This window comes from Leucopleurus acutus, assembly GCF_964270905.1.
Source record: "Leucopleurus acutus genome assembly, chromosome: 1".
NCBI lineage: Eukaryota > Metazoa > Chordata > Mammalia > Artiodactyla > Delphinidae > Leucopleurus > Leucopleurus acutus.
This window is the reverse complement of record NC_139142.1, coordinates 166,203,233-166,446,953: the sequence shown is the minus strand read 5'-3', so window position 1 is coordinate 166,446,953 and position 243,721 is coordinate 166,203,233. Positions and strand designations below refer to the sequence as shown.

The 243,721-nt window shown below is 49.0% G+C and overlaps 7 protein-coding genes and 1 pseudogene across 11 annotated transcripts; 3 read left to right on the top strand and 5 right to left on the bottom strand.

Annotated features, from left to right (window-relative positions):
• Nucleotides 1-763: 763 nt before the first annotated feature.
• NGRN (neugrin, neurite outgrowth associated) lies at nucleotides 764-7,165 on the bottom strand. Its single transcript, XM_082849421.1, has 3 exons — nucleotides 6,980-7,165; nucleotides 6,474-6,584; nucleotides 764-1,854 (listed from the first exon to the last, which is right to left on the bottom strand). Exons 1-3 carry the CDS (start codon nucleotides 7,141-7,143, stop codon nucleotides 1,242-1,244), a joined length of 888 nt encoding a protein of 295 aa, XP_082705547.1. The 5' UTR covers nucleotides 7,144-7,165; the 3' UTR covers nucleotides 764-1,241.
• A 1,393-nt stretch (nucleotides 7,166-8,558) lies between these two features.
• Nucleotides 8,559-18,078, bottom strand: TTLL13 (tubulin tyrosine ligase like 13; the record flags this gene model as incomplete). Its single annotated transcript, XM_082850724.1, is given in 12 exon segments — nucleotides 8,559-8,771; nucleotides 9,263-9,349; nucleotides 9,353-9,463; nucleotides 9,467-9,494; nucleotides 9,784-9,869; nucleotides 10,476-10,619; nucleotides 11,317-11,442; nucleotides 13,232-13,350; nucleotides 14,076-14,116; nucleotides 14,460-14,582; nucleotides 14,584-14,725; nucleotides 17,979-18,078. Coding segments are annotated over 11 exon segments (1,209 nt in total). The 5' UTR covers nucleotides 14,715-14,725; nucleotides 17,979-18,078.
• Nucleotides 18,079-18,104: 26 nt separating this feature from the next.
• GDPGP1 (GDP-D-glucose phosphorylase 1) lies at nucleotides 18,105-33,124 on the bottom strand. Its single transcript, XM_082838888.1, has 3 exons — nucleotides 32,821-33,124; nucleotides 20,368-20,424; nucleotides 18,105-19,274 (listed from the first exon to the last, which is right to left on the bottom strand). Exon 3 carries the CDS (start codon nucleotides 19,263-19,265, stop codon nucleotides 18,108-18,110), a length of 1,158 nt encoding a protein of 385 aa, XP_082695014.1. The 5' UTR covers nucleotides 19,266-19,274; nucleotides 20,368-20,424; nucleotides 32,821-33,124; the 3' UTR covers nucleotides 18,105-18,107.
• LOC309969130 (inhibitor of growth protein 1-like) lies at nucleotides 30,711-31,043 on the top strand (annotated as a pseudogene). The gene has a single exon. The product of its transcript is annotated as an inhibitor of growth protein 1-like (transcript).
• Nucleotides 33,125-33,453: 329 nt separating the features above from the next.
• On the top strand, nucleotides 33,454-36,617 carry CIB1 (calcium and integrin binding 1). Of its 2 annotated transcripts, XM_082845017.1 has the most exons (7): nucleotides 33,454-33,574; nucleotides 33,719-33,753; nucleotides 34,810-34,918; nucleotides 35,535-35,685; nucleotides 35,821-35,939; nucleotides 36,027-36,115; nucleotides 36,360-36,617. In XM_082845017.1, the coding sequence occupies exons 1-7, from the start codon at nucleotides 33,524-33,526 to the stop codon at nucleotides 36,379-36,381; spliced, it is 576 nt and encodes a 191-aa protein (XP_082701143.1). In that variant the 5' UTR covers nucleotides 33,454-33,523; the 3' UTR covers nucleotides 36,382-36,617. The 2 variants fall into 2 exon arrangements, with proteins under 2 accessions (XP_082701143.1, XP_082701144.1); XM_082845018.1 differs by lacking the exons at nucleotides 33,454-33,574; nucleotides 33,719-33,753; nucleotides 34,810-34,918 and adding an exon at nucleotides 35,132-35,240.
• Nucleotides 36,618-37,309: 692 nt separating this feature from the next.
• On the bottom strand, nucleotides 37,310-121,693 carry SEMA4B (semaphorin 4B). Of its 2 annotated transcripts, XM_082838829.1 has the most exons (17): nucleotides 120,931-121,693; nucleotides 119,460-119,563; nucleotides 96,299-96,454; nucleotides 61,680-61,934; nucleotides 47,376-47,539; nucleotides 47,151-47,213; nucleotides 45,464-45,562; nucleotides 44,710-44,821; nucleotides 44,315-44,428; nucleotides 44,023-44,174; nucleotides 42,956-43,137; nucleotides 42,682-42,832; nucleotides 41,410-41,620; nucleotides 41,194-41,309; nucleotides 40,804-40,970; nucleotides 39,164-39,249; nucleotides 37,310-38,892 (listed from the first exon to the last, which is right to left on the bottom strand). In XM_082838829.1, the coding sequence occupies exons 4-17, from the start codon at nucleotides 61,786-61,788 to the stop codon at nucleotides 38,150-38,152; spliced, it is 2,469 nt and encodes an 822-aa protein (XP_082694955.1). In that variant the 5' UTR covers nucleotides 61,789-61,934; nucleotides 96,299-96,454; nucleotides 119,460-119,563; nucleotides 120,931-121,693; the 3' UTR covers nucleotides 37,310-38,149. The 2 variants fall into 2 exon arrangements, with proteins under 2 accessions (XP_082694955.1, XP_082694954.1); XM_082838828.1 differs by lacking the exons at nucleotides 119,460-119,563; nucleotides 120,931-121,693 and adding an exon at nucleotides 106,842-106,976.
• Nucleotides 121,694-129,840: 8,147 nt separating this feature from the next.
• IDH2 (isocitrate dehydrogenase (NADP(+)) 2) lies at nucleotides 129,841-147,363 on the top strand. Its single transcript, XM_082833986.1, has 11 exons — nucleotides 129,841-130,044; nucleotides 139,059-139,150; nucleotides 140,146-140,311; nucleotides 141,941-142,101; nucleotides 142,186-142,329; nucleotides 143,291-143,427; nucleotides 143,615-143,766; nucleotides 145,273-145,385; nucleotides 145,559-145,656; nucleotides 145,750-145,842; nucleotides 146,322-147,363. Exons 1-11 carry the CDS (start codon nucleotides 129,930-129,932, stop codon nucleotides 146,407-146,409), a joined length of 1,359 nt encoding a protein of 452 aa, XP_082690112.1. The 5' UTR covers nucleotides 129,841-129,929; the 3' UTR covers nucleotides 146,410-147,363.
• Nucleotides 147,364-149,672: 2,309 nt separating this feature from the next.
• On the bottom strand, nucleotides 149,673-211,976 carry ZNF710 (zinc finger protein 710). 2 transcript variants are annotated; one of them, XM_082838847.1, is made up of 6 exons: nucleotides 210,343-211,188; nucleotides 209,759-209,850; nucleotides 158,236-159,724; nucleotides 155,278-155,469; nucleotides 154,615-154,789; nucleotides 149,673-150,745 (listed from the first exon to the last, which is right to left on the bottom strand). In XM_082838847.1, exons 2-6 carry the CDS (start codon nucleotides 209,830-209,832, stop codon nucleotides 150,576-150,578), a joined length of 2,100 nt encoding a protein of 699 aa, XP_082694973.1. In that variant the 5' UTR covers nucleotides 209,833-209,850; nucleotides 210,343-211,188; the 3' UTR covers nucleotides 149,673-150,575. The 2 variants fall into 2 exon arrangements, with proteins under 2 accessions (XP_082694973.1, XP_082694974.1); XM_082838848.1 differs by lacking the exons at nucleotides 209,759-209,850; nucleotides 210,343-211,188 and adding an exon at nucleotides 211,850-211,976.
• Nucleotides 211,977-243,721: the final 31,745 nt, after the last annotated feature.

Genomic DNA, 243,721 nt, shown 5'->3' with positions numbered 1-243,721 from the left:
GAAATTATGCCAGGCAGTGATAGATTCCTGGAATTTTAGAAACCTTGAATTAGGAATCAGACCTGGGTTCAAGTCCCACTGCTGTCACTCACTTGCAGCTATGTGACCTTGGGCATATCCAAAAACCTTTGAGACCATATTTGGTTTTTTTTTCATGTATTTATTTACTTTCATTTATTTATTTGGTTTGCACCGGGTCTTAGTTGTGGCTCGTCGGCTCCTTAGTTGCAGCATGCATGTGGGATCTAATTCCCTGACCAGGGATGGAACCCCTGGCCCCCTGCATTGGGAGCACAGAGTCTTAACCACTGCGCCACCAGGGAAGTCCCAAGACCATATTTGTAAAAGGGATCTATTATCTATTCTTGCCTAAATCACAACACCCTTGTAAAAATCTGATTAAAGCTGTAAAATAAGATACTACTTAAGCTTTTGGAAGTGGCTGGAGGTTACGTTGAGAGCCTGTAAGGCCTTTGCCTGCTTTGCATTTTTGTTTGGTCAAATCCCCACAGCCCCATTTTGTTTTAGAGCCCTAGCAACTAAAAGAGGAGCTGCTTTAGACTGGGTGTTTAGGGAAGGCCTAATGTCCAGTTTTTGGCTGTCAAAGTCCATCACTGAGCAGGGCTGACAGGCACAGAGCCCTTTATTAGGGATTCCTCTGGCCCCATCTCTCTCCCAATATTTAGACAAGGGACACTTTGCCTCTTCCCTTCCCTTCACAGGTAAACCCTCCCAATCCCAGAGAGCATCAATCAACACAGACTGCTACATTTTACTTTATTTTGCACATAATGAAGATAACTGACTAAGCAGTTCCAGAACTGTTAGTATTCATTAATCAAGAAGTAAATGAGGTGAGAAGACAAACTTTTAATTTCCTCCCAAACATACTGAAGTATCACAGAAACTTGTAACAACACATGCAATACAGGCTGGTTTCAACATACAGAGAGCCCAAGCAAGAAGGCTGAGTCCTGAAGATCCACGTGGGTCACAGGAGGAGCAGTGCTCCAGGAGGCTGGAATCTACCCAGTCACTCACCCCGCTCCCACACAGAACTACCCTGTGAGGTTCTCTGCCCTTTGTCAGGTTCAAATCCAAGAAGCTCTTTCATCCCACATTCCAGGCTCATCACTACCCTCCATTCCAAGGTGGTTAATCCACACACAGAAATCCAGGCAGAACCAAATATACTTGCCCAGCTGTGTTTCATGTGGCATTTCCACAAGCCAGGCTCCAGCTCAAATTCTGTACAGGAAGTTCCCATTGCTGTCAAAGAACTCTCGTCCCCTCTGCACGACTTTGTTGCTAAAGTTCTGGTCACCTGGCTCCCCTGCCTTCAACTCTGCCAGCTTCTTGTCACTTGGCAATCCGTCACTGTCAGTTCCTCTGGTGCCTCCACAGTCACTGGTGAACTTCTGCAGCTCTCTCGGATGACCTGGGGCTGCAGCAACAGGCACAAAGCTCTTCTCCTCCTCCAGGCCCTGGATTCCTTTATTCCTTTCCTTCTGTCTCCTTGGTGTATTTGTTCTGTGAGTGTTCAATTCTGTCACTTTCAAAGCTGTGCTGTGACCATGGCCTTTGGATGAGGCTTCATCCCCTGGCATCGGCAAAGAGCCTGATACAGAATGGCTTGCAGAAAGCGGTGCTGAGGTATCCCCAGAGCCTGGGAGCTGCTGGAGTGAGCGGGCAAGCCCAATTTTCTTAAGGACTTTTTGATCCTGCTTCAGTTTCTGCTCCAATGTGGGCACAAACTTGCTTTTTAAAACCCTTCGGATCACATCAGTGCTGACATCAAAGCCTTCAGCCAATCTGGGAACTGACCAGGACTCTGCAAATTCCCTGTGTAAATACCTATGAAAAAAAGAAGCAGGTTTTCAATCTGTGAAGAAGTCTCCTATCAGAACAGTTAACTGATAATACTAGTGATAAATACATGACAAGAAGAGGGCTTGGAAAAACTGCAAACGCAGTGTTTATCTTCTGCTACTAAATGGCTGCGGTCCATTCCTGTGTGCTAACAGCAACACCCAACTATTCTTAGTCATTTCATTTCCTATCAACTGAATTCCTCTCTCACTGCACGGCAGGCCTCAGTTAGATCCTGGGGATGCATGATGACTGTCTTTCCCTTCAAAGAACATACAGTCTGGTGGTGGAGACAGATACAGTAACATACAAAAACACTATGAGAAATATCCCAGCAGAGGATGCTGTGAGAGCACTGAGGAGGGAGAGGCAGGGACAGGCTATCACCACATTTGCGGGGTGGCCCAGGAATGGCTTCAGGAAGTCCATGCTAGAGCTGGTCTGAAAAGATGAGAAGTTGTCATAAGCTGGCAGAGGGGAGGAGAGGAAGAAAAGGTCAAAGGTACTGATGGTAGAGTGAGCAGCAGGTGGAACACGAAGAAGCACATCACCTTTGCTGGGAACAGCTCAGTCTGTGTGACGGGGCGGCAGGAGCAGGGTCATGTCACGCTCAGGGATTCCGAAGCCCATTCCAACGCAACAGTGAACCAAGGACGGCGTTTAAGGAGCAGAATGCCATGAGCAAATTTTCATTTTGAAGCTCAATCCAGTGGTAGTGAAAGAGGGCAGTCATCAGTTAGATTCCCTGAACTATAACCTGCTTAATGAATAATAACCTGTAACCTGCCTTTACTGACCAAGCTTGCTTTAATTGTTCATGCAAACTGCATAGCCTCCAAGCTTCACATAGCCTAGACAATGTATCACAAGACTCCTTTAACTGCCCCCTATAGATAACACCTCTGACCATGGGTCACTCTGGTAACAGTTGCTTAAGTTGTTGTTCAGGAACATGGGGCTAGTTTTGCCCAGTTCAAACTAGTTGAGACCACTGACCATTCAGCTGGGCCTGTACAAGTGTCCAATGGGTGACCTTTCAATGTCAAAGGCCAAAAACTCCATCCTCAGATCATGCTAATGCTGCCCACCATTTTCTGAACATGCATCCCATGAAGAACCAGGTAACTCAGAGCACCAATTACTTCACCTTTTCCTAACATTTAATCACCTTTCCCGAAGCCTCAGACCACCCTGCTTCTTTACCCCATAAATATCCTAAAACTCTTTCTTCAAGGAGGGAGATTTGACACTTGTTCTCCCATCTCCTTGCTTGGCTGCCTATGAATAAACCCTTTCTCTGCTGCAAACCTCAGGGTCTCAGCAATGGCTTGCTGTGCATCAGGCAAATGAATCTGGTTCAGTAACAGTAGTTTCTCAGGGCAAGACTAGAGATGGAAAGATCAGGCAAGAGGTTGTCACAGTAATCCAGGCAGTCTGAACCGAGACAGTGGCAATGAGAGCAGAGGAGGAAAGAGACCTGAGGAATATTTTAGGAAGGCCAAGTGGTTACACTTGGTAAGGAACTAAATACTGGGCGAAGAAATAGGCTGAGATTCAGCATCTTTTTTTTTTAGTTAATTAATTAATTTATTTATTTTTGGCTGTGCTGGGTCTTTGTTGCTGCACAGGCTTTCTTTAGTTGCGGCGAGCGAGGCCACTCCTTGTTGCAGTGCGCGGGCCTCTCATTGTGGTGGCCCCTCTTGTTGCAGAGCACAGGCTCCAGGAACGTGGAGCTTCAGTAGTTGTGGCATGCGGGCTCAGCAGTCGTGGCTCACAGGCTCTAGAGCGCAGGCTCGACATTTGTGGCACACAGGCTTTGTTGCTCTGCGGCATGTGGGATCCTCCCGGACCAGGGCTCGAACCTGCGTTCCCTGCATTGGCAGGTGGACTCCCAACCACTGCGCCACCAGGGAAGTCCCAAGATTCAGTATCTTTAGAGTGGGTGATTGGTGGGACCATTCGGGGTTATAGCAAAAATAGGAGCAGAATGAAATTGTCAGGGAATAATGATGAATTCTGTTTTGTACATATTGAGTTTAAGGAACCTGTGTGACAGCCAAACAGCGATATCTAGTGCACAGCTGACTATATAGGGTTCAGAAGAAAAACATGGACTGGACATGATAGATCTGGAAGTCATAAGCCAATAGCAGGAGTGGTTGAAGCCATGCAAGTGGCTGGCATTAGGCAGGGAAATATTCAGAGTGAGATAAATGACCAAGGACACAACTCTAAAAACTACAATAATTAAGATACAGGAGGAAGACGGGGATATCATGGAGGAAACAGAAACCAGTCCTAGAAATAGAAGTGAGTGGTAGCCTGGGTCAAGGGAGAATTTCAAGAATGCAGACAAGGTCAAATGCTGCAGAAATGTTAGTCACACTAAAGCCTTGAGTGTCAGTTATGCCTAGCACTGAGGAAGTCACTGGTAGATTTGTGGATAATAGTTTCATTGTTGTGATGAAACAAACAAAAATGAGGGTAGGGAGCCAGGGAGCCAGCAGGGAACTAAAGGAGGAGGGAGTGTAGTATAGCCTTGACAGTTGGGTTTCCTTTTCTTTGTAACCCAAGTGACTGACTTAAGCTTTGCTTGCCAAGGTATGCACTTCAAAGATGGCTATCTCCAATAAACACACTGCCAGCCACACAACTAGATAAAAAGCCAGGCTTCCCCCCACCCCTCCATTGAGGCGTGTTTGTTTTAGAGATTATGGTTGGCTTCAATAACTAACCACTTGGGCCACTTGCTTTTTTTCTTCTTGCGCTTTAAATTCCTGTTAAGGAACTTCCCTGGTGGTCCAGTGGCTAAGACTCCATGCTCCCAATGCAGGGGGCCTGGGTTTGATCCCTGGTCAGGAACTAGATCCCACATGCTGCAACTACGAGTTTGCATGCGGCAACTAAAGATCCCGCATGCCGCAACAAAGACCTGGCACAGCCAAAATAAATAAATAATTTAAAATAAAATTTTTTAAAAAATTTTAAATTCCTGTTAAATTCACCAATAAAGAGTGAGCCCTCAAAACCCTAGGCCCCCACCCTCAACCCCAATAAAAGAAGAACCCCAGGCCCTTGCACCTCTCTCTACCCATTACCTTGCTGTGTGGCCTCAGGTGTGCCATATAATTTCCAGGTCCTGTAAATAATAACCCTCCCCCCCACCCGGCAGTTTTCTGATGGTTATTGCTGAAGGGCATCTTGCAGTCTTAAGAACCACAAGGGCTGGCTCAGCCACAACACTGGTTATTGACAGACTAAGACCGGCACACAACATGGACAACCTTAAGTTGACAGATGTAGGTCCCTGAGAAATTAGGTAGGGATTTGACCTAGAGCACCCAGAGGACTGGTCCTAGACAAGTGAAGGACTACCACTTCCCCAGAGGTGTGAACAGAGTACAAGATTGAGAGCAGAAGGTAAGGAGGAGACCAAGAAGCTTTAAACAGTTCTTACCTAATAGCCTGTTTTTTTCTCTGAAATAAAAGGATATTTATTGACCACAAAAGGGGAGGTGACAGGTGGGAAGATGGAAGGGTTCAAAAGGCTGGTGTTCAAGATAGGAGAGGAAGCTGACAGCAGAAAGCTGCTACAGGCTCATAAAATCTTGATCAGCTCTATAAAACCCCCTTTATTCTAAGTCTCAATTCCAGAGTTATTCTGATGGGAATGGAAAAAGGAACATGACCTACAAAGGACTATTTAGCAATATTTATCAAAATGCAAGTTCATTGGCCCTTCGGTTCAGTAGCAACCCTACTTCTAGGAAGGTATGTAACACATACATTTATGTAAGTGTAAATACTTCTGGCAGATATTTAGAGTATACAAAGTTATGCACTGGAGCACTATTTGTTACAGCAAGTGAGTGGAAACAATTCAAGTGTCCAGCATAAAAGACTGGTAAAATAAACTACAGTTTACTAAGCATCTACAGAAAAGAATGAGGAGCTCTCTCTTGGGAAGTGAAAGAGCTTCAGAATATATTAAGTGAACAAAGCAAAGTACAGAACAGCATTTCTAGTATTCTACTGTTTGTGATTATAGAAGTGAAAAAAAAAATTCTGTATTCATACGTGCTTGCTTCTATTTGCATAAAGAAACCTAGAAAATGACCCAAAAACCTATTAAAAATAGTATCCATAGGAGACTAGGGGGGATTAACACCTCTCAATGCGTATGCCCTGTTATACTGTTCTCATTTTGAGCCATATGTATTATCTATTCAAAACAAAAACCTTAAAATTTAAAAAAGGATCTCTTTTCTAAGATACGGTTCCTCTCTTCAGAGCAACGTAACCATGGAAGCTCCATCCCTGGTCCTAGATCAAGAACGTCATGATCTACTTACTATATACGGGTTAAATGTTGCGACGCCTGTAACTTACTATTTTAAAATTTCGGCAAAAAACGAACCGTGTCATAACGTTAAAAACTATTACATCTAGATGGCGAGCTCATCGACGTTTATCTTATTACTTGACTTTTCTGTTAGAAATCTTGAAAGATAAAAAGCAAACAATACAAAAACAACGTTCTAAGTTCTAAGCCCCAGTATCCTTCACTTCTCATCACAGCAGATCCTAACTGCCAACAGTCTTACCGGATCTGCTCCATGGCTTCCCACGTCAGGGTCCTGGGCGGGGAACCTGGCGCCTCCATTTGCTTCCGAATTTTCTGGAACCGGATAGCTTTTCTCTGTCGTTTCAGGGCGCTGGGAGAGAGAACCAATGGCAGAAGCCATGCGTGGAAGCCAGATGGGTGGTTTGAGAGCCCTGGGCTAAGTCAGAGCGCCCAGCCCGCTTCTCTTTGCAAGGACAACCTGGCCATGTCTGTCAGCCTAGGCCTGCTCTGAACACCGCCCCAGAAATCTAACACCAAGAACAACAACAGCCCATAAGCTGTCGCCGAATTCTTTAAACGGGTGATGAAATACGTCCTTGCTGAAGGGACTCGTGGTCCCAAAGGAGCTAACAGCTGCCCCTGTGCCCCTGACAACGGGTGAGAAATAAGGACCGCCGCAGGACGCCCGGCGCCAAGGGGGCGCGGCCTGGGCCGCCCAGGCCCGAGGCGCTGCTTCAGGCTGAGGGCCCGGGAAGGAGCCGGTACCTCTCCACCTCCTGCAGCTCCCGCTCCTCCGGCTCCCAGTCGGAATCGGGGTCCGGCTCACGGCCGGCAGATCCCGGGATCGCTACGCCCCGGGTAGCAAACCCACAGCGAGCGACCGCGGCACGGACACCCCCGCCCAGCAAGCAGTTCAGAGAAACCGCCATGTCGGCGAGAAAAAGCCCTCCCCCACCCCCGCCACAGGGTAGCTCCTGAAGCCAGGGGGCGGGACCGGAATTGGGCGGGAAGCTGAGGGGCTGGTGCGTTTTTTCCGCTTCCGTCTGAGGGCGTGACTTCTGGGCTTGAACTGCTTTCCCACCAGCCCTCACCCGTTGTAATTACAGAGCAGGCTTCTGGTTTTCATCTTAAGTGCAATGGTGGCCACTTGTAAACTAGCACTCGAAGTTATCATAGTCTTTTAGGTTTCTGATTATAGAGTAGTATCTGTTAATTACAGAAAATTTAGAAGAGCAAAAAGAAGATAAAAACCTCTAATCTTACTGTGAAATAAGCAAATTGGCTATGAGCATGGACTCTAGGGCAGGACTTACTGAGTTTGAACCCTGGCTTTGCCACTCATTACCTTGTTCTTTCTTAATTCCTTCCTTTCCTTCCTTCTTTGTTTTAGATGAAAATGGGATCATATAACATTTTTAAATGGCTGCCTAGTATTCTGATTCTATGATTGTACTGTTGTTTTTTAAGTCCAGTAGTTTTCAACCTTTTTTCCTCATTGAAAGACATGTGCACAGTCCAGTCTCGTGGGAATACCTAGGGTATTTACAGTTATACTTCACCTTCATTCACACAGACATTTGAGTGCCTACTGTGTGCCAGGTCCTCAGGATATCATGGCAAATCAGATACACACTGGCCTGCATATCACAATGCAAGTGGTGAAGAGTGATACTATTACAGGAATAATCCTCACTCTACTCAAGTTCATTTTTATTATTAACAGATTATAATTGAGTATCAGCAACACATTACCATGTTTGTAACCCATCTTACAATTAAAACAACAGTGGGTAAACAATACTGATTTAAACAATAACCTATTATTGAATGACTAAACTGTTTTCTCTGTTTCATAATTATAAACCTTCTTAGGTAATGGTTTCTAGAGGAGCTTCGTGGAAAATAAAAAAAAAAAAGAACAAACCCCATAAAGTTCCTTACATGCTAATGGGAAATAGCTATAAAATGCATAAATAGCTGTAAAATGCATTGGTAAGTAGGATACAGACAGTGTGAAAGTTATGCTATTGTCTGGGTAAAGGGAGAAAACAATTTATATAAATGCATGTATATATGTGCATTAAATGTTTGTGAAAGTATACACATGACCCAGGGAACATTGATTGGCTCCAGGGAGGAAAACTGAGTAGCTGGAGGAGGAGGGTAGGAGAGAGACTATTCACTGTGTCTTTGGAATTTGCATAGATAATGCATCACTTATCTATGATATGTGGTGTATTATCGATGCAAAAAAATGTTTTTAATAGCTAATCAACCCCAGACTGCCTTCTCCATCTAGAGAAGGACTTTTACTCTCAGGAAAGTAATAAGGTAAGCTACACAACTAAACACATGTCAAACACCTGAGGCCCCTGGCTTCTCTTGGCTGTTGGTGGCACTGGAAAAGCCGCTCCTTGACTCGCCACTTATCCTCTTCTGTCACCTTTCTTTTGTCACAGCCCTGGAGGTTGACAAGGGTCATGGTATCACAGAGAAGTGCATCCTTCACTTCTCGATCAAGTTGTGAGTCGGTGTTGACGCTTGGAGAGTGGTTTACCTGCCGGGAGGAGTCATTATCCATCCCCTTCCTAGACCACCTGAGCAGGTCATGATTCTTGCAGGCCCAGCTGGAGGTTCTAGGAGAGACATCCCCCTCCAGTGCCCCCCCCTTCGTGGCCTCAGCCAAGGAAGCTGGATGTTCTGACTCCCAAGACCACAGGACTCTGCCACAGAGATCCCTCCAGTGCATAGGCTGGTGAGAGCAAATCAGACAGCCTGACTCTATAGCGATAGTGTCCTTAAAGGCAAGGCTTACATGAGGAACTTTTGGGATCCAAAACCTGAGTTCCTACGCTGGAGGCCAGAGACCACCAAGATTGGATTTAGCAGGTCAAAAGTGCAAATGTCTTACACCTTCTGCTAGATCCTATCCACCCCAGTGCCTCTGCATCCCCCATTCTGTGTTCCACCACTTGAGTACACTCCTATCCCAGGTGTCCTGTTCAGGGGTGGACCATGGTTTTGCAAACCCCAGGAGATAATCCTCACCGCCAGCAGCCAGGGCTTCCGCTTGTGGTCCAGCAAGATGTCAAAACCAAGGATCTCAAAACAGGCACATGTACCTCCACTCAGATACTAGGGAAAACAGGTTCGGTAGCTGTGGCAAAGAACAGAATGTGCTGAGATGATGGCTTTGATGATGATGTCCTCAATATCTCCCCACAGCTCTCGGGGGTCGTAGCTGTGCTCTCACAGCCAGGCGTTGAGTGTTGACAGCTTCCTGTGAGGCCCAGTGCTCAGAGGAAGATCAGTGGGGCCGGGCTGCAGACAGGAAGCTCCCTAACACTAATCCTAATTCCATGCCTAGGTTCCTTGTGCTTTGAGGGGTTGCCGCCAGCTTGGAGCAGGGTTTAATTATAGGGTGGGGTTTGGGGCTGCACTTGGTGGTCAGGCACAAGACAGGGGTCTATAAGGGTTGAGCCAGCTCAACCTCCCAAGGGCCAACTCAGCTCTGCTGAGACTGTGGGGCTAAAGGGCAGAAAAAGAGGAGAAAACAGAGTAGGGCATACCTCTTACTGCCCACAGCATCATCCCGGACAAAATTCTCATTGTGTCTGTTGACGGCATAGTTGGTCAGGTGCATGCAGATGTCATCCTGGGAAGAGAGTGGCCCTGTGGTCAGGCTACTTCCATGCAGTCCTTCTCTCCAGCCATTCGTTGCCTTCTGATTACCTACCCCACCCTGGATGGCTCATCTCCTGTCCCTCTTCACAGAGGACTGTCCTGTAAGCTCCTGGGGAAGGGGTGTGCCCTTCCTGCAGGCATGGCTTTTCTGCAGTCAGCACCCCCTAAATGCTGTCCTTCCAGCCAAGTGCCAAGGCGCTCCAGGCTTCACTCCTTGTTCATGTGTGACGAGCTAGCTGTGTGACAAGCCCCTCTACCTGGTTTCTCCACAGAACCTCAGCACTCGTGGCAGTGGAAGAGAAGAGGGTGCTGCCCTGCACCCTAGTGCTGCTGGCTGGCCTTTTTTTTTTTTTTAAGGATTTTTTTTTTCTAAAGAATTTTTTTTTTATGTGGACCATCTTTTAAAGTCTCTATTGAATTTGTTACAATATTGCTTCTGTTTTATATTTTGGTTTTCTGGCCAGGAGGCATGTGGGATCTTAGCTCCCCGACCAGGGATCGAATCCATACCCCCTGCATTGGAAGGCGAAGTCTTAAACACTGGGCTGCCAGGTAAGTTCCCCAGCTGGCCTCTCATCAGGTTGCTGTGGCTGGGTTCCACGTAGGGCATGGTGGTAAAGCCGGCCAGGCCCTCCTCATACATGGAGATCCGAAGAGGCTCACAGGATGTGATCAGGACATACATTCGCATGTCAAACTTGAAGCCATCAATGAGGAAGGGCTGAGAGCATGCAAACCCACCAGGGAAAAGTAATAATACAGTGTTCACTCAGTATCTGCAGGAGATTGGATCCAGGACCCCCACCCCCCCATGGATACCAAACTCCACAGATGCTCAAGTCCATTGTATAAAATGGTGTCAGCCCTCCATATCCACGGGTTCCACATCTGCAGATATGGAGGGAGGGCCGACTGTACTTTTGAAGTACTTACTATGTACCATAAACTGTTGTAAGCACTTCCAATACATAATAACTCATTTAATTTTCACAGTAACCAAAAAAAATTTTTTTTTCCACAGTAACCATATAAGGTAGTTACTGTTGTTTTTTTTTTTTTTTGCGGTACGCGGGCCTCTCACTGTTGTGGCCTCTCCCTTTGCAGAGCACAGGCTCTGGACGCACAGGCTCCAGACGCGCAGGCTCAGCGGCCATGGCTCACGGGCCCAGCTGCTCTGCGGCATGTGGGATCTTCCCGGACCGGGGCACGAACCCGTGTCCCCTGCATCGGCAGGCAGACTCTCAACCACTGCGCCACCAGGGAAGCCCTAAACTTCTCTTTTCAGCTAAAACTTCCCTTTTACTTCCATCCCCCTGAGACATTCTAGGTCCCAGAGCCAGAGTCTGGTGGGAACTGAGATGGCAAACCCTTTCCTCCCCCAGAATCTCAACCTGGGGAGCCAGGCTCACTCACTCTGCAGGGAGGCACCAGATGCACGGGAAGATGTTACACTCAGTAGGATAGAGTTTCTGCATGCGGCTGAGGTTCTGAGCCAGCAGATCTTTGTGGCAGATTTCTGTCATGCCAGGGAAGTGGTTGACTTTCTGAAACAGAGCCAGTTGGTTATACTATCGCCCAGAGTAAGGGGCAGTTCCTGGGGCCTGAACATTCCAGATACCAGTGGAAAAGGACTGGGGAGGTCAAGGGAGAAGTCACAGTGGAGGTAAACACTGCACCTAGTCCCCAAGGGAGAAAAGGAAGGCTCCCTAAGGCAGGTGGGAAACTGCTGCTTGGCCTCTCCCCAAAACACACATACACAGCAAGGTTAGCAAATGAGGGTCGGTGAGAAGGGCTAGCCAGGACTTTGGGCCTTCTAGCCACCTTATAACATCCCTCAGACTACCGGGGACCAGCCCTATAGGAATAACTTGTGCGGAATAACACAAAGCAAATGAGAAAACATTTCCCCAAAGAGAAAGGAAACTAAGGAGCAGCCCCAGGGAATGCACGGCAGTGGCACTCTCAGAGGGCAAGGCATTGCCAGGGTGGCCTGCTGGAAGCCCCCGCCCCGCTGCTCTGGCCCTCAGGGCTGGAAGGTTCAGTGCTCTCTGCTTTCCCCCCCCATGAGCTGTGTGAACTGAGTATTTCTGAGCCTCAGTGTCCTTAATATAAGGGTATCTTTTGGGAATTGCCTGGCGGTCCAGTGGTTAGGACTTGGTGCTTTCACTGCAGGGGGCACGGGTTTGATCCCTGGTTGGGCAACTAAGATCCCACAAGCTGTGGCCGAAGCCAAGAAAACAAAACAAAAAAACACATAAGGGTATCTTTTTGAGGATTTAATGAGGTGAGAATGTAAAAGCACTTAACAGTGTCTGACCTCAATAAATGCTGTTATCGTTACCCTCATCTCACAACTGCTCTCTGCATGCCCCTTCTTAGGGGCTTTTTGAGCGCTTCTAGCAGTCTCTCGCTCTCGCTCTCACTCCTGCTCTCCCTCTTCTCCCATAATTCATGGGATAGGTGATAGTCTCAGCTCCCTGCTTGCCTTCTCTCAAAATAAGCCTACAGACACTTTTATTTGTTTGCTAACCACCACAAAGACCCAATTAGAGGATAACAAAAATACCATGAAGAAGTAATATCTGGGGCTTCCCTGGTGGCGCAGTGGTTAAGAATCCTCCTGCCAGTGCAGGGGACACGGGTTCAAGCCCTGGTCGGGGAAGATCCCACATGTGGCGGAGCAACTAAGCCCGTGCACCACAACTACTGAGCCTGCGCTCTAGAGCCCATGCTCTGCTGCAAGAGAAGCCACCGCAATGAGAAGCCCACGCAACCGCAATGTAAAGTAGTCCCCCCAGCCCCCCTCCCTCCAAGGGGCGAAGAAACAGAGACCCAGTGCAGCCAAAAATAAATTAATAAATTAATTTAGAAAAGAAAAAGAAGTAATATCTTCTTGTGGACCCTGGTCTATCTTTCCTGACTTTCTTGCTGCCATGCAGGACCCCACACTGACTCTTAATGGATGTGGAGCGCTAGGCTAAGCTGCTTAGAAGGCTGGATCGTTCAGCTGGCTCTACTGTTAACTCTGAAGCTCCCAGTCTTCCCCCTAAGATAGGCTCACCTGTCCTGGAGGGACCAGCTGAGCTTGCTTCCAGGCAAGCAGCATATATTGAGATAGGATGTGGCCGGCAGACACTTCTTTCAGATAATAGAAGCTCCAGAGACCCAAGAGGAGAATATTTCCATTGGTGCAGAAGCCCCTGGCCATGGCCTTTCCTGCTCTGCACAGGGGTATAGCCACCAAGAGTGGCAGCCTCGGGTGCCTGGGTGCAAGGGTAGGAGTAGTCATTCTGGGGCATAGTTCTTTTAGGATCTTGGGTCTGGAGGTTGTACCTGAAACCTCTTCATGTCCATGATGCGTTCCAGTGAGACAGAGCAGTCTGTCCAGTACACAGTCCACTCTTTGTCCTCCCCCACCTCCTTCAGGCCACACATTTGGGCTGCCCGACGCACTGTGGAGAGAGGGAGGTCAGTGGAGCCAGCCTGGGCACTGGCAGCAAACCTTGGGACTGCAGCTGGGTTGGGTAAGGAACAGACCTGACCAGAGAGTGGGAATGAAGAAGGAGGTAGTTCCTACCTCAGCTCTGCTTGCCTCAGTTTAGTTACCATTGCGACAATTCCAAGTTCATGAGGCTGTCAGGGTCCTTCCAAAATTTGACAGAAAACTATAGACTGGATCTCTGTTCCTGTCAGTCCTCTCAATTAGGATGGTTTCTGGCCTGCAGAGCTGACCCTCGGAAGGGGTCACACTGGCACCTCACACTTTGGGGCACCCGTAGATGCCAGTGGGGATGAAGAAATGACTAACCTAGCTGGTGATTTTTCTTTTTTCTTAATTGCTGAAGCCACCTCAAAAGTTACCTTGAAAAAACAGTTTTAACCTGGTCTCATCTCATCTCTGGTAAAATCTGGGGCAGGGTGGGGGGGAGGGATGGTGATTTTTGTCATTTTTTCTCTTGTTAGCTAACTGGAGATTCCTACTCTACTGCTGAGACTAACTGGAACAGTGATGTGTCAGCTACTGGTAGCTGAGCCAGGAGGCTCAGTACAGGTTATAGGCCAGCCTAACAAGATCCAGGGGCTGGGAGCAGATTGAGGGGACCACCTCCAGAGTGAAAGCCGCAGCCCTAAATGTCCTCTCACGCCCAGTGGTGTGAGTGACGAGCTGGGTGCTTACCACTCTCATACTTGCAGTTGGTCAGATTGATGGCCAGGGGTCTGGAATGGAGGAATAGCAGAAATCAGGCAGAAGGAGAGAAGGACCCTGGGCTGCCAGGCACCCAGAAGAAGAGACACCCAACAGATTAACAGTGCAATTCATTTTGTTTAGAAGCCACTTAAAGGAAAGACCAGGATGATATAAACGTGCTGAAATTCTAAACTAAGCCAGCCGAAGTGATTCTGAATTTTGTTTTTGTTGTACAAAAAGGCTAATGACCTCCTGTATTTCCTGTTCTCTTTCCTAGACTAAAGGGAAGACTTTGGATCCCAGCCCGACTGCTGAAGGGCAGAGGGTTACTCTCTGGAGCTGGGCAAGTGAGGGGGTCCAGGGAACGGTTACCTGTGTTTCCACCTTCTCTTTCTCCTCCCAACTTCTAATTCATCTGGGTCAGCTGGGGTTATGATTTTCTTTGGTATTTTCTTGGCTACAATGGATAAAGGAACTCCATTCCTAAATGCATTAGTCAGCCTTTGAGAGTGCCTGCTGAGAAGGGTTAGAAGGGATGGTAGCTTCCCCTTTAACACACTCCTCGGATTCCTCTTCTTCACCATAGTTTTCCTCTGATTCGCTGGTCTTACAGGTACTTGGCTCCATCCTCTTAGATTCTGAGGAGAGAGGGGTGGGAGTGAAATGTATATGACTTCCCTCCAGGCCCAGGAAGGACGGCAGGAATCCACCCAAGGACCTTCATGGTGTTATAAGGGAATGTTGCTGCTCCTTCAGAACAGAGCAGTCCCACTACAGCATGGGATGTTTCCAAATAGGTAATGGGGTCCGTGGAATGCCTATGAGATGTTAGATTCGCTGACAAGCCCCAATTATCCAAGATCACTCCATACAATACTCTGGGGTGCATGCAGGAGCTGAACTGAGCTGGCAGGGACCATGACCATAGCTTTTTTGTTCTTGAATGTAATGGGGGATGGCTGGAGGTGCTGGGGGGACCTTCACTTTGAAAAATAGAGCTGAAGACCAAAGGTCGCCTAGGCCAGCCTTTTCCCTGTCCCATGATTCAGTTTCTCCATACAGACACACTGGGGCCAGGCACCCAATGGCCAAGACCCCCTGGGCTCTGACAGCGGAGGGGAAGCCCCCGGCGGACAATGCCCACCGCAGGTTCCGAGAGCGGAGGGGCTGCCGGGTCCGCCCCTATCGGCCTGGTGCTGGACTCAGCTGGTCGCTCACGACCGCCCTTCGGCCGGCTCTCGCTCCTTCCCAGGCGTTGCTGGGCCTCCGGGATCGCCTCCTTGTTCCACGGGAATGGCTATCCCCGGCGATCGCGAGGGGGGCCCGTTCCCCCCTGCACCCAGGGTTCACACCTATCTTGGAGATCCCGGCTGCGCCGCCTTAAGCAAGCAGGCTGCCGCCGCCGCCGTCGCCATGGACACGAGGGCGGCCCCCATTGGAGAAGCGTTCTGGGGGCGGGGCCTTTCCGAGAACCACACCCACTTTGGCGCCAGCAGAGGCCATATTGGGCGGGTGCCTGAGACGTTTGCCCCTGGGCTGCCGTAGGAAGCGCAATCGAGCGCCTGGCACTGGAGGGCGGACTCTTGCGGCAACTGACCCGATGCGTGATAGGACTTCTAGTCCTTCCGCTTTCACGCCAGTTCGCACGAGCCCCACCCCCTTTCCTGACCCTTTCCTGAATCCGCGGGCCAAGCTCCCGGAATTTGGCCAACGCAGTGTTCGGGACGAGAAGCCCCAATTATCCAAGTAATTAGTAACCATTAGTAACCATGTCTCCAGCAGTCCCAGCACTTGGGAGGGACGGCCGTGATTATCACACGTGCCCTGGAGGTGCTCATCAGACTGCTCCTTTACTCTCTCCATCTTTTCCTGATGTCCATCCGCTTTACCTCTGATTGCCACCTCCACCAAACTCCGCCCAATTTGTCACTTTAAGATTATCCCATGTGCTTAAATCTAAAGGACACTTAAAAAATTTCGCTCCTCTAAAAAGACATGTACATTTTCCGATTCATAGATTTCTTGACCTCCCTTCAGTGTATGATACTCTATTACCCCCTCCTTGAAATGCTTTGGAGTCCCTTGCCTTTCAGGACGCACAATTTTCTCACTCTTTCTGACTCCACTTCTCACCCCACACTGACTCTTAATGGATGTGGAGTGCTAGGCTAAGCTGCTTAGAAGGCTGGATCATTCAGCTGGCTCTACTGTTAACTCTGAAGCTCCCAGTCTTCCCCCTAAGATAGGCTCACCTGTCCTGGAGGGACCAGCTGAGCTTGCTTCCAGGCAAGCAGCATATATTGAGATAGGATGTGGCCAGCAGACACTTCCTTCAGATAACAGAAGCTCCAGAGACCCAAGAGGAGAATATTTCCATTGGTGCAGAAGCCCCTGGCCATGGGGCTTCTGCACCAATGGAAATATTTAACGTTCCAGGCACATATTTAACAGATATTTAACGTTCCAGGCACTGTTCTAGTACCTGAACCATCATTTCTTGCCTGAATTGCCACCATTAAGCAGCCTCTTAATTGGATTCCCTTATTCTATTTTTCCTTCCTTCATCCATCCATCCATCCACTGCAGCTTAAGTATTCGCCCTAAAATGCATATTTGTTACTCCCCAATTTAAAACTCTTCAAGATTTCCCATTAGATCAAGTCCAAAACCCCTTAGTACAAAAGACCTTCCATCAAAAAATAAAACAAACAAAAAGCAAGCAAAGCGGTGGAGAGGCCCTGAGCTGGATTGTCACTTCTTACTTACCTACTGTGCTCAAAGCCCAGGGCTCTGGATACAAAGGGTCTCCTAAGTGTTCCATATTCAAGCTCAGAAAAAGCTTCCATAAATCCCCTTCTGGACGATTCACAAAGTATTCATGGCTAAGAAGTACCACACAAAGAAAACCTATTTGACTTTTACTTTTTGTGGAAAAACTTATTTGGGGCCAGAGAAGGCTTTCCTCTGAACATTAATCCTAAGGAAAAACTGGGGAAATCCTGATATTTGGACTCATCACCTTCGACACACAAAGTCCACTTTACTCTAATGGTCATCTGCACTCCCTTCAGAGAGTGAGCGAGCAAAATAAAGTGATGTTATTGGAGCCCATATTTGCAAAGGCTTGCACAAAGAGGCATTAAGCTGAAATTACTGCAATGTGCCCAAAACATGAGGGTGACCAAAAACTGTTTATAGGAATTTAAATGTCAAACTGATTTTCTTATGAAATGGGTTGTGATGCATATTCTGCTTCATCTCAATGAGACGTTATTAACATGGCAGTCACACGTGCACAGCCCCAGCTCAGCTTCAGGTGTCTGATTGCCTGCGTTGCAGTCCTGACTCCACTACTTTTGAGCCACCTGACCTTGGACAAATTACTAAACCTCTGTCAGCCTCCATATCTTCGTCTGTTAAATGGGGGTATTAAGAGGACCTGCAACTTTCAAGTTGTGAGGATACCTTGTTTTCACATGAAATGATGTATGTGAAGAACACTCAACTCAGCTTTGGGGCTGAAGGAAAATTCAAGGTGGCCAGGTAGGCGAAGAATGTGCTATAAATAGGGCATATGGATGGAGGGGACATATGTAGGGGCAGGATGAAGAAATACAAGTCAGTGGTGGGCAAAGGGAGAACAGGCAGAGAGGCAAGAACAGAGGAAGTGATAAACTATCACTTTGCTAAGATTTGATAAGAAAGGAAGAGAAAAGTTGGCATATACAAGTCAGGAGTGTGTTAACTCTTGCACACACTCCCTTCTTAACAATAGGCTTGACATCCCTGGGGCTTATCTAAGAAGAAAGGTGAAAAGCAGCAGATACATCCATGAGGGCTCATTCATTCGATTTATTCCAAGGTATCCTCCTCCTTAAAGAGACTACTTACCAGTTCTTTATCCCTCCCCTTAGGCTGAGACAGGTGAGAAGGCATTCATGAAATTGCCCACATGATCATGATGAACAGCTTTCCGGAAAGAGACTTAGATCGGTTACAAAATAAATACTTCTGGAAGGATTACTGCTCCTCCTTGGCTATCAAGGCCACCAGTGCTGCCTGCACCTCTCCCGCCTGGGCTGGGGGCAGCAGACAGTCTCGGATGACGGCCAGAGCCGCCGCCTCTGTCAGGCTGCTGAAGTCCTGGGACGTTTTGACAGGGAGGTGCCCGGCCAGCTCACAGAGGGCAACATTGAAGGCCTCGCCTTCCTTTATCCCAAAGCTGGACTTCCGGGCCCAAAGAATTACTCGGACCCCCGTGAGGGCTGAGGAAGATGATGTCTTTCCAGGTGGAGCCCCCCGGGTCACAAACAAGTTATGTGCAATCTCGTGGTCAGCCAGATAGTCAGTGGCCCGACATACCCTGCTTATCAAGGCTTCCAAGTCGGGCCCTGGCCCGCTTGTGTAAAAGAGGAAGCCAGGAGCTGGGAGGTCCTGGAGCAGATGCAGACGGCCCCCAGGATCCAGGGGTTTGCTTGGGGCCCCCTCCACGGGCAGTCTGTGGGCCAAGTAATAGCCATGCAGGTGGAGGTGGTTCACTGAGGCCAGGCCACCCAGGCTGTTGAAGCCGACTCGGAAGCCTGGGTGTGAGCTCAGCAGCACAGCTTCAACCCCGGCCTGCAGTGCCCCTGGCAGCAGGCGCTGGGGGAGCCCTCGGGTGGGCTCGGGCACCAGCAGCACGTGGCCCCACTCCAAGGGGCTGACATTGATCACCACGAGGATGTCGTCTTGCTGGAGAGCACTGGGGAGATCGGCCTCCCGGTGCAAGCGGAAGAGGACTTCTCCTGGCCGGATCTGGTTGAAGTTAAACTGTTCAGGGTCAAACGCCTGCCTCACGCTCCTGATGTTCTGGGGGCTCCTTCTTTGCACACCTCGCTCCACATTCAGCTGAGCAACAAAACCCACGGCACCAGGAAGGGTTTGGGTCTGCAGCTCCCCCAGACAGTAGCGGAACAGCCCCAGCTCCATCCGCTGCCTCCAGGCCAAGCAGAGGGCAGAGTCAAAGCGAGACAGTGGCAGTGTGTCCAGAAGGCTGGGTCCGCTCCTTGGCCACTGAATCCCTTCTGGCACGAGTTCCTTCTGCCCATAGACAAAGTCAGGAATGCCGTGCCCTCCCCAGTCCTCACTGTTTGGAGGTAGCAAATAGGAAGTTTCATTTGAACCATGTGGAATAGCCATGGGGCTGACCTGAAACAATCATAAGGTGAAAAATACATGATGCTATCCCATTTCCAAAGATTTTATTTTTATTATTTATTTATTTATTTGGCTGTGCCACGCAGCTGGCGGGATATCAGTTCCCTGACCAGGGGCTGAACCTGGGCCATGGCAGTGAAAGCCCCAAATTCTAACCACTAGGCCACCAGGGAACTCTCCTATTTTTATTTTCAAATAACCTTTACTTTTTGCTCTGATTACAAAAGTAATATATGCCTCTGGTAAAATATTCTGAAAACACAGAAATCACTCATAATTATCACCTGCAGATTAGCATACATTTTTACTGAATTAAAAATATAAATCAAATTCTCTTTCTAAAAATTATATATATTGAGTAAACTTTCTTAATGGATTAAAAAAATAAAGATAAATTACAACCCTTATTCCAGTGCCCAGGGAAAAATCACAATTTACATTTAGCCTCATTTTCATATGTAGGTGGACCTTGACTTTTTTTTTTTGCCTGTGCCATGTGGCACCTAGGATCTTAGTTCCCCAACCAGGGATCAAACCTGTGCCCCCCGCATTGGGAGTGCGGAGTCTTAACCACTGGACCACAGGGAAGTCCCGGATCTTAATTTTTTAACAAATCTTTAACTGCTGTACATTTAGGTTGCTGCCAATTTCATACTATTATATACGATGTTGTGATGAACATCCTGTGTATCTATCTTTGCAGATGTTTTTATTTTCCTTTAAAATAAAATCTTAGTAGACCACTGGTCAGAGTAGGCTCATGGCTCAGGCTTTTGACAGTGTGTCAAACTGCCCTCCAGAAAACTGCACCAGTGTTCCAGTGCATGAGAATGGCCAAGGTTTCAAAGCTGACCACTCCTTCGTGGGAACAGCTTTTCCACTGTTGTGTAGTGATTCCAAATGCCCATACATAGAACCATTTGGGTGAGGATGGCCCATCATAAGTGCCCTAGGCCAATCCTTTAAGGCAGAAATATAGGTGCCTGTCTTCATCCCCCACTGGGCCCCTGGAGCCCTGTGGACCCAGAAGTGTCAGGGAGATGACCTGCTGTTGGCCCAGATGGAACTTCAGAATGAAGCTTACCTCAGTAGAGTTGCCTCAGTACAAGTTTGGGTACCCTCAGCTCTGCTGGTCCAGAAACTTCATATTAGTAAAACAGAAAAAACAAAGAACATACAAAACAACATATTAAAAGTCAAGCTGAGTTTAATGAGTATAGAGTTTCAGTTTTGTAAGATGAAAAAGTTCTAGAGACTGGCGGCACAACGATGGGAATATACTTAACACTACTGAATTGCACACTTAGAAATGGTTAAGGTGGTAAATCTTATGCGTTTTTTACCACAATAAAAAAATTTTTTTGAACTCGAGCTAAGCATAATATTGACAATAAAACATAAAATCTTTAATTATTCTATTGAAAGTGAGCCCAAGACATTTCTCCAAAGATACACAAATGTCCAACAAGCACATGAAAAGCTGCTCAACATCACTAATTAGGGAAATGCAAATCAAAATCACAGTAAGATACCACTTTACATCCTTTAGGATGGCTACTATCAAAAACAGAAAATAACATGTGTTGGCAAGGATATGGAGAAATTGGAACCCTTGTGCACTGCTGGTGGGACTGCAAAGTGATGCAGCTGCTATGGAAAACAGTACAGCAGCTCCTCAAAAAATTAAAAATAGAATTACTATATGATCCAGCAATCCCACTTCTGGGTATATATCCAAAAGAACCAAAAGCAGGGTCTCAAGAAGAGATATCTGTACACCCACTTTCATAGCAGTATTATTCACAATAGCCAAAAGGTGGAAGCAACTTAAGTATCCATCGATAGATAAATGGATAAACAAGATGCAGTATATACAGACAATGGAATGTTATTCAGCCTTAAAAAGCACGAAATGCTGACATATGTTACAACACGGATGGACCTTCGGGACATTATGCTAAGTGAAATAAGCCAGTCACCAAAGGACAAATATTGTGAGTCCACTTATATAAGAGACCTAAAGTGCTCAAATTCATAGAGACAGAAAGTAGAATGGTGGTTCCCAAGGGCTGGCGGGAGGAGAAAATGAGGAATTGTTTGTTGTTTAATGGTCATAGAGTTTCAGTTTTGCAAGAAGGAAAGAGGTCTGGAGATTGGCTACCAAACAATGTGAATATATTTAACACTACTGAACTATACACTCAGAAATGGTTAAGGTGTTAAATTTTATGCTATGTGTTTGGCTTCTCACTGCAATGGCTTCTCTTGTTGACGAGCATGGACTCTAGGCGAGCGGGCTTCAGTAGTTGTGGCTCACGGGCTCTAGATCACAGGCTCAGTAGTTGTGGCGCACGGGCTTAGTTGCTCCGCGGCATGTGGGATCTTCCCAGACCAGGGCTCAAACCCGTGTCCCCTGCATTGGCAGGCGGATTCTTAACCACTGCGCCACCAGGGAAGTCCCTATGCTACGTGTTTTTTATTTATTTTATTTTAATTTTTTTAAAGCTTAGTGGTATTTTTACGGAGGAATTTTTTAAAATTAATTAATTTATTTATTTTTGGCTGTGTTGGGTCTTCGTTTTCTGTGCGAGGGCTTTCTCTAGTTGCGGCCAGTGGGGGCCACTCTTCATCGCGGTGTGCGGGCCTCACTGTCGTGGCCTCTCTTGTTACAGAGCACAGGCTCCAGACGCGCAGGCTCAGTAGTTGTGGCTCATGGGCCTACTTGCTCTGCGGCATGTGGGACCTTCCCACACCAGGGCTCGAACCCGTGTCCCCTGCATTGGCAGTCAGATTCTAAACCACTGCGCCACCAGGGAAGCCCTGATACGTGTTTTGTTTTTGTTTTTTTTTTTCTGTGGTACGCGGGCCTCTCACTGTTGTGGCCTCTCCCGTTGTGGAGCACAGGCTCTGGACGCGCAGGCTCAGCGGCCATGGCTCATGGGCCCAGCCGCTCCGTGGCATGTGGGATCCTCCCGGACCGGGGCACGAACCTGTGTCCCCTGCATCGGCAGGCGGACTCTCAACCACTGCGCCACCAGGGAAGCCCCATGTTATGTATATTTTACCACAACTTGAAATAATTTAAGTGGGTCTCAAAATAGATTTAAGAAATCCAACCATTTGATGAGCTAAACCTAAGTATTCACTTACTCTCTCATTCACTCTTCATTCATTCATTCATTCAGAATCAATGCCTACGTCATCCCCACTGTTGATACTCTGGGGCCACCTCTTCTGTGCACCCTGCTCCACGTTCAGCTGAGCCACAAAACCCAAGTAGTTATGAAGTAACTGCTGTGTATGAGGCAATGGGGAAATGGTAGCAAATAAAGAGAACAAAGTCCACACATATCCTTATGGAGCTTACATCCCGGGGTGGAGTCAGATGATAAGCAAAACGAAAATATTAACTACCCGTGGTGATAGCATTTTGTGGGAAATAAACAAGTGATACAACAGAGGGTGACTAAGGGGTGGGATCAGGGCATCCCACTTCTACAAGAGGGCGGGGCAGGGCCCTCTGAAATGACAGATGAACTAAGACAGGAAGGATGAGAAGAGGCCTACAATGAAGAGCTGAGGAAAGTGTACTCTAAGCAAAGGAAACTGTAAGTCCAAGGCCGTAAGTCTCGCAGGGCAGGTGGGTGGCCTGTTCAAGGAACAGAAAGGAGGTAGTGTTACTGAGGTATGGCTGACCAAGGGACGGGGCCCCCCCCATGAGGCTGGAGAGGAAGGCAGGGGCCAGATTAGCTGCAGGGCCTTATGCATCATGGTCAGGAACTTGGATTTCATTCTAAACGGAGTAAGAAATCACTGGCAGGTTCTAAGTATAAGGATCGTCTGGTATTTTATAAACTTTTTTCTAACTGTTGTGTGGAAAATAGATTGTAGGGGAGCAAAGGGGAAGCAGAGATCACTTTGGAGGCCACTCTGGTGGCCAGGTGAGCAGTGAGGGCGACTGGACAACACAGATGGCAACAGAGACAAAGGAGCTGGGGATATGGGTCATGTTTTGAAGGCTGAACCAACAGGGCCTGCTGACAGGCTGACTATGGGGACTGACAGAAAAGGAAGAGCTGGGAGTGACTCGGCATCAGGAACTAGGCACTGCAGTGGCATTTACAGAGATGGAGATGCTGGGGAGGTGCGGTGAGAATAGGTTGACTAGAGGAAGGGAGAGACCAAGAGTTCAGTTTTGATTATTGACCCTGAGATGCAGCCTGGGCATCTAAGAAAAGTGGTGTAGGCAGTAGGACAGTCAAACCTGGAGGTTAAGGGTAAGGTCTGGGCTAGATACAAATTTGGAGTAACATTAAAATCCAGGGGCTAGGACCAAGGACCTAGGGCCAAGATGATACCAAAAGGCTAAAAATATGAGTAAAGACATATCAGTCAATAGAATCAATAGAAGGTGGGTATGGGGCTTCCCTGATGGTGCAGTGGTTGAGGGTCTGCCTGCCGATGCAGGGGACGCGGGTTCGTGCCCCGGTCCAGGAAGATCCCACATGCCACGGAGCGGCTGGGCCCGTGAGCCATGGCCGCTGAGCCTGTGCGTCAGGAGTCTGTGCTCCGCAGCAGGAAAGGCCACAGCAGTGAGAGGTCCGCGTACCGCAAAAAGAAAAAAAAAAAAAAGAAAGTGGGTATGGTTGTATTTATATTCAAGTGAACTAGGAGTTAGGTTTAGCTCATCAAATACTTAGGTTTAGCTCATCAAAAACAATACCTAGGAATAAAGAGGAATATTTGAAAGTGACAAATCATAGTGACCACACAACAGGACTGAACCTACATAGGAAAACCAGGAGAAGGGGCACACTGTTCGCATGTCTATGTTGTGCGAGGCATGCGTTGGGGGCTTTCCAAGTGCACTCAGGTGACCCTCACAACAAGCCTGTGTAGTCAGTATCATCCTGGCAGGAAGGTGAGAGATGTGGTTTTGGAGGCTGACAAGGTGTTTGAATTCTGGCTCTTCCATTCACTAGGGATGTGACCTTGAGCCCCTAGAACAAAGTCCATTTCCTCACCATGGCCTCCGGGCTCTCAAGGCTTAGCGGTGCCTCCCCCTCTTACCTCCTCCCAGACCACTCTTCCCCTGGCCTACTCTGCTGCTCACTCTTCCTAAACTTGCTCCTGCTCAGGGCCTTGGTGATTTATGTTCTCTCAGCCTAAAATACCCTCCTCCCAGGTATTCTTCACATGCCTGGCTCATTTAGGTCTCAAACATCAAACAACAAATATCACCACGTCAGACAAACCCTGTGTGGCCATCCTACGTAATGTCTCAAGGAAAAGAGGAAGAGGGAAATAATATTACAAGCAGGGAATGAAATGTCTTGGAAAACAAAAAAAAGTTAGAATTCACAAATCCAAGGGAGGGTACTTTAATAAAAAAATGATCAATGAACAAACCTTTGAAAGATCCAACCAAGAAACAAAATAATTGTTTTGTTTAAAAATAGCACTACGAGTTATTTTTAAATCAGCCACTCAGTTTTATCACTGTGTCAAGGGTTGATCGGGCACAGGAAGGACAATACGCTAACCAGACTTACCAGGGACTGCTGGATGACTCAGAATAACTATTTAATAATTTATGGACTTCCCTGGTGGCACAGTGGTTAAGAATCCACCTGCCAATGCAGGGGACACGGGTTCGAGCCCTGGTCCGGGAACATCCCACATGCCGTGGAGCAACCAAGCCTGTGAGCCACAACTACTGAGCCTGCACTCTAGAGCCCATGAGCCACAATTACTGAGGCCCACACGCCTAGAGCCCGAGCTCCGCAACGAGAGAAGCCACCACAATGAGAAGCCCGTGCACTGCAACGAAAACCCAAGGCAACCAAAAAAAAAAAAATAAATTTGTATTAAAAAAATTATACCTCATTAAAGCTGAAAACAAACAACAATAAAAGATAATTAACCTCGGAGCATGCCTCCTCAGCTTCTGGAAGTTCCATGACTGGCAGCGAACGCTGGTGCGAGACCAGCCTACCAGGGAGAGAATCTGCAGAGACATATATACATGGAAGCCACCTGCCATGTGTAAGGTACCTTATGGAAAGACTCAAATGGCAAAGAACTGATTGAGACTTCCAGCCAACAAGCAGTGAGGAAGTGACCTGCTCAGTCCACTAGCTTGTGAGGAACTGGCTCCTGCCAACAACAGGCTAGCAGAGAAACGTGGCTGTGAATGGAGGGAAGGAAATGCTGTCAAAGCTTCAGAACTGGAAGTTTCAGACATGGATCAGAGAGTACCTTCAAGATGGTGGAGGAGTAAGACATGGAGATCACCTTCATCCCCACAAATACATCAAAAGTACATCCACATGTGGAACAACTCCTACAGAACACCTACTGAATGCTGGCAGAAGACCTCAGACTTCCCAAAAGGCAAAAAACTCCCCACGTACCTGGCCATGTGGTAGAAAGGGTCTTGGTGCTCCGGCCGGCTACCAGGCCGGAGCCTCTGAGGTGGGAGAGCTGAGTTCGGGACGCTAGACCACCAGAGACCTCCTGGCCCCATGTAATATCAATCGGCGAGAGCTCTCCCAGAGAACTTCATCTCAACACTAACACCCAGATCCACTGAACGACTAGCAAGTTCCAGTGCTGGACACCCCATGCCAAACAACTAGACAGGAACACAACCCCACCCATTAGCAGAGAGGCTGCCTAAAATCATACTAAGTTCACAGACACCCCAAAACACAACACTGGACATGGTCCTGCTCACCAGAAGGACAAGATCCAACCTCATCCACCAGTCCCCTCCACAAGGAAGCCTACACAACCCACTGAACCAACCTTACCCACTGGGGGCAGACACCAAAAACAACAGGAACTACGAACATGCAACCTGCGAAAAGGAGACCTTAAACACAGTAAGTTAAGCAAAATGAAAAGACAGAGAAATATGCAGCAGATGAAGGAGCAAGGCAAAAACCCACCAGACCAAACAAATGAAGAGGAAACAGGCAATTTACCTGAAAAAGAATTCAGAGCCATGATAGTAAAGATGATCCAAAATCTTGGAAATAAAATGGAGAAAATACAAGAAACATTTAACAAGGATCTAGAAGAACTAAAGAGCACACAAACAATGATGAACACCACAAAAAATGAAATAAAAAATTCTCTAGAAGGAATCAATAGCAGAATAACTGAGGCAGAAGAACGGATAAGTGACCTGGAAGATAAAATAGTGGAAATAACTACCACAGAGCAGAATAAAGAAAAAAGAATGAAAAGAATTGAGGACAGTCTCAGAGACCTCTGGGACAACATTAAACGCACCAACGTTAGAATTATAGGGGTCCCAGAAGAAGAAGAGAAAAAGAAAGGGTCTGAGAAAATATTTGAAGAGATTATAGTTGAAAACGTCCCTAATATGGGAAAGGAAAGAGTCAATCAAGTCCAGGAAGCACAGAGAGTCCCATACAGGATAAATCCAAGGAGAAACATGCCAAGACACATATAAATCAAACTATCAAAAATTAAATACAAAGAAAAAATATTAAAAGCAGCAAGGGAAAAGCAACACATAACAGAAGGGAATCTCCATAAAGTTAACAGCTGATCTTTTAGCAGAAACTCTGCAAGCCAGAAGGGAGTGGCAGGACATATTTAAAGTGATGAAAGGGAAAAACCTACAACCAAGATTACTCTACCCAGCAAGGATCTCATTCAGATTCGACAGAGAAATTAAAACCCTTACACTGGGCTTCCCTGGTGGCGCAGTGGTTGAGAGTCCACCTGCTGATGCAGGGGACGTGGGTTCGTGCCCCGGTCCGGGAAGATCCCACATGCCGCGGAGCAGCTGGACCCGTGAGCCATGGCTGCTGAGCCTGCGCGTTCGGAGCCTGTGCTCCGCAATGGGAGAGGCCACAACAGTGACAGGCCCGCGAACCCAAAAAAAAACCTTTACAGACAAGCAAAAGCTAAGAGAATTCAGCACCACCAAACCAGCTTTAAAACAAATGCTAAAGGAACTTCTCTAGACAGGAAACACAAGAGAAGGAAAAGACCTACAATAACAAACCCAAAACAATTGAGAAAATGGTAATAGGAACATACATATCGATAATTACCTTAAATGTAAATGGATTAAATGCTCCAACCAAAAGACACAAACTGGCTGAATGGATACAAAAACAAGACCCGTACATATGCTGTCTACAAGAGACCCACTTCAGACCCAGGGACACATACAGACTGAAAGTGAGGGAATGGAAAAAGATATTCCATGCAAATGGAAATCAAAAGAAAGCTGGAGTAGCAATTCTCATATTAGACAAAACAGACTTTAAAATAAAGCCTATTAGAGAGACAAAGAAGGACACTACATAATGATCAAGGGATCAATCCAAGAAGAAGATATAACAATTGTAAATATTTACGCACCCAACATAGGAGCACCTCAATACATAAGGCAAATCTAACAGCCATAAAAGGGGAAATTGACAGTAACACAAAAATAGTAGGGGACTTTAACACCCCACTTTCACCAATGGACACATCAGTCAAAATGAAAATAAATAAGGAAACACAAGCGTTAAATGATACATTAAACAAGATGGACTTAATTGATATTTATAGGACATTCCATCCAAAAACAACAGAATACACTTTCTTCTCAAGTGCTCATGGAACATTCTCTAGGATAGATCATATCTTGGGTCACAAATCAAGTCTTGGTACATTTAAGAAAACTGAAATCGTATCTATCAAGCATCTTTTCTGACCACAATGCTATGAGACTAGATATCAATTACAGGAAAAAACTGTAAAAAATACAAACACATGGAGGCTAAACAATACTAAATAACCAAGAAATCACTGAAGAAATCAGAGGAAATAAAAAAATACCTAGAAACAAATGACAATGGAAACATGACAACCCAAAACCTATGGGATGCAGCAAAAGCAGTTTTAAGAGGGAAGTTTACAGCAATACAATCCTACCAAAAGAAACAAGAAAAATCTCAAATAAACAACCTAACCTTACACCTAAAGCAATCAGAGAAAGAAGAACAAAAAAACCCCCAAAGTTAGCAAAAGGAAAGAAATCATAAAGACCAGATCAGAAATAAAGGAAAAAGAAATAAAGGAAATGACAGCAAAGATCAATGAAAGTAAAAGCTGGTTCTTTGAGAAGATAAACAAAACTGATAAACCATTAACCAGACTCATCAAGAAAAAAAGGGAGAAGACTCAAATCAACAGAATTAGAAATGAAAAAGGAGAAGTAACAACTGACACTGCAGAAATACAAAGGATCATGAGAGATCACTACAAGCAACTATATGCCAATAAAATGGACAACCTGGAAGAAATGGGCAAATTCTTAGAAAAGCACAACCTTCCAAGAGTGAACCAGGAAGAAATAGAAAATATAAACAGACCGATCACAAGCACTGAAATTGAAACTGTGATTAAAAATTTTCCAACAAACAAAAGTGCAGGACTTGATGGATTCACAGGTGAATTCTATCAAACATATAGAGAAGAGCTAACACTTATCCTTCTAAAACTCTTCCTAAGTATAGCAAAGGGAGGAACACTCCCAAACTCATTCTACGAGGCCACCATCACCCTGATACCAAAACCAGACAAAGATGTCACAAAAAAAGAAAACTACAGGTCAATATCACTGGTGAACACAGATGCAAAAATCCTCAACAAAATACTAGCAAACAGAATCCAGCAGTACATTAAAAGGATCATACACCATGATCAAGTGGGGTTTATCCCAGGAATGCAAGGATTCTTCAATATACGCAAATCAATCAATGTGATACACCATATTAATAAACTGAAGGATAAAAATCATATGATAATCTCAACAGATGCAGAAAAAGCTATTGACAAAATTCAATACCCATATATGATAAAAACTCTCCAGAAAGTAGGCACAGAGGGAACTTACCTCAACATAATAAAGGCCATATATGACAAACGCACAGCCAACATTGTTCTCAATGGTGAAAAACTGAAACCATTTTCACTAAGATCAGGAACAAGACAAGGTTGCCCACTCTCACTACTAGTATTCAACGTAGTTTTGGAAGTTTTAGCCACAGCAATCAGAGAAGAAAAAGAAATAAAAGGAATCCAAATTGGAAAAGAAAAAGTAAAACTGTCACTGTTTGCAGATGACATGATACTTTACATAGAGAATCCTTAAGATGCTACCAGAAAACTACTAGAGCTAATCAATGAATTTGGTAAAGTGGCAGGATACAAAATTAATGCACAGAAATCTCTTGCATTCCTATACATTAACAACAAAAGATCAGAAAGAGAAATTAAGTAAACACTCCCATTTACCACTGCAACAAAAAGAATAAAATACCTAGGAATAAACCTACCTAAGGAGACAAAAAACTATAAGACACTGATGAAAGAAATTAAAGATGATATTAACAGATGGAGAGATATACCATGTTCTTGGATTGGACGAATCAACACTGTGAAAATGGCTATACTACCCAAAGCAATCTACAGATTCAATGCAATCCCTATCAAACTACCAATGGCATTTTTCACAGAACTAGAACCAAAAATTTCACAATTTGTATGGAAACACAAAAGACCCTGAAAAGCCAAAGCAATCTTGAGAAAGAAAAATGGAGCTGGAGGAATCAGGGTCCCTGACTTCAGATTATACTACAAAACTACAGTAATCAAGACATTATGGTACTGGCACAAAAACAAAAATATAGATCAATGGAACAGGATAGAACAGGAATAGGATAGAAAGGACAGAATGGAACAGGATAGAAAGCCCAGAGATAAACTCATGCACATATGGTCACCTTATCTTTGATAAAGGAGGCAAGAATATACAATGGAGAAAAGACAGTCTCTTCAATAAGTGGTCCTGGGAAAACTGGACAACTACATGTAAAAGAATGAAATTAGAACACTTCCTAACACCATACACAAAAATAACCTCAAGTAGATTAAAGACCTAAATATAAGACCAGACACTATAAAACTCTTAGGGGAAAATACAGGCAGAACACTCTATGACATAAATCATAGCAAGATCCTTTTTGACCCATCCCCTAGAGAAATGGAAGTAAAAACAAAAATAAACATACGAAACCTAATGAAACTTAAAAGCTTATGCACAGCAAGGGAAACCATAAACAAGACAAAAAGACAGCCCTCAGAATGGGAGAAAATATTTGCAAGTGAAGCAACTGACAAAGGATTAATATCCAAAATATATAAGCAGCTCATGCAGCTCAGTATCAAAAAAACAAACAACCCAATGCAAAAATGGGCAGAAGACCTAAACAGACATTTCTCCAAAGAAGATATACAGATTGCCAACAAACACATGAAAGGATGCTCAATATCACTAATCATTAGAGAAATGCAAATCAAACTACAACGAGGTATCACCTCACACGGGTCAGAATGGCCATCATCAAAAAATCTACAGAGAAGAAGGCGAAGGCCTCCAAGAAGAAGAAACGCTCCAAGGCCAAAGCCGAGACGGAAGCATCCCCTGCGGACCTTCCCATTGACCTGAACGAGCCCACGTACTGTCTGTGCAATCAGGTCTCCTATGGAGAGATGATCGGCTGTGACAATGACGAGTGCCCCATCGAGTGGTTCCACTTCTCCTGCGTGGGGCTGAACCATAAACCCAAGGGCAAGTGGTACTGCCCCAAATGTTGAGGGGAGAATGGGAAGACCATGGACAAGGCCCTGGAGAAGTCCAAAAAGGAGTGGGCCTACAACAGGTAGTGGTGGGCCTGGCTGGACCGAGGCGAGCAGGGCGAGCTGTGTATTTATTGCATCGCCACCTGGACGGGCGCAGGGACTGAACGTGTAGCCTTCTGAAGACTGTTGGATGAGGAGCTGTTCCTCTCGTGGGATGACCAGGGTTCTCTGCTTTTCCGTTGGTGCACATGTGTAACGAGAGAGTGGTCTATGGATCAGCATTTTAGAAACTGCAAATATAGGTTTGAATTAAAAAAACAAACAAACAAACAATAAATGCTGGAGAGGGTGTGGAGAAAAGGGAACCCTCTTGCACTGCTGGTGAGAATGTAAATTGATACAGCCACTATGGAGAACAGTATGGAGGTTCCTTAAAAAACTAAATAGAACTACCATATGACCCAGCAATCCCACTACTGGGCAAATACCGAGAGAACCATAATTCAAAAGGAGTCATGTACCACAATGTTCACTGCAGCACTATTTACAATAGCCACGACATGGAAAGCAACCTAAGTGTCCATTGATGATGAATGGATAAAGAAGATGTGGTATGGGCTTCCCTGGTGGCACAGTGGTTAGGAGTCCGCCTGCCAATGCAGGGGACATGGGTTCATGCCCTGGTCTGGGAAGATCCCACATGCCACAGAGCAACTAAGCCTGTGCGTCACAACTACTGAGCCTGCGCTCTAGAGCCCACGAGCCACAGCTACTGAGCCCACGTGGCACAACTACTGAAGCCCGTGCACCTAGAGCCCGTGCTCCGCAACAAGAGAAGCCACCACAGCGAGAAGGCCGCGCACCACAATGAAGAGTAGCCCCTGCTCGCCACCACTAGAGAAAGCCCGTGCACAGCAACAAAGGAGCCAATGCAGCCAAAAATAAAAAAATCAATAAATTAAAAAAAAAGATGGGCACATATACACAATGGAATATTACTCACCCATAAAAAGAAACGAAATTGAGTTATTTGTAGTGAGGTGGGTGGACTTAGAGTCTTTTATCAGAGTGAAGTAAGTCAGAAAGAGAAAAACAAATACCGTATGCTGATACATATATATAGAATCTTAAAAAAAAGGGTTCTGAAGAACCTAGGGGCAGGACAGGAATAAAGACATAAACGTAAAGAATGGACTTGAGGACACGGGGAGGGGGAAGGGTAAGATGGGACGAAGTGAGAGAGTGGCATGGACATATATGCACTACCAAATGTAAAACAGATAGCTAGTGGGAAGCAGCCGCATCGCACAGGGAGATCAGCTCGGTGTTTTGTGACCACCTAGAGGAGTGGGATAGCGAGGGTGGGAGGGAGACGCAAGAGGGAGGGGATATGGGGATATATGTATACGTATAGCTGATTCACTTTGTTATACAGCAGCAACTAACACAACAATGTAAAGCAATTATACTCCAATAAAGATGTGGAAAAAAAAAAATTAACCGCACCTCCACCTCCTCCACGCAGTAGCTTGTGATCCTCACCTTTTGGAACAGTGTAGGTTAATTCATTCATGCATGCATCCAATAAATATTGAGAGCCTACCATGTGTCAAGCATTGTCCTAGGAGTTGAGAGGGGACAAGAGCAAACAGGTCAGCTTCGATCCCTGCCTCCCCCAGCATGCAGTCTGGACGCAGGGTGGGGGTCAGAGGACATCATGTAGGCTGGAATGAGTACAGCAGGGCGGATTCTTGAAAAGAGCCTTAGACTGGAGAGACGGCTTTGTAAATGACCGAGTCTAGACAAGTCACTGAACTCCCCTGAGCCTCTGCATTTCCAAATTTGTAAAACGGTAACTTACCTTGCAGAACTGTTTTAAGAACTGAAGCTATGCAGAGCGCTTCAGTGGGCCCTCAGTAAACGGCCTCAGTAGGCAAAAAGGTTATGGTTATTTCTGGAGAGGTGGTATGAGGGTTGCAACACTTACGGCAGGTGCTCGGTGGTAACGTCTGGGTGGAAGAGCCCTCGTTGGGCAGAGGGGCAGCCGACCGCCTCGGGCCACTCAGCGAGTCACAAGGTTTCTCGGTTACCCTTGCTCCAAACACTTCCCTAATGCCCCTTACCGGTCTCCACACAAAGCCGCCCCGTCCCCGCCGCCACGCAAGGCAGGTGAGGCGAACACGCTCGCCTTCCCCCGAAATCCTGCCGGCGCCATAGCGAGGTCGTGGCACCCTTAACGCCTGCGCAAGGTGCACGCAGGCACGCGGCGCGGCCCGTCCCGCCCATCCAGGAGGCGGGGTCGTGCGGCCTGGGCTCCGCCCTGGAACGTCCGGCCCCGCCGCGGGCCCCGCCTCCAGCTCGCCGGGAACTGCCTAGAGCCGGGATCCAGCTGGCTGAACCCGGCGGGGAGCGCCTGGGAACTTTAAAGGAGGGGGCGGGCCTGTGGGCGGTGGCCCCAGGAGCGGTTGCCGCGGGGACTGGGCGGTGACGCCGCCCGAGGGCGGAAGTGAGAAAGTTACTGGCGTCCCGAGAGGAGTTGGCGGAGCGGTACGCGCGGCGCGGCAATGGGGGGCTCGGGCAGTCGCTTGTCCAAGGAGCTGCTGGTCGAGTACCAGGTGCGTGAGACGCCAGTTCCCAGGGAGTTTGCGCGCGGCCCTGCGCTCGGGCGGTTGGGGGCGTCCCCGAGCGGCGGCAGGGCAGCGGCCGCGGCCTCTGGCCCCGGGCCGCCCGCTGACCCCCTGTCTTGTTTTGCCTTCCAGGACTTGACGTTCCTGACCAAACAGGAGATCCTCCTGTAAGTGCTGTCTCGAACCTCACCTCCGGGATCTTCTAGGGACGATTTCGGGGGTGGGGGGCGGGGGGAGGCTCTGTCTTACAGGTGGGCAAACTGAGGCCCCGCCAGAGGGAGCGGCAGGGGCCTGCCCGAGGTCAGGAGCTGAGCCCCGGAACTGGAGTGCAGGGCCCTGGGCGCTAGGCTGTGCCCTCTTCCCGGCATGACCTCCCCGCTGGCGCCAGCGGCCGCAGCTGTGCACCGTGGAGTCACCTCGCAGCTTCCAGCCAAAGTTGGGCGCTCTTTGACCTCGCTCTACTGGCTTCTGCATAACCGAAGTTCCTGCTCCAGTCCGGCAGGGGCTGCTGTAGTTCTGGGCTGCTTTACCTACTTGGGGAGCCTGGCTCCTCCTTTACCTGAATAATACAGTAACCGTTAACGCTTATTGAGCACTTGCCATGTGCCAGGCTGTGCTACGAGGTTGTCTACATTACCTAATTTAACCCTCACGACGGAGGTATGGGGACAATGAAACAGTTTGATAATTTGCCTAAGACTGAGTAGGAGAATTTGAACTGGGACTGGAACCCCCTTCCTAGCCGTGGGCAAGCTTTATGTGGCCAGGGCACTTGAGTGAGAAGATTACTGAGCTTCTCTGGGCAAAAGTAATCCCAGTGGGAATGAGATGGTGCCTAAGGAGGAGATAGTTCAGGGTAGCTGCTTTGAGGAGCAGCAGGAGATTCCTTAAATGAAATGAGAATGAGATTTCAGTTCAGCTCTTTTCATTTGTTCTTCAGGGCCAACTTCTGGCTCCTTCCCAGACCTCTCTGTCCCTCAGGAGGTCTAGAACCAGGGCCCAGTGCCTGGGACACAGCGGGCCCACAGTCACTACCCATTGCAAGAATGGACTCCCAGCCTATATTGTCTTGTGATACATCTCCTCTTGGCTTATGCCTGAGACTCAGACATACTGTGTGTGGGGCTTAGCTCCTCACCTGGTTTATAATGGGTAGCAAGGCAAGGAGTGGGGATGTAATACACTCAGGAAGGGACAACAACAGGTTCCCCTCCTTCTGCCAGAGCCCACAGGCGGTTTTGTGAGCTTCTTCCCCAGGAGCACCGGAGTGTGGAGGAGTCACTGCAGGCACGAGTGTCCTTGGAGCAGATCCTCAGCCTTCCAGAGCTCAAGGTGCCTGCCCCCCAGCCTCCCTCTGCTACTCCTTTTGAGATCATGTGGTCACTGGTCCCCATTCTAGTCTTTTCCCTTTTTAGCCCTGATTTCCTGGGGGCTAGGGCTTTACCAAAATCATCCAAGGGAATTATATAGAAGGGTGTTGTGCAACCTGGGATTCTCAGACATATTCTTGGAGGTTCAAACAAGTTTTATCCTTTAAGAGGAGTTGAATTACCTTATTAAAGCTTGAGAAACCCTGTTCCAGAGGCTGATTGCTCTCCATAGGGCTGCTGTGAAAATTGCTATGCAAAGTGCCTGGCCTAGGGCCTGTAACACGGTAAGTGCTCAGTGAAATGTTTTGTGTTTTAAAATAACCAGCCCATCTTGTCCTCTTTGCTTAGGATGCCTTCCTCTTCCTTCTGTGCTCCCAGGCCTGCCTTTAGGTTAAGCTCTGACTCCTGGGAAGCCATCCCCAGCTGGGTCATTGGTCCTCCTGAGCTCCGTGCTGGCCCCAAAGCACTGATCGTTCTCCCCTCGAGAGCCTGAACTGTTCCCTCCAGTTTCCCAGTGGGGTTTGAGTGTGTGACTTGGGCTGCATCCTGTGGCATTCATAGAGGGCTTTCTTGCCTAGGCCAACCCCTTCAAGGAGCGAATCTGCAGGGTCTTCTCCACTTCCCCAACCAGAGACAGCCTGAGCTTTGAGGACTTCTTGGACCTCCTCAGTGTATTCAGTGACACAGCCACCCCAGACATCAAGTCCCACTATGCCTTCCGCATCTTCGGTAAGAACCAGGGGCCGGTGGAACACCACCCCTTCCAACATGGTCTTCGTGGGGGTACTGCTTGGGAGCTGGGGGTCAGGAGCTTGGAGCTCATCCTGACCACGTCCTTTCTGGCTTCCTGCGTCTGCTTTCTAGATTTTGATGATGACGGAACCTTGAACAGAGAAGACCTGAGCCAGCTCGTGAACTGCCTCACGGGAGAGGGGGAGGACACACGGCTCAGTGCCTCAGAGATGAAGCAGCTCATCGACAATGTGAGCAACGGGGCCGGGCTCGGCTGGGCCGGGCCGGGGAGCAGGAGGGAAGGGTTGGGCTTTGGCCTGAAGCTTTCCCTTTCCCAGATCCTAGAAGAGTCTGACATTGATAGGGATGGGACCATCAATCTTTCTGAATTCCAGCATGTCATCTCCCGCTCACCAGACTTTGCCAGGTATGACTGTGGTGCTCATTTGTTGCACTGAGTCTGCGACGTTATTATGGGAGGCGGTACCTGGGGTTAGAGAAAGCCTCCTGCTTCCTCTGAATGTAGTAGAGTAGCTCTTCTTCTAGAGGGGACTCACAGATATGGGACACAGCCCATTCCAAAGGGTCTTGGGGGAGACGTAGGGAAGTTTGGGCTTAGTCCCTACCTTCCTCTGCCAGCAGAAAACCCAATGCATTCTTCTTTTGTTCAGCTCCTTTAAGATTGTCCTGTGACAGGAGCCACAGCGTGTGTCCCAGCACCCTGTCGAAGAAACTTTCCACTGCTGAGCCAGGGCCAAGGTTACCCCTGTGTTGCCAGGGCCGGCCAAGCTGGCCCAGCCTGGAGGTGGCACTGCGCAGTCTTGCTTGGGACAGGGGAAGGTCCTCCATGTCAAGGCTTCTCCCCTTCTCACTGTCATTGTCATCGCTGTTTGTGTTTCTACTAGTCAATAATAAAGGTTTAGAAGTTTTGGGCCTTTGTGTGACACTAGAAACGCTGGCATGAGGAAGGAGTGGACTTCTAGGAGCCTTTGGTCACACTGGGAATAAGGATCTAAAGCGGAGAGCAGGCAGTCAGGCTGTACCCCGCGCTTCCCACCCCTCGTGAGGGTGTGAGTATGAAGGGTAACATAAGGGGTGGAACTCTTCTGTATCCTGATTTGTGGTGGTGGTTACATGAATTTATACATGTGTTAAAACTTGCAGAACTGTGTACTAAAAGAAAAAAGTTAGTTTTACTGTATGATCATTTTAAAGATAAAAATTCTTTTCAAGTTAAAACAAGAAAACTCAAGACCTTGTCCCCTGTGCCCCATCCCTGAACTGAACTGGGGATGCAAAGTAAAGGGACTGAAGTAAAGTGAACAAATCCCCTCCCCCACCCATCAGTGTGTTGGTTGAACTCCCCACTTTAAGAACCTGGCTCTGCTGGGAGGTGTGGTTGGCCAGGCTGGGCTGGGTCTGGCCCACTAGCACCTGAAAGAGGAGGCCTAGAACCTCCCAGAACTCAAAGAACTATACCAGCCTCAAAAAGCAACAGTCCTTTGCTTTTTGGAAGGGGCATGATTCAATTTCAATTCTTTAGATTTTATTAAAAAAAAAAAAAAAGTAAAGTGCATTTTATTAAAAAGAATACAAAACCCACATAAACTCAGGGCCCCTGTGCTGGGCAGTATCAACATCCCTTAGAGTGGAGGCTGCAAGGTGTAGGGGTGAACTGGGGACTGGTTTTGAAGAGGAGGCCAGGGCAGGTGTGGGGAAAAGGGACACAGGTTTGCAGGCTGGGATGGAGGAAGGCAGGCAACAGTCTTCCTGGAATTCCGAGGGAAGGTGTACATTGTCATATACTCTCTCCTGGGCTCACGCTGCCCTCTGTCTCTCATGTGGCCGCAGCCTGATACAGGCCGGAAAGGTCCAGGAGGTGGGTCTGAGCCCAGGGCGTCGTGAGGGCTCTGGTGCCAGTGTGGCCCTCCAGTCCCTGAGGTGACAGGATGATGGCTGCAACAACTTGGCCAGCTGGCGAGGCTGGACCCACTGGAGCCCGAGCTGGCCCCTGGCTCTGCCGTGAGAAGGGGCAGCCTGTGGCAGTAAGATAAGGCGGAAGGTGGAAGAGGCCAGTTGGTGTGGCATGTCCAACTCTGTCTCCAACAACCACTTTGGATGAGCCCTCCCAGTCTGGAGACTGGGCCGGCCGTGTGCATGGCATTCTGTGTTCTCTCACTGTTTTCTCTTGTTTCACATTTTCAACTGTTTTGAAACAAAGGGCTCAGTTTCATAAGGAGCACTGTTCTGCCCACCCGGGCAGGCCCCGATCTTCAGCCAGGCCCTGTGGGGCTGTGGCCATCTGGGGTGGAGGGGCCTTGTTGCTTGACACCAGGCAAGCTGGCTCCATCGCTCCCGAGGGCTGGGCACCGCGGCTGTGTTCCACGAGGAGCAGGGGTCCAGCCGACCCTCTCTGAGCACTCCTGGCCCCTAGAGGGAGGCTGCCTCTAGAAGTTTGCTCTCACACCACAGAGTCCCGGATTTCAGAGCCCAGGCGGACCCGGGGCCGGGGACACACCGGGGACACCTCCACGAAGCTGTCCTGGATACTGAGCGGCCTCTTCTCTGACTCTGTGAAGACCCGGGGCCCTGGGGAGCTGTCCGACAGAGCCTGGTAGCCTCGGTGGTCGAGTGGGGTATTAGGGGGGCCCACGCCATTGAGTGGCCGGGTCTCAGGTGGCAGTACCCCTGGGCGCGTCTTGGGGTGTACGCTGGCACACTCCCCCTGCTTCAGGAAGACTTTCATGCCGCCCCGGTGCCGGTAGAGGAAGAATAAAATGAAGAGCACCATGGCGAACACGAACAGTGCGCACATCACTAGGAACTCGGTCCAGTAGGACTTGTCTGCACCCCAGCTGGCCCTGCCCCCGGCCGGCGCGCTCACCCGAGACGTGCTGATGATGACGGGCACGCTGCCACTCTGGTCTGCTCGGTCTGCCACTGCGTCCTCCACCACCTTTGGGCAGTAGCTGGCCTCCAGCTGCCGGAAGCCCTCCTCCAGTGACCAGCACTGGAACTCCCCCAGCTCCTGCTGCCTGCCCACCAGCAGCAGGTCCCCGGTGGACAGCACGCGGCAGGAGGCCGAGGCATTAATGGGGACCCCGTTGTGCAGCCAGAGCCGGGTTGCCAAGTTGGAGAGCAGGGGGCAGGCCAAGGTGTTCACTGTGTGGGGCTGGAACTGGACTGGCTCACAATGCTTCTCACCTGCAGGCAAAAGAGGCACAGTCCCGGGTAAAGGGGGGCTGATGTCCACGGTAGCCCCAGGCTCACCCACCTCCCTCTGCGCTATGGTCCTCCTGCTGTAACAGCAACTCTGGGGACTTCGGGGACTGGGGGTCTCACTTGCCAGGGTCCTGCTTGCAGGGCCAAAGGGGTGAGGAAGTGAGGAAAGGCATTATCACACAGCAGTGGCTGCAGGAGCCTTCTAGGCAGACTAGACCCCCCACATCTCCTCCACCCTGACGGGGCACCTTACCTCTTGGTACAAAAGTCCGGGCCTTGGACGAGGAAGTGTTGCAGAGTTCCCTGGCATTGGCCCCCTCGATGTCCTGGATCCATGGCCTGAGGACCAAAGAAGAGTCTGGGATGGGCCAGGAACCCCCACAAGATCGCATCTGCCCACCCTCCGTGCAGCACATGCCCTCACGCAGCCCTGCAGATGTGGGCCTGGGGAAGGGCTCAGGGACCACCAGGCCCAAAGCGGGGGTGAAAGGCAGGCAGCTTCCCTGGGTGGATTCCCCACCCTGCAGGGTTTGTGCCGGCATCTCCTCTGTCTACACAGTATTTACTTCAGTTAAAAGTTACTGTAGGGACTTCCCTGGTGGGCCAGTGGTAAAGAATCCACTTTCCAACACAGGGGATGTGAGTTCGATCCCTGTCGGGAAACTAAGATTCCACAGCCGTGCGGCAACTAAGCCCACGTGCTCTAGAGCCTGTGTGCCACAACTAGAGAAAAGCCCCTGTGCCGCAACGAAAGATCCTGTGTACTGCAACTGAGACCCGGTGCAGCCAAGTAAATAAATATTTAAAAAAAAAAAAAAAGGTACTGTAATACTTCCCTGAATTACAAAAGCAGTTGAGTTGAGCTCTTAGAAAAAGTCTGGAAGGACAGCTCTATCTGTATGTATATACCTGTCTCTTTTAAAGCAATGCACATGCATTGATTTGTTTTTAGAAAACTGGAAAAAAAGCACAAAGGCTAAAAACATTATAAAAGTCACAATCAACCATCCAGTGAGAATGGCAGGCAGCATTTTTTTGAGTGTGCCTTCAGGTGTACATATGTATACGCATACATGGTGTTTTTTTTTTTTTTTTTTAACATCTTTATTGGGGTATAATTGCTTTACAATGGTGTGTTAGTTTCTGCTTTATAACAAAGTGTACATGGTGTTTTGAAATATAAAACTGGAACCAGGTATCCCCTTGAGTGAAGTATGTACACTACAAATAGGACAGATCCCATATTTACTTAAAATATGTGTATTTTTGTTTATTTTACACATATGTAGAAACATCTGGGGGGATATATATTAAAATCTCACTGTAAGTCTATATAGGTGGTAGGATTAGGGTAGTTTTAATTTTATTTATCTCTATTTTTTTCTGTATGAAAATTTTAAATCTAAATAAGTGATTTTGAAAACAGTTTTTAATGGGTTGGTTGGTTTTTGGCCGCACCACTTGCAGGACCTGAGTTCCCCAATCAGGGATCAAACCTGTGACCACTGCAGTGGAAGCGCAGAGTCCTAACTACTGGACCGCCAGGGAATTCCCTTAATGGGTTTGTTAACGGACTGTTATGTAGCCCTTATTTTTTTGTTCCTTAACTACATTCACGTGCCAATCGACATTCTCCTGCAAAGCTTTTCATAGCTCTGATATTTCATACTTTACCAAATCTTGCCTCTGCTTTACAGATGGGTAAGGCAAACATAATTTATCGTTTGAACTACAACACTTGATGAGAGTCAGAAGGGGAGCTGATTAATAATTATTCCCAGACAGTGGACACAAATGAGGCTGTGTGGTGATTCCACAGAGGGCCTAGGGAAGGCACTCGGAGGCCTAGTGCATAGGGTTGGACAAGTGGGTGGGGCCTTCAGGAGCTCTCACCTGGAGGCCATCGCAGGCCGGTAAAGGCTGACGTGCTTGCAGCTGGAGCCGCTCCAAGCGCAGTAGGGGTCCCGGGCCAGGAGGCAGTCCCCGCAGCTCTGGTACAGGCTGCAGTTGGCCACGGGCACCTGGACCACACCCGAGTGTGAGGCACCATACAGCAGTCCCTGAACAGGCACGGGGGATGAGAAGCAGGCACAGGCAGCCAGGGCCACCACCCAGAGCTGCACCCAGCTCAAGTGCACACAAAAGCCACCCACAGGGGGCCTCCTCTCATGCTCCCGGGCCCCCACATTCTGAGAGCTTATGCCAGAAGCCTGGATCTCTCCATCTGGCTGGGGCAGGGGTCGGGCACCCCAAGCACGCTGCCCGGACTCCTCCTCTGCTCACCCTGTCGGCATCCAGGAGCAGGTTCTGCACGGGCTGTCCTGATGAGAAGATCTGGAGCTCCTCGATGATATGCACCCCAGGGCCCACGCTCACCGCCTTGTGCAGCCAGCCGTCACCTGCAACATGGACAGCACTCAGGCCCTGCGCAGAGCCTGAGGCCCATGTCCCAAAAGCTAGCCCCGTTGACTCTGAGCCTGCACTGCTGTGGGCACTCACTAGTGCCTAGGAAGAGGACGTCGTAGGTGCGCTGCAGGCCAGGGACGCGGTGGACAGCCACACGCTGGTAGCGGGCCTGGGGCTGCAGGAGTAACAGGCGGCTGCGGACCTGCCCATCCATCAGGAAGTGGTCCTTGAGGAAGTTTAGCACACGGTCGGGGAGCTGCAGGGACGAGCTGATCTTCCTTTCCCGGGTGCTGTTGGTGATGCACTGAAGGAGAAGGCGGTGGCTTGAGGCGAGTGGCACTCAGGGCAGCAAGCAGGATGTGGGTCCTGCAAATCCCACTGGGACTGCCGGCCCTATCTCCCCAGTGAACAGCAGGGGTACCTGCCCCGCCCTTGGAAGCCACAGCACAGCACTCCAGTTCTGCGAAGCCAGCGCACTGATCTACAGGCCTAAGGGCAAAGCCCAGGGTGTGGGGTGCCCAAGGGCCCCAGCTGCCAGGGTCTCCCCCTCTCTGCCCACCAACCATCTCTCCTTCCTGCCCACCCTTCCCCCACCCCCTTCCGCAAGCCTCAAGAAGCATGACCACACTTCCTGCTCCTGTAGCATCCTTTTGGCAGTGCTCTCTCAGGACGCCCTGGCTGACCAAGGCTTCCTAGTATAGGGGCATGAGGGTGCCTGCAATTAGTTTCCCATATTGCCAGGGGCACTTCCTGATTCTCTCTGCCCCAGGTCATTCTCTGTAAAAGCCCCAGGAATTAATACCCTGGAGTGACCCTCAACTGCACAGGAGTTGGTGACAAACACCCCAGTGGGACAATGCTGAGATGTGCTCCACGCAGCCTCCCAGGGCCCCAGGGAACGAGCTCCAGGTGCCCACAGCAGTAGCAGCTCAGTGACACACACTTTCTTAGCTCCGCCCCCTCCTCCCACAATCCTGTCCCCTCCTGCTTCTTCCTGGGATTACCTGCCCTAAAAACTGCTGGCACTCACATCCTTGTCTCAAGGTCTGCTTTGTGGGGAGCCCATGAGGCTGGAAGGAAAGAAGAAAGGACTATTTCCCCATGGCCTGTCACTCAATAAATAAATAAGGAGCTCATGGCAGAGTTGGGGAGAGGCACGTGCAGTCAGTGTCCTGATGGGGGACACCCCTGCCTGGCCTAAAGCAGGTTTGAAGCCACCCCGACATTCATGGTCACATCTAACTCAGAAAGACAAGCAGGCCTGGGCTTCGTCCCCACTTTCAAGGTGAGAAAACAAACTCAGAGAAAGCAAGTGATCCCAGCACAGTTGGGGACCCATCCTCCCAGCACAGGGGCAGCACTCACCGCGCCGGGCCGGGGCGAAGGCACCAGGTGGGTCACGGTGTACCACTGCTGCGTCTCGCGGTTCACCTCCTTGTAGAGGCCATTGAAGGCCCTCTGCACGTCCTTCATGGTGAAGACACAGATGGCAGAGCCTTCTGTGGTCCCCCTGTGCCTACCAAGGAAGTGGCCAGATTAGCCCAGCAGCCCTGGGGCTCATGATGAGGCCAGCGGGGCCCAATCCCGGCCCTAACTCATCCCCCCAACCCCGTTCCCAGCTAGGCCCTGGGGGCCCTACCACTGGGATGTGAAGACCCCGTAGAAGAGGGTGTCACCCCATTCCTGGGGGCTGGGGCTCAGCGTGAAGACGTCTTGCAGTACGTTGAACGGGAAGCCATCGTCAGGCCGCAAGCACAGCAGCTGGGCCTTCAGGAAGGACGTCCAGCGCTGCTGCAGGACCCGCTCGCCCCCCTCATCACCCTGGGAGAGGGAGAGAGGGCCAGGGCTTAGGCACGAGCAGGGGTGGGACACTTGGTGCTCCTCGCTGCCCCCTCCCCAACGGTGGCTGAGACAGACGCCAGGAAGAGCCAGACAGACCCAAAGCCAGGCCTGAGTCCATTTCACATCAAGAAGACTTGAGGTGGCAGCCGTCAGGTCCCCTCACCGGGAGGCTAGCTAAGTAAATGACAGCGCTTTCCTTACTGTGGGACACCAGGGAAAAGGACGAAGGGGAGTCTATCTACAAACGTGGAAAGATGTCACGATTCACCACTGAGCAAAAAGGGGAGCTGAAGAATCACATTACAGTGTAACTCTTGTTTGTACATGGTTTTAAATAATATAAATATGTATGTATTTACACACGTGCCAAAAAAAAATAGCAAGGAACACTCTAACTTCTTGTGGTAGGATGGTGGGATTATAACACCAATAGTCGACAACAAGTGGTTGCTCACCACATCTCTAAAAGCCCTACACAGATCGTTAACAACCCTGAGGGAGTTTTGTTATGATTTCCACTGAACAGAGAAGGACACGAACTGATTTCTCAGTAAGGAAACTGCCCAAGATCACACGGCCTGCAGGGTTTGAACCCAGGCAGCCTGGCTCTAGAGTCTATGCTCTTAATCACGATACCACGGTGCCTCTTATCTTGTAAGTGATTTTCGTGTGTACTTTTCTACATTTTCATGTTTTTTAAAATAAATAAGGAAAAAAAGAGACATTTTAACTGAAAAGGAGAGACAGAAAAGCCAGTAGCCAAGCCGTTCCTCCTGGAGGACAGGAGAAGGCCACAGGTGCGGGGCCTTCTGGTTCTATACCCGAGGAGCCTTCGGGGTCTCTGGGATGACCCGGCCTGCTCACCTTGCAGACACGGGCAATGCGGGACACGATGGTGTTCTCAAAGAACTCAAACTCCTGACCAGTCTCGCTGAAGAAGAAGTAGATCTTGTCATCGTCCCCTTGCAGGCTGCCCAGGCTCTCGGGAATGTAGGCTGAGGCCACAAACGCTGGGTCTGTGGGGGCCAGTGGGGAGCACAGAGTCAGCCCAGGGATCCCAGACAGGCGAGACTCTGTTCTCAGGCCCTGCTGGGTGGACAGGGCCCCCTCCCTGAGGCCCCGTGACAGCCCACTGGGTGGGGCGAGAGGACTTCACCTTGTAGCCAGTTGAGGGAGCTCTCAGTCTTGGTGGGGCGGAGGCTTTGGCTCCGTGAGATGGCTGGGTCATTCCCCTGGAAGCTGCTGACTGTTCCAGTGTACAGCTCGCCATCTGCCAAGAGGACATACCCATGGGAATGAGCCCTCAGCACAGCCCCTTCCCGCTCAAGGCCCAGAGTGACACGAGTGCTGCCCTTCTTGTTTGAGGAGGACAGAGGAGGGAGTAGGAACTAAGAAAAGCCAACCCGAGGGCAGCCCAGGGTCGCCGCACCCGCTGGGAATCGGTGTGGCATGGACCCACCAGCTCAGACCTGGGGCCCACCCTGCTCCCCTGCCCGCCCTCACATGGAGCCTCAATGAGCCCATCCTGCCCCCCTGACCCCCAACACTCACCCACCACCAGGGCCGTGGACTTGAAATTGGGGTCAAAGGGACAACGGCCCTTGCCATCTTCCAGGAGGATGTTCCCCACCACGTCCTGTGCCAGAGTAAAGTTCTCCATGTTCTGCAGGGGAGCAGATGGGAGAGCTCAGGGGCACGCCAGGGAGTGAGCGGGCTCGGCGGGAGAACAGGGAGGTGTGCTGGAGAGAAGGGAGGGGTCTGACGGGCACCCCGGGCACGGTCCCAGCACCGTCTCACCAGGACCTGACGTGGTGGGCACTGTTGCCCCACGTAACAGAGAGGAGAGGAGGCTTAGAAACGCAATGTGAGCCAGGGAAGGGCAGCGACGATTTAAACTCAGGTATGTCTGACTCCAAAGCTGGTTGCTCCAAAGCCTCAAAATGCCACCCTTTACGAAGGTGTGCGTAAAGGGTATGCGTGTGTTGAGGAGGGTGGACAAGGTGGCCTGGCGGGAACTGAGTGAGAGCAGGGGAAAGAGCTGGAGGAAGCAAGAGGGCGTGACTGTGGGTCAGCCAGCACTTTTGTGCCTGGGGAATCCCACCCCCCGCCGCCCCCTGCAGGGCAACCTGGCCATCAGGGCTGGGGCTGGGCCTCAGGGCTCTCGGGGCCCACTGCTGTCAAGAAGCCTACCCCGGGGCCCTGCCCTTTAGCAGGGGTCAGTGCTAGAGACCAGCTCCGTGAGGCACAAAGACAGGCAGTTCCCAGGCCAGCCGCAGGCGAGCCCGGGGTGAGGAGGGGCACTCACAACGTAGGTGCACACGGGGCTGAAGGCCGCGGTGCCACAGGTGAACAGGTGGCTGCTGTTGAGTGGCAGGAGGATCTTGATGTAGTTTTGACAGTCCCGCTGGAGGAGGGAGGAGGATGTCAGGCCCAAGTAAGCCACCAGGGGGCACCGCCGAGCCCTCCACACGGGACGCAAGGCCAGCCCTGGGGGTGAGGCCTCTGCTCCCCAGTACTCAAATCCTGGAGTAAACGAGACTCCAGTAGCCTCGTGGGGCAAAGCAGATGGAGGACCACGGAGCGTGTGCACAGGAGGGGACCTTGGGCCTCACGTAGTTCCGTGATTGGGAAACTTCTCTTCAGTTTGGGGTGAAGGCACAGAATCCCTCCCTTTTGAGCTGTCTCGGCCCCACCTGGTGAGGCAGCTACGCCCAGAGCAGGAGGAAACACGCAGCCCTGAATCCTGGGCCCCAGACTTGCGGATCGCCTCCGCGAGCGTGTCTAACAGCTCTAACAGTGTGTCTGCTGAGCTTCTGATTGTTCCCCACAAAACTCTCTCCTCCGGGACCTGCCCCCTTGCACTGATGGCTACTCCGCCTTCTCAGCTCCTCAGGCCCCGAGCCTCATGGCCAGCTTCGACTCTCTGATACCCGCCACCCCGGTCCTTCCATCAGGAAATCCTGGTGGCCCCATCTTCAAAATACTTCCGGGATCCGACCGTTCCTCACTCCCTTTCTTGGTCCAACCCTGGTCCGGGCACCATCGCCTCTTGCCCCTCACTGGTCTCCCTCCCTCTGTCCTCACCCCAACGAGGCCGCTCTCCACCGCCGCGGCCAGAGTGACCTTTGGCAAACGCACGCCAGACCATGTCACTGCCCTGCTCAGCCAGCCAGTGGTTCCCCACATACCTCACTCAGAGTGAAATCTACAGTCCTGTTCCTCCCCCATGTCAACTCCCTCACCTCATTTGAGCCAAGTAATCTCGGCTCAAATATCACTTTTTAAATGAAGTGTAACCTGACCACCTCTTAAACCTGACCTTCTTTTTCACAATGATATAATAACCAGTGTCTAAAAGCACCTGGGCACAGAGTAAGTACTTAATACATTTCTGCTGAATAAAAGAAATCAGGGGTGGTCTGGACTTGAACCTGTGTGTTGACCCCAAGTCCGGTGCTCTTCTGCCTTCACCTTAACTGCCATCTGCTGCACTCAGGACCCGGAAGGCCTCTGGGAATGGTGGGGAGTCCTCCCAGAGAACCCCAGGCTGGCCTGGCTCCTACCCAGTGGTCTGGCCAAAACCAAGCCAGGATTATGTCAGACCTGCTACATTAGGCACCACCCTCAGAAGGACAGACTCCCACCCCCACCCAATCACTGCTCATGCTGGAAGCTGATGTTTATTTGGCACTTATTATGTGCCAGGTGCCTTATACCTATTAGCTCATTGAATCCTCACGGTAAGTCCAGTGAGACAGGCATCATTATCCCCATTTTACCAAGGCTCAGAGAGGCAAATCTACTTACTTGTCCAATGTCACAGACACAGTAAGTGTAAGCTGAGACTCAAACCCAGGTCTGGCCATCTCAGAAGCCTATGCCCTTTCTACCACAGCTCGCTGCATCTGCTCCCACCTCCTGCCTCCATCCCGGGCCCAGATCTACCACCCTCCGTCCCTCCTAGCCCAGGTCACCTCCAGGTGCTAGCTCACCTGTGGGTCCTTGCCCTTGAAGCTGCACTGCTGTTTCCTCTCTGCATCTGCGCTCCACAGCAGCTGGGGAATTACAAAGGGGAAGGTAAGTGTGCAAGCGGGAACGAAGGATATGCCCCTCTTTTCCTTCCCCCTTTCCCGTTTGCATCATCCTCGGACCCAGAAGTTCCATCTTCCCCACTGGCATCCTCCACCCAGGCTAGCCATCCCCGGGCATCATCTCACCTCCTGGTACCCCCCGCCTGGCAGGAAGCTGACGCTGCTGTTGAGTGCAAAGAGGGCCTCTCGAGCACCCACGTATAGAGTCCTGCCATCCCTGCTCAGCAGGAGGGCTGTATAGTTGGAGATGTGATCCACTTCAAATCTGAGCAGTGACCGCTTTTCAGAGCCTGGAGAGAGGACGATCGATGGACATTACCTGGGGGCCCCCCCTCCCATACCAACCTCTAGAATGCGCCGATCTGATTGAAGGTAGATCAGCAAAGCAGTGGGTGGCATGGGGCTGGGGACAAGGCGATCGGATTTAAGGGGAGCAGCATTCCCGAACCCTCAAACATTATGTACGAGACAAAGGCACAATGATGAACGTAAAAGAACATCAATTATAGCACCATTCACGTTAATGAAAAATTGAAACAACCTAAATGTCCAACCACAGGGGACTGGGTGAAAATAAACCCAAATACTTCCTTTGCTGGAATACTACGCAGCTGGTAAAATGCTATTGTATTAGAAACTCCAGACCAACAAGCAAACAGAGTTATGTAAAAAAGCATGGTCAAAATATGAAGCGAACTAAAATATGAAGTGATGGATTTTGAGCACCTGACGGAATATAAGAAAGGAAAGTATATTTAACATTCTCCTTTGAGTGGTGTTAGACCCAAAGAGAAGGACTTGTAAGTACAGCCCACTCCTGTGGGCTGATTTACAGAGGAATGCAAACATGGGGCGCTGGTCTTCAACTATACTGCCTCGTGCTCATGGAAGATTTATGATTATTAAACAGAATGTAAATGTTACATTGAATGTACAACAGACAGGCATTGTGATGCTGGGGGCCAGGGGAGTCAAGGAAAAAGTCGAGTCTCCATATCTTCCTCTGAGAGCAATGAGGGCCACAAGAGACTGTCCGTGGTTAGTGGAACAAGACACTGAGGCTTAAGTATAATATTTTATTTTATTTTTCCACCACCACCCCCCCGCCCGCCGCATGTGGGATCTTAGTTCCCTGACCAGGGATCGAACCTGCGCCCCCTGCAGTGGAAGATGGGAGTCTCAACCACTGGACCACCAGGGAAGTCCTTAAGTATCTTATTTTAAATTAAAAAGGTAACCAAATACAGTGGCAGAAAATGTTTGGAGGAAGTGGGGAAGGGTGATGGAACTGATGGAAAGCTTTATTTTTCTCAGCAGCAAGTCAGTAAATCAGATAAGCCAAGAAATCGTGGGATAAGCATTTTACTTAAGTGGAGGAAACCACTGTATAACAAGAAGTCTAAATGATTAAAATTGCCCCTTTTACCCAGGCCTGGGGCTGGGGAAGACTGAGGCAGTTACTGCTTTTCACAATAAGTCCTTCTGTGCTTAAAAAAAAAAATTATGTGCATCTATCTTTGATATAAATTTCAAGTATCTTTCATTAAATGAAAATAAAGGTTATAAAAGAGTACGCATAGTTAGAGTCTATTTGTTTGTGGGAAAAATATAAACATAGAGAAAAATCCAGAAGGGTGAATCACAAAATGCTGGAAAGTGGTATCCCTGGTGGAATTGTAGGTAATTTTTTTTCGCTTTGCACTTGTTATCATTTTTGGATTCTACAGGTTATACTTGTGCAATGCTAAAGAAATAAATTAGAAGAAAAGGAAGAAGAAGACAAAAATAAACACACACATCTATCCACCACGATACTATCTGTGCTTTTGGTGACTAATGGATTTGGAGAGAAATTATTTTAAAAATTCAAAGCAGCTGATAAGAAAAGAAAAACAAGCAAAAAGCAGCCACCCTACCCAACCCCAGGCATCTCCTAACTGACCAGTGGATTGCAACCACGCAGACAAACAGCTTCACGAAGCTGAGGAAGCAAAAAATGCAACATGCCAACAAAGCAGCTGAGAAGACAGCTTTCTGTGTGTTTACATGGTGAGTGTTTTTACATACCCCCAGCCTGGTTCCACAAAGGGCAAGGAAACACAAAGAAAAGAAGGTAGTAAAATATAAACACTAAAATCAGGAGTGGAGGAAAAAACACATCTGAAGAAAACATCTAATCCAGAAACGAAGGACAGATTTCACATAAGCAGGTCATAAGGTCCTCACATAGCTACCAGAGATGGGCTCCACATTTAGTGCTGAGCCTCCCAGTGGTCAAAGAGAAAACGGAAATCAGGTTACCTTGTCCTCATTATTCAAGAGGAAGAACACATACCAGCCTTTCTGGAGAAGCCAAGCTTTTTACCTGGTTGCTAATGGTGAAGGAAGCCCTTCGGTAGGACTTCCTAGCACATATACTGGGACATCCTACCAGCAAACAGGAATGACGGAGTTTCCAAGGCTGTTCCCTTCCTGATGAGGGAGGGTAGTATCACAAGGTACCAGTGCAGGAACCTACAGGGAACCTGAAGCTAGGTGGCTTGTCACTCTAGAACCAGAGCCGAAACAGGGACTGCACTGGGAGTTCACAGGGCAAAGTCCAGCCTAATGTCCGGAACCTGAACTCTGTTACTGAAACCACATAGGGCAGCTGTGGTCTGGAGAAGTTAAGGCCTCTCTTTGAACACTTAAGTCCAGAATCACACTAGACTCCAGGTCTTTAGCCTCAAATTCCCAACTCCTCACCACTTCCTATCAGCGCTCTATATACTGGGAGGCCCAAGGAAAGTTTCCAGCACTAACCCCCTACTTTTCCCAACCAGAAAGTTTCCCAACACGTAATTGGGGCCCAGTTACATTGCTTGTACTTTGTGCTGATGAGCTGGTCAGCCTTCTGGAACGAGCAACCTGACCATTTTGCATTCTGGTCCGGGAAGAACCGCCCCCCCTAAAAGAGACCCCTCCCGTTGGCCACCACAGGAAGGTGTTGGGTAAACATGTTGCAGATATTAACTCCCTGGGTGCCCACGATGATCCTGTGAGGTAGGAACTGCTGCTATCTCCAGGTTACAAATGAAGAAACTGAAGCTCAGAGTCATTAAGCAACGTACACAAAGGCCGGCTCAGGAGGTCTCCTCCCTGGACTCCTGGTCTGCAAACTGCAAGATGCAGCAAAAGCACCTGGAAGATCTAAACTCTAGATCCACGACCTGCCCCTGGAGACTCTGACGCTGCTGGCTTGGGATGGAGCCTGAGAACATGCGATTTTATGAGCTCCCTGGGGATTCTGAAGTTGGAGGCCCAAGGAGAACACTTTGAGAAGCACCGTGTAGGTAGGTCCTTTGTAGAGCAGTGTGGACGTCATCTCACCGAACTGTAGTTTTCTCATATGCATTATGGGGATAATGAAAATAAAACCCCCAGCAGGCTCACAAGGAGTCAGTTAGACCAGGGCAAATGGCTACCGCAGTCCCTCCTCATCTTTTGCAGCCCTCCAGGCTCCTGACAGCAAGGCTGGCTCACATATGCCCATGCTTATCTGCCTACAGAGGAGGGGCATTTCTACCCAGGCGGGTCCCGTAAGTCTGGGCAGGAGGCTGCTCTTGGAATCTGTCCAGATACAGAAATGCCAAAGGTCAGAGATAAGCTTCAGTCCAGGTGGCAGCTCAGACTCACTCAGGCCTGGGGGGGGTGGGGAGACTTGCCAAGGGTCATGCAGACAGAGCACAGCCAGGTTGGAGGGCCAGCCAGGGCGCCAGCTGCCCAGCCCTGGTCCAGCCCAGCCCTCCGAAGAAGCCAGCTGCTCAAGAGGCCCCCACACCTCCTCCTGTCACACTGGGAGTCCAGTCAATGAAACGGCCAGGGGACAGAAAACGCCTGGGAGGAACGGGCGAGGGGCCCCTCACACCACGCACTCCCATCCTGGGGATGCTGCCTCTTCACCCCTCTGCCCTGAGTCTCTCAGACTCAAAGCCATGGTGTCCTGAAGGCCTGGCCCTCCACAATCCCTCTTGCCCTGTGGACTTCACCAGGCCGGTCAGTGGGGATGGCTTACCACCTGGGAGTCTCAGTGCGACAGAGATTAGAAGCACAGAGACCTGGGTTCAAATCCTGCCTCTGTCACTTACTGCCCGTTTGCTACCAGGACAAGCCACTTAACATCTTGGAGCCTCAATTTCCTTATCTGTAAAATGAGGATAATACCACCTCGCCTCATAGGATTGTTACAAAAAGAAATGAGATTATATATGTAAATAATAACATACATCATAATAACCCACATTTACTGGGAGCTTTACTCAAAACAACTTCGCACACGTTATCCCAGTGTTGGCACAGTATCTGGCACACGATCAACACTTGAGTGGATCAAAAACAAAACCAAAAAGCCCTGCAGGAAAATCCAGCCCAGCGAGAGCTGCCAGAGAAACAGGGTTGCTTTGAAGAGCTGGGCCTCCCTGTTCCTCATGGCTAACAAACTCGTCCTGGGCCATTCTAACCTAGGCCTGCGTCTGGTCACATGAGGGGCTCACGGCCAAGCAGAGAGCAACAGCTCAGACACGGGCCGGTGTCATGGGCCCATGTGGTGTATGAGAGGTGGTCCCTGCTTGGCGGTGTTCTGAGTGGGGTTCCTGCCTCAGCTTGCCCATGTGTGTGTTTGTGTGCGTGTACACCCTACCACAGGGCTTGTCCATGCTTGTGTGTTCGCTCTGGGGTACTATCTGCAGAGGCGACTAAAAGGAGGTGTTTGTGCACTCAGCTCCGTGAGTGCTGGCCCACCTCGGGGTCAGTCTTAGTGTCCACCCTGCTCTCTGTGTGGAAAGAGAGTGTCTTGTGTGGTCTCCTGGGCTACCTGTGCTGCTCAGACATCCTCCACACCCTCTACTCAGCAGGCTAGTCCAGTGCAGAGAAAGCCGGGCTGCCTGAAGCCCTGGCCAGTTCTCCCAGGTGGGATGAAGCCGTCCCATCTAGCCTGGGCAGGCCTGAGCCAGTGGCTTCTCCAGGGCTCCAAGAAGGCAGGATGGCGGCAGGCCTGGGGCTGTCGCACCTCAAGGCCTTGAGCCCTCTCCACCCTGGGCCTTGCCCGCCCTCACCCTCACCCTCGGAGAGGGTCAGAGCTACCTGCAGAGCCCCACTCCCACACCCTCAGGGCCTGGGCTCTCAGCAGGAAGTGATGCGGGAACAACTCAGCCCCCAGCCTCATCTAGAGATTCTCCCCTGGCCTGTGACTCAGCCGGAAGTGGAGCTCTCTGGGGTGAGATGCAAACAGGGCTCAGCACCATCCCCGCCCCGGGCGGTCCCCACCCTGCCAACCAGGCGCTGCAGCAGGGCCGTGACTCAGAGCCCCGCCCCACCTTTCCCTCCACTGTGGCTCTGGGGGCACCACAGCTGACGCTGACCTGGCCTTAACAGTCCGCCGCCCACAGGCCCCAGCAGGACTAGGCCAGAAGACACCAGCTTCCCTGCGGAGTCAGGGCCTGGAAGGTGCCCCCAGTGGGAATGGGGGTGGGGCATGGTGGGCAGCTAGCTGCCCCTCGGCTTGAATCACAAGGTCCCCAGAGAGGGGTCTGGGCCCTGGACAAATCCCTGAGAGCCTCCCAAGGCTCTGTTGGGGCACCTCTTCCCCAGGGAGTCACACAGGACCCTTGGACCCACTTGCGCCAGCAGAAGCACCACCTCCAGGACAGAAGCGCTGACTCAGCAGCAAACTAGGGCAAGGCAGCCATCCACCTGGATGCCGCCGACCTGTTTGCGCGTCCTCCTTCCCCACCACCCAGTGTCAGGGCAGGGCGGCCAGACGGGCTGGAAGCGGCACGCCAAACTGCTGTCAACAGGCCAATGCCAGGGTAGAGACCCCAGCCAGGCAAGGGTCACTCTTGATAGGGGAAGGGGACTGTGTGCCACAAGTGCTCCCCATGGACTGAGGTAACCAAGAAAGAGGCAAGAAATCAAGGGAACCCAGCCTAGAAATGTCCTGTGTTCCTGGGGCATGCATGCTCGGGAAAGCCCGCTTCCCAGCTGGCTGCTGCTACCACCCCAGGTGAGCTGGCCAAGTGCTCCTGCCAGAATCACCCGGTGGCCCCCACCCCTCACAGACACTCCCCTTGTGTCCATCTGGACAACAGAGTCTTAACCCAGGACCTGTCATGAGCCGCCATCACCTTGGAAGCCTGACCCCCACCCGCCCACCAAGGACTAAGGTCAACTCCTCCGGCCCTCTGCCCCGGGGCTGGCCATCCCCTCTCTCCTGAAGCCTCTACCCCCATCTTCCTCCTCTCAGAGGCCCCCCTTTTCTAAGGAAACTGGGGCCATCAGGCATAAACAACCTCAACTTCCCATCCTCCATCTCCTCAGAAACTGAATCCTGTGTCATCAACCTCTGCCTCTCAAAGAATTTTATTTTCCCTCGATATCTATCCTAGAAATGTGTGTGCCTCCCTCCTCCCTTTTCAGCCAAACTCCTGAGGAGAAGAGCCACCCAGCGCCATCTCCGTCCCTTACCTCCCACTCACTCCCTGCCTGGGGATCAGGCCTGAACCAGGCCCATACTCGCCAGGGCCCAGGCATCGCCTCGCTGCCAAACCCCAGACGCCGAGGGGCACGGCCTGGCGGGGGTCCCCTCTCCTCTGGGGGTCTGCCACACTGGTCTCAAGGGTCGCCTGATGTCTCCTTCACACTCCCCCCAGGCCTCCATCCCTCCAGGAGCTGATGCGCTGTAGCACTTACTCAGCACTTTAACTGGGCTGGTGCACGTACTTCTGGCCAGGTTGTCAGGTAGGAATTACCATCTGCTTTTTTCGGGCGAGAGAACCGAGGCACACGTGAAATGACTTGCCCTCAGTTACCCAGTTAGGAAGAGCGGTGGAGCTGGGATTTGAACCTGGGTCACCGGCTCCAGAGTCTGTATTATTAATCACCTTCAGCCTCTCCAGGCCTCGCTCTTGAATGTTCTTGTTCACTGGGGTCGGCCCTTGGCCCTCGGGCCACACATCCATGCCCATCGCTTCAATGTCCTGGATGCTGGCAACCCCCAAATCTCTTCATCCTCCATATGCAGGTCGTCCTCCAGTATGCCAGACCCCACTATGCAGGAGGCCCTCCACGGGCACCGCCTCCACTGCCCCCTTCCAGACCACTCCTCGGCTTGGGATCTTGCATCTTTGGGTGGCACAGCTCAGCGGGCTGGAAACCTGTGAGTCGCACTTTCTATCTCCCTCTCCCTCACCGCGGACATCTAATCCATGCTCAAAACCTGCCAAGACTCCCTCCTCAATACTGTCCAAATCTATTCCCCTCACCATCCCCACTACCTCGGGCCTGAACCAGGCCACTGCCCTCTCTCACCCGAGCCACTGCAGCAGCCTCCCATCTGGCCCCTGCCCCCAGCCCAGGTGCTACACTGAGGTCAGAGGGCTCTCTGGGGACTGTCACGGTCCCCTGTCCCTATGTCCCAGCCCCTAACTCGCCAGCCCTTGCCACATCCCCCTCCCATTTTAAAGGAGTGAACTTTGACTCAAGGTCCTATTTCTCCTCGCCAGTCTTTGCCCAGGCAGTCTCCCTGCCCAGAATGCTCTTCCTTTTGACTAACTCCTACTCATCCTTTGAGACTCAGCTCGGTATCACCTCCTCCAGGAGGCCTTCCTGAATCCCCAGCTGGGCGAGAGCCCCTTCCCTGTGCACCCATCGTTTCCTGCTCACACCTCTCGCAGTGCACTGGCCACATTATTTGACAATGATGGGCCTCAGATGCCTGTCTCCCTCACCAAGTTTTGGTCCTTGAGGATCAAAACTGTCTTATTATTTGCAGCCCATATTTGTATCATCTGGCCAGGGGAGTTCCAAGGAGTTGTTCAATAAACATTTGTTGATTGAATGAATGACTAAGAGTGTCCCAAGTCCCAATTCAGGGTGCTCTGGTCCAGGGACTGACACCAGATTCAAAGGGGGCAGTCCAGAGGTCCTGAAGCCTCACGATCGCGAGAGTGTGTCTGAGAAGCATGGCCCCTGCCCTGTCTCCTCCCCAGAGCTCAGTCCCGGAATCCCAGGGTCTAGATGGAAGTGTGACAGCTGAAAGAGCTGCAGGGAGACGGGAGAGGCCACAGGGACCGGAAAGGAGAGTCACAAGGTCTGTGTGTGAGTCCTGAGTATTATCACTGACCAGTTAGACAAGATACCTGCCATTTCTGGGAGGGAGCCCTCGCAGGGTTGCTGGGAAGACCAAATAAACACAGCATGTGGAAATGCCAAGCTTCCAGGGTTAGGGGGCCACCAACAATTAGGATTGGTCCTACCCATGCCGCCCACCCCACCCCCACTCCTCATCCTTGCTCTGAGTAAACCCCCAGCCCCTGACCACCTCGGAAGCCCACTTGTACAGGGAAGGGGACAAGGGCAGGTGGGGGTGGAGCCTCCTACAGGCAGGAGCCCCTCTGAAGGGGTAGCTGCTGCTTCCTCGCAGACCATTGCTACTCAATGCAATGAGGGCTAAGCCTCATCAGGTCTTCAGAAGAACTGGAAACCTGGATTTTTATAGAAAATTTCCTGAGTTTTAAATATTGGTGACTAATTAAAATTTTTCTAAAACACTTGGATGCCAAACAAAATATATCTCCATGCTGGCTCTGGCCTGTTGCTCCCCTGTTTGCAAACGTCTGTCTGCCCCAGTCTCTGGTGCACCGCGCTCCTGGCCAAGTCTGCCGGGTCTGCCCTATTTCCGACTATGGCTGTGCCATCAGGGCCTTAGCTGGATCCCTTGTCCCATCCAAGGAGTGACCTCAATAGATTTCTTTACCAGATGGAAATACATAACCTATCAATTATTCAAAGGCTGAGCTGGGCCATTTCACTGCTTTTGTACATTTCACAGGTGAAGCAGGAGCCAGATGTTCTCATGGAAAGAATGTGATTCTTGAGGCAGAGAGCTTGTGGTCTAAGGCTTTGCCCCGAAACTTCTAGCTGCACGGCCCTGACAATATGAGTTCTCTTCTCAGAGCCTCGGGTCCCTCATCTGTACGAGATGAAACAATAGCACCTCCATACCCCAGGCCAGCACCCAGCACACATTGGGTGCTCCTTCCCGGGTGGTTTTCTTCCCTCTTCCAGTTAACACCTCTCTCAGAGGATGGGCAAGGGGAGGCTAAGAGGGAGGCAGCAAGTCAGTTCACTTGGCCCCTCTTTAGAATTAAAGATATGGGGCTTCCCTGGTGGTGCAGTGGTTGGGAATCCACCTGCCAATGCAGGGGACACGGGTTTGAGCCCTGGTCTGGGAAGATCCCACATGCCGCAGAGCAACTAAGCCCATGAGCCACAACTGCTAAGCCCACGTGCCACAACTACTGAAGCCCGCACCCCTAGAGCCCATGCTCTGCAACAAGAGAAGCCACCGCAATGAGAAACCCGCGCACCACAACGAAAGAGTAGTGCCCGCTCACTGCAACTAGAGAAAGCCTGCGCACAGCAATGAAGACCCAACACAACCAAAAATAAATAAATAAATAAAATTTAAAAAAGAATTGAAGATAAAATGAGAGGTTTCTGTCTACTGTCTATTATCCCCACTGAAACCCCCTCACCTCAGGCCCCCCACCTCTCTGAACTCCACTAAGCTGTCAGGATGGGCTTCTCAGATGGACCCATGAGTGCAGACCAAACAAGTCCCACGGAGAACAGGTCAGGTCGCAGGGTTGCAAGGCAGAACTGTGTGACGTGGACAAGATACTTCTCTTCTCTGAACCTCAGCTACCTTAACTGTAAAATGGGGATAATTCCATCTACCATGTAAGTGGAAATAATATACTAAAAGCCTGGTGCCCACAGTAGCCCTATACCTGCTACCTTACCTTCTACCTTCTTCTAGGTGCTGGATGGTGGAACACAAACATAAGGACGCCAGCTGTGCCACCTAAGGGCTGGTTCCTGCCCCATAGTGGAGACGGTCACACAAGAGTGGTGGGTGGCTGAAGAGTGACCAGGGGGACCGCACAGGGCTCTACTTTCCATCCTGGACTCAGGGGAGCACTGCCAGGACAGGGAGGTCAGAATGCGAGGAAGAGGAGAGGCAGGGGGAGGGGCGGGGGTGCTGGCTAGGAAAAAGCAGCAGCAGGAGCTCCTGAGGTCAGGCCAGCCCAGACCATGAGAGTCTCACATACTCTCACTCCTCTTCCCCCTCGACCCACACGGAGGACCACATCAGAGGCCTCCGATCCTGAGCACCCATGGATGGGGGAGTGGGGCCACAGGCCCTAAGAAAGGGGACAAAGGAAGGCGTGACGGACATGACCTGAGTCCAGCTTTTTCTCCAGGCCCCGTGCCATCCTGTCTCCCCTGTCTAGGAGAGGAACGTGCAGGTGTATCCAGCTATGCCCCAAAAGTTGTGCAAGCTCGGAGCTTTGCTGGGCTGGCACACAGGCATTTCAACACCCAGCTACATGTGGGTTATGAAGAGGGCAGAGTGGAGGCAACCAGGGACACGGAGGAGGCAGAGGTGCGGTCCAGCCCCAGGCAGAGGAGGTTCTCGGGGCAGAGGAGGACTTTGAAAGAGCTGAACCAGGAGCACCTGAGAAGTGGACTAAATTAAGCAGGACCCCTGACGATGGCCTCCAGTCAGCCCTCGGGCGACTTGCTTGGTCTCCTACCCCAGGTTAGGGGGTGGGGTCTGCACCACTTCATTCCCTGGCCAGAAGGTCTTAGCACCTAGCAGAGGGCCTGTATACAGCCAGCACTCACCAGTATCTACCCAATTGATGCAAATAACCTCACCCAGCAAGGCGGGCAGGGAATTTCCACCACAAAGAAGAGTAGCCACTACCTTTTACTGGGGACGTAGCACCCGGGCCAAACACTTTACACACATTATTTCACGTAATCCTCTCAGGACCCTGAGAGATGGATCCTGCTATTACTCCCAATGTGAAAATGGGCTTGGAGGAGGTGGGCACTTGCCCCAGGTTGTGCGGTGGGCCGTCTGTTAGCACCACGGTTACAGCTCTGTGCTGAAGGGCCATGAAGATGCCAGCCCACGGGACAGCTGAAGACAAATGCTCATGTCAAGCTGAGGCCACATCAAGGAGGGAGGCCGGTAACCAGCCAGGAAAAGACTTCGAAAGTGGCTTGCATGGGGCTTCTCAGGGCAGCCATGACCCTGGGTGCCCGCTCCAGGTCAGAGGACAAGCAGCTGATTCAGGCCAATGCGCTCTTCTCTCTGCTCAATGGGGTTTTGTTGACTGCGGTTTGCAGGCCCAGGGATTTATATCCAGTCTAGTTTGGAAACACTGTGTACAGAGTCTTCCAGCCAGGCACTTCTGGGGCAGGGGGTAATTAGTAACTCCTTTTAATTGCCCAAATAAGGGGATCCGACATGACTATCATGAGCACAGCAGCAGGCTGTCTGGTTTCCGCCCGTACGGCCAGGCTGGAAGGCATGGCATGCCCAGGCCCACTGCTTCCACTCCGCGTCTCTCCTGCTCCTGACCACTGCAAGGCCTCTGTCCTCACTGCACAGTCTCCGATTCAACAGAACCAAAATTCCACACGCTTCTTTGAAGCGTCCCTTTCACAGAGCCAAGAAACCTCCTCTTAAGGCCACTGCTTGCCTAGCTGACCCTGGAGCCCCCAGTCCTCCTCCCACTCCTGTCCACTGGGTGAGACCACAAGTGGGGCACCCCCTCCTCATGGCCCCAGGAATCTGCTGCTGATCAACAGTAATGAGGATTCCACACGAAGGACCGCAGATGCAAACTGGATGCTCTACTTCCAAGGATTTTGTTTTAAACCACAGACACAGGCCATTCTCCCTAGGCATCCGGGCCCCTGGAGAGTCTGGGTGGGAATTCAGTACAGGAGGGCAGGTGGCAGGAAGCGGGATGTGTTCTCTGTTCCATGCCTCTCTCCCTGTTCTGTGAGGGAGAGGCCTGGGGCTTCAAGCCCAGCATCCCATGGTCACCATGGGCTTGCCCAGTATGGGCACACTGCCAGGAACATCTGATGAGCCCCCAGGGATGAGGCAGGAAACCGCCTCAGGCCATGCTCAGAGGGTGTGCCTGCTCAGTCACCGGGGATCCCCCTCTGGGGCTCCCAGCCGGCTGGGAGGACCTGCATGTAGATGGGATGGGGGCAGCGGGGATCAAGGTCCTGGAGGGAGGCCAGGGAGGCGAGCACTCTGGGTGCAGCGCAGTGCAGCTCAGCAAAGTGTGGATACATGCTCACGAGTTCAGGGGCTGGGGTGCTGCTAAACGATGCCAGGGCTTTGGTGGAACTAGAAAAAGAAGTCCCCTCTGGGTAGTCCTAGCCTCAAGAAGAGAGCGGAAGGTCTTTTTCTCTAGGCTCCACAGCTTGGAAAGCAGAGTATAAACTGCATTTCAGGCCCTCCACCCCTCAACTGGGCACCTCTGTGCCATAAACAAAATGTGTGCATCTGTGGGTTCTCACAGGTGAGCCTGAGTGTCTTAGTCTTTTGGGGGGTTAGGATTTTAACATATGAATTTTGTGGGTACACAGACATCAGACCATAGCACCACCTGACCTGTGCAAGGGGTGCTAGTGTGTGACAGTAGCCTGTACTACGGCCAGGCCATGGTGCTGAATACGTGGAAGTGGGCCAGGTTTCAGGGCAGTGGGTAGTCATGACCAAGTGTTCTAGCTGCTCTCAGGAAGCAGGTCCTCTCAGTTCCTCCGCACAGCTCCCCCTTCTGTCTTTCATTCACACTATGAGTGGTCCCCAGCCAGCTTCAGAGTTGGACACAATACCTGCTACAGTTGACATGGCCCCGTGAACCAGTCCAGCTTTCCCAGGGCCAGAAGTAGAGTCCATCAGAGCCTTTGTTCCCCCCTCACCTCGCCTTCTTGCAGAGCTGAGAGGGTCTAAGGGCAAAGGGAGTGGTGGCCACAACAGAAAGAGTAGCGAGGCAGCAGGCCTGGGTCCGGATACACCTGTTATCTTCACTTACCCAGCTGGAGCACCCAAGGGGCTGTGGTCAAACTAACAAACCCCAGCTCTGGGCAGGATATGCCAAAATGAAGCCTGTGCTTAACACGTAGCAATGATGATAGTTAACACTTATTAAGCAGGTTCTACATATCAAGCCCTGCCCTAAGCACTTTTCAAACAGAAAATGATTTAACCTTCACAACTTTGAGGTGGGTGCCATCATTATCCCTATTTTACAGATGAGGAAATCAAGGCCCAGAGAGGTTAAGTAGCTTGCTCAAGGTCACAGGGTTACCTAGTGGCTGAGGCAGGATTTGAACCCAGGCCATCTTCTCAGTATTATCCTGCAATATTTCAGGTAGGGTTTTCCCTAGTGGCCCTGACTTAATTTAAGTACTGATTCTGCTACTCCTTCCTTTTGTAAATGAAATGAATTCATTCAGTGTGACAACCAACAAGTTAAAGGGCTTGGAGAAACATTATTGGGCATCTATATATGTTGCCTAGTAATACACCTGGTTTCATGAAATCTCTAAGATAGCCTTGCAAAATACCTATGACAGTACCCATTTTACAGATGAGGAAACTGGGGCACAGGGAAAAGGGGCTCACTTGCCCAGTAGCAGAAATGGGACTGGAATCCAGATCCCTCTGATTTCAAAGACTTGGAAAAGCAACGAGATGAAAGTGGCAGGGGCGGGGCGGGGGGTGGGTTGGTAAGGAGAGGGGAGAGTGGAGGGCTGGAAGGGAGGGGGCCAGAGAAGCAGACGTGAGCACCAGGCGAGGGACGTGGCCAATGAGGATGGTACTCCAGGGTGACTCTGAGAAGCAGTCCTTCCCAGGGCCTGGAAGTCTCGGAGCCCAGAGCTGCCCCCATCCCTAGTATGGTCGCTCCCAGGCCCTGGGGGGATCCCACCAAGCCTGCGCGGTGGGGGCGGGCTGCGCTGGCCCACCAGGATGAAGAGGCGGAGGGAGAATGGGGCACCCGCCCCGCCGCGGTTCCCGAGTCCTGCTGCGACTTGCTGTAATACCAGACCCCAGTGTTTATGGGACGGCAACCAAGGCCCCCTCCACCCCGCGCCGCCCTCGGGGGCGGGGGTGGGGGCACCGCGGCTGGCTCTGGTCAGCATCAAAGACAAGCAGATGGGCAGGCGGACCAGCGGGCAGCCAGCACCGGGGGTGGGGAACGAGGGGGGGCGCCACGGCCGAAAGGGCGCCCTACCAAGGGGCGAGCCGGGGCGACAGAGCGGGCGAGAGATCCCCTCCCTGTCCATTAAAAAGAATGGAAGAAAGGGGCCCGCGGCCCCACAGCTCCCCTCTCCTCTCCCTCCTTCCCAGGAGCGTTCTGAAAGGAGGAGGGGTCCTAATGGACCCCAAGCCTCCGACAGACCCCCTCCCTCCCTCCCTCCTTTGTCACCACAACCTCCGCGCGAGGCACCTCTCCGGCCGGCTCCCCTCCCCCAGACCCCAGCCCGCGTCCCCCGCGGGGTCGCCCCAGTACTCACCCAGAGGCAGGCTGATCCGAGGGGCGAGAGCCCGAATCGGAGACGGCGGTAGCAGTAGCAGTAGCATCAGCAGCAGCAGAGGCGGCGGCGGCCGGCTCCCCCGGCCCATCGCGGCGCGCGGGACTCGGACAGCGAGGAGCGACTGCGTTCTCCGGGCTCCGGCTCAGGTGGCTCTATAGGACTCGCGGGCGGCGGCCCCAACGCGAAGTCCGGCCCGGGAGTCGGTAGCCGGGCCCCCGCCTCCGGACCTGGGGGCTGGAACCGGGTGGGAAATGGGGTCACGTGGGCTGCTGCGAACCCTGGCCCCTCCGCCCCCAGCGGCACCGCGGTCTTCCACTAGCTCCGTTCGGTCGAAGCTCGCCCGCGAGTGCGGGAGGGAGGGGCTGAAGGAGGAAGTTGGGCGGTTAGTCCAGCCTCTCCCTGCTCAGCTCGTGCCCGACCCACCCCTTCCCCCTTCCTCCTTCCTGGGCGCTGGAGGCTCAAGGGGCGCCAGCTGGGTGCACCTAGCTTGGTGCGCGTCCGGAGGGGGCCAAGCCAGGGGATCAGTACCAGCCGAGTCCGCGGGAGCGCGGGGGCACGGAGGAAAGCAGACCCCTAGTTCCCCGCCCCCACCTCTCAGACCCTCCCACAGCCGCCCCGGCCCCTTCCGGCTCCTCTAGGACCCTCAGCGCGTTCGTCTGGGAAAACGTTTGGGTCTCTAGACTGCGCTCCCGTGTCTTCTCCCTTTATCCCTGCCGCCCTCCCCGTCCCCCCGCAATGCTCCTGGCACCCACTGTCCGTAACCAAATGAACTCCGCCGAGCTGGTAGACTCCGGGGCTAGTTGCTTCTGCACCTAATTTCTGCAGGGGTCATTCCACCTTAGGTCTTGAGTGTTCACTAGAGGCTTAACACTTAATCTAGGTACCCTGCGGGGTCATCCACGCTTGGAATTCTGTCCGCACGAAGCCAAACCTCGGATGGGGGGATCCGGGCAAGATTAGCTTAAGTGGGATAATAGGACTTAAAGTACTGCCAAGGAGGTGGACCTTCTCCACAACCTGCACGTAGCCTGGCAGGGGAAAGTACTCCCTAAGGCTGGAATTCCAGAGGCACCCACCCTCAATCCTCCTGCAGTGTGAATACCCAGGGGTGGAGTTCAGTTGTGCTGAGACCAGGGGTTTCAAACTGCAGACTGGATCCCTTAGTGGATCCTGAAGTCAATTTAGTGGATCCCTATCAGCATTAAAAAAGAAATAGAATGGAAGATACAAAAGTGCAATGACCATAGAAATTATCGATAAATAAGCTTTAGGAAACTTGTTTCAACTTTTCCTAAGTGTGCACAGGATCACAGTAAAGTGTAATTCTTCCTGTAGTTCAAGTCAAAAGGACTTTGAAAACCTCTGCCAGTCATTTCCATGGCAGTGGGGACAGTTCCTCCAGGAATTAGCCGCAATGGCTCTTCACCCCCAGCCAAAATTAGCCTTCTCAGAGTTGGCACCTTTTGCTCTCACCCTATTCCCAGGGCCACCCACAGGGTGGCCCTCAGGGGGTGGGCACAGTGCTCACGTGGTCCCAGGTCTCCTCATGCACAGCAAGCTTCCATGATTTCTGTACATCCACCATCCCAATACCCTTCTATGGCTATGGTCCAGGCCAGCAGTACCCCTTTTACAGGGGCTCCCAGCCCTGGACACAGAATTCCACATGGGACGTGGGCAGCACCAGCTACTTGTAGTTCCAGCGTTGCCCAGGCCTGGGACACTTTGCCGCTATTAATGGTGTCAATCCATCTTTAGCCAGTGATGTCCATGTTTCTGTCTGTAGCTAGGACCTCTGTCCTAAACTCCAACTGGCCTCAACATTTCTACCAGGCTCTCTTTTCTGACAGGTATCTTAAATTCAACATGGTCTCAAACCAAGCTCCTGATCTCTCCCTTCTCCCTCCCCAAAACATGCTCCATCTGTGTGAGCCTTTCCCATCTCATTTAATGGCAAGTCCATCTTTAAATTGCTCAGGTTGAAAACCTTAATTCCTTTCTTCTCACTTGCTCCTCACATCCAGTCCACTAGCAAATCTACAGTCTGATCACTTACCACCTCCTGGGGGCCCAGTTACTGCCCTCTCCTGGGTGCTGCAAGGGCGGCCTAACTGGTCTCCTTTCTTCCACCCTTGCGCCCCTTACAATCTTTTCTCAACTCTGCAGCCAGAGGGAGTTTTTCAAAACCAAAGTCAAGTCATGGCACTCCTCTGCTCAAAACCCTCCAGTGGTTCCTTACAGTGGTCTGCAAGGCCCTAGGCTACCTCACCCCTACCACCATTGCATCATCCACTGCTCTTCCCCCATTCACTCTACCCCAGGCACACTTATGAACACTCTTGTATTAGGACCTTTGCCCTGGCTACTCTCTCTGCCTGGAGCACTCTTCCCAGAAACTGACTGAGTCCCTTGTTTCTGTCAAATCTTTCCTCAAAGACAACCTTGAAGAATCAGAACTTCCCCCAATATTCCCCTTGCCCTGAGATGTTTCTTCAAAGCGCTCATCATCTAAAACACTATATGATTTATTTGTTGTGGTTTTTCTTTATTGTCTGAACTGCCTACCCACCTTCTCACCCCCAAGAATGTTGACTGAGAAGGGAACTAACACATCCCTAGCCTCTAGAACAGTGCCTGGCATATGGTAGGCCCTCAGTAAGTATTGGCTGAACAAATGAATGAATGAATGCAGCCTGAGAGTCATGGAATACTGCTGGTACATGTCAACAAACAACCAGAGCTGCTTTTTTTTTTTTTTTTTTTTTTGCGGTATGTGGGCCTCTCACTGTTGTGGCCTCTCCCGCTGCGGAGCACAGGCTCCGGACGTGCAGGCTCAGCGGCCATGGCTCACAGGCCCAGCCGCTCCGCGGCATGCGGGATCTTCCTGGACTGGGGCACGAACCCGTGTCCCCTGCATCGGCAGGCGGACTCCCAACCACTGCGCCACCAGGGAAGCCCCAGAGCTGCTTTTTGATATCGACTTTGGTCTAGGATTCCCCCAAACCGGAAATTATGCAATTAACTTTTTCAACCTAAGCACAAGACTTTGTATTGATCTCCGTTAAATCTATTGGTTCTGGCCCAGGTTTCATCCTAGTGAGGTCATTTTGAATATTGATTCTATTATACATTAGGCTTCCTCTCCCAGTTTTGAGTCATCTATAAATCTGATAAGCATTCTTGACCTTGTATTAAAATCATTGATAAAAATATTAGGTGAGCAGACCTAGCACCCACTTCTTGGTTTCTAAATATTACTCTCCAATAAAAGGTTCCAGGACTCCCTGGAGAAATGAAAGGGAAAGTACAAGGTGAGTCTGGGATGTTGTGTTGGGCCGGGAAACAAGGAAGTGACTAAAGACTAATGGGGTCATGTCCAAAGGATATAGGGCCAGCTGGATGACCCAACTTGGGACAATTTGAGCAACAGAAAGCATAAGGAAGTAATGGATTCTAATGCATCAAAATAAAACAATCCATTAGTCCACAGTAAAACTCGGCGAAGCACAGACAGAGAAAGAGAAGGTCTAGAAAGGATGCTTTTCTCTGTAGAAGAGTGCTGCCGGATAAATGTAGAAGAAATGGTAGACTTAGAAAATCGAGATTCGAACAGGGATAATCAGTGGATGCTAAACGTTTGGGTGGCAGATTTTTAGGAAACTATATTAACAAGGTCTCAAAATCTGTCCCACAGATGACTTTTACTAATTACCAGTGGGAAAATGTTTCTCTAAGGGAGAACTCTGATGGCCACCATCTTTTTCTTTTTTTTTCCCCCAGCGGACACCATCTTAATCAAGTGGCCAAAAGTAATATCACTGGTAGTGGGACTACCTGATATCATTTACCTCCTGATAGGAAGCAATAAGAAATATACAACTCATCAACCATTGTAGCAAAAGTGTCTAACCCAGATCTAATAATGAGGACACAATCAGATACATCCAGCATTCTACAAGACAAATAACCTGGACTCTTCAAAAAGATCAAACTGATGAAAAGACAAAAAGGACAGGGGAACTGTTTTAGGTTAGGAAACTAAAAAGACATGATAATCAAATGCAATATGTGAACCTTGTTTGAATTCTGAAGAAAAAAAAAAGCCATAGAGCAATTGGGAAAATTTTAACACACACTGTGTATTTGATGATATTATGGCATTATTGTTCATTTTCTTAAGTTATAATAATGGTATTGTGTTCTTAGGAGAATGTCATTGTTCTTTGGAGATGCCTGCTGAGGTCTGTAGACGTGCAATATCACGATGTCTACAAGTTACTTTCAAATGATTCAGCCAAAACAAGCATGTTCTTTGTGTGTATTAGAAAGAAAGAGTGTGGGGACTTCCCTGGTGGTGCAGTGGTTAAGAATCCACCTGCCAATGCAGGGGACATGGGTTCAAGCCCTGGTCCGGGAAGATCCCACATGCCACGGAGCAACTAAGCCCGTGTGCCACAACTACTGAGCCTGCGCTCTAGAGCCCACAAGCCACAACTACTGAGCCCGCGTGCTGCAACTACTGAAGCCCGCCTGCCTAGAGCCTGTGCTCCATAACAAGAGAAGCCACTGCAATGAGAAGCCCGCGCACCACAACGAAGAGTAGACCCCGCTCGCTGCAACTAGAGAAAGCCCGCGCACAGCAACGAAGATCCAACACAGCCAAAATAAATAAATAAAAATTAAAAAAAAAAAAAGAGTGTGAGTGCTACTATGGCAAAGTTTTAACAGTTGGTTAATATAGAAAGTTATGGGTGTTTTTATATCAGTGTTTTGTAAATTTGCGGGGCGGGGGGGAACTGAGTGAGACAGGGCCAAAAACAGAGCACGCTGGAAACCTCCATCCGGGCTGAAACTGATCAATACCCTTTGTAGGTTGAACAATTAGCTATGTATCCTCCTTACTGTACCATTCGGCCCACATTTCTTCATATTATCCATAATAATAATACGAGGGAATCCCCTGGTGGTCCAGTGGTTAGGACTCCATGCTCTCACTGCTGAGGGCCCGGGTTCAATCCCTGGTTGGGGAACTAAAATCCCACAAGCCGCATAGCACGGCCAAAAAAAAAAAAAAAAACAATACTATGAAAAAAATTGCAAGAAATCTTATTGAAATCAGGGTACTACCCACAGCATTTCCTTCTATCTTCTGCTTACAGCTCTTACCTAGAACAGGGCCTGATAGTGGCATGTGGCCAATTAGAATTTGTTGAGTGCCTGAATCTCCATGTCAGGTAGCTTCTCAAGCCACAGCAAGCCTGGTTTGCCCTAGTGTCTTGGCAACGCATGGGTTGTCTGACTGCTATGCTCCTCTCTGAGGAGATGAGGCAGGGGCTGATGTAGACTCGCCTGGTGGTTAATTATATCCTGCTCATGGCTGCTCAGATGCTTCAAGTGTGTCTTATGCCAACTCAGTGGCAGGCCCCTTGAGGACAGTAATGGGTCTTGTCTTTGGAAACCCCACTGCCTAGCATGGCACTCAAGCAGGATCTCCACAGGGCAGACAAAATGAGGGACCCAACTGTTGGCCTGGAGATGAGCCCTCTATCCCATGCCCCCAGCATGGTGGCCTCAGGCCTTGTGGGCTCCACTGTCTTCCGTCAGTGTGCTAATTTGTTCTCCCCAGAGCGGAAAAAACAGGAGGACGACAGAGAAAAACCTCATTTGAGCTGACTTCCCGTGGGCTAAAGAGTGGTTCCCAAGCCAACACTGTGTCTCCTGCTCCTCTGTGCCACTCTGGGTTGTAGGCAAGTCTTTCTCAGCCAGAATGCCGGTGTTTATAAAGAGCTCAGGGGGTGGCCTGGAAAGAGTATAAAAAGATGCTGAAAAAGCTTTTGACAAAATTCAACACCCATTTATGATAAAAACTCTCCAGAAATTAGGCATAGAGGGAACCTACCTCAACATAATAAAGGCCATATATGACAAACCTACAGCCAACATCATTCTCAATGGTGAAAAACTGAAACCTCTAAGATCAGGAACAAGACAAGGATGTCCACTCTCACCACTATTATTCAACATAGTTTTGGAAGTCCTAGCCATGGCAATCAGAGAAGAAAAAGAAATAAAAGGAATACAAATTGGAAAAGAAGAAGTAAAACTGTCACTGTTTGCAGATGACATGATACTATACATAGAGAATCCTAAAGATGCCACCAGAAAACTACTAGAGCTAATCAATGAATTTGGTAAAGTTGCAGGATACAAAATTAATGCACAGAAATCTCTTGCATTGCTATACACTAGCAATGAAAGATCAGAAAGGGAAATTAAGGAGACAATCCCATTCACCATTGCAACAAAAAGAATAAAATACCTAGGAATAAACCTACCTAAGGAGGTAAAAGACTTGTACTCAGAAAACTATAAGACACTGATGAAAGAAATCAAAGATAACACAAACAGATGGAGAGATATATCATGTTCTTGGATTGGAAGAATCAATATTGTGAAAATGACTATACTACCCAAAGCAATCTACAGATTCAATGCAATCCATATCAAATTACCAGTGGCATTTTTTATGGAGCTAGAACAAAAAATCTTAAAATTTGTATGGAGACACAAAAGACCCCAAATAGCCAAAGCAGTCTTGAGGGAAAAAAACGGAGCTGGAGGAATCAGACTCTCTGACTTCAGACTATACTACAAAGCTACAGTAATTAAGACAATATGGTACTGGCACAAAAACAGAAATAGATCAATGGAACAGGATAGAAAGCCCAGAGATAAACCCACGCACCTATGGTCAACTAATCTATGACAAAGGAGGCAAGAATATACAATGGAGAAAAGACAGTCTCTTCAGTAAGTGGTGCTGGGAAAACTGACAGCTACATGTAAAAGAATGAAATTAGAACACTCCCTAACACGATACACAAAAATAAACTCAAAATGGACTAGAGACCTAAATCTAAGACCAGACACTATAAAACTCTTAGAGGAAAACATAGGAAGAGCACTCTTTGACATAAATCACAGCAAGATCTTTTTTGATTCACCTCCTAGAGTAATGGAAATAAAAACAAAAATAAACAAATGGGACGTAATGAAACTTAAAATCTTTTGCAAAGCAAAGGAAACTACAAATAAGATGAAAAGACAGCCCTCAGAATGGGAGAAAATATTTGCAAACAAATCAACGGACAAAGGATTAATTTCCAAAATATATAAACAGCTCATGCAGCTCAATATCAAAAAAACCAAACAACCCAATCAAAAAATAGGCAGAAGACCTAAATAGACATTTCTCCAAAGAAGACATACAGATGGCCAAGAAGCACATGAAAAGCTGCTCAACATCGCTAATTATTAGAGAAATGCAAATCAAAACTACAATGAGGTATCACCTCACACCAGTTAGAATGGGCATCATCAGAAAATCTACAAACAACAAATGCTGGAGAGGGTGTGGAGAAAAGGGAACCCTCTTGCACTGTTGGTGGGAATGTAAATTGATGCAGCCACTATGGAGAACAGTATGGAGGTTCCTTAAAAAACTAAAAATAGAATTACCATATGACCCAGCAATCCCACTACTGGGCATATACCCAGAGAAAACCATAATTCAAAAAGACACATGCACCCCAATGTTCATTGTAGTACTATTTAAAATAGCCAGGACATGGAAGCAACCTAAATGCCCATCGACAGACGAATGGATAAAGAAGATGTGGTACATATATACAATGGAATATTACACAGCCATAAGAAGGAACGAAATTGGGTCATTTGTAGAGACGTGGATGTATCTAGAGACTGTCATACAGAGTGAAGTAAGTCAGAAAGAGAAAAAGAAATATCATATATTAATGCACATATATGGAACCTAGAAAAATGATACAGATGAACCGGTTTGCAGGGCAGAAATAGAGACACAGATGTAGAGAACAAACGTAGGGACACCAAGGGGGGAAAGTGCCGGGGGTGGTGGTGGTGGGATGAATTGGGAGATTGGGATTGACATATATACACTAATATGTATAAAACAGATAACTAATAAGAACCTGTTGTATAAAAAATAAATAAAATAAAATTCAAAAAAAGAGACGAAGAGAAAAGCAACACTTCCTCTCTGCCCCCAGCCAGCAAGATGCAGGCATCAAGTCTGGCCCTTTCTCTGTCTACACTTACACAGCCTTTGCCCATCCATCCTCACCCTCCTTCCTTCTCTCTCTCTCTCTCTCTCTCTCTCTGACGTTCTGTCTCTCATGTACACACAAACACACACATAAGAAAGATAAAAATGCAAGAATGAGAGGTAAAACGCACATAGGAGTACATGCAAAGAAGCCAAACAAAACAGGGCCACATGCCTCACAGGCAGACAAGGAAACTTTAGGGATGACAAGAATATTCCATATCTTTTTTTTTTTTTTTTTTTTAGCGGTACGCGGGCCTCTCACTGTTGTGGCCTCTCCCGTTGCGGAGCACAGGCTCTGGACGCGCAGGCTCAGCGGCCATGGCTCACAGGCCCAGCCGCTCCGTGGCATGTGGGATCTTCCCGGACCGGGGCACGAACCTGTGTCCCCTGCATCGGCAGGCAGACGCTCAACCACTGTGCTACCAGGGAAGCCCCTCCATATCTTGATCTGGATGTTGGTTTCCCAAGTATATACAAATATTAAAATTTCTCGAGCTGTACACTTAAGATCTGTCCATTTCCCTATGTGTAAACGTATACCTTATACCTGTTATCATGCCGGTGGGTGGGTGGGGGGGGACTCTAGAGACTGAAAGGTAAAAAAAAAAACAAACAACACCTCACCTGTAGAATCAGGTGAAAGAAGAAAATGAGACTAGCTATACAAGGGGGAGAAAGTGAAGAGAAATATGAAAGGCTACAAGAGAAAGAAAATAAAGGGAAGCACGGCTAAAAATATAAAGCAAATGAACACACGAGTCCACTGCCTTACTAAACTGCTCAGCGCAAAGGAAACAGGCAGCGGAGGCTCAGGGCAAGTGCTGGCAGTGGAATGGTCAGTCCAGACCACAGTCAGCCTCTCAAGCCATCAATACTCATTAATCATCTATAGGTACAGCCTCTGCCCAGGTGCAGGCCAGCCCTGTCCTTGGGTACACATGGCTCCTGCCAGGCTGCCCCCAGCCGGGCCTGCCCGCTCTCATTCCCACCCAGGGGAGCCTGGCTCTCCAGCCCCCACAATTCTACTCTGGAGGCCATGGCTTTGCTTTGTTTGCCGGCCGTGGAGGAGGGGCCTCCTGCCAAGCCCAGCGGAGCTTGAACCCAGGGTCCCACCCGCCCCCTCCTGGAGTAGCACTCAAGCTCCTCCCATCCCCGGGTTCTGGCTGGCAGGCTGCCCAGTAAGGCCTTGAAGACACGCACTGGCTAAGGCCCAGCTCCCAGGGCCTTGGCCCCCTGCCACCATCCCCTCGTAGCCCGGAGCCCTCCTCTCATGCCAACCTGCAGCTGCAGCTCCCCACCTGCACTGGCTGGGCACACTGCTGCTGTCTCCTCCTCCGGGGCTTGGCTGCAGCATCAATACATTTTGATGAGGAAGTGACACCAGCTGGCCTACCCCGTGTGTGCTTTTAAGTCAGCTAATGAGTTCCAGAGCCCAGGGTGGGGGGTGCTGGGAGCTTCCCTGGGGCAGTGCCCTCTGCAGCAGAGGGCATTCACAGGGCCAGCACGAACACTGCCTTCAAATCTCACAGGTGGCTTTTAACCAGAGTCTGACAATAAATGTAAATGGCCTCATCTCTGTTCCCCAAACCGCACGCCCCTCCACTGGTCCCTTATGTTGCTTGCTCTTCCAAGTGATTAGAATCCAGGGATGGGGACCTCTCCGGCAGTCCAGTGGTTAAGACTCTGCCTTCCAATGCAGGAGGTGCAGGTTCGATCCCTGGTCGGGGGGGGAACTAAGATCCCACATGCCGTGGGGTGTGGCCAAAAACTAAAAAAAAAAAAAAAAAATCCAGGGGAAGAACACACCAGTTCTTCCATAAGGATAATCTCAGCACCATCCATTATTCTGGGGACTGTGAGCAAGCCACACGATCTCTCCGAGCCTCAGTTTCTTCATCTGTAAGATGGGAACGCTAACAGTACTGCCTGGGCTGTTAGGAGAGCTGATGAGACAGCGCACATAAGGTGACTGGCAGCACTGGCCTGTGGTGAACGCACATTATATTATCGGTTCACCTCATTACCTAAAAGTGGCCATGACCATCTTAGATGCCCAACCCAGAGGACCCCCTTCCAGGCTCTCCGCTCAGGTTCAGCCGCCTCCTACAAACCTAGAGCTGAGGGTGCAACTCTTACAGGGAGAAGGAACCGGCCTGCCCAGCCCAGGCTCCGGGTGTGCCCGCTGTGGTGAAGAGCCTGTCGCTCTCCCCAACGCCACCCCTGCTGGGGCCTGTCGGGGCCTGAGCTGGCCACTCCCTGGGAGGGGATTCCCCCTACCCCACAGGGCTGTGGTGCAACCAGCAGGGTTCAGCCTGCCCCTGCCTCGACACGGTAGAACACAAAGTTGCCACTGTCATGTCCCTGCCCCCAAGACAAGTTCAGGAGGGCCTGTCTGCCTGTGCCCGCAGGCCTGCTCCCCAAAGGGGCCTGGAGACCCTGGGTAAGTGGCCTGGCTGATGCTTGGCAACTGTCATCCTGCAGGGGCACAATTAATGCTCAGAGACTCTCTTTCCCCTGAAACCACTGCAGCCACTCACAGGTGGGAGGTAGATGTTCTAGGCCAGGTAAGGATGGGGAGCGAGAAGCATAAGGGTCTAGGACACAGTCTGGTTTCTAGTTTGGCTTATCAGACCTGAGGCCCCTCCATTCCCAACATCTCAAGAAACCAGGAATCTACCTCTCCGTTTGCCCCCAAGTTCTTCTTCCGTAAATACTACTCTGAGCCCTAGACCCCTGGCCATTGCTACATGCAGGGAAAGAAGACCCAGCCAAGGCCCTTCCTCCACCCCAGGGAACTAAGCTTCCTTTCCAGAGGACCAAGGCTCTCCCCTCCCAAAGAAGAGGGGCTCTCTGACTTCTGCAGTTTCCCAGTCACCTTAGGTTACCTGGTGGCTACAACTCTTTCTCCCAGACAGAGAGCCTTGCTCTTGGTTCCAGCACTGCCTGTGGAGAGTGGGCCTAGACAGGTGAGCCCATCAGGTGGGGGACTGAACAGGTGGGTTCCATTGATTCCCTGTGGCTCCGAAGACTGCTTTGATAGGATGGAGGGAGGAATGCATTACCTTGGTGATGTGCCCACTTGCCACCCTAAAGCAATGGCACCAGGAGACAACGCTCACAGAAAGCCAATGTGAGGGAGGCACCAAAGATCCATGCTTGGACAGGGATCTTACATACCAGCTACCTAGGCCCGAGATTCCTGGGACGCCTGACAGCACCATTTACGTGCTGAGTGTCAGGCTGGAGGATGCCACAAGGCCCTGAGTGGGCCCAGCTTGGCTCTAGCAAAGGAGGGGGCTCTAAGGGGCCTGGACCTGGGGCCTGACCCACCCAGTCCACAGGGACCCCACAAGCCCCCTGAAAGGGAGCAGACCTGCCTTGCTCCTCTCAAACTCTTTATCTAAGAGCCTTAGCTCTTTCCTTACAGCCTGTGAGCAGTGGAACTGAGCAGGGAGCCCCTTAACTACCAGGGTCGGCTTCAGTGAGTTGTGAACCCCAAGAATGATATGCCACTTCTGATTAGAGGGATCTGAGCTTTCAACTGATTTCAAAAATATTGTTGCCCTCCTCCCCGCGAAAAAAAAATAGTAAAGAATAATTTTTTTGAGGTGTGTTAGTCTGAAGACAAAGCGAACTTTCAGAATTAGCCTTTATCAGGTAAAGAGAAATTATACCTCATTTAGGAGGAGTTATATAACCTTGACATGAATTATTTGGCAAACTATTCCACCTAGAGCAAAGCTGACATTTATAAGGCTAACATTGATTGCGCACTTACTATAAGCAAGCCACTGTGCTGAATTTTTTACAACCAGTCATTTATTTAATTCTCACAACAGGATGAAACAGGAATTATGATACTCCCACTTTACAGATGAGAAGTGGGGCACAGAGAGGTCCAGGGACTTGCTAAGGTCACATAAGGGGTAGGTTAGGACTAGGACCAGAAACTAGATCTGAATCCAGAACACCATGTAGATGCTCTACATATAGTTAGAATTTCAACCAGGGCTTTGTCTCGAGTTATAGCCATCCTCCTCTTGATAATATAAGCTGCTGTGCTTTCCTCCCTCTCTCCCTCTCCCCTCCTTCCCTTCCTTCTTTCACTCACTCAACAAATAGTTCTTGTGCACTTGCTGCCTTCTAAGCATCACTGAAGCTGAAGGAAACTGACACAGTTCTGCCTTCACAGAGCTTCCAGTTCATCAAGATTCCTCAAACTCTTCTTTCCAGAGAATATCCACCCTTGTCCACATTTCTTTAGACACTTTCACTCACTTATTCCTTTGTCTCCAACAAAAGGCCAACCTGGCAGAGCACCAGAAGTGCTCCCAGGCTTCACAGGCTAGAATCGTGCTGTTTTCAACTGATTTCCAGAGTTGCTCCTCTGAGCTCCCTCGGTACTCTGCTCAGATTTCCATCAAGTCACTCATGATGCTGTAGTGAAATACTCATTTACACATCACATCCCTCTCTTCCCATCTCTTCCATAAGCTCCTTGAGTGCAGGGACCAGACCTGCCTAACTCAGGTTTTTAATCTCCAGCCCCAGTAAACGTTTGGGAATAGCAGGCACCCAGTAAATATTTACTAAATGAATAAATGGGTTTTCTGTTCTAGTTGACTGTCTCAAATCATTTCCAAATGATTCATTCAAGTGTTCCTTTCTGGATCTCTTTGTCCACATTGCTCTTAACCTTTTCAAAGGAAAGGCACCTCACTGATGTGGGAAGTCCCACTTCCCTGCTTTAGGGCAGCCAAAGGATTTCTTGCTCACACAGTCTCAACAGATTTGTTGGCTTCAGAAAAGATGGTATTTAGGAAAGCTGTTGAATGCTTGGCTCCTGGGGATTAATTTAGGGCAATCCTGTCAGATAAAAGCAAGTAGCCCCAAGGCATAGGACCTATGCACCAGGGAGAGAGGCTCTTTCAGCTCTCCTCAAGGTGCCAGCCTCCATTTCCCATCTTTGGTTCACCTGCTGCCAATGTCCATATCTTTAGATCACCTGTCACCAAAAGTTTGAGCCCCGGGTTGCAAGGAGAAATACCACAGATTTCCCTGAGCTTCAGTAATAATAACCACCGGAGGAAACAGTCACAGCCTGGAAGTCAGGAGACTAGGTTCAAATCCTGACCTTCCCAACTCACTGTCATCTTGGGAAGTAATTTAACTTCTCTGGATCCATTTTCTCCTATGGTAATAAGGGGTGGGTCCGGCTGGATTTCTATATCTCTTCCAGTGCTAAACCATCTACAGGGAAAAAAAAATTTTTTTTGATTGTGTGCTTCCCTGTCCTTATGGCATTCGACCCTTACAAGAAACCTGTGACTCATAAACCAAATGGCATACTCACATTACAGGTGAGGAGATGTGAGCAGAGGTTGACGACCTTACCCAGGTGACCCAGGGCCCCTGAGTCTTTTTGCCAGACCAGAATGGCTCCAGGGAGGCCACTAGAGCAGCCTCATTTCCAGGACCCCAACTTCCTTTCCCTCCTAATCCCTATGTCCACTTTGTCGCTCAGAGAGTAGAAGCTATGACAAAGAGCCTAACTCAGAGGTCAAACCCAGACCATTCTGAGGAGGGGCCAAGGCCTTTCCCAAATTCCAAATGATCTCCCTCCAGGGCCAGGATTACTGCCTCTCAGCTGCAGGTTTGGCTCAGAGGCCCCGGGTGGCCATGGGAACGTGGGCCCAGCCTTCTGCGCTGCCATGACAACAGGCTCCCTCAGTGGCGGGCGCCGGTGCCCAACAGAGCGTGCAGGTGGCGCCCTCTTGGGAGAGGGGCCAGGCGGGAGGTGAGGGGCAGGGGCGGCGGCTGCCTCGGGGTTGCCTCCGCTCCCTCCGCCTCCTCCCGGGGCCGCGGCTCCCGACCTTCCTGTTCCCTGCGCCTACCTGAGTGTCACGGCCCGCGCGCAACCACCGCCCACGACAGGGTCACCTCTGCGCGGCGGCGCAGCCCTTCTTCTCGGGGTGTTCCCAGACTTGTCCCTGCTTCCAGGCCGGCCCGACTCCCTGGAGACCCGGGGATGTCCCCGCGAATACCCTCGGTCCGGCGCTGCGTCCCCGGAAATGCAGGGCTGCCGCCAAGCCCCGCCCCGCCCGTGTTGATGGAATTGTCCAGAGGCGCCCTCCGGGCCTCGCCCGCTGTCCAGCAGTCCCCCGCCTCTGCCCCCGGGCGTTGATGGCGACACTAGGCTCGCTACTAGTCCCAGTCGGAACTTGTCCCCGCGACGGCTCGGCGGCTCCCTTAGGCCGTGGGGCCTATGGGGCCGCCCCCTCCCTGACCTTGGGAGCCTCTGCCTGGCCTGACTTAGGCCCCGCAGGGGGCAATCTCGCTAGCTGGAATCCGGAGGGCCGGGTTGTTACACTAGATCTGTTGCTTAACCAAACTTGGTTCCCCTTACCTGCGCATGCATAGTAAAGCCAATTTACTGACACCAAACAACTACCACCCACCTGGCTGTGTTACCTAGGGTGAGTTTCTTAACCTCTCTGAGCCTCGAGTTCTTCATCTGGAAAGTAGGCCTCAGAACAGTAGGGACTTCACAGGGTTGTGAGAAATTGCAATTATGTAGGCACACACCTGGCACATGGTCAGCTCTCAATAATGGTAGCATTGTTTACAGTAAGAGGCAAGGGAGAGCCGAACCGCAGAGCCACCCGCCACGAAACCACCCATGTCTCTGCCCGCAGGGAATGCTGCCCACCGCATCCCTTAACCTGCCACGGGCCGCGCTGTGGGAGTGAAACGAGACGAGGAGATGTGCGGGAGGGGTGAGAGATACGGTCGTAAATAGTGTCTAGCGTTTATCAAGTGACCTTGGCTCATCCCTCTCCAGCCCTTGCCTCCTGGTTCTCCTATCTTCCAGGAAAGCAACAGCAGCTCTTAGGGCAGTTCCTGAAACAACCAGCTCTGGCCGTGTAAGTGGCTGAGCTGGCCAGAGCTGGCTGGTCAAGGGGCTGGTGAAAACAGAGGCCAAGTGCCAGCCTTTTCCCAGGCCAGGCTAGGCTTAAGTGCCTGCCATTTCTCTGCCACCTCTCCTCTAGATAGAGTGGGGTAAGGGACTGCCAGACTCCCCACAGAATGCTCTCCCACACATAGAAAGAAGTGGCTATTCTGTTGTCTGTCTACAAAAGTGAACACATATTTACTACCATAAAGTTTTTTCATAAACACAATGAAAAATATCACCCTACCCAGATACCACTAGTGTTAATATTTTCTAAAACTTTGTTTTGAGATACAATTTACATGCCTGTAAAGTGCATGATCTTAAGTCTACTGCTGTTAATATTTTGGTGAAGATACTCCTGTCTCCTTTCTACGCAGTTAAACATTTACATTTTTTAGAAAAAAAGAGTATTCAGTGCATACTCTTTGTGACTTTTCCCTAGGACAGCAATATATCACAGACATTTTTCCTTAACATCAAAAATTCTCTCATACCTTCATTTTTAGTGTATTCTATTGTATGAATGTGGCATACATTTTTAACCAAGTCTCTACTATTGGACATTTAACTTATTTTACTAATTTTTCATTATCATAAATAATGTCCAGACGAGCATCCTTATCAATAAGCCTTTACATACTTCTTCATTACCTTTTGTTCTTTGTATTCTTCCTTCCTACTCACAGTCTCCAATTAGTGGTCGCTGTGTTTACACCTAAGGTGGTGCACTTTATTTGTGCAAATGGCTTTAAAAATAGTCCAATCACTTTATTAACTCTGCCTTCCACACACTACTGGATTGGTGGGGGAGACAGGAAGATATGCAAAAATCAGCACTGCTCAGTTTCCTGCACACGGAGCGCGTCGTGTCCTGCTGAGCCCGGGTTGTTCAGAGGAGCTTCTGAAATATAGGCCTCCCAGTGGGGCCTCAGAGCTCCAGAGGGCTTTAGGCAACCCTGACCCTTTCCGTCTCCAGTCCAGCCCAGAGACCCCAGGAAAGAATGCCGTCCACGTCCACGACCCGCCCCCCCTTCTCTCTCTCCATCATCTTTTCTTTCTTCTCTCTCCTCTTTTTTCTGCCCTTTCTGCCCACCTCCTTTTCCTGCCTGTCCTCCTCCTCCAACCTTTTTCCAGCCTTTTATTGAAAAAAAGAGAAACATCTTTAATGTACTGAAAAAAAGCCTTATCTTTAACATTATTGATCCCCCTCCACCCACCCCCTTTCCTGGTTGTGGGACCTCAGGTGCAGAGAGGCTTGAGTTAATCACCTTCTCAGTTTACAGCATGTTATCACCATGGTCTGCACAGGGTCCCTGATTAATGTGGCTGTTCATTTCCTTTTATCTTTCCACTTCCTTCCACCCCTCCCCGCACGGGCTACCATTTTAAGGTGTCTAATATATGCTTTTGTTCATATGCCTTCTTGCAAGATGTATTGTGGGGCTTCCCTGGTGGCGCAGTGGTTAAGAATCCGCCTGCCAATGCAGGGGACGCGGGTTCGAGCCCTGGCTCGGGAAGATCCCACATGCCGCAGAGCAGCCAAGCCTGTGCACCACAACTACTGAAGCCCACATGCCTAGAGCTCGTGCTCTGCAACAAGAGAAGCCGCTGCAACGAGAAGCCCGCACACCACAACGAACAGTAGCCCCGGCTCACCACAACTAGAGAAAGCCCGCAAGCAGCAACAAAGACCCAACACAGCCAAAAATAAATAAATAAATTTATTTTAAAAAAAAAAGTTAATTCCTGCCCCAAGGTCACAAAGATATTCTTTAACATTTTACATTATTTTTTTTTAATTTAAAAAATATTTATTTATTTATTTTTGGCTGTGTTGGGTATTTGTTGCTGTACGCGGGGTTTCTCTAGTTGCAGTAAGCGGGGGCTACTCCTCATTTCGGTTCGCGGGCTTCTCCTTGCGGTGGCTTCTCTTGTTGCAGAGCACAGGCTCTAGGCATGTGGGCTCAGTAGTTGTAGCTCACGGGCTTAGTTCCTCCGCGGCATGTGGGATCCTCCCAGACCAGGGATCGAACCCATGTCCCCTGCATTGGCAGGCAGATTCTCATCCACTGCGCCACCAGGGAAGCCCTACATTATTAACTTCATAGTTTTTTGGACACATTTAGGTCTTTAATCCATATGGAGTCCACTTTTTCATGTGATGATAGATTTCATGAGATTCAGGTGTTTTTTTTCCATAAAGTGAATTACTTTTCCCAATACCATATTCCTGTGGGTCTCAAACTTGAGCATGTATAAAAATCACCAAAAAGCTTGTTAAAAGCACAGATTGCTTCCCACTCTTGGGCATATACTCAGACAAAGCTATATTTGAAGAGACACATGCACCCTTATGTTCATAGCAGCACTATTTACAAGAGTCAAGACATGGAAATAACCTAAATGTCCATTGACAGATGGATAAAAAAGATGTGGAGATATATATATATATAATATATATATATATATGAATATTGCTCAGCCATAAAAAAGAATGAAATAATGCTATTTGAAGCAACATGGATGGACCTAGAGATTATCATACTAAATGAAGTCAGAAAGAGAAAGACAAATACCATATGATGTCACTTATATATGGAATCTAAAATACGACACAAATGAACATATCTATGAAACAGAAGCAGACTCACAGACATAGAAAACAGACTTGTGGTTGCTAAGGGGGAAGGGGGGTGGGGGAGGGAAGGATTGGGAGTTTGGGATTAGCAGATGCAAACTATTATGTATATGATGGATAAACAACAAGGTCCTACTGTATAGCACAGGGAACTATATTCAGTATCCTATGATAAACCATAATGGAAAAGAATATAAAAAAAGGACATATATGTGTATAACCGAGTCACTTTGCTGTACAGAAGAAATTAACACAACATTGTAAATCAACTATACTTCAATAAAATTTTTTTTTTAAAGCACAGATTTCTGGGCCCCACCCAGTTGATTCAGGTGGGACCCCAAAATTTACATATCTAATAAGTTCCCAAGTGATGAGATGATGGCCACTGCTGCAGGTGGAGAAAGCTAACTTTGAGCACAACTTCCATATTCTTAAAACCTTTACCTCATTGAGTTTTTTCTCTACCTCACTGGCATCTCCCATAATACCCTGCACTTCTTGGCTGTCCTCCACCCTGCACCCCTCCCTTACCTCTCCCAGGTCTCCTGGGACGTGAGGCTCCATCCACACATTTCATGATCATATCCCCATGCCTCTCCTGAACCGCACTCTTCCATCCTCTGGTAAATGCCCTGAGGCTGTCCACCCACTTCCTGGCCACTCCCCTGTAGTCACTGGAGACTTTGGCACGTGGCTCCCCATCCTTCTCTTCACCTAAAGTCCTGTCATTGTCCTTAATGACTTCAGCATCCACGTGGAAGACACGTCCTAAATCTGGTTTCTCAGATCTCCAGTGCCCTCCCCCACTCACCTCAGCCACCACTCCCATTTACTGCCAGTAATTGGCTCCATTTCCAAGGTCCTCGGTTCAGGCATCCCTCTCTCTGGCACAGTCTCTTTTCCTTCCAGCTAGCTTTCTGGTTTAACAGACTCCCTCTGACCCTTCTTGGACCTCACCAGCATCTCTACCTTCTCCTGATCAATCCCATTTCTCCTTCCCCTTCCTTCATTCCCTCCTTACCCAACTTAGATTCCACGATTCACCATTCCAACAGCGTTATTGTCTCAGTTCCCTAAACTCTGTTGCTGCTATATTTTCACTGTCTGGCAAAAGCCATGGATGAGCTCTGTGATCCACCTTCTCAGTGCTTCTTCCTGAGCAGTGGCTGGGGAGCGCCACTCAGGGCAGAAGGTTCCACTGCAAAGTCCAGGTCACCAGATGGACCCTCACCACCACCTGGCTGTCCTACTTATTTCTGTGGTCACCTCTCTGTACCATTCTCTGTAACAACCCTCTTCAACCTTCTCCCCAAGCTTCCAACACCCTCCCTTTACTTCACATACAGAATAGAAGTCATCGGATGGGGTCTCCCTTATCTTTTTCCTAATTGCATTGAGAGAGACCCAGGCAACTTTCAGGAAAAGGGTGGTAGTCTTGTGCTAGGTAGAGAACATGCCAAAACCAGGTTACAACCAATGCAGTTATTTTAAATGTTTCAACACAACAAATTAGTGCTTTTTAACATACCCACACAAATACAATGGCTATAGGTACAAATACATTTGGTAATAACATCATATGTCTAAATGTGAGGACCTTCCAGAATGTGGGACCCTCCTGGGCACCAACAGACCCTGCTCATCGCCCTCCACTTCCTAGACTTTTTTCCAGCACAGTAGAGGTTCCCCGCCCCCCTCCCCACCCGTGGCTGCACATTGGAGTCACTTGGGGAAGCTGGCTGCACCTGCAGATCATTTGAATCAGAGCCTCTGGGGAGGGCCCAGACGTCAGCATTTTCTAAGCTCCCCAGGTGATGCCAGCTTGCATTCGAAGCTGAGAAACCTACACTGTAGGAACTGCTCCTCCTCTGTCTATCCCCTCACTGTACTTCCTCCCCACTCCCTCCCTCTCCACTGGTTTACTCCTAAAAGCTTTTAAACATGCCCAAGTCTCTCCCACTTAAAAAAAATATTACCCTTGAACAACATGGGGGTTGGGGGTACCCACCCGAGCCGTCCAAAACCCTCCTTTACAGTTGGCCCTCTGTATCCATGGTTCTGCGTCCGCAGATTCAACCAACTGCAGACCGTGTAATACATATGTATTGAAAAACGTCTGCATAGAAGCAGAACCGTGCATTTCAAACCCTTGTTATTGTTCAAGGGTCCACTGTACATATGCACACAAATAGCCTTTGACTCCCATCCCGCTGTCTGCTCCCTCCCACCCCAGGGCTCTTACCTGGAAGGTTCTCCTCCAGTTTTAAGCTGTACAGAGACTGGTGACTCCTAGTTCAACCCTTAGCACCACTTCTCAAACTTTCATATGCACTCGGATCACCTGGGCGATCTGGTTAAAATGCAGATTTAGATTCTGCAGGCCTGGGCGGGGGACTAAGATTCTGCATTTTAACAAACTTGTGTGTGCTGCATGCCGATATTGTGCTCAATCTTCAAGCAGGAAAACTTCATTTTATTTTTTACTTATTTTTTTAGTGGGAATTTATTTATTTTTTTGCTGCACCGCGTGGCATGTGGGATCTTAGTTCCCCGACCAGGGATCAAACCCAGGTCCCCTGCACCGTAAGTGTGGAGTCTTAACCACTGGACAGCCAGGGAAGTCCCAAGCAGAGAAGCTTTAGACCCCTGCTCAAGGTCTCCTTGGGAAAGCCTCCTCTGACCTTCCTAAATTCTATCCCCACCATCAGACACTCTCAGCTCGGCTTGTCTCCTTCCCAGCACTTAACCCTATTGCTATCTGACATTGTGCTTATGATTATTTTATCACAGCCTACTCCACCAGAAAATAAGCCTTCCACGAAGGCATGGGACATTTCCATCTGGGTTTGCTTGCCAGTTGTGCTGCCATTGTGTTGCCTCACGCAGTGCCTGGTACACAGCAGGTGCCCTATTTGTAAACAAATGTAAACCTTTGTAGGAAGTATGAAGGAATACATCGCTCAGTCAGTCAAAGGAGCAGTTCCTGTTTCCGCCCTAAAGTCCCAGGCCCTCTTTGTTCTCCTTTTAGCTCCTCACCTCACTCTAGGCTCTGGCCCCCAAGACCAGGAGCTGAGAAAGCAATGCAGGAGATGTCTGGGTTAAAAGTCTCTTCTCTGCCCCCAGGCATGACTTAACTCCCCCAGACAACCCAAAGGAAACAGGCCCAACAAATCTTTCTAGTTCCTGGCCAGCAACTGATCTTTTTTGTTATTATTGTTAAGTGTTGCGTGGAAAGGGTTAAAGCATTTACAGAAAGCGAAGGACCTCTCTCCAGCCCTCCATGACGACTCTTGAGATGCTCTGCAAAAGGTCAGATGTTTCCAGAATCTCAACACACAGCCTGTGTCTGTTTAAAGGGAAAGACAACAAGTTCTCGGCCCCCAGCCAGCCCTCATGGGCAATTCTCGCCTGGCTCTGTAGGCAGCCAGCCAGATGCCTGGCCAAAGAGTACACCCACCCCCACCCCCTCTAGATGGCCCTGGGCAGGCCAGAACTCTCCAGCCCCCAGCCTGGAGTCCCTTCCCCTGGGGAAGGCTGGCATCTGACAAATAGGGCACGCATACCAACTGCTTGGGCCTGTGATGCATGAGGAATGGGGGGGAGGGGCAACTTCCTGTGAACATTGTATCTTTTCAGCTGGAAGGGACTGTATTCTGACCCTGTCACCTTAGAGATGAGGCTCAGAGAGGGGTGGCTGTAAGGTAGTGTAAGAATATCCTAACCCAGTATCGGGAAACCTCGGTTCAGAATCCAGTTCAGGTGCCCTGAGCTGTGAGATCTCAGGCACAATGTGGGTCCTTTCTATGTGTCTGTATCTATTTGTAAAAAGTTTGTACGAATACCTCCCACCCCAGGTAGCTTGCCCAAGATCACACCAAGGTTTTCTGACTCCTAGCCAAGGGCCCAGGCCCCTCCAGAGGTGAGCAGACTACCTTAAGCACTGATTGATAGTGAAAAGTTGCTGAAGACACAGTTAAATAGAGACTTCCCTGGTGGCACAGTGGTAAAAAAAAGACACAGTTAAATAACTTTGTCTTTTATTACTTAATCATGTTCTTTGCACAAACCAAAAAAAATTCATATTCCCACCCCCTGGAGGAAATAACTGCTAATATTCTGGCATTTATCCTTTTGCAATGTCAAAGCATATATAAGGTATATATTTGTATATGTTTGTTTGTTTTTCTTGGCCGTGCAGTGCGGCCTGTGGGATCTTCCCCAACCAGGGATTGAACCTGGGCCCTTGGCAGTGTAAGTGCAGAGTCCCTAACCACTGGACCACCAGGGAATTCCCTATATACTTTTTCAACAATGAGATCATAGGAGATCTACCTATCTATCTATCATCTATCTATCTACACTTTTATATACATATTGCTCTTTTCCATATAACTTTTCAGTGGACAATTGACATCCTTTCACGTCTAGATATAGTTGGATAAATGAAGCATTCTATAGTTTGTTTAATCTCCTATGTCTAGACATTTAGGTTTTCAATTTTTCATTATGAGCAATAAAAATCCATCTTTATTCACTTGTTCTGTTATTTTCTTAGGATAAATTCCTCACTGTGGACTGTTGGATCAAAGTGTCTGTGTATTTTTAAGCCTTCTGATACATGCTGCCAGACTGTCCTCTAGAAAAGCTGTGATAATTGTTATTTCTTCAAACAACATATTTATATATGAAGGCTGGTCCTTCTTTAACTAGAAAGCTAATCTCTTCAACAGCACACTCAGCTTTGGGAAGACAAGGGTGGGAAAAAGTAGAGCCCAGATCGACTGAACAGGGCTGGTTGATGCAGGGCAGCTGTTTTGCACCTGATCCACTGCTGCATCTCACCAGGCAGCTACTGCTGGGGCCAATAAGATGCTCCTCTCTCCCAGCCCACATCACAGCTGGGGCCATGGGGTACACGAAAAACTCGTCCAGATATTGCCCTAGAAAACTCTGATAGGGACTTCCCTGGTGATCCAGTGGTTAAATCTCCTGTGCTCCCAGTGCAGGGGGCATGGGTTTGATCCCTGGTCGGGGAACAAAGATCCTGCATGCCACAGGGCATGGCCCCCCCCAAAAAAATTCTGATAGATGGAAAGGGACTTTATTTTCCCATATTTCTTTGTACACCCCACCTCTAGCCCTCTAAACAACCACCCTCAAGTACTCTTTATTTCCTAGTAAGACATCACTACTTTTGTAAGCTACTGTTTATTAAAGGTTTCATTTATACTACTACATTTCATGTCTGCATTGGCCCAGGAAGCAGGTACAGGCGAGAAAACTGAGTCTTGGGTAGATCAAGCATCTTGTCTAAGGGAACTCAGCAGGTGAATAACCTCCTTGGGATTCAAAGCTAGGTCTGTCTGACTAACAAACCTGTGTTTTATTTTTAAATTACTGTAGAACTACTATGTATATCAATTAAACACGAAGGCTTGGAAGGATGCAGCTGGTTTGGGGTGGGTGGTAGACATTACCAGAGCTCACCAATATTTCCAGCTCCCTTCTTTTTCTGGATACATAGGAGAACAATACTTCCATACTGTCTGGAAGTTAGGTGTAGCCACGTGACTTGCTCTGGCCAGTGAAATGTGAGGAAAAGTGACACGTGTCCCTTCTGGGGGAGGCATTCAAGAACCAGTGTACAGTTCTCATGCATTCTTCCCTTGCAGTGGTGAGCCCTGAAGCCTCATGTTGGGATGGTGGCATCATAAGAGTTTAATGATGACTAAGGTGCTGACTACAAAGTGCTGAGCCTATGCAAGCCACGTTGGGAATTTAAGCATGGGCAAGAAAGAAATCTTGGTTGTTTTAAGCCAGAGATGTTTAGAGGTGTTTGTTACCACATCATAACCTAGCCTATCCTGACTTCTACAAGTGGCGATGGGGAGTTTCATGTCTTAGTCTAAATTTTTCTGTAGTTTTTATCCTTTGAGAAGATATCCATTTATAATTTAAAAAATAAGGGTCATGGGACTTCCCTGGTGGTCCAGTGGCTAAGACTCCATGCTCCCAATGCAGGGGGCCCGGGTTCCATCCCTGGTCAGGGAACTAGATCCCACATGCCACAACTAAGAGTTTGCATGCTGCAACTGAAAGATCCTACATGCCACTACTAAAGATCTCGCATGAGCACTATTTACAATAGCCAGGACATGGAAGCAACTTAAGTGTCCATCGACAGATGAATGGATAAAGAAGATGTGGCACATATATACAATGGAATATTACTCAGCCATAAAAAGAAATGAAACTGAGTTATTTGTAGTGAGGTGGATGGACATAGAGTCTGTCACACAGAGTGAAGTAAGCCAGAAAGAGAAAAACAAATACCGTATGCTAACACATATATATGGAATCTAAGGAAAAAAAAAAGGTTCTGAAGAACTTAAGGCTAGGACAGGAATAAAGATGCAGATGTAGAGAATGGACTTGAGGACACAGGGAGGGGGAAGGGTAAGCTGGGACGAAGTGAGAGAGTAGCATTGACATATATGCACTACCAAACGTAAAACAGATAGCTAGCGGGAAGCAGCCGCATAGCACAAGGAGATCAGCTCAGTGCTTTGTGACCACCTAGAGGGGTGGGATAGGGAGGGTGGGAGGGAGATGCAAGAGGGAGGGAATATGCGGATATATGTATGTATATAGCTGATTCACTTTGTTATACAGCAGAAACTAACACAACATTGTAAAGCAATACTCCAATAAAGATGTTAAAAAAAAAAAGATCTCACACGCCGCAACTAAGACTGGCGCAGCCAAATAAATAAATAAATATTTTTTTAAAAAGTCATAATACACATTCACACAATTGGGAACATAATATACACCCTGCTATGCAACTTCCCTCTTATTCTTAAAACTAACCATTTCCTATGTCACTTTACCTAGGTCTACTTCATTCCTGTTTTTTTTTTTGGCCGTGCAGCAACACGCAGGATCTTAGTTCCCTAACCAGGGATCGAACCGGGGCCCCTTGCAGTGGAAGCACACAGTCTTAACCACTGGACCACCAGGGAAGTCCCTACTTCATTCTTTTTAACAGCTGCATAGTATTCTATTCTCTGAATATACCATAATGTTTTACAACTGACCACTATTGACAGACATATAGGTTGTTTTTGGTTATTCACAAAATACATGCTCTAAGCTACGGCTAGGCTATTGCAACATTTCTGGGAAAGGGAGGACTACTATTTACTTTCCCTTTATGGTTCATATCTTGCCGTTAGTTTACAGCCTGAGCTCAGCACTCAAGAGGGCTGTGGGCACCTCCTAGAGAGAGATGAATAAGCCAAGTGTGCCTGCACCCTTCTCAGGACGTACGGATGCGGAGGCTGGTGACAGCCTGTGCGTGTGCATGTGTGAAGGCTGGGAGCTGGCCTGGGAGAGCAGGGCAGGGAGGCACGTACACATGCAACTTGGGCTGGACTGATCCTGACTCATAGGTTCAGGCAGATAAGTTAACGGCCTGGAGCTCTCTGACTGAGTTCTGACTCACTCAGACAATTATCCATAAACAAGTCCTCTCACTTCTCAGCTTTCTTCCGAGGGCCACTACACAATCTTTGGGAAGGGCTGTGACATTAATCGTTTGGAGTCTGAGAAAGATGAGAGCTGTTCAAAGAGAGTGCCAAGAGGATTATAAGTGCTGGCCTCATTCATAGGAAGATGTCTAATTACTCCTTATTACATTCGTATTTTGAAAGGCCCCCAAGTAGAGGGTCCGATAGTGGCTGACACAGGTTTTCCCGCATTCCATTCCCAGAGTGATTTGACCGAAAACATTGGTCACGTGCCTATCAAGAGCTCTTCCCATTCCTTTCTCTTCAATGGCTTTTCTCAATTCCTTTTTAAGATAAAAACAGCTTTATTATTATTATTTCTGATTATAAAGGAAACGCTTGCTCAGACAATACCAAAAAGCATAAAATGAGAGTGGAAATCACCCAGCAGGCCATCCCCAGAGAGGCCACTATTGACATTTTGGTTTCTTTTCTTTTCTTTTTTTTTTTTAATGTTTATTTTTATTTATTTATTTTTGACTGCATCGGGTCTCAGTTGCGGCACTCAGGATCTTTCGTTGCGACGCACAGGCTTCTCTCTATTTGTGGCGCATGGGCTTAGTTGTCCCATATGGAATGTGGGATCTTCGTCCCCCGACCAGGGATTGAACCCACGTCCCTTGCATTGGAAGGCAGATTCTTAACCACTGGACCACCAGGGAAGTCGCACTATTGACATTTTGAAGTACATCTTTCCAAACTGACTCTATGTTCGCCTGCACAGCCACATAGGCACATACAAATCAAGTTACCAATCAGTATAGCCCTCCTTTGGAGGAGCTGCTGTGTATTCCATCGTACGGGTGCAGCTGGAAGCCTCTCATCTCCTCCCTCTCTTGCTGCAAGATCTAGCAGAAGGCCATGGCAAGACTTTAATAAACTCTTAATGAGCTACTAAAGGCATCTAAAGATGGCCTTAGGATTTGAACCATTTATGCCTTGAAGAACTCCATCTTCCATGCAGCTGGAAGTGAATTCACATGCAGATAAGCATGGTGGGCAGGACACCCTGCTGGGAGTCAGGCCAGCTGGTTCTACAGCTGAGTTCTAGACCTGCCTTTGCCACTTTCCTGGTGGGCAAGTCCCTTTGTCTCTCTGAGCCTCATCTGTAGTTGAATATATGTGAAACTGGGTGTGACATACGACTATGCAGAGTACAAAGTACTATGTACTTATGCACTAAGCACTAGGTACTAGGTACTATGTAGAGGCACTACTAAAGAGCAGGGAAGAAACTGGGGTTTCTCAGCCAAGAAAAAGGGCAAATTTTAGAGTTTCCCTGGATATGACTTAAGGGGGTAACACATATATCATAGAGTTCTAGAAAAACTTAGAATCAACTATATTTCAATAAAAAAATTTTTTAAATAAAATAAAATAAAAAAAAGAAAAACCGAGCAGAAAAGAACCTCGGAGATCAGAGTACTACCCCCTCACACAATAATTCTGAATATCTGCGCATCTGTAACATGACTAATGGAAAAATGGGTTTGGAATGTAGGTTTTTCTCTCTTAAGGCATTCTCATGTCTGGCTTGGAGTCCTGGAAAGAGCTTCATAAGTGTCTAGTCCTGGATCAGCACCTATGACGCATATGGACTTAGGCAAGTTCCTTAAGCCTCTGCGAGCCTCGATTTTCTCATCTATAAAACGGGGCTTCTGATCTTGCCCTACCTGCCTTACAGGTAGGTGTGACATGAGGTTTAAATAAGGCACTGCGTGTGAAAGTGTTTTGGAAATCTAAAGTGACTTCATACCTGCAAAGCTGCCTCACTATAGCTCTGGTCCACTGCCCAGAGTGGAGAGGCGTGAAGGGAATGGCCACCAAGACCCTCGTTCAAAAGTGGGTCTTACAGGGACCTCCCTGGCGGTCCAGTGGTTAAGACTCTGTGCTTCCACCACAGGGGCATAGGGTTCAATCCCTGGTTGGGGAACTAAGATCCCGCATGCCGCACAGCATGGCCAAAAATTAAAAAAAAAAAAAAAATTAAGTGGGTCTTACAGAAGGGGCCATCTAGAGAGAGCCCCTGAGCACCAGTGATCGCTCTGGAGCTGGGGAGGCAGAAGAAGGAAAGGCAGGCAAGGCCCTTTCCTCATGGAGCTTAGAATCCCGCGGAGAGACAGACAATAGAAAGGGAGACAAATAAAAACAAGGTAGCTTCAGAGAGAGGTGAGTGCTCTGAGTGAAATGAAACAGGATGGGGCTAGATGAGGGGGTGACCAAAGAAGGCTTCCCGGACGAGGTGGCACCTGAGAACTAGGACGTGAGTAACAAGGACAGCCACGAGAAGACCTGGAGCACGAAGTGTTCCAGTGCAAAAGGACAGCCAGTGCAAAAGCCCCGAGGCAGGAATAAATTCCTGTTCAAGGAACTTCGAGAAGCTGGTGTTTGGAGCTGCAGGGGGAGAGGGCAGGCGGGGCAGCAGGCCAGGGCTTGCAGTGGGTTTCAGGAAAGGCTAGTGAGACATGATCTAGTTTGTGTTGAACTAAGATCAGCCTCCATTGGGTTGGAAGTTCCATCTCTTACATGCCATGTTGGGGGCCCCAAGAAATTTTTAGGGCTTTCAAGGGCTTTATCCAGGAACCAGCAAACCTCCTAAACCTACATACTAGGAAAACTGAGAGGCAGAGAGAAAGGCCACTTGCCTAGGGGGCCCCACTGCTTCCTTCCTGGGGCTGGCATTCAAGCCCAGGTCTCTGATCCTGGTCCCTGAGACCCATCCTCTCCCCCCAGGGCCACCCCACCAATGGAGGATGGGAGGGGGTTCACTGAGGCCGCAGAGCTGGAAGATGGGCCCAGCGCCCCAAGGTTTCCAGCTTCAGCCGGTGAGATCCCAGGGCTGGGCTCCAGAAAGGAAGGGCATATCCCAGTTGGGCCTCGTCCTGCATCACTAGGCCCAGTGCTCAGCCCTCAGCTGGCAGTGGAGGGGGGCGGTGGTCAACTCCAGGAGCTCAGCCAGCCAAGAGCAACCTGATTGAGCAGGAAATGGGCCTGCAGCCAGAGAAAGCATCAACCAGCACCTGGAGGCTTTGTTCCCTTTATTCCCATTGCAGGCTTTCTGAGGCACCTGCAGCTGGGCCTCAGGAGCACCAGGGCCAGGAAGGGGCTCCTACGGGATCTGGTTCTTCTGCAACAGGGAGCGGCCTGACTTGTGACCCGGAGGGAGGTCTCATGATATAATAACAACAATAGGTTCACTTACTATGTGCAAGAGACATTTCATTTAACCCTCACAACAAACCGAGGAGGCATGTACTATTATCATCTACATACTACAGATTATGAAATGGGGGCACGTGGAGATAAAGTGACCTGTGCGAGGTCACACAGTATAAGGACGTGAAAACAGTATGGGCTTTGGAATCAATGAATCTCAGCCCTATTTGCCTCTATGACCTTTGGCAAGGCATTTAAAAATGTCCAAGCCTGTCATCTTATTCTGATCTCAGACGACTGCAGTGCCAATTAAATGATTTGAGATATGCAAAGCCTCCGGCGCGTGGCTCTCCATCCAGACAAGTCTTTCTGTCCTCCTCCCCGCTTCCCATAGCTCTGTGACCTTGGCATGTTACCACCACCGAGCCTCAGTTTCCTCATCAAAGAAATAGGTACAATGACATTATGCAATAGGGCTGTTGAAATCCTGATGCTCTCTTGAGAGGCATGCCTCATCTTTTGAAAAGGCCCCATTCCTGAGACCATTCAAGGAAGGTGCCATTTTACAAAATTGCCATCTTTGCTTTCTATCAAAATAAACAAAGAAACACAAATAGAAAAACCAGTCTTAGAGCCATTCCCCATTTGAGACAAAAAGCCAGTATTACGCACACTGCTGGGCTTAGAAGGTTTTCTCAGAAGGAAAAACAGAAGTGACAGCTCAAGTCATAACATGGCTACCAGGATTCTCTCTAGTTCCACACCCTGGGACAGACGACACCACCCACAGCAGCGGCAGCAAGACAGACAATTGTAGGCTCATGCAAAGTACCAGGGAAGATCCACCAGGGATTTCAGCCAAAAACAAGACAAAACACTAAACTCCTTTTCCTATAAATCAGCCAATATTTTTCAAGTTCTTGTTATCAGTAAATGCTTCTTACCCCCAATAACAGGGAATATACATGAAAACATAGGTACCACCACTGTTGTAGATACACATCAGGGTGGTGGTCCCAGCTCTTCCCAAGGGCCATGCCTGTTTCTCTCAATCATCTTTTGGGGGATAAACTGCTCTTTCTCTGGTCCAACTCAGCCATCCATGTAAGGGCTGCCAATCAGTCTACATCACTGCCCCTGGTCACAGTGATTGGTCCAGGAGAAGGGTATGTGATCCAGAAAAACAAGGCTATCAGAGCTTTTACCAGGATTTCAAAATTGGAGCTGGAGAGGAAAATCCTGTTCCTCTTGGACTGGTGAGCTCGAAGGATATAAATCCGGACTAACGACAGCGATTTTCTGGATGCAGAAAGCCTGTTTGCAAAAAACAGGGGATGAAGACCTCAAAGAGAGAAGCCATGATGAGTAGCAGGGTGTCCTGACATGATAATCTCAGATTCCTGTCGTCCCTAAGGCAGGCTCAACCCTTCCTGCCCATCTGCTGGTGGTGCGTTTCAATGAGCCAATAAGCTCCTTCCCATACCTTGGGAGTTAAGAGCCCTGCCTAACCCAGCCACCAAGCATTGTGTGGTAATAAACACAGCAGTTCAGTAGGAGAGATGTCACAGGCAGGACTTGATGACTTGCCAAGTGAAAGTTTTAGGCAACCTGGGCTGTGACGGCAGAGACAAACAAGATTACTTCATTCATTCAAATCAACAAACATTTACTGAGCCCCTAGCCAGGGACAGTATTAGGCATTCAGGATATAACAGTGAATGGGACAGACTAAGTACTTTCCCCACTTTGGAGTAATCAGAAGGGACTTCCTGGAGCTGGGGAGGTTGTAGGAAGTCACTGAGGGATGGTAAAATCTGGCCAGGCAGAGAGTGAGGGGGAGAAAAGCATGAATAAAGATATGGAGGCATAAGACTCTTGTCCGTGAAGGCGCATTGTCTTGTATCTCCATGGTGCCTGGCTACAGCGGGCACTCAGTACGTTTTGTTTTTTGTTTTTGCTTTTTTGTTTGTTTGTTTTAATATATTTATTTATTTTTGGCTGCGTTGGGTCTCTGTTGCTGCGCGTGGGGTTTCTCTAGGTGCGAACGGGGGCTACTCTTCACTGCAGTGCATGGGCTTCTCAATGCGGTAGCTTCTCTTGTTGTGGAGCACAGGCTCTAGGCGTGCGGGCTTCAGTAGTTGTGGCATGCAGGCTCAGTAGTTGTGGCTCACGGGCTTAGTTGCTCAGCGGGACCTTCCCAGACCAGGACTCGAATCCATGTCCCCTACATTGGCAGGCAGATTCTTAACCACTGAGCCACCAGGGAAGTCCTGTTTTTTTTTTTAAATAGGAATAAATGAGGTAATACATGTAAAGATCCTATCTTTTTTTTAAAAAAATTATTTTATTTATTTTCTTTATGCTTTTGGCTGCGTTGGGTCTTAGCTGTGGCACACGGGGTCTTCACTGAGGCATGCAGGATCTTTTCGGGCTTCTCTCTAGTTGTGGTGTGCAGGCTTTCTCTCTCTAGTTGTGGTGCATGGGCTCCAGAGTGCGTGGGCTCTGTAGTTGTGTTGTGCAGGCTTAGTTGCCCCACGGCATGTGGGATCTTAGTTCCCCGACCAGGGATCGAACCCGCGTCCCCTGCATTGGAAGGCAGATTCTTTACCAATGGACCACCAGGGAAGTCCCTGTTTTTGTTTTTAATATTTATTTATTTATTTGGCTGCACCAGGTCTTAGTTGCGGCACGTGGGATCTCTTTTTTTTTTTTGAGTTGCGGCATGCGGGATCTAGTTCCCTGACCAGGGATGGAACCTGGGTCCCCTGCATTGGGAGCGCAGAGTCTTAACTACTGGACCACCAGGGAAGTTCCTCAATACATGTTTATTGCATGGTATGCATAAGTGAATGAATACGTGAGTGAAGTAAAGTGCAAGTCATTTGGGGGAAGAGCAGGTCATTCAGCTTGGCAGGAGAAGAGCTACTTTTAGAGAAGGCAATGTTGAGGAAGGCAGATTGAAGCCAGACCGCAGAGGACCTTGCTGAAAAGTGTGGACTTGGCCTGGGCCACACCACACAGTCCCAATTCTGGCAGGGCTCGTAGGAGCTGGCCAGGCAGGACAATGGATCTCACAGGCCCCGTGGGGCCCCCACCTCTGTTGTGGTTGCCACACGCATGCTCTCTCAGCCTCGCCAGCCAGGCTCTGCTCAACACCCTAACCAGCAACCCAGCTACCCAAGGTCATGCCCCAGACACCACCGCCCTTCTGGCTCCTGGGTGAAGCTGCCAGCACATCACTCCTGCCCAGTCTGTAATTTAAACATGATCTCCTCCCAGCCTGACTGCTCGTCGCCTTCCGCACCCAAGATGTACCCGCTGCAGGAGCTGCCCAAAAAGGAGAAGAGGTCTGGTGTCCATTGAGACCCTGACCTGGGCTACAGGGAGGGGCTTGAAGTCCCAGCTAGGCTGAGCCTGGGCACAGCTGGGGTCACCATAGTCGGCTCCTGAGCTCAGAACTAGGGAGACCATGCCCCCTCGTGGCCAGGAGACAATCAGCACCTTGGTCTTCCCGGACTACGACATATTTACAATTTTACTTTACTTTAGGGAAGTTTTAAAAAAGGAAATACATTTCTGAAAAGCTGAAAACACAAATCACATAAGTTAGGTTGACATCTCAAGGAAACTCATAGTAAGACTTCTAGAAAAAGCTATTTCAGATTTTCCAACGCCAAAGCAAATTTTTCTGACTTTAATTTCTTTTACGTTTATCTGCTAAAGCAGGAGGATGGGATGTCTGAAAATTGTTGTTTTAGGTATTTTCCAGTTCTGTGAAGAGTCTTCCCAGGTTAATATGTTCCGTGAGGTTATGGAACATGCCTTCCACTTCTTTTGTGATTCTCACAGCCCTGTCAGGGCAAGTGGATACCTCATTCATAAAATAATCTGTGAGAGTAAAGAGCTCCTCTCTACACATTTCTCAGCTTTGAAAACTCAGCTTTTCACCTGCATAGTGTTTGTCTGCCATGGGGGCAAACCTCTGAGCATTGGTGATATTACCTTATTTACAAGCATTTTTGTCTACAATACATAATGCCCTGTATTAGGTGCTCATTGTTATTGCTGGTGGTAGTGTTTGTGGAGGAGGAGAATGGAGATTGAAAAAAAAACTACAAGACAGATCCTGATCTCAGGGGCTGTATCTACCTTAGACAGGATATACACACATGACACAACTTGCAAACAATCACAAATTAACAGCAGGGTATAAACTAAACATAAATGTGCTGAGAGCAGTATTCAGAGTGGGTGGAAGGCTGATGGCAGGACACTTGCTGGAAATATGGTCTGAGAGGAGTCTGGAAGAATATCAGGCCCGAAGACTGAGGCCTTCTGGGACTGAATATTTGTCAAGAAGGAGGCCAGCATCTACACAACTTTGGAGATACAACCATTATGCCTCCAAGGCATGGTGGCCTACCTGGCACCTCCTCTCACTGTTCCATCCTTGCCAAAGACCCCATACTCCTTCCCACCCTCCTGCTCCTATCATTGGGCTGCCACATGGTCAAACATGAACCACTACCAGGGATACCTGGCCCACATGTACACCTCTTACTGCCTCTAGCCAACCCAGGGCTATTCCTAGGGGCATCAGAGTACCCCTTGCAGTACAACCTCGGTGAGGTTCTACTGATTATGCCTTTGTCCTGCCTCCGTCCTAGAAGGGAGCCAACCAAGTTCTTTGGATCCCCAGAGTCATGAAGTCTCCCAATCCCAGAAGCCAGGTATTCTCATGGCAGTGAATACTTGGGCAGGACTGATGCAGGCCTATACATGGATGGGGCTGTAGTACACTACAGGTGGTAGCCATGCACTCTGACTGTGAATAGCCTGGAAGTTTGTTCCAGTCATTGGGTTCAGTATAGAGGTCAGGGGTTATGAAATGCAATACATGAAGTGGTGTAGCTTGAGGGCAGGAGTCAACTGTTTTAACCACATCTCAGACCAGGAAGGTCATTAGTGAGGAATATGGGGTGCGAGAGGATTGAGAGATTCCACTGGGTCTGTCCATTCTTCACTAGTAATATTTCAAAAGACAAAGCAAATGCTAATTGATTCATTTTAGTCAGGTATAGAATTGCCACACAGTTTGGAAATCCTCAGGAACTAGAAAGTTGCTCAGTGAATAAGAAATTCAAATAAAGACAATCAGATGAACCAAACAGCTGAAGACATCAGATCAAGAAAGCCCAAGGTAGTCATCTTATCACCCCAAGTTCCAACTTTTTAGGATCATCTCTACATTGGATTCCACCAGGCCTTTTTTTTTTTTTTTTTTTGCGGTACGTGAGCCTCTCACTGTTGTGGCCTCTTCCGTTGCGGAGCACAGGCTCCGGACGCGCAGGCTCAGCGGCCATGGCTCACGGGCCCAGCCGCTCCGCGGCATGTGGGATCCTCCCGGACGGGGGCACGAACCCGCATCCCCTGCATCGGCAGGCGGACTCTCAACCACTGCGCCACCAGGGAAGCCCCTCCATCAGGCCTTTTAACCACTCAGGCTGCAGCCCCCTCTCATGACCGTAAGGATTGTATATTACCCTAGGCAGTTGCCCACCCACCGCTTTTGGAACAGCTTGTGGCCCTTTCTCTGGGGGGGGATTTTGCTGTCATTGATGACCTCAGCATTTGGACCTGTACCTGTTTGGATTTGGCCAGTCCCTGAATGACCCAATTAGACTCTGTGATCTGGCTTCTGGACAGAACAACTTTGCTCCTGGGCTCAGGGTGGGGGGCAGGGCATCATTTGGGATAGTTTTGGCTCTAGGTAACAGAAACCGTACTCAAGCTGGTTTAATCAGTGAGGACATTTATTGTGTCATTTAATAGGAAGTCCCACGAGAGGGTGGTTTCCAGGTAAGCTGATACAGCATCTCAGTGAGGACATAAAGACCCCAGTTCATGGTTCCTTTGTTCACTCCTTCCCTGACACAGGAGATTGTGCCATTTTGCCCTTCACGCATGAGAGTCCCTGCTTCCTCACAGCCCTACCAACAGAATGTATTGTCAAACATTTGGATTTTTGCCAATCTGATAGGTGAAAAGTGGTATAACAGTCTTATTTCAATTTTAATTGCTCTTACTATGAGTTAAGTTGAGCATTTTTTCCTGTGCTTAAGGGCTACTTACTTGTTTTTCCTTTTCTGTGAACTTTGTCTTCACCTACTTTTCTCACTTTCCATTGGGGTTGCTGACGTTGGATGCAGGGTTTTTTCCATCTCTCTGCTCTGGCCTTTTGAGTGCTTGCTTCCTGCTCAGGCTGGAACCAAGATGGCAGCAGCAGTTCTAGACATTGAGATGTTCAGAAATTAGGTTTGTCACTTTCTGTTTGTAGCTAACCCAGTTCCACTTTCCAACCCCCTTCTCCCTTTCCTGTTTCTTCTTTATTTTTGTTTGTTTTTTTGGTCTCGCGGTGCAGCTTGTGGGATCTTAGTTCCCTGACCAGGGATCGAACCCCGGCCCCCTGCAGTGGAAGCACCGAGTCCTAACCACTGCACCGCCAGGGAATTCCCATCCTGTTTCTTCTTTGGACAAGAAGGGCTGAAAACTGACTTTCCCAGTTTGCTTTGCAGTGAGGAGCAGCCATGGGACATAGTCCTGCCCAATGAGACGAAAGTGGGAGAGTACGAGGAAATTTCTGGGAAAGATTTGGTCAGAAAAAGCACAGGTGTCACTGGCATAGCCCCTTTCTTCCTGCCTTAACATGAACAGAATGGCTGGAGTGGCAGCCTTCTTGACACCGTAAATGAAAGACAAAGACAGTCACAGAGATGTTGATCCTAATATTATTGGAGCCACTAAACCAACACCAGGAACCACCTACCTCCAGAGTTTGTACACAGCTTATTAAATATCTTCACTCTTAAATTATTATTTGTCAGGGTGTGGGTGGTGGGGGGTGTGTTCTCTTACTTGCTGATGAACACATTCCTAACTGGTACACTGTGGCTTTCTCTTAAGAGGGAGAAAACTTCCCAGAAGTCACCCTCCCCCTTTCCCTGGACCTCCCCTCAGGACATTGGTCAGATTGGGTCACATGTCCTTTCCTGAACCAATCACCTCAAGGGGCATAGGATTCTCCTTAGGCCAATGGGGTCATTCCTGGGGTGGGGGCAACGTTCACTGAGGCATATGGATACAGGGAAGAGAGGTGGAAACCAGAGGCAGGAGGATGGTGGCATTTTTAGAAAGGAAGGGGTGAGAAATGGCTGCTGAGTGGACAGGCAGTGGGGTCTCCTGCAGTGAGTGAAAGAGTAGCCTCAGCTCGGGGCTGCGCCTGGGGGAGTGACTTGTGTCTCACCTGCATGGACACGCTGCCCAGTCACACTGCTCTAGGGCATTGCAGGCTCTACCTGAGTGCAGAGATTTGTGACCTGTCTCACCTGTTGGGCAGCAAAGTCCTGTAAACTACGAACGCATAGCTACATGAGCTACATATACGTCTCTCAATGAGGTCAAAGAAGTGGTTGTATTTCCTTAAAACAAAAACAAATTTTCCTTAATAAACGAATAGATTATACCAGTTTATAAACTCCATGAGGGCAGGGGTGTGTCTTTTTTGGTTTCTGCTGTACCCCAATCCCTAGCAATTGATTAAAAATGTTGAACAGGACAGAGGCTTTTTTTTTGGCCGCACCTCGCAGCATGCACCCCCTGCAGTGGAAGCTTGGAGTCTTAACCACTGGACCCCCATGGAAGTCCCCAGAGCTTTTCAACACAGACCTTGACATCAATCAGTCCACTGATCTGGGGCCTCTGATAATTCAATCTGCTACCGTCCGACTGATTTATACTGGTATCTACCCTGTACTTCTCCCTCTCCACTACAAGACTACAACAAGAAGTCTATTTGGAGACCTGCTGAACCCAAGGATATGTGCATCTAGTATTTCAAGCCAAGGGTGCTGTGGAGCTGAGGTTGGTGAACCCATTCTGGCTCTCAGGAATCATTGCTTCCTTTTCTGGGGCTTGCCAAATCACCTCTTTATTCCTGCTCAGCCCTCTGACTCAATGTTTGAAGTCTCCACGTTCTTTCCTTTTAACATCGGGAATGGCCTTTTGACCCTCTCCAACCTTCCAGCTCATTTTCTGTTGTAATATCTCAAAAACCACAGGCAGTGACTCAGAGTCCCATTGCCCAGTGATGGGGATATAATGAATCCAGGCCAAAGAACATTATTTCAAGGAGCCAGGAGCTCATTTACAAACTCTCTAACCCACCTTGGACTAGCTAAGAGCTAGTTCCTCCCCGACGGTACTCACTCACACACACACTTCTCCTCCAGGTCTGAAAGGCAAAGGCCCCATCGCCTGATGAGTTCCCACCTTCCAGCATTCCGCCCCCAGCATCTAGCAGCAGGCCTGCTCTTTCTTTCATCTCCTTGCTCTGAAGAGAACTAAAAGCTCCTTTTCATTGTTCTCCCTGGCAGTATTCTATTACAGTTGTTTATTTCCTCCATTATAAAAAGTAATATAAACTCATTTAAGAAAATGTAGAAAATCCAGCTAAGTAGGAAGAAGGAGTAAGGAAAAATAATATACTGCCCCCTGTACCTAAGGTCAAGCACAGTCAACATTTCAGTGCCAGAAACTAACACAACATTGTAAATCAACTGTACTCCAATAAAAATTAAAAAAAAAAAATCCCAGTCACACCCTTAAAAACAAAACATTTCAGTGCCTTACGGAAGCTATTCCGACAGGTCTCCCTTATCCTCATATGCCTTCTTTATACAATTTCCTTTTAAATCTAAGCTCTAATAATGAACAGTTTGTATACCTCCTACAATACAATTATAGAATCATTGTGAATGCGAACAAAGATTTAACCCACAGCACCCTCCAGCACAAGGGATGTTTTCTCCAGGAACAGGTGACCATGTAGAACATGGCATGACCAGGTAGGGATGCTCGGATAAGGCCATTCCTGGCAGCAGCTTGTACAAGCCCAGAAAAGGTGTGAGATGTGCCCCTCATTATTACAGTCGTGCTCTTTGGGGAGGAGGGGGTAGAAGTGGAGACAAAGGGGTAGGCTTTCCCTTTCACTTTATATACTTCACAAAAAACTACGAAAAAGAATGATCTTTGCAGAGATTATTACCTTAGTGTCTTAATCTCTGCAAATGTTATGTGGTGAACATATGTTGCTTTGGTAATCACAGAAATATAACACATGTGTTATGGGCTGAATAGTGTCCCTCAAATCTGTATGTTGAAGTCCTAACCCCCCGTACCTCAGAATGTGTCTGTATTTGGAGACAGGGCTTTTAAAGAGGTAATTAAGTGAAAATGAGGTCATTAGGGTGAGCCCTAATCCAATATGACTGGTGTCCTTATAAGAAGAGGAGATTAGGACACAGATGCTCATAGAGGGAAGCCCAGGGAGAAAATGGCCATCTGCAAACCCAGAAGCCTCAGGAGGAGCCAACCCTGCCAACACCTTGATCTTGGACTTCTAGCCTCCAGAACCATAAGAAAATAAATTTCTGTTGTTTAAGCCACCCAGTCTCTGGCACTTTGATATGGCAATAATACAAGCGCTTGGCTTTTCAAATTTTCACACTGAAGGTTATTGCTGGTCATGAGAAACGCAGAGGTTCAGGAATTACTTTTTTTTTTTTTTTGGCTGTGCTGCACAGCATGTGGGATCGTATTTCCTCGACTAGGGATCAAACCTATGCCCCCTGCAGTAGAAGCGCAGAGTCTTAACCACTGGACTTCCAGGTAAGTCCCTCCTTTGAACTTTTCAAAGCAGATTTAACCTTCAGTGTGGGATGCAGGTAGCCACACCCTTTCCTTCCCTGGAATGCACTGCAGTGTGAGGTGATGTCTCCCAAGTTTTCGCTCCACGTAGGTTCAGATCCCACTGGGACCACCTACAGGGCAAGACCATTTAGGCTCTCTTATCCTCAGTTCCCACTCTGTAAAGCAGAGAGAATAAGAGCAGGCAGCCTTTTTCTTTAAGTCCTAAGGGAGATGAGACATGTAATGGTGACAGCACAGCACAGCGGTTAGGAGACCAGATCCCCAGCCCACACTTGCTGAGCTTGGTGGTTCAGGTCCTGGCTCAGCCACCTTCCTCCTGGGTGGCCTTGGGCAAAGTGCTTCTGCCCTCTGTAAAATGAGGATTACAAAAGCATGATGATGGGGACTCAGTGCATTAATGTATCTAAAGTACATATATTGAGAATTAATATATCTAAACTACTCTGTCTAGTAGAGTAGCCATCAGCCAGCTGCACCCGTTGAGTACTTGAAATGTGGCTCCTTCAAACTGCGATGTGCCGTTAAGTGTAAATTCACGTCAGATTTTGAAGACTTAATAAGAAAAGAGAGTGTGAAACATCTCACTGATAATTGATATTTTGCATCTTTTAGATTAAATAGAATATATTTTACAGTTAATTTCACTTAAAAAAAACTTTTTAAAATACAGAGCAGTTACTAATTTTCCCCTTGGGTATCACCCATGTGTACATTAGGTATACATATTACTAATTTCTGTTTGTATTTCTTATTTATTTATTTATTTATTTTTGGTTGCATCAGGTCTTAGTTGTGGCAGGCAGGCTCCTTAGTTGCGGCTTGCTGGCTACTTAGTTGCGGCATGTGAACTCTTAGTTGCAGCATGCATGTGGGATCTAGTTCCCTGACCAGGGATCGAACCCAGGCCCCCTTGCATTAAGAGTGTGCAGTCTTATCCAGCGCCACCAGGGAAGTCCCCTGTTTGTACTTCTTAAACAGTAAATAAAATAAAATGCAGCTACTGGAATATTTTAAATTATATATGTGCTGGCACTGTATGCTTATTAGACAGCTGGCTTAGAACAGGGCCTGCCTGGCATGTAGCAGGAGTAACTGAAGCTACTATCAGTGTTTAGCGCCTGGCACTTGGTAAGCACTTATCAAGTGGCGGTTTTTGTTCTGAAGACTTCTCAGGAGCCCTCTCCTGCTTCTGCTTTGGAGATCTATGCCTGGAAATGCATTGTCTGTTTCCCTGCAGGATTTTGTCATATTCACGCATTGGGAGAGCTCCCGGTCTTTCCTTTAATCTTCGCCACCCCCAAGACCTCTCCAGGGATGTCTACACACATGGGCGCACACACACACACACAGACACAGACATACACACACACGCAGGTGTAGACTTTCTCGAGGTCCAGTCCTCCATCACCTCCTGTCACCCCTGCAACTGTGGTCCCCAAGCACCTCTGCATCCTGCACTGAGTTCACCTGGCCTGGGTTTGGGGATCCCTCTTTGCCATCATCATTCTCTGCTTTCTCCTCAGGCCCTGAACTTCTGAGGCTTGATCTGTGATGCTCAGACAGATGGAATGTTGCCAGCAGGGGCTGTTAGCAGGCTGCCAAGAGGCTGCCCAGAGCAGCTTTTACTCTGACAAATTCACTCCTGGGGTCCCCAGGTCTACCCACGTCCTGGCAGCTGGTGGAGAGAAGATGGAGTCTCAGCTGTGGACTTGGACGACTCAGTTTCTCAGGAGGCCACGTTTTCAATGCATTTAGCGGGGTGAGAACAGTTTTCGTTTTGGAAAATATCTGGATCAGCCACTTTGGTTGAGGAAGGGGAGGTGCCAGGGCATGGTTAAACGCATGAGGAGCTAAACAGCTTTACAGGGGTCGTTAACAAGAACTTGGGGAAAGGGACCCCCAAAAGAGAGAAGACAGGGGAGAAGGTCAGGAAAATGAAAAGGGGCCAGAACACAATAGCAGGAGCCTCAGCCTAGGAGTTATGTGTCTAGTGAGAAATTCCCAGTGGCAGGGACAGAATGGCAGTGGGAAGGGACTTTTTAAAAAAATTGTGGTAAAATACACATAACATAAAATTTACCATCTTAACCATTTCTAGGTGTACATCCTCCTTGTTTTGTAACCATCACCACCATCCATCTCCAGAATTCTTTTCATCTTCCCAAACCAAAACTCTGTACCCATTAAACAATAACTTTCCATTCCCCCAGCCCCCGCAACTGCCATTCTATTTCCTGTCTATGAATTTGACTACGCTAGGTACCCCATATAAGTGGAAACATACTGTATTATGTTTGGCTTATTTCACTTAGCATAATGTCCTCAAGGTTAATCCATGTTGTAGCATGTGTCAGAATTTTCTTTCTTTTTAAGGCTGAATAGGGCTTCCCTGGTGGTGCAGTGGTTGAGAGTCCGCCTGCCGATGCAGGGGACACGGGTTCGTGCCCCGGTCCGGGAAGATCCCACATGCCGCGGAGCGGCTGGGCCCGTGAGCCATGACCGCTGAGCCTGCGCGTCCGGAGCCTGTGCTCCGCAACGGGGGAGGCCACAACACTGAGAGGCCCGCATACCAAAAAAAAAAAAAAAGGCTGAATAACATTCCCTTGTATGTATAACCACATTTTGTATATCCATTCACCCATTAGTAGACACTTGGGTTGCTTCCATCTTTTGGCTGTTGTGATTAATGCTGCCATGAACATGGGTATATAAATATCTCTTTCAAACACTGCTTTCAATTCTTTTAGGTATCCATCTAGAAGCAGAATTGCTGGGTCATATGGTAATTCTATTTTTATTTTTTGAGGAACTGCCATGCTATTTTCAACAGTGCCTGTACCATTTTACATTCTCACCAACAGTGCATAAAAGTTCCAATTTCTGAAAAGACAACCTATAGAATGGGAGAAAATATTTGCAAATGATATGACTGATAAGGATTAATATCAAAAATATATAAACTACTCATACAACTCAACATAAAAAAAAAACAACCTGATTGAAAAACGGGTGGAAGACCTGAATAGACATTTTTCCAAAGAAGACATACAGATGACCAACACGCACATGAAAAGATGTTCAGCATCGTTAATCATTAGAGAAATGCAAATTAAAACCACAATGAGATATCACCTCACACCTGTTAGAATGGCATCTCCATATCAGGATGTGGAGAAAAGAGAATCCTCATATGCTGTTGGTGGGAATGTAAATTGGTATAGTCACTGTGGAAAACAGTATGAAGGTTTCTCGAAAAACTAAAAACAGAACTACCATATGACCCAGCAATTCCATTCCTAGGTATATATCCTAAAAAATGAAAACACTAATTTGAAAAAGTACATGCAACCCAATGTTCATGGCAGCACTATTTACAATTGCCAAGATATGGAAGCAACCCAGGTGTCCATCAACAGATGAATGGATAAAGAAGATGTAGTATATATATACGATGGAATATTACTCAGCCATAAAGAATGAGAATTTGCCATTTGCAACAACATGGGTGGACCTATAGGATATTACGCTAAGTGAAATAAGTCAGAGAAAGACAAATACTATATGATATCATTTATATGTGTAATCTAAAAAATAAAACAAACTAGTGAATATAACAAAAAGAAACAGACTCACAGATATAGAGAATAATCTAGTGCTTACCAATGGGAAGTGGGGGGCAAGATAGGGGTAGAGAATTAAGAGGCACAAACTACTATGTATAAAATAAATAAGCTACAAGACTATGGCCAATATTTTGAAATAACTATAAATGGAATATAACCTTTAAAAATTGTGAATCACTGTTGTACACCTGAAACTTATATAATACTGTACATCAACTAATACCTCAATAAACAAAAAAGAGTTCTGGGAATTCCCTGGCAGTCCAGTGGTTAGGGCTTGGCGCTTTCACTGCTGTGGCCCAGGTTCATCCCTGGTCAGGAGCTAAGATCCTGCAAGCCATGCGGTGCACCCAAAAGAAGAAAAAAAAGAGTTCCAATTTCTCTACATCCACACCCACATTTTTTTTTCTTCTTTTTTTAATAGTAGCCATCCTAATGTGTGTTAAGTGGTATTAATTTGTATTTTCTGAGTGATTAGAGATGTTGATCAACTTTTTAATGTGCTTACTGGCCTTTTACATACTATATTTGGAGAAATGTCTATTCAAGTCGTTTGCGCCCCCACCCCTTTCTTTTGTGGTTGAAACCTTTTTAAAAAAAATAATTTATTTATTTTTGGCTACGTTGGGTCTTTGCTGCTGCTCATGGGCTTTCTTTAGTTGTGGTGAGCACGGGGATACTCTTCATTGCGGTGCTTGGGCTTCTCATTGTGGTGGCTTCTCCTGTTGTGGAGCACGGGCTCTAGGTGCGAGGGCTTCAGTAGCTGTGGTGCGTAGGCTTCAGTGGTTTTGGCATGTGGGTTCAGTAGTTGTGGCTTGTGGGCTCTAGAGCACAGGCACAGTAGTTATGGCATATGGGCTTAGTTGCTCCACGGCACGTGGGATCTTCCCAGACCAGGGATCAAACCCATCTCCCCTACATTGGGAGGTGGATTCTTAACCACTGTGCCACCAGGGAAGTCCCACCTTCGCCCATTTTTTAATCAGATGTTTGTTTTTCTGTTGTTGAATTGTAGGTTTGTTTTTTTTTTTGCGGTACACGGGCCTCTCACTGTTGTGCCTCTCCCGTTGTGGAGCACAGGCTCCGGACGCACAGGCTCAGCGGACATGGCTCACGGGCCTAGCCGCTCCGCAGCATGTGAGCATGTGGGATCTTCCCAGACTGGGGCATGAACCCGTGTCCCCTGCATCGGCAGGTGGACTCTCAACCACTGCGCCACCAGGGAAGCCCTTAACATCTTTATTGGAGTATAACTGCTTTACGATGGTGTGTTAGTTTCTGCTGTATAACAAAGTGAAATCAGCTATACGTATACATATATCCCCATATCTCCTCCCTCTTGCCTCCCCCTCCCACCCTCCCTACCCCACCCCTCTAGGTGGTCACCAAGCACCGTTCTGATCTCCCTGTGCTATGCAGCTGCTTCTCACTAGCTATCTATTTTACATTTGGTAGTGTATATAAGTCCATGCCACTCTCTCATTTCGTCCCAACTTACCTACCCTTCCCCCGCCCCATGTCAAGTCCATTCTTCACGTCTGCATCTTTATTTCCATTGTTTCTTTGTTTGATGGTTGGTTGGTTGGTTTTTTTCTGGGAATCCCCAGCAACACCCCAACTATTGTTCCGTTTCAGAGAGGTCTGCTGGGATCCCATGACCAATTAACCATTTTCTCAAGTTTATCAAGGTGTTTTTCTACCTCCTCTTTTACAGTTTAACTCCCTCTCTCCCTCTCTCTGTCTCTGTATCTCCTCTCATTACTTGAACTGTGGGCAAACACTTTCCTCTTGGTCCCCTAAGAATCACTCTGACCTGGCCCCAAGCCCTTTGTTTGGATATCTCAAACTCGGTGATCAAACCCAAATCCACTCCAGCAGCAGACTCCACCGGGAGACCAGCTCTTCACCTCCTGGGTCTTCCCATTCCCAAGTCCCGAACAGTTAGGCTACCATATTGATTGTCTTCTTGTCTTTTTTTTTAAGATAACATTTTTTAAAAATATTTTATTTTATTTATTTATTTTTGCCTGTGCCGCTGGGCATCCGTGATCCTAGTTCCCTGACCAGGGATCGAACCCGTGCCCCCCTGCAGTGGAAGTGCGGAGTCTTAACCACTGGACCACCAGGGAAGTCACTGGTTTCTTGTCTTAGATTCCAGGGCATGCAAAGATGTTGTCCTGGCCTTGTCCAGGGAGGCCCTTAGTCTCTGCAGATTCAGTGGGGGAGGGGAGGAACCTGAGAGAGGCCAAGGCTTCCCAAGCACACGCCATACTCACTGATGCTCAGCTCCGCAGGCCTCCACGGCCCCCCTCCTTCCCTGGCTTGAAGATTCTCTTCCCACTCCACATTTCCTTCCCTCCTGGCCCCAGGGCAGACCTATTCATTAGCCACCTGCAGCAATACAATTCCTTCTTCCTCTTCCCCTGTGTGGCATGTTTCTACGGTTGGAGCACCTCAGAGATTGCCATGGAGATCAGCCTTCTGGAGGCGGAGGAGAGGGCATATGGCCACCGCTGTCCCAGCCAGACCGCAGCGGGGTGCTCAGGGGGCGTCCTTCCCTTCCACCCCAAACGTGGCTGTCAGATGTTCTGGAAACAAGGGTGCTCACTCCTGAGGTCCCTGGAGGTTGCTAAGGGTACCTTGAGGTTGTCTCTATCCCATGGGTTCGACCCAGGACCTCAGAAGCTGTCCAGACCATGAAGTCCAGCAGTGCAGATACAGAGCAGCCCTTTTGTTCCCAAACTGCTCTGTGGGGTCAACGTGAGTGACAGTAATTGGGAGAGGCTCGTCAGAGGGAGCCTCAGAGGAAACCGGAGGAACCACCCCTCTGTCCCAGTGGCTGTCCCCCCGACTGTCAGACCTGGAAGGACCAGGTCCTGCTGACACACCTCCACTTTCCACTGGCTACCCTCTTTAGAATTTTCTGCAAGCCATTATCCACACACCACCATAATGCTCTTTTTATATTTAGCCTCCACTTAAAAGCTTTCAATAGGGACTTCCCTGGTGGTCCAGTGGTTAAGACTCCGTGCTCCCAATGCAGGGGGCCCGGGTTCAATCCCTGGTCAGGGAACTAGATTCCGCATGCTGCGATGAAGATCCTGCATGCCACAACTAAGACCCGGCACAGCCAAATAAATAAATATTGAAGAAAAAAAAAAGTTTTCAATAGCTTCCCACCAATCCTGGAATAATGGTGTCCTTACCAGGCCTTCAAAGCCCAATGTGAACCAGTCCCTGCCTGTTCCTCTGAACTCACCACCCATCCCTCTCCCCTAGCTCACCATACGCCAGACACACTGATCTTCTCCTGGTCCCAGCATTCCAAGACCGTTTCAGCCTCAGGGCCTTTGCACTTGCTGTTCCTTCTGATCAGAATGCTCTTCGCACAGATCCTTGTCATTTGGTTTGCGGCTCAGAAGTCATCCTCTCCTGACTACTTCAGTCCAGAGTAGCCTCCCCTTCCTTATGCTTTATCTCCTCATACTATTTTATTTTCTTCTCCACACATACCCCTTTCTGAAGCTTAAGCTTCAGGATCCCTCACTCACATAGGCCCCTTCCAAGGGGTCTACCTAATTTTGTATTATTTTCTTAAAAAGAATCCCCTGCCCAGCCAACCCAACTGTGTAAGCTTCAGGCCCCACAAAATCTAGATTCATCTGTATCTAGAGCAAAGGACCAGGCTGTATTTGGTACATCCTGTGCCTGCCGCTGCCAGGAAGACAAACTCAGCATTCATCCTGTCAGGCTATTTCAACACACCCTTGGCCTCTCTGATCTCTTCAGGTCTGGGTGCCAAGAGGAAACTTTGCCCAGGAATCTTGGTAACTGCCCTGCTCACTGTACCCTGAATTCAAGGTCGGGGTGGGGGGCAGAGTGGGAGTGGTATGGGGGAAGGGATGGGGGTGTCCAAACTCCAAGAGCTGTTGTTTGTGCTTCTCCCTTCTGGACACCCTTGCCTTGACTCCCCCAAATAGACATAAACTTTCTCAATCAGCAAGCATACCACCCTCAACTATTCACCCAGGAGACTGAAAAACCTAGACTTCCGTAGAATCTTTCATCTCTTTCCTTTCTGAGCTTTTTTGCAAAGGTAATCCTAATGTTTATCACTGATTCCACTTCTTACCATCTTGGGCATATATTTAGTGCACAGGTCTTAACTCTCCCTCTGCCTTGCCCCCGGCAGACCTGGCTAATTGATCACAGAACTTTTCCAGGTGGGCCTTCTGTGTAACCACCACCAATTGATCAGAGAGGAAACCTAATTACCTCCTAATGAAACTCAGGTTTAAATGACTGAAGAGGTAAATCTGGTTCAAAGGAAAAGGGCTAATGCTTCTGATGAATTCCTATATCTATGCTGAGTCCAGGGAGGCCAGTTCCAAGGACATATTTTCTATTTAATTAAGTGAGGGGAGACTTTGGGAGAACACGGCACCTTGCAGTACCTCCCGTGACACAGTGGAAAATTCACTGATCTGGAGCTGGAAGTCCTGCTCCGTTCTGGGCAAAACGACTCACTTCCTCATTCTGCGCATGGGGTTACTATGCATGTTGTCCCAGTCAGCTCAGGCTTCTGTAACAAATTACCCCAGACTGGCGGCTGAAACAGATAACGTTTACTTCTTACAGTTCTGGAGGCTGGGAGTCCAAGAACAAGGCGCTGGCTGGTTCCATGTCTGGTGAGAGCCCTTTTCCAGGTTACAGACAACTGGCTTCTCCTTGTAAACTTTCTGGAAAGAAATCCAGAAACACCCTCATGACGTTCTTACTGGGAGTCACAGTGAACTGTCCTTAGTATCGGGAGAGACTGTCCCCTCCTGGTGGCCAAAGCAGTAAGAAAGTTGATGGGGAATGAACTTAATGAGCTTAAGGGCTAGACACACCAGCATTCACAAAGAAGCCTGTCTGTGGTGCTGGGCAAGGACTCCTGTGGGGACTGTCCCCCTGCACATGTGTTACTTCCTACTTCAGCTCACCTCTTGCCAACCTCCTTCTACAATTCTCCCAAACTGGTTGTTATAAACTCCACCACCCTCCTTAGTGCTCCCGACTATTCATCCCCCTCACTCTCTGCCTCCCACTCGTCAGAGGAAAAAGAGGCCACCAGGCAGCAACCATCATGGCTCCCTCCTCCTTTTTAAATTGAAAACTTGTCTTCTTAGAGACGAACAATCTGAGAAGTAAGGGCAAAGATCACGGGTGCCTTTAGAAACCAGCTCGTCTTCCAGGCCGTCACCTGGCACCGCGGCACCATCCCGCCAGGGAACCCGAGCCCGGTATCCCGGCGCGGAAGCCGAAGCGCCAGGTCGACGCAGCGCGCAGGCTGCTTCCTTCATCTTGAAAGAGAGGTCTACACTGGCTGACCCACTTTACTAGCTCCCAGCCTTTCCTCAACCCACCTGCTGAGTTCCTGCTTTCCCCGCTGCAGCCTCCTCACCATCCAGCAGAGCAATGGAGGAACGGCCCCTGCCAAGGTCACGGATGTCTCTGGACGGCAAAATCCAGGGGACACCTCTCGGTGCTCCTTTCCTCATCCACTCTGTAACTTCCGCACTGCGGTCCATCCCCTGGCTATCTCACATTTTCTGTGACAGCCCTTCTGGGTCTCCTCTTCCTCAGGGGCCCTCGGGTGTAGGTGCCCATCAGGGTCTCATCACTGCTCCCTCCTCCCCTCCTCCATCCTCACAGCACACTCTCTCCTTGAGCAATCTTTTCAGACCCATGGCTTCCACCACCGTCCCTAGGCTGAGAACATTTAGGAGGAAGCAACATGTTGAAGAATGCAAAATAAGCATGTATGAACTGAGGCTACCACGTGAAGGAAGACAGTTGAGGCAGAAAGGAAAAACACCAGGTCCTTCCCCTATGACTGTGGGCAAATAAGCACACCACCCCAAGTCTTGGATTTCTCATTCACAGAACTGGGATAAGAATAGTACCTACTTCATAGGGTTGTTATGACGCTTAAGGGGGATAATTCTAGAACAAGCACCCAGTGTCCGTACTTGTCAACATTATGGCTCTGTTATTTGCAGGGGTAGAGAAGCAATGGGGAGAAGTGAGGTTAAACTGAGAAATGGTAGTTTGGATCCAGGTTTTGAAACATAGGAGGGCAGTGGACCAATGGGGTATATTTGCCAAGGGCATTCCTAGCCCAACAGCGCAGATGCCATAGGGCTGAGAGCCCAGGAGCCGGCAGCTCCTTCTCAGGCCTTCTGCTCTCCTTCTGGCCATCTGGCTGACCTTGTAAGCACCTGACGTGGGTGCAGCAGGTGACCAGCCATGATGCCCTACATGCATGTCCCAGGCATTCCTGAGACAGTCTGCCCTGAAGTTGGGGGAGGTGCTGGTGGGTCAGAATGATAAACAGTTTAGAGCTAGGGAAGTAAAAGGTCACCTTCTGGGCTGTGTCCTGGGGGAAGGGACACTGTTACCAGGGGAACGAGTACCGGTCCTTAAGAAGTACGTTGAACCTGCCCTTAGCACTTGTCCAGTTGCCAGGTCCTGAACTTAAACACGAATGCTATTTGTCCAAGATAACAGGATCCAAATGAGGACACGTGGGCTAATTCAGTGGTGGCTGCAGCCAGCTTATACAGGCTCATGAGAACCAATCGTTAAACTTTCAGGAATTTTGTCAGCCAGTTATTAAACATAGCCACTTTTAAAAATTAAGTTATGTAAACTTACAATTAAATAAAACATATTAAAAGACTCAAAACTCATCACTTCCTTTTTACTGTAGTATTTCTTCTCTTGAGGATATTTACAGTTACTGTATCTATCTGGTAGAAATACTATGCAACTCTGTGTTCAGTGACATTATGTTGGTAGTTAGACATTGGCAATGGTGGAAGTATCTACACCACAGAAATGCTATAAATCAACACACACACACACACACACACACACACATACACACAGCCTGGTTGTTAAAAACATTTACCAGTTGGGCTTCCCTGGTGGCGCAGTGGTTGAGAGTCCGCCTGCCGATGCAGGGGACGCGGGTTCGTGCCCTGGTCCGGGAGGATCCCACATGCCGCGGAGCGGCTGGGCCCGTGAGCCATGGCCGCTGAGCCTGCGCGTCCGGAGCCTGTGCTCCACAACGGGAGAGGCCACAACAGTGAGAGGCCCGCGTACCGCTAAAAACAAATAAAAAACGTTTACCAGCACCTCCCTGCATAAACTGATGTCTGAAATTTTTTTAATTTTTTGGCTACGTGGCTTGTGGGATCCCAGTTCCCAGACCAGGGATTGAACCCGGGACACAGCAGTGAAAGCTTGGAATCCTAACCATTAGGCCACCAGGGAACTCCCATTGAAATTTTCTCTTTAGCCACTTCTTTTTTTTTTTTTTTTTGGCTGCATCTGGTCTTCTCTCTAGTTGCGGAGAGTGGGGGCTACTCTCCGTTGCGGTGCGTGGGCTTCTCATTGCAGTGGCTTCTCTTGTTGCGGAGCACCGGCTCTAGGCACGCGGGCTCAGTAGTCCTGGCACGCGGGCCCTAGAGCTTGTGGGCTTCAGTAGTTGCAGCGCGTGGGCTTCAGTAGTTGCAGCACGTGGGCTTCAGTAGTTGCGGCACGTGGGCTCAGTACTTGTGGCACATGGGCCCAGCTGCTCCGCGGCCTGTGGGATCCTCGGGAACCAGGGATCGAACCCATGTCCCCTGCGTTGGCAGGCGGATTCTCAATCACTGCGCCACCAGGGAAGTCCCTAGCCACTTCTTATGAGTTTCGGCAGTCTCCATCGGCTCCACATAAACAGGGCCCGAGGGCCACTCTAGCCTTTTGAGTTTCCACACTCTAGTTTTGGAGTGAGCTCCCAAATCTCACTGGTCTATACCCCACCAAGGGTGTGAATAATGGTGGCCATTACTCATCACTTAATACTTGCCTCATCCTCCCTCAGCTCACCCTCACAACATCACCATGAGGCTGGTATTAAACTTTTACTCTACCAATTACAGATGATAAAGTGAGCCACAGAGAAAGTAAGCAACTCTCTCCCAAGGCAACCAGGAAAAACAAGGCGGAATCCTCTCATAACCACTACAAATAAAGAATAATCTGATAATCTGATAAAGAAATGTGATTAAGTGGTTCAATTGCCACTTCTTCATGGCACCAACCCTGACTTTAGTTTTCAACTACCAAAGGGCATCCATTTTGATGTCATTTTATTTTTCTTAGTCACATCCAATAAAACTGTGGGCTCACAGGATGTGGCCTATCCCAGGTCTTTAGGAGACTTTAATGAATAAATAAGACTGTTCTAGAGCTAATTGATCCACTGTTTCAGTTGATGTAGTGCTTCTAAATCAATTATTAATTAGGAATTGAGATTCAACTATGAAACCGACTCAGTTCAAAACCTGGGCACCTCCCATGAAAGCTAAAGCCCAGAGTCTTTAAATAACTTGTTAAAAGTTACACAGCTTGTAAGAGATGAAGACAAGATATTAACCAAGGCCTGTCTGATTCCAGAGCCCCTGGCTCCAGGGAGAGGCATATGATGAGTATGTTAAAAAGCAAAATTCAACTGAGTAAATTTGAAGATTTGTCTTTATTCAACGATTCATGACTTGGGTAGCCTCCCATCTGGCAAACAAAGGAGCTCCGAGGAGCTGTACAAAGGGAAGACTTTTACAGGCAAAAGGAGGCGGGGCAAGGAAGTTATTCTAGCTAAGAGTGGATTGTTTCAGGCAAGGTCACCTTCCTTTTGGGGAAGACTGGGGCTGAAACCGTGCACCTCTGTCTGGGACTTGAACCCACGTGGCCGGGACTTGAACCCGGCCAAAACCCTGACTGAGACTTGAACCCAAACGGCTGGGACTCAAACGCAGCCAAAACCCACAGTCTTCCACCTGAAATCACACACCTGGTTTCAGGACTTAATGAAGCTCAGGTTCTTGATGTCTCATCACAGAGAGAACTCAGTGACAGACAAAGTGATAGGTAAGAAGTGGATTTATTTAGAGAGAAACACACTCCACAGACAGAGTCTGGGCCAGCCATCTCAGAAGGTGAGAAAGGCACCAGGGTATGGGGTTGTCAGTTTTTACTGGAGCGGGTAATTTCATAAGCTAATGAGTGGGAGGAGGATTCCAGCTATTTTAGGAAAGGGCCAGGATTTCCAGGAATTGGGCCACTGCCCACTTTTTGATACTTATGGTCGGTCTTGGAACTGTCATGGCGCCTGTAGGTGTGTCATTTAGCTTGCTGATGTGAGCTTGCTGGTACTGAGGCTCAAGTTCTAGTGGAGGGACTTCCCTGGTGGCGCAGTGGTTAAGAGTCCACCTGCCAAAGCAGGGGACAAGGGTTTGAGCCCTGGTACGGGAAGATCCCACATGCTGCAGAGCAACTAAGCCTGTGCACCACAGCTACTGAGGCTGCGCTCTAGAGCCCGCGAGCCACAACTACTGAGCCCATGTGCCACAGCTACTGAAGCCCGTGCGCCTAGAGCCTGTGCTCCGCAATAAGAGAAGCCACCACAGTGAGAAGCCTGCGCACGGCAACAAGGAGTAGCCCCTGCCCACCCCAACTAAAGAAAGTCCACGTGCATCAACGAAGACCCAACACAGCCAAAAATTAATTAATTAATTATTTATTTTAAAAAAGGTCTAGTGGAAAAAGTCAACTTATCCGCCATCTTGGATCCATTTGGTTCTAGTCAGTTTATGTCATGTCCTCAGGCTATGTCATTCTTTCAAACCTTGTGCCCTGCCTCCTTTCCTCCTGTTTCAGGTCCTTCAGGCAGATTACCTCACTAGTGCTGACCAGGTAACTCCACATTGGCTGACTAAAGATCACATTCCTGGGAGAGGCTGAAACTGCCAATATTTATTTATTTATTTATTTAAAGTACAGTTGATTTACAATGTTGTGTTATAGGTTAGGTATTAAGTCTTGATTTGCTGATGTGGGGTTCAGCACAAGTGAATCTGAAACAGAAGGGAAGGCGACAGGGCACCTTTAAAAGAATGACATAGCCATAAGACATGACGAAAACTGGTTAGAACTAACTAGATCCAAGACGGCAGAAGATCTAACTTCCGGTAGACCTTGGGCCTCATTATATGCTCATTGTAATACATTAGCTAAATAACACATCCACCAGCACCATGACAGGTCAGAGCTAACCATAAAAGGCCAAAAAGTGGGTGGTGGCCCAATTCCTGGAAATCCCCGCCCTTTCCCCCAGCCCCCCCCCCCAAAATAGTTGGAATAATCCTCCCACTCATTAGCCTATGAAATTACCCACGCCATATTTTGGGGCCTCTCACCTTCTGAGATGGCCCACACTCTGTCTGTGGAGTGTGTTTCTCCCTAAATAAATCCACTTCTTATGTATCACTTTGTCTCTCACTGAATTCTTTCTGCCATAAGACATCAAGAAACTGAGCTTCATTAAGTCCTGAGACCAGGTGTGTGATCTCAATTAAAAGACGGTGGGTTTAAGTCCCAGTCTGAGTTGCACGGTTTCAAATCCATTTGGGGCCTGTTGTTTCCTTTTTTTTTTTTTCTTCATTTATTTTGGCTGCGCTGGGTCTTAGGTGCGGAACACGGGCTTCTTAGTTGCAGCATGCAAACTCTTAGTTGCAGCATGCGAACTCTTAGTTGCAGCATGTATGCGGGATCTAGTTCCCCGACCAGGGATCGAACCCCAGCCCCCTGCATTGGGAGCTCGGAGTCTTACCCACTGGACCACCAGGGAAGTTCCTGCTGTCTCTTTTTAGACAACTATTAGGCAGCTATTAAAAAAAAGTCTTGTAGGGCTTCCCTGGTGGCGCAGTGGTTGAGAGTCCGCCTGCCAATGCAGGGGACACGGGTTCGTGTCCCAGTCTGGGAAGATCCCACATGCCGCGGAGCGGCTGGGCCCGTGAGCCATGGCCGCTGAGCCTGCGCGTCCGGAGCCTGTGCTCCGCAACGGGAGAGGCCACAACAGTGAGAGGCCCGCATACCACAAAAAAAAAAAAAAAAAAAAAAAAAAAAGTCTTGTAGAAGAACATTTAATGGTAGAGAAAAATGCCTGTTACGTATTAAATTTAAAACGGAGGTTAAAAAATAACTGAATTTTATCAATTCTTGGATACATACTGTTTTTCACGTTTTAACATATCTGAAATAGGGTGCATCAAAAATCAATTTCAGGACTTCCCTGGTGGTGCAGTGGTTGGGAATCCACCTGCCAATGCAGGGGACACGGGTTTGATCCCTGGTCTGGGAAGATCCACATGCCATGGAGCAACTAAGCCTGTGTGCCACAGCTACTGAGCCTGCATTCCACAACTACTGAAGCCATGAGCCCTAGAGCCTGTGCTCTGCAACAAGAGAAGCCACCACAATGAGAAGCCTGCACGCCGCAACAAAGAGTAGCCCCCGCTCACCACAACTAGAGAAAGCCCGCATGCAACAACGAAGACCCAACACAGCCAAAAGTAAAAAAAAAATTTTTTAAATCAATTTCAGGAAAATTATAGATATCAAAGTGAAAGGCAGGGACTTCCCTGGTGACATAGTGGTTAAAACTCTGTGCTCCCAATGCAGGGGGCCCGGGTTCAATCCCTGGTCAGGGAACTAGATCTCACATGCATGCCACAACTATGAGTTCAAATGCCACAACTAAGGAGTCCATCTGCCACAACTAAGACCCAGCAAACCAAATAAATAAATAAATAAATCTTTTTAAAAAAGTGAAAGATAAAACAATAAAACTTCCAGAAGATACTACAGAGTTAAGAAAAGATTTATCAAACAGGAAATAAGACATAAACATAAAAGGTCAATAAGTTGGACTAAATTAAAATTAAGAATTTCTGTGCATCAAAATACTTTTTTTGTGTGTGTGTGTGTACGCGGGCCTCTCACTGCTGTGGCCTCTCCCGTTGCGGAGCACAGACTCCGGACGCGCAGGCTCAGCGGCCATGGCTCACGGGCCCAGCCGCTCCGCAACATGTGGGATCCTCCCGGACTGGGGCACAAACCCGTGTCCCCTGCATCGGCAGGCGGACTCTCAAACACTGCGCCACCAGGGAAACCCTCCAAATACATTTTAAATGAATGAGAAGGCAAGCCACTGAATGGGAAAAAACCAAACTTTTGCAATACATATACCCAAAAAGGGGACTCATATCAGAATGTATATTGAACTCCTACAGATCACAAACTGGCAGACAATCCAATGGAAAAAATAAGCAAAAACTTGAAGCAGGCACTTCAGAAAAGAGAATATTAAAATGGGCAATAAGTATACGAAAAGGAGCTCAATTTCTTTAGTCTCCAGGGAAATGCTATTTATCAGTTTAATGAACTGACCAATTGCGCCCGAGAGACCACGGGAAAGGCAATTTAAAACCACCATGAGGGGCTTCCCTGGTGGTGCAGTGGTTGAGAGTCCGCCTGCCGATGCAGGGGAAACGGGTTCGTGCCCTGGTCCGGGAAGATCCCACATGCCGCGGAGCGCCTGGGCCCGTGAGCCATGGCCGCTGAGCCTGCGCGTCCGGAGCCTGTGCTCCGCAACGGGAGAGGCCACAGCGGTGAGAGGCCCGCGTACCGCAAAAACAAAACAAACAGCAACAACAACAACAACAACAAAAAACCACCATGAGAACCACTATACACCCACAAGAATGACTAAAACTGAAAAGAATGACAATGCCAACTGTTAGCAAAGATGTAAAGAAACTGAAGCTCTCATACATTGCTGGAAGAATACAGACACTCAGAAAATTGTTTGCCAGTGTCTGTTAAAGCCGAATGCTTAAGTATGTAGCCTATGACCCAGTAATTCACTCCTAAGTATCATCCAACAGAATTTCATACATATGTGCAGCAAAAGACAAGTGTCAGAACCTTCACAGAAGCATCGTTAATAATAACCCCAAACTGGAAACAACCCAAATGTCTGTCAATAGTAGAATGGATACATAAATTGTGGAATATTCATAACATAGAGTTTTATATGGCAGAAGAATTAATAAATTACAGCTACATGCAAAAACATAGATGATTTTTTTTATTTAAAAAAATATATGTTTATTTTTAGTTAACTAACTTATTTATTTGGCTGCATCGGGTCTTAGTTGCAGCACGCGGGATCTTTTTTGCAGTGCACGGGCTTCTCTCTAGTTGTGGTGCATAGGCTCCAGAGTGCGTGGGCTCAGTAGTTGTGGCACTCGGGCTCTCTAGTTGTGGTGCGCGGGCTCTAGAGTGCGAGGGCTTAGTTGCCCTGCAGCATGTGGGATCTTAGTTCCCTGACCAGTGATTGAACCCATGTCCCTTGCATTGGAAGGAGGATTCTTAACCACTGGACCACCAGCGAAGTCCCTGGATTAATTTTATTTTTATTTTTGAAAACTTTATTTTATTTTTAAAAAATATATTTATTTATTTTATTTATTTTTGGCTGCATTGGGTCTTCGTTGCTGCGCATGGCCTTTCTCTAGCTGCAGTGAGCGGGGGCTACTCTCCGTTGTGGTGCACGGGCTTCTCATTGAGGCGGCTTCTCTTTGCTGGGAAGCACGGGCTCTAGGTACACAGGCTTCAGTAATTGTGGCTCACAGGCTCAGTAGTTGTGGCTCGCGGGCTCTAGAGCGTAGGCTCAGTATTTGTGGCACACGGGCTTAGCTGCTCGGCGGCATGTGGGATCTTCCTGGACCAGGGCTCGAACCCATGTCCCCTGCATTGGCAGGCGGATTCTTAGTCACTGCACCACCAGGGAAGTCCCTGGGTGAATTTTAGAAATGCAGTGTTGAGAAGAAGTAAGACACGACAGAGTACATACTATATGATTCCATTTACAGGAAAACAAAAATAGGCAAAACCAGTCTATTTTAGTAGAAGTTAAGATAGCAAAGGGAAGTTGGGAAACATAGTGCCTAGGAGGTGGTTTAAGGAGGGTCTTGGGGGTCCTGGTGATGTTACATTTCCTGATCTGGGTAGTGATTTCATCAACATTCATAAGTCGTACACTAGGGACTTCCCTGGTGGCGCAGTGGTTAAGAATCCACCCGCCAATGCAGGGGACACGGGTTCAAGCCCTGGTCCAGGAAGATCCCACATGCCGCAGGGCAACTAAACCCGTGTGCCACAACTACTGAGCCTGCACTCTAGAGCCTGCGAGCCACAGCTACTGAAGCCCGCCTGCCTAGAGCCCGTGCTCCGCAACAAGAGACGCCACTGCAGTGAGAAGCCTGTGCACTGCAACAAAGCGCAGCCCCCGTTTGCCACAGTTAAGAGAAAGCCCGCACGCAGCAACGAAGACACAACAGAGCCAAAAATAAATAAATAAATTTATATAAAAATAAGTTGTACACTAATAACTTATGTACTTTCTGTATACACGTACGTATATATTATACTTCAGTAAAAAGCTTACGAAATGAGGATAAAATTGAACAATTTGAGACACAGAAAGTTAATTACTCACAGATCTTTGTTCAGAGACTTATTCAGTGATGCCCTTCAGTTAACAGGAAATTGAATTCAGCACATAGGAGTGGAAAGTAAGACACATTGCTCAGCTAGGAAACAGGAAAACATGTTGATAAACCTATTTAAAAAAAAGTGAGGGGGCTCAGAAGACCCAGCAGAACTAAAGTATGATGGAATAATAACATGGAAGATAGGAGAGGAGAAATTGGACAGAAGTCATCTAAGTTTCTCATATTTCTAAGAAAGATAAAGACAATGATGAATTTTAAACTCTGTATAGTCAAGTTAAGAATTTAATTTCTAAACGAGCAGAAATAGAATGTATAATTTCTAAACCAGTGAAGGGGTTAAGGGAGAATAAAGAAGTCTGCATTGATCCAGTAGAAAACTAAAAAAGGGGGGACTTCCCTGGTGGTCCAGTGGTTAAGAATCTGTCTTCCAATGCAGGGGACACAGGTTTGATCCCTGGTCGGGGAACTAAGATCCCATATGGTGCAGGGCAACTAAGCCCGTGTGGCAACTACTGAGCCTGCGTGCAGCAATGAAAGATTCCACATGCCGCAACGAAGATCCTGCATGCTGCAACCAAGACCCGATGCAGCCAAATAAAAAATAAATTAATTAATTTAAAAAAAAAAAGCTAATGAGACATGACAACCAAATGCTATGCCTGAGCCTTGATTCTAGATCCCGGACCCCCTTCCCCTAATTTTTTTTTTTAAATTCCTGGTTTTTTAAAAAAATTTTATTCATTTTTGGCTGCGTTGAGTCTTCGTTGCTGTGCACGGGCTTCCTCTAGTTGCAGCGAGCCCCCCACAACTAGAGAAAGCCCAGGCTTCTCATTGCAGTGGCTTCTTGTTGTGAAGCATGGGCTCTAGGGCACGTGGGCTTCAGCAGTTGTGGCACGTGGGCTCAGTAGTTGTGGCTTGCAGGCTCTAGAGTGCAGGCTCAGTAGTTGTGCTGCACGGGCTTAGTTGCCCCACGGCATGTGAGATCTTCCCGGACCAGGGCTCGAACCCGTGTCCCCTGCATTAGCAGGCAGATTCTTAACCACTGCGCCACCAGGGAAATCCCCCCTTCCCAAATTTAAAGGAATTACTGGGACATCTTGGGACAATTTAATACAGACTATACATTATATAGCATTATTGTATAAATGTTAGATTTCTTGTGTGGGATAATGTGGCCCCCATTTTTGTTGAGCTCCAAGTGCTTTCCTCTAGGATAATTCTCCAACTTTTTGGCTTTAGGACCTCTTTACACTGTGAGAAGTTGTTGAGGACTCAAAAGAGCTCTTGTTTATATAGGTTATACAAAACCCTATTTACCGAATTAAAAGTTAAGACAGAAAATTTGAAACATGTTTATATATTAATTTAAAAATAAGATTTTCCAAAATAAAAGAGTTAATGAAAAGAGTTGCTTTGTTTACATTTTTGCAACTCTCTTCATATCTGACTTACCAGAAGTAGCTGGATTCTCACATCCACTTCAGCATTTAGTCTGCTGCTGTATATTGTTTTGGTTGAGGTATATGAAGAAAATCCAGCCTCAGATTGATGTGTAGCTGGAAAAAGAAAAATGAGGAATATTTTAATAGCTTTTTCAGATGTTAGGACTATTCTCTTTTTCCCCCCCATTATCAAAGACCATTTAATTTTTAAAGATCAACAATACCAAAAGCATAAAGTGGAGTAGAAGAAAATAGTTTTTTATAAGTACAATTTAATTAAAGCTGTTTACAACTATTCTCTCCCACAGGACTTAAGCCTGAATTTTAAAAGAATAAGAGATGAGGACTTCCCTGGTGGCGCAATGGTTGAGAATCCGCCTGCCGACACAGGGGACACGGGTTCGAGCCCAGGTCTGAGAAGATCTCACATGCCACAGAGCAACTAAGCCCACGCATCACAACTGTTGAGCCTGCGCTCTAGAGCCCATGAGCCACAACTACCGAAGCCCATGTGCCTAGAGCCCGCGCGCTACAACAAGAGAAGCCACCGCAATAAGTCCTCGCACCGCAACGAAGAGTAGCCCCCTCTAGCCGCGCAACTAGAGAAAGTCCGCATGCAGCAACAAAGACCCAACGCAGCCAAAAAAAAAATTAGATCATTTCATTAAAAAAAAAAAGAATAAGAAATGAGAAAAACAAGTACAGGGTTAGACGAGCCAGCAGGAGTCTGTGGAACTTGAGATTTCACTGCAACAGGAAGGGGACGAGAGTGCCTTTTTTTTTTTTAAATTAATGTGTTTTATTATTATTATTATTTGGCTGCGCTGCAGCATGTGGGATCTTAGTTCCCCGACCAGGGATCAAACTCAGGCCCTCGGCAGTAAGAGCATGGAGTCCTAAGCACTGGACCACCAGGGAATTCCCAAGGCATTTACTTTAGTTTGAACGGAAAGCGGCAAGTGGCATAAGCAACTGAGAATGTGCCCCTAATAGAGAGCTCTCCCCTCCTTGCACTCCTTAGTCCAAGGTATAATTTCGGGAGAAAAAAGCATCCTGTATCTAGTTAGTTATGTTATCTACAATTACACCTCTAGTCTGTTTTCCTACACCAACCGATTCAGCAGGACTGAATTGAGTTTAACTCAATTCTGACACTATCTATCTGGAGGTAGCGTTAGATCCCACAGATTAAGGGCTTAGTCCCACAACACTGACGCCTATCACAAATCTGGGACAATTGTACTTCTGACTCAGCGGCTAGAAATTGGGGATTTACATGACCTCTTCCTCGGGTCCCATAATTTGCTAGAACGGCTCACAAAACTCAGGAAATGTTGGTTTACATTTACCAATTTATTATAAAGGATACATAAAGACCACAGATAAACAGCCAGATAAGGAGGTACATAGAGTGAGGTCCAGAGGGTCCTGAGCACAGGCGCTTCTGTCCCAGTGGAACTGAGATGCTCACAAAGGATTACCTGTGAATAGCAGAAGGCCGCTCGTATCGCTCAGGAAATTCCAAGGGTTTTAGGAGCTCTATGCCAGAAACTGGGGACAAAGACCAAAATATACTTCTCTGCCACAACTTTCTTCTAAGGCAGGCATGGCATTGACTGATACCTGGTTTAAAGTCTAAAAATCGTGTCCAGATAAGGCACACCAGCAGATAAGACTCTCATTCCGGTTAAAGTTGAACACGTGTCTGAACCACTGATCTTGACTGAGTTAGAGCAAATGACTATGATTTGTCCACATTTCCACAGTTGTTTCCATGTAAAAATCAGTTTTATAGCGACTTTTATTAAAAAACATTCTCTGTTTAAATAGCTATGGCTTATTTTATCATAAGGCTTTTCTTTCTTTTTTAAAAATTTTATTTATTTTTATTTTTGGCTGCATTGGGTCTTCATTGCTGCGTGTGGGCTTTCTCTAGCGGCGAGCGGGGCTACTCTTCATTGCGGTGTGAGGGCTTCTCCCTGTGGTGGCTTCTCTTGCTGCAGAGCACGGGCTCTAGGTGCACAGCTTCAGTAGTTGTGGCACGTGGGCTCAGTAGTTGTGGCTCATGGGCTCTAGAGCGCAGGCTCAGTAGTTGTGGTGCAGGGGCTTCGTTGCTCCGCAGCATGTGGGATCTTCCCGGAGCAGGGCTCGAACCCATGCCCCCTGAATTGACAGGCGTACTCTTAACCACTGCGCCACCAGGGAAGTCTGCCATTAAAAAATATTCTGATCAAATAATCTTGCAAAGGAGATAACCTTCAAGCCTTCAAGCTTCAAGCCTATAATATAAAAGCAAAGAGTAAATGATTTTCTGCTCAGTTATCACGTTTAGGATCTTTACAAGGAGTGTGCTAGGCCCCAGGGAGCACCCCTTGCTGTTCATGCCCAAAATTTCACGTCCTGTCCTGTCCTTGAGCGTGGAAATGGTCAGCCGACTGGTTGCAGTCCACACTGTTTCTCCTACAAACATCCACACAGCTGTCACATAGTTCTTTCCATCCATTGTGAAGCAGTGATAAACTCCTGCATGATGAGTTATCACGTTTCCTTTCTCCATGAAAATCTGAAGTCCTCTTTATCTCTTTCATCAAAGTATCCACTGCCATCCAAGATGTAGCAAATTTTACATCCTAGTACAAATGCTCCCAGCAAAACATCTTAACCTTTTCTTCATAATTTGGAAATTTATTTTTGCATATGTTTATTATGACCATCCCAGAGTAGTCTAATTCTGGATCATTCTGATATTTGCCAGCTTCCAGTAAAGGACTCCAAGCTGGTGCAGCTGCTCCAGGAGGACTGGGCAGCTGGGCTCCAGGCCAGGGGGCCACCTCAGGTCATCTTGGGACTCCTCCATGTACCAGACCTCCTGCACCATGGTCTGGGCCTGGGATGGGGGTGGTGCGGTGCATCACCCGGGGCTCCCTGACCTGCATGGGCTGAGCTGGGCCGAGGCCCCAGTGGCCATTTTTTAGGGGGGCATCCCAGCTTGGGCCACTGCCCAACCCCCATTTCCCGACTGGGCGAGGCCTGACCGACGGTATTCACTTACGATAACAAAATGTACAAGTGATACTTTCTCAAAGGTTAATTGCAATGTGGAATCTGAAACAACACCAATATGCCTTTCCTACTCTGTTACATTCAAACCCCTCATATTCAAATCCATTCTGGAATAGGTCTCTTACCCATGCATAACTTTTTAACATCATGCATTGGTCATTTAGAAAATACTGGCTGAGTTATGCAGATCTTCCAAAAGTTGACACATTTCATTACACAATATGAAAAAAAATCACATTTGGTAGACCATTAATCTCATTAGAAACATCATGAAGAATTGGGAAGCTGGGACTTCCCTGGGTCCAGTGGTTAAGACTCCGTGCTCCCAATGCAGGGGGCCAGGGTTTGATCTCAGGTCAGGGAACTAGATCCCACGTGCATGCCGCAACTAAGAGTCCGCATGCCGCAACTAAATATGCCGCATACGCCAATGAAAATCCCGTGGTGCCACAACACAGCGCAGCCAAATAAATACATAAATAAATATTAAAAAAAAAAAGAATTGAGAAGCTCTCAAACTCAGGGTATATACAAGGTTTCCAAAATTTTAGTTTTCCCTTGAAAGCTCCAATATAAAAAAATCATTGGTAACAGATATTATAAGCTATTTCCTTGAAGTGACTGGCTCATTTCATTCATTTTTGAGAAAATAGTTGCCAAATATTTGAGTCCGAATGGCTTCTGCATCGGTTGTTCTTTTCAGCTGAAATGTTGTTCTGTGAAGAAAGCAGCTGTTTCAACCCACAGCTCAAATAAAGCACTCCCGCTCTTCCTCAGTGCTTTTCCAGGAGACAACCATCTTTCCAGGGTCTGCAGCACAAGTGCTTTGTATGTACTTCCATTTTTATTACATAAGATATTAGAAAGATATATACCCAAGAGTTACGATTTAATCAAATTATTAATTTCTACTGCTTTATTTAGTACATCGTATTAATAGACTTAAAAAAAAGACAGTGCACGACGGTGAGCAATAAAATCACTACTAGTATAGTTTGGTGCCTCTGCCATGATTCAGGGTGAGGTATAAGCGGTTTTCCCCACCGTTGCTTTTGCACCATTTGGGCAAATGTTAACACAGTGAGAAAGGCAAGTGACTTCTTAGTATTACGAAAATTATTTAGATCTCGTGGTGCCCCTCCTCCCCCAGGGTCCGCGGACCACACTTTGAGAACCGTCGTTTGCTCTAGGTCGCAGCATCTTGTCCTAACCTCCACTTAACTTTATATTCATTAAGTTCTGATCTTTCGTCCTTCTGAGACCGTAAAAACAGCCCAGCAGCCTCCTCTCGAGCACCTGGGGAGGCTGCTTCCAGCGGGAGCTAGAGCTGCGAGGCGTGGCCAGCGCCTCACCGCAGCTGGTACCCGAGGGGCCCTCACCCCTCTTTCCCTTACCTCACTTCCTCTTCCCCTCCCCAGCCCCTTTAACCCTTCGTTTTCCCCAAAGACGGAAAGAACGCGAGAGGAAATGCCTCAATCTAAAAGAAGCCGCCAGAGTGAATGGTGCTGGGACAGGGGACACTCTGCACAGCACATAAACGACTGTGACCGTTTGTTTCAAAAAAAAAAAAATCTATCTACCTATCTATATCTATATATATCTTGATTGTTCTTTTTCTGGTTACAAAAGTAATAGATGCTTTTGCTATATAATGTTCAACCCCCACAGAATTGCATAAAGTAGAAATTGAGTCTCCCACTATACCCCACTCCCATACCCTTTTAGGTTTCTGTGCCTTTAATTTTTCATATATAGGTATGTATGTATGTTAAGATATTTCTCTGCAACTTTCTATTTTCACTTAATATATCACAATGCATTTTTCTTTTTCTTTTTTATTTGAGTCTTAACCATGCAGAGTCTTAACCACTGGACTGCCAGGGAAGTCCCCCAATGCATTTTTCTATATCAGCAAATATTTACCTCATTCTTAATGACAATGGACATTTAGGTCATTCCCAGTTTTTCCCTATTACAAACAGTGCTGCAGTGAACACCTTGCACTTATGTGTCTGTACAATTTGGTAAGTATTTCTATGCTGTCAGTCTCTCAGAGTGGAATTTCCAGATGAAGAGTTACGTGCACTTTATAATAGGATGGATGATACTAAATTGCCCTCCAAAGAGATTGTACTAACCAACACTCCATCCAGCCACAGCAACAATATTTTGAAATGATCTGTTCATATCTCCATCTTCCGGATACCCTCACTGGACTCTGGTCCTCTCAGGAATAGAATGTGCCCTCTTGTCCATCTGTGGGTCACATCTGTCATGTCGTAGGAGCTCAGTAAACTGGTGTGGAGTGGATGTGAATGAACAGATAACACTAACACTATGGCCAGGCTTCTCCTATGTGTGCCAGGCACCATTCAAAGCAACTTCTCTGCATGAATTTATTTAATCCTAGTAACTGCCAGGAGTAGGGATTTTTATTATCTCCATTTGCAGTTGAAGAAACTGAGGCTCAGAGAAGTTAAGTGACTTGCCCAGGCATGAGACAATCACGACAAAAGACTTCCACGGGACTTTCCTGGTGGTCCAGAGGTTAAGACTCCGCCCTTCCACTGTAGGGGGTGCGGGTTCCATCCCTAGTCCGGGAACTAAGATCCCTCATGCCATGCGGCCAAAAAACTTAAAAAAAAAAAAAAAAAAAGACTTCCACAAACAGGGAGAAAGCTTTATACTCTGGAAATCTGTTACCAAGATGGTAATGTTGCTTCTAGTTCTTTTTAACCCCTTTCAATCATTTCCCCTTCCTCTAACTTTGGATGTCTAGTTTTATTAGGAATCTTGAGGATTAATTAACTTATGCAACCTAAGAGAAAATTTCACAAAATTTAATAAAGTTTTATTTATTTATTTGGCCATGCATGTAGGATCTTGGTTCCCTGACCAGGGATTGAACCCATGCCCCCTGCAGTGGAAGTGCGGAGTACTAACCACTGGACCACCAGGGAATTCCCTAAATAGTGTTTTAAAATCTTCCAAATTTGTTTCTGGACCCCACCTGTTACTGTCCATAGATTTATTTTACAAAGTTAAAATCAGAGTAGTAGGGTTTCCCTGGTGGTGCAGTGGTTAAGAATCTGCCTGCCAATGCAGGGGACATGATTCGAGCCCTGGCCCGGGAAAAACCCACATGCCGCAGAGCAACTAAATCCATGCACCACAACTACTAAGGCTGCACTCTAGAGCCTGCGAGCCACAACTACTGAGCCCACGTGCCACAACTACTGAAGCCCACGCACCTAGAGCCCATGCTCCACAACAAGAGAAGCCACCGCAATGAGAAGCCCGCGCACTGCAACGAAGAGTAGTCCCCGCTCGCCGCAACTAGAGAAAGCCAGCGCACAGCAACGAAGACCCAACGCAGCCAAAAATAAATAAATAAAATAAATAAATTTATTAAAAAAAAAATCAGAGTAGTAGTTTGTGTTCTTTTATTGGGGGGGTCTGTTTACCTTTCGTGATGATTCAAGTGTAAATGAATGCTATACCCCCCCTTTATCCCCACCCCCAGTGCAGGCTTGAGAGGGTGAATTTGTACTTGGCCTTCAAGGATGAGCTGGGTCTGGCAATGCGGAGTGGAAAGAACCCACTTGATGGAAGGAAGGGACAGTGCAACTGCTCAGAGTCAAGGACTACTCAGGGGAATGGCTAAATTTCGGGTTCTTGTGGAGAGGGAATAGTAACTGTGGGGGGTAGGTGAAGGCCATGAAATGTTATAAGCTATTCAGATTTTATTGTATCAGGCAGTGGAGAGCTACTTCACTATCTGAGCTGTGGAGTGACTGCTCAGGGCTGTGCTTCAGGGTGACAGCGCTGGAAGTGGCGGGGAGGGCTGATAGGAGGGGGAGGGAGCACAGACTGACTATTGGCAGGGAAATCAGTTTAGAGATGACCATAAATAGCTCTGCTATCAACGCCTCCCCCTCAACCTTCCTCCCTCCCATCTTCTGATTTCTAATAATGGCATCATCATTCTCCCAGCCCCAGGGATGGAAGTCTGAGTCACTGTGACTCCTCCCCCGTCCAGCTAGCTGCAGTTCCTGCATATGCCATCTCTACACTGCCTCTGCACTCTTGCACCTTCTTGAGGGTCCTGCCAGGACCCTGTGTCAAGTCTCTCCGGTTCAAGAACCCTGGCCTCCCTTCCCCAGGCCTGATTCTCCACTGTCTGACATCCCCTCACTGCTGTGCCAGATGTTACCAGATGTTACTCCCTGCCTACAAACATAGCACGAAACTAATGTCCTGGTGTGTCCACCTGGGTGAAGTGCAAGGCCCTCACTCTACTCGTGTCTGCATGGTCAGCCTCCTTCCACATGGTAAAGATCCGTGAGAACACACTTGATGGATGTTCCTGCCCTGAGCTCATCAGGGTCTCCCCCATCAGAGGTGATTTTCTCTTTGCCAGATGCCTAATGTGTCATCTACACTCCTCCTGGGACACTTTCCCCTTGTGCCTGGTTTGTGGTGATTTGTGGTTCCCAGAGGGTAGAGACTGAGTGATATGCATTTCTGTGCCTCCACGGGGAACTTGCACATGACCTAGACTCAATAACTAATTGAGGTTTGATTTAAAATATGTAAGGGGACTTCCCTGGCAGGCCAGTGGTCAAGACTCCATGCTTCCAATGCAGGGGGCGTGGGTTCAATCCCTGGTCAGGGACCAAAGATCCGACATTCTGTGTGTGGCCAAAAATTATAAATAAATAAATAAATAAAATCTGTAAGGGTGAGAGTTTCCAAATCTGCTGACCCCAAAGGAGGATATAAGCACCTTTCCTTTAAATATCACCTTTCTCTGAGGTAGCTTACAGGGCCAGCAGTTATCACCACAAAAAATTCCAAAGAGGTACAATAAATACGGGCTCTGGGTCCTATTTTTTCTCCTTAAAAGAATGATGGACTATTAGCCAGGTATATGAGTATGAACTAGAGTTCTGCTACTTCCTAGCTGTGTGACTTTGAGCAAGTGTCCTAACCTCTCTGAGCCAATGGAGCTGACATCAGCTGCCTCACCAAATAGATACTGCATGAGGAAGGCTGGCATGGAGCTGGAGCCCTGGGACGTGGGCTGTGAGAGCAGTTTAATCGGAAGATTTTGCCTTGACTGTCCTGGGCTGCTGCTGTGCTTGCAAAGGACCCATGTGCTCCCACCCTGATCCCTCTGCAGGTGAAGGCCAGACTCTGGAACACACTGAGGCTCTAGTATTGCCTCTTGCCAGGCCTCTGACACCTTGGTCCACCATACAGAGAAACAAATGAGCCCCTGGCGGGGGGGGAGAGCAATTTCTTTATGACCATTTCAGAAGTGGCAGTATAGGTAGTTGTCATACATAACAGAATCTGATTGTTTGGGCCAAAAGGAGCCTGGGGGAGCAGTCATCCTCCCAGTTTATAGGTATAGACACTGAGGCCCTGGTGCCTGATAACACTAGGATGGCATGAAAGCCAAATACCAGAGGCTTCCATGGTCTCTGCTGTTTTTTGTTTTTAATGTTTTGTCTTATTTTGTTTTTTGGCTGTGTTGGGTCTTCGTTGCCACGTGCAGGTTTTCTCTAGTTGCAGCAAGCGGGGACTACTCTTCGTTGCAGTGTGCGGGCTTCTCATTGTGGTAGCTTCTCTTGTTGTGGAGCATGGGCTCTAGGTGCACGAGCTTCAGTAGTTGTGGTGTATGGGCTCAGTAGTTGTGGCTTGAAGACTCTAGAGCACAGGCTTAGTAGTTGTGACACACGGGCTTAGTTGCTACATAGCATGTGGGATCTTCCCAGACCAGGGATCGAACCCGCATCCCCTGCATTGGCAGGTGGATTCTTAACCACTGCGCCACCAGGGAAGTCCCTCTGCTTGTGTTTTGAGCAAGAGAACTGGAACAGAATGAAAGGGATAATGGGTCACTCTAGGACATGCTGGCTCAAGGTTAGGCCTTTGAATGAGGTCTCAGACTTTGGGGGTGGCCCCAGAACAGCCTCCCCTTAGGTCCAGTCTACTAGATCTCTGGGCCAAAGTAGTAGCTTTGCCTGGCTGAGACAGGGAGAAGGAAGCTTTGAAGTCACTAATTCAAGGTCACTTTCCTGGCCCAGCTCCATCTGGCAATGTTGACTCTGAGGCAATGAAGGGGAGAGCTGGGAACACAGGGCAGAAAGAGGTGGCTAGCATTCGAGTGGGTTGGTGTAGCTGGGAAAGTGGGGGCTGGGGTCAGATTTTTCTAAATAAAACCCAGCCCCAACTGGTGTCTCGTTTCAAGAAGATGAGTGAAGAGAGAGCGAGAGACTTTGGTTGTTTATGGCAGAACCAATCAGTATTGTCTTTTGTATGAAAGCAGGCAAAAAATGGAACCGTTTGCCTGAGTACTGTCTGACAAGCATCGTTGGTTGTCGTTGAGCACAGGGTGTGTCCCAAGTCTTTAACATAACGTTATTTCACCCAAGTCTCCTGGCAGCCCTGTTGCTGTTATAGTTCCCATTTCGGAAAGGAGGAAACAGACTCTAGCTATGCTTAATGACTTCGAGGACTAGCAGCTTGATCTTCTGGTGAGAAGCTGAGGGATTTCAACTCTTTTTTTTTTTTTTGCGGTACGCGGGCCTCTCACTGTCGTGGCCTCTCCCGTGGCGGAGCACAGGCTCCAGACGCGCAGGCTCAGCGGCCATGGCTCACGGGCCTAGCCGTTCCGCGGCATGTGGGATCTTCCCGGACCGGGGCACGAACCCGTGTCCCCTGCATCGGCAGGCAGACTCTCAACCACTGCGCCACCAGGGAAGCTTCGGGATTTCAACTCTTGACTCGCGTCAGTCTACCTAACGCGTGGAGGGGATAGGAGGATCTGAGAGCGAATTTGAGGAGACCCGAGGTGACCACGGTCTTAGTTCAAGAACACGGAACGCGCACTGGTTAAATGTGCCTTGGAGTTTCAGCCCAGCTAACGCGAAGGACGCAGGAGTTTGTTCAGATTTGCCTTTTGGGGCTTAAGCTAATGTGTCAGCAACTGACACTCTGGTTTAAATAGGGCATCCTGGAGAGAGGGTTTTTCCTCGCTAACGGCTCCCCTAATCCTCCAGTTCCCACCCCCAGCTCCCGGGTCCCGGTGGGTCTCACCCCTCTCTCACCTCAGTAGCACTGAGCTTTCCGCGGTGCCCAGAGAAGCGCGCGCCGGGCGCGAGGGCGGGGTCCGGGCTGGTGCAGGGCCCAAGGAGGAGTCCGGCCCCTGCCGGCCCCGCCCCCTCCCGGCGAGGCCCAATAGGGTGGCGGGCCCCGGCAGTCCCGCCCCGGCCCTGCCCGCTCAGCCCGCGCTTGGCAGGCCTAGGTAGCCCGCCGCCAGGCAGCTGGGAGCAGTGGCCGGCGCTAGGATTTCGCCTACCCGGGTTCGTTCGCTCGCTCGCCAGCCAGTACGACCCCTCATCCGCTCGGGATGGCTGGTTACCTGCGGGTTGTACGCTTGCTCTGTAGAGCCTCCGGTTCCGGGCCGGCCTGGGCGCCGGCAGCCTTTACAGCCCCCAACTTGCAAGAGCAGCCGCGGCGCCACTGTGAGTGCCACGAGGAGGGTCCGGGCGGGGTGCGCGCCTGGCACCGCGACGTGGCGTCCTTCCGGGCGGCGACCAGCGAGCGCGACCCAGGACGCTCGCGAGCCGGGGACGGCGGGGTAGGGCACACAAAGAGCCGGCGGACGGGGACGTGCTCCCCTGCCCCACCTTCCAGGCCGTGCCAGTCGCGGGGGGCGGGGGGAGGACTTGAAGGAAGGTGGCAACTGGTGGCCCGGGCGATGCCGGCCCTGCTGCCCTGCGCCCCCAGATTTTCCTGCAGGGGGTGCGGGGGTTATCCTGGGCTCGGAGGGTATTCTGCCCGTCCTGCGACCCTGGAGGGAGACAAAGCAACCGAGTGGGTACTGGAGCGCCTGGCCCGCTCCACGCGAGTGAGGTAGGGTCCCGGCGCGGTCCCTGCTCAGACAAAGGAGGGGAAGGAGGAGGTATCCACTTCCCCTGCCTTCTCACCCGGGCGCGCAGTGATCCCTCCTCGCTGTCAGGCCCTCGTCAGCTATTTTTGGAGCCTTTTACGCGAGAGTTGGAGGAGTCTCCTTTTTATTTTCGCTTTGGACGCCCCCATTCTCCTTGTCGACCCACTTGAAGCTCCATCCTGGGGCCTCTCCTTGGCTTGACCTGTCTCTTCTCGCCAGCCCGCTCCTGAGCTGCTCCTTGGCCCTAACCCGCTCACCCGACTGGGGAGACCCGGCAGCCGCGCCAAAATGTCACTTTCCCGAATTGTTCGTCACAGCTTCTGTGATACCCTTAGTTTCCTGCTTAGGAGAGAAGACAATAGTCTTAATAAGCAGGGCATAATAAGCAAGAGTTAGCCTGAACTTCCACTACCAAGGCAGGCTGCCAGGTCTGGCATTGGTCGGCCCCCTGGCTCTCCATCGCCAGCTACAAGAGGCAGGGAACGATGTAGGTCCCTTAGCTCTGTCGAATGCCTGTTGCCACGGAAACCCCTATCCTGACCTGGCCAGCAGCTCCCTGGAGTGAGGAGGAGGGGATGGGGCCCAGGCAAGCTGGTCTTACTGCTAGAGTAGGTAATCTTTAACCTAGTGTGGGAGCAGCTGACCAGAGCTGAGAAGAGCCCCAGCACCCCACCTCCCCTTTCAAGGAGAAAGGGGCATTTCTGTTTTTCTACTCATGGGATTTATCTCTAAGGAGTCGGCCCTGCAACTCGAGGTTCTAAGTGTCCCTAGGTCCCAAAAAAGTTTCCCATGTGGCACCACCTTCAGCAAAAGATGGTGGAAGTTAGATACATTTTCCAATTCTTCCCCCTTTTTTTTTCTGCAATGATGGTAAAAAAAGAAACAAAAAACCCCACACAAACAAGAAAAGCCCCTTTGAGGCCTGAATTTTGATAACACATGAAAAGAGCAGTCAGTTTCAGGTCCTTCCAGAAGCCCCCAACTGGGGTTGGTTATTAACGAGGAGAACTTGGTTGGACATGAGACTGTACAATTGTGACCTCTGCTAGCTTGTTACTTGGCAACACTGCTGGAGACAGAATACTTGGCATTCCCCTTGATGACAAGGAAAGAATATGCTTTGGCTAAAATACTTTTGTGTTTTTGCTGCCAGGTAATTCCCACATGTGTCTCCTTCTAGTTTTGCAACTCATAGGCCTCCAGCGACTGCTGGTGGTGGTTCTGATTAAGTTAGTTTGGGGAAGTGAGGGACACTGCTCAGTGGGAGAATTACCTATCCTTCCTTGGCTCAACTCCTAGTCTGGGAACTTCTTCATTTCCTCACCCTGTCCCTTAACTTTTCAGATCTTGGTGATTTGCCTGCACTCTTAGATTCCAGAGGAAATTATTTAATGATTGTTCAGTTTTGCAGACCCACCAGTAGGGTTGTGTGTTCTCCACTGAGCCTTGTTTCATCCACATCAGATAAGACCACAGCTATCCCATCAGAGCTATTTTTGGGTGGTCGTGTTTAGGCCCAGTAGGTTTTGAGGAAAAGCCTCTAGAAAGGCTTGGGGCCTGCCTCCAGATCCTTTGTGTGAGGCTGAGGCCTCTTTCACTGATTCCAGGATGGGGTGCTGGACACTGCTGTCTGATTACTGGAAGCCAGCCTCTGTGGCCTGCCCTGGAGTTTACACTTCTGTAAACCATGTTTAAAATGCCAGCGGATTGCAAATATTAACACATGATAAACTGTGAGCTACTCCTGGTGCAGTTTTGTGGTGAGGACTCACTGGCCTCTGTGTGGTAATGCATCCCAGGATGGGGGAGGGGAGGGAGTACTTTTCATCCAAAGAGGAGGTTATGGCAGAGCAGTCCTTACCACAGATTGAATTGACCATAACTTGACATTCATTCATGGATTCAACAAATATTGTGCTTCTACTATGTGCCAAGCACTGTGCCAGGGACACTCTGGGGACAGAGCTGGGAATAAGAGACAAAGATTTCTGCCCTATGGAACTTAAATTCTAATGTGGGGACGGACAGTAGACAAGAACTAAGGAGAACAAATAAGCAAGGAAGGTGTGGGTGAAAGTTTGGGTAGTGCTGCCAGAAAAGACCCCACTGAATGCAGTACTGAGGGAGTGAGGGAAGCAGGCCATTTAGTGTTCAGGGGAAGAGAGGACTGCAGGTGCCAAGGTCACGATGCAGGAGGGCACCTTTGCTTGTTGGAGAAGCAGAAAGTAAGGCTGGCTCAGAGTGCAGAAGGCGAGTGATGGGACATGAGGTCAGACAGTGGAGGTCATGGGGGGCTTGTAGGCCATTTTTGAGGATTTTGGCCTTCTCTGAGTGAAAGAGGCGGCCTTGCAGGGTTTTGAGAGGAGTGTTGTAACCTGATTTACATTTTAACAGGAGCATTCTGGCTTCAGGGACCTGGTAGGAGGCCTTAGTCAGAATCTGGCAAGAGAGCATGGTGGCTTTGACCGTGGTGGCGGTACTGGGGTGGGTGGATTCTGGATGAATTTTGACGGAAGAGCCAGTAGAGTTTTTTTGGTGGTTTTGATGTGGGTGTGAGAGAAAGGGAGGAGTGAAGGATGACACCAAAGAAAATACTAGAGTCTCCTCCAGAACTGCTGCCCTGCCTTCTTGAGCCCTCTGGAATTGGGGGCTTCCCCCTACATTCTTCTGGGCCATGCTGGCTGAGCAGCCTCTCTTCTGCTGACAGCAGCATGGGTAGGAATGTGATGAAAGCAGTTCAGTTAAGTAGACAGGGAGGTGGAGGGGTGGCTGTCTTGGGAGGAACCTCTAGCCTGGAGGCTAGGTCTACTTACTTGAGCAGCAAGTAGATACTGAAACCGGGATGGTTTTGTTGTTTTTGTTTTTTAATGTTTATATATTTGGTGGTGTCGGGTCTTAATTGTGGCAGGCGGGCTCCTTAGTTGCGGTTCCAGGGCTCCTTAGTTGCGGCATGCAGGCTCCTTAGTTGTGGCATGCAAACTCTTAGTCACAGCATGCATGTGGGATCTAGTTCCCTGACCAGGGATCAAACCTGGGCCCCCTGCATTGGGAGCGTGGAGTCTTATCCACTGCATCACCAGGGAAGTCCCTGGGGATGGGTTTTGAACTCCTTACTTGGTGTTCGGTGCTAGGAGTTGGCCTAATGGGCCTCTTGTGACTGATGTAATTCCATCCCACACCCTGGCCAAGAGGACAGTGTTTGTGCAGCCTGTCATCTGAAGAGATCATGGCGGCTGTCCCTAGTAGGCCTTCAGGGAGGCCCAGCCACTGTTCTTTGAATTTCAGGTAACCTGTCACCTCTTGTCTCCCAGAGAGGGGCAGACGGTGTGGATGTCTCCACCATAGTGGCTAAACAACAGACATGGTCTCAAACTCCAATGCCTTGGGGCACTCTGGAGGGCACGTGGCAGGCCTGGAATGGAGCGAGAGGCTGTCCTCATACCAGCCCATCCTTCATCCTTGCCAGGAGTGAGCGTGGGCTCAGTGGGACGAAGCGACTCATTCTTCAAGAGGGACTGGATTTTTATGTAAAATCTTCTCGGTGTTTTTTTTTTCTTTTGGTGGGGGGACTGGTTTAAATTAAACATTAAAGACTTTTTTAATTTCTTATTTTTTATTGTGGTAAAAAATGCATAACAAAAATTTCCATCTTAATCATTTTTATGTGTGCAGTTCAGCAGTGTAAAATACATTCACATTGTTGTTCAACGATCTCCGCAGCTTTTTCATCTTGCAGGACTGAAACTCTGTACCCATTAAACAACTACCCTTCCTCCTCTCCCCCCCAGCCCCTGGAAACCACCATTCTTCTTTCTGTTTCTATAATTTTGACCACTCTAGGTACCTCATATAAGTGGAATCAGACAGTATTTGGTTTTTTGTGACTGGTTTGTTTCACTTAGCAGAATTCCCTCATGGTTCTTCCATGTTGTAGAGTGTGTCAGCATTCCTTCCTTTTTAAGGCTGAATAAGATCCCATTGTCTGTATATAGCACATTAAAAAAAATATTCAAGTTAAAATCTATTGACCTTCTGAGTAAGGTATAGGAATTGTGAAAAGCTTAGGTGATATAGTTATTAAATCCTTACATATTTAATACTGTTTCTAATTTATCATGAGTTACTTCCCAAAAATGTTAATCACAGCTGGATTGAAAAAGTATTTGGGTAATACATAAAGTGTCCATAGGAGCAAGCACCCTAAGTTTTTATCATATGCTGATAGAGAATTGTTTTAGGTGTTACAGCTTATGAGGTCCACAGTTTGACTGAATGGGTTAAATAAGTCTCTGTTGCTGTTTAACTGCATTGTAATTACCAAAAGTAATAATGCATGTAATTAAAAATAACAGAGAAGCTTTTTTAATTAAAAGATCTTCTGCTCCAAAAAACAAACAAAGTATTTGGGAAAGGTGGTGATGTTGTTTATATAAGTATACCACATTATAAGTCTACTGGTGATCCAAAGAGAATTTGTCTTTGTGGAGTTTGAAGCAAAAGAACAAGCGGCAAAAGCTATTGAGGTAGGTCCAGATGCATCACTAAAACATGGAAGCACTTCCTTTTTTAGTTTCAAAGCAAGTACATCCATGTTGAAGTGGTGGGCAGCCCAGCTGTGGAAAAAAAACTTGGAATCGTGAACATAGTTTAACTTTTTGGAGGAAAGTTTTTCTTAAACTTTCTGGGTTAGTTCCCAGAGTCCTATTCTCCTCTTGAAGGTTCATATCACATTTTGTTTATCCATTCATCTGTTGGTGGACACTTGGGTTGCTTCCACCTCTTGGCTATTGTGAATAATTGTTATGAACATGGGTATACAAATATATATATATATATATATATATATATATATATATATATATATTTTTTTTTTTTTTTTTGCGATACGCGGGCCTCTCACTGTTGTGGCCTCTCCTGTTGCGGAGCACAGGCTCCGGACGTGCAGGCTCAGCGGCCATGGCTCACGGGCCCAGCCGCCCCGCGGCATGTGGGATCTTCCTGGATCGGGGCACGAACCCATGTACCCTGCATCGGCAGGCAGACTCTCAACCACTGCGCTACCAGGGAAGCCCTATTTTTTAATTTTTTTGAGGAACCATCATACTGTTTTCCATAGTGGCTGCACCATTTTACATTCTCACCAGCAATGCACAAGGGTTCCAGTTTCTTTACATCCTCACCAACATTTGTTACTTTTTGTTTTTTGGTCTTTTGTTTTTTGGGTTTTTTTGATAGTAGCTATCCTAATGGGTGTGAAGTGGTATCTCATTGCAGTTTTGATTTGCATTTGCCTAATGATTAGTGACATTGAACATCTCTTTATGAGCGTATTGACCATTTTTGGAGAAATATCTATTCAAGTCCTTTGCCCGTTTATTAATCAGGTTATTTGTTTTTTTGTTGTTATTAAAATTGCCTGATTTTTAAGCCTTGGTCACCAATCAACATTAAAGAAAACCCCTACGACCTGGGCCAAACAAAATGAGCCTCTGCTGCTATGACTCACATCACTGCCCCCAGTCCTCAGCTCCTCTGGGAAGCTGCTTTCAGGGAGGCTGCACACCTGACTTTGATAACAGCGCTGCTTGCTCTCTCCATTACTGATAGGTTTTCCCTTCCATACTCACTCTTTGAGGACAGGCATTGTTGTGTTTAGGTGTTTCAGGAAGGGGTGCTTACCCTTAGCACCTGGTTGTAAATAAGTGGGCCCTGTGGTCTTGAGGGTTTGACACCTGCATACACAGCTGGGAAGGCTGCCTGCTGTGATCTTGATATTGAGCTCCCCCATCGAGGAGTGTGGTGTCCAAAGACACCAGCTGCTGTGCCTGAAGCCCAAAGCTTGAGCAGAGCCCAGGCTGAGGCTGAACCCTTTAGGACTGGCCCCAAATGGGTCTCTACTTAGGGAACTTGATTACCGTAGGCTCGGTACATTAAAAAAAAAAAAATTGATTGGCTCTCATCACATTAACTCATAGAAGATGCTCCTAAAAACTAAGCTAGCTCGCAACAGCCCAACAGACTTTCTGCAGGTCCTAAAGCCCTTTCCACTCAAGCTTTAGACCAGAAATGCTGAAGGAATTTAGTAGCTTGGGTCCAAAGTCCCCACTGCATCTTGGGAGGAGCTGAAGCGGTGTCAGCCGTGTCCACCATGTTTTCTGGGGAATGAAATATTTTGAGTCTGTGTTTGCTTTCTGCTTCTCTACATATGGCCCACAAGGGCATCCAGAGGCTGCACTTGAGCCAGGGCCCTGGGACACAGGTGAGGCCTATCCTGACCCTGACACAAGCCATGCTTCCTGGGTCTCATTTATCTTCCCTTTTAGATTAAGAAAAAAAAAAATCTGTTTGCACATCTCTGGAAAGTGAGTTATTCTGCTGCACATAATTCACCTTTTTCTTAGTGGGTTGGGATGTCATCATGAGTCATGGCAGTGGTGTGTTTCGTAGGACAGTGATGTGTTTGGGGTCTTTTGGGCTTTGGTCCCTTTTGTTTTCATGAGCCTAGGTAGCCATGCTTCTTCATTTTTCTAGGCCTGCTTTTCACAGGCTTCTGTCCCTTGCTGTCAGCCTAGCAGATGTCACTTGGGGTTTTCATCCTGTCCCCTCTTCTGATTTGCTTTGTCTAATCTTCGGTGAGTTGAAAGACCCATAGCTACATCTGTAAGGATTGTGTGTAACATAAGACTAAACGGGCCCTAAGTAAGGGCTGAGCAGGGCCCCTTTGGAGACAGGGCCCTGCTTTCATCTGGGGTTCAGCAGAAGGTGACACTTCCTGGGGTGACTGAGGCAGGGTTGTAGGTTTCACATAGATCTTGTTGCCGTGCTCTTCAGCTGCTGTTTCTTCCAAGGCTGTGGCCAGAGGCACGTGCTGGTGCTTGGGTGCCCCTGCTGCAGGTTAAGGCTCAATAAGCCTCACCCACGGCAGCCTGCACTGATAAATTGGATGGGCCATTTTCTTTCTTTTTGGGGGGGCTGTGCCCCACGGCATGTGGGATCTTAGTTCCCCGACCGGGGATCGAACATGTGCCCCCTGCATTGGAAGCACGGAGTCATAACCACTGGACCTCCAGGGAAGTCCCGTGGACGATTTTCTTGAGTTTTGTTTGGAATTCGCTTCCCAGACTGTTGGTTTTTCTCATGAGTCAGACTTTCCTTGAAGAGCCTCCACCAGCTCCTGTTTCCTCCTCCACCATCTCCCTGGGCCTGGATCAGTCACTCGTCCAGTCCTTTGATGCATCTCTGGCAGGACTGGCGGACCTGAGCCTGCGTGGATCAGGGCTTCTGCATTCCATTCCCAGGTGCCCATCAAGGAAGGTGTGGATCTTCCTGGATCTGCTGTTTTCAAGCTGTGTGAGCTCTGGCAGTGAGCTGACAACCTCTCTGAGCCTTAATTTCCTCACATTTAAAGTGGAGATAATGATACAGTAAGTCCCTTACATATGAATGAGTTCCGTTCAGAGAGCGCGTTCCTAAGTCCGACTTTTCGTAAGTCCAACAAAGTTAGCCTAGGTACGCAACTAACAAAATCGGCTCTATAGTACTGTAATGTAATAGTTTATAATACTTTTCACACAAATAATACATAAAAAACAAACAAACACACAAAAAATAAAACATTTTTAATCTTGCAGTGCAGTACAGTACCTTGGAAAGTACGGTAGTACAGTACAACAGCTGGCATCCAGGGGCTGGCATCGAGTGAACAGGCAAGAAGTTACTGACTGGAGGAGGGAGAGGAGGTGGGAGGTGGTAGAGCTGAAGGATCGGCAGCAACAGGAGACAGAGGGCAAGCGGCAGTTTCACTCATTCACATCCTGGGCTTGAAATAAAGATACTGTACTACTGCACTCTATACAGTACTGTACAGTAAAGTACACAAAAGCACACCCATTTGTAGAGGATGCGAGCATGTGACAATGTACACCAGACACATGAGCTAACTTACATGATTGGACATGCGAACGCACGTTCGCATCTTTGAAAGTTCACAACTTGAAGGTTCGTATGTAGGGGACTTACTGTACTCCCCTTGGGAGTGGTTCAGAGGATTAAATGTGAAGGGTGTGGTACACCCTCAGGCCCATGGGAGGTGATCTATACAGTTTCCCTGCTCACTTCATGTTAGTCAGGCTCTCAGGTTGCAAGCAACAGTTAGAGGAAGTTTTTGGAAGGACACGGGGTAGCTCAAGGAATTGCAGGGATTGGACAGGAGGGGATTCCAGGCTACCCTGGGGAACTGGGTGGCAGCAGCCGAAGGCAACCTCTGCCCGGCTTGCTGCTTGACAAGGTGACCCCAGCTGGCTCTCATTCTCTGTGTTGGTCTCCTCTGCTGTCAGGTTCCAGGAGAAAGGATCTGACTGGCCAGGCTGGCATCTGGCTAGTCCCAGCTGGCCAGACTCAGCGGGGGATCCAGCTCCCCCGGGCGGTCCCGGAGCTGCTCCTGCAGGAGGGGGAGTGAATGCTGGGCAACTGGGCCCTGGCTGACACTCCTCCCTCCATGGTGAAGGGTGGGTCTGGCCAGAGAGGAGAGGGGCTACCCCACCAGCCTCCCCAGGGGTGTGATGTACTATGTGTGTCTGGTCCTAGATGCCGACAAGAGGATCAAGGTGGCGAAGCCAGTGGTGGAGATGGACGGCGATGAGATGACCCGTATTATCTGGCAGTTCATCAAGGAGAAGGTAGTTCCCTCCCGAAGTGGGCGGCCTTCCACATGGCCGGCCGGGCTCAGTGTTCAGTCCCCACTTCGGGTCCCCAGGGTTCACCCGTCACCCTGGTGGGCAGGAGCAGTCCTGATTTTCCCCTTCCGTCCACCCTTCTGTCATGTCCAGACCACTCATGGCTCTTATGACGTCAGGCAGGGGACTGTCCTCAGCCATCTGTGTCATGTGCTCGTGCCAAAGCCAGCATGTTTTCAAAAATGTGTGCAGATTCAAGCCTGACCCTGTATCATGTCGTTTTTTTGTTTTTTTCATTTGTTTTGTCTTTTTCAAACTCGTGTTTCAGCATGAATTGACTATCCTTCGGGAATTTCTTCTTTTCCTTTTTTTAATTTATTTTTTATTGGAGTATAGTTGAATGTATCATCTTGCTCTCCTACATTCCTACGTGCACCCTTGAGGGAGTGAGAGAAGAACAGGGCCGGAGTGTGGGGGGACTACATCATTAACCTTTCCTTAGCGGTTCAAGGATGTCATCGCGAGTTGTGGCATGGGGTCTGTTGGAGGACAGTGATACGTTTGAGCCACCATGGCAGACGGTTCCCAGGGTGGCTGCTTGGCTTCTCCAAAGTCGCTGTGGGCTGGGTCTGCCTGGGAGAGCACCTTGTCCATGTGCCTGTCCCCAAGAAGAAGGTTGAGAATCACCACTTCTGAGTGGGGAAGAAGAGGGAACCCGCTGTATAGAGAACCCTAGATGCACTTGGAGTTGGGGTTTGGCTGAACTGATGGGCCACCGCAGGGGGTGTGTGGTCCACGCTAGGGGATGAGCCCTCCGAGGGGCTGCAGCCTGGTCTGCCGGCCTCTCTCCAGAGCCCCGGCCTCTTGCCAGCTTTGGCGAGCCCACCGCTGGCCTTTCCTCTTCCCTGCCCTGACGGGGTGTCCCCTGCCACCGTCCCCACATGCCCCTGAGTCACAGTCATCTGGGCTGATGCCAGGCCCCGGCCATCTGTCTCTAGCTCATCCTGCCCCATGTGGACGTCCAGCTCAAGTATTTTGACCTGGGGCTCCCAAACCGTGACCAGACCAATGATCAGGTCACCATCGACTCCGCGCTGGCCACCCAGAAGTACAGCGTGGCTGTCAAGTGTGCCACCATCACCCCTGACGAGGCCCGTGTGGAAGGTGCGAGGGGCGCGGGGGCGGGCGGCTGGGACAGTGCGGGCTGGGACGTGACCCTGGTCTCCCTGCGAATGCCCAGCACACAGCGGAGCCTCCAAGGTTCCTGTGGAGGAGGCTGGGGAGGGGAGGTTGAGGGCTGGCCTAGGTTCCACAGTTGGGGGTGGCAAAGCTGGGGCCAGGGTCTGTGTCCCCTGCTCCCAGGCTGGTGGTGTTTCTGCTGTGCCGTGTGGCTCTGGCCAGTGTGGGTGTCACTGGTCACAGAGCTGATGCTGACACTGTCACAGTGAGGACAGCCTCTTTGGGCAGCCTGCCCCCCTGGCCTCCTGGACTGCTTTGCAGGCAGGTTTACAGAGAGACTCTGGGGCCACCTCTGTCCAGGGTAGTGCTGGGTGTCAGGCCTGTGTCCTTCAGAGGCTCGGAACGTCCCTCGTGTCCCGCCACTGTCTTGGCACTGCAGGTCTGCCCTTTGCCTCTGTGACCGTGGAGCGGTCTCAGGTGCCCCACCAGGCTTGGACAGGCCTCTGGTCCTCGGTTCTGGGGGCTGCTCTCGAGGGTTCCATGAAATGGCACCAGCGTGTGGGTAAAGGATCCGGGTTTGGGAAATTCAAGAAAGGGTGGTTTCAGAACTTGCAGAGTTCTGTCTCCCCACTTCCTGCAGTATGAGGGGCCTTAAGGAAGCCTTCAAGACATCTCCAAACTCTGCAGGCCTCCTCCTGTCATGCAGGTTGTTCCCGACCTCAGGGTATGGAATCATTTTAGTGCTAAGCTCTTTCAGCTGGTTTTCTTTGATTTCTCCTGAACCCTGGGATTCATACATCCCCACTTTATGGACAAGGAAGTAGAGGGTCACAGTCTTAGTAATTTAGGCTGAACCCAGCGGTGAGTGGCAGTGCTGGGGCTAGAACCAGAGCATCTGGAGTGGGGCCGTACACTGCCAGGTTCATCAGACAGCTACGTCCAAGTGTGCTGTGGGAATAATAATAACTGACAGAGGGGACTTCCCTGGTGGTCCAGTGGCTAAGACTCCATGCTCCCAATGCAGGGGGCCCAGGTTCAATCCCTGGTCAGGGAACTAGAACCCACATGCATGCCGCAACTAAAGATCCTCCTGCATGCTGCAACTGAAGATCCTGCACGCGGCAACGAAGATCCCGCGTGCCACAACTAAGACCCGGTGCAGCCAAAAAAAAAAAAGTATATATGTGTATATATATATACATATATGTGTGTGTGTATATATATATATATATATGTGTATATATATATATATATGTATATATATAAAATAACTGACAGAGCCCTCACCATGTGCCAGCCACTGTTCTAGGTACTTTAAATGCATGTGCATGCATTTAATCCTCACGACAACCCAAAAGGCCAGGTGTTTTATCAGCAATTTCATTTTATGGCTTAAGTTCAGCCACTTGCCTAAGGCTGACAGTCAGAGGTGGTGCCACAGCTGGACCCTGAAGACAGGAAATCTGATTCGGGAGCCCACGTGCACACTCTAGACTCTGCTGCTGCTTCCACCCAGATGATTTTTAGGACCCCCATCTGTGTTCTTGCTTGGGGTTCAAGTTCTGGTTGGAAGGTGGGGGCTGCAGTGGGGCCACTTCATCTTTGCCCTCATAGAGTTCAAGCTGAAGAAGATGTGGAAGAGTCCCAATGGAACCATCCGGAACATCCTCGGGGGGACTGTCTTCCGGGAGCCCATCATCTGCAGAAACATCCCACGCCTCGTCCCTGGCTGGACCAAGCCCATCACCATTGGCAGGCACGCCCACGGCGACCAGGTCGGCCACGGTGGGAGTGGGGCTCCAAGGGCCTGGGTCCCGCATCTGGAGCACTTGGCCTGAGCCACCCTCTCACCTCTGCAGTACAAGGCCACAGACTTTGTGGCTGACCGGGCCGGCACATTCAAGATCGTCTTCACCCCAAAGGACGGCAGCGGAGCTAAGGAGTGGGAGGTGTACAGCTTCCCCGCCGGTGGCGTGGGCATGGGCATGTACAACACGGATGAGGTGAGCAGCGGCTCCCCGGCTCCCTCCCCCCACGCCTGTCTCTCCATCTCCAGCCACATCGGGTTGGTGGTTCTGACTATTCCTGCATCGGTGGCCTGAAGGTCTGCGGCCTGAGAGCAAATGCATCTTAGGTGTGTCCGAGGGCCCTGCAGTGGGCCCGGTGTGGAGGGCTGTCCCACTCCTGCCCAGCCAGGTGCTTGTGCTCCCCACCATTCCTGCACTCCCTCTCGGGTGCGTCCTTGGGGGCATATTGGTGGTCAGCTCTTGGCTTACAGCAAACTGGGTAAGCACTTCTTCCCCTCCCTACCCCCATCTCTTGGCTTTCCTTTCCTCTGTGGTTGGGCTCACTCACAGGCTGTGAAGAAATGGCCACCAGTAGCTCCAGGCTTATCGCTGCCAGCCTGGCTACCCTATCAGAAAAGAGCCCCGCCTTTTTTTTTTTTTTTTGGCTGCGCTGTGGCATTCAGGATCTTAGTTCCCGGACCAGGGATCGAACCCGTGCCCCCTGCAGTGGAAGTGCGGAGTCTTAACCACTGGACCACCAGGGAGGTCCCGGAAAAGAGCCTTTTTGCTCATGATTCCAGCAAAAGTACAGGCCTGGGTCACATGGCCATCTCTGAGCCAATCATGGAGGCCCAGGGGAGGAAGGGCTCTGATTGGATAAGCCCAGGACACACTATCAAGTCTAGAGACGGGCAGGTGGGCTGAGGGCATTAGCCCCACCCCAGCCATATGGTCTAAGAAGTGGGGAGGGTGGTAGCTTTCCAAAGCAGTTGGTGGGGCTACTTCGTCCCAGAAATTGGGAGGGGGATGCTGGGCCAGTAGAAACAATAGATGCTCACTCCAGGGAGGCTGGGTTAACCCCGGCTGCCTGCGAGGGTCCTGTGGAGGGAAGGGATGCCGTTCCCAGGGCCTGGGCCCACCCTGGGGGACCACACCAGGGACCTCTCTCTCCCTGCAGTCCATCTCGGGTTTTGCACACAGCTGCTTCCAGTATGCCATCCAGAAGAAGTGGCCACTCTACATGAGCACCAAGAACACCATTCTGAAAGCCTATGACGGGCGCTTCAAGGACATCTTCCAGGAGATCTTTGAGAAGTAATGGCCCCTCCCTTTAATACTTCTCAGGGACGCCATGGCCCTTCTTCCCTGTCCCCTCAGCCGCCCTTACCCACCCAGGGAGATGGCTGTCCCAGTGCATCTGTCTCAGCTCTGAGGCTCAGGGAGGGATCCCCAACCTGTCAGCCTCCCGCTCTCTCCCCACAACAGGCCCTTTTGCTCCCAGGCACTACAAGACCGAGTTCGACAAGAATAAGATCTGGTACGAGCACCGCCTCATTGACGACATGGTGGCTCAGGTCCTCAAGTCTTCGGGCGGCTTTGTGTGGGCCTGCAAGAACTACGACGGAGACGTGCAATCAGACATCCTGGCCCAGGGTACGCTGGCAGCACCTGCTCCCTGCGGGGATGGACTGTTGATTTTCCCTAGCTGGGGGGATTTTCTCCTTTGGGGAGAACACTTCTCTAGCGGAGCAGCAGGACTGGGGCTTGCCTGCTCATTTCAGGGTCTCCTGTGGACAGCAGGGGCCAGAGGCTTCCTGGTGTCTGAGTGAGGAAGGATCCTAAGTTAGCTTTGGACTGGGGTATTACTAGGGCTGCCGTTCCAGAGGGAAGGAGGACGTAGGAATTCAGGTGCTAAAGGGCTAGATGTGTTAGCCCTGAGGTTGTTCCTGTCCATGAAAGGGCCAAGTGACTCTGCTTGGCTCCAGGTTTGGACTAGGTTTGGCTCTAGTAGAAAAAGGGGAGTAAGCACAACCGGATGCTCTTTACATTACAGAGAATTTGTTTTGCACAGTAAACCTTTTGGATGTAGGAGAATATTGGGGATGATGCAAACCCCCAGGCCCCAGAGCATCCTGAAACACAAGTTGGGTTGCAGCAGAAAGCCTGCGTGAAGCCGTTAGGGAAGAACAGAAAGAAATAGCCCAATTGTATTGGGAATGAGAGCAGGAAAGAGTGGGAGGAGGCAACATGTATCCATAGCGAGTGGAAGAGAAACCAGGCTCTGTGAGAGGGGGCGAGGTCTAGCTCCTGATAAGGAGAAAAGTGAGGCCCACGCCAGGTTGTGATGAAAAGGCAGAGGGTCTCAGTGCTTTATAAAAACCTTTGACTTTATTTTGAAAAGTTTGGTGTGATCCTCTCACTAGAACAATTCCCATCCAGGATGGGAGCATGAAAAGCCCTAGCAGACAAGAGAAAGGCGTGAAAGTTACCCTTAAGTGTATGAAGATTGGTGAGTGTGAAGGTCCCAGGTGCAAATGGAGAAGGGATTCCCCCTTCCTCTGCCCCAACAGCAAAAATTCTTACACAAATAATTTTCCTCTAGAAGTTGCCCACTTTTTCTTTCTTGGGCATTCAGAATTCTTATTTTGGTGCTGTGGGGGTGCTTTTGAAAACTAGGAGATCTTGGCCACAGAAAAGGTTGACATCTGGATTTAGGAAATCTTGGAAATAAATCACAAAGCTTTAAAGTGGCCTGAAAGAGCAGATGAAGTGATCACTGTGAAACAGCTGGCTGCAGGCTTTATTCTTTCCGCTTGAATGAGCCTCCTGGTCACCAGCCAGGGTGGGTGGGCAGAATTTTGGGGGATCTTATGCCCTGGGGGGACCATAGACTCTGGGGCACCTGGAGGTAGGGGATGCAGAATTATGCTAACAGGCTGATGACAGCCACCTCTGAGTGCCCCTCTGCCCTGTACTGGGGCCTGGAGACCCAGGACAAGAGTAGACAAGCCTGAAACAGTCTCTGTTCTCCCAGTTATAGGTGGGGGTGGGTGGAGACACAGTAAGGAAGCAGCTACAACAGCTGGAGGGCAGGTGGGCTCAACCCCAGTGGCCTGAGGAAAGGTGCCGGCACCGAGAGGATGTCTTCCTACTTTCCAGGCTTTGGCTCCCTTGGCCTGATGACGTCCGTGCTGATCTGCCCGGATGGGAAGACCATTGAGGCTGAGGCTGCTCATGGGACGGTCACGCGCCACTATCGGGAGCACCAGAAGGTGAGTGCGAGGACCGTGGCCTCATGACCATCTGTCCCCGGGGCCCGAGCCCACTGGCCCTGAGGGCTGGGAGCACGGGCCTGGTCCTGTCAGTCTAGAGGTGGGCAGCTGTGTCCAGGTGGCCCTCTTGTTGGCTGGTTGGCTCTTCATCCCCCTGTGACCCCTTCCCCCAGGGCCGGCCTACCAGCACCAACCCTATCGCCAGCATCTTTGCCTGGACGCGTGGCCTGGAGCACCGGGGGAAGTTGGACGGAAACCAGGACCTGATCAGGTGAGTGCAGAAGGAGCGCCTGAGCCAGATCTGGGCAGGTTATGGGCCCTGACTCCGCACAGCTGGGGTCTCACTCTGCCCTGTCCCCTGCAGGTTTGCCCAGACGCTGGAGAAGGTGTGCGTCGAGACAGTGGAGAGTGGAGCCATGACCAAGGACCTGGCGGGCTGCATCCATGGCCTCAGCAAGTGGGTGGCCTGGGGTAGAGGGCAGGGCTGGCCTTCTGGGACCTCGGGGTCAGGTGGAAAGAAGCCCAGGGTCCTTCTTAGAGGCCTCCTCCTGAGTTAACTTAGCTGCCGGGGGCAGGACAGGTCCATGGCCCTGGGGGATGGCTCAGGCCAGCCTACGCACACCAGGCGCAGCGAGTGGGTCCCCATCCCTGAGGCTAGCTGCTCAGAATGTTTCCATCCCCTGCTGCACCCATCTCCCAGCTTCTCCCCAGAGAGCTTGTACCTAGTTGCCCACTCACCTGGGAAAGCAAAGACAGGCCTTACTGGGTTCCTGCCGAGTTTGCTGTGGCCTCTTGACCGTTGGCTCCAGGTGCCTCTGGCCTGTAGACCTCCCCGTGACCGCACGAGGGGGCTGCCGTGCCGGATGCCTGAGCTCAGGCTCTGCCCTGGGAGGGCCCGGCTGGAGCGGCCCTCACGTGCAGGTGCTCTCTTGGCAGTGTGAAGCTGAACGAGCACTTCCTGAACACCTCGGACTTCCTGGACACCATCAAGAGCAACCTGGACAAAGCTCTGGGCCAGCAGTAGCGGGTGGGAGTGCTGCTGGCTGCCGTGGCGGCCGGGCTGGGGCCGAGCGGGTGGCCACAGGTCCCCCCCAACCCCGACACGCCCCTGCAGCGGAGGGTGCGCCTCACACCCCCTCTTTGGAGGCCTTTCTCGGGGACACTCTTTTTTATAAGCGAGATGTTTTTAAAAGTATCTCTGTGTTTCCCCTCATGGTGACATGAGACAGGAACGGTGTGTTTTACCTCAGCCAGTGGTATGTTTTGCATACTGTAATTTATATTGCCCTCGGAACACATGGTGCCGTATTTAGCTACTAAAAAGCTCTTCACAAAACAGTCTGCTGTGTTCGTCCCTGAGGGGAAGGAGGCAGCTGGGGCCTAGAGGCAGAAGCCCTCAAAGGGCTGGCGGATTCCCCCAGGGGCTGCCCGGGGTGCCTTGGGTCACAGCAGGCCTCTGTCCAGTCAGGGGGCCACCGGGGGGAGGGGACCAGGCAGAAGGCCTGTGGGTTCCCTGGAATTTCCTAGCACGACCTGGCTTCTGTATCCTCTTTTCCATTTTGAGATTGTCACTTCCGATAGAGTACGGTTATATATATATATTTTTTTCTTTGATAGTTTTAACTTTCTAAACGTGCCCAGACCTCTTTATTTGCCTGTTTCTCAGTCCTCGAAACAGGTCCCACACAGTGGCCGCCTCAGTTCTCTTCCCCACGGCTGCCTGGGACTCGGGCCTGGGCCTGTGAGTGGAGCCCCCATGTGGTCCAGGCTAGTGAGTCCCAGACTTGGGTTCTTCACCATTCTGTGGCAAAACTTGGAAAAGTAAGTTTATAAAGTTGCTATAAAGCTAAACAGATCCACCTTAAAGGGCTATCCTTTATTCGGGGATTATGTTCTACTTTTGGTGTTAAAATGTCCTAGGGAAGAGTTGTGTCTTTTTTTTGGCCGCATGGCTTGCCGGGTCTCAGTTCCCTGACCAGGATCTGCAGTGAAGGCGCAGAGTCCTAACCATTGGACAGCCAGGGCATTCCCGAGTTGTGTCATCTTGACTTGAGAAAATAAATACTTGGCAACCCAAAGTCCATTTCCCACATTTGGGTGGGCTCTCATGTATTCTGAAACCCAATAGCTGGGAACCTTGGTAGCTTTGAGATGGGCTTCAGCTGCCCACCTCCACTGACAGCCGCCTTCTGCACTAAGACCACTCTTCCTCAGTAATCACTGGACTCCCGGCGCTCTAGGAGGAAAAGCTGGCGTGATGACTCTGGCTGGCCCAACTCCTGGGGGGAAGCTCAAGGTTTCCGGCCTCTTCCCCATCAGTAACGAAGGGCTGGCAGCTCCCCAGAAGGCACAGCCTCTGAAGCCCAGTCTGGCATCGGGAGCTGGCTTCTGTCCTGGTGGCCTGTTGGTGGGGAAGCGGCTTTTTCTCTTCGAGTGGTGGGAATTCTGGGGCCTTGACCTGCGCCCCTTTCTCATGGGCTTGGAGCTCTGCAGGTGGCCATTCTAGTGCAAAGGATGGGCTGGGGCTCCTCTGGGCCCCCAGAGAGGGAAGCCTTGTAGGGAGCTCCTTCTGAGGGAGGGGTGAGGACCGGGTCCCCAAGAACCATGGAAAGAAGCACTCACAGTCACCTCACTAAAGAATATTCATTTATTTATAATTATTGCTAAGTAAACTTCTCTTTTAAACAGGAACATAAAAACACAGTAGGGCTTTGCACAAGTGGAATTTCTAAACAGTTGGTTTGTATACACGTCAAAATAAGTTAGAATGGGATTTGTCCAGGAGTTTCCAAGTCACCCGAGAGGCTGCACGCCTCTTTTGAAAAGGTTGGGGTGGGGTGGGGGGTGGGGACCGGAGCCTTGCCAAGACCACCGCCCACCCAGCTCCAATTGTGAGTTGTGCTGCTTCCTTCTCTCAGCCTTGCCCAGGTCCAAGGCACAGGGCATGGGGGGCGTTCAAGTATTGAACCTTGCAGAGGGCTGGTGCTGATGGCGGGGCTGGGGGCAGAGAGGAGAGCCCCACCCTGGGGGCCAGACCGTCTCATGGGTTTCCAAGACCAAGGCCACTGCACTGGCAGGGAAGAGGAAGAAGAGGAGGTACAGGGTTCTTTTTGGTACCAGGGGAGAAAGAAGTTGTGGGAAGAGGTAGTTTGCGGGGATGATGCTTCTGCTCAGCAGGAGAAAATGTCTTCTACAGTGACGGGGTCACTGCCACCTGAGGGTCATCATGGCGGGCACCTGGGAGGCTGGGGGGCCTCGGGGTCTGGAGAGCCACAGTCGGGGCGAGGCTCCCGTGAGCCCCAGCCCTCTTATTTGCTGCTTAGCATGAACTCTAGCAGAGAAGGAAGGGGCACCTGGCTGCCTGATCCCGAGGCTACCTTGTCCTCCCCTCCGTCCTGATCTCAGCCACCCTGAGGCCTGGCTTGGTCCTTCACTAAGGATACGGCCTTGGGGGCACCTCCCTCCCCAGCCGCTCCCCGCTTCCTGGTTTCTGGGCTGAAGCTGGTGGCTTCACCTCCTGTGCCTCTGGGAATGGCCTTGCCTGCTCCCCTCCACGGAGGCCGCAGGGGGCGAGTGGGTGGGCGTCTGGGTGCCCCAGCATTCCTGAATGTGCTCTTTCACCGCCCTGGGCCTGCAGTCTTCAGTTCCGGGGCAGGAGCTGGCGCGGGGACCGAGGAGATGAGAGCGGGCTGGCGAGGGAGCGAACCGTGGGCTGAGCAGGGGCGGCAGCCCGGGCCGCTGCTCTGGGTAGTGCAGAGTAAGTCACTAGCCGGAGGAGCTGGGAGAGGGTTGACGGCCTGCCGGGCTCTGCCTCCTCCTGCCTCTCGCCTTGGCCTCCGGAGGCTTCCTGCCAGCAGCTGAAGCCCCAGGGCCAGGCCGACAGTGCCTTCCGAGCCCGAGTCCCGCCAGGGCGGGCCACGCTGCTCTTGGTTGGGGAGGCACAAAGCACGCACAGCACACGAGAAAGCTTCCGCTGGCAAAAAGAAAATGATCTCCATCAGAAAAGATAATAGGTGACACAGAGTTGGAAAGGAGAAAAATAAATTACCTTCAAAATACCCCCCTTTGCTCAAAAAACCTTTTTTCCCTCTATGGCCTTCATTTTCCTTTTTAAATATGTTGCTCTTCCTGGGACCCTGCTGACTCTTGGCTGTCCCCATCCTCAAAATGGATACTTATTAGACCTTAAATAAGAGGAAAACTCCAGGCCCCCACCCCTACATAGGCCCTCCTTGGCCTCCTTAAGGACAGCCCCTCTTGGTCCCCAACGACCCCATCACCGGTCCCCTCGCTCAAGGGGCCTCCATCTGTCTTTGTTAGTGTGTGTCTGACGCAAGGCATGTCCTGGCTTTGTCGGGGGACCCTGGGGTGGTGCCCCACTTCGAGACAGAACTGGATAACAAGTTGCCGAAATCCACTTTAGGGACGCCCACTTCCAAACAGGGCTGTAAGATGCGAGGCTTCTGGGGGTCGGCTGGAGAGGACGGTAGCTGGGGGTTGGCCTACACCCCGCTTTCCTAAGGCCAGGACCAGGCCGCATGCACACCTGGCTGGAGGAGAGAGCGGGAGGCACCAGGAGGTAGAAGGCAGAGGGCCCTGCCTGGCTGTCCATGGACAGAGTGGGGGAATGGGCTCTGGGCCTGGGCTTTTCGCAGCCCAGGGGCCGGTGGGGGGTAAGGGTGGGGGGCAAGGCTGACCAGCACAGGAGCTCAAACATCCCTAGAGGCAGGAGAGGGTCCAGAGGAGAAACAAGACATGGCTCAAGAGATCTCCCTCCAGTGACAGGAGCCCCGAGGAGCCATCAGGATGGCCCTGCCCACACGGGCCGCCCCAGCTCTGCTGGGCCTGGAGAGACTTGAGAACCTATGCCCTTGTGACCTGTCCCCAGACGGCCCCCATCTGCATTTCTCCCACAGCAGCAGGCCAAGGAGACCCAGACCTGGGCCTCCCGTGTTACCCTTCCTTCCCTAGGATGCCTGGGGCCTGTGCCTGGTTCACAGCTGAGGCCAGTAGTACAGTCTCCATTTGGTCTACAAGTCCCTAGTGGTGCAAACGACTGAGTGGGAGGGAGGGCTCAGGACAGTGGGGCAGTAGCTTGTTTTTCAGCTGCAGGAGGTGCAGCCTGCAGCACATGGGTCTCCCCCCACGCCCCACGCCCTCCTTGCCCCGTCCTGGGTGGCCTGGCCTGTGCTATAGCACGTTGTAGTAGGCCATCTCTTTCATGGCCTGTTCGGTGAGGACGCTGGCCTCGGCGCTGCTGTCCACACCGGCGTAGGCGTAGGCGTTCTCCTCGAAGTCCTCGATCTCCTGCTGGCTGTCAAGCTCGGAGGGGTCGGTGCCCGTCAGCTCCATCATGGGGTCTGCAAGAGAGGGCACAGTTAGGCCTGGATGCTGCCTGTGGTCACTACCACACGGGAAGCAGAACTAAAGAAGTCATTGCCAGTCACTGCTTCCAAAAGACTCTCAGCTGCCTCCTCTGCCCTCCTGCTCTGGAGGCCCCCGACTCCCGTGGCTTCTCAAATGTGTGCCGAGTGGGTATAGGCTTGGACTTGAACTCTTGGGGTCAGCCCTCTCTTGCACCTCCTGAGTCACTAAGCCCTTATTTATTCTTTGCAACATTACTCATTAGTCTCCTTTGCCATATGAAAGCCTCCTGTACTATATCATGTCTGCAATACCACTCGTTTGGCACCTACTGTATGCCAGGCACTTCACATATATCATCTCATGAATGCTCACAGCAACCCCGTTTAGGAGATCAAAAGGAAGTTCAGAGAGGTTAATCAGCTTGCCAAAGGGCACCCAGCAAGTGCTGTTGTTTTGATCCACTGTGCAACTCTACCTCACTTGGCTGGAGGGCGCTGTTTCTCCTCTGACCTGGCGCCAGTTCTACCCAGTGGTATCCTCAGGCCTAGCTCTCCAAGGCCAAGCACTCAAGGTAGGTTAACAAAGACGATGAGATAAAAACTCTAAGAGGCCTCTTGTAATTTTATCAAATTGAAATCTTTTATAAAGCTCTTACTGTTGGAACAAAAGCCAGATAGAAAACTCCACAAAGGAGCTTGGGTGGGGCTGCCTTCCAATGAGTTATGGAGGGAGGGAGGCCCAGGGTGTGACCTGGGGACCTGGGAGTCTTGCTGGCAGGGACTGTGGCTGAGCCCCAGTGTGCATTCTGCCCCTGTCCATCTGGGATATGTGATGTGTGTTTGGGGAGAAATGGACCCCAGCCCAGGAGTAGCCCTGATGAGTCTAAGGCAGGGTTTTCCAACCTTGGCATTATTAACATCTTGGGCCATAATTCTTTGTTGTGGGGGACTGTCCTGTGCATTGTAGGATGCTTCCCAGCATCCCTGGCCTCTATCAGCGAGATGCCAGTAGCATTGCCCCCGCTGTGACAACCAAATGTCTCTAGACATGGCCAAATGTCCCTGGGGGGCAAACTCACCCCCAGCTGAGAACCACTGGTTGAAGGGTAATCCCACTCATTGCCAATGAGTGGCTCAGGATTAGGGATGGGACCCAATTCTGGCCAGTGAATCATGAGGAAAGGCCTGCTAGTGAGTTCTTAGAATGTTCTTATTAGTTTCACAGAGCAAAGGAGAGCAGGCTCTTACTCTTCCAATGGAGGTGAACAAGGAAGCATATTGCCCTAAAGGCCACTGGCAGCTGTTTTGCGACTATGAGGAAAATCACAGCTAATAATGTGGACAGAGAGAGGGGGCCTCACCCTGTCATTGTTGAGGGGCTGAATCAGCCAACTTTGAAGACAGCCTGGACTGCAAATCATTTCGTAATTTATTGCTTTATTGTTTAAACCAGTCTGAATGGGGTGTCTCTTACTTGTGCCCATAGCATCTGACTTTATAAAATGAGGCCAGCTGTACCAAATCTTTTAGTTTAAATTTTATTTATTTATTGTTTTGTGGCCGCACGCACCACACGGCTTGCGGGATCTTAGTTCCTTACCAGGGATCAAACCCCGGCCCTGGGCAGTGAGAGCATGAGTCCTAACCACTTGACCTCCAGGGAGTTCCCTCAGCTGTACCAAATCTTATAGCCCCTAGGCACTTTCTTCCTCAAATCCTAGTGCCACACCTTCATACCATATAGTTGATTAAAAACAAGCTAAATAAAGACCCTGGGAAAATTTCTACCTCTGGGTCTCTGTTATCCTCCCAACCTCCCTTTATTAACTCTATTTGGCCTGTCCAGTTGGCCCCAGGGAATACTCTGTACCATTTTTTACAAAGACGTTGATCTACCTCCTGAATTACAGTCCTATCGTTTATTGGGTGGTTCCATCTAGACTGTAGGCTGCCTTCCTCCTGCACAAGTGTCAAGCCTGAGCTTCTCAGACCAAGGTTATACGTGAGTGGTGGGTGGACCTGGGCCCCAGCCATTCCCGTGCCAATCCCTGCTTTACTTTCTGTCATCTGGTACAATCAGGAACAAAGCAACCCTAGGCATCCCTGGTCAGGTGCTGACCTCAGGTGGAAACAGCTTAGGCCTTAACCACCCCCTGGGAGCGAGGTGTGCAGGGACAGCTACTTCCAAAAGGACCAGTCCTGCTTTGGTCCCTCCTGGTGGGTTAGCTACCTGGCATGTCCACTAGAGTACTGGCTCTCAAACTCTACTGCGCATAGAATGAACTAGGGTGCTTAAAAAAAAGTCCGGATCCTGGGCCACTCGCCAGATCAGTTACATTCGAACCTCTGTGGTTGAGACTCAGGCATCAGCATTTTAAAAATTCTCAAAGTGATTCCAATGTGCAGCCAAGTTTGAGAACAGTTCTCTGGAGTCTAGGTCAGAGGTTCTCGAAGTGAGGTTCCTGACCAGCAGCTTCGGTTTGACCTGGGGAACTTGTTGGAAATGTAAATGATCCGACCCTACCCCAGATCCACAGAATCAGAAGCTCTGAAGGTGGGACCCAGCAATTTGTTTTAACAAGCCTGGAGTGATTCTCATGCTCCCTTGCTCAAGTTTGAAAACCATCACTTTATTCAATACTTCTCAAACTTTCCGGTGCAAACAAATCACCTGGGGATCTTTTGGAAATGCAGAGCCTGATTCAGCAAGTCTGGGGGGGCTGTGGAGCCTGCAATTCTAGCGAGATCCCAGGTGATGCCAATACTGCTGGCCCTAGAACCACATTTTGGGTAAGAAGGGGCTACAGAGCAACTATATGCAGCCAACGGCGTTTCATCCTCACCCAGAATGGAAAACTGATGACACCTGTTTCTGCCAGAACACTCCCGGCCATTCACTGCTCCAAAACTAAATCAGGGTTATTGCAGCATCCCCCAGCATCTGATTGACTCCTAGAAAGTAACCTCACATGGCAAGTCGACTCACCCGGTGATTGTCGGGGCACGTTCCCAGCTAATTTGTCTCAGAAGGAGCACCAGAAAGTCAAATAGCTCCAGACTATACAAGGAACCTTCCTGAAGTGTGGTTGGCTTCTCCTTCCTGTAGGATCTCTAAAGTGCCTCCTCCCCATGAGAGGCCAGAGCGACTACAGTTCTTCCAGTACTGACCAGTGTTGAGGGGAGCAGCTATCACTAACATGTAGGGATGTTATAACCAACAGCCAATGAAACCTCCACCAACTGCAGAGGTAAGGACACTTCTCCTGAGTATGTGGGCTACATTCTTTTTGGCAGGCACTATGAAGAATGTGACTGATTGTATATCCCTTTTTGCCTTGGCGACTAGGAAGCTCAGGGCTCCCCTCTGCATGCCCATAGGACCTCCCATGGTGTACTTGGGGTTGTGACCTCACCTGGCTCTCCCTTATCTTTACAGTTGCCAATTTTCCTTTTGTTACTTTCTTTCCCATCCATTTAAAAAAAATGTCATCTCTCAGTAATGATCTTGCATGAGTTACCTAACTTCTCTGTCCTTCAGTGCCTGCATCTGTAAAATGGCGATAATAACAGAGCCAACCTCACTGTGAGGGTTACGTGAGTTAATAAAGGCCTGGCACACAGCACTCAACAAATTCTTTTTATTATTGTTTATGTGAGCCCTCGTAAGTCCTCTGAAGAATACACAAATATCTCATCATTATCACCATGGTGACCCTCCAGGGTGCTCCCTCTCCAGACCTGAGCCCACCCCAATGAGGTCTCAGGCCTGGCCAGCCTCCCCACTCCCCTCACTGGACAGGAGGCTCCTGAGTGTGCCATGACAGTACCGCTCCTGCTCTGTCCACTGCGTGTGGCCCACCCACCTTGGCTGTCCAGGCCGATGTCCATGACGCCGTGCTTGACCTTCATGTGCCGGCTCAGGTTGCCCTTGAGGTTAAACTTGCTGGAGCAGTAGGGGCACTTGAAGGGCTTGCTGCCCGCGTGCAGGTGCATGTGGCCCAGCAGGTTGTACATGCGGTTGAAGGACTTCCCGCACACCTGGAACACACCCCACCCGGCCTCATCAGCCCGGGAACCCGCGCTCTCCGGACCCCCAGCCACTCCTACCTCCACGGCTGGGCCGGAATCCCATCGGCTGTGGACAAGCACTCACTTCGTCCTTTCCTATGTGACCCCAGAGGCCGAGGACTGAGCCACTCCCTGCTGGTCACCGTTCCTGTGTGTCTGCCCCACGATCCCTGAGCTGAAGCTGTCAGAAACCCAGGGCTCGGATCTCTGGGTGCACTGAGTCTCGGGTCGGGGCTCTTTCCCTGCGGCTGTACCGTTACCTTCACCCCCTCCTCCAATTCTCAAAAAACAACCTCAGTAGCTTGTAGGACCTGAACCCTCACCGCCCACCCCAACCCCCAGAGCCCAGGCAGTTTCACCCAACCAGGGCTCCCTTGCCCATACCGGGTCCCGGCTGCTGCCGTCATGCTGAGGCCACTCGTGGGGAAGTCCCACCTGGGGGCCCGAAGGCCTGGTACCTTGCATTTGAATGGCTTCACGGGCGAGTGTACAATCATGTGGGTCTTGAGGGTCTGCTTCTGCACGAAGGTCTTGAAGCAGATGTGGCACTGGTAGGGCCGAACGCTGGTATGGATCAGCATGTGCCGCTTCATGTTTGCCTGCAGGGTGAACTCCCGGCCACACACCTCGCACTTGAACTCCTTCACACCCTGTGCGGGGTGGGAGCGATGGTCAGGGCCACACAATGGACACAGGCTCTGGAAGTGCGTGTGTGTGTGTGTGTGTGTGTGTGTGTGTGTGTGTATACCACAGGGTCAGTGCTTCTGGGAAATGACTTCCTGGGGCTGTTCCAAACAGGGGCCACTTGTTTGAAATGCCCAGGAGGATGTTGGGGAAGAACCATTTACTATGGAAAGCGTTCCAGTGATAGGGAGAGATCGGCTGAGTCTTACTGTTCTGACCCATACACCTGCTGTCTCCTGCCCAAGAGGGCAGGTGGATTTGTAGGTCTGTACCAGGGCACCGAGGCAAGCGTGTTCGTTTGCACGTTAATTCATTCATTAATTCATCAACCATTTACCAGGCACCTGCTATAAGCCAGCATCACATCAGGCACCAGAGGCCTCTGGCCAAGAAGTCACAGCCTTAGCCTGGGGGCCTGGATGGCTTCCTGAGATCAAGATGCATGTATATATTTTTCGCCTCAGTGCTGTCTCTCAGTGGTCTTTTTGGTTCACAGACCCCTTTGAGAGTATGATTAAAGGTATGAGCACCCCAGGAAAAATGAAAAAACATTCAGGTCTGTGTAGAATTTAAAGAGTTCTCAAACCTCGGAGCCCGTCCGCGACCCCTGAGAGTGTATTCTAAGCTTCTCTTGTGATAAGAACAACCTGTAGCTCTTGTGGAACATAAAGCCTCTCAGGCCCCTCCCTGGAGATTCAAATTCCCACGAATTTTTAATCCCAACAGGTTCCACAGGTGATTCTTATCACTGATGGACTTTGGAACACAACCCCAGGAGACAAAGATTCCAAGGGAAAACCCTCTGGTTTGGATGGTCAACATGTTTTCCATGGTCTGGAGGTGACCCCCAGAGCAGGACACGGTGCTGTGTGCACAGGAAGCACAATGTATTGTCTGGGGAGAAAAGTGAGGACAAAAGTTCCTAGAACCCCAGTAATTCAGTAGAACTCCAGTGGCACAGACACATTTCTGTGGTCACAGCTGCTGTCCCAACTGCTTGTTTGGTACAAAGTTTCATGTTATAATTTAACAGTTCCCGTGTCTATTTCTCTCAGCAGACAGGCTGTGTCTCCTGTCTTGTATGCTTGCTTGACAGAGCGAAGATGATGTGTATGACCACGAAGGGGCCCTGCCCTTTGGGATGGTGTGCACATGTGTAAACTGAGGCTGATAATGGGAATGTTTTCAATTTTATCAGCCTCTGATTTTTGCTTTTGCCTTTTCTTCACAGTATTATTTCTCTTTTAACACTTTGTGGACTTGTGGGGATTTTTAAGTCTCCTAGTAGAGGAGAAAGATGGCAAATATATAGCACATGTACTTATCACTTTGCACTCTCCCCACCCTCAACCCCTGCAACCCCCAACTCCCCGCAGGCGGAAAGAATCAATCATCTGGTTTTACAGCTGAGCCCAGATTCAGCTTCAGAATCCTTCTTAACATTACACTCTAGGTAGCTACACCAATTGAATGAGGAGCACCTGCAATGAAACCTAAGAATCACCTCTGCTCCAGCAGAAAGAGTTCCCAGGGCTGGGAAAGGCTGGATTCTCGGCCTGGCAGGCTGTTTCTTCCCTACTCACTGTAGTGTCCACTGTGAGAGATAAGGACATGAGTTTGACCAGGAGTGTCTCTAAGTCCGCAATTATGGAGAGTGGCGGCTCTAGGCATGTTCAGCTTCAAAGAGTGAAGTTGGTTGGATTTGGGGTGGAAACCATGGGTCAGGACAAGTGCCAGAGTGGGACTGTGGGACCTGAGAGGCCTCATTCCCCTTCTGGACGTAAGAGCCTCTTAAAGGAGGTGACATTGGCTGAAAGGCAGGGTGGCCAGTGGACTGAAGGAAGAGGAAGGTAGGGGAGAACTGGTCAAGTTTATGTGTAGGGACACAGTGGAAAAGGACAGTGTTGCTCCACCTTCTGTCCCCACAAGCCACTTTGCTTCATTTTGTCATATTCTAGAACCAATTGTACTTTTCCATAGCAAATATTTTTCCTTACATCTATTCCCTTTTTTTTTTTTTTTTCGTTATGCGGGCCTCTCACTGCTGTGGCCTCTCCCGTTGCGGAGCACAGGCTCCGGACGTGCAGGCTCAGTGGCCATGGCTCACGGGCCCAGCCGCTCCACGGCATGTGGGATCTTACCAGACTGGGGCACGAACCCGTGTCCCCTGCATCGGCAGGCGGACTCTCAACCACTGCGCCACCAGGGAAGCCCACATCTATTCCCTTTTAAAATGAAATATATTTAGCATTTTCCTAAAGGGAAGGCACACAGCTTTTGATAGACTCGTGTAATTACAGGGAGCAAAGGAAGCCCTCTGAACTTCTGACCATCTATCTCATCCACCTCCCCGTGGCACCCTGCCCTCTCTCCGGCCTCGGTCCTCCCAGCCACAAGATAGAGAATCAGAGATTCTCCAACTGTGCTCCTTGGGTCCCGCAGGGGTTCCTCAAACATTTCAGTTAAAAAGTTTTAAAATGAGTCAAGTTTTACTATTTAAAAAAACTAATTTCAATTACATTTTTTTCTAACACTCATCAAAAAAATGTAACTATAAAAATGAGAGATGTTCACCACCTAAAAGATCTCAGGCAGTGCTTTGGGAAGCACTGGAGGAAAGCAGGGCAGGAGGAGAGGGCAGAGCCTCAGGCCTGGGGCCAAGCCCCCGGCGGGAGGCAGGGGGAGACCCCAGGGGCCGGGCCCTTGCTGGGGGAGGCCTGTGGCGTCCTTACCTTGTGGGTGAGCGAGTGTTGCTTGAGGTGGTGGATCTGGCTGAACTCCATGCCGCACTCGGTGCACACGAAGGGCCGCACGTTCTGGTGCTTGAGCATGTGGTTCTGCAGCTGGCTGCGGTAGTGGAAGGACTTGTCACACTCGAGGCACTGGTAGAGGGTGGGGCCCTGATGTGAGGCCAGGTGGCGCTTGAGCTGGGTCAGGGTGGAGAAGTCCAGGCCGCACTCGACGCAGACGTGGCAGCGGCCGCTCTCGTGCTTCACCTCGTGGGCCTTGAGCTCGCTGGGGTAGGCGAAGCCGCGGCCGCAGAAGTGGCAGCTATAGGGCTTGACCTCCGAGTGCAGCAGCATGTGGCGCTTGAGGTGACTGGTCTGCGTGAAGGCCTTCTGGCACACCTGGCACTTGTGCGGCCGGGTGCCCTGGTGCGTCAGCAGGTGTGTCTGCAAGTGGCTGGGCTGCTTGAACAGCTTGCTGCAGTGCGGGCACGAGTGAGGCTTGATGCCATTGTGGCCCAGGATGTGCGTCACCAGGTTGTACTTGGATGTGTAGGACTTCTCGCACATGCGGCACTGCCAGCGCTTCTGACGGTCGCCTGCCTCCACCAGGTACGAGTCGTCGATCTGCACGTTGATGTCCAGCCGGTCCAGCTGGGCCTTCTTGTGGCGTTCCACCGTCGAGCCGGCTGCGTCGGCCTCAAACTCGCCTGCCTCCTGCCACACGAAGCCCTGTTCCGGCTTCACGGGCTCCGGGGACTCCATGGTGGGGGCCTCAGGGTCGCTCAGGGGGGCCAGGTGCGGCGGGTCGAAGCCACACTCCGTGGGCAGCGCCTCCGGCCCGGGCAGCGCCATGCTGGGCTCGGGGAAGCCGTCCCGGGCTGGGTCAGGGAAGTGGGGGTCGAAGGGGGCTACGTCCAGCTCTGGCCGCGGGGTTCGGGGCAGGTGCCGCAGTGTCCGGGGCTTGCGGCTGAAGACGCTGAGGTCGATCATCTTGACAGCGCTGCTCTGCACCAGGGCCTCGCAGCCGCCACTGGCCACCTCGGTGGGGGCCTCCGCTGGGCCCGCATCCTTGTCGTCGCCGGGCACGGACACCTCGTAGACCTCCTGATCCTCTTCCTCCTCCACCTTCTCAAACTTGACCTTGGGCACCAGCCGCACAGGCGGCCGTGTCTTCCGCCGGGTGTGCTTCTCGAAGGCTGCCTCCACCTCCAGCACCTCCTCCTCTGCCGGCTCCTCCAGGGCCCGCCCGTTGCAGGCCAGCTGGTAGACATCTGGGCCCGGGGCCCGGGGCTCCCCCATGGCCGCCCCGGACAGCTCCGGCCCCAGGTCCGGGTAGAAGGCTTCGGCGCTTATGGTGGCTCCAAAGAGCTCATTTTCTGAGACCAGGCCCAGCACGGCGGCCTGAGCCAAGGACAGCACCACCACGGCATCCGTCTGTGTCCCTGAGTCCATGAAGCCCTCCATCCCGTGGCGGCTGGCTAGGAGGGCATCGCTGCAGAAGGAGAAGGGAACGTTAGCACTGCCGCTCAATGTTGCGCAGACAGACAACAGACAACAGACAGACACACTCGGCAAGGGCTCAGCCAGTTTTGGGCGTGTCTGTCCCTGACGCCTTTCTATTCCTGCCTTGGGAACAGGGCACACTTGTAATTATGGGGAGCAATGATAACCCTCTGTGTATCTGATCATCGCCATGTCCTCCATCTCCCGGTGGGATCCTGGGTAAGCCCTGCCCCCTTGCTGACCTCAGTCTTCCCATCTGTGATACAGGGTGGTTGGATTTCCTCAGTGGTTCTCAAACTATGTTCTGCATGTCTTTCAGGAGTTCCAAAAAAAAAAAAAAAAAAACGGATCCAAAATTGCAAAAAATAAAGATTCTGCTATTTTAAAAACCCATCTACTCAAATGTAACATATACCTCATTCCTGCACATTCAGTAGGCCCACTGGCTTTGTTGCCAAGGTATAATTAATTTTGCACAGACCTTGAGACTGTACAGTGAGGTGTTAAACAACTGTCACCATTTGTAACGGCTTGGCCATGTGAATGTGGTCTTCTGGGTTTTTTTTTTAATATATTGGGCAAAAACAAGGCAACACACAAAAATCAATTAGGTGCCGAGGCCGATCTCAGACAGCAGCTACCTCCTGTCAGCCCTGATGCTAAATGACTGTGCCCATCACAACAGGTCACTGTTCTTGATTAGCTAAATGTTAGACATTTAAATACCTAAATTTATACCGTGTAAAATATAGCTTGTGGGGACTTCCCTGGTGGTGCAGTGGTTAAGAATCCGCCCGCCAATGCAGGGAATACGGGTTCGAGCCCTGGTCCGGGAAGATCCCACATGCCGTGGAACAACTAAGCCTGTGCGCCACAACTACTGAAGCCCGCGCACCTGGAGCCCATGCTCCGCAATAAGAAAAGCCACCACACTGAGAAGCCTGCGCAACGCAACAAAGAGTAGCCTCTGCTCGCCGCAAATAGAGAAAGCCTGTGCACAGCAACGAAGACCCAACGCAGCCAAAAAAAAAAAAAAAAAAAAAGGATATTAGTGGGTTTAAAAAAAAAAAACATGTATAGCTTGTGTCTGATTTGTACACTGGAATTCCATGTGAGATCTGATTTGAAAGAAGGGCTCCCAAGTTTGAGAAAACTGGCTGAAATGAATGCTAAAACTGGCTCCCAGGGCTTCCCTGGTGGCGCAGTGGTTGAGAGTCTGCCTGCCGATGCAGGGGACACGGGTTCGTGCCCCGGTCCGGAAAGATCCCCCATGCCACGGAGCGGCTGGGCCCGTGAGCCATGGCCGCTGAGCCTGCGCGTCTGGAGCCCGTGCTCCGCAACGGGAGAGGCCACAACAGTGAGAGGCCCGCGTACCGCAGAAAAAAAAAACAACAAAAATACTGGCTCCCAGGTTCACAGCTATGCTCTCTGATCCAACAGGTGTTTCTAAAAAAGCCAATGAGTCCACCTATCAGGGTCCAACCCACGGTGCATCAGCTTCCTGCCTTCATAGAGGCTCCCGGTGCACCAGTGCCCTCCGTGTAGCCCGGCCTTTGCACAGGGATTCTCCCACCCAGGTGCCCTTTCCCCAATCCCGGTGAGCTGCCGGCTCCTCCCACCAGCGCCCCCGGCTTCCCTCAAATTCCCCCTGTTCCTGGGGCTTCCCAGCCCTCCCTGCCAGCCCGGATGTGGAAGGGCCTCCTCCCTGGCCTGGGATACTCATCAGATTGTACCCCGCCTCCGGCTCAGTGCCCAGCACAGCACATCAGAGGCACCCCATAAGGAAGGGGAAAGGAAGACAGGACTGGGGTGGCTCCTGCCTGCCTTGCTGGCTCTTCTCCCAGGGCCAGGGTCAGGTGCATGGCCGGCGGCAGCCCTTCCTCAGGAAACCAGCTCCCGGCTTGGTGCCTCCCTCCCCCCACAGGCCAGAGGAGCTTCCCCTTCCTGAAGCCGGCTAAAAATAAAATACCCCAGGGAGGAATTTAGCCTCCTTGAAACAGACACTAAAGATTAAACTATTAAGCTTAAACCAGGGCTCTCATGGAAGGGGTCAGATGGAAGGAAACCTTTGGGTCCACCTGGAACAGGCTGGGGGGTTAGCCCTGATTTAGAGCCCACCTCCCACCCCCTGCTGGAAAGAGCACCCAACTTGAGCTTGGCCTCAAGTCCCAGCTCTGTCGTGTACAAGTGACTAAGCAAAGTCACTTCAAAGTCACTTCTGCATCTCAGTTTCCCTGTCCAAAAATGGGGATGGAAACACCTACCCACGGGAGGGTTGTGAGAGCCCAGAGGTCAGAACGTAGATGAAGGGGGTTCGTTAATGATAAAGCCCTCACCTAATGTAAAGAGTCACTATTATTTATCTGCCCAGATCTCTGGAAGCAGCCTTTTCTGATGAAAACCACAGAGCTAAGAGACTTCTCCATTCTGGGGCCCGAAATTCAAGCAAAGGTTTGGGTGATTCTGTGACAGCCTCTAGAGACTAAGAACTCATTCACTGATTAGTGCAGCAAATATTTGCTAAATCCCTGCTATGGGTCAGGCCCTGTGCTTGGAGATGTAAGGGAGATGAGGACACCCCTGTGGTGTCCAGAGATGACCCCTGTGCCCACCGGAGCCCCTGTGGGGGAGCATCACTGCCTTGGATGGCAGCGGCCCATCTGACACAGCGCCCAGCAGCACCCAGCAGCAGCCCTCGTGTCTGCTGTGGGTTTGAGAAAACAAGCAGCTCAGCACTTTTGTCTAGACTTCCTCAAAGGCAGGGCCAGCGGAGGGGAGGGACTGACCCTCAACAGCGGAGCCTGTGCTAGGACTTGGTCCTGGATTCTAAATTCAAATCTGGACAATATCCTTTTCTAGCTCAGGTATATCCTGTCACATCCTGAGCCTCAGTTTCCTCATCTCTGCGGAGGGGGATATAGTGCCTGAGTCCTGGGGTGCTGAGATGAGGATGCCAGTGGAAATGTTAGTTCCCTCACCTGTGCTCTTCTTCTGGCCCCAGTCCCTGGCACCACCCCTGGCAGCTGAAGGGAACGGGAGCAAAGAAACCCATAACATCACTCTACTGGCAGATGAGTCGGCGAAAGAGTCAGCCAATGTCAGCCTGTGGGAGCTGGAGCACAGGTCTGCTGTGGTCCCCTACACGGAGGGTGATCATGTAACATTCCATCCCTGTTAGGAGGGACCTTCTAAGAGTGAAAGGGGCCACTCCCAAGGCTCACACCAGGATCCCAGGTGCAAGCCGAACCTGCCCTTGGCCACCACGCGTCCCCCTCCTGCAGGGACAGGTGGGAGGTTTCACTCTGGGGCTGAGGACTGGAGCCTGTGCCTGGGTGTAAACGGGGACCTGCCCACAGTCCTTGCTCTCAAGGGGTTCGAGCCCACGTGCGGGGACGCAGAGGTGCCAACAACTAACCACAAAGGTGGTGACTGAGTGCTCACCAGGTCCCAGGAAAGCCATTTCATGCTACGCACAATGCCATGGGGGCGGCGTGGGGGTGGAGGTAGTGAGCGCCACACTGCGCAGCCCAGGAATCTGGGGCATAAGTACCAACAGCAAGCTCAAGAGTGCCCTGGCAGTGAGGGCAGGGCTGGGCCAGCACGCGGGCCCCATCCAGGCTCCACTGCATCTTCTGTGCAACCTGGGAGGTCACGTCATGGCTCTGAGCCCAGCCTCCTCAGCTCCCAGGTGCTGCCCTGCCCCCCTCAGGCTCCCAGGAGCCAGCAGCAAAGCTCGGGCAGGCTCTGGGCAAACCGCAGCGTAAAGCCTCAGACCTGTCCCTGCCTGGCTGGTCCAAGGCTCCGGCTGGACTGGGGAACTGGGGTCCCCGTCGAGGGCAGCCACAGCCCTTCCTTGGGTCTCCACTCAGAAGGAGACCTCCATCTCCTTTTCCTGGGAGCCTCCATCAACCCATCTGCCCATCTGGCCCGTCAGGCCCCTGCTTTCTTTTACTGGGTGGATACTTGCCTGACCAGACACATATCACCCTGTAAATACATGTTTAAGGGGCTTATGGGGCTCAGTGTTCACTGGGGCAGCCAGGCAGGCTGTGTGTGTGTGGGCTCATGTGTGTAGGAGGGGCTCTGTTTGTTGCGACAGAAGAAAGAGGACAGAAGGAAGAACGAAGACAGAGGGAATCTAATTCACCTGCGTTTCGCATATGTGTCAGTCCACCTATCACACACAGGGCCGGGGAGTGGGAAACTGGTGGCTCTGCAACCCTGGTGCCATTATTCCCCCTCCTCCTGGGCCATCTTTTTGGTCCCCCCCCTTCTCAGAGGCCACAACTCTCCCGTTTTATGTCCTGGCACAGGCTGCCCAGGGCAGGACGAGAGCCCGCCAGGTGCGCCCCACCTGTGTGCCAGGGCGGGCCCCACACCTCAAGGACCCTTTTGTCATCTTCCTGGGCCCCCCGTGGCACCTCCTTTCTCAGGGCAAGGCCTCTCTCCCCCCTCTTGTGCCGCGGGTTCAGAACAAAAGCTCTCTACAATGTCCAAGAGAAAGGGGAGCTCAGACCGCCCCGGGCTCTGCACAGCCTGGACTATGAGATGAGGGGCCATCAGAGCTGATGCAGCTCAGCCTCCTACCAGGACACCCTCGGTCTCCAGGGTGGAGAGAAAGGAAATGGCAAAGGCAGGGAAATAGAGGAAATGGAATCACTGCCTGATTGTAGTTTAAAGACTTGCACTGGGAGTAGGGGGAAGGGAGGCCATAGCAGAAAGAAAGAGAGAGAGAGAGAGAGAGAAGGAGAGAGAAGGGCTGTGGAGGCCAAGAAACAAAAGCAGGGGAGGGGGAGGGGAAGGAGTAGAGTGGAAAGAGAGGAGGGGACTTCGTCAGTGACACCAGAAGCCCAGGGCTGCCCTATTTCCCAGGGCTTAGCATCACCCCCTCCCAGGCCTGAGCGCCAGGCCAGCCCTGGGGAGTGACCCAAGTCTCATCCCCTGAGGCCCAGCAGGAGGTCTCCCCAACCGAGGCAGACACCCAGGTCCTCCAGACCTCTCACTGTTGCTTCATCTATTGCTGTACTATGGTTCCTGTAAACACTGACACAAGCTTGTCAAATGAATTAACGAGTGACTTGCTATGTGACCCTGGACAAGTCACCTGACCCTTCAGGGTCTCGGTTTCTTCATCTGTGAGATGGACACAAGAGGCTTCTTGGAACCTTGAGGGCAGGTTAATGCATTGGCTTACCTGCCCGTCTTCCAGGGTCTCCTCCCCAAGACGAGACCTTTTCTCATCCACACTGCTTTAAAAGATCATTTCCTCTCACTGAGACCCCCTTCAAGCACCAGGGGAGGGTCAGGGAGCTCAGAGTAGCTCTGGAACGCAGAGAGTGGGGCAGAGCACTTGAGGCCTGGTCTGGCCTGGGGCTGGCGGGACAGGAGCCATTTGGAAGGAAGAACCAATAGGGCCTGGTGACCACCTGGCTATGCTTTGCCTCATGCTCACCAGGACATCTCAAACTTAAGTCACAGGAATGCTCTGGGGCTTCTGTGAGCCCAGACTTGGGATATCACCAAGCACCCTGATGACTATTTTTGAGGGCCTAGCAAGTGCCAGGGCCTGCTCCCTGACACAGGCCCCGCAGTGCCCTGGGCTTCTGCTAGGGGGAAACGTTCGCCCCTTGGCTTTGAATCACCAGGCGACTCTGAGGCTGTGGTCTCCAGTCCTGCCACTGAATCACTGACTCAACACACCTGCTAGGTGCTGGGTGCCGTTCTTGGTCCTGGGGATACAGTAGGAAGCACGATAAGCTCCCATCCTCAGGGAGCTGCTCTGAGTGAGCTCAGTCTAAAACCTGAAGCGCCAGGATCTTTGGGAGGTAGGAGGTGCAGCGCCGGGGTCGGGTGGGGACCAGCGGAGCAGCCCCTGGGTCCTGAAAAACTGAACCCAGAGTGGGGCAGAACAGGTAGCTGGGCCCGGGGAGGGGAAAAGGAGGTCCAGGTACGCACACAGCTGTAAAAAAATACACAAAACGAAACAAAACAAAAAAACCCCAAAAAACAAACAAAAAAACCACTCACGGGACTTCAACTTATAGCAAAACCACCGTCTTTGTTTCCTCTCATGTCCCCCTGATGGTAGACTTAAGGGTAAACTCTGCTCACATCCCATGAAAGGAAGAGGAAGCGAAAGCAAAAGCTGGAGGTTTGTGCAAACCTCAGAGCTCCTTGCACAGTCTCACTTCTGTCCAGCCCACAAGGCCTCACTCGACTCAGCAGCTCCAGGCCCAGCGCTGACGAGGCAGCTGGGTTGGGGGTGGGGTGGCCAAGGGGGAAGTGTATGAGTCTCCTTCTTATAGGGGCCTCTCTCTGCCTCAGCTTCCCCTTTTCTCTGTGGACAGATTTGCTAAGCCCTGCCTCCAGAGGCCAGAGTGGCTGGGCCACCAACCCACAAACCACAGGAAGACCTGACGTTCACCATGTATGGCTACTTCCTTTTCCAGAAAAGGAAACTGAGGCTCAGGGAGGGGAAGGGACTGGTCCAAGGTCGCACAGTGAAATGCTGGTAAAGCAGGTCTCTGGCCCGGAAGCCCACCCTCAGCCACATGGCCTATAGGATGAAGTTCCTGTGCCTTAGCTGACTGCCCAAGGCTGTCCCCAGCCAAGCTCTACCTGACCCTCCTTTAAGCCTTCCTGTCCCTCTGCATCACACACACACACACACACACAAACACAGACATACATGGAGCTGTTTCCTACCTCGGGGCCTTTGCACAGCCTGACTCCCCTGCCAGGACTTGCCCTTCCCTTGCACTGGGTGAATATCCCTTCATCTTTTCGGAGTCAGTGCAGGCACTGCCTCCCGGGAGATATTCCTTAGCCAGGGGCAGGGCGAGGGCCTCTTCCACAGCCTGAGAACATCAAGTTAATTTTACATGTGGCTAGGCTGGGTGCCCAGTTGTTTGGCCAAACGCTAATCTCTTGATAGATGTTGCTGTGAGCCACACAGCAACACATCTACAATCTGTTGACTTTAGCAGATTACCCTCCTTATTGTGGGCAGGTCTTATCTAATCAGTTGAAGTTTTCAGAGAAAAACGGAAGTTTCCCAGAGAAGAAGGAATTCTGCTTCGAGACTGTTATCACAGAAATCCTGCCTGGGTCTCCAGCCTGCCAGCCTGCCCTGCAGATTTTGGACTTGCCAGCCTCCACAATCGTGTGAGCCAATTCCTTAAAATAAATCTCTCTCTGTGTGTATATACCCTGCTGGTTCTGTTTCTCTAGAGAACGCTGATAAAATCATGTTGATTCGTAGCTGTATCTGTTTATGGGCCATCTCCCCCACCAGACATCCACCCCAGAGGATGGTGACTGCAGGGTGGGGCAGAGAGGGCCCAGCAGGGGAGTGTCCGGAGAGAAAGATGCCAGGGCAGGGAAAGGGGAAGGGAGGAAGCCTAGTCGAGGACCCGGAACGAGTGAATGAATGAATGAATGAATGAGACTGAGGGGAAATCCTTGCCTCCTTGCAGAAGAGTTCTACAAATGCTGGGTTCTTCCCCACACCCTGACCCATCTCACCTCCAGGACAGTCCCGCCTCCTCCCTGGGGTGGCCTCCAGGCTGCACAGGGAAGGCCCAGGAGCACTGAGGTCCCTCTAGCCCTATGACAGCGAGGACTGTTCTGAAAGCGCTTCCCCTCCTGCTCTCCCAGGCCTGGGGCACCGAGACCCATCCTGGGAGCCACACCTCTGCCTCTACAAGCTGAGGTGAGCTGGGCTGAGGCACTCCTGGCTGCCACAGAGCGGCCACTGTGTGAGGGCCCCTCCTCCAGGGAGGTCACAGGGACCCCTAAACCCTAGGAAAGGAGGGAGGGCGTCCCCATGGCGAGAGGCACAATCTTGGGCCCGCTGTATTCGTGAGACCTCCCAATTCAAACTCCTCCAAGGGCAGAGACTCTGGCTCCACAGGGTCCGACTGGCATTGTTTGATGAGAGCACCAGTGTCCGGGCCTCACCCCAGGCCAGTTAAACCAGAATCTCTGGGTCTGGAGCCTGGACATCGTATTTCCCCCAAACAACCCCAATTTATTCTGATTCTCGAAATTAATTGGTAAGAGCGGACAAGCACTCTCACGTGACCCGGCCTTGAAGGCCAAGCAGGTTCCTCTCTTGGAAACGTGGCTACGCACCAAGCCTTACACTCTCAACCAAAGACTACGTGAAGGCACGCCGTGAGGTGGAGTCGGGACCAGGGGGCAGAGACCCTAAGCAAGCCGGGCTGAGGAGGAGGGAGCGAGTGCGTCCAGAGAAGCAAGCCTGTGGGCTCCTGGGGAGCCCTGGTCCCTGGATGGGGCCAGCCCCTGCTGCCGGCCTGGGGAGCCCTCACTGACCCCTGTGTCCTGAGGAAAACTGAGTGGGTCCCTGACCCTTGTAGAAATGAGCCCAAACTAGCAGGGCGTCTGCCACGCTAACTGCTGAGGGCAAACGCTGAGCCTCCCGCAGAGCCGCACACGGAGCACATGTCCACTTCCCGTGGATGCGGGTAAAGGAGTGATGTGATGCCTCTCATTTGAAGTCACCAGGTACCCAGAAGCCGTGGGCCCTGGGTCCTCGTGACTGACCCCTCACTTGTCACAAAGGAGGAAAGCTGGGCTCTCCCACAGCAGGACAGTGGCCTCACTGAAGGTTCTTTGCCCAGGCCACTTTGGCTGTGTACCCTCGAGGTTGGTCTTAGAATCTTCATCAGCAGGGTTGGAAGGAACTTTGGGGACCCTCCTGTGCAATGCTGTCATTTTACAGATGTGGAAACTGAGGCCCCCAAGGCTCCCAGCCCACAATGGGGACCAAACTGAGAGCTCTTGATTCCCGGTGCATTTCCATCCATCCATCCATCCATCCACGTCAAACATGGCAGCCACCCCACATACTTGGGCCCTCCTACCAGGCTGTTGGCCTGCATCAAGTCCAGACACGTTACCAAAGACCTGTAAGAACTTGCTTGATTGGCCCCTGCTTATGTGGCAACTTCACAGCACTTTGCTTGTCCCCTTACTCATCACCCTCCAGCCACGTGGGCTTTCCTCATTTTCTATAACAGACTTTCCTGCATGAGGCCTTTTCACATGCTGTTCCCCGTGCCTAGAATGCTGTTCCTTGTCCCTCATCCTTCAGCTTTCAATCAGGCATCACTTGCTCAGGAACCTTCCCTGACGCCCCTCTCCCCAACCAGGTCTGGACCCCCAAGTTCTAAGCAGTTATAAGGTTAATACTTTTCCTTCCTGGGCTTTATCACAATTTTTAATGACAGATTTGATTGTATAAGTACTCGCTCAATGTCTGGTGTCCCCATTAGATCACAGATTCTACAAGAGGACAGAGAACTCGTCCGTGTGCTCACAGTGCATTCCTAGCAGAGTGCACGTACAGAATGAATTGTTGCCCTTTTGAGAATATCCACATTCAAGTGCAAAGAAAAAAGAGGCCCCTTGCCGAGCCCCAGGTGGAAATCCCCAAGTCTGTACTTCCTTTCCCTGAACTTCAGGACTAGTCCCTGTTCCCAGGGGAAAGGACAGCAGGTCTCATGTTTCTGGAAGGCTCTGTGTCTTTTCTCCAATTCCAGAAGCAAAAAACACATCTATCCTCCAAACAAGTACACTCTGCTGGACCCAAAGATCACCAGCTTAATGTTAACAGGGAAAAACAAATAAAACTTGGGCTCACAAGTTCACAGACAAAGATAAGAACCACAAATGAAGGAACAACGGGAGCATTTATTGGGCTTGAACTTTGTCAGGCCCACGTGCAATTTCTAGGCTTCTAGGCAGCCCTCTGGGGTTGGGAGTACCATTTCCGTTCTACGGTTGTGGAAACTGAGGCTTAAAGAGTGGCAGTCCCTGACAGGTAGGGTAGAGAAGACCCCAGCTGGGTCAGCCCCGGGGGGCCCGGGCCCAGCTCTCTCCACCCTACCACCTTTGGGCGAGGATGAGTTTTCTGGGTCCGGTCTTATTCCCTTGCCAACCTCAGTTTCTCCACACCGGGGCCTGATTCAGACCTGGAAGCCCCTCGTGGCTTCCCTTCCTCCTCCCCGAGCCTTGTCTCGGGCCCCGCCCGCACTGAGCTCTCAGCCCTCTCCATCCTGTCTTCCTCTCCCTCCTTCCGTTTCCGTGGCAACCCCATCCTCCGCTCTGCCACTCGGTCCTGCATTCCCATCTCTTTCTTTCCTCTTTCATCTCTCCCCTCATCGCAGTGTATAGTCCAAATCCCTCCCTGTCCTTTGCTTCTGGTCTCTAGTCTCTTTTACTCGCCTTTTATCTCTTTCAATGTTCTCTTGTCATCTCAGGGCGACATTTATTTATCTCTTTGCTTAAAAAAAAAAAAAAGAAAGAAAGAAAGGAGAAAAAAAGAAACCCCATTTCATCAGCCCGAGCCTTCTTTCTCTTGGGTTCTCTCCAAGGGCTAGACTCAGACAGATCCCAGAATGGACCCCCTGCCTTGCCACCATGCAGGCCCTCTACTGACCTCACTTACCGCAGGGAGGAAGGAAACACAGATGGGAGGTGTCCGGGGGCGAGGGCTCATTGGGGGAAGACACCCTAAGGGGCTTGGCCCTGCTCCTCTGAGGCCAGGCTAGGGGAGGTGCCAGAGGCCCCCTCAGGAGAGAACAAGGCCGGACCTAGACCCAGGGCTAAGTGGGAGCCCAGCATCCCTCTGCAGGAATTCACTGCAGTTCAGGGAAAGTCCACGCCTACACTGCCCCATGCCCCATACCTCCTCCAGGCTCCACCCTGCCTTGTGTGAATGCATGAATGGGACACAGGGCCTGGCCCAAGGCTGGGGCACAGAGCAATGCTCAAGGTACCCAGCTCCCCTCACTCCAAACAGGATAGTGAGATTCACACCCATTCTTCAAAATTCACTCTTTCGCTGTGATCCTAAACGGCCTCTGAGAAAAGGAAGCACCCACTTGTGGGCTGTCCGACCCATGTCTCTGTCTCCACTGTTTAAGGCAGGAGGAAGGGTTGTCAGTTTTTTCTAACTTCTTTTTAGCCATCGTTAACTGAGCTTATACTAACAAACAGGCACCTGATCCAGGCCATCCCAGGGAGATGAGCATTTTAATTTTCATTTTACAGATGAGCAAACTGGGGCTTGGAAAAGCTGTTACTTGTCCTAGTCACAGAGCCAATAGGAGGTAAAGGTGGGATCTGAGCAGGTTAAAATCATGCTCTTCCCCTTTTTCTTTCCTTCTTCCTGTGTTCCCCGGAGGGGAGGGTCACGCCAATCCTGCACCCAGCCTCCCCAGCCCCTGCCTTCTACATTTCTGTGTTTAATCTGGAGTGATCAGAAGTGACAAGAGAAACAGATTTACCACAGAAAACAAAGCAAGCCGATCGTGGCTGGGGCCCCAGTGGCTCAAAGCGACAGAGAGAACACAGGGGCTTGTGGAAAATGGTATCAAGTCCCCTGGGAAACCAAAACCACATGGAGAAGAAAGGGGCCCTGGACCTTCAGGAGCCCCACAGGCAGTGTGAGCGTCTGCTGGAGCTGTGATGTGTTGTTGACCAGGGGGGATGTATCAGTGGCCGCTAAGTCCTGGGACCCAAAGTTCCCCCTGGAGTAGCCCCGGCCAGCCCCGTCAGGGGTGGCTGGCAAGGCCCGGCCCCAGGACGCAGCAAAGCCCAGGAACCCAGGCCTGCCAAGCCCAGGGAGGTGTCAGTGACACGACAGCTCTGCTTCTCCCCTAAAAGGCTGGCTTAGCACCTCAGGAACTCTGGGAGCAGGGTCCAAGGAGGAAGAGATGGGAAGCAACAGAGGGGGAGGGGGAACGGGGAAGGACAGCTCCTCACGCCTCAAACAAACAGAGCGGAAAGGAACCCGGCTCTCGGTCTGGCAGGCCTGGCTGGCCTCCCCATCTCTGCCACATATGAGCTGGGTGGCCTTGGGCAAGTTCCTCAACCTCCCTGGGACTTGGTTTCCTTGCTGTAAGATGGGGACAGTGATATGAAAAGGATCCATCACATACCGAGCCCTTCCTTCTGGCCAGGCTTGTGCCTGATGAAATCACGTACAGAAAGCATGCCATCTTGATAACAAACCCACTTACAGAGGAGGAAACCAAGGCATAGAGGAGCTGAGTGACTCATCCAAGGTCACCAGATACACGAGAGGAGTAAGTGGAGTTCAGGTTTCATTCTTGGGTCAACTTAAGTGCTCTTTCAGGTAAAGGAAATAAGGGAAATACAGGTATCCATGAGGAATAGGTTCCAGGACCCTGGTGGATACCAAAATCTGCAAGTGTTCAAGTCCCTTATATAAACTGGTATAGTACAGTCAGCCCGACTGAGACGAGTTTGATAACAAGGCTGGTGCATAGTAAGGACTCAATTACTGGGAGCTGTTGCTATTGTTATCATTCCGTTCATCATCCACTCCCTGGGCCAGGCTGGTGCTGGCTGCTGGCGGGACACAAAGTTGCCTGCTCTCAGGGACCTCACATGTTGGTTAGAGAGACAAGACTAACCACGAAACAGGACAGCAAGATATCAGAGAAGAAATAAGCACAAAATGCATGGGGTACCACAAAAGGACAGAGTGATCGCTTTTTTTTTAATTTAAGGGGTCAGGGACATTCTTGCATGTAAACCAGCACTTCGGGAGTCAACAGAGACTCAGAGCATGGGCAGCAGGGGTCCAGCCCCACCCCCTTACACACTGGTTTGGGTGAGCCTCAGTCTCCTCATCTGTAACACGGGATGATGGTCCCACTTCCCAGAGCTGAGCCCATTAGCCCAATGAGCACGTTCTGCGGTATGCAGTACACAAAGGTTGTGCGGAGGGGATGGGGAAGCCTAGAGATGGGAGAACCTGGCTGGGAAGCCCCCTCCCCCATCTGAGGCAGCCAGAGATGAAGGGAAGGTAAAAATGCAGAAGAGCAGTGGGCCGAGAACAGCCGAGGAGTGTGGCCTGGCCTCTCCTCTCTCACAGCAGCCAGCGTGATTCATCCCCAGCCTCCATCCCAGCAGCGTCCCTGGCAGCGTCTGCCTCCTGAAGCTGATGCTGTAATCAACATTTATTTTGCAGTCACCCACACACCCAAGTCGAGTACGGATTTATGCCAGGAGAGGAGTAAAGAATGCCTCTCTCATTCACGTAATGCCTCCATGTATCTCCTGAGGGGAGGGACAGCTGGGGAAACATTTAGGCTGAGTGTACACACGCAGACATCAGACGCATACAGCTGTCCATGCAAGCTATCATCAGCGGCAAGCAGGAACACCGTGCAGCCCATTCTTTCCTTAGTCACCTAATGAACCACACTTTCACACAGTGAGATGTGGGTCAGGACCCACATGATGGGTGGATGCCCGTGGTCTTGAGTACTTTGCAGTCCAGCCGGGAGGATGCATGTGGGGGCATGGGGCAGCCCATGATGCAGACATGAGATAAAAGGTTTAGGGGAGACTGCGGAGAGAAGGCAGGGGGAAGAGGACGAGGCCACCGCAGACAGGCCCTGCTGGGGTCTGTACACTGCCAGGAGCTAACAGGGAAGGGGAATCTCATCCGCAGACTGGACTGAGAGGTGGGAGGAGAACCGGAGGGCAGTGGGGCCCGGGAGGGCCTTGAGGGCAGGTCTCTCGAGGAGGGTGGGTCCACAGAGGAGAAGGTGCTCAGGGTGGCCAGCTCAGCCCAGAGTGGGAACTGGTTTCCTCTTTGATCTGGATCATAAAGGATGACTCTGAGGCCCATTAGAAGACCTCACCTTGGGACTTCCCTGGTGGTCCAGTGGTTACGACTCCACGCTCCCAATGCAGGGGGCCGGGGTTCGATCCCTGATCAGGGATCCATGCCGCAGCTAAGAGCCTGCATGTTGCAGCCAAATATATATACATACATACATATATATACAGAGAGAGAGAGAGAGAGAGAGAGAGAGAGAACTCACTTACAGAAGGCTGAGCTCTGGGCCACGTGTCCCCAGCCGCTAAAGTTCAAATGCATGTGGTGTGTGACCCAAAGGCCAAAATGATTTAAATGGAGGTGACCATTATAAAACAAGCAAACTGTCTGGCCGTCGCTAGAGATGTTTGCGGTGGACTTGGAAGGTTTCCTCACCACTCTCCCTGTGGTGGGGACAGCCTGTGGGGTTGAGGGTCCTCAGGGCAGGCCGTGGAATGCAGGGTGGGGCCCCTTGGCTGAGGGCAGCAGGAAGGTCTGGAGTGAGCTAGGCCACTTCCTGGCTGTAAGTCCTTGAGCAGGTTGCTTTATCTCTCAGAGCCTCAGATTCCTCAACTGTAGAATGGGAACGACAGCTGCCTTTCCCACAGGATGGCCAAGATGATGTGAGCGAAAGTACCTGGCACAGGTGCTGCCATTTGACAAATGGTAATTTTTCGCTTCATTGCAACGTATGTAAACACACAATGTGCATCACCTACGGCCCCGAAATATTTGATATTTTCTTACTGTCACTAAAAATATGTCATAAATCCCACAAAGGAGTGGTAAGTGCATGAACATTTGGAAAAAGCAGCTATTTTGAGGGAGAAAAAGTAACCAAATCAGGTGCAAGGGGAGAGATGCTGGAATTGAACCCCGTCTCGAAGGAAGGTTCTAGCTCAAGTTTTTGGCCCACACAAGAACCCCTGGGTTGCCTGAGGGGGCCGTGAGGGTCCCTTGGGCCCCAGGACCCAGAGTGGAGCCGTGGAGAGGTGGGAAGACCTTTCCTGGGACACGTGGAGAAGCCTTCATCACAGATGCCAGATGTTTTCTCTTTCGTGAAATTTTGCAACTCAACAGGGTAGCTCAAAAGACTAAATTTCTAAGAGAATTACAAAACCCAACTCTCCTCACCAGAATGTAGTCTCTTTCTGGGATCACTGGGCACCTTCTCAGTCTCACCACTAATAGCTGGGATGACCCACCCTTAGCAAACAGAGCCCCGATAGGTCACAGGGTGAAGGGGAGATTCTGAGAATAAGACCCCTGTGCTGGCCTGAATTCCTTGAAACTAAAATGCCCAGGAAGCTTCTTATGTGAAGACCATGCACGCTTACATGTGCACCGGCCAGGAGGCAGGCAAGGGTCAGGAACACTCAGGACCTCCTCCGAGAGGCTCAGTGGATTCCCTCCTCCGAACACCCCCAGATCTGAGTGTCAAAGTGCACAATGAAACAAGTTCTTCTGGGACCCAGAAACACAGGCTGGGCAGGGGAACGAGCACACCCACCTCCACGGGCAGAGCCCTCGATGGCTTACAAAGTCCTTTCCAGGCACGATGCCACTGGGTCCTCCTCACCTGGTCTGAGCAGCCAGCCGTATGGGCAGCACCTGTGTGGGCAGTGCTCTTATTCCCATTCGACAGGTGGCAAAATCCTGATGTTAGTGGACTGGCTGACGGTCCTGAGAGCTACAGTGCCAGCCTGTGCCGACTCTCAGCGCATTATCTAATAGCGACCACAGTCTGTGTGGTTGGTACTGGTACCACCCCCCTCATTCTACGTATAAGGAAACTGAGGCACAGAAAGGTTAAGAACGCCTTTAGAACAGTGCGCTCCTTGTGACTGCTTCCACAGAGATAAGTAGCAGCATTTAGAAACTTTTACAGCAATTTGACGTTGCTATGGTATCTAGGCAAGGTTGATAAGTTATCAGTCTGCAAGGATTAGAAATAATAATAATAGTTTAAAAACAGGTTGAGAAGTACTGGTTTAGTGTCCAGACTCTGGAATCTGAAGGCTTGAGTTTGAATCCCACCTCTGCTACCTCCCATCATTGTGACTATTTCTCCTGACTAAGGGGGGAGTGGTGCTGACAGCACCTGCCTCACAAATGAAAATATTCAAAGCGCATATAGCAGAACCTGGCAGCCTGTTTGCTACTATTATTAGCATTCGGAAACTTGCCTGGGGCCACAAAGAGACTTACTAGAAGAGCCAGCTCCTTGCGGCCAGGTCTTAAAGGGGGGATTGACCATCAGGCCCTCTGCCACCCTGGAATTGGGGGACCCAGGAAACATGTCTGTCTCCGAAGCCTGTTCACAAATACAGACCCTCTTGCTCCTGCCAGGAGCGAGCTGCCTTCACAGGCTCCCCTTTCATCTCTAGGCCAGGGTGCTGTGGTTGCCTTAATGGGGTGTAAGGAGATGTTCTTGTCCAAACTGGAAAAACCTGATGAGCAGCCAGGCCCGCCCTGGCAGGCTTGGGTTTGGCAGCAAGGTGTCTTAAGAGGCTGGCAGGGCCAGGGGGGACAGTGGTAGCACCCAGGGAGATGCTGGAAGGGATGGTGTCTGCTCGCTGGGTATCTCCATCCCTTCTCCGGAGTACAAATCCCTACATCCGTGGAGGCAGGATTTGCTACCTCCACCCACACAGCTCACCTGTCTCGGTCACCCAGACTCAGAGGGAGGACACAGCCTCTTCCCAGCCCTTTGGAGCCCCAGGCTGTCCTCCTCCCGAAGGGTATGTCATCCACTGAACTTGCACACAGTAGGTGCTCCACCTGTGTCGCCTGAATAAACCATCCTTCGGGGGGTTCAGATCCACCTCCCTGACGTTCTTCCTCCAATGAGCCTTCTCGTTGTCCCCACCTGTCCTGCTGTCCCTCCCTGCTCATGCCACCCTCTGCCTGGTGCTGACTTGTCCTTCTACCTTCCTCCATGGATGTGGCTGGGACCCTGCCCCAGTTTTGCTTGGGGGGGGGGGGTCCTGTGCCCTGAGTGGGTAGGGGATGGGGCCCTCCTTTTTGGGGGGCTCTCCAATTACACAGCACTTGGCTGCTAAGGACAAATTCAATTGACACTTCAACAAACATTTATGAGGGACTTCCCTGGCAGTCCAGTGGTTAAGACTCCGCGCTTCCAATGCAGGGGGCACGAGTTTGATCTGATTGGGGAACTAAGATCCCACATGCCGCGTGGTGCGGCCAAAAATAAAGGAAAATATAAAACAAACATTTATGAAGCGCCTACTACGGGCCAGCTGTGCTGGGTGGGATGGAGATACAGGGCTTACCTTTGGGAGGTTCCCTTCAACCCAGACCTCAAGGCCTGGCAGCTTGTGCCAGGACACTCGGGCCTGGAGCCCAAGCTCCACCTCACCCAGGACACACAGCCCAGAGATCCCTGTGTCTCTCCAGGTGCCCTGGCCCCGTCCTGGGGTCCCTGGGCAATTGTGAGCTAAACTGAGGTCCGTATGTCCCGGGGACCAGAGATGCAGACTTGGCCCTTTGTCTTGTGTTCTGAAAGGGTGCAAAGGGACTTCCAGACCTGCAGGCTGAGGCCGTCCCTCCACAGGGAAGAAATAGGCCCCCAGACCTCACCCCTCTCTCCTCCAGGCCTGCCCCGGCCTCTCAGGCAGCCCTGCTCCTCTCACATGGCTTTCGATGTCTAGGTGCAGCCCCTGGCACTCCCCAATTTCTTGCCTTCTCTCCACCTCCTGAACGGGGGTCGGGTCCCCGTCCTCCATCACCTCCTCCACCCCTGCTCTCTGTCTCCTCTACTGAAGCTAAACTGTCCTCTGGAAGGTGACAGGTGCGTCCTGCAAACAGAGGCTCTGATTTGGGTCTTCTCCCCGACAAGGCAACAGCTGCCTCCCCACCTCGGCTCCGGCCGGTCGCGCTGCCCTCTATCTCTGCCTCTCCTTTGCCTCCTTCATCAGGCCTTGGCCTCTGCTTTCTCGCCCTACAGGGGTTCCCTCGGAGAAAGCCTCTCCCCTGTGTTTCAACTCTCACTTCCGTGCTGATGCCACCAGACCCACGCCTCTACCTGGGCCCTGCAACGTTCCCTAGACGTCAGACCTTCAATCAGTCAGCACCTGTCTAAACCCCAAGGATCACTCGGCTCCTTGGGGCCAGCCACTGCTGCCAGCTCCCTCCTTTCTGCTGTCCCAGTTTTCCAGCCTCCTCTCCAGGACTCCAGGGCCAGCCAAGGCAGGCCCGCTGTCTCCACAGCCGGGGCCACGCCAGACAACCATGAGGCCGCGTGTGAACCTGGCCTTCCTCCCTGTGCTCAGCCCTGCCCCAGGGTCCCACGGTCTCCCTGAGCCCTGCCCCGGCCAGAAGGCCAGGATCCCACAGAGGAGGGAGGTCTGGGGGCTCTTCATCCACCTCTGGTCCTCACCTTCACATCAAGGCCCGCCCTGGGGCCACGCAGAAAGGGAGCCCGTCCCCAGGGCTGTGTCTGCATCCTGCAGGCGGTGCCACCAGGTCTGTAGCCAACTGTCCTGGTGACCGATTCAGGAACTGCCTGACCTGTGATGAACAGCTTCCTCTGGTCTGATGGAGACCCTTCCCGAACAGCCTTCCCTCTCAAAGGAGGAGCCCAGAGTAAGCCGGTGTCGTGCATGGTGGTTCTTTTTTACACATTTAGAGCGCGGGGGAAAATGAAAACATCCACATTCTCCCTTCCTCAAATAAACCGACTTCCCTACTCATCCCGTCCCTTGGAAACAGAAGCACCATTCAAAAAGAAAAAGGAAAAAAGAATTAAAAAAAAAAAGAGAAAAAAAGAGGCAAAAAGAAAAAAAAGCAACTGAATAGAAAAAGAAGAAAAGGGACAAAAAAAGAGAAGGAGAAGAGAGCGGTCCCCAAGGGAGCTGGTGAGCGCTGAGAATGAAAGGCAGAAAAGTGAAGGGAAGGAAAGCAGAGATACAAAGGGGGAGAGAAAGACAGAAGCTTTGAAAGAAGGAATGTTCCAGCGTGAATACAGCATGCAGGGGAGAAGGGAGCGCTTGAAAAGGAGCAGCCAGACGCAGTGACCCCTCATTCACAGAAGGTGCCAATCACCGGGACAATGCAGACCCTTTTTTCTTTTCTCCTTCTCTCCTTTCTGGGGAGAGAGGGAGGGAGGGAGAGGCTGGGAACTGCAAGTTAATTCCTAAAAGTACAGAAAATAAATGCAGTTCCCCTGGAGAAGCATCAAAGGGCTGCTTTAAAGGCTTCCCCCGAAACTCACTACACCCACAAGAGAAGCGCTCCCTCTCGGGGAGCGGGGGGCACAGGCCGGCGGCCATCAGCTTTATTTCAGGGTCAGCCGCCCCTGCACCGTCCTGGCCACCCCGCTGTGGCTCCTCCCACTGGGTCCCGGGTGAGCCAAGGCCTGGAGAGCCCCAGGCCGCGACACTGTGGGTGAAGCCTGGCCTCCGTGGGCAGCTTGGCCCTCTTGGTTCTCCTGCTCTAGTCGGAGAGTTTGAGAGCCCAGGTAGGAGGGCAAAGGAGGAGGGTCTGAGCGAGGCAGCTGTTCTGGCTGGAGGCCAGCCTGGGCCGTGTCGCTCAGGAGGCACTGGATACCAGTGGAGGGAATGACATTTTGAATCGGCCCTGGGACAGGGTGTCCTCTCCTGGGACTGCTTCAAGGAAGCCCAGTGCCTGCTCAGGCCAGGCCATGGTTCCAGGAGAGTGAGAGGGTGGTGGGTTCGTCCGCTTCACTGGCTGCCAACTGTTGGATCAGTGTCCTTACAAGGGAGGGGCCTCTGTGGGCACTGTGGGCACATCACAGATCAGCACTCTGCTGAGTTGGCCAAGACCCAAAGACTAAAACACATGTAGGTGCACCGAACTATCTCAAGTCCCTCTTTCGAAACAGGCCTGGATCTGGACTCTGTCCTTCCCTCTTTCCTGCAGGCAGACATCGGTTATGACGGGGTGTCTACCATGTGTGGGGCCTGTGCTATGCTCTGGGGTAAGCAGTGCACAGGATGGTCCCCGCCCGCCTACGACCCTCAGTCTAGTGACCAAATGTCTTCCCAAATGTCCCTCTGAGATCGCAGGTGAGCGTCCCTGGCCCCTCTCTTTGTCTTCCCTTCTCTTGCTCTTCCTGTCTCTCAATACTCAGTGAGTCATGACGAAACCTGAAATGGGGTCACCTTTATGCAGAGGTTTCTTTTTCCTTCTGATCATCCAAACGCTGGATAATGAGAAATGCCTGGGAGCAGAGAGGCTGAGTGGAAGAAGACTGATTGGTTTATTGATTGATTGAGCGAGCCTCAACCTCACTCATCTATTGAGCAATCAGTCTGTGCAGAGCTCTGCGGCGTGGGCTGCGATTATAAAGCGACGAGGACCAATCCGAGGCCCTGAGATGCTTGAGGCCAACCTAGTGGGTGATGGGGGTGGGGTGCAGCACAGATCCGGGAATGAAAACCCTGCCTTTGCTAGCTTCACCTGGGAAAGGCTGTTGTTAAGTTGGAACAGGCCCAGAAGGGCCTCCAAACCCAAGAAAGGAAGCCAGGAGAAGGGGGCACACAGAAAATGCAAGGGAACTCAGGGCCAGAAAGGTCACCGAACCACCAGGAGCATATCATCACGCTTGCATTTCAATCCAACAAATGCGAATTCCACAAATATTTACTGAGCACCTGCTATGTGCCCACCAGCTCCTCGGCATTCCTAGGAAGACAGCAGTGAACAGGACCCAGCGGGGTGGGGGGGGGCGGGCGAGCCCACAGGCAAGAAAACAGGCGATTGTATTTAGTGCACTAAGGTCTGTGTGACGGTGACAGCAGGGGGCTATGGGGGCCCAGAGGAGGAGCAGCCTACAGGAGGTGGCAGGCGGGGCAGCGGAGGGGGTGGGTGTGTCAGGGAAGCCTTTTCAGAGGAAGCTGCATGGAGTCTTTTTAATATATCAAAATGAACTAAATTTTCATTTGTTTTGAAGAAGCTTGAAAGAATTTCACTGGTGAAATACCCCAGTATCCAGAAAACAAAAAAGAACCGATGAATGAACTAATAGATAAAATATCTGACAGATGTTTTCTCGATCTTTTGGTGTACTGGGAAGAATCAGAGATAAGAGAAAACCAAGCAGGTGAGGACAATAATGAATTCTTTTAAAAAAAGTAATAACTCAGGGACTTCCCTGGTGGTGCAGTGGTTAGGAGTCCGCCTGCCAATGCAGGGGAAATGGGTTCGAGCCCTGGTCCGGGAAGATCCCACATGCCACATGCTGCAGAGCAACTAAGCCTGTGCACCACAACTACTGAGCCCACGTGCCACAACTACTGAAGCCTGCACGTCTAGAGCCCGTGCTCCGCAACAAAGAGAAGCCACCGCAATGAGAAGCCTGCACACTGCAACAGAGTAGCCCCCCTTCGCCACAGCTAGAGAAAGCCCACGCACAGCAATGAAGACCCAATGCAACCAGAAAAAAGGTAATAGCTCAGTGCTAGGCTCAGCAGTGAACGATATTTATATTGTGAATTTACCCCCAAATCATGATAGAACGATATTAGCAGGAAAGGCAGTAATATGGAGGCAATAGGTAACATCCAAAATTGGTAAATTGAGAAGCAGTAGAATAAACATTTTTTTCAGAGTATAGAGGTGAATAACAGAAAGGAGAAACTAAAAGGAATTGAGAACAGTGAACCGGTCTGGAGGGCTGGAGTGGGGGGAGTGAGGTGGGCAGGGGGCCTGCTGCTTTATCCGTGTAAGCCCTTCAGTACTGTTTGACATAAAAAAAGATGCATATGCATTACTTTGATAAAAGACAAAATTAAATGCAAGCAAACAAGCAAAAGAGGCTTGGCAAAGGAGTCACTGTTAAGTCAAATTGGGATCACTCTGAACTCCTTGGAGGACTCAGCCAAGAAACAGAAAGGGCACCGCGCTTCTACGCTTATGAGAATAGAAACTGCTTTGAGAAAGAACAGAATTCGGTGGGCTCCTGCCCAAGATAACACAATTAGGGGGAACAGGACGGAGGGAAAAAATCTTGCGGAAAGAACCTGCAGAATACAGGCATGTGGCTTTAACAACGAGACCCATAGCACGAGGAACCCTTCCCTGGGGGACCAGGAGATCCAGAGACCAGAGTGCAGCTACCTAGCGCTCTCCTGCAGGGGCCCAGATCCTCAGGGGGTGTATTCATGCAGCCGAGTTGGGTGAAGGCAGCATGATCTACATACAGGGAGGGTGGTGGTCGAGCGCGCCAGCCTGAGCCCAGGGACCCTTCACTTCACCCCACCCCAGCCCGAGCTTACACTCAGCGTCATGGCCGCCGCACCCAAAGGGCCCTTGTGCTCTGGCACTCACACATGTGTTCCTTGTTCCCACCAGCCACTCCTGCTGTATGTTACAGTCTTTTCCAAACCTTTTAAACTTGAAACATGTCGGGCTTCCCTGGTGGCACAGTGGTTGAGAGTCTGCCAGCCGATGCAGGGGACACGGGTTCGTGCCCCGGTCTGGGAAGATCCCACATGCCGCGGAGCGGCTAGGCCCGTGAGCCACAGCCGCTGAGCCTGCACGTCCGGAGCCTGTGCTCCTAAACGGGAAAGGCCACAACAGTGAGAGGCCCGCGTACCGCAAAAAAAACAAACTTGAAACATGTAACAGCCAACGCCCCACTTGTCCAGGGGTCTCCTCTCTGGCAACCTCAAATTCCCCCAAGAATAGAGAATGCAGGGTATTATCCCCAAAAGCACAGAAAGGCTACAAGTAAATCTGAAGCGAGTGCCTCCAAGAGGGGCCTTTGGTGTCACAGTCACTCTTCCCTCTCCATGGGACAGAGACCCTCACTCACAGCCTTTGGACTCAGTTCTCACAAGCCTGTTTATCTGGCTTCCCAGACCACAGCAGATGCAAATTGCAAATTAGAAGGAGCAGGGCAGTGGGAGGCATGCCACTGCTGCAGGCTGTAAGAACTGACTGCGAGGGTGCAGGACAAAACATTCACCAAAGGGCAGGCTGGGACCATTTGGGGTGGGGTTACCAACACTTCAGAACACAGTTCAGGAACTAGACTCACATCCATGACTCTGAGTCATCAAGACAGGTGACAGGTATTGAGCATATTCAACAGTCACAGTCTAGCACTCCGGGATGCGCGTGTTGGGTCCAGGGCTGAGGTTCGGTGACACCACCTTGTAACTTACCCAGTCCTGGGGCAAACACAATAAAGGCATCAACTCTGCCCAGTCTCCCAGATGCCACTGCAGTGGTGGGTCAGCAGGGCTGGGCTCTGGTCCAGTTCTGCCAAAGCCACGCACCTGGGCACAAACTCAACCTCAGAATCCCATCTACTAAATGAAGAGAACACCTTGCCCAATCAAGCTAGGCTTGCTGTGGATCAAGTGAAATGCTCTTTCTAGTCAACTGAAGCATTTTATGAATATAATGTCATGTTATTAAAGCCCCCTCTTTTTCTGGGTGGCTGGACAGGACATCCCATGACTCACACAGGGGTAGGGGACAAAGGAATTACCCTCCACTGTACCTTCTGCCTTAGGACTTTTTTTAGACACAACGAAGCAATTATCAGGTGAGTTTCAAAACCATGCAGACTTATACTTGAATGTACTCAATCAGACAAAGCCAGAATCCATTCTACAAGGCCTGCCTGGACTCTTCAAAGCCAATGTCACACACGCACACACAATACAGGACTGTTCTAGATTAAAAGAAGCTAAGAAAGCTTAACCAAATGCAACACGTGAGCCTTCTTGGACCAGGAAAAGAACATAAAAAAGACATTTTTGGAGGACAACTGGGAAAATTTGCATAGGACTGTTTATTAGGTGATATTATTTTTAAAATTTATTTATTTTATTTATTTATTTTTGGCTGCATTGGGTCTTCGTGGCTGCATGTGGGCTTTTCTCTAGTTGCGGTGGGTGGGGGCTACTCTTATTGTGTTGCGTGGGTTTCTCATCGTGGTGGCTTCTCTTGTTGCGGAGCACAGGCTCTGGGCACGTGGGCTTCAGTAGTTGTGGCTTGCGGGCTCTAGAGCGCAGGCTCAGTAGTTGTGGCGCAGGGGCTTAGTTGCTCCGCGGCATGTGGGATCTTTCCAGACCAGAGCTTGAACCCGTTTCCCCTGAATTGGCAGGTGGATTCTTAACCACTGCGCCACCAGGGAAGCCCTAGGCAATATTAATGAATAAGGGTAATTTTTTAGGTAATTTTTCTTTCGCTCCTAAAAGATACCTGCTGAAGGATCTTTTCAGGGGTGAACCATCATGCTACCTATAACTCACTTTCATATGACTCAGCAAAACCATTTGAAAGAGAGATAAAAGATAAAACAAACATGGCAAAATGGTAACAATTGTGACCCTAGACGAAGGTTCTTAGCTTTTCTGTTAGGCTTGACATTTTCAAAATAAAAAGTGATGAGGAAACAGACCATGCAGGCGAATTGTGACTGTTCTCTGCATTTGTTGGGCCGATCTTGGTTTGTTACCCAACCTGCCCGATGCAGAAAGTGATGTGCTAATGACGAAGAGATGAGCCACTGCAGTGCTTCCCAATCTGCACAGTTCATGCAGGAAAATATAATGGGGAAATATACTGGCACTGTACACTGGGGTGCACAGCCCTGCCCCGCCCAGGTGCCTGAGGGCTAAGGGGAAATCAATACCTGGGCACGGCTTAGTGGCTCCAGCACTCAGCTCAGCATGTTGGCAGGCAAGCCAGGCCTGTGGGTCAAGGAGGGTAGACACTGTCAGGTCCTCACTTGCTTCTCTGCTTCCTCATCGAGTCTTCCCCTGGAGGAAGGGGGGAACTTCTCCCTCAAACTTATCTCCCTACAGGTCTGGAAACACAACATCCAGATTGTAGTACTTTATGCCTGGGCCCATCACTCCCCAGATCCCGAGTTCTTTGCGGGCAGAAGACAAGGATGCAGACTGTGGGGATTATGAATGCCAAAGATGCTCTATCCGTTAGAACCACAGCACACCTGTTGGAGATCATTCTGACTGTAACGTTCTAGTTAGCCCTCACCTAGCCAGGTGGTGGCCTGAAACTCCTGGCTCTGCTGCCCAGGGGTGGTACTCACTGGTGATCAGGCCTCAGTTTCCCCTTCTGAAGAAGGTCCCTTCCAGCTGACTCTCTAGGGGTCCCATATCTGCTTAGTGCTCCCTCAGTTCATCCTGGTCAGGGCTTAGAGCTGGGTGAACAAGACAGGCTTCCCATCAACAGAGAAAAATCCTAGAGCATTCCTGTGCTGGGCAAGTCTGGCAACTGCCTCCTGCCACCTTCCCAAAGTGTTCATAAGCGATTCCTGGACTTGTGGCCCTGGGGGAGCAAACGCAAACACCCAGGATGGTCCACCTCCAGAGGCTTTGGTAATTTTTAAAAGCCCCTCTGATGATCTAAATGTGACCAGGGTGGAGTCCATCTCCCAGGGGACCAGGTCCTCAGAACTGAGCCAGACCTTTAATTCAGTCCTGCTGCCCCTCCCTACCCCCAGCTGTTCCTGATGCCCACCTTCGGAAGCCTGCCATCCCTCTCCTTCTCCCCACCTTCTGAGACTTCTTGCATTCTTCAAGACACTTGTGGCTCAAGTGTCCCTTTAGAACCCCAGGCTGCCTGCCCCTCCGGAGGGCAAGGCCGTGAAGGCCACACATAGGATCTGGTGCCTTTCACAGGCATCGGGAAACCAGAGGGGCTTTTAGGAGAGGATATATCATGATCCAATGGCTGTTTTGAAAATCCTTCTGGTTACTGTGTGGAGAGAGTGAGGGAAGGCCAGGACAGTGTCCCACTGGGCTTATCTACTTAACCCCTTGTAGCACCCTGCCCCCCAGCTCCAGCCCTGCATGGAAGCATGGAAGCTGCTGCCTTGGGAGCCATGGCCAGGTCTGTCCCCAGGGCTCACGCGTGTCACGAGGAAGAACGGAGCAGGCTTTCTTTCCACTGTGACCAGTAGTGCTGATAGCTGACTGTGGGGTGGAGGAAGTGAGTGACGAATGCTAACAGTGAGAATTCATCCCAGGCTCCCAGTGGGCAGAGACCATCTGGACAGAACCAGAGGCCACTGAAGGGACGTCCCTTGTCCCTCGGTGGGGGAAGATGCTTGCTTGGACCACTCCAGAGAGAGGCTTTGGAAATCCAAGGAGCACTCTCCCTTTGCCCTTCAAAGGGACACTGAACTCAAATGGCACCAAATGAATGGGTGGAAAATGTTATACAGCAAACATGGGAAGGGTTTTCCCCCAGATAAAAGCAATGGAAGGAGGAAGAGAGAAATAGAGGTGGAGGGAGGGGGGAGGGCAGCAAGGATGGAGGGGAGGAGAGAAAGAAGAAGGAGGGATGGGAGGGAGGGAGGGAGGGTCTCAGAGCTTTCTCAGGTTACAGAGAAAGGGGGAAGCAGGGGCTGGAGGAACAGAAAAGAGAAGTTGAAGTGGGAGTCACTCCAACCCTTGAGAAGAGCTGCCCATGGGGCAGAGTGGGGACAGCGTGTCTCAGAACTCACAGCTGGTTTGGATGTAAAGTCCCTCCTCTACCCAAGAGAAGCCTCACACAGAAGTTCACAAGGCTGGGCAACGCTGACCTCGGGGTGCCGTCCCACGGGGCCCCAGGCATCATGCTCTGCTGTGGCCGTCTAGGAATTCATACTAATTCTCAAACAAGGGGCCCTCATTTCCATTTTGCACCAGGCCCTGTGCAAATTATGTAGCCAGTCCTGGCTGACCTTTCCAAAGGACGTTTTGCTACAAAGGCAGAAGCAGGAAGGCCGGGGGCCGGCTCTGGCTGCTCTCCCTGTTTGCTAACCAAATATTCGCCTGGCGTTGTTGACTCAGCCACCAGGTAATAGTAAGCACAGGGCTCCCCACCTCAGCTGAAGAGCCTGACTCCGGTGAAATGTGCACGGAGCTGCGCCTGTGCGTGTGCTGTAAGTGTAAGCGTTCAAGAGGCTGAGAGGGGGACTTCCCTGGTGGTCCAGCAGTTAAGACTCCACGCTCCCAATGCAGGGGGCCCGGGTTCGATCCCTGGTCAGGGAACTAGATCCCACATGCGTGCCGCAATGAAGATCCTGTGTGCCACAACTAAGACCCGGCGCAGCCAAATAAATAAATAAATATTTTTTAAAAAAAGAGATTGGGGCTTCCCTGGTGGCACAGTGGTTGAGGGTCTGCCTGCCGATGCAGGGGACGTGGGTTCGTGCCCTGGACCAGGAGGATCCCACATGCCGTGGAGCGGCTGGGCCCATGGGCCATGGCCGCTGAGCCTGCGCGTCTGGAGCCTGTTGCTCCGCAGCAGAGAGGCCACAGCAGTGACAGGCCCGCGTACCGCAAAAAAAAAAAAAAAGAGAGATTGTGAGTGTCTGCTACACACCAGGCACCAAGGGGTCCTGAGCTCGGCGCAGCGTGCAGAAAGCATGGCCCTGCTGAGGCTGAGAGCCAGACTGACAAAACCAGCCCAGTCCCGAGAGACCTGCCTTCCAGGTGGCTGGCGGCTGAGGAGGCATCAGGACCTCCTCGCCTCCGGATCCTCCACCGTGGCGGATGCCAGCTGGGGTGTTTGGGACCACGACTACGCCTTGTGCTGTGGCTCCCACATTATTCGAGAGACCACTGTAGGGTCACCAGGTCTCCAAGTGAAGTGCTGAGGCAGACCCAGCTCAACACCACGGCCAAGCCCAGGTCCCTCCCCTACTAGTGCTCGCCTTCTCTGCTGGTCCTTCACTCAAGGGCCAAGAAGCAGGCCAGGGACCCCCAAAACCCAACACTATACTGGCCTCTCTCCCTGCCAGCACCTCCTTTCTGAAGACCAAAGGCAGAGTCCCTGCAGGCTCCCCTCGCGCCAGCAGGGAAACCTGGGGGTCTGCTGCCCCAGCCTGGGGTTCTTCCTGAGGCCCCTGCCATCAGGCCTCCTCTCCTGAAGGGGCAGAGGACCCTAGCAGCATCATTTCCAAGGGCTTGTAGTTCACATCATCAAAACCTCTCAAGCCCAATCTGGAGGGTAACTTGGAAGGGGCTTAAGTCCCTGCAGGTGCCAGGTGTGCAAAGGAAACACACCTGCAGGCAAAACCAGAGGCAGCTGGACACCGGCACCCTGCCCACGGCCAGGACAAAGCCAGGCTCAGCAGGCCTGCAGGGTGTCCGGGCCAAGGGCAGGCAGGCCTCTCAGAAGGGGCCAGGAGAGCAAGCCGAGGAAGCAGGAGGCCAGGCCTGAGAGGGAGGGCCCGCCAGGAACCGAATTAATCAGCAGGAAACTGATGGTTATTTCCTGACAACTCCACCACCACTACCACCACCAAGAGCACAGAAAACACACACACAGGAATTCAGAAACAGGGAGGGCAGCTGGCAACTTCCTGGAGACCCACAATGCAGCCACTTTTTCAAATACTCTAGACAAAACAACACAGAGCACCCTCCCTTTCCCAAGTGCAGACGGTGTGCGGAGCCCCTCGTGTGTGTTATCTCATTTCTATCTTGCACGAAAACCTTTCCAGGAGGGACTGTCATTCCCCGTTTTCTGAACTCTGAGGTGCAGAGCAAAGGGAGAGGACCAAAGTCACAGCTAGTGGTGCCCGAGTTTCCAAGGCCAGGCTTGGCAGGTCTCCGACGGCCACCCCTTAAGCCACCTCGCTCCACCACCCTGGACCAACCAATCTCTCCCCAGGCTCCACGACCAGGGTTTACAGGAATCCTATTGCACGAGAGGAAGGGCTCAAAATAGAGGAGTCAGCTGGTGTGGCAGTGGACCCCCTTCTGCACGAACTGGCCTCTTGGGCTTTGGAGGGTGGGGGTGAGAAGTCTTCCGCCTCTCCCCCGACTCTTCTTCTGCTTTCCACTTCTTCAACTTAAGAGCACATCTTTTAACATAGCCAGTGCTTCTCAAACTCTCTGCGTTGGAAGATCTGTTTTATTTTATTTACTTCTTTTTTTATTTATTATTTTGGGCTGCGTTGGGTCTTTGTTGCTGCACGCGGGCTTTCTCTAGTTGCGGCGAGCGGGGGCTACTCTTCGTTGTGGTGCACAGGCTTCGCATTGTGGTGGCTTCTCTTGTTGTGGAGCGTGGGCTCTAGAGTGAGGGGGCTTCAGTAGATGTGTCACATAGGCTCAGTAGTTGTGGCACGAGGGCTCAGTAGTTGTGGCTTGCGGGCTTAGTTGCTCCGCGGCATGTGGGATCCTCCCGGACCAGGGCTCGAACCCGTGTCCCCTGCATTGGCAGGTGGATTCTTACACCACTGTGCCACCAGGGAAGCCTTGGAAGATCGGTTTTATTTGAATCCCTGGAAGGACTAACAGGCAGCTCCTGGTCCCTCGACCTGTCACATGAAGTCAGTGATGCCCACTCTGGTCCACACCCTGATCAAGATGGAGCTGCTGATCAGCCACCTGGATGTCGTCATGGCAACATTAAACTATAAAAGTTTCTAAGCCTCATTCTCAATTTCTCTTGGCTGGCTAGCATCGGTCCACGGCCCATCCTTCTGTGTGGCACTGGCCTAAGAATGTATGACAGTGTTTATAAATTCAAAATTTTTAATGCAGAGGTGTATCTTTCCTCTTAGATGAAAATTCTACCCATGGGTAAGAGAGCCTCAAATTTGCCCTTTCTTAATATTTCAAACATGCGTTCTTAATCTCCACTGTTTGGGGGTGTTTGATTTGCCACAGTCATCTCTCCTGCCTCTCCTCTCTCTTAAAAATGGAAAATAATACATTTAAGTTCCTTAAGTGTTCTTGGAATTTACATTCAACGACACGTGACCTGCTGAGTTCCATGAAGCTGAGGTGTGAAGAAAATGTTCTGTCAATGAGAAATTCACAAGTGCTCAGAACAGAGCACAGAATTTGCAGTCCTTAACCATGGTCATAGCTCCAATGGGTTCCTACAGATGAAAACGGGCTTTGGTTTATACCAGCCGAAGCATTTATAGGTTAAATCTCAAAAGATAAAGGTCGCTTCAACAGTTCAGTTGGCCCACGTTGGCCATAACAAGACTGACAGCTGGGAACCACCTGAAGGCATTACGACACGCAGATGCTTGGGTCCCGCCCAGATCCTGGGGACTTGGGGCTGGACACAGGGAACTGCATTTTAACCAGCTCCCCAGCAGGGAATAACAAACGGTGTGGCTACTGAAGGTGCCCTCCTGCGTAAGAACCAGGAGTGAAGGGGTGTGACCAGTGGCCCAAAAGATTTGGTCTTGGGAAAGTAAAACAAGCCCAAAGAAAACCAACTGGGTTTATTCCACTGAGGCAAGTGCTACGTAAAGCCCTGACATAGAGAGACCCACGGAATAAATTCAGTTTATTTGTTTGTTTGTTTGTTGAAGGTGGTCTCATATTCTCCACTTAGCTGGGCCTGGCACATAGCACACTCTCAACTAGTGTCAGCTGTTGTTCATAGACCAGGATATTAAAGCCCAGAAGGCTTGTGATTTTGCAGAAAGTCAAGTTCTTGGTGAAACCAAGACTTGCCCTGGGACTCATGCCTCTGTCCTCTGTGTCTCAGTTTCCTCATCCATAAAATGGAGATAATACTTGCTTATTCTCATGGCTGTTGTGAAAATTAAATGAGGGAATGGCTTTGTAAGCACATTTAGTCTAGTCTCTAGTAAGCACTTAATAAATAATAACTGTTCAGATAATCATTATCAATTTTGAAAGTCCGAGATGACATAAAATCTGTTTCCATGTGAGCTGGAATTTGTTCATTCCAGATGGTTCTTATTAGCACTAAATGCCCTGGACATGCTGAGTGGCCAGAATAGTCTCTGTGCCTTGGTGGAGACTTTTGTTATGGGCCGGGAGAGCTAACCACCCTTCAAATATCCCACCCCATGACACACACCTGGCTTGCGCTTGTTCTTGGGGAGACCAGCTGGCTGGCGGAAGTTCTCTGCAAACATGTCCCTGGGCTGAGTCCCTCTGAGAGGTTTTGCAGTGGGCACTCGTCCAGAACATTTATTATGTCCATAATATGCCGGGCATGGCGCTGGGCACTGGACAAAAGAACAGCAGTAAAGAGAGCAGAGCCTTCCCCTGCCATGAGCTTACAAAACTATAAAGTGGGTATAAATTGTTTTTGATTAAAATTTCTATTGTAAAGTTAATAAAACCACCCACTACAAAGAGTTTGAAAAAGATGGACGTGAAAAAAATTAATACTCCTTCTCATCCTAACTCAACCGCTTCTTATGTATTTCTTCCTCGTCCTCTTCAAGCGTATGGTTTTCACATGTATTTTTTTTTTTTTTTTTTGCAGTACGTGGGCCTCTCACTGTTGTGGCCTCTCCCGCTGCGGAGCACAGGCTCCAGACGCGCAGGCCCAGCGGCCATGGCTCACCGACCCAGCCGCTCTGCGGCATGTGGGATCTTCCCGGACCAGGGCACGAACCCGTGTCCCCTGCATCGGCAGGCGGACTCTCAACCACTGTGCCACCAGGGAAGCCCTGTTTGTTTGTTTTTTAATTTATTTTTGGCTGCGCTGGGTCTTTGTTGCTGCACGCGGGCTTTCTCTAGTTGCGGAAAGCGGGGGCTACTCTTTGTTGCAGTGCGCGGGCTTCTGATTGCAGTGGCTTCTCTTGTTGTGGAGCATGGGCTCTAGGCGCGCTGGCTTTGTTACTCTGCGGCATGTGGGATCTTCCCGGACCAGGGCTCGAACGTGCGTCCCCTGCATTGGCAGGCAGATTCTTAACCACTGAGCCACCAGGGAAGCCCTTTTCACATGGTTTTGATCATGGTGTGTACAATCTGGTGTCCTGCTTATTTTCCCTGGATGACACTGGCAAGTTTACATGTTTCATGTTCATAATCAATAATCCATGTTCATAAACACAGAACATTCAGAAGAGTGCACAGATCACCATTCGCCTGCCCATTCTTGCAGTGAAGGACATTCAGGTTGCTTCCAATTTGTCCACACTGCCCACAAAATGCCTTCATGCATTCATGCAGAAAGATAGAGGGAAGAGGCAAATGCTATGTAATTTGAAGGTGTCAGATGGGTCTGGTTGAATAATGCCACTGTGTGAACCTGGGCAAGTTACTTAACCTCTTTGAACTTCAATTTCCGCCCAAATGGGCATAACACCTCCACCATACAGTTGTGGAGAGGATTTAACAGGAGACCATCAGTAAAACACCGAGCAAGGGGCCTGATACTCAATAGATGTGTGCCTTCTTTTCTCTCATATATCACAAGGTCATGACTATGACTCCTGAGTGCCTTCTCAAGGACTAGGGCAATCTGCAGAGAAACCCTCAGAGCATGGTGTGCCAGCTCCCCAAACCCTCCATACAGATTGCTAAATTCTGAGAGACTTAGCATTTGCAAGCTGAAGTATTCAGGGGAGAAGTGATATGTGCTCTGCAATTTACTTAAAAAATGGTTCAGGACAAAAACATACACATGTACAAATAAAGCAAATATGGCAAATGTTCACCTCTGTTATATCTAGTCGGGTGTACGAGTATTTACTGTACTATCCTTTCAACTTTTCTATATATTTGAAATTTTTCATAATAAAACCTTGGGGAAAAACCTCTTGCTAATTTAAAAGGCAAAAAATGGTATCATGCTTTAAAAATTTGCATTGCATCCATTTATTTGTTCAACAGATATTAATTCAACACAGTCAACAAATATTACTTCAATAAAGTATCTGTCATGCAGTGAGTTGACCTGGTCCCTGACCTCATGGAGCATACCATCTGGCATTTCTTTGGGTTGGGTGTTTATTTGCTAATTATTAATATAGTTTGTTCACTTTGTCTTCAAGTTTAAATCTTGATTTTTAAAACTAATATGTATAGGTTCTTGGTAGAATTAAAATATTAACCCTTCAAGTGTCTCATGAGAAGCTCTTTTCCCCGCAACTCTCAATTGTTTTGTAGAATTTACATAGCAGTTACAATTTTTTAAAGGTAGTCAAATCTGTTAAATTTTTTGATGACTTTTTTTATTTCTCAACTTTGGAAATCAACCTCCAGCCCAAAATTTGTTATAGAGTAAATTGTACATACTGTTATGTTTACTCCTTTATATTTCTGTTTCAGTATTATCCTGGTGACTAGCATTTTAAAAGCCATGTTAAACAGTGATGGTGATAGCAGGCCTCCTTATTTTGTTAATGGTTTCAACAGGAATGCTTCTAGTGTTTCTCAGTTAATTAACATTGGCTATTGGTTTGAAATTGATATCCTTAATCAAGCTGAGAATGCAGCCTTCTATTCCTTTTTTGGTGTATTGATTAGTTAGAAATGGATGTTCGATTTTAATCAATTATCCCCCTGCATATATTGGAATCAATCTGATTTTACTTCTTTAACCCATTAGCATGACGCAGTTACTATATTAAGCTTTCCTAATATTGACAATTCCCCCCCACCTGCCCCACTGGGTTATGGTGGATAACTTGTTTAACATATTATTGAATTCTATTTCCGACACAGCATTTTCATTCTTTAATATGGTCTTTTTGCCATGTTTAATATCATGCTGATTTTGCTTTGAAGAATGAATTGGAGAGCTCTCCATCTTTTGCTAAGCCATGGAATAGCTTAACATTATCAGTATTATCAAATCTAAAACAATTACCTAGCAAAAACACTTGGCACTGGTGTCTTCTTTAGGTAGAGGGGGCAGTAGTTGATGATGATTGCAAATTTTTTCTCAATTAACAACATATACATTTTCAGAAAAGCATTCGTTTAAATGAGATTTTCAAATTTAAGCCTAGTGTGCACATATTTTTATTTTTTAAAACCTCTCTACCTATTGCAGTGTCCCCTTTCTCATTCCTATTATTTTTTTTCTTTTCTCTCTTTTATTTTTCAAATAGATCTGCCAAAGGTTAGGCCACTTTACTGTTTGTTTAAAAACAGAATCAGCTCTTGGATATACTTGCTAATTTCACTGTATTTCTATTTTCTAATTCATTTATTTCTGCCTTTATCTTCACTTTTTATCTTTCCCATTTTCCTTAGGGGCTGTTTTTTATTCTTTTTTTCCCTCTAAGATCTCAGGCTGAATGCTTGGTTTATTTATTCTCTTTTTCTCTCTCCCCTTTTAATAATAAAAACATTTAAGGCAATGAGAATAGTGCCAGATGTCTCCCACAGGTTTGGTTCTGTGGCACTCTGGTTTTCAATGCTTTCTAAATATTTGTCACTATGTTCTTTATTTCTTCCTTGACCCAACAGCAATCTAGGAGAGTTTTAAATTTTTTCAAGTGGTTAGGCTTTAGTTCTAGTATGTTTAAATTTATAATATTTTGGCAAGGTTTACTGCATGGTGATCACAGGACTCTCTGACTGGCACAACTTCTGTTTTGGGTAGACCGTGAGTTCTTACAGTTGGTTACTGGTGGCTGACAGAAATATTTGCAGAGCATATGCTCGCTTGCAAAGCCCAAGTGCTTTTGAAAAGTTTTTGCTTGCCATAATGTTATGTCAAATGAAAAAGGATATAAAGTTCAGGGTGTCTGTAACCAGTTTAAAATACAATATATTTACCTATGTGCATGGAAAAAGACTGTGAAGAAATATATAAAGGTACTAAACAGGGTTGGTAATTTCTAAGGGGTGAGATTATGGGCAATTTTTATTTTCTTTACAATTTTCTGTATTTTCAACTTTTCTATATAGGCATAAGATTTACTATTTTCATAATAAGATTTCTTTAAACGCTTGGTAACAGAAATGCTTACTCTGAGTTTTGTCTTTGCAAAGCTCCCCCTGGCCAGAGAGTTAAGAAGTCACCAGGCAGAACTTGAGGGATAACTGGATTTGGACCCCAAACAGTGTCCACACCTGAAGACGGTGGCCCTGCGAGGAGCCCACAGTCACTCAGGCTGTGGAGGTCCCCCCTGCGGGAGGGGATTCACTCCCTAGGGGCCCCCAGGAGCACCACCTTCGTCCCTCCATGCTCCTCATGCTAATGACCATCCCCCCATTACTGTCACGGAAGAGTTTTCCCTCAGAGGGAGAGAGTGAAATCCAACTACTGCAACTGATGCGTGCAGGCTTTTATTTCCTTTCTACCTCAACACGATCTCTGAGGCCCGCTTCCAAAATGGCATTTTCAGCCCAAGGTCAACTGCAGAGCCCGTGTGAATCCAGAGGAGCTCTGGCCCCTGGAAATAGACAAGGTGGCTGTACCCCCAGATCCTGCCACTCAGCCCAACACCTGCAGCTCTGAAGGGGGCAGCCAAGTTCCCACGAGCTGCGCGCTCCGTGTGTGGGGCAATAAACTCCAGAGACGTCCAGAAGCCTGCTCTGGGACGGAGGAGAAAACAGGGAGGGAAGCTAAGGGAGAGGCCGGGAGACCCATCGTTTCAGAAGCATTTCACAAGCGTGCGACTGGCAAAGATACCACACAGGCGCCCTGGCCCTGCGTTTATTACCTTTACTAGGAGTCATCTCACACTGGGGTCTTTCTGCTCTCTTTCTCTGTCCTCCATCCTCGCTCACCCAAGTCCTCTGCTAGAAGACAGATGCCTCGGCTGGCTTCCACTGAGCCCCGGAGAGTCTGGGGACACTCTTAGAAACTCACAGAAGAGAATCCTGACCCACAGGGAACGTATTAAGATGGCCAAGCAAAGATGGCAAGGGCCAGAGGAAGTGCAGCGACAGGCAAAAAGATGCTGGCGTGTGCCGAGCTCCCCAGGAGTGGCTTGTCCCTTGGGAATACGTCTTGTCTCTTTCTCGATAAACTTTCGCCCCCCACCCCTGTGGCTTCCTATATCCAGGCAGCTCTGCCCACCACCCTGGCTGTTCTGGGCAGTGACCTTCAAGTATGTCTATGTTTCACCCTGATGCCACTTACAGGTACCAACTTCCTGCCCTCTGCTCCATGCAGTGTCTACACAGTGGAATGAATCGCCCAAATCAGAATGTAGCCATTGCCCTTTGGAAGAATGCTCTTCAGGGGAGGGGTGCTACCAGTGCATCAGCCCCCAGAACTTGCTGGGGGAGAATGGGAGTGGGCAAGTGTTTCAGCTCTAATTTTTGCCTAGAAATCAATAGGCTCTCCAGTGGCTCATGTGACCCACCTCTGCATCTCCTGCTTTACTTTTCTGGGGTGTCTTGAGAGTTAGGTGGCAGAGAGGTTCAATGAATGGAGTGTGAACTCTGGATTCAATCATACCTGGTTCAAATCCTGCTACCATCCCTTACAGGTGCAAGGCCTTGGGAAAGTGGCTGCCTTCATGAACCTCAGTTTTCTGCCTCCAAAATGGGTCAGGGGGACTTCCCTGGTGGCGCAGTGTTAAGAATCTGCCTGCCAAACCAGGGGACATGGGTTCGATCCCTGGTCCAAGAAGATCTCATGTGCCATGGAGCAACTAAGCCCGTGCATCACAACTACTGAAGCCCACATGCCTAGAGACCATGCTCCGCAACAAGAGAAGCCACCGAAATGAGAAGCACGTGCACCGCAACAGAGAGTAGTGCCCGCTAGCTGCAACTAGAGAAAGCCCACATGCAGCAATGAAGACCCAATGTAGCCAAAAATAATTTTTTTTTTAAAATGTTAAAACGGGTCAGGAATGCTGTTTCTTACAGAGTCACTGAATTAGAAGAGTCTAGCCCAGTGTCTGGCCCAGAGCAAGCGGTCAACAAACATTGGTCCTCATTCTCCTTCCCTTGCTGGGATTGAGGAAACCCATCCTGAAGATCTTATGCAACATTTCAGAAGACCTTCCTACATTTTCAATTCAGTCACTATGTGTTGAGAATACACCTCAGTGGAAAATTTTTACTTGGGGTTATTTCTTGGTGAGTTCTAAGAAACACGGTCAAGCACAGAAAACGTACTTTTATACATTATCTGTAAACAGCTGGTGCAGAGCAGAAATTTTAGTTGAAGTGAGAAGGAATTCAAGCAAAAGTGCTATACTTATTCCTCTGAGGAATTTCTCAACCCTCAGATCAATTTTTCCGAGGGGATTTCCCCACATGGAATAACAGCATAAGCCCCGAGTGCCCTGGCTTATGCCAGAGTGATCTGTCATGTTGTTTCTTTGCTCAGAACCCACTGGTGGCTCCCCCAGGCCTCTGGATGAAGTTCAAGTCTTTGGACACATTCCCAGATCGGCCCCTCCAGCTCCATCTTCTACCATCCCACCTCTATACCCTCCCTCCCATCCACACCAAACCACCATTGACTCTTTGAATGCGCCTGCACTTTCTGCCTTTGTATATTCTAGTCCCCCAATGGAACGCCCCTGCTTCCCTTGTCTGCTGAGACTCAGCGAAACACCACCTCCACCAGTCTTCCCTGCACTCCTCTGCACCTTCACCACGTCCAGAGAGCGAATTTCCTGTGCTCTTGTCTGCATATCCCATATCCCTTCTGGCTGAGGGCCTGCTGGGAACAAAGACCATGCCATTCCCCTTTATATCAGAGTTTAGTAGGTGCTTGGGAAATGTTTGCTGATTGAATGAAGAAATAAAGAAATGACACAGGGAGGTTTGTAACAGAAAAGAGTTTTCAGGATGGTGTGGGGTTCTCCCCAACTTCACAGGCCTGTGGTCCACAGGTAACAATGATTACCACGTATCACACAACACAGAGCACACCTATGAAAAGTAGGCACATGAACCCATTTCGCAGGCCACGAAATCAAGGCTTGGCTGGGAAGGCTGGGACTCATCAGGGCTAGGAGATGGTGAGCCAGGATGGAAGGCCATGGCTCCTCTGATCCTGAGTCCCACAACTTGCAGTAAGGTCCTCCCCTTGCCTGTGAGCCCACTTCCACGGCAGGCGACCTTTTCGATCCATCCCTGCCTGTGGGGAGAAGAGCAGCTCTGTGTTTCTGTGATTAATGTACTTTTTGTCCTGCAGAGCCTCCTAAGGCCAAGAAAGGGCCAGGTCAGAAGTTACAGCACACACGGGAGCAAACAATCGACTATATCTCAGGCCACGCAGAGCCGAGACCCTCACTCTTGGACCCAACTCTCCCACACTGCTAAGGGTGGGGGCCACGCCGTCTCTCACAGGACACCAAAGCTGCCCATTTCTTGTGCCTTTGGTGGGTCCAACATCATTAAAAGTGGACCCTGGTTTTCTCCAAATCAATTAGTTAAGAAGCAAGGTGACGACTTTCATTGGAATCTAAGGTTACAGAATGAGGTCTGTAACATTGTGTCTCAAATGGGGGAAGGGGGTAGAGACTGAGGAATGGGGATGGGCCATTCAGGGAAGAGAGGCAGGACCTGGCAGATAAGAGATCTCATCCACCAGACAGATAACAGGGCTAAAATGACAAAGGAGCTAGAAGCCGTGCTGGCCTGTTGAGAGAAAGAAAGAGCATATTAAATTTTAAACAAAGCCCACCCCAGGGGAACCTCCAGCCTCCCTCTCCCAACCCATGCCTCCCATTTTCAGCACACTAGTCATCAAGTTCATAGAAACCGAAATGTCCCTCATCTCTAGGGGCTGGGTTTTGTGTTTTTGTTTTTCTGTAATCCAACGGGCAGCAGCTGGCACACTGTGTCTCTGGGGGATGGTGGGGAGGGAGTTTGGGACTCCCTGAGCCCCTGTGGCCTTCCCACCAGGCCTGAGAAAGGAGGGCAGGCTGGAACCAGCTTCGGCTGGGACAGTACCACCTGGACAGGGGATCGATGGGGGGCTGGGAACCAGAGCAAAGCGGGTGCAGGGAAAGAGCAGGAAGTGAAAGGTCCAGATGGTAGGCAGCAGCCTAGGTGTCACTAGGAGCCAAGAGGAAAGAAGGAACTAAGAAGTAGGGAAGGTCCTCAGAGGCCTCATCAACCAGCGTAAATAATGTGCTGGTATGGAGGAGGAAGAGAGCAGAAAAGGAGGAAGAGGCAGCTAGGAGCTGGAAAGGAAGGCCCAATTTAGCCCAAGCAAATGTTACTTCCTCAGTAATTCCGTCAAACCTCCCTCCCCCGCCAGCCCCCCACCTCCACAAAGTGATGGATGGGAATCGGGCTGCAAGGGCTGAAGGTCTGGGCAGAGACACTCCCCTGGGCAGGACCCGCGGGACAGGGTCTGAAGCCTGCACAGGAAATCTCCATGCCACCCCGACAAACACCAACCAACCTCAGTCTATGGAGTTAGGGCAGGATGTTTATTTTATAAGCATCTTCTTCAAAGAAAGACCGGCCTAAGCTCCCTGAGAGAGTCTGGAATCCTCAAAGCCAGCACTGCCCCAGGCACCCTAAGGATGGGCCCCCTGGGGTTTCCCTGGGGAGCCACAGGCCTGCCCAGGTGCCTGCAGAGGAGACAAGAAAGGCCTCCAGCCTCAGTGCTTGAGGCCCACTGCAAACAAAGGGACAAGGATGGGAGGTTCTCCTACATAGGTCAGCTGTGCCCCGGGTCTCTCAGGCCTTTCCCAGGCCGGTGCCTCTTAACCAACATGAGTGAAACAGTTGAAAAGCGGTGTCTTAAAAACGCATAATCAGCTTTTAAAAGAATAAGACTTAGTATTCACCTAAAAGGAATCAAAAATACTACACGACATTTCTGGAGGCCAATTTAACCATCTATATCCAGAGCATTTAGAATGTGTCCTTGGTCCAGTGGATTCCCTGCTAGAAATATATCCCAAGGATATAATCAAAAAATACCCAAGGATGTTCACCACAGCATTCTCTATAAGAGAGAAGACGAAAAAACCTAAATTTAGGGGACTGCTTAAATATGTGGAAGGGTATATCATATACTGAAATATTAATAATTATAGGTGGTTTTAATTTTCTTCTTTTTGCTTGTTTCTATTTCCTAAATTTTCTGCAACAATCATAAATCTCTCTGTAACAAGAAAAAAAATCAATAAAAGCTATTTTCTAAAAAACAAAAGGAACAGATCCAAGAGACTGTGCATTCGTTGGACATTCAAATCTGAACTGGATTTGAACAAAACAAAACTGGACAGAGACACTTAAAACCACCTAAGAATATTTTCAAGGACTAAGAGGTGGTTTCCAGTGAAGGGAAATTAAAATCCTCCAGAAGTCCTGAGTGAGTGCAGGAAGGGTGAGTCAGGAGCAGGGAGCCAAATCCCCAGAAGAGTCAGGACCCAACATTTCTGTCCTTAGAGTAACTGCCATGGTGGGGGAGGGGTTGGGGTAGAGGGCGGGGATGAGAACAGGCAGAGGGGCCGGAGGTGTGAAAAGACAAATGTTACTTTTGTCCCTGATCAAGGAAAGGACAATGGCCATCTCTTTAGACAGTGAATTCAAGCTCAGTGAGATTTGTTCATCTACCTGGCAACAGGGAATGAATTTTTACAACCAAGGTATAGAAGCCCCCAAACAGAGGCGTGGAAGAGAAATTCTGACAAGCTCTGTAACTGAAGCAAAAGAACTTAGCTGATGTTACACAGAAATTTTTCCAGATAATGAGCTAGAACACAAGAAGATAACGGAGTGGAACGCTCGGGAGGGCGTTAAGAGTACCAGGTGTAGCATTAACAGAAGGTGGCCTTTGCGTAAGATGACCTAGAGCCCAAGGAAGGAAAAATCCCACAGGACGTGGACTTAATTATTCAAGCATCAGGAAAACCTGAGGAGCAATGGGAGATGTCTAAATTTCTCCAGTCCTCTTTCTGATCAAAAGCTTTAAAATCTATCTCAGAGATCAAAATTCATCCATTTGGGAAACGTTTATGGGGTGCCTCCTATCCATGCACGCATTCAGCAGACAGCCAGGTGCAAACTTGCCGTGGGTGCCACTCTGTGATGTTCAAAGCACTTCCACTTCCAGTGGCCTAACAAACAAAAACGGACAGCATGGGTCACTAGCATGCATCCCTCACAAAGATGCCAAGTAGCACAGTGACAGGGTGCTGGACATGCTAGCTCAGGCCCACGGATCCTGAAGACTTCCCACCTCCATGAGCATTCCTCAGCCCCAGTGGACCTTGACTCTCTCTTAAGAAATGATGACTCCAACTTGGAAAATAAATATGACACCACACATGAGGACAGCTGGTGCTGGATGATTCTGTGTCTCTTAAAGACATCAAATTCTTCCCCCAGGTGAAGCTGTATCCTATAAATTACAGCCTCGCATTATGTATGGCCAACACCTTTAGCTTTGTTCTCCGTGGAGAACTTCTCTTCAGCAAAGAGGAAGCAGTCAATACCCTACTTTGAAAACAGCACAGGTGTTTCTGTGAGACAAAAACCAAAACAAAAATCAAAAAAACACCTCTTCCTCCCTTTAATTAAAGGGATTGCACCTGTGTATAGAAAAATAGGAAAAAGTTGTTCTTCCAGAATCTTCCATGTACTAAGTACTTTCAGCCCTGAAAACGTCCCCACCGTAAAACAAAGTGAAGGCACCAGCTTACGGTACCAGCAAGTGCTCCCTTGGCACCTGGCAGCAGCTGGTACCTACCTGAGGCCAGTTCATAACGACAGTAATAAAAGTTCCCTTGAAATAGTGTTAAGGTTCAGACACTCTGATGAAAGCTGGGAACTTCAAAGATAGGACTGCAAAGCCCATCCCTAATCCTCCTCATTGTGTCTGATGCAGAGGGCTGGGTTCTGGGCTGGCTCCACCACCTACTGCCTGAGCTTTGCCCAGTAGGACTTGTGAGCCTGCCAGCCAGCTGGAGGAGGCGGGATGGAACTTTGCACTCACTCCCACAGGGGGTCGGGGGGGTTGTCCAGGCCATGGTGCATAGCCATTGGTCCTTGACCTATGAGAAGTCGGTTAAAAATAAAGGAAGGAAACAAGAAAATTCTGATCTACAGACATGAGCCCAATGATTCTGGAGTGAGAACTGGATTCAGTGCCAGGTTCCAAGGCTCTCTCCATGAACCTGGGCAAGTCATTGCAGACTTCCAGGCTTCAGTTTCTTGGTCAATAAAAATGGTAACCTCCCTAGGGGCTGCTGAGGGGAGTAACTAAAATACCCTGTATGAAAATGCAGAACAAAAGTGTGATCCCTATTCCCTTCCTCCCTCCTTCCCACCCTCCCTTCTTTCCACCCTAACCTCCTTTAAAAAAAATTTTTTTTTAATTAGGTAATATAGGGAATTTCCTGGCAGTCCAGTGATTAGGACTCCGTGCTTCCACTGCAGGGAGCACGGGTTCTGTCGCTGGTCAGGGAACTAAGATCCTGCAAGACACGCAGTATGGCCAAAAATAAATAAATAAATTAGGTAGTATATGCACAAAGTACAAAATTCAAAATGTAGAAAAAGGAACACAGTGAAAAGTCAGCATCTGCTGTGGGAAACCACTATTACCAGTCTCCTAGGTATCCTTGCAGAATGCTGCATAGCCAGGCATTCTGTCTCTTACTTTCTTACTTAAGAAAATAGCTCAGCAACCACATCGATACATAGGGAGCTTTTACATTTTTCTGTACAGCTGCATAGAGTGGCATTGCATGGTTATAGGATAATTTATTTACCAGTGCTCTAGTGATGGACATTAAGGTTGTTCCCCCCACCCCTTTTTCGCTTTTATAAGCAATGACGCAATGAACTATCTTGAAAAATGCATCATTTCACATGTATGCTCATATCTGTGAGAGGAATTCTCAGAAGTGGAGTTGCTTGTGCACTTTTAATAAATATTGTTGGGCTTCCCTGGTGGCACAGTGGTTAAAAATCCGCCTGCCAATGCAGGGGACACGGGTTTGAGCCCTGGTCTGGGAAGATCCCACATGCTGCTGAGCAACTAAACCCGTACGCCACAACTACTGAGCCTGCGCTCTAGAGCCCGTGAGCCACAACTATGGAGCCTGCACGCCTAGAGCCCGTGCTCCGCAACAAGAGAAGCCACCACAATGAGAGGCCTGCACACCACAACGAAGAGTAGCCCCCCGCTCACCGCAACTAGAGAAAGCCCGTGTACAGCAGCAAAGACCCAATGAAGTCAAAAATAAATAAAATAAATAAATTTATTAAGTAAATAAATATTGTCAAAACCCTCTTTATACAGGCTGTACCAACTTACACTCTTTCAACAGTTACAAGAGCATCTATTTCCACTGTCACTTCTCCATAGCAGAGTTAACACTTCTCTTATTACTAGTGGGGCTGAACACCTTATATGGTTAAGAACCACTTGTATTTCCTTTTCTGTGACTGGTTCTTAGCCCATTTTAAAAATTGGGTTGATAGTCTTTTTCTTGTTGATTTTCTCTTTTTAGATATTATGGAAATTAGCCCTATCTCTGATATATGTTGCAAAAATGTTTCCCCAGTTTTGAGAAGTGGAAGACTCTTTTGACTGTTTATAATAATTTTGCCTCACAGAAATTTTTTACTTGTGTAGGGTCAGATATATTAATCTTTTCTTCTATGGATTCTGGGTTTTAAGTCAAAGTTAAAAAGTATTTTCCCTGAGTTCATTTTTTACATTTAACATCTTTAATCCATCTGAAATTTATTTTGTTATAAAGTGTTCTTTTTTTAGACAGCCATCAGGTTGTCTCAAGTCACAAATTTTAAAATGCCACCTTTCTAAAATGTCACCTTTCATATTAATTTATCATTGAGTCCCTTTTCTTTCTTCTCTTCCAAATCATGCCCCTTTATCTCAGAATCACGCTCTTTCTCTCCAAGGCCCTCCCATCCCTTCATTCCATTTGTGAGTCAAGAGTTGATCCATGTTATCACGACTGACAGTCACACAAATTATGTTGAATCTCAGTATCTTAGAGCAAGTAGAGATCTCAGAAGCGTCCCTTCATTTTATAGCTAAGGTCACTCAGATCCAAAGAGGTAAACTGGACCTGTCCAAGATCACAGGGTAGCTTAGTGCTTGTGATTTTTTTTATTACTATTCAAGAAGAACAGAAATATTGATTTTGCCATAAATTCCACTCAGTCAATAGATATCTATTAAGCAACTACTCTGCCCAACAGTGAACAGGCACTGGGGCTCCAGAAATAAATGACACAGCTCTGACCTTTCAAGAAGTTCTAAAACAAAAACAGAAGTTCTGAGTCCAGTGTGGGGTCTGAACACACACATCCACAGACTAATAGATAAGGTGAAAATGGCCAATGAATGTAGAAGGACTGGTTAATTTTGCAAGGGATGGCATGGAGAAGGCTCAGAAGATGCATAGTTTTCAGTTGGGCCTGACATGACTAGGACTTTGTCCAAATATGGAGAGAAGGCATTTGGCAATAAGGGAACAATGGGACAAAGTGGGGGGGTCTGGTGGAAGGAAGTACTCTGGCTTAGTGTTAGCTCTGGGCAGAGTTTTAAATGAAAAGGCTCCTCTGAGAATCTGTGGTCATTAGCCAGCCAAGTGGGTTTGGGCTCTGGTCCTCAAAACTGCAAGCTAAGAATTATAAATAAATGACCCATCTGTAGGGTCTTAAGTGTCTGGCAGAAGGCAACACATATTCTCCCTGGAAGAATGTACTCTCATCCCATACATTAAAGAATTCTCACAGATAGAATTCTAACAAATATAAGCTCACAATAGAAAATCACAAAAAGAAATAAGCCCTCATGAGTGAGAGGGAGCAGAATCATCAAACAACAGAACTACACCTGTAAATACTTCAGATACTAGAATTATTGGATACAAAAAAAAAAAAGGTGTTTAATATGATTAAGGAAATGAGGAGTTAAAAACCCAGGTAAAGGGCTTCCCTGGTGGCGCAATGGTTGAGAGTCTGCCTGCCGATGCAGGGGACGCGGGTTCGTGCCCCGGTCCGGGAAGATCCCACATGCCGCGGAGCGGCTTGGCCCGTGAGCCATGGCCGCTGAGCCTGTGCGTCCGGAGCCTGTGCTCCGCAACGGGAGAGGCCACAACAGTGAGAGGCCCGCGTACTACAAAAAAAAAAAAAAAAAAAAATCTCAGTGGAAGGGCTGAAGAGAAAATTAGAGATAAGTGAAGAGAGAATTAATGAGCTGGAAGACAAATAAGAAATTACCCAGAAGACACTATAAAAAACCAAAAGATTGAAAATGAAAAAGAAGTTAAGAGAGGGGGGTGTGGGATGAATTGGGAGATTGGGATTGACATATATACACTACCATATATAAAACAGATAACTAATGAGAACCTACTGTATAGCACAGGGGACTCTACTCAGTGCTCTGTGGTGACCTAAATGGGAAGGAAATCTAAAAAAGAGTGGATTTATGTATATGTATAACTGATTCACTTTGCTGTACAGCAGAAACTAACATTATAAAGCAACTATACTCCAATAAAAATTAAAAAAAAAAGAAGTTAAGATGTCAAGGAGATGTAAAGGATAGAATAAGATCTAACATATATCTAATTGGAGTTCCCAAGGAGAAACCAGAGAGAGAATGATAGAGAGATAAAAGTCAAAGAGATAAAGCATTAAAATTTCCTAGAACTGATCAAAGTCACTAATCTTTGGTTTCAGGAAGTCTAACGAATCCTTAGACAAATAAAATAAAATCCACTCCTAAATGCATTAAACTGCAAAACACACACACACGTGCACACGTGTGTGAACACACACCACCACCACCACCACCACAACAACAAAACAACAACCAGAGAGAAGAAATTACCTAAGATCAATAACTGGGCTACTACCTTCTCAATATCAATAAGGAAAGTCGGAAGATAGTAGAATACCATCTTTCAATACTAAGACGAAATAACTGTCAAGCCAATGTTTTATACCCAGTAAAACAATCTCTTAACAATAAATATGAAATAAAATTTTAGCCAAACAGGAACTGAAAGTTTATGATTAAAACACCTCCACCACATGATGTTCTGATTCCAGAAGGAAAGCCTGAGATGCAGGGAGAAATATGGGTAAACAAAATGGTAACTATGTGGAAAATCAAAAGTTAACCAACCTTTCATTGCACTGCATTACTTGAAAAAAGATATGGATACCAACTAACTTTAAACCTTATGCAGTCTGCATGCATCAAAAGGACAGAAATAGAGTATGTAAGTTCTAAAGCAGTAAAGAAAAAAAAGAATAGAGAAAAAAAAAAAAAACATTTGCAGGGTGAAGCCATAGACATGGACGGGAAGCAAGTAGCAAAGAACCGTGGCTGAGGCACCAAAGCATAGCCAGGAGAGGAAGGAGTGGCAGAAAAAGCAGGATTAGAGAGGCAGGAGCAGGACCCAGAGTGATGAGCCAGAACCCACGACAGGCAAGAGTATCACAACAGTACAGCTACAGAGAAGCCAGGTAAGTAGAGGCTACCAGATGTGATCAGGAGGTGGCTGGGAACCTCTGGGAGTGGAGTGGGGGTGAACCTGATGCTTCAGAGCTGGAGAGGAGAGGGAGAGAGAGGAAGTAGGGATGGAAATTGTGGCCTCTTCTTTGTGAAGTCCCAGGGTGAAGAGAAGTGAAATGGGAGGGGGGCAGGGGAGAGGCAGGGCCAAAGGAGAGGGAGACAGGTGTGTCGGTAGCTGTAGCGGGGAACTGGGGCACAGGAGGATGTCCAGTGCTCAGTCGTAGGCAGGCAGCCTGGGCAGGACAGGAATAAGGGTTGATGGTGGGCATGAGGCCCAGGTGAGCAGGCAGAGGTATCCCAGCTTGGGGCAGGGGTGGGCGGGGTTGCTTCAAGTAGGGCTGTGCGGTGGGGGGCCTGGAAGGATTCAGAATTTCAGAGGTGACCTGCTTCCAGGTAATGGCGAGTCCACAGTGGTTCTGTGGCTAGCAAATGGATGGGAGGTTGAGACTGTGGGCCTAGGGACCCCAGGATTGGACATCACAGGGTGGGGTTAACCAACCAGCACTGCCAGCCTCCAAAGGGTCCCTAATTCTTACTGAGAGGCCCGCTCAGGCGTGGTCCTTGTGAGGACATTCTGGCGTGGTGCATAAAGCAACTATTAAAGTTTGTACAATTTTTTTTTACCAAAACCATGCAGGACAACCTTCCCAATCCAGAAGACAAACAACACATAACCAAGAGTCATCACAGAAGTTCTAGTCTCCCATGTAAATCTGCAAGGTGGACATTCCTGCTTTCTGTAGTGATCATTCTTACCTGATTTTGATTCTCTGTTTATTATACCCTGGGGGGCAGGGAAGGAAGAAAGGGAAGGCAGTTGGGCCACAATGTGATCCCTTATTCTCAACTTCCAACTGCACTGAAAATCCTCACATTTCCAACAGTTCTCTCGGTACTCCCAAAATATACACATGATAGAGCATATGTATTTAATATCAGAAACTCCTTTCTGATGATGGTTGTAGAAGACAGAACCAAAACCCCTCTAGAGATCAACCCACTTTTAATAGTCTCTTTACTCCATTTACAAATATATAGATGATAAAGATAATACATACTGGTAAATATTCAAATGGCACAGAAATGAGTAAGAGAGATGACAAAAGGCCTCTGTACTTGGGGTAAGGCACTAGGGGTGGCAGAAGGGTCAGGTCTGTGAGCTCCTCTTTAGTGCTTACTGAAGTCAGACCAGAGCATGGACTAGTAGCATATGCTGGCCCCCACCAGGGGGAGGCGCCGTAGAGGTGGATGCTGTGTAAGCCCAGGTCCTTTCCCTCAGTAAAGCTTGGAGACAGCACACACCAGCAAAAGCCAAAGATCTGAGAAGCCAGAAGGAACTTGTGGGATGATCTAATTCCCTCGTTATTACTCTTCCAAGTCATTCCAAGTTGGGTGACTTGCCTGAGTCACTCAACTCATTCGCAGCAAAGCTGTGAACCTCCCAGTTCGGTACTTTGATTCCATCAGTATTTCTTAGACTTTACCACGCACGGGAATCTTGTTAAGATGCAGATTCAGCAGGTCTGGGGTAGGCCCGAGATCTTGCATTTCTAACAAGCTCTCAGGTGATGCTGATGCTGCTGGTGCATGGACCACATACAGAGTAGCAAGAGTTTACATCAAGGCTAATGGACTATCCCACCTGGTTAAAGCCTCTTCACCCACCCTTTGCGTGGCTGTTTAAATGACCTTTCTTCCGGAAAGCCTCCCTTCCCCCATCCTCCCTGATTATCAGCTCCCATGGTCTCTGTACTTTTTCCTTTGAAGCATTTATAACAACTGTAATTAAAGAGTATTTGTTTAATTATTAGTTTAATGTCTGTCTCCCAGGGAGACTGCAAGCTCCACGAGGACCGGACCAGCAGACTGTCGATAAAAGGGCAGCTGTGGGCTTCCCTGGTGGCGCAGTGGTTGAGAGTCCGCCTGCCGATGCGGGGGACACGGGTTCGTGCCCCGGCCCGGGAAGATCCCACATGCCACAGAGCGGCAGGGCCCATGAGCCATGGCCGCTGAGCCTGTGTGTCCGGAGCCTGTGCTCCGCAACGGAAGAGGCCACAACAGTGAGAGGCCCGCATACAGCAAAAAAAAAAAAAAAAAAAAAGGGCAGCTGTTGTGGGCTGGAGCAGCCTGGACCAGCATCCTTGGAGGAGGAAGGGAAGGCTTGTACTGGTGGGAAACACCTTCTAGAGGCCTCATGGCCAAGGGTGACACTTCTGCCGTTAAAATTCCCACCAGTTTCAAATACATGCCGACTAAAATGTAACTTGAAAAGCAACCTTTAAAAAACAAAAAGTCTCCTAAATCTTTATCAAAGATGTACTGAACAAATATATGTGGTAAATAAAAATAAATTTGAATAGTGGGATAAATTTTAAAAAAAAGTCTTTATCAAGTGCAAAACAGTCCCAATCTGGTACTAGCCACTCTGCCTGGGGAATAATTAGGTCCCCAGTAAATATTCCCTTACAGTCCTCAGACACTGTGAGGGCCTTGGCAAAAGAAGCAGAGGGCCTGCTCCCTGACCAGCCTCATTCTGTTGCAGACCAATTTCTTTTCTAATTTTTCTGCTGCCATCCTTTCTAGCAACCCCAAAGCTCTGAATGCCCAGCTCCTTGGAGTGGGCAGAGATATCTGAACTCATCATCATTCTAGGGTGGCCAAGTTTGAAGTCAGTCTGCCTGGGTTCAGACACCAGCAGTTCTGTGCCCTTGTATGTAACTAATTTCTCTGTGCTCCAGTTTCAGAATCTGCCAGATGGGAATAACAATGCAGTAACTAGCACCTGTGAGGACTAAGGGAGATGATACACATAAATCACTTACACAAGCCTGGCCCAAGATCTACGATTATTATTATCCTCCCCATATCCGGTCCAATTCAAGATCTCTCTATTGTTTCACACAAGTCTCCACCCAGTGGCTCCACCTCATTCAAAATTTACTCTTCCCAGCCCCTCCTGCCTTACCTGTCTGGAGCTTGTTCGAAGCAATGACTCACTGCAAAACTCTGCAGCTCCCATCAATCACCTCCCTGTCTCTGCCTCTGTGTGTCATTTGTGGGTCCCCGCTGGGAGGGAAATCTTTTTCCTCATGTCCAGTACCTTTATTCAACAAGTATTTATCGAGGGCCCACTATGTGCCAGGTCCTGTTCTAGGCACAAGGGCTTAGCAATGAACAAAGAAAGACCTCTATCCTCATGAACTGAAAGTAGTAAGAGATCTAACCCACGAATAGAGATCAGTTCGGGTCTCTGGCCCTTCCTTACGTCCCCATTCTTTTCCCTGACCAAGCCTAAATAAATCACACACAAGTACAAAGCATGAAGAAAACATTCCAGATCAAAAAATGCTCAGTGTGACTTGGGCACATCCCGATGACTAAACTGCTGCCCCATTAAACTGGTAGATGTTGAAGAAGTACGCATTATAACAGCCAGAAACACCCGGTTTCCCCAAGTAGTCACACCAGCCGTCAAATCCTCCAGAACAGTATGTGTAACACAACTAGAAAATAAGGTCCTTCATTTACTTATCTCATGAGGGTAGGATAAGCCCACGTTTTCATGTTCTCACAGCCACATTCTTCAGATGAAGCCTGATTCGGGTTCCCCAGCAGGAATACAGGCAGCAGCCTTGTGTTAACAGCACTGGAAATGGACTCTGAAAGCCCAGGTTTCAGTGCTGGCTCTGTCGCTTACTGTGTGATTTCAGGCATGGAGCTTTTCTCATGCCTCACTTTCTTCAGACAACCTCTAAGGTCCTCTTCCAGTTTTGCAGTCTAAGGGCTGGGATCAACCACCATTAACATGAGACACAGCAGATTCACAGATTCCTTAATTCAACAAAATGAGCCCCTGCCCTCAGATCCAGGGGGTGAGCAAGCCGATGAGGAGCCTGTGGACAGCATCCTGAGATGCACCCGACTACTCCTTTACTTATTTACTCCCATCTAACTTCAAACCTGAGCTTTCCAAGCACAACTCTGATAGAAATATCCCTGGGCCACAAGGCAAACCCAAAACAGAAGGCATGCAAAATCTCCGGTGGGCCCATTAGTCTCCCTTCCTCCAACTCAAAAAACCATTCCAGACCATGTCCATCTCCTTGTCTCTAGACAGGGAGCCTAAAATTAGTCTCCCTGGTAGAAAATGCCTCGTTAGAACGGAAGTGACCCAAGTGTAGAACAAATGGCCCGCTGGCCACACACCACAGGACAAGGACTCACCCGGGAATCCGCTCTGAGAAGAAGAGTGAACCTCTGCTCCCACTGCAACTCACTGCATCTGCCTCCATGGGCATACAGGCAACCAGGTGAGCCTGGAGGAAAGAAAAATGTGACCCAAATGGCCAACTCCCCCTACCCTAAAGAAAGCAGCCCTACCCCCACTGCCCTCATGCAAGAAAGCCGGGTCCTGCAGGTTAGTGGAGCACTAGTGCGGCTAGAACTACAGATGACCAATTAGAGGTCCTGTTCCCAGACTGGCAGGTGCCTGGCACAGAGCGACGCGAGGTTCGAGGGCCAGCTGACAAAACCACCATGAGAGCTCTAGAAAATAACATTCGCTTTAAAACAAACAAGAAAGGGACAGCCATACTAAGTCTCAAAAATCAAAACCAGACAGGCCCATGGCTTTGATCACAAACACTAAGAATACATTTTCTAAAGTCTAAAGACAATTAGGGGTGGTTTATTTCCCCTCCCCCACCTGGCCTGGCCGGTCCTTTGAAGGCCCCTGGTGAGGGCAAAACAGGGATGCAGGCTCCAGGCCCTCTACTTGGCAGAAATGAACTTTGACTGTTTTTACTTACACGTGTACAAAGGCAGGACTGAAAGAGCAGCTTCAAAGTTGGCTGGGTGACCCCCAAGGTTCAAAGTCCCTCTCCGCACACCTATGTGGGAATCTTGTGAGTTTCCCAGGCGCCCACCGGAACTGGTTATGTCCCCTCCAGGTCTACACCTGCTGGGAGTTTCCATTTTGCACAGAAATAAAGGCGCTCTGGGTGCCCTTAGCAGTTAGGGCGCTCGGTCCGCTGTTCTAGGGTGGGCCACCAGGACAGTCCCTCACTGGACCGCTCAGACCGGGAAGGACCAGCACCTCGTAGTGACCCTGTAAAGACGCACCGGGCTGCGGCTACGCCTTGCCCGAACCATCGCAGAGCTCAGAGATACATTAATGATCGTTTTGGGTTAGTTAAAACCTACGCAAGCACCTCCCTGGCCTCTTAAATCTTCCCAAACTACTGCTCAGACTGGAGGGAAGCAGTTGCAGCCACCATAAAAGTCATCTTAAAAGGCAAGTTGGAAAAAAAACCGATACGCACTAGTTAGCAAGTCCGCGGTTAGGGGGGCGGTGGCACGAGGGCCGGATCTGTGGGCTCTGCACGCTGGCGGGGGCTGTCCCGTTGGTCCCCGAGTCCCCGCGCCCACCTGGCAGCCTCGGGGCCACTAATCTGACGCCGGCGATCACACCCCACAGCTCTGTCCAATTAGGAAAATGACCGCGAGGAGACGGAGAGAGTGGGCGACAAGGAAGGGGAACTGAGACTGAGGAGGCTAAGGACAGGCCGTGGAGACCCAGCCGGCCGGCGAGCGCCTTCAACAGGTCCCCGCCCCGGAGAGCGGGGCGTGCGGCGGCCTGCTGCCCCGGGGGCGCCCACGACACCCCGGCGGCGCGCCCAGCCCTCCCCCACCCCGGACGGCGGGGACGCGCAGCAACCCCACCCGCCGGGAGAATAAAGTTTGTGGGCAGCGGCGGGGCGGGGCGGCGCGGCGAGGGGGTGAAACTTTGAGTCCCCGGCGGGCGGCGGGGGGAGAGTACTAGGCGCCGGGATACCCACGTGCGGGCCCGCGAGCCGCCGCCGCCGCCGCCTCCGGGCCTCCCGCCCCGCCGCCGTCGCCGCGCTTTCCTTTCATTTTTGCTTCTCTCTCTCTCTCTCTCTCTCTCTCTCTCCCCCCTCCCTTTCTCTCTCTCTCATTCGCGCGCTCTCCTCGCTCTCGCCCTCTTTCGCTCGCTCGCTCCCTCCTTCCCTTCCCCCTCCACCCACCCCCTCCACCCCCCCCCGCCGCCAGACGCCATCTCTCCCTCTTTCCCCGGCTCTCCATGTCTCCCTCCAGCTCTCCGGCATGAGGGAATGTGGAAGTGAAAGGAAAAGACGACATGTTTGCGGCGCGGGCCTGCGCGCGGCCGTCCCCGGGGAGAGGCGGGGGGCGGGTCGGCCGCGGCCGCAGTGACCCACCCCCGCGCCCCCCGCGCCCCCGCCGGCGCGCCGCCCGGGGCTGCGGGGTCGGGGGCCCGGGGCCGCGCGGGACACTCACCCTGGGTCCGGGCGCGGCTCCTACGCTGGGGCCCGTGGCGGGCCGGGGCCGGGGCCGGGGGCTCCTGGCTGCCCACCGCCCGGGCTGCTGCTGCGCGCCCGCCGCCCGCCTCCACGCGCGCCCGCCGCCTGCTCCTGCCGCCCTCCCTCCGGCTCCTCTCTTTCTCTCTCTCTCTCTCTCTCTCTCTCTCTCTCTCTCTCTCTCTCTCTCTCTCTCCCTCTCTCTCTCTCTCTCTCTCTCCCTCTCTCTCCCCCTCTCTCTCCCTCTCCTCTCTCTCTCTCTCTCTCTCTCGCTCGCTCGCTCTCTCTCCCTCCCTGGAAGAAGGGAATGAGGCAGGGCTGACGTGAAGGGATGCAAAACAGCTCCTCCTAACCCAGCTCGCGGAGGAAGAGAGACAGAAAAGCAGCCCTTTTATCTCTCTTTTGTTTTCTCACTTCCTTCCACCCCCCAACACCCCCCTCTTGTCAGCCCAAGTTTTCTTTTCTCTTTCTACCGCAGAGAGGATTTTTCTTCCTTTCTTTCTCTTTCTTTCGGTTCAACTCTCCCACTCAAATTGAAAGCCTGGAGGGTTTTCTCTCTCTCTCTCTTTTTTTCTTCCCTCTTTTCTTCCTTCTTCCTCCTTTCTTATTTCTCTAAAAGGGTTTTGTTTGCTGTGGGAGTTTCGTTTGAAAATCAAGTCACGCCTTTTTTCCTCCTTTTCTTTCTCTCTCTTTTTTTCTCCTCAGCAGAAAAGGGGAACAAAGATTAACTGAAGCGGGAGAGAGGGGGAGCATCAGAACCTCGCATGGAAATGGGGGGCCCGGTCCTGCCCGGCACAAAGGGGGCGAGCTTCCCCCACCGTGGGAAGCTTGGGGCGTCCTCCCGAGAGAAGAGTCGGCGGGGCTGGGGGGCGGGGGACGCGGGTTCCTTCCGAAGTGCGGGCGAGGGCCGCGGAGCCCGCCCCTCCCCAGGCAGAGGTGGAAGGCTGGGTGTGTTCTTCACTTATGTATTTTTAAAGTAGGCAGATGGGCGTGCAACAAACATCCCCGCGGAGCACTAAACTGTAAGAAGCCTTTAAACAGCTGTTTGCAGAGCCCTGGACGTCCAGACTCGAGGGAGCGGTGCGGACTGCGAGCGCCAGGGCCCGGGTGGGGAAGGGGCTCCAAGGAGCCGCTGGGATCGGCCCCTCGTGGGCTCGCCAATCCCACGGCCCGGGCCTTCGCCCAGGGCGCACTGCTGGGGGGCGCCGAGGCGTGGCCGTTGGCAGCGCGGGGGTCAAGCCCCTGGTGCCTTCCTACAGGGCCTCGGGGCTTGGCACAGCCTTGCCCTTCCCCGGCTTCCGAGCCGACCCTCGGCATCTAACCTCCAGCCGCTTCTCCACTCCGAGCCCTCGGACAGGACGCGGTAGAGCCTCCCCGAAGGGTCAGTTATTCATGGGGCGCCTGGGCGTGTTCCCAAGACCTGCTCTGCCTTCTGCTTCTCCAGAGATGGGGGGAGAAAACAGGGGGAAAGTTCCCAGAGCAAAGTTGGCCACATTTCTCTTTTGCTCAAGGAAGTATTGAGCACCTGCTGGATGCCCGGCACTTGGACTGGGGCTACTGCCAGGGGCTGGGGAGAAACGTGAGTCTTCATGGGCCCTGAGAGTTTCCACAGGAAACAATGCCAGAGAAGACTGCAGCTCAGGACCAGGTCATCGAGAGGAAGGAAAGCCTGGATCCTCTCCCCTCCCTCCTCTCTTCCTTCCCCTTCTCTTCCTTCCTCCCGGCTGCGTCTCCTTGGCTCCACCCCTTCTCCTCATCAATTCCTCCCACACTTCCCTGCTCTCCCTGGCTTTTCACTGGAGGGTCCCTTCTCCCAGCTAGGAGCAGATGCTGAGCCTCATTGTCTCTCCCCCTCAGTGACTGCTGCCTCCCGGGGACAGGACCTGCCACTCTTCACCCCTCCCCCCAGCCCGCAGGCCTGGGCCTTTACAAACTGGATCCCCAAGGTCACTGACCCTCACCCCACTCTAAACCAGCTCCTGGTGTTGTGAGCAATGACTCCAGTCACTCAGAACATGATTTGTTTCTGACTGGGAGTGAGAAAACAGTAGCTTGGTACTTGCTTTAGCAAGGAGGACACCATGATTTTAATGTCAGTGCACTGAGCCCTGGATGACCCCAGAGCATCCCCCCGACTTTGCCCTCTTAGTGGGGTATACAGGGAGCTACATTTCTGTCATCTTAGATCCTGTTTAGTGCACCTAAGCTATACCCTCCAAATAAAGCAAAACAGCTCTGACAGTCCAGCATTCACGTAACAAATGCTTACCGAGTACCTACTCTGCCAGCTCCTATGCTTGGGTGCTAAGGACCTAACAACCAATGGCACACGCGGTCCTCACTTAGGCTTTGCAGACTGGCAGGGGAAGAAACAAGAAGACAGGCAACCACAATGCCACATGTTACATGTTAAGGATGAAACAAGGAAGCACCTAAAAAAAGGGTGCTTGGACTAGGGTGGTCAGGGATGGCTTTTCCTGGAGGAGGTTACATCTAGATGCGTAGGCCTGTGCCAGGTAAACTCATAGGAAGGCACAGCCTGTCCAAAGGCCCCAAGGGAAGAGAGCACATTCTTGCAGTTTCTTGGAACCTCCACAAGTATTTGCTGCAGTGGGGAGTACAGTGGGGGAGTGGGGACACTTTGGTGTCAGGGCACAAGGCGGGGCAGGGGAGAGTGGGGAGTGTGTCAGGCAATAAGTAAGGGAGGGGGCCGGATATCAGGGGGCTCTTCAGATTTTAGCCTCTCCCACTTGCTAACTTCATGAACTTGGGTGATTATAGTTTCCTTCCTTATAAGATAGGGGTAAGAAGACCAGTGGGCTGCAGAGACAGCGTCTTATGTTTAAGCTCCCAGGCTTATTTGCTGCATATCCCTGGGCCAGTTGACCTCTCTGAATATAAGTTTTCTCATCTGTGAAATGGGGTGAAAACACTTGACTCACAGGGTTTCTGCAAGGCTTAAAAGGCTTAAGACATGCCTAGCTCAGTGTCTGGCACATAAGCTCCAATACATGGTAGCTTTTATTCATTGTTATTATAGATCAAGGAGTGACAGGGAGGTGCCCTTACAACCCAGAAATGAGATTTACGTTCTGGGTTGAAACTAGAGTGAGTCACCATGCCCGAAATGCAATGAGCTGGTTGTGGAGGAAGCATTCCTTCAGAGGATACCCTGTGTGCCCACAGGTGGCTGGGATTGGGGAATACCTACGTCTGACCAAGACGGCCAGTGTGTCGTCTCAGGAACAGGACCGGAATGTGAAGACTGTGGTTACCAAGGCCTGGCCTGATCAATGGAGGTGTAGCTTGCCTGAAGAACAAATAGGAACCAGAAGAGAGTCAGCCTCGTAAAATCCTGGAGGGCCCCTTGGAGCAGGCGCCTGGCTGTGTTTGCTCAGTGGAGAGAAGTAGACACAGAAGTTCACACTGGGGAGGAGAGAGGGGGAGAAAGAGACTTTTGACTCTTCCAGAGCCTGAATTAAATCTCTCAAAACCTCTTAGTCCTTTGCTTGGGTTCCTCATTCTCCAAGCAACTTGCAGATGAACTTGGCACCAACAAAATGCCCCCTGGATCCAGACAGACACCAGGGTTCCAGTTCCTGCGCTGTAAACCTTTTACGCTTCTATTATTTCTTTATGACACAAGTTCATTGTGAGAGAATTTGATAACCAGCTAAGCAAAACTGAAAGAGAACTCCAGTAGAGACATTATATTTTTGTGTGTGTCCTTGGACGTTTTATATCCACATATCTACATGTAAAATGCACATAGTAATAAAACTATGCAAAGTGAATATTGTTAAATGAATGACTATACATGTAAATATATTAACAAAATTTACAAAAACGACGTAACGCTATTCCTACTGAATGGCAACCACTTTTACCCCGTAATATGTCACAAATAGCTTTCCCTGTTTGTAAACATCCACATTATCATTCCTAACAAATAATATTATTCCATGGTATGCATTTATCTTACCTGTTTAAACAAATTGCTGGACTTGTGGGATATTTCCAGTTTTTCACTTTTATGGACCCACTATGATAGACATACTGTACAGTCACCTTTGTGCCAGGTAAATATCATATTCTTCCCCCTGGCCGTGCTGCATGGCATGCAGGATTTTAGTTCCCCGATTTTAGTTTTAGTTTTAGCAGGATCAAACCTGTGCCCCTTGCAGTGGAAGGGCGGAGTCTTAACCACTGGATTGCCAGTGAATTCCCAATGTCATATTCTGATCATCATTTTACAGCTGAGGAGACTGAGGCACAGCAAAGTTTAAAAGTTTTCCAAGGTCATAGCTACTGAGTGACTGAGCCAGAATTTGCAGCCAGAGTTTCCAGTTGGGAGTTCCTTTCAGCATCTCTGTTTTCTCCTTTTCTTTAGCGTATCCCCTCCTCATACCTCCCTGTTTTCTCTCCCAGATCACCTCCCTGTGAGAACCAGTCTTGGCAGGTGACCCACTGCCTTCTCTGACACCTGAGTAACTTCAGTAATGTCCATCTCCTGGGGTTGTTGGGAGGAATGAAAGCAGGTGATAAATGACATGTAATGCATGATACTGTATTTGGGAAATTGTGAAGCCTGTGCGAATGAATGTTAGGAGGTACTAGCAAGGGCCTAAGCTCACAGTCAGATGCCACCACCTTTAGCCAAATCCCCTGACCTCCTCAAACCCAGGAAGGAAGCCTCCAGATTCACACTAGAGAGAAAGAAATCAACTGTTCCGACGCAGAAGCAATAAAGGAGGCGTCCCCTGGGCATTTCAGGAGCCCCACAGTTGCTCCCCACCCCCACCCCAGCCCCACAGCTGGAACGGGAGGGAAGATTTGTTAGTCTAAGGTTTATTCATGCTTATGATTTCCCTGAGGGAGGATGCATTCATGTCACAGGCCTTCCAGAATGTTTGTATCCATCTCTGAAAATCTGAGGAATCGAGTAAGCCGAGTAAAGGGATGAAACACAGCTCTTCCGTGTTTCAATTGATGTGTTTATCAGAGTAACTGCTGGGAGAGTAGCAGATGATTATTAAAATCTGTTTCTTTCATTGACAGAACCAAACAAACATTAAAAATATACATCAGTGACTTTGCAATGTCTAATATTTGATTTTGAGTATCAAACCTCCCCACTGAATTCCAGCCAATGGAAGATGCAGGACCCCAGGGCAGAACTAAATGGGGCTGCAGAGAGCAGAGGTGGACCTAGGGCTCCTGAAAGGATGGGCTTGTGGCAGGAGGACCCAGAACTGGAGAGTCACCGAGAACTAAGTCAATGACCGGAGTCACACAGAAGTTGTGTTGGGCAGCAGCTCAAAATTCTCATAAGTGTAGTAGCAATTTAGGAAGACTCAGGGTTTGCAGGGAAAACCCAAAGAAAGCAAAAGTCTGTGTGGATAGATGGGGTGAACATCTGACATTTGTGCATTATTTTTCAAGGAATAATGACAGGGTACACCTCCTCTGATCCCCCTTATGACCAAGGGTGCATAGTTGCATGGCTTTATTCCCATCATGGTTTAGGCCAGTAAGTTAACTGGCCTTATTTGCATAAATATAAGAATAAAAATAAGCTAAAAGAAACATGGGACACCTACCACAAACAGGAAACTGCTAGCTTCACTAAACAGTTAAAAAAAAATTAAAAACATAAAAGCCACAATGATGGGACTTCCCTGGTGGTGCAGTGGTTAAGAATCCGCCTGCCAATGCAGGAGACAGGTTCGAGCCCTGGTCCGGGAAGATCCCACATGCCATGGAGCAACTAAGCCTGGGAGCCACAGCTACTGAGCCTGCGCTCTAGAGCCCGCGAGCCACAACTACTAAAGCCTGCATGACACAACTACTGAAGCCCGCACTCCTAGAGCCCGTGCTCCGTAACAAGGGAAGCCACCGCAGTGAGAAGCCTGCTCACCACAACGAAGAGTAGCCCCGCTCGCTGCAACTAGAGAAAGCCCGTGCGTAGCAACGAAGACCCAATGCAGCCAATTAAAAAAAAAAAAAAAGTTTATGTCTTTTGATTAGTAACTTTAGTTCTAGAAATCTATTGGAGGGAGAGTCATCAGTGTGGACAAAGATTTGAGTTAAGGGACTTCCCTCGTGGTCCAGTGGTAAAGAATCTGCCTTACAATGCAGGGGACTCAGGTTCCATCCCTGGTCCGGGAACTAAGATCCCTCATGCTGTGGAGTAACCTAACCCGCACGCCACAACTACTGAGCTTGCGCACCTCAGCTAGAGCCCTCAGCTAGAGCCCAAACTATAGAGCCAACATGCCCTGGAGCCTGTGCACCACAACTAGAGAAGAGAAAACCCACAAGCCACAACTAGAGAGCCCACGCGCCTCAACTAAGATCCAATGCAGCCTAAAATAAATAAATAATATATATTTTTTAAAAAAGATGTGAGTTAAGGGTGTTTATCAAAGTGTTATTTATGTTGGCAAAAATTACCACCACCCCCCCAAAAAAAGGAAAAGAACAGAAGGAAGAAAGCAATAACCCAAGTATTCAACAGAAGGAAATGTTTAAAGAAGTTATGGCATGCACATTTGATATAATACTGCATAGCTATTAAAAACCATGTTTTTGAAGAATATTTAATGACCTGGAAAATGTTTGTGATATAGTGAGTGAGATACAAAATTGCATGTGCAATTATATTTTTGTCCAGTTTTGTATATACATATATATTTATCCTGAAAAATACATATAAAATACTTGAGAGGAAATACAAACAAGTTTAAAAGTTATTTGTGTTTGTTGGAATTATAGGTGATTTTTATTTTCTTCTTTGTCTTAGTGTATTTGATAAATTTCTATAATGATTATATTATTTTAAACAATAACCTATATATTTAGAGAACAAGACCTGGGTTTCTCATTCACTCCACAGTCAACGGTGAAAAGACCCAGGCCAGGCCTTCAAGGATCTTCCAGTTCACAGGAGAAACAGCCAAGCAAACAGGAAGTTACACTACAGAATGCAATTATTTCTCCTCCCCTGGAAATGTTTGAAGACCTAGGAGGAAAGAGGAACCAGCATTTTGGTTGCTGATGATTTGGGCTCTGGGTTGAATAGACTATCTATTGTGAAAGTGTATTGTGCAAAAAGTGAATGGGGCTTTTTGTGAAGGGAGAAAAAGAGGGTGTGGTTTGGGAACTGGGAGGGTGGGGGAGGAGGAGGCAGGCCTGCAAGTGGTGGGCAGAGCCGCCCTGAAGGTCCCCCCAAGTTGTCCTTCTCAGCCTGCACCTGGCTCTCAGTGTCCAGGGTCAGCAGAGTACCTGGCTCTGCATCCGTAACAGGGGCTCAGTAAATGTTTAGTCAGTGTTTATTGTCCATAAGAACAGATGAGTGAATGAGAATGTAACATCAGGGATCACTCTCATGAATTTCCTTTAAGACATTAATTAAACATGTCTGAAGAAGAAAGACTCCATTGTGAAACCATGATGATGAGCAAGACAGGAGGGGAATTTAAAGTCTTCTCCACCAAGGCAGCAAGGGATGTGTGTGTGTGTGCACGCGCAGGAGTGTGTCTGCATGTCTGCTTTAGCGTCAGGAGGGACCTGGGTCCAAGTTTGAATGTGGCGTTGAGTGAAGTCTGAGGAGCTCTTGGCTATGGCAACTTGCAAGCTGTTTGCTCTTGGCCAGACTCTGTTTCTAAATGCTTTACTACCTAGAAAATGGGGCTTAAGGTGACTTATGTTCTTGGATACCAAATGAGATAATGCAGGTAGGATAATGCTGCGTAGACAGCAAACACTCTGCATATAGAACAAGCTATTAATGTCAATATTATTACTTGTAAACCCCGAGGCATCACCTGCTTGGCAGGGGAGGGGGAGGAGTACCATAGGGTGATGGTGTTGCCATGTTCATTCTTCATACAGGAACTCTCTTTTTGTCCTTTATTTTGGTCTTTTTACCTTTATTCTTCACTTCATCAACAAATATTTATTGAGAACCCACAATGTGCTGTCCATCCTTAAGGGTCTCCCAGGTAACCAAGAGTGACAGATATGACTAGGGATGACTTTTACAGGAGTAGAAGAGGGGTGCCCAACTCTTCTCTTTGGGAAACCTTAGAAGAGGTGATGTTTAAAGTGAGTCTTGAAAGAAAAGTGGGAACGTGCTCAGCAAAGCAAGGGAGACAGGGCTGTCAGCAGGCAACAGACTTTAGGAAGTTACTTAACCTCCCTGGGGGGCCATTTCCTGCTCTGAAGAATCCTGCCTCACCTTGAAATAAGACAATACATGCAAAGTGCCTAGCATAGTGCCTGGCCTTTAGTCGGTACTGAAAAAAACCAGTTCTTTGTCCCCTCTGTATCAAAATCACTTCCTCTTTGAAGCTTACTTCCTGTTCACATTTTGTTCTTTTCCCCAGTTCCTGAAGACATACTGACTTTTGGCTTAGGCTGTAAATTACTCAGCCTATTTTCCAGGACACAGAAAATAATTTTAAGCATGGATCACAGTTTCATCCACAAAGAAAATCCCAATAAATTCGAAGTACAAATGTCATATGGATCACATCCTTTGTTCATAATACTCTAAAACTAGAAATTAATGTTAGAAATTGAGTATTTAAATTTTCCAAAATAGCTTTTGGATAAAGGAGGAAGTCAGGAATTAAGTGGGGTTTTTTGTGTGTGTGTGTGTGAGCCTCACTGCCTTTATTTTATTTTTTGTGTGAACACAGTTTTCTTTGTGTGTGTCTAACTTTTTAAATTTTTATTTATTTATTTATTTTGGTTGCGCCGGGTCCTAGCTGACGCACATGGGATCTTTAGCTGCAGCATGTGGGATCCTTTTTTTTTAGTTGCAGTAGGCGAACTCTTAGCTGTGGCATGTGGGATCTAGCTCCGCAACCAGGGATCGAACCCTGGCCCCCTGCATTGGGAGTGTGGAGTCTTACCCACTGCACTACCAGGGAAGTCCCACATCTAACTGTTTTTTAATTGAAGTATAGTTGATTTACAATATCGTGTTAGTTTCAGGTGTCTAGCACAGTGATTCAGTTAATTTTATATATATAGATATATAGATATATAAGGAGTGTGATAATTTAGAAAAAAACACAAAGAAGAACCACACCTAGGATAACCAACAGCATGCGTGCAAAGCTTCACTCAAAATTTTGTTTAGTTTTTAAAATGATTTTATTATTAAACCCAGAAAAATTTAAACAAACAAAATATTCATTAAATAATTTAGAAATGTGCAAAAACAAAAACCCCAAATAAAGATGAGGAAGGAAGAGATCAGGCAAAGAAACAGAAAAAAATAAATTAGAAAATAGAACAACTGTTGAATTATTACATACGTCCTTGAGTTGGTTCTTTTTGTAAAAAGAAGATCTAAATAACACAATGGACAAATGTAACTAAGGAAAAAAAGCAGAAACAAACACAACTTAGGGTGAAATGGTGGAAATGTCAAAAATAGACTTAAAAAATATAAAAGAGTATGATGTGAAATTGTTGACAAATTTGAAAACTTCAGGGATAATTTTTTGGAAAAAAAAAAATAGAGAAATTTCTCTGACAGAATCAGAAGTAGAAAATCTAAACCACCTCCTTCAGCTTCTGCTTAGAAGTGGTGGACAGAGTGCCTGCCCCTGACCAGCTTTCCAAAGCTGCACTTTTTCTCGGCAGCATTTCACACCATCTGATGTGACATATGCCTAATTGCTTACTTGTTTCCCTTTTTCTCTCCCCACTAGAATACGAGCTTCCTGAGAAGAGAGAACTTTGTTTTGTTTTTTTAATTAAACTTTTTATTTTGAGATAATTGTGTGTGTGTGTGTGTGTTTAATTAAACGTTATATTTTTGAGATAATTGTAAGAAAACTGTTTTGGGAATTCCCTGGCGTCCAGTGGTTAGGACTCGGCTCTTTCACTGCCGTGGCCCAGGTTCAGCCCCTGGTCGGGGAATTAAGATCCTGTAAGCTGCGAGGAGCAGCCAAAAAAAAAAAAAAAAGAAAGAAAACTGTTTTGCTTGCTGCTGTATCCCTACTGCACAGAACTGGGTCTCGGGCATAGCAGGCACTTGAAATAAATACTAGTTTAATGAATTGAGGAAGAATTTAAGACAGATATCAAGAATGTTGTTCCCCAAAGTTGTGAGTTCAGGCGGTTTTACTGGGGAAGAGGGTGTGTCTTCTAAAGTTTTGAGGCATGGGTTATATAAACTAATCCAGAATATAGCATTTTCTATATGAAGAAAACTACATTATTTTTTCCTAAGGCGTAAAAGACTTTTTTTTTTGGTGTTTTTTTTTTTTTTTCCTTTGGCCGCACGGCACATGAGATCTTAGTTCCCCCACCAGGGATCAAACCCGAGTCCCTTGCATTGGAAGCACAGAGTCTTAACCACTGGACCGTCAGGGAAGTCCCAAAAGAAAAGACTTGACTATGGAGAGATATACTTTATGCCTGATGCAAAAGCTAAATGATGTAAAGATGGAAAGGTCAAATTAATTTACAGGCTTAATGCAAATCCAAATGTGATTTTTTTTCAAACTTTTACAAAAAAGATTATAAAATTCGTTTAGCAGAATAAATAGGTAGAATTTCAAAGAAAGTTTTGTAAAACAAGAGTAAGGATAGGCCTTCTCTGGTGGCGCAGTGGTTGGGAGACCGCCTGCCAATGCAGGGGACACAGGTTCGTGCCCCGGTCCGGAAAGATCCCACATGCCGCAGAGCAGCTGGGCCCATGAGCCATCGCCGCTGAGCCTGCGCGTCTGGAGCCTGTGCTCCACAACGGGAGAGACCACAACAGTGAGAGGCCCGCGTACCGCAAAAAAAAAAAGAAAAAAAAAGAGTAAGGATAGAAGGAGTAGACCATCTACCCACAAAACATATTAGAAAATTGTGACATTTAAAATTCTGTGGTATTAGGACAAAAATATATAGTTCTTTTAGTAGCTTAAAATAGGGTACTCAGAATGAGATGATGATACACATATTAATTTAATGTGTAATAAAGTACCATCATCAGGAAAAGAAAAGGTTATTATTATTATTTTTTAAATAAATTTATTTATTTTTATTTTTGGCTACGTTGGGTCTTTGTTGCTGCATGCAGTCTTTCTGTAGTTGCGCTGAGCGGGGGCTACTCTTCGTTGTGGTGTGCGGTCTTCTCATAGCAGTGGCTTCTCTTGTTGCAGAGCACGGGCTGTAGGCGCACGGGTTTCAGTAGTTGTGGCACGTGGGCTCAGTAGTTGTGGCTTGCAGGCTGTAGAGCGCAGGTTCAGTAGTTGTGGCGCACGGGCTAAGTTGCTCTGCAGCATGTGGGATCCTCCCAGACCAGGGCTTGAACCCGTGTCTCCTGTGTTGTCAGGCGGATTCTTAACCACTGCACCACCAGGGAAGCCCAGAAAAGGTTATTTTAAAAATTATTTTGGGCTACTGGCTGGCAGTTTAGGAAAAAAAAAATTATATCCTCACCTCACATAATACAACAAATAAATTCTATCTGGACTTAATAACAATCATAAGATCAAATGTAAAAATATTGTAAGGAAGAGAAAATAGACACTTTCAAACACCTGGAGAAGAAATGACTTCCTAAGCTTAGAACGAATGGAAGAAATCAAGGGAAAAGAGAATATTTTTGGTTGTATAAATAAGTCAAACTTTGCCATGGTAAGAAAACAAAAATTATCTCTAAGAGATATTAAGCGAAGAAGGCAAGTTGCGGTTAGTTCACATAATGTTCACATAAAGAAGAAAAATGTACACAAAAGAAAGCTATATATTTTTGTGAATATATTAGGTGTGTAAATACCTAGGAAGTGGTGAGGAGGAATATACACAAACTGATAGCATTTGGAGTGGGCTAAGGGGACATTTGCTTTATTTGAACTATATGAATTTTAATTTCATACAAGAATATACTCATGTATCACTTGTGTAATTTTTAAAGAAAAAGTGATGACAAAACTAAAAAAGACTGTGTTAAATACTTTTAAAGCTTTTTAAAAAATTATATAAAGAACTTGTATAAATGATTTTTTAAACTGTAAAATCCCAATAGATAAATAGTTAAAAGATATCATGAGTCAGGTCACTGAAAAGAAAATACCAGAAACAAAACTAGAAGAAAATGTTCGCACTCACAGTCATTTAAATAAATCCAGAGTGAAAGCTGTCACTGAAGATCAGAATTCCAACTTCTCTTCTGGGCCCCAGGACCAGCTCAATCTTGGGAAATGGGCAACTTGCGGGAACCTGCAGCAGAGAGGAGGATGGGGGGCCCTGCCCGGATCCTCCCAACTGGAGATTTTGCTGGTGTTGGTTGCCCATCCCTTCCTATGGGGTAGATGGTCCTGTCTTGCCCCTACTTTGCCTCCCTGCCTTCTCTGCAACAGAGTGCAGTATGGGGAGAAAGAAAGAGATCTGCAGAGAGCTGGTGGGGTGGCCCAGTCTGCAGACAAAATTGAGGCTATTTTGTCTAGTGCCCCCACACAAGTGTCCTTTCTTAGGGACTGAGCACCAGAGCATGGGGGGAAGGTTGGCTTTAGGACTTCCTTGAGCTGGTAGGAAACCATGGGAAGAAGTGGGCAGGAATGATGAATACAAAGGGATTCTGAAGCACTTGGAGTACAGTGGACATCCTTGGGGATAGGGACCTTCTCTTTTGCTGTCTAGATTCCCCAGCATTTGTTCACACTTGAGCTGCACAAGTCTACACTGTGTGGATTAGCACAATGGAGCTGCTGTGTGCCTGCAGATGATTCACGTCTCTTTTTCTGGATCTGGACAACCTGGGTTGAAACTCAGCTCTACCTACTACCTACTTGACACCAGGAAAGTAATCGAAGCTTCCTGAACTCATTTTTTACTTTTCTAAATGGAGGACAAGAACAGAGCTCCCCTCCAAGGGCTGTGGAGAGGATTTAATGAGAGAGTGAAGCATGAGCATCGGGTCAGGCACAGCAAAGGGTTAGCAAATGGCAGCTGGTTCGTCATTCCCTAAAGACCTGGCCTCTTACAGCGCAGCACAGGTAGGGCATGGATTTGAACTTGTGCATCTCGTGGCTGCTGGCCATCTCCACTTGCATGTTCTTTTGTTTTTTTTTTTAATATTTTATTTATTTATTTGGTTGCACCGGGTCTTAGTTGCAGCAGGTGGGCTCCTTTGTTGCGGCACGTAAACTCTAAGTTGTGGCATGCATGTGTGATCTTAGTTCCCTGTCCGGGGATTGAACCTAGGCCCCCTGTGTTGGGAGCATGGAGTCTTAACCACTGTGCCACCAGGGAAGTCCCCACTTGCATGTTCTCTTTACACGTCACTTGTCCAAAACAGACAAGTCTCCACGCCAAACCTGTCCCCACACTGGGCTCCCGTCAATGGCACCGCTGTTCATCCAGGGCCAACCAGAAACCTGGCACTCCCTCTCTTTCACCCTCAGTGGCCATCAATGACCAAGGTGTATGGATTCCACCATGGAAATACTTTTCAGGATGCATCACCCAACTCCCACAGGCCTGGTCTAGCCGCCAGTGTTTCCCTCCCTTGTACCAGCCTTTTAGCTACTCTCTCTGCATCTAATCTGGACTCCTTAGACCCATTCTTTTAAAAAAAAAAAAACCTCTTAATGACTTAAAGCTTTTAATGGCTTCCCACTGGCCTTAGGATAAATCAAAATAAATAGTAAAAGTTATTGAGCAACCACAGTCCTTCCTATCTGTGGGGGGTTGGTTCCAGGATGCTCAAGTCCCTTATATAAAATGGCACAGTCTTTGCACATAACCTAAGCACATCCGCTTGTGTACTTTAAATCATCTCTAGATTACTTGTAGTACCTAATACGATGTATATGCTATGCAAATAGTTGTCAATACAATGTAAAAATTATGTAAATAGTTGCTGGTTTGACAAATTCAAGTTTTGCTTTTCGGAAATTTCTGGAATATTTTTTCAAATATTTTCAATCCAAGGTTGGTTGAATCCGGGGATGTAGAACCTGGAGATAAGGAAGATCGACTGTATTGTGTACCAGCCACTGTCTTAAGTGCTTTACCTGCTTTATCTCTTTCAACTCTGGAAACCCTATTAGATAGATACCATCACTTCCAGCTTGCCCGGTCACCTTCAACAAGTTAATTTAGTGACTCAGTTTCATTATCTGCTAAGTGGTGATAATACCTTATCTCTTAGGGTTATTGTGAGGATTAAATTAGTTATATCATGTAAAGTGCTTGGAAAAATGCCTGGCATGTAGTAAGCGCTTATTAAATTTAGCTAAGTGTTGGAGAAGACACCCCATCTTGCAGCTAGGGAAATGGAAACAGAGAGGTTAAGAAACTCGCCCACCCGCCCCACCAAGCCCCACAGAGGGGAAATGGCCCAGTCAGGATTCAACCCAGGCCTCTTGACACCAGTCACTGAGCTGAGTCTTCAAGGAGACTGTTACTCACCAGCCTGTTACTCACCAGCCTCTTCCAAAGCCACCCTCACCTGCTGTACTCACTGCAGCCCCTAAAGGCACCTCAATCTGTCTTTTGCATGCTGTCCCATCTCTTATGGGCCTTTGTCTCTTCGAGGAAGCCCTCCCTGGACACCCAGACCAGGTTAAGTGCTGGGTATGTCCCTCCCATAGGACCCTCCCCCCACTTCTTGGCAACACTTTGCACATTAGCAGTTACTGAATTGATCATAACACTGTGTTTCCTGCCTGTCTTCCCTGGCCTGTGGTGAAGGCGGGACAACGTCTATCTTAAAACCTGCAGTGCTTTACCAATATTTGTAGAATGAATGAATGAATGTACCTCAGGGGTTTCAGTCGTCCTTGTCAACTACATGATGCAAAGCTCTTTTCTAAGAGGGAAGTAGGTGGTGAGGGGAAATTTGATTGGAGACCCAAGCCAGGGAGAGGTCTAGGATAATGGAGCGGGGGCTCATTGGTACCAGGGGCTGTGGGGGCCGAGTGGAAAGGGGTATCAAAGCATAGAAGGCAACAAAGTCATTCTTAGCATCTTAGCATTCTTCTCCAGCACCGAAGCCAGGGACCTGAGTAGAGAAAGCTGATTGGAGGGAGCCTGACACATAGTCAGTGCTCAAAAAGCATGCGTCGTTCATATTAATAAAATAATAATCTGCATGGAGCTCCTGCGAAAATTTGTTTTATTTGGAAAAACGAAAAGGGAAGGAAAAGGGAATAATGTGAACCAAAATACAGAGAAATGAAAGTGCAAAACATTTGTGTGTGGTCAGTGTGGTGGGAACTAGGGTGCATCTGTGGAAGAACTCTGGGTGGTGAGGCCCAAAAGGCTCTAAAGCGGGGTCGTGGCCAGAGTGGAAGGGTCTTGGATGCCGTGTTAAGGTATCTGGGCTTTATCTTGTAGGCCAAAATGTGTTTGTTAAATGACATTGCATAAGAAGGGCTTCAATGTCAAATAAGGTTAAGACAAATACTGTATGATATCACTTACATGTGGAATCTAAAAAATACAACAGACTAGTGAATATAATTTAAAAAGAAGCAGACTCACAGATACAGAGAACAAACTAGTGGTTACCAATGGAGAGAGGGAAGGGGGAGGGCATTGTAGGGGTAGGGTATTAAGAGGTACAAACTATTATGTATAAAATAAGCTACAAGGATATATTGCACAGCACACGGAATATAGCCAATATTTTACAATAACTATAAATTGAGTATAACCTTTAGAAATTGGGAATCACTCTACTGTACACCTGTAACATATAATACTGTACATCAACTATACTTCAATAGGGATTTCCCTAGCGGTCCAGTGTTTGGGACTCTGCACTTTCACTGCTGTGGGCCCACGTTCAATCCCTGGTCAGGAACTAGGATCCCGCAGGCCACGCGAGGTGCCGCCAGAAAGACAAAACAGAACAACAACAACAACAAAAAAACTATACTTCAATTAAAAAAAAAAAGAAGAATTGACAGAGTGAAAAAAATGAAAGAAGTCCTTTACTGAGAGACTGCTGCTTGGAGCCTTTAATTTGTCATTTTGTGTTTGGATTCTCTAACATGGGTATGCTATAGAGGATTTCCTAAACTTATGTGACCAAAGAATGAAGCTTCTAAGGAATGTACTTGGAGAAATGTTGCTGTAGTCACTGGGCAACGCTGAAAGGTTCTGAGGGGCACAAAGTGATAGGGTCAGATTTATGTTTTATACTATTTTTTTTGCGGTACGCGGGCCTCTCACTGTTGTGGCCTCTCCCTTTGCGGAGCACAGGCTCTGGACGCGCAGGCTCAGCGGCCATGGCTCACAGGCCCAGCCACTCCGCGGCATGTGGGATCCTCCCGGACCGGGGCACGAACCCGTGTCCCCTGTATCGGCAGGTGGACTCTCAACCACTGCGCCACCAGGGAAGCCCCCAGATTTATGTTTTAGGCAAAGTAATTCTGTGGCCTGGTTGCCAGTGGCGGGAGAAGCACAGGGAAAAGGAGAGGAAAGCATCTCTACAATCCACCAGCTTCAGGGAAACAGAAGAAGCTCACGTGCCTGTCAGAGAATTGACTTCACCGACCAACAGTGGGGCACGGGGCCTAGGCTTAGCTTGGTTGCTGTCCCTATGCTTCTAGATGGTCTGACAGGCAAAATGCCCAGTGCTGGAGAAGGGCGGCTTTGAATGTATCTCGTGTCCGTGATAAATAAGAGGAGACTGGCAGCTTTCTCCTTTACTCCCTCCCGAAGACTCAGGTATGTCCTCCGCAGGCCCAGCCTCTCTTTTCACTGTCCAGCCTCTCAGGCCCTCCCTTCCCCCCACCCCCCTTGCCACTTCTTGCCCAGGTGCAGTGGGACCATCTCCTGTTCTCCTCTCCCTCCCTTGGATTCCATTTGTGTGTCCAAAATGACCTGAATCATGGTGGGGCTGCAGACTCACGTCTTTCTCGCATGCCTGTAAAAAGAAGATGTAAGAATGTTCTCCTTGACACACCTCTATCAAGAAAAAAGAAAACCATAATATGTGAAGGGAAATTCAGCCTAACAGAAAGCCCTATAGTCAACCTCCTGAGCTCTTGGAAATGCTCAGAAGCCCCTTTCAGATCCCCACTGGAGTCTCCATCTGCTAGCTTATTCTCATTAAACTTCCTTTTTCTCAAGCATCAGCACTCATAACAAAGGTTGCAGATCCAAAATCATTTTATCATCCACAGTTGCAAGTTTTGCTTTCTATTTTTCATTGCAAACATCCAAGCACTTCCTCAATATTACGGATTAAATAAAAATTTTTAGTTTAGCCTGGGAATTTTACAACTAACAATTCCCCCTCCCCTCTCCCCACACGGGTAAAAATGTGCTGAGTGCGAAGCTGATTTACAAAACTGATTTACAAATGAACTTTTGGAGCATAACCTGTGTGGAAGCTCCTAGGTACATCTCTGTAACCACATAATGGTGTATCTGTTTGTGAGTTTGTTCACCCAAAGTAGACTTTTGTCTTTCTTTCTCTTAATCTTTCTGACATCGAACGCTCACCTAACCTGCTTCTTAATAACGCATCCCAATATGGCTTCTAGGGCACTACCCCTAGTCACTCTAAGTCCATGCTATTGGGTGGGTGTTGGCCCCACCCCTGAGGGCCCAGCCAATCAACGCATCACATTTCCGTGTGTCAGTGTTGAGCCAAGTCAGGCCAGCGAGAGCCAGTGAAACTCAAGTTAGTCGTCTGACTTACTGGATTACTTTTTCCCTTTTCCTGAGAGGCTGTAACGTTTGGCGCTATGGCTGCCATATTGCGCTGACAGGAAACTAAAGCCAACATGGAGGAGAGCAGAGCTGAGAAGCGGGACTTGGAGTCAGTCATCCTTCTATCCTCTGATCAAGCTGCACCTGAAGCTCCACCTACACTGGGGGTTTAGCTCTATGCGTCAGTAAATACACTTTGCTTAAATCAGTTTGGGTGGGGTTTTCTCTCACTTGGGTAACCAGAAGAGCCCTCCCTCTAACAGCAATCTACTTCTGCATTAGTAAGCCTCATGGCAGACTCACGGATCCTGCACTGTTGATTCGAATACCCGACTCTTCTCCCTGTCTTTGGAGGATAAGCACTGCACACACGTCTTGCTGAAAGAAAAGGAACTGTTTTTAAACAGTGTGAGCTGCAGGCTCCTCTGTACCTCCAAATAGGCAAGTCACATATGTTCCTAGGGCTCCAGCAGACACTCTAGCTGGTATCTGGCATCTGTCCTGAAACCCAGAGTGGTTCTCCTGCAAGGAAAGGCAGCCAGCCTCAGGCAGAAACAAGGTGACAGGGAACTCAGGGTGCTCTGAGTCTCCTGACGGCCAAATTGACCAGACTTACCTCTCCAGGCCCATCTCCGGAGGCAGAGAGAATTCATGCCATGTTTGGAAAAACAGTAAACCTAGTAGGCAAGGTAGGGAGAGGTGATTAAAGGCGAAGGCTCAGGCATCAGCCAGGTCTGGGTCCAAATCCTCATCTTACTACACACAAGCTGTGTGCTGGTGGCAAGTTACTGAGCCCCCTGAGCCTCAGTTATCTCATCTGTAAAATAGGGATAGCAGTATCCACCTCACAAAATATTTGTGGGGACTGAATGACATAATGGGGTAAAGTGCAATGCCTAAAGTAAGCACTATATGGGAAAAAAAAATTATTATTGTCATTAGATATGTCCAAGCCCGGTCTAACCTATAAGCACACTAAAGCATTCTGTTAACTGGAAGAGTTCCAAAGACAGAGAAGATCAAAGCTGGCTACAGGTTGGTTACCCCTCAATAGGAACCAAAGGGTGAAGAACATGGACTTTAGCTTCAGGAAGACTTAGGTTCAAGTCTGGCTCTGTCACTTACAGTTGTGTGATCTTGAACAAGTCATGAGTGACCTTTCTGAGCCTCCACTGCCTCATCTGTAAAATGGGCAAATGGAAACCTACTTCAGAGACTTGTGGTGAGGATGCAATAAGCTATGCATGCACCTGCTTGGCACATTGTTCAACGCTCAATAAGCGGTGGGTACACCTCAGGTGTGTCCACAGGCAGGCTATGCAAGTGACAGTTCTTAATTATGTGAACAAAGGAATGAGGCTGCTCTTATCTTTATTTACACAGCATTGAGTATTCCTTAGACAAGGGATGTAATTTATGGTGAGAGAAGAGGAAGAGAAGAAAAAAGAAGAAGAGAAAATGGCATGTGCTGGGGAGGAAGAGCGTGGAGAGATGTTGTCCTGAGATCTTTACGCAGACTCCTGCTTCCTGGAGCTGATGGCAGGAGCTCTGGTCCAGGTTTCTCAAGAGCTTGGTTCTAGCCAGTGCCTCTCCATCCAGGTACTCAGACCCCTTTAGTCCTGGGTGAGATGCTTTCCTTAACTGTGTGACCTTGGAGAGAAGTTCAGACAGCTTCTCTGAGCCTCTTGTCCTATCTATATGAGTCTCTTGTCCTATCTATATGAGCCCGTTGTCCTATCTATATGTCCTATCTATATGGCATTATGAACACTGGTCTCTTTCACAGGATGGATGTGGGCATTAAATGAAATGTGGAATGTGGAAACACTTCAGAAACTCTCCAGAATCTTCTTATTGCCCCAGGTGGCCTTAGTATTCTATGGTTTGTGTCCTGCCATTTTCCAGTGTACGTTACACATTTTATTTAATTTATTTTTTGGGGCTGCGCCAATTGGCGGGCGGGATGTCAGTTCCCCAACCAGAGATCGAACCTGTGCCCCCTGCAGTGGAAGCGCAGAGTCCTAACCACTGGACAGCCAGGGAATTCCCACGTCACACATTTTAAACACACTTTTTCTGTGTCTATTTCATGGCCTGGAGGATGGATGTGGTGGGAATGCGGGAGGGGCAGCAACAAAGAACTGGGCGTGGGCAGAACTCCCTGATGGAGGTGGTGGTTGGGCTGGGGCTATTCAATGGGGCAGGGGCTGAGCCGGTGGAAAGGAGGCAGGCTAATCTGTTTAGGTGTCAGACAGACCTGAAGCTGAATCCTGGCCTCCAACTGGGACACCTTGGGCAGATCATCTGTGAACTTTCCAGCTTCCTTTTATTCATGGGGATGAGGGTGTTAGTGTGAAGATTAAAAGAGAAACATGTTTAAAGCATTTAGTATGGTCCCTGGCTTGTTTTCACTCACCGTACTTTTTAAATTTTTGTTTTATTACCAAAAGAAGGGAAATAAATCAGAAACTCAGGAACATCTGAATCCAGCCTGGGTTAATTCAGAAATGAACACTTAACCCTCTCAGGGTTGAAACCGCACACACAGATTGGGACCTGAACCCAGAGACTGGGTCTCCAACCACTGTCATTTCATTAAAATCACACACCTGGTCTCAGGGCTTACTGAAGCTCAGTTTCTTTAGGTCTCAGTGCAGAAGGAATTCAGCAAGAGGCAAAGTGATAGGCAAGAAGTAGATTTATTAATATAGGATGCTTGTGAGTAGGCAGGCAAGGGGGCTCTGCTCCGAGAACTAAGTGGTAAAGCAGGTTTATTTAGAGAGGTACACATTCCATAGGTAGAATGTGATCTGTTTCAGAAAGAATGGCCTCAAACTATAGAGTGGTTAGGTTTTTGTAAAAAAATTTTATTTATTTTATTTATTCATTTTTGGCTACGTCGGGTCTTCGTTGCTGCACGTGGGCTTTCTCTAGTTGTGGCGAGTGGGGGCTAATCTTCGTTACGGTGTGCGGGCTTCTCACTGCGGTGGCTTCTCTTGTTGCGGAGCACGGGCTCTAGGCGCCAGGCTTAGTAGTTGTGGCTCGTGGGCTCTAGAGTGCAGGCTCAGTAGTTGTGGCGCACGGGCTTAGTTGCTCCGCAAGCAAGGCATGTGGGATCCTCCCGGACCAGGGCTCAAATCTCTGTCCCCTGAATTGGCAGGCGGATTCTTAACCACTGCACCACCAGGGAAGTCCTAGAGTGGTTAGTTTCTATAGGCTGGATAATTTCATAGGCTACTGAGTAGGAGGATTTTTCCAACTATCTTGGAGAAGGGGCGGGGATTTCCAGGAATTAGGTGGGTTTCGGTCAGTCTCAGAACTGTCATGGCGCCTGTGGGCATGTCGTTTAGCATTTGCTAATGCGTTACAATGAGCGTATAATGAGGCTCAAGGTCTACTGGAAGTCCAATCTTCCGCCATCTTGGGCTGATAGGTTCTAACCAGTTTTTGTCGTATCCTCAAGGGCTATGTCATGCTTTAAGTGTTGTGCCATGCCCCCTTCCCTCCTGCTTCACGGTGAGTCTGGGATTTTCAAATATACTTGCCTTCCTGCATTTAATACTATTTGATTGACTTAAAATAGTGGAGTGTGGACTCTTACAGTTGGAAGGGATATTAGGGCTTGTAGCTGTGGCCCAGGAATCCTCGGCTCTGCAGAGCTGCCTCAGAGCCAGGAGTGCCCAGCAGGCAGGGTTCCAGGGCTTGGCTGCTAAAAGAGGTTTGAAAACCCCATTAGCCCAATGCCTGAATCCATTATGGTGTTTCTGGTATGAGGCTGAGGCCCTCTTGGAAGAATTCTGGTACAGTAGACTTCACTATCTTTCTTCATTGGAGCAGGAATTGACTGTCCTGTCATGGTCATCTGTGTCCTTTATATATATATTTATTTATTTATATTTATGTATTTATTAAATTTATTTTTTGGCTGAGCCACATGGCTTGCAGGGATCTTAGTTCCCTGACCAGGGATTGAACCCGCACCCTCGGCAGTGAAAGCATGGAGTCCTAACCACTGGACTGCCAGGGAATTCCCTGTGTCCAGCTTTTAGATCAGAGTTCTAGCATTCTCCATTGTTAAGGAGCTTCCAGTATACCCACGAGGAGACCCAGGGTTCTGCCTGATTGTCCTCTTGAAGGTGGGCTGGAGGGCTGAAGGCTCATGCTGAGGAGCAGAAAGAGGAGGGAGTCCAGAATCCTGGAGAAGTCAATCCTTTGGGGGGAGGGGTGTGGCTCTGGGGGCCAGATGCCTCTGGGACAGAGAACTCTGTCCTCTATGAAACCTCATGTTGTTATACAACAGGCTGTAATTAATACCACTGAGGCTCTGAGAGACTTCCTATCATTCTAATAAAAAATGAAAGCTAACTGTGCCCAGCGCCCACAGCCTTGCAGACACTTGCCCGCCCAGAAGCCTTCAGCAGAGGGTGCTCACGGGGACCAGAGGTGTCCCCATGCCAACCACCAAACTGCAGGAGAATGAGGCCCTGCCCCATCTGGTTCTGCTCAGCCAGAGCAGGGCAGGTACCAGGAGACCTGCGGCCCCAGGGGATATGAGTCATTCAGAGAGGAGGCCTAGGAGTGTTGGGGGAGGAGGGAGATGGAGAACAGGCATCAGGGCTGATTTCCTTTGACCTCCAACTTACACATCTATTTGTCACCCATTTTGTACTGGTCAGGCTTCCACCCTGGTGCAGAGCACGGAGGCTCAGCCAGGACTTCCCTGCACGCTGCTTCAAGATTCACCTGCTGAAAGCACCACTGGAATCATATCCTGTTTCCACTCAAGAACCTGTAGTGGCTCCCCATGGTATCATGTGAATGTCTCTGCCTTGTGTCAAGGCCTTTGACTATCTGCCTCCTCGCCTCCAATCTGCCTCATCTCTACATGCACTGTTTGCTTCAGGCAGACTGGTCCCCTTGATGGCTCCCCCAGACTGCCATCCACTTTCTCTTTGCAAAATGGCACTAGTTGTGCCCACTTTATAGAGTTGCTGTTGTGAGGACTAAGTGAGAGAACACATGCGAACCACATGCCTGGCACATGATAGGCGCTTAGATAAAATGTTTGTGATAATGATAACAATGCTGCTGCTGAACTCTTTCTTGCTTGGTAACTTCCGCCCTCCTCTTCACCCAGCCAAAATATTTTTGCCTTTGACAGTCCAGCTCAAAGCTGCTCTTCCTCTCAGAAGTCATCCAGGATCACATTGGGCCAGTGGTTTACAAATCTGGGGCACTTCAGAATCACCTGATAAGGTTTTTTCTTTCTTTCTTTCCTTTTTCCCCCATTTTGGGGGTTTGTTTTTTATTTTTTGGCCGGGCCACGAGGCATGTGGGATCTTAGTTCCCTGCCCAGGGATTGAACCTGTGCACCCTGCAGTAGAAGCGCAGAGTCTTAATCACTGGACCGCCAGGGAAGTCCTGGGGGATGGTTTTTTGTTTTTTGTTTGGGGGGATGGTTTTTAATATATTTCTTGTGTGTGGTAAAAAACACATAAGATTTACCGTCTTAACCACTTTTAACTTTACTGAACCACTTTTACAGTTCAGTCGTGTTAAGTATATTGACATTGTTGTGCAACAGATCTCCAGAACTTTTCATCTTGCAAAACAGAAACTCTGTACACATTAAACAAAAACCCCATTTCCCCCTCCTTTCTCTTTAAGACTAAAGAATATTCCATTTTATGTATATACCACATTTTGTTTATTCATCCATCCATTCATCAATGGACATTTGGGTTGCTTCTATCTCTTGGCTATTGTGAATAATGCTGCTGTGAACATGAGGGTGCAAATATCTGTTCAACTCCTTCCTTTCAATTCTTTTGGATATTTACTCAGAAGTAGGATTACTGGGACTTCTCTGGTGGTCCAGTGGTTAAGACTCTGTGCTTCCACTGCAGGGTGCAAAGGTTCGATCCCTGGTCAGGGAACTAAGATCCTGCATGCCAGTGGTGTGGCCGGAAAAAAAAAAAAAAAAAAAAAAAGGATTGCTGAATCATACGGTATTTTTAATAAATTTTAAATTTTATATTGTAGTATAGTTGATTTACAATGTTGTATTAACTTTAGGTGTACAGCAAAGTGATTCATATACATATATCTATTTTTTTTTCAGATTCTTTTCCCATATAGTTTATTACAGAATATTGAATAGAGTTCCCTGTGCTATACAGTAGGTCCTTGTTGATTATTTACTTTATATATAGTAGTGTGTATATGTTAATCCCAACCTGTTAATTTATCCCTTCCCATATGGTATTTTTATATAAAATTTGAGGAGCTGCCATACTGTTTTCCACAGCTTTTGCACCATTTTACATTCCCATCAACAGTAGTGCATAAAGGTTACAATTTCTCTACATCCTTGTCAATATTTGTTATTTTCTGGGTTTTTCATTTTTTTCTCTCTTTTTTTTTTCTAATGGGTGAGTTTCTGTTTTCTTCATGATTGTGAAGTGATATCTCATTTGTCTGTTTTTGCTTTTGCTGCCTGTATATCCAAGAATTTTTGGCATCATATCCAAGAATTTATTGCAAAATCCATGAAGCATTTCCTCTATGTTTTCTTCAAGGAGTTTTATAGTTTTGGGTCTTATGTTTAGGTCTCAATCCATTTTGAATTAATTTTTGTATATGCTGTAAAGTAAGGGTCCAATTTTATTCTTCTGCATGTGGATATCCAGTTTTCCTAGCACCACTTGCTCGAGAATTGTTCTTTCCCGATTGAGTAGTCTTGGCACCCTTGTTGAAAATCGTATGATCATATATGTGAGGTTTTATTTCTGGGTTCTCTATTCCATTGGTCTGTGTCTATAGTACCACACTATTTTGATTACTATATCTTTGTACATGCATTGAAATTTGGAAGTATGGGGCTTCCAACTTTATTCTTCTTTTTCAAGTTTGTTTTTTCTTGCAATTCAGGGTCCTTTGAGGTTCCATGTAAATTATAGGATGAATTTTTTTTTAATTTATGCTAAAAAGTCATTGGAATTTTGATAGAGATTGCATTGAATTTGTAGGTCACTTTGGGTAGTAATGACATCTTAACAATATTAAGTCTTCCAATCCATTAACACAGGATGTATTTCCATCTTCTTTAATTTCTTTCAGCAATGTTTTGTAGTTTTCATTGTACAAGTCTTTTTTGGATTGTTCTTTGTTAGTGGGTAGAAATGCAACTGATTTTCATGTGTTGATTTTGTATCCTGCAACTTTGCTGAATTTGTTTATTCTAACACTTTTGTGTGTGTGGAATCTTTAGGGTTTTCTACATATAAGATCATGTCATCTCTGAACAAAAATAATTTTACTTCTTCCTTTCCAATTTGGACCCATTTAATTTCTTTTTCTTACCTAATTGCTCTGGATAGAACTTCCAGTACTTTGTTGAATGGAAGTGGTGAGAGTGGGCATTCTTGTCTTGTTCCTGATGTTAGAGGAAAAGTTTTCAGTCTTTCACCATTGAGTATAATGTTAGCTATAGGCTCGTCATATATGGCCTTTGTTATGTTGAGGTAGTTTCCTTCTGTTTCCAGTTTGTTGAATGTTTTCATCATAAAATTTTGTTAAATTTTGTCGAAAGCTTCTTCTGCGTCAATTGAGATGGTCACGTGGTTTTTGTCCTTCATTCTGTTAATGTGGTGTATTTATTGATTTTTGAATGTTGGATCACCCTTGCATCCCAGGAATAAATTTTACTTGGTCATGGTACATAATCTTTTTAATGTGCTATTGAATTCTGTCTGCTAGTATTTTGTTGAGGATTTTTGCATCAGTATTCATCAGGGATATTGGTCTACAGTTTTCTTTTCTTGTAGTGTCTTTGTTTGGCTCTAATATGAAGGTAATGCTGGCCTCATAGAATGAGTTTGGGAGTGTTCCCTCCTCTTCAACTTTCTGAAAGAGTTTGAGGAGGATTGGTGTTAGTTCTTTAAATATTTGATGGAATTCTCCAGTGAAGCCATCTGGTCCTGGGCTTTTCTTTTTTGGGAGGTTTTTGATTCCTAATTCAATCTCCTCCTAGTTGTATGTCTGTTCAGATTTTCTATTTCTTCATGACCCAGTCTTAGTCAGTATATATGTCTAGGAATTTATCTGTTTTTTTCTAGGTTAACCAATCGTGGTGCACAATTGTTCATAATATTCTCTTATAATCATTTTTATTTCTACAAAATCAGTTTTATTTATTTATTTTTAAAATTTTATTTATTATTTATTTTTGGTTGCATTGGGTCTTTGTTACTGTGTGCGGGCTTTCTCTAGTTAAGGTGAGCGGGGGCTACTCTTCGTTGTGGTGCACGGGCTTCTCATTGTGGTGGCTTCTCTTGTTGTGGAGCACGGGCTCTAGGTGTGTGGGCTCAGTAGTTGTGGCGCACAGGCTTAGTTGCTCCACGGCATGTGGGATCTTCCTGGACCAGGGCTTGAATTCGTGTCCCCTGCACTGGCAGGTGATTCTTAACCACTGTGCCACCAGGGAAGTCCCCACATTACCTTTTGAGAAGCTCAGCCCATGTCCCCAGACAGCCTCCATTGCTCCCAGCAACGGCTGGTCTTGGGCTGACCACAGCTATAAGTAAGGATTTATATGGAAGTTAAGGAGGCGTGTCACCCTAAAATTAACTGATGACCAAAAGTGCATCTCCAGCAAGCAGCTCAGGGCCCCCAGTGAAGCTGGCTGAAAGCTCTGGGCTGCACAGAGGCTCATGGGATGCTGCTCAGGCCGAGGGGCTTAGTCTGGGGGCTGGGTGGGGTGGGGGCCTGCTGAGGGCTAGCTGCCAGCCTCAGGGCACCCTTCTGTGCCCACGGGACCCCATTCTGTCTTGTATAATGAGTTTCCTTGGTTGGCCTGTGGTTGGTACAGGGCAGCTTGGGGCTCTCTTTGATGTACAGGCCAAGGGAGCTGCTGCTAAGAGGGGTCTGTCTTAGTGGGAGGGCAGGGTGGCACCTTAGTGGAGCCTGGTGGGCTAGAATTCTGATTTTCTATGCTGCAACCTGGGGGACAGGGTGCCACTCAGTCACTGACTCCCTAAGCATTTGCTAATCACCTACTGTGTGCCAGGCACTTTGCAAACATCATGTGATTAACCTGTGCTGCAATGTTTTATAATGTGGGCTGGGAGCTGAGGCTCAGATAGGTGAGATGGCTTGCCCAGGTTTCACAGTGGGCTGCACTGCACACCTGACCTGAGAATGCCGAGTACTGGAGCCTGGAAAGCCTGAGAGTGGTCTGGAGCAAGTGACAGGGGCGTGTTGGATCTATCAGGGGCTGAAGCAAATGGGCATCTAGCACTGGTCCTCGTGGAGTTTACAGTCCTGGGAGTGTTAGACAAATGCCCACATGACTCTGAGATAAGGTGGAGGATCCAGGAAGTTCACCTTGCTGTTGGGTGGCCACAAAGTTGGCAAAGGTCGTGTCATCTCCCAGTAGGGAGGCCCTGCCCTTGTAAGGATGCTCCTGGGCCTCAGCCCAGGTCTCCTGCCTGTAAGACCTGTATAAGGACTCACCCCTGATCTGCATTATAGTGGTTTCTTTTCAACCTTTCTGGCTATTGATTTTTAATATTTTTTCAATATTGAATTTTAGTATCTTAGCTTGTTCATTTGTCTTAGTGTATATATCTTTTTAAAAATTTTTTATTCTTTAGTGTATATTCTTCATTGTTTTGATTTGTATTATTCCCCATTATTTCTCCTTTCTAAATGATCTCATTTTACCTTCTATCCTTTCAAACATTTTAAGCCTTCTGGTTTCCTTTCAAATCTTCTCTTTAATTATCTGTGTTTATTGTTATATTTCCCTTCAATTTAAAAAATCATATTTTTCTGACTTGAAAAACATAAGGCATTTTTATTGCTAAATATTTGGAAAATATAGGAAAGGGTATAAAGAAAGAAATTTAAATATCCCATTAAGCTCTCCTCTAGGGATAACCACTGTTGTTGTTCTATTCTTTTCAGCTACTTTTTTTTGTTCATAAACACATAGATATTGCTTTAACCCTTTGTCTGTCATATGTGTTGTAAATATTTTCCCATGATTTGATGTTTGTTGAAAAAAAATCTTCATTTTTGTAAACAGTAAAAGTTGCACATATTTGCTGTGAAAACATCAGACAATAGTAAGGGGTCTACAGCAAAAATGCAGTGCCCCCTCCTCCCCCACTCTCCCTGTCCCTGGGAAACCAGCCTGAGACAACTACGATGAACTGTTGGGCATCCATCCTTCTAGACTTCGAACATGCATTTTCACGTGTGCTTTAAGCAATATTTGTACCTTTTGCTTTTTCACTCAACAGCATATGATGGGCATCTTTTGACATGAGCCCTGAGCAGTGTGGAGGTGGGGTTTTGAAGGGACCATAGCCAGGAAACCCTGGAAGGCTGTACTTACCCATCACATGAAAGGTTCCCAAAGGAGCTCATGTACAGGGACCAGCAGCCAAATGAGGATCAAAGCACCATTCACTTCATTTTTAGCTGAGCAAATGCCTGATACCGGAGAGGCCTGGGTTTGAGACCCAGCACAAAATGTGTGCCCTGATGCTTCCATCTTGTAGCAATGCCATTTTACTGCAATTAGCACATAGGAGGTGACTTTCAGCCAGCATGGCTAGGTTTTAATGGGCTGGAGGTGTGAGAAGATAAATTCTCCAGTTTCCTTGTTCCCTCTCAGGAGAGGTGCTAGTGCAGTCAGCTGTTGAGGGTAGAGCTCTGCCTGAGCCGGGGTTTTCTGAGTCTCTTGGATTCCATTGTAATGATAATAACATCCAACATAGTTCTAAGTATGCTTTACATATACTAACTTGGTTATTCCTTATAAGAGCTAGTATTTTAATACTATTTTTGGATAATAATATTTTACAGAGGATAAAACTGAGGCACAGAGTGGTTAATTAACTTTGTCAAAGGTCACACAGCCAGCTAGATGTAGAACCTGGATTTGAAAGCAGGCAGTCTAAAATCTGTGTTCTTAACTAGTATGTTATTCTACCTCAGTAGCTAGTTTATAGTGGCTTCTGGTTTTTTACATCATCCAGCTCTAGCATCTGGGTTCATGGGATCACTTCTTCCTACGGCACAATGCCACATTGCTATAGTGTCCTCTGGTTATAAAGAGATGACTAGACTTTGCCTGTTGTAGTCACACTACAACCATGTGAGCATGCATCCTCATTTGTCTTCTGAGTCAGGAGGCCAAGACCAATGTGCACTAGCAGGCCTGGCCATGTCTGTCACAGCCTCATACAGGACTCAGGGGCAGATGCTGGACTGCAGCACTGAGTCTGGGCATCTGGACAGCCCCAAGGTAAGGGGGCTGAAGCAGATCAGTAGATCCCAGGTGAGGGCAGAAGGTGAGGCGTGGCCAGAACAGTCCCAAGGCAGGCTGAGAGCTATGAGACCACCAGCATGTGCATGGAGAGGCAGCACAGGGAAGACCAAGCATGGGCATGTCCATTGGATACAGTGACCTCCCCACTGCTGAGCAGGGCCAAATCAAAGCCCAGCAGCTTCTCCTCCTCCAGGCCTGGGGTGTGTGAGAGGAAGTGGCAGAGAAACCTTCCCTGAACCTGAAAGTAAGTGCAGACCTAACACATTCTTTTAAACCACGGCACATCACACAGTCAGAAGGATTAATTTATGAACATTTAGGTTCTTTCTCTTTCTGTCTCTCTTTTCAAAGATAAACAAAGATGCAGTACTGAAATACCACTCCCTCATCAAGCTCTCCATTTTCCCGGGTATTCTTTCGTGTCTTCCAATAAAGTTATTAGGCATTCCACATTTCCTGTTAAATTTATTCCTAGGTATTTCACAGCTGTTATTATTGTGAACTTATGGTGTTTAAAAATATATTTCTTATAGTTTTATGTTTTTATATTGTCAAATCTGTCAACCTGTTCCTTTGTGCTTGCTAACTTTGATACTAGGCTTAGAAAGGTGTTCTCCACTCCAAGATTATCAAACTGTTTGCTTATATTTTCTTCCAAATCTTTATGCTTTTACTTAGTATGATTAAAAGTTTCTTGTTTGCATTTAAATCATATAGGGTTTTATTTAGCATCTGGTATGAGGTAGAGCTCAGCTTTATCTTCTAAGCTGTTAGCCAGTTGAACCAAGGCAATGTATTGAATTACCCATCTTTCCCCTATTGATTTGAAATTCCACATTTACCACACATCCAATTCTTATATCTGTTGAATCTCTTTTTCAGTTTTCTCTTCTGTTCTATTGATCTGCTCTTCCCAGGCCAATACTACAAAATGACTTTATTTCTCATTAGAAAAGCAATAAAGGCTTATTACAGAAAGATCAGAAAATACACAGACACAAAGAAACAAAAAACACCTGTGATTGCATCCAGGGATAACTACCATTTTTTCTTGCTGTGTATCAATCCAAATCATTTAATTTATTTAAACATGTATACATATATATTCATAAAGTAAAATTAGGACCATGTCATATAAGTAGTTTTATAAACCTTTTTCACTTTATGATACTTCAGGAATGCTTCCTTGCCAGCAAGTACTCTTCTTTTTTAAACTTTTTTATTGTAAAATATAACATTTATACAGAAGAGTATACAAAAGGAATATTTTTAGCTCAATGATTTATCACAAAGTGAACACCCACGTAACCACTACTCAAGTTAAAAAACACATGTCAGCACACTGGAAGCCCATCTTGTGTGCTCTTTTAATCACTGCTTCCTTCCCCACAAAGATAACTTCTAACTTCCTTGCTTTTTTTTTAGAACTTTGCCACATAAACTTTTATCCCTAAACAATATAGAGTTTTTGTTGTTGTTGCTGTTGTTTTGTTTTGTTTTGCTTTTTTGGCTGCTTGGCTTACGGGATCTTAGTTCCCTGACCAGGGATCGCATCTGTGCTCCCTGCAGTGGAAGCTCAGAGTCCTAACCACTGGACTGCCAGGGAAGTCCCACTCTTTCCATTTTTAAATCAGGTCATTTTTTAAATTGTCGCCATTGAATTGAGTTCTTTCTTTATTTTGTGCTTCATGAATAAAGACGTCCATTTCCCTTCTTAGATTTGGGAAGTTCTCAGCCATTTTTTTTTTTTTTTTTAAATAAGCTTTCTGCCTCTCTCTCTCTCTCTTTCTCTCTGTCTCTCTCTTTTCTCCTGGGACTCCCATAATGCATATATTATTTCACTTGATAGAATCCATAAATCTCAAATGCTTTCTTCACTCTTTTTCATTCTTTTTTCTTTTTGTTTTTCTGACTGGATAATTTCAAATAACCTGTCTTTAAGTTCATTGATTCTTTCTTCTGCGTGAATGAATCTGCTCACTGTTGATTTTTTTTTTTTTCAGTTCATTCATTGTATTCTTCAGCTCCAGGATTTCTGTTTGGTTCTTTCTAGTGGTTTTTATTTCTTTATAAATTTTTTTGGTTCATGTATTGTTTTCCTGACTTTGTTTAGTTGTCTATCTGTGTCCTCCTGTAGCTCATTCAGTTACTTTAAGATGATTATTTTGAATTCTTTGTCAAGCAGTTCATGGATCTCCATTTCTTTAGGATCAGTTACTGGAGCTTTATTAGTTTCCTTTGTTTTGTCATGAGTACCTAACTCTTCATGATCTGTGTAACCTTGCATTTGTGTCTGTGCATTTGAAGAAGCAGACACCTCTTCCAGTCTTTACAGACTGGTTTTGGCCAGTAAAGACCTACTCCTGCTGAGTCCCCAGACTGAGAGGACTGCCTCAGGGGTTGTGGTGAAGTGGGACTGGAGCCAGGTCATGGGACTACTTCTGGGTCTGCAGTTGGGTTCATAGACAGTGGGCCTGTTACCAGAGGTGTGAATGGGAATGGCTCCTGGTGGGTCCCTGGGCATGCAGAGCTGCTCCTGGGACCACAAAAAGTGAGGCTGGAGCTTGGTCATGGGGCTGCTTCAGGGTTCACAGTTGGATCTCAGGTCACAGGGTCCAAGGTCAGCAGGCCTGTTATACTGGGTGCCACTGCACATGGTTCCTCTTAGCTCCTTTGACAAATGGGGTTGATGGAAGGACTGTGGACATGTGGGGCTGCAGTTGAGCCTACAGGGGGAAAGGGCTGCTTCTGTACCCGCAGTCGAGACATTCGGAAGACTTGCCACTGGGTTGCAGGTCTGCCTTCTCAAAGCAGCACTCCTCAGTCTTAGGC

Bases quoted from the DNA above. Each gene is read 5' to 3' on its own strand.
- NGRN (XM_082849421.1), bottom strand. From the start codon at position 7,143: ATGGCGGTTTCTCTGAACTGCTTGCTGGGCGGGGGTGTCCGTGCCGCG. The intron at 6,585-6,979 runs GTACCGGCTCCT...TCTCTCTCCCAG, and splicing joins GAGCTGCAGGAGGTGGAGAG to CGCCCTGAAACGACAGAGAA. The intron at 1,855-6,473 runs GTAAGACTGTTG...TTTTTTTCATAG, and splicing joins GAAGCCATGGAGCAGATCCG to GTATTTACACAGGGAATTTG.
- GDPGP1 (XM_082838888.1), bottom strand. From the start codon at position 19,265: ATGGCTATTCCACATGGTTCAAATGAAACTTCCTATTTGCTACCTCCA.
- CIB1 (XM_082845017.1), top strand. From the start codon at position 33,524: ATGGGGGGCTCGGGCAGTCGCTTGTCCAAGGAGCTGCTGGTCGAGTAC. The intron at 35,686-35,820 runs GTAAGAACCAGG...TCTGCTTTCTAG, and splicing joins CTATGCCTTCCGCATCTTCG to ATTTTGATGATGACGGAACC. The intron at 36,116-36,359 runs GTATGACTGTGG...TCTTTTGTTCAG, and splicing joins CGCTCACCAGACTTTGCCAG to CTCCTTTAAGATTGTCCTGT.
- SEMA4B (XM_082838829.1), bottom strand. From the start codon at position 61,788: ATGGGCCGGGGGAGCCGGCCGCCGCCGCCTCTGCTGCTGCTGATGCTA. The intron at 44,175-44,314 runs GTGAAGTCCTCT...TGGCCCCCACAG, and splicing joins CTCCCTCAACTGGCTACAAG to ACCCAGCGTTTGTGGCCTCA. The intron at 41,310-41,409 runs GTGAGTGCCCAC...TCCATGTTGCAG, and splicing joins CGTCCTCTTCCTAGGCACTA to GTGACGGCTGGCTGCACAAG.
- IDH2 (XM_082833986.1), top strand. From the start codon at position 129,930: ATGGCTGGTTACCTGCGGGTTGTACGCTTGCTCTGTAGAGCCTCCGGT. The intron at 145,386-145,558 runs GTGAGTGCGAGG...CCCTTCCCCCAG, and splicing joins ACTATCGGGAGCACCAGAAG to GGCCGGCCTACCAGCACCAA. The intron at 145,657-145,749 runs GTGAGTGCAGAA...TGTCCCCTGCAG, and splicing joins GGAAACCAGGACCTGATCAG to GTTTGCCCAGACGCTGGAGA.
- ZNF710 (XM_082838847.1), bottom strand. From the start codon at position 209,832: ATGCCCATGGAGGCAGATGCAGTGAGTTGCAGTGGGAGCAGAGGTTCA. The intron at 155,470-158,235 runs GTAAGGACGCCA...CACCCCGCACAG, and splicing joins AACACTCGCTCACCCACAAG to GGTGTGAAGGAGTTCAAGTG. The intron at 150,746-154,614 runs GTGGGTGGGCCA...CCTCTCTTGCAG, and splicing joins CATCGGCCTGGACAGCCAAG to ACCCCATGATGGAGCTGACG.